Below are 288,358 nucleotides of genomic sequence, written 5' to 3'. Positions count from 1 at the left end.
GATGATGTTGATGGTGTTGACATGGCATATAGAGTGCTGGCTGACCATGCTAGAATGCTTACTGTCTGTATCACTGATGGTGCTAGGCCTGACTTTCATAATCAGGGGTAATTATTACATTATTTATTGTTAAACAACTAAAAAGCAGTCAGTTACTCCATCCATCACTCAATTTATTTCTAATGGTTTCTCTCTTCACATGTTATCATATGTCTTTTTAAACTTTACCTTTTACTCCAAACTATCTCCAAATTAGCAGGAGTAAAAAAAGTGTATACTGTACTACCCTTCAAAAATGTTTGTAAATATGTTCAAATATAGGAAGCAAATAAGGCCAAAAAAAAAAAATAGTTTGTTTGCTGTCATCCGCCGCCCCTAATTTCGCCAAAAATGTGGGGCGGAAATAAGAAAAAGTTTTTTTTTACGTTGAGGGCGCTTTAAAAAATTTTTTTTTAAATGATTTTTTTTGGCCGAAAAGGTGTAAAAATCGAGTGTGCGAGGATGAAACAATAACAATAATAACGTAGCGTATATTTCGGTGTATAATCGCACTTTTGACACGCAAATTTAACCTCTAAATTAAGGGTGCGTCTTATACACCGAACATAAATGCCTCAACACACAGATATCGCCACCTCGTTGGCTAGGCCTGGGCTTTTTAAGGTAAGGCCTATTTATTAGTATTACTAAAGTCTAAAGAGTTGCCTAGCCTAGCTACTAGTACAGTGTACTAGCGTAACAGCAACCTGCTAGTTTTCAAGGCATTTTAGCGTGATTTTGTACTAAATATGATGAAAAGATTTGTTCATTATGGAGCTGTTTTTTAGGCGCTCCGATAAAATTTCATTTGAAAACGACGTTTACGATTGGAATAGTATTATAGTTATACGCACGACCGTCGTATCCCCAGCGCGAGCGAGCCCTTCTTGGCAACCACATTGTTTACACAGTATTCGACTAGTATATTCTCCAGTTGATTATAGCATAGACCTCCTAGCGTACACACTTCAGGATACATAGATACTAATCGAATACGATTGTCCGTGAAAACGTGCGCCTCTCGATAAAAGGATCGAGCGAGGCTAGCCCACACACACGTGCGGTCATGCACTCGATGTTGCGGGTGCGAAACTCATTCATAACAAGTTAGAAAGAACTGACGGAATGGGGGACTTCCCTTCTTGTTGAGGCTACTGGGCGCGGCCGTCTTATACATCGACGATATACAAAATACCGATATTTTACTCTCAGTTAGGGGTCGGGTGCGTCTTATTATACACAGGTGCGACTTATACACCGAAATATACGGTACACTAACTTCTAAAAATTAAAATATTGGATTAGGCCTGCTAACAACGACCTACTGTGTAGTAATAGGCCTAGCCTAGGCTAGTTTAGTAGACACGGGGCCTAACGTGCCCAAAACAGAATTAAAGTGTGAAACAAATTATGAATAGATGTTTGAGCTCGTTGTTTTATTCAGTGTGTTTTGTTACTCTCAAATTCGCGAGCAATTAACAGAGAAATTAACATTTAAAAAAAAAAAAAAAAAAAAAAAAAAAAAACTTTTTTCCACCCGCCCCCCTACCAAAAAAAAAAAAACTTGACAGCAAACAAACAATTTTTTTTTTTAGGCCTAATACAATTCTGATCATCTATTCACAAAAATTGGGCAAATGTGATTGCATAAGTAGGGGAATGTACACCCCTGTGTGGAGTTTAAAAACAAGATTTGTTAGTAATCTGTTCATATCTTGATAATTTTTAGGTATGTTGTCAAGAAAATTTTAAGAAGAGCTGTGCGATATGCAAGAGAGAAACTAAATACTCCCACAGGCACACTTGCTAGTCTTGTACCGATAGTTGTAGAGTCTTTGGTCAGTTGTTTTCAGTTGTTTATTTTTTTATTTCAAATTCTATTCATAGTTGTCAATGTATATATAGAGCGAGTGAGTGGCCAAGCGGTTAAGACAGTGGAACAGTAACACTCACTCGCTCCATGATTCTGGTGGTAGAACTAGTCTTCTCGGATAAGGACTATAAACTGTAGTATAGTAGTACCCACTAGTATAATTAAAAAATTATTATTTTGTTTTGTTTATATATTTAGGCAAATTTGGCCATTTTTCAAAAAAAAGGAAAACCATAAGTTCATTCAATATTTCTCTTAAAGGTGGCAATCCTGTTCACAAGACAAAAATACAGTACAAACAAAATGCTCTACATAAACAAAGTCTTATTAATAGTCTTTGGGAGTGTGGTCGTAAATTGGTTTGGTAGCCAAGCATCATCAACCACCAAACCACAACTCCACTCCATGTATTATTGAGTCGTGTTTTCATTTTGTAGGGAGGAGCTTTTCCTGAACTGAAGAGCAATCCTGAGTCTGTGATGCAGGTCATCAACCAAGAAGAGAAACAGTTCCTGAAAACTTTAACAAAAGGACAAAAATATTTAAAGAAACACATTTCAAATTTAGGCTCACAAAAAAATGTATCAGGTAATTGTGACTCAGTAGGTGCTCCAATGGTCTCTCTCCTGTACCTACCTTTCTCTAATGTTTGCTTTACCTTTTTAATATTTCATATGTTTAATATTCCTACTCTTTTCTTCCTTTACAGCCCATTTCTCTCACTATAAAAGAAAGATTATTTGTTGTTTAATTTTAGGGAAAGTAGCCTGGAAAATGCATAATTCATTTGGTTATTCCATCGACCTTACTAACAAAATAGCTAAAGAAAATAATGTGAGCATTAATTTGGAAGAATATGAAGAGGAAAGAAGAAAATCGAAAGAGGTGGGTGAATATTTGGTGTTCCTTTATTACGTTAGACTACAAAATCTCTGAGATGGCTTCCTGATCCAATTGATATAATGATGATATTATTATCGCAAAACACAAAGAATGACAAACTATGATTACTACCCTACAGAAATTATAAATGTGTTGTTTCCAAACATTTTAGATCACTGCTCAAGGTGGCATAAAGAACCAACAGAAGATGAGAAAGATTGCCCTCTCTGGTCAAGATATTGAAATGTTAAGGAAACAGAAAGTCCCTGTCACAAACACAATATCAGTCTATGAAACCAAATACAATCCACTAACAAACAAACATAGTAAGTAATCATGATATATTAGGAAGCAATCAACAATCAACAATAGTTATTTTGTCATAATTTTGATTTTATTATTTCTCAGTTATTTCAGACGTAAAAACGCAAATACTTGGAATCAAAACTGGTAATGAATTTGTAACTGAAGTTGATAAAGGTGTTGAATGCGGAATTATAACAACTAGTACTAGTTTTTATGCAGAGGCTGGTGGACAAGTACGTAGCTATTATGATAATTGTTACTACAGTAGAACTCCTTAAGACACTCTAATTAATAAGGGTACACTCTCCTGCGAAACAAAAGGCAATGTTTTAACACTATATACTTAATAACAGGACACTTAGTTGTGTCTGGAATATGTCCTGTTAATGCTACTACTACTTTACTATGAAAAGTAACTAGTTTTGTTGATTAGTCAGATACTAGCCCAACTTTAACCCACACCCTTCAAACAACATGAAGCCTGTTGTCCATTCCTTTAAGCCACTGAGCTTGCGCTAATGGCCAAGGTTAGAATCAACTCCAAGGAAGCAGCAGATACTGCAACAAGATTGTTTTACTCTTTACACTAAATTAATTAATGGTAAACTTTTAATTTGACAGTGTTTAACTGTTTACGACCATTGTATATTTAAATAGGTTGCTGATGTTGGTATAGTTCTAAACAACCAATCAAATACCTGCTTAGATGTTAGTGATGTTCTAAACAACCAATCAAATACCTGCTTAGATGTTAGTGATGTGCAATCATATAGTAGATATGTGTTACATAGTGGCAAGTCTAATACAACAATGAAAGTGGCAGACGAAGTAACATTGCAAGTTGATTCGGTAAAAACCATGAAATAACAACTTTTATATTGCTACATAAAACAACATAATTGAATAAAAATATATCACATTTAATTTAAACAAATGTAGTATTCAACTACTCATCACATACTTTAGTTGCATTCATGATTGATTTCTGTATAGTGCCCTCTATTTTTATCTAGATTTTGACCCAGTAGACCTTTTTTATTTATTCATTTAAAAAAGCATTTAATCCTAAGGTGAACCTTCAATAAATATGTGTTTATACAAATTTATTTGTTATTTATCAATTAAAAATCTTGAAATTAGGTATACTAAACAGAATTAAAAGCAATTAATTATATTTTTTTTTTTTTTTAAATTCTGTATTTAGGATCACAGAACCAAGGTAATGAGGAACCACAGTGCTACGCATCTGTTGAACTTTGCCCTCCAAAAGGTCATACCAGATACCAGTCAGAAGGGTTCATTGGTCGCTTCAGACAAGCTACGTTTTAACTTTAGTGCTATGGTAAAATACTTAGTCGAATTAATGAATATCAATAAATGACCTTTACTAATTATCTTGTAATTAATAAATGTTAAATTGATAGATTAATCACTTAAATGAGAGAAAAACAAATTCTAAACTATTTAAATTTTAATTTAGAAAATAGTTTAATCAATATTGCAGGGTTATTTTGTATACATTTTAGTGCTGTGGTGAAATATTTATTGGACACCTGTTAAACAATGTTTGTAAAAGGACTAATTAACCCTGAAATACAAACAAGATGATTCATCACTTGGAAATTATCTTGAAATAAAAGGGTAGTACTAATGGAATTATCATCCATCATTTTAAAAATCGTCTTGATTAGCTACTGAAATCATTTGGGAGCCTTAGGAGGTTATTTAGGTCTAATGTTACCTTTTTCTATTGATAACAAATAGTGAAAGTGATTAAATTGAAGTTTGATGGTAATTATAAAGTAGGCCCTCTATAATTATGAAAAATTTGCCTCACGTTTTAGATGCAGCTACAGTATATTCCCGAACGCAATTGTCACGCTTCATTGCTTGCCAGATCCGGAAGGTCATGGTTTGTCTACAAAACGTTGGCCTAAACCGAACTAGGCAAAGTTTATAGCTTTCGCTCTCTGCTGGTGAAAACAATTATTGCAGGTGATGAATGTACACTGCATAGTCCATGGGAGTTATTTTATAAATAGTTTATTATTATGTTTAAATATAGGATCCACTAAACATGAACGATTTGCAAAGGATTTTTGACATTGTAAACAATTTAATACAAGAAGCCCTTCCACAAGATACATCTCATGTACCGCTCAACACTGCATACACAATTCCTAACCTTCAAGCAGCATTTGGAGAGGCCTATGGCGATGATGTTAGAGTGGTAACATTTGGTAAAAAAGTCAATGAATTACTTAGTGGTAATTGTGCAGGTCAAAGTTCAGTGGAATTATGTGGAGGAACGTAAGTATCTTTGATTTTTAGAAGAAACAAAATACAAAACAAGAATATCCTTTTTCCCATTGTCAACCTCTTACAAAATCTTTGGTTTGTATGTTTGCTTTTGATTTCTCCATAGCACAGAAACACGAATTATAATTCTTCCCTAACTGGACACCTACAGAACCTTAATAGGGGTTAGTAGTTCCCTTCCCTTCAGTATTTCCCCTCGTTCATTTCACAGGAAAGTATCACCTGCATATAGGCATGTCCCAAAATAATACTGAATTTAGAATACATTCTGGAATTTAACATACATTCTGTAAACCACAACATTTTGAACCAATCCAATAGTATCTATTTTTGTGGCGTGTATACTATTACAACAAGATAAATGTATTCTTTTGTAACCAACAGCCATGTCGAAAATACAAGTGAGATCAAGAAGTTCATTATAACATCTCAGAAAGCGTTCAGTAGTGGAGTAAGAAGACTGGAAGCAGTAACTGGTGAATTAGCAGAGGAGGTAGAATGTAATGGAAATAAACGAAAAGAAGAAGTAGAACAAATGCAAAACAAGGTGCTGGACTAACTAATAGCATGAAATATAAAAATGCTGGACAATTAACTCTGGACAGCTACCCCTGGAGAATTACCCCTGGACAGCTACCCCTGGACAGCTACCCCTGAACAATATTTTAATTTCAATTGTTATCCTGTAATCAGTTCAAATTATGACACCAGATGATTGAAAATGTTCATCTGGTTTGTAGGTATAAGTATATTGGAAATATTCTTTTTTTCAAACCAATAATTAGTAAACTAACCAATATACCTATAACACCAGATATTTAAGACTATTGACCAATAGGGGCATACCTGTAACTACTGTGTATCTGTGTATTTAACCAATCAACATAACTCTAAGAAGGTACTGTAAGTGGTTTTCTATTGGGTGTTATCTACTGGAAGTGCAATATATACTTTAATATAACCAAAAGATACATTCTATGGCACATCCTAAAAAAAATTAAGTTATAGATATGTTGGCTACTACCTATATAATTCATTTTACCTACAAGGTATCCTATTGTTTATAACTAAACTGTATAATGGGGCTGACATCAAGTTCACCTAAAGTTTAAAAAATAGCTCACCCTTTTACTAGGAACTAGGATACACTCCGTCATATGAGTCATATTTTGGGCATTTTGTTGTTTTTTATCATAGGTAGTAGACTCACCAAGACTTTTACATGAACTTGACTCACTTGCGAAAAGTGTCGATAAAACGTTGATGTGCCTCGTATCAAAGATGGAATTAAGACAGGAAATATTAGAATGTAAAGAAAAAGTTAATAAAGCTATAAAGAAATCTTTCACATTACAAGTTGATGAGGTTAGAATTCTATAGATTCATAAAACAAATTAATAAAGATTTTATTTTAAAATTAAATTGTAGAATATTAACAATTGATATAGTACTATTAAAAAAAACCTGATTGGTGTAAAGTTATGTCTACACTATCAACCGACGACAAAAAAGTGTGATGTACCCAAATATGGTATATTGGTATGACATCATGTCCATATATGGGCACATCAAATTTGTTTGTCACATAAAGTTTGATAGTGTTGAGCTTTAGACTGTCACTGGGTAAGAAACCATTACTAGCATCTGAACATCCTTAAAAACTGCAGAATATTTACACAGTGGAACCCCTCCTTTGGGACAACTCAATTCAAGAGACAATCCTATTAAGGTGAAGTTCTTCCTCATAAAACGAACGATAGGCAATAATGTTTTAACACTCCGTCAAAGCCCTATTCAGGAGTGACATGAGCATTGTGTATGATGTGCACACCGGTGTGTGTAAACTTCACAGTTTTACTAGCCAATGTGAAAGAAAGGGGTATTTGTTTGGTCCCTGTTAGTGTCCCCTTTTCTGCTATATATAAATATTAATTTTGTTGTTGTTTAGTTTGCTCGTCAAATAGTACAATCAATTGATTCAAACAGGCCTAAAAGGTACCACATCCACCAGCTTAGTGATATTAGTAATGACAAAATAGTAAGTAGGCTTGGTATATTTTTACTTTCTTTTCATCACTGTACTTATATTGACAAAATATAAATGTCAATTGGTCTATACTATCAAGTTTCACAAAAAAAGTTTGATGTATATTGATATTCCAAAATATGGTAGTAAAACGATGTCCATCATGTCCATATATGGGCACATCACATTTTGTTGTCCCATAAAGTTTGATAGTGTAGATAGACCAATAAACTAAACTTTAAAAGAACAAAATACTATAACAAAAAGTCCAAACTTGTCTTTTTCAATAGTCTAATTTTGTTCTCCCACTTATTTTATAATAATTAAACTGTCTTGTTTTAAAGTTACTAAAAGAAATTGTAAAGAAAGTTAGCAAGCAAAAGCCAGATATTGCTGTAATGTTATTATCTGTGGACAATGAAAACATTCACTGCTTCTCTGTAGTACCAAAGGTATTTTCCTATTTTTGTCATATTTTATAATTTTTATTCCGAAATGCATGTTATATTCTCCATTAAAGAAGTATTGTCCCCCCTGAAAAAAATAATTTGTTTTAAATCAAAATAGTTATTCAATTTGACAAATAATTGTTAGTTATTTACCTGAAAAATGTAATTTAAAGAAAAATATCAATTGATGTGATACATTTTGCTGTGAGTTTGAAGTTAAGGCCCTAACCATGCTAGAAAGTTCTATAAAAGGAATAAAACCAGCCGTTTAATGACAAATACATAATTACAATCTTGCAAAACTTCATTTTACAACTAAAGTATACAAACTGGTGCATAAACTACTTAAACTGGTGCAGAAATAAAACGAAATTCACTATATTTTTTTCTACAGGAATTGAACAAAGTTGTGAAAGCAGATGAGTGGGGTCTCATCGTCAATCGCGTTATCAACGGCAAGGGCGGTGGTTCAGAATCATTAAGTATATTCCACGGACAACTTAAGGTCTCAATTACTGAAATAGTTACAGCAGCAGAAGATTTTATATCTACAAAAGTAGACTAAAAAACTCAAGAATGAGATTGGGGTTGGATATATTCACTCTCCTAGACGAATTTAGGCTGGGGAAGTAATAGATTCTCCATGCTGCTGTATCTATAATTTGTCCAGTATAAATAGGAAAATTCTGTAATACAGTGTCACATGTTGTATCACATGTGAGATCGGTATCCTAGGCCATATAATCCAGGCGTCACATGTGATACTTGTGACACTGAATTTGCCTATGATACTGAACATAATACCATACTGTATGTGGAGATACAGTACAGAGAATAGGATGGAAATAGTGTGGAGAATGATGTTAAAACCCTCTTAGTGCCATGGATGGAGAACATAATATTGGAACTCCATTGGAGTTGGAGAACATAATATAAAATTTAGCTGGAAAGAAAGATCATGCCAGAATAAATTCAAAAGGTTCTGAAAATGTATTGAATAAACATTTAAAAGGTGCAATTAAGTATTGGAGTATTTTTGTTAATCAATAAGTCATTTTTAAACTTTAGTTATTGACCTCAACAAGTTTAAAGCCATTAACAAATCATGAAAACCAGATTATGTCGTATTGCTCTTTTGAAAAGGTTGTTTCCACGCTAAAATAGCTCAACTAGTCAGCTGCCTTTGTTGGGCAGACCCGTGAATCGGAAAGTCCTTTTCCAACTGGACGAAATATTACAGCTAGCAGTAAAAAGACAAAATGTGTCATAATGCTAAAAAAATATTTAATACAAATTGGCGCGCCTGTTTAATCTTACTAGTGTTTATAAAAAAATATATAAATTTTCATTAATGAACATTCATTTGTTGTGTTTTGTATTTGTGTACCTCTAAAGTATTTTAAAATCCCAGAGTAACTTTAATTTGATTATTAGGCCTATAAAGTTCCCACTGGAACGCATCGCAAGGAAAGAAGCGCAATTTGACCAATCACAAGCAATGGATTATTATCGGTTGCCATTGGCCAATTCACATAATTTGCGTCTACGTCCTTGCGTTATGTTTTAATGAGAACCAAATTTTAAAATTTAAATAATGGCAAACAGTAAAATAAAAAATCATAATTGTATAAAAATGTTTAAGATCTATTAAATGTTGCTAAGTTGTTATTATAATATGTATAATCCAAAAAAGAAGAGTGTAAATTCACTTTCCAATATTACACACCGTTTTCTTCTTGTTTGAACTTAGGCCCATTGTTTCATTGTCAATACAGAACAAAAAAACGGGTTTTAGATAATATGGTAATGGGGTTAATTCTTAACTTAATATAAATCATGGAATACATCACATATTTGATATTCTTCTTAATTCTTTTATCGTCTTGATATTAAAATTGAATATTATGTTTGTAATGAGAATGATATTGTGAATTGTTATATTTAATATTATTAGATAGCTAAAGGTAGGCTGCTTGCATAGGCCTACAACCAGTGGTGGTGCCAGGGGGGGGGGGGGGCTACGGGGGCTCTTCATAGGCCTATAGCTTCAGCGCCTAGAAAACCACGACGTTCAATTGACCGTGAGAGTACGTCAGAGGGCTGATATGCACTTTTATGCATTCATTATTGCCAGCGATCTAACTTACTACTAAACAATAGTTAGGTTCGCACTTGTCTGGCGGTATCCCTTTGTACGAATCGTTCAACGTTGGGGGTCGAGACGCGTGATATCAAGTTCCATCCAGGGACCAAAATGTGTAATTATTTTCCAGGCGAAGTTTATCGACGGTTACCGAAGGGAACACGGGTACTTTTTGTCGGGGAATATAATATACAGTAAAAAGCGTTCGCGTTCACTTCGTAGCTAGCTTCAGCGCCTAGAAAACCGCGACGTTTCATTGACCGTGAGAGTACGTCAGAGTGATATTATGCACTTTATACGCATCCATTATTGCCAGCGATCTAACTTACTACTAAACAATAGTTAGGTTCGCACTTGTCTGGCGGTATCCCTTTGTACGAATCGTTCAACGTTGGGTCGATCGCGTGATATCATGTTCCATCCAGGGACCAAAAATGTGTACTGTAGTTATTTTCCAGGCGAAGTTTACTGACGGTTACGTCGTGTACTGCGTCGACGTACGCTACACTACAGCAAAAACGAATTATGTTAATTGTTCGTATATTCACCAATTTTTTAATTTACAAGTAACCTTCTCTACCGTGGGGCACCTAAAATAAATTTTTCATCCATTACTAAACAAAAAAACATGCCATTTTCGCTTAGCCAACATCTTATTATAGCTAAGTTATTACATTTTCAATGTCCTGTATGTCATGAATTTCTCACCACTCGGAAGTCCAGATGGTACGCATGCATACACCTGGGAGGAATAAACTTATTTCCCCGACTGAAAAAGGTCTACGCTTGCGTTTTTTAAGCCTCTAGGCCTGATGTTTCCAAAGTATAAAATGTAATTTTTTGAAGACATGCAGCTCTAGTTTTAAACATTTTCTTAGCTCAGCCCCAACAATAAAGCTGGTCATATTTCGAAGAACAAGAAGTACATTTTCCGGAACCTAACATCTCTATTTTTCAAACATTTCTTAGCTCAGTCACAACCATGATAGGGACTTTTTTTTCATGTTTTGATGTATAATAAGTCCAATTTCCGGGACCTCCAACTCTATTTTTCTAAATTTTCTTTGAACTTGAAAAATATGGATTGTTGAAACAGTCATCGCGCATCGTTTTTTTGCACGCAGTATTTTATTTATGCATTATAAAAAATGGAAAAAATGGCTACCCTAAATGTGATTAAAAAGACCTCAAATGACGCTAGAACGCGTTGCTTCCGGGGGCTTCGCCCCTGGGCCCCCACCGGGGGCCCTTGGCGGGGCCCTGGCCCCCAGCCTAGTGATGCTCACTTCGCTCGTATAGCCCCCTCGTCGGGGAATGTAGCCCCCGCGTCGGGAAGATGCTGGCGCCACCCCTGCTCCACTCCAACAAGTAGCAGTTAAGTAACCCTATTTTGTTATGACTAGTCTATTCTTGATTGCATTTCAGATCAAAACACTGGATAATAATTATCCAGATGAGTCTAACGGTGTGTACACATTTACGGTCTATCCCATCGACAGCCCAAGCGGTGCGTATTTGCAAATTCGTGTACCTGCTGGTGAAATTCAGGTAAACCATAGAGATAGTAAATAAACAAACTAGAGATCCATCACCGTATAACATGAGCCTACATTCGTTATACAGTATTAAATGTACTGTCTAGAAAAAAAGCTCATGGGATTCTTTTCGAGATGACATTTGCATACCAAAGGGAAGGAGAGGGTAGGCTTTTTGTTTCTTATTTTTATAATTCTTTTCTTCTCAATTTAGGTTATAGAAAATTACGAAGCAGAAGTAGTGAAGTCTGGCACTGTCGATGTATTTGGTATTAGCTATTTTGTAAGTAATTTTTTAGTAATTGTTTTCTTTTGTGTAATATGATCACTAAGTTTTAATTAAACCAGACTTTGAATAGGTTATTTTGTAGTTTTAATAAAATTAATCACTTCCATAGAAAACAAAATGGAAAAAAATAGTGTTTTCACTTATGAAATGACAAAACAAACGGTTAAATTCAACGAAAACCCCATGGGATGGCAGCAAATTTGACTATTTTTTTGCTTTAAATTACAGTTTTTTCAGATATCATTTTTTTTATCCAATTTTTGGTCAAAGTTATGGGACATTAAGATGGCATATTCAACACAATTTTTTTAAAGAATTATTTTTTCAGGGGGACAATTATCTTTAACAAATGACGATTTGGCCAATTTTAGTTTTCTATATGGAAAATAAAGTGGATTAGTGCTATAGTGCTGTTATTTTAAATTCCCAACCCTGCTTTGTTATTTGCAGGTTATAGTACGCGGAAAAATCGTGCAAACTTACACAGACTTAAATTCTAATCTTGGAGCTCAGAAAACAATCCGAATCGGCATAACGAAAGACATGGCTCCAAGTGCAAGACTTGTTATATTTTCATTTGTTGGCGATGAAATTGTTGCAGACTCCATTTTGTTGGACATTGTTGATGAATGCCAATCTCAGGTAATATACCCAAAAAGGAATACTTATAAAATAAAATAAATGCAACATGCACAAAACAAAAGTTACATAGTTAGGCCTAAATATACTTATACGTGACTACGTTGCGACCACTTGATTCTAATTGCTGTTTCTCCACATACGACAGTACTTTTCCGTTATCATAGGAAAATTCAGTAATACAGGATACTATGCGTATGTAATTAATTAATATTTAAGAAAACAACAACTTCCATCTTTTTACTTTAAATTCCCTTCTGTTGAACAATTTATTTTATTAATTTCAAGTAAAACATATTCTAACCTTGCTACGTTCATTTACTTTGCTTATAAAAAGAGAAAGCATATTTCACGCACACATACTTTTTTTGTGCTTATATTGCTGTATTCGGGTCAATGACCTATGTATAAGAACTTGCCTAAGCATTGTTTCCTACGATAGAAAGAAGGAAAGTATCACAAGATAGGCGCGCCTGCGACTTTTTTTTTCGTACATAAGTTAAAAGTTAGACCCCTTATGTGAAAGATAGCCGAATCCTAAGTATAACTAAACCTAACTCTCTAAATAATCTTTATCTCACTATAAAGTAAAAAGAAGTGCTCATGGGATTCAAACCCAATACATCGACATGTATAGTCCATAGTCTAATCCAATCGACTACACACATAGCTCGACAGTGAAAAACTTGCTACAAATTATTATTTTATTTTTATTTATTTATTGCGTTTTGCTGATTCTAATGAACAGATTTGTAAATTAAGAAATATTGGTACGGAGAAAATAATGTTGATTATGAATATTTATACTTAATTTTTCAGCTAATTGTGAGACCAGACGATGCTACTCGGTCACCCGGTGATGTTGTTCAGTTTACAATCATTGCTGAACCTCAGAGTCGAGTTGGATTGCTTGCTGTTGATGAAGCCGTCTACTTTCTCAAAGACTTCCATCGTTTGACGAAAAAAAAGGTTTGAAATAATGTATTTAGACCAGCCATATTACTCATTATTATTTATCATCATCTTAAACGCTAATCGTCGTTAGACATTGCGCGTCTCACTTGTGTTCGCCACTCAGTACGTTTTTGAGCAAGCATGTGTATAGGTCCGCATGTGAAAAGTTCTGTTTCCTTTTTTATGTTTGCCATCCATGTTGTTTTTGGTCTTCCTTTTGGTCTGTTGGTCTTTTTCTGAGCCTCTCTGAGTGCGATCTTAGCTGGTGTGTTTTCATTTAAACGGAGCAGGTGACCATACCATGTCAGCCTTCTTTTCTTTACGTTCTTACTCCACTCAATTTCTCCTGTTCTTTTGTACAAATCTTCATTTTGTATTTTCTCCGGCCACCTTATACCTATTATTCTCTTTAAGAATATATACCTGCATGTTTATTCAGTACTGTAGAGCTCTAGAAATTTCGCATGCCAAGATAGCCCATTGCACACTATAGCAATCATTACACAAAATTTGTTTGCAAACTCTGAGTTTTCTACCGTTTGGAAAAGTTAGTTTAAAAAACTACTAACTTTTACGGGAGACTGTAATTGTGTTCATGTGATTCTACATGAGCACAGTCACATGACTACAAATGCATTTCATTCGCTGAGTTCACACACAACAACCCTAGTTTGTCAAGAAGACAAACAAACAAACAAAAAAACTAGTTTTACATAGTTTGCAAAGTGTTAACTGGTCTACACTTTTTATCGTTAATATGATTCACATATCTAGCAAGTTTTTACTTACTTTTTCGGCAGCAGCAAAGTTTTCTTCATATGTCGGGCCGTATGAACCAAAAAGTAAAAATATAAGATGTCAAATGAAGAGATATCAACAGTAGTAAATAAAATGCTTTTCTAAATAATTGTTTTAAATAAATGTTTCTACTGAAATTTATTCATATACTACCGTATCATTTATATAATATTATAATCGAAAGAGACTCCCCATTTAACATTTTTCTCAAGCGTTTTCAAGATTTTTTTTCTAATTGTTTTTTTTATTGTTTTCATATTGATTTCATAGTTTTTTTTCTCTATTCTTTTCGGGGAACACGGGTACTTTTTGTCGGGGAATATCATATACAGTAAAAAACGTTCGCGTTCACTTCATACAGCTTCAGCGCCTAGAAAACCACGACGTTCCATTGACCGTGAGAGTACGTCAGAGGGCTATTATGCACTTTTATGCATTCATTATTGCCAGCGATCTAGCTTACTACTAAACATTAGCTAGGTACGCACTTGTCTGGCGGTATCCCTTTGTACGAATCGTTCAACGTTGGGTCGAGACGCGTGATATCAAGTTTCATCCAGGGACCAAAATGTGTAATGTGGTTATTTTCCAGGCGAAGTTTACCGACGGTTACCGAAGGGAACACGGGTACTTTTTGTCGGGGAATATAATATACAGAAAAAAGCGTTCACGTTCACTTCTGTAATATAACGATATACTTTTATATTTAAGAAATTGACCTTTGTATCGGAATTTAAATAAGTTCACAGACTTGACCCAGAAGGTCCAGAGGAGAGTTTGTCCAGATGTTTTAATGACCATTTAGTTTATAATAGAGTCCCTAAAGAAAACACTTAGCTTAACTTTGCGACTGTTCCCATCGTAAAACAATTAGATATTGACAGTTTTAAGCAGAGATTCGACAGGGCCAATTCATCATTGTAACCTCCTCAGATAAGATCAATCATTCCCACTTAAACACCCCTGGACCAACTTAGGACCAATCGTTACCCTCACAGATTACGTAGTGACATATGCAAATGAACCGAGGGCCAATATACTCCCAAGTTTCAGAAGGGCCCAGACACACCTCACAGCCACTTCACGGAGCACACACCTCACAGCCACTTCTTCAGAAGAACATTTACACCTCACAGCCACTTCTTCAGAAGCAGACCTACACACTTCACCCACGCCTACTAAAAATCATGGAAGTACGGGTACTATGAGATATAAGAACTTTTTTATTTTATTTAATAATTATATACAAATGTATTTTTTTTCTTTTGTTTATGGGTCTTGCGTGACAAGTATTCTCTTCTTGCAAGATCCTCTATTAATGGTATTTTTGTATTTTATCATTATAAATTATCATTCTTTTTTATTGTATTGTTTTACCATTGATAGAAGCTAATAAATGTTGAATTATTATTATTATTATTATTATTATTATTATAAATACATTTATGTATTTATATAGATTGTTTCAAAGTTTCATTTTCCTTACAAAAATTAAAATGAATGTGCTTGTTTTTAACATTTTAGTGTATAGCCTACGGTACAGAACAACCATAAAACTGCAAAGTTCCTTAATGGAATTCTTCGCTTCTCCTTCTATGTGACTTGTTTTTATGTTATGATTGTTGTGTTGATTGGTTGTGGTTGTTCTTGTGAATTCTTTCGATGCCTTTTAGGTTTTTTTTAACCGGCTAGCTTCTTAATGATGATTTTTATTTTCATACTTGAATATGCCCATTTGATACAATTAAAACATTGAATGAGAGATAATCATGAACGATATGGATTTCCTATAAAAAGAACGGGAAACAGTTTCGTTATTTTTCTACTTAATTTTCTTGATTTGAAAAGGTTAATTAATACCGTACTTATACAAAATAATAATAATGTGTTATTTTGAAATAGAAACCATCCACTATATCATTATTACATCTGTGTTGCATGACGATCCAAACACTTTTTTAAATACCATTGACAATATTTTAGGTTCTTAATCTAATTCTGTGAAAAAATTGAGTTGAATACCACAAAATGAACACCTGTAAATACCCTTGAAACAAAAACACTAATGTACAAACAACTACCACAAAGTTCTTCAATAACAACACATTTCCAATATTCCAAGATGTGTTAATTAAAGTGCCATTTTCCAAACACACCTTTCTATAGAGATCTCCTTGAGTGTGCTTTTAATTGAGGCATGGAATGATTGAGGTGTTTGTAATCTACTAATCTCATGATGTGTGTGTGTTTTGAAACTGAAATAATCACAACCATAAATCGCTTCAATGGCTTGTTGTAAGTCCAACCACTTCCTTTTAGCTGAATCATTGCGATTGGTCAGTTTCACTTTGACATTTCAATATTTAGCGCGTGACAGAACGCGTCGCTTGCCACATATAAAAGACTTGTACGACCAGTTGATCACACAGAAGGTACACCACAGAGAAAGAATAGTTAACGTCATTACTCAAAAAACCTATTTTTCAATTTCAGTGATTGAAGATGAAGAGGGATATTATTATTTTGACGGTGTTTTTTCTAACATGTTGCGTCTCATCTATTTTAAGTGGTAAGTTACATAGGCCTACTTATTTTACATAATTAATATATTAGTAGCTTCTTCTTCTGGGCACCCTTCTTTTGTAGCTTCTTCGGATTCCGTTTCTTTTACTGTGTGACTAAGAAATGTAATTAATGTATTACTCAATGATGTGATAACGCGCTAGTTTACTATTTTCCATATTTCGATCTAGGCCTATCTGTGAGCATTATATTTAGATATCGGCCCAAACAGATATTGACTTTTGGGATGTAATAATATCAATAGTCTAGATCGAATTGTTCATATAAATCTATCATCTTAGTGCCACAGTGAGTGCTTTAAAACTGTTCATATTGGAAGAGAGCATGGCTGGAATGTAATATGTATCACTATTTGTCGAATGCATAAAAAGCTAATCAGTTCTGATATTTAAATTATAAGATTAATATATCTCTAATATTGATGAGAATAACACTTATAACTTTCTAGCGAATTGATGAACAGCATTTTGCATAATCTCACAAAATAAGGCGTTGTTCTATTATTTTATTATGTAATAATGTGCTGGTACCATGTTTTGATATCTATCTGGGGATCTAAATTTTAATTAAAAGGTAGGCCTATATAGGCCTAGTCAAAGTTAAAAATAGATGAATGCTTTCCGATGCAATTAACAGTATAGTACTGATACGTACGGAAGCGGCACTGATACGAATCGGCCCGGGACGAATCGGCTGGAATCAAATAGAACATAATTATTTCTAATACTTTTCACTCCTATATTTATACATTTTAGAAAAGAAATAACCAGCAGAAATTGATTAGTTTTGTTGTCGCTCAAAAAATGAATTAGAAAATGATATAGAAAAAATACATTAACTGTGTACTTATTTACTGTTTACAGTGATGATAAAGGAGATTGAAAAAGACACAGCTGATCTGAAACCAGTGGTCGTTGATGCCGCAGTTTCCAAATACGATGCAAAAAAGTGTTGTAAACTCGGTAAAAAGGTCGCTCGTGAATTTGTCTCTTGTGACATTGAACATGTGTCGTCAATGGTATTGCTAAAAAAGAGAAAACAACGCAGAAACTATGATAGCGCCCAAGAAGCCATAGTAAATCAGGTACAGAAATGTTACCCGCCAAACGCCTCTCGGAACCTCTATAAAAAATGTTGTCTGTGGCATCAAAGTATTATAGATCAGATGGAATCCTGTAAACAAATGGAAACTATAGATGACAGACGACGGTGCAGACAAGACGTATAATCACGCGAAAGAAAAAGACGAAAGAAGTAGATTTAGACTATTATTTCTGGAAAATGTTGATGCTTGAACAATACAGTAATTCATTGAAATTGACTGATTATACACATTCTTTCATGGCCTTAATAAAGAAAAAGAAAAACCGTCTTTTAACCAATGCAGACCACGCATTTTGTATAATAATATGAATTTTAGTTGCTATTTTCTCAATGTGTTATAAAAAGGCACTTTTTTCGCGTCTGTTAACAAATAATATGTAAATACGAATTTATTTTAGGCTAATTTTATATAGAATCTAAAAACATTCACCCTGTCTGTTTAGAACATTAATACAAAATCAATTAAAGATTTTGGACTTTAAGTTGCATTCAATGTGTATTAGGGTGCCGGGTATAACCGGGTGTTTTACCAATTCATAATTGTACATACTGTAGTTATAAACAACAACTTAATTGTTACTATTTTCATTGCGATTCATGGCAGTACTATCGATAACGTTTTAAAATACATTGAAACATTGAGACTGAATTTCATGTGTATTGTAAATAAGTTTTAATAAATATATTATGTCTTACGTCATATTACTAGAGCCTTCTGTTGTTTAAAGTCTCTTCCCTGAGTTGAGTGTCGTTAAACTTTGGGAACTGATCGTGAGTTTGAATCCACCGCTCGTCTCATTGCTTGTATCCAAGTTATGCAGACGCTTGCCTCTCTCCACCCATGGATTAAAGAATACATTCTATTCTTTAATCCATGCTCCACCCAGGTACAGTATACAAATGGGTATTACGTCAAAACACAACTGCGTTGATTACTGATATGATTGCAAAAACATTATGGTAATATTTTTTAAGATAACTTTATTTCGTCCACAAAACAAGTGGAAATAGTGGTGCTTGTCTCATACAAAGTTAAAACATTAACGGAAAAACAAATATACAGTCGTGTTTGATTTAAACATTACCGGAGTAAAACTATGAAGCGCTTATATATTTTGTGCATATTATTCCATTTACATAAACATTTTAAATTCGGCCGACTGTAGAATTTTAGCGTATGGTTAGAGAGCATTTTATTATTACTTACATCTGTGTACATACAAAATAAAGCCTTTCTTTGTATGAAGATTAGGCCTACGTCCAGCATTTTAACATTCAAATAAAGGTGTTTGTCATCGCACAGAACAAAGTTAATCCACAAATACACACAATACGATCACAATTGAGGTGTTGCTAATGCTGATAATTAGCACTATTGTTTTCATCAAATTTACACACGTGAAAGATATACACAGGCATTATATACGGTCCTTTAAAACAAATTTGTTAGCATTTTTTTTTCAAACGTCGTTCTAGAATAAATACATTTAAATCCATGAAAATAAAATAGCTTACATGAAGTGAGCGTATAATTATAAACATTTTTTGTAGATCAAAAGGAAAGGGCAAGGAAATGAGAAAACATCTTCTTGCTTCAATAAATCAATCGGGCGCGCCTGCACCCTTGGTCAGAACTCTCTACGTGTGTACGTGTCATCGTCTGCTTGAGCTCTTCCAACTGGGTGACCGTACCACCCGATAAAACTTCTCAAAATGCGTTTAAAAATTAGATGGAAATATTCTCAGTTTTTACTATCTCTAAACTTCGATTTCTGTTACACTTCCTCCTTAACATGTGTATCTCCCCATTCTCGACTTGCGGAGTGGTGGCGTAACGAGGGAGCTGAGGCCCCCTGGCTGAGGCCCTTTTTGGGCATATTTTAATGCCCTTTTTCTTTGGGAACTTCTCAAGGGCCAATTGGATTAGCCAGTGAGCGCTCATAGCCGTTACGCCACTGCTGCGCAGTCTATGCCTTAGATAAATTACCATAAAATAACAACACAAACAGTTAGTAAAATAGTTTATTTCTACTGTATCAATATTTACAATATAAACAATTTACACAGCCTACACAGTATTACACTACAAAGACGCGATTAAAATGTAGGCCTACACAATATTTACAAATATAGCCTACACAGTATTACACTACAAAGACGCGATTAAAATGTAGGCCTACACTATATTTACAAATATAGCCTATATATTTGAAATAGATTAGAGAAAAAAAGAGAAACAGAGGGATGTAATATAATGATATACTTTTATAATTAAGAAATCAACCTTTGTATTAGATATCAAATAAGTTCACGAACTTGGCCCAGAAAGTCCAGAGGAGAGTTTGTCCAGATGTTTTAATGTCCATTTAGTTTATAATCGAATCCCTAAAGAATAACTTTGTGACCTCTCCCATCGTAAAACAATTAGATATTGACAGTTTTAAGCAGAGATTCGACAGGGCCAATTCATCATTGTAACCTCCCCAGATAAGATCAATCACTCCCACTTAAACACCCCTGGATCAACTTAGGACCAATCAGTAACCTCTAAAATTACGTATTGACATATGCAAATGAACCGAAGCCAATATACTCCCAAGTTTCAGAAGAGCCCAGACACACCTTACAGCCACCTCACGGAGCACACACCTTACAGCCACTTCACGGAGCACACACCTCACCGACAGCATCACTGATCCTCTGAATCCTTATCCTAATAGTATATTGTTCTGAATCATTATTGTACTGAAGTATTATACTGAATAAACAATATATGTGTACACAATATTTACAAAGATAGCCTACACAGTATTACACTACAAAGACGCGATTACAATGTATAGATAATTAAAATCATATTCTAGTTTGTATTATGTTCACTCTGATTTTCGCAATGCGTTGAAGATTTCATAGCATTTTATGTTATAAAAAAGGATTCTCTTATAATTCAAACATAGGCCTAGGCCTACTTAACTACTTAACTGATACTTTTGAATATAATATTAAATATTACATATGATGGCCTTTATATAGTAAAAAATTAAAATATTGTGTATCCAACGGAAAATTACATTGACATACAATTTTCAGGAATGGTTAATTTCTATTGGTTCTCAACAGCATTGGGGTCACGACACGTACAGTCTGCTTTACAATTTGGCGGAAAAGGTATAACCTCATTATCAGTAACAGTTGACAGGCAGCAATCTCCACCGTCCCAGTTACAATAAGCTCGGTTGTTAATTCTATCGCAAAATCCGTCACTGATAAAGTTCTGAAAGATGAAATAAAAAATGGAAATTTATAGTTTGAAATGACCAACACTATTTCGTAAAAAATTAAGTTTTAAAAACTAATTTTTGCTATGAAAGTCCTCAATGGAACCATCGGAATTCTGTTGTATCATACAGAATAACTATATGTTACAGTAATATTCATATTATGGTGATTAAGTCAGATTCGGACAATTTTTCGCATTAGTTTTCCTGGTGTTTTGTTATTTTCGGTAATTCTAAATAAAATCAAATTTGCTGGCAACAGAAAAACCATGAAATATGTTGTTTGACCTTTTCTGAACACTGCCGAAGATAAACTAATTGCAATACAGTCGACCATAAGAACAATTAACAGATTTAAGAAACATGTAGCCTACTACTGATCATGTTGCAATAAGCTCCAAAACAAGATGTTCGACAAAATTACTGTTAAACCTATAACCAGCTATGGGGACTAAAATGGTGAAATGGAGAATGCTGAAACAAATCCATCCATTCAACAAAAGTATTGTGCAAAATGAATCAGTGCAACTTACCTCTTGACAGACTTTGACACAGGAGACAGCCGAGGGATCTGGGTACCATTGGCGCTGATCTGTACAGATGATGTGTTTTGAGTTCGATTTCCACGTGTAAGTTGGCTCACCGTTGTCGAATATCGCAGCTTCATGACCAACTGCACAAGCTGTGGTGCAGTTTGTACCTATTTATAAATCAAGCCAAATTAAATTTTAATTTAAAGAGTTCTTATTTTGTATTTATACACAACCACCTCAATTCATTTTTAACTCAAAATTTACTTATTTTTATTCAATTCATTTTGAAAAACCAAAAATATAATAAAAATAATAGGCCTAGACACTGATAAAAAGATAATTACGAGGAGAGACAAAGCAATAAAACATGATGTCACCCATGAGGTTTGTCTCGCCAAAAGTAAGCCTACAATTACAGTAAACAGTTTCGCCCCTAAATTTTTAATATTGCTTTACAGATAATTTAAATCTAAAGACACGCATATAAATAATATAAACATAAAATTCCAGAATGCATCGAGCGCGGATTAATATTGTTTTTGTTTGTGATTGATCGTGAAGGAAAACAAATATTAGAAGACTTTCAGTGAAAATACTGGGTCTGTCTTCTCCAATTTGTATTAACAGATTCTGTCAATAAAAAGCAACGAGATATCGTAGGCTATAGCTAGCATACGATGTTCGTACGTTTCATTGCTGCTCTTTAACAACTAGGACTACAAAACTAAACCTGGATAAGGTAGGCCCAAGAACCTGTACGAGAGAACATTCAACGTGAGCTACGGGTAATGTTTTTCTCTTTTTATCATTAACCTCAGAACGTACATTTTAAGACACAAAATGCCATGGTTTTAATATTTTTAAAGATGTTTTTACAAAATGTAAACATTTAAGGCAAGGAATGACCTGGTTTAGTATTTTGAAAGTTATTATATGAATTGATTTACAAAATGTAAACAATTGCAGGAAAAGTAAGTAAAAGTTAATGGAATTGTGTTAGAGATAATAATGTATGAAAAAGGAATGCAGTACAGTACTAGTAGAAATTATGTAGAGAAAAGATAAAAACGAAATGCCGCTGGAAAATGTTATTTGTAAAAAAGTGTACGTAAACAGATGATAAAAACAAACATTGTTAATATAATTATACGTATAGTGTATTGAAATGAAAATGTTTAGAGAAAAATATATGTAAAAAACCATTATATTACAAACATACCAATGGTGTAAGTATTTAAATTACAGGTAAACTTCACTTCGTTGCTATTTTCAGGTTCTGGACAGTGGTGAGAGTCCATATTTTGACGACAACCTTCAAACGCTGCATCCCAAGTCTTATCCCAGCCTTTTTTCAAACACTTTACAGTAGCCTAAAGAAAACATCAACGATTAAAAATAACATTGTTATTATTACATACTGATGTTGGTGATTGGAATTTAGTTATGTTTAACTATCGAATGTAAATAATTCTAAAACAACTGTAGGCCTACACAAAATTATACTCGACTTAAATCTATGTGACATATGGAGAACAAAAGAGAAGCGCTATACACGACGATAATACAGCCTTTTAAACGAGCATAAATCTATTGCACCTGGTGTCAAATACAAACATCCTACCAAGTTTTAAAGTCCGTCAACTCCATAGCCATAATAACTGCTTTACCACGGATATGATTTGGGAAGAGTTGTAATAATATTTAATTAGTATGACCGTTTCCAAGAGACTAGGATTGCGAGATTATATTTTACAAATTCCCATGCCTTGCTAGAATGGTACAAAGATGAAATGGCTTAAAAGGCCCATTTACACTAGGACGATAACGATCGACGATAAATATATAAGCATACATTTTGATTACATAAAACAAAAGAAATTAGAAGGTTTTCGTTCTAGAACTATAGGACAATCAATTATGCTGTCTTTGATAAAATAATACTTTTTAAATTCCCATCAAATGACGTCATGATAAATACAAACCATAACATTGTTATAAGAGCAAAAATATCGTGACAATACATATTTTTGCTCTTACTAATCATGACGTCATTTGATAGGACGTGTTAAAATATCATTTTCATCAAAGGAAGCATAGATGGTTATAGGTCTTTGATTCAAAAGTGTTTATATTTGTTTTGTTTTATGTACGGAAAATGCATATTTGTCTATTTATCGTCGATCGTTATCGTCCTAGTGTAGATGGGCATAAACAGAAAATTTCCAAAAATACTCACCACGCTATCGATGGTACCTGGACAATGAATTCTACATTCACTATGAAAATAATTGCCATTACTGCAACTATACACTCCGTTATAGAAAGAAGGAGGAGGAGGAGTACATTCTCTACGGACACACGACGGACCTAACCATTCGAAGTTATCTCCACATTTTAGACGAATTCGTCGGCTAATAAACAAACATAATTCAGATAAGTTAAATTTAGCGTTTAAAATGTCTTGTAAATAATAATAAACATATTACAGATATACCAATATATTTTTTCTGCCTTTTTTAAACATTGTATGATCGGGATTCAGACAATAAATTTCTTTAAAAAGATTTGAAATGATGAATTATGAGTGTTATGGTAACGTCATTGAACTTTTCTATAAAATGTTCAACTTACCTCTTTGGATTATCTTTAATGTGGTATCCAGCTTTACATTTAAAAATAACGTAGCTTCCGATGGTAAACGTGATTTTCTGATTAGGAACTTGAAACGAGTTTTCTGGTTCTGTTGGTGATGCACATTCTTGTTGACAAAATGCATTTGGTAAAGAATATCCACCATCATCTAAACAGGTTACACGGTTGTCTGTTCCTATAATACACAATGTTTTTGTGTTTAATAGCACAGTGTTGTAAGATAGGCTAAAAGGCAACGTGTTTGCATTGAATAACCAAGGGCCACGTTTATTTTTTAAATTAGTACCTATCAACTCAAAACAATATTTGATAATTTTCGACGAATGGAATCATTGACTAAAAGGAAAGGAAACGTAATTACCTTGCATTTTTGCTGTTGCATTGCATTCAAAATGACAAGTACTTCCATAGAGTATTCCTTCTGGACATGAAGTCACTGCGTAAGGGACGTGAGGAAACCCACAATCAACAGGTGTACATATCACTTGGTGGTCTTCCCACTGGCCGTTTACACACATTATCTGGCAAGACAATAAAACTGTTAAGAGCCGTTCTCTCGTAAGCGTGGTTCCCACTAGCGACGTAACGCAAGGACGTAACGCAACGCAAGTGAATTGACCAATCACAAGCGATGGCTTACTGTCTATAACTTCATTAGTTAAAACGTTTGCGTTGCGTTTACGTCCTTGCGTTACGGTACGTTCTAGTGGGAACCAAGCTTTAAGCTTGGTTCCCACTACGACGCAACGTAAAGAACGTAACGCAAAGCAAAGTGATTTGAGCAATCACAAGCGATTATTCCAAACAGTCGCCTGGGAACCAAGCTTAAGAATCAAAGATTTGGTGGCAAAATGTTTGTGTATTAAATACTCACACTCAATAGTGGACGATAGATACAAGGTTGTATTTGTATTTTTAAAATCTTTTTTTTAGGTTAGGAAGTGGTATGTATGTGTGTGTGTGTTTGGGGGGGGGGGGTGGGTGGTTAGGATGGTCATGTGGGATCTGCTGCTGATGTAAGCCAAATTGAAAAGAAAATAAAAACATGAAAGAGGTTCGAGCTCTAATTAATGAGTTTACATACATAATGCATTATTCTTATACATAAACTATTTATTTTTCATCAAATCAAATAAATAAAAACAAAAATATCGTTTATCAAAACATTACCAATATCCATTAAAAAAAAACCAGGAAAAATGAAATTTGCCCATTGCCATGGAAACATACATATGGAGTATTAATATTGTATTTATGTTAAATATTTAACTAATCTTACCTTATATTTGAATACTGGTCTGTAACCTTTGTTGCATTGTATAGTATAAATGTCTCCTTCTTTCACAATATCACCTACTTGTCGATTAAGAGTTGCGTGTTGCACCTCTGGAACTATACATGTGGGCATATCACACGAGTACCGGTTACACTGTTTGGTAACTGGATTGTACAGATCGTCATCACCGCACGATTGTAAATTGTATAGGTCAAAATCTTTCAAAGATCTTAGGCGAACACCTGAAATTCTGACATATTTGTAATCGAACTCGATGAGGACTTCGCGTGAGTAGTAAAATCTTTTGCTGAGGTCGTGTTGTACATTAAAAGTGGCTGGGTTGGAAGTACACAGGAGTGGTACATCTTTGTTCAAAACATGATTAACTCCTATGTAAATACAAACAAATTAAAATGCATTTTTAAACAATGGTCTTTCTTAAAATAAAAATAAAAGAGTTATTATTTTGTTTTATTAATATGAAATAAAGTGTAAATAAATGTTTATAACCAATTTATTTAAATATGTTCATTTTTAGCATACCTCTAGTGTCGACTAACGTAACAGATGCTCGTGTAGGAGGTGTTGTCCGTGATGTCACACCATCGCCAGCGATATAAATCAGAACTCTAGTCGCAACTACTTCTATAGGAAACCCAACCTAACATCAGGAAAAAAATAAATAACTTTTTGAATTTACAAAAAAGAATAAGTTCTCATGTTAGCACCAATGGGCAATATTTTACATGACCGTGCACAACTTTTTCAAAAATATCAATAGCCTTAAAAAATTCAGAAAATAAACTTTATATTATTATTAGTAATTTTACCTTCAACCATATATTTTGGTCATGAAAACCGGCCCTGCACGGATACCATACAAATTCCTCTTTTAACTCGTTGCTACAAACCTTTGACAAAAAATATATAATGAATGAATCGTAGTTTATTCCAAAAGAACACTACTTTTAACATTTTTCGGGGTTTACCATGGTACTCTTTTTCTATTAATGTTTGGTTTAAGTTAATGATAAATTAAACATTATACAAGTAGATGCAAGGGATGGGCAGTGCATCTGCAATAGCAAGAAGGGAGTGACAACAGATGAACACATTGACAGAAAGTTAAGACAAAAACGCAAATAAGGAGCATTAAACATGAACAACTTGGGCGAGAACAGAGAAGACCAGAAGGAAGTTGCAGATGTTTGAGAAAGGATACATCCGACAAGGGATGATGGAGCCGACATTAAGAACAAAACAAAGCACTATAAATAACATAAGTTATTTGATTACCTGATCCCTCGGGGGTTCTCCATAGATGTTACTTTCTGAACACTCTGTTCCTTGATATCGTGGGTTGCCTCGGGCGTACGAAACCCACTGATCATAGAATCTTGGTGGAGTATAAAAACCACAATCTGCAACGTTCGTCTCCTTCTCAAAATCCTCGCAGTGACCGTCACTATCATAACGGTAACAGAGGCTAGGCTCACCTGAAATAAAAAAATAAAAAAACTACATTCACAAAAGATACACAGTATTTGTTGAAGGTAAATCCATGTATTGTTTGACTGAAATAAAAGTTCTGCGCTATTTAAATAGAAAAAAAAAAGAAACTCCTAAAATATTGTTACATACTACAATGAGCATTACAAGAACTTACCTTCACAACTGAAATCTGTTTCCTCTTTACAGTTGACGTTACAGCCGTCGTGGTTGAACACGTTTCCATCGTCACATGACTCATCACTAAAACCCCAAACAAAAACACATTTTATGTAATTTTTAATAATGGTAAGCATTTGTCGCATTAGTAGTATAGGCCTACTTAATTGTTCTCTTATTTGATAGATTTCAATACACTAACCTCTCAATAATACCATTTCCACAAAAGCTAAATCCGGTTCCGATGACAAGTGGTGGTGATAAGTCAGATACTATGTTTTCTGAGCTTACACGGACACGGTAGGTATATTTTGTAAATTTGTTGACGGAGCTAGAAATTAAACATATTTTCTATTACGGTGATATTGGTAAACAAAAAAAACAAGAATAAAAGTGTTTTTATTCGTTCAATTTAAGTATTTTGGAAATGGTCATTGAAACTTACTCGTCCACAAATGTTGTAGAATCTACCAGTTTCTCGACTTCTCCCTCAAATGGTGGATTTCTTGTTATAATGTACTTGATCGGCTTACAAGACTTACAGCCACCGTGGTCAGGTTTTGATATCAACTGGACAGAATCAATTGCAACATAGAGGCCATTTGTGTAGATTATCACAGATTTCACTGGTTCCATAACGTTGTTGATTCTAGTGCTGTAGGGGATGTCACAATAAACGTCGGCGGCACCTAGACTGATTCGAGTTCGGTTTACAGTCACTAATTCAATATCGTGGATTGCTTGATCAGTGCGTACTGTTGTCACCCAGACGGTCAGTCTTGATGGGATTACTGGATATTTAAAATTAACTTTTAGTTTGCAGAATTCGCATTCGTTTTGATCTATCCGCCAAGCTACGGGATTTATAGCACATCTGGCACTGTTTGGAGGACCTATATACAACAGTAAAGAAACTTAATAATGAAATGAACAGGATTTCTTGTTTAGATTTGTTCTAGCTTTCACATATGAAAGCCACCACGTAAGAAACGCGGATACAATGCCACAATAATCGCAATATATATAATAATGCTTAAGAACACTAACCCGTTGCTTGTTGCGGTGAATAATCACCATATGTAATTTTAGAATGTGGTGAGGAAGCTGTGTTACCATACTGTATAAGAACATCTCCTGTTACGCACTCCTGGCACAGCTCCGAGTTTAATGCAACGTTGTGCCCGCTAAGTGGAGGCTGCCATGCCAATGTAAGCGAATCACCTAGCTTGGAGATTACATTTGGCGGTAAAGGCATTACTGAAGGTTTTCTTTCTTGTTGCCATGACTGAAAGAAAAGATCCAGGTAACAATGCATGCGAGCCGCCTGCTGAGGAGTGAAGGTGCTGGTGCATGAATCATCTAAAAGAAAAAAAAATTACACTGTTGATGTCTTTTTTCTTACCATCTTTTTTTCTTGAAGTACATTTCCCGTAAGGTAATGTATCTGGTTGTAGCTAAAATAAATTAGTTTGGTTATTAAAACATTGTGTTAACAAATTTGTTTTGCTTTACTTACTTGCGTAGCTCATGTAATTCGTAAACGGTGTGTCATAAAAGTGACCTAAACCACAATGCCCATCAGACTCTTTCGGTAACGGATCCCGACAATATCTATTCGAAGGTGTTGGGTTGGTATCGGCTATTAGATCACCAATTTCTAGGCTGGGTTCATTTTCAAAACATTCATCCTCGCAAACCATCTCTGTGACACCATGGAAGACATGCCATAAACCTAGGCTGTGTCCAACCTCGTGAATAAGCGTGTCCATTAAGTCTTGTGCACCATATGCGTCGGCATGTACTATAATACCACCTAATAGATGAAATGACACAATTTAGATAAAATAAAGACAGGAAGTTAGTTTCTTTAATCCTAACTTATTTCTCCATGCTTTAATTTAAGGTTTATTGTTGTCCAGATAAACCTAATTATAAATAGTGACGAATGTTATACGGTGAGGACCTACTTTATAACCCTTCTTTCAAATTACCTGTAGGCCTATTCTTTGAAGTAACGCAATTGAAACAAATTTGGTTGCCGAAAACAATCTTACCTTGAGTACCATAAACGTTAACATCCCATGGCATTGTAGCTACGCCCAAGAATGATTTTTCAAAGTAGGCACCAACGTAGACGTTTAAGTATTCAACAGATTCCAATCCAATGACGGTCTTAAATTCCATTTCTCCAATAAACATACTGAAAATACAGTGCAACATTAGGCCTTAATTTAAAACAGTAAGTAAGTAGTAGTTTTCTAACAAATTGAGCTCAGGGCAAGTTATACATGGACAAAATCACATTTATAAAAACAAAACCTTGTAGATACACTTACCAGTATAGTGAAGATGGATCAAAGCAAGTTTCAGAAGTGTCTGTGACGTCAGGATCACAACAATCTCCTTTATCCCAATCATGGTACGCTTTGTTACAGTCCGCGTCACACTTCTTATTACCAATAAGAGATGATGGACATCTGGAATTACGAACATCGCAATCACCACCATCATTGCCAGTATACTCTGGACTACATTGCAAATCACATTTGCCATTTCCAACATCTTTAGACACGCAATTCGGAATAATTTTTCTGCTCCTTAAAGTAGTGTTTTTTACCATATGATCGTGTCTGAGAAAGGTTATGTTGTAACTATTAATTGCTTTGTTGAGTTCGTTATGCTGCCCCTCAATTTGTTCTTGTGACAACATTGGATTTGAACCATCGTCGTTTGCTATGTTGATCAAACGATAGCGTACTAGTTTTGGACGACGTAGAGAAGTCTGGTCTATGTACGACCTCATTACAATTGGGCTATCGCATACAGTAATACCACATTTTGGAGTTACCAAACTTAAGTCATGCTTCTTGCTGAAGAGATCCGATGGAATAAGTTCTGGAAATTCACCATCTTTACTTGACCATCTCGTAAAATTATCAAACGGATCCCAGAAAACAAGGTTTCTGAAGATGTTTTCAAACACATGTGATTCGTTATTATACAACTGCGCAACCTGACGATGCGACAACGCTCTGGACCATAAACGCATGTCATCCACAGCACCTCTAAACTGGACACCAAGTTCAAACAAGCCACCAAATTCAAGCTCTTTACACTGTCGTTTGAATTCTTTAAAGATAGGGCGTTTTTTTCCAGTTTTCGAAGACACCATAGCACCGTTAATGTACAGCTTTATAGTTGATTCATTGTAAGTAGCGGCGATGTGGTACCATCGGTGGACGTGGTAGCGGAATGGAGCTGATGCGAAGCGGTCATCCTTAAGCTGGAAATACAGATGAGCATCTTGTTTTTTTCTGCCGGTTGTGACGCCAATCCCCCAGTCACTCGATTTTAATAATCCTTCGCATTTGTCTCTAAGACCTACAATTTTAAAACAATTCAATGTAATTCACAATTTATCGATCACTATATAGTACTATGAAAAAAAAATTTGTTTGTGTGCTGCCTTAACTTGATCTATAATGTTATTTTATTATATTATATAATAAATGAATTATTGTAAACCAAAATATATGCAGACATTAAGGAATGATAAAGATGGGAGAGACGCATAAAAGAAAAAAAACTTCATTAAGGAGTTTTTTGGAGTAATATTGGATAAGTATTAAAATACAATAACAGGACTATTATTTTGTTTCTTTTAGAGTACTTACTCTTGTTTTATTGCTATTAATTTAGGGTATACGAGTTTGGGGAAACACTATTATTTAAATTATATAAATAATATGATACTACTAAATAAAAAAAATGTTTATTCGATGCGTTACATTCTCAGATTTCTGCACCTTTGTTTAAGCAACTTATTAATAATTTATTTAATTAATTATTATAATAATATATGTAACTTAACAAATATTTCACATGATTATATGAATTATATGCCCAAAACTATGAATTAATCTACCAAAATATAATGTAATTTTAATAATGTGTTGTTTATAAACAAATGCGCGGTTAGACAACAACTACTCATACACTTTACATAACAAATAAATATCTTACCTATAACACCAGTTTTTCCAGCTTGCCCTCCTTCAAGCTTCATCCAAAATGCAACAGAAAATTTTCTTCTTGGAACAACTTCAATATTTGTCAAACGAAGAACACCAGAAGTCTCTGCAAAATAAGCAGCGTAATCCGTGAGGTCAACAGGGTCAGAATATTGTATGTGTCTGGGAAACTGAGCATGGTCATCCCGCTTAGAACGGCCATGAGATGTCAAACATTGTCTCCCTTTTAGATCTTGTTGCTCTGATTTTCCGTAAGCACGTCCAACGGTCAATACAAGACCAACCGCGAATAAAAGTAAATACTGGAAATTAGATACTGCCATGCTTGGAGTCAAACGTATAATAAGCAGTGCTAATCTTAACTTCTGCCTTAAATTCAATGCTCATGGACCAATGAGTTGCTGATTGGCTGCGAAAAAATGGGCCTCATGTACCAAGGTGTTGTAAAAGCCTTTGTTTAGTTCAATTACACCTTTACGCCTTTACTCTGATTCATTGTTTTTTAAAATTTGCATACTTAGCAGATGCAGATGTTTTACCTCCGCCTAGTACGTGGCGCTGTTCGGGACATTACTCATTTTGTCGACATAATACAATTATGTGACACATAATTGAATTCTGTGTCGACAGAAATAATTCTATTTGGACATAATCCATTCTACAGAATTAATTCTGTGTCGACAGAATTCATTCTGTGTCAATAAAATTCATTTTGTATCAACAAAATTTCATTTTGTGTCGACAAAATTCATTTTGTATCGACAACATTCATTTTGTATCGACAAAATTCAATTTGTATCGACAAAATTAAATTTGTATCGACAAAATTACTACGAGCTACTCGATCGTGGTACAGAAAGCTTTGACATGCAAATTAGAAGGTGGAGCTTAGAAGTGAAAAAGTTCAAATTTTTCATTTGTTTACATCTTTCAGCAGTGCTGTATTTATTATATTACTATAGTATTAATAATCTATTTTATAATCGGAAATAATCAGTAGTCATAATTTGACAATTGAGCACGAATTTGATATCTACGTCATCATTAATAATTAATTATTCATATGTTATTTCATCAATATCGGAAAATGAAACTATAAACTTGAGAAGTACACATTTTACAATGATTGTTTAACTGTTATTAGGCCTATTTAATAATTTTATCTATTGAAATATTATTATTAATCTTATAAAATGAATATATTTTTAAATTAAGATAATATACAATTAGTAACATAAAATGTAGTTTGGATATTAAAAGTTAAAGAAAATTAGAGATCACAAATTAAAGATAATAATGGATTAATGACTTCACCCAAAATAATTTTATAAAACTTTGAACTATACAGTTCATAAATAATATAGGCCTAAATATAACTGTAGTATATCATATACATTCAATTACTACTGAGTACCCGATGAATTAATTTTGACATTTTCAGTCGCGTGCAAACACGACTCTGTTAGTCGGGCGGTCGGTTGGTCGGTCGGTAAACACTAACTCAAATTTAAGCAGGCGACTGCAGCCATGTATATGGCCTTGTTTTTTTTAGGGTAGGCCTACTCTGACTGGCATTATACATTATCATGTAACCCGACCTTTCCCATCATAAATAAATAAGAATGATAGTTTTTAAGCCATTAATTTGATTTATTCAAGATTAATATGAATCACCATAAAGGACCAGTTATATAGCTCAAAATGACTTCGTCGACACAAAATTATTTTGTTGTTGACACAAAATGAATTTTGTTGACACAAAATGAATTTTTTCGTCTCAAAATCTCATTTTGTCTAAATAGAATGAATTCTATTGTCACAGAATTGTTTTTGTTCGAATAGAATCAATTATGTGTCACATAATTGTATTTGTCGACAAAATGAGTAATGTCCCGAACGGCGCCCCGTAGAACAGTTCCCCGTACTTGGCGGAGGTAAAAAATCTGCATCTGCTAAGTATGCAAATTTAAAAAAACAATGAATCAGAACAAAAGAAGGCTAAAGGTGTATTTGAACCAACACCTTTTACAACACCTTGGTACAGGCCCATTTTCCGCATCCAATCAGCAACTCATTGGTCCATGAGCATTGAATTTAAGGCAGTAGTTAAGATTAGCACTGCTTATTATACGTTTGACTTAGTCGAGTGGATTAGGCTATGGACTTTACATGTCGATGTATGGGGTTCGACTCCCATGAGCTATCGGCTATCTTTCACATGGGGTCCCAACTTGTGTACGAACAGGCTTTTACCTATTACACCGGAGCCCTCAGTTCGAGGTCTTTGAAGAACATGTTTTTTTAATACTTGAGAGAGATTATTTAGAGTGATAGGTTTAGTATTTTTAGGAAGTAGATCAGCTTCGGTATCTTGCAATTCTTTATAATAGAAAATAATTAAGATAATGAATTATTCATGATTTCTGCCCACGTTCGTCGTCCTGGAAAAAAAAAATCGGCTATGAGATTTCAAACATTATCTCCTTTTTAGATCTTGTTGCTCTGATTTTCCGTAATACAATACAAGACCAACCGCGAGTAAAAGTTGGAATTTGGATACTGCCATGCTTGGAGTCAAACGTATAATAAGCAGTGCTAATCTTAACTACTGCCTTAAATCCAATGCTCAAATGGAAATAAAATGTGTTTCTCTTTACTGTGGAGGTAAAAATCTGCATTTGCTAAGTATGCAATTTAAAAAAACAATGAATGAATGCATGATTTGCTGATTGGCTACGAAACATGGGCCTGTACAAAGGTGTTGTAAAGGCCTTTGTTTGGTTTAATTACACATTTACGTCTTTACTCTGATTCATTGTTTTTTTAGAATTTGCATACTTAGGAGATGCAGATTTTTTACATCCGCCAAGAAGGTATAATGTAGTCGATCGCGTGAGTTTCTTTGTTAGCAAGATTACTCAAAAAGACTCCTGCAAGATCTTTACCAAATTGAAACCAGAGACAGATGTGGCACATTTTGGAGGCAATCCGGACCGTACCAGAATCCCAATTCTGGAACACTTTTACTATTCTTTGTAGACCTGCTAGTGTTAAAAGATAGGAGACAAGCCGGCGAGCATTCTTAAAGTAACAAGTAAACTGAAATTGCATTCTCGAGAAATACTTGTCCAAAAACTTCATTTTTGCATAAGAGGCAAGAGTTATAATTTGTGATTTGTAATTTTAAAACATAATTTGATTCAATGTACAGGTTTTTTTATATTTCTTTTCAACTTCACCCGCTTGTTTGTTTGTTTGGGTGTTTGTTATTGTTAGTCAACTGAAACTAGTTGATTTGGTTACAAACCCTTACACCAAATTCGCATACACATGGTTGTAGTGAAATTAGCCTAATTACACACAGCATTAAGAGACAGAAATAAAAGGTAGATATATATATATATATATATATTCCGGAGAACTTTACAGTAGGCGGAGGTGCACAGTTTCTTTTCTTAAGACACCATTGTGCAAGTGGCAACATAAGATGGGCGTATACTATTCACAGCATAAGTACTCCTCTCTTGTTATGTTGCATCACATAGTAAATATATATTTGAGTTGAATATATCTTGAGTTCGAGGCAGAGCCAAGTTAAATAGAGCAGTAAATCTGTCAACGAATGAAATAGTCTCACTATTCAACACATACAAACATTCATTATTTTTTAGACTAATAAATAATGAACGATTGAGGGCTCAATCATGTTTTGACTGAGGGAGCAAAACTCGAACGAGGGACACAACACAACCAACACAACACATGTGTGTGAAGTTTGTATACACAATAAGAACGTGCCGAATCACAGGTGCATTTTAGCTATATAACCCTTACTAGTAGGCCTAGGCGATACCTAGTAGAGGGTCTACTATATTTATAACTAATTGTGTAATAATATAGTACGCCTACGGGCGTACACTGTATAGACTAGGCCTACCACTAATAACTAGCAAGTTCGGACTTGGCAAGTCACTTGCGCTAGTAGTAGTGAGAGAGGCTTGCCTAGCTAGTCAAGTAAGCCTAGCTAAGCTAGGCTAGGCCAAGTTTGTAGGCTAGGCCTACCAGCTAGATCAGGTCATATATATATATTTGACTCCTTAAAATAAATTTAGAGGACGGCAGGTTCAGATAACAAATGAAATTGGTCGCATTTTATTTTTGTCACAAAAGATGTTGGTTGATAAGATTAATTTTTACTATTTTGTAGGAAATATCGCTAATAAATAATACTAACTATCGATATTATTATTAGTAGTAATATATATAGATTTTTACATACCATGGTGGAATTAAGGCTGCTTTACTCTTCATAGCTTAGTATTTTTAGTAAGGCAGTGTTCATTGATTGGGTGTCGGAATAAGATCAAAGTTAAGAAGCAGCGTATGCCATTCAAAATACACAAAGTTGATTTTATGAATAAAGTTGATTTTATGGCCAAAAAAAAAGAAATTAATTACATTGTAAATTGGGTCATCTACCTGGTTAGAAAATTGCTTCCATTCATCATCTATGGAAAATAAAACAATCAACCCCTTTTTTGTGTTGATACAGAAGTGTTAAAATCCACGTTGCAAAATGGAAAAGAAGACAAAATTAACTGTATGTATAATATACATTTTAAGTATTGTTTTATTATTAAAAATATATGTTACTAATAATATATTGTACAGTTATTCTAACTTGATTTTTAGCTGATAGTTTCTCAGACACCCTAGAACCATAACAAGTTCTGGGATCAGTTTTCATGAACATTTACTCTATTTTTTTATTATTTTGTATTAATTTACAGGGTAAAGAATGGACAGAGATAAAACGAAAAAGTAAGTCATGCTAGATAAAGAAATAATAAAAGGAACAGTAATACAATATTTTATATGATCACATTTGAAGAAATTGCGGTAGGGGTTCGATAATTTCAAAAATTTTAATTTTTGTTGGTCTCAACCAAAGATTGTAGCGGCGCAAGATAGAACTGTTGTCAAGCTTCTATCTTATAACACTACGCGCCCTGTAATTCCATGACACCAATCGGGCGGACAAAATACCCTGATGACCATAGGTTGTAGCACCTTCTATTTCGATTTAAAATCTAAATGGTTTAAATTTTGCGGTATGCCTCAAAGTTCCTGTGGTTAACCATCTCGAGGGTTGGTTCATGGAAAGGGGAAGAAATTATGTAAAAAAATGTAAAATAAAAGTTTCTTTCGAATCTGGACACTTTCTGATTAGTTCTGTGTGTTTACATTGACTTGCTTGGTTAGACAACTCCGTACGATATTGCCTTGACAACGACACATTCCAGTCCAAATTTGTCCGCCGGAATGGCAACCATGGGATTGCGATATCTCTCGCAGTTATCTATCTTGCACCACGTAGCTGCATTATATAATCTTTGGTCTTAACATTATTTTGTTGATGTATACATTAATTGGAAATGACCTGACATTTTGGAGAATGCCAAGCTAGGCAAATATAAAGTAGCAAAGTCGGTTATTGGTCATTACAAAATCAGGGTGTGGAGCAAGTTAAACCAGGCTTATTTTTAACCATGCTTCATTTCCTTTTGGAAACATATGGTGGATAATTCAAACGTAATTTACTAGTGTTTAATATTCACCGTGGAAACTGTTAAACAATCGGTATTAATTTCTAGAAAAACTACTGAAAAAGAAACGTTTAGAAGAAAAACTTGCAAAGAAGATAAAACGTGACCAAGAAGCAGAAAGGAAAGTTTCTGAAGAAGAAGTAAAAGAACAAATTAAAACAAGTATATAGATATTTTAAGTTCTGTTACTTTATTATATGGCATGTTAACATGTTATTATCTTTCAGTAATATCTCCTTGTGATAATACTTACACAGCATAGTTTACCATTAATCCAGTGGCGTAACGTAAGGGGGAAATGCCCCTGGTTTAGCATTCCTAAATGGACCTCCAACGCTGGGTAGTTACATTGAGGTATGCTCATGCTCTGGGCCCCTTATGCTCTGATGAACCTGTGTTTAACTAGAGAACTCTCATCGCATACATTCTGTGATTGTACTTTATCATTTGTTACAGATGACAATTACACTGTGAGTATTGCTGTTCCAGGATCTATTCTTGCTAATGCTCAGTCTCCTGAGCTGAGAACATACTTAGCTGGACAGGTAAGTTATTGACTGTCTTGGCTACAGCCTCATTATATACAGGATTACTGTACTGTAGTAACATTTACAATATGTTTTTTAAATTGAATTCTGAGAGACATACTGTAGAACAGAATCTATTCATAGAATGATTTTATTATATATTTGTTTTCTTTTATAGATTGCTCGAGCCATGGTGGTTTTTAACGTAGATGAAGTTATTGTTTTTGATGAAAGTGGTCAAAGCCTGAAGTATGTGGTTATGTAATTTAAGTAAAATACATTAAACACATGATGCATAAATAAATTATATATAGAGAATTTGGTTTACTGTTTTTTTTTAATTTTTTAGTGATAAAGAGTCATTTAAAGGAATTACAAGTAAAGGAAATCCAAACATTCAATTAGCAAGAATCTTACAATATTTAGAATGTCCCCAGTAAGTACAACTAACAAATACAAAGAACTTGGTGTAACCAGGCAATCTAACAAGAAGACACTGAGCTCACTCATAACAGTCCTTTGATCCTATGTCTGGCTGCAACAAATACCCACAGTACTGTACAATGTACATATTCTCCATGATGCGCCGTTTCTGTTAAAGGGCGTGGAACTGACCATGTCGCAGCCACAGCATAAACTCTTTGATCTCCAGAGTTCAGCATCCTGTTGTTATATTTCCTTGGTGTAACTTGACTTGGGAGCGATTTTTCTTTCCGTACTAGAGTTCTTCTTTTTGATGCACTTGTTGTGATCATAATACTCTTGACTTTACTCAATAAAAAAAAAAACAAGCACGAATGTGCGATACTCGGGGTACAGCAAAAGAAGCTGTAATGACGTCATAAGACGGGATGTGACGTCACATACACATCAATGACCTCGCTACCAAATAGTTTATACGGCTACACGGTACCATCTTCGAGACGTCATATGGCTGCATCCGGTTTGAAATTTTAAAATCCGGCTCTATAGCTTTGAGGACATGTCCCTGTAGTACAGTATTCATGCCAAATCCCAGCTCAATACTACAACGAATAAGGGAGGAGTAGTACTTTGTAAATTGCACTCTTTACTCAATAGTGTCGGATGGAAGAGGAGAAGATGAGAGAGTCCTAGACTCGGGTACCTCGAGTAAAAAGTGGAGGAGACAAACTCAATAAACCATAGCATAATATACACTGATTGGTGAATGCTACCATTATTATATAATTATTTAAACAAAATTTGTTTATGTTTTACTTAGATATCTGCGAAAGAGTTTTTTCCCTAAACACGTGGATCTTCAGTATGCAGGTACTTTTGTCTTATTTTCATTTGCTCTTACAAAATGATAATTAATCTTTTTCATCATTGTTGTTACTGACATTGTTTTTGCTTTATACTTTTTATATTTCTCTTTTAGGCCTGTTGAACCCGCTAGACTGTCCACATCATTTACGAATGCAAGAATGGTGTAAATACCGTGAGGGCGTTGTTGTAAATCGTCCTGTTTCTAAGGATAATCCTAGTTCATATGTAAACATTGGCATGTTGAAGGTAAAATTAATTGTTTATAAATTTTGTTTCAATCTGTTGTTGTTTGGTTAAAAGTATAGTGTCTACGTTTAATAAAATTTTTCAATGTTTTTATTTTAAAAAGAATATTAGTAAGTTAGAAAATTTATGCTATGATTATTATTGTATTTTCAGGAGGCTAGGGTTGATAAACAATTAAGTGCCGGTATTCGAGTGACAGTAAAATTAAAACAAGATGAACCTAATGACAGTTAGTATTGCAGTTAACCCAATACATTGGTTTTTATTTTAAAGTTAATGGTTAAAACACATAATATAATCAAACATAAATAAATTGTAAATGGTGCAATGGCTCCAAACTGTAGGCGGTTGCTTAAAATCTTACAAAAATAGCTTACCTACAAACCCGTCACCTTCTGCAGGTAAAGCTTTGACGTAACACAAGGACTTAAGCACAATGCAAGTGAGTTGACCAATGACAAGCGACAGTTGGAATAGTCCAACGCTTGTGATTGGTAAAATTACTTGCATTGCTCTTACGTCCTTCCGTTACATCCTAATGACAATTCAACCAAGTCGACTGTTTACGATTTTAAGCTCTAGCGAACATCAGGATATTCGTCGTCCTCCCCTAACCGTCCTGTTTCGTAAATTTCCTGTTGAGGTAGTTGCCAAGTTAATGTAGGCTTTTTCCATAACCCAAGTTTAACTACACTACGTGTATAGTACTTTTGAAAATTTCATAATACTTATAATACTGGTAATAACACATTTTTTTTTATCTCAAAGAGTTGAAGTATTATTCTGGTAAGGTTGTGTCTCCATCATCGCCAAGGTCAGAGGCTGGTCTTTATTGGGGGTATTCTGTGAGGCTAGCGCCCAGCTTGGGTGCCATATTTTCACAAAGCCCTTATCCAGATGGCTATGACATCTGCATAGGAACATCAGAAAAGGGAACGAGTATAGATCAGTTTCAAATGCCAAAATTTAAGTAAGAAATTGAATATTTTCCAAAGTTTTTATTATATTTTTATTATTATTATGTAAATTAATATGTAAATAGTTAGAATTAAACTGAATATTTATAAGTTGAACCATAACCTGTAACTGTTAAATGTATTTATCTGTAAAGTGAATGTTCAATTTTAAATGAATGTCTAAATTATTTTCTTTTTGTTCCAGTCATTTACTAGTTGTGTTTGGAGGACTGAAGGGTTTAGAATCTGCCCTTGATGTTGACCCTGACCTGCATACAGATGACCCAAGCCACCTCTTTGACCACTACCTGAATACTTGTCCAAACCAGGGTAGTAGAACTATTCGAACAGAGGTACGTATTATGGCATTAGCTGGTTATTAGGTATAAGCCTGCCATACGATATTAGCCCACCATAGGGGATAAACCCGTCCTAAGGTATTAACTCGTAGGAAATAAGCCTATCCTACGGTATTATCCCACCGTAGGGTATAAGCCCATCCTAGGATATTACCCTACCGTAGGAAATACTGTAAGGCTATCCTACGGTATTATCCTATTGTAGGATATTAGCCCATTCCATTGTATTAGTGTTTGAAAATTGTGGATATTTTAGACATATTTTCACTAAAAACATCTAAATTACATTTTTTAGGAAGCACTACTTATAACGATGTCAGGCTTGAGGTCAAGGATACACGAAGCAATGTCATGTGACATGTGACCAAGGACATCATACATAGAATATAGTTGACAATAAAGTATTAAGTCTCCTTCCACTGGTGGAGGGAGACTTTTGTAAAGATACCAGCCTATTAAAACAGGAGTTAATATATAATATAATAAGAGTGTTTTTCAATTTTCACAACACTTTACTACACAGCTGTTGAGTCAATAAGTCGCTCATTGTCAAATGATGGGTCACTAATATACATTGGAAAGTACTAAATAAATTTCACAATAAAAGTTTTAAATCTAGTGGATGGATTTGTCTTAATACATTCTCTTGTTTACACCCAGGAGTATAATTAGATACTGCATCTTGTAATGCAACATCATACATACTGTAATGTACAATTTTGAAACATGTGTGGTCGAAAACATTATATAGACTACTGTATGTTCTAAACATTTGGTCTGCAAGACTGATGTCCCCTCCTCCCACCTGGTGGGAGGGTGAGGGGTTGTGTCTCTAGTTTAAGCTCTATCTGTATAATGTATGATATGCACTGTAATATATATTAAAAGACAGTCTAAAACACTTATGATGAGAGCAAAAGTTTTTTGGAAAACAGTATGGTTGGTGGCGCTGTTTATCCTACTTCTGATTTCTGAAACTGATAGAAGAAATCTGGTTCAGATTCAGATCATTTTCCTTATAAAAATCAGGATGACAGGGAGACGAACAATAATGTAAAATGACATAAAACAGACCTACCTAACTTAGAAAAAGTAATTGTGTAATTTTGTCACGAAAGTGCAACAAGAATGAATAAAATTGCTGTAAATGAATGAAATAAAGATTCTTGTTTGTTTTGTTGGAATTTTTTTTTATAGGTTGGCCCCCCTTTTTTAATTTATATGGTACAGAATCGGAACTTCTATTTTATCGCCGCGTGCAGTGTGTTTATCCATTATAAAAGTTCAACAAACTGTCAGTACGCGCGCAAATAAATAGGAAGAGCGTGCGCGTAAAGCGTTCGCGTCGAGCGTATGCGTGTACAGTAAAACGGAAGTGCGTGAATAGGAGCGCATATCTTTGCAAATGGGGTAAGTTTTATTTTTTATTTTGTAATTGTATGTACACAAAAAATAGCACCCCTCACTAATTGTTATTTATAAATTAATTAATATTGTGTGATATGATATAAATGTATGATATGTAAACTTTTGAACGTTGCCCAGATTTAACTTCCCATTTTCACAGTTTTCAACCCCGGAAGTAGAGACACGATCGAACATGGCCGTCGGTCGAACCCTGTGTTTTGAGACATCGTTGTTGGAATTTCAACGCTTGCAAGTCTCAGAATTAGAAGCTTGATTCTGCAACATATTGACAGGATTTAAAGTTAATTATTCTTCTTCAATTCATTCAAAATAATGGATGTTAGGGATTCTTAAGCCAGCATATTTGGCCGTCGACAAACAGGCCTAATTTCAGCCCAGCATCGTCTGGGAAGTCTTCATCCAAGGGCGGAGAGGTATTCATTCATTTGGCCTCCGCTGTGCGTTCTTGTTTGGGGCTACGCTAGCCTAGACCTGGAGGGAGCTAATCGTATAGCCTCTAGCCTCGTATAGCCTGTTGTAAAACTACGTATGAACACGGATAATATAATTTGAACTTTAGGGTGCCTTTATTACAGGAATACAGAAAGGTGAGTAAAAAGAAAATATAAAAATTCGTATCTGGCATTAATTTTTTTACACAAATTATTTTTACAGAAAGACTATTTTTTACTGAAAAAAATTATAGGAATATGAGAATATATTTTATTATTTTTAATCTTGAAATCGGAAAGAGAATAGTATTAATAAATCATTCATATAGCCATCAGCGTTATCGCACTGCCACAATTGGTATATAGATGGGCCATGAATGGAGGTATAATTAAAAATAATTTTGTACCTCCATGGATTGGCCTGTACAGTAGGCTGTAGCGAAACTGTTTGTATGATCATTTTGTCTATCTAAGGGCAAGGTAGAATAACTATCATGTGGGTAGATTTGGCTATTTTCAATTGACCAACATTTTCATTGAAGGATATTAGTTCCAGAATACAATGTAGAAATAAGATCGAGACTGCCCTACTAGTAGAGTGTTTGCATATCAAGCAGAAGTGCATAAGTTCGATTCCTGGTGTGCATAACTTTTTTCTTTTTGAATCCATTGACATTCCAAGAAAGCTGAAACACAAGCAAATTTAGGATATTTAAAACTCTTTCTACACTATCTTTATGTGACAAAAAATGTGATGTGCCCATATATGGACATGATGATGTCATATCACTACCATATTTAAGCATATCACTACCATATTTAAGCATACCACTACCGTATTTGGGCAAATCACACTTTTTTTTGTCAAACTTACTAGTTTGATAGTGTAGACAGAGCTTATGCCTTTGTAAAAGCATATGCAGTCTGATTAAAACAGAAGGGGTTCCACTCTTGCATAACCACCATAGTATTGCCTGGTCTCGATGATAAATGGAGGGCAGTCTTGAGCTTAAAAACTACCTCCCTTTTTTATTAAATCAGATGTTGGCATTCATGCATGTCACTTATTCTACTAGAAACAACATTTTACATTACTAACTTTTTTAGACACAAAACATTAAAAAAAAGGTACCTGTCAAGTTAGCAGTAATAAGCACTGTACTGAAAATTCAGGACAAAATTTAATTTATGTTGTAATTGCTGAACTAAAATCACTTTCCGCTGCCACTTTACTTATTACCCAATCTTTATACCTGTAAAGTGATATCATTTTCCAAGAATAAACATCCCTTTATAAACATGGTTGCAATTTCGTGCTCAGTCAAGCATGAAGTTTACTTATTTTGTTGGCAAGCCAGAACCTAACACCATTTATTATCTTATCATTGCCAACTGAACTGAAGTAATTGCATAAATTGATAGCAAACCAGCTCAAACATTTGAAGCCAAAATTTATTTATAAAACTAAAGTACACTGCCAAAGGGATTGTTAAGGAGCTTTGCAATGTTGTTATTGTATCATACTTGACATGTAGAGCAGTCTATGTCTACCAACCTCCAACATAGTTGTTGGATTTTGTTGTCCATCGGTACTTTTACCACTTCACTACAAGATGACAACATTTTCCCGCATGGCCAAAGAACTGTCTGTATAGTATTAGTAGGGCCTACAATGTCTAAGATCCCATTTACAACTACAATTGGGTTATAGTCCGTTCCTGAGCCGTACCAGGATCGGGTCCAAATGTAATTGTTTCGGCCTATTTACTCAACCTACTACTTTCTCAATTTATTGGTCACATTGCACTGCATAATCGGGCTCAAACATACAGTAAAAGCCTCTCCTGGTCACACCTCGAGAGGTGGTCCAGGTCTACATCCGGCCCAGATCGTAAATGAGGTCTAAGTCTATAAAATGTTTGTACAATGGTTGAAATACCCTCTTTAAAGAAGTCCTGGTTATGCAAAATGTTGAGGTAGGATGGGAGGAGGGTCACAGTTTAAACCTAATCATAAAGTGCAACAATCAGATAATTGTGTGCAGTAGTGTTTATCGAAAGCCTCCAGAAACGCACCATTCATCCCTGTATAGTTATTGCTAAAGGAAGTCTCATATCAGCAATATGTTTCAAAAAGCCTACATTCCAAATGTCAAATATTTACTCAATTATTATTACAGCTTTTGTGAATAATACATTACATTGTACTTTTTTTGTCCTTCGGAAATAAGAACAACACATTGTACTTTTACTTTTGTATTGCCGTTTGCATTATTTATATGGCGTTTTAAATAATAAATTATGTTGTACTTTTTTGTCACAGCTTTCAAATTCAATACAGAGTTTTTTTGATTAGGTATTTTGATTGTTATTGGTTAAATTTAAACATTTTGCAAAATGTTCCATGTTATTATCATAAAAAATGTTCACAAATTAAAAATCTGGTTAAAATGTGTTGTTTTATTTTCTTCCGCCCTGTGACTGAGAGGTGTGGCAATTTCATAAGATTTCTTTTTTATTTATTTTTTTTTTCTACAAGATTTTAATTAATTTAGATATTGTTATAATGATTCTTTTAATACCGTACAATAATTTGCAAAATATAATCCAGCTCTCATTTCGCTGTACATAAAACAGGAAATTGCAAAATAAGAATTGCATATTTTTCAAAATAAATATTATGTAATCCAGCTCTCATTTCGCTGTATATAAACAGGAAATTGCAAAATAAGAATTGCATATTTTTCAAAATAAATATTATGTTAATGTTTCTTTATGTCATTTGTGTTAGTTTTCAAATATGAAATAGAATTATGTCATGATTTTTCAATTTCAAATCAACTAATATCAATATTGTTATTGGTAACTTGCATCTTTATAATTATTTATAAGCTTTAAAATAAAATTTATTTAAAAAATGATACTAAAAATGACTTTTTGGTACTTGACTGATTCTATTCTTGCTACCACTTTATAAATTACCGATAATATTGTAGGCTGTATTTACTTTAAATATTTTTCCCATAGTATGTGCTGTTTTCTCTCCTCAATTTTGATTCTTTCTGTATTTAATTACAATCAACAATATTCCATTGTCTTTGTTCAATGTGTGATTCTATTTTGCTAAATATTAGAGACAGTGGGTATAAAAATACAGTGTAGAATTGAATACAAGAAAATACCCATGTTACAAGTTTTGTATTCAGCTGCTAGGTGGTCCCTGCTGTGTTCCTTGTAACTGGACCCAGACTTGATTGAAAACGGTTCCTAGCAGCAGAGGTTGTAATAAGATTGCCGAGTTGGTAGATATTTATGGGAAGCCTACTGAACTACTGGTTTTAGTGTATTAAGCAGGGGTATTAAGGTTATAAAGTTCAGAAGTCAAACATAATGTTTAGTTCATGTTTTAAGAATACTATTACATTAAATGTTTATTTGTATCGTAAAATACAGTACTTGTATTATACAGTTAGTACTGTATAGTATATCATCATTGCTATATTTTTAGAATTAAACAAAAAAACTTTCTACTGTAGTGTGATTTAAATCAACCAGACTTGCAATGCAATTATTAAATAATTATTTATACACTGTCTTTTAATTATCATTAGATTTTTATTCAACCCTTGTTAAAAAATTTTCTTTTTATTTAATAATAGGAATAATTTTATTAGCACTGCACTTCAGTGACAGACTTCAACTTGTGATGGTATAGTACGTCCATAACATACAGTACATAACAAGTACATTATGGGGCAAATCAAACTTAAATATTCTGGCAGACAAGTAGAAAGTAGATGGATTTTACATCTTGAAGAAATGCATACACAACTTCCCTCAGTTCACGCTCTATAGCTCATTCAAGATCAGTTTTCTCTTGGTTTCTAATCACTGGTACCACCAGTAGAGCTTTAAGGGTAGAATGAATCTAATTGCTGTACCTATGTTCATACTCTAGTAAGCTCATTCAAGATTAGTTTTCTCTTCGTTTCCAATCACTGGTACCACCAGTAGAGCTTGAAGGGGAGAATGAATCTAATTGCTGTACCTATGTTCATACTCTAGTAAGCTCATTCAAGATTAGTTTTCTCTTCGTTTCCAATCACTGGTACCACCAGTAGAGCTTGAAGGGGAGAATGAATCTAATTGCTGTACCTATGTTCATACTCTAGTAAGCTCATTCAAGATCAGTTTTCTCTTCGTTTCCAATCACTGGTACCACCAGTAGAGCTTGAAGGGGAGAATGAATCTAATTGCTGTACCTATGTTCATACTCTAGTAAGCTCATTCAAGATTAGTTTTCTCTTCGTTTCCAATCACTGGTACCAGCAGTAGAGCTTGAAGGGGAGAATGAATCTAATTGCTGTACGTACAGTATGTTATGGAAGCTTCAAAGTGCTTGGAGAACGGAGCGGTGTAAATGATTCCTCGGCTTCTTTCTCATTGTTTGGTTTCTTAGGACATTTCATGGATATTTTTTTTTGTGGAATCCGCTTAAAAACATTGTGCACTATATAAAGGCTCTGTCTACACTATCAAACTGAAAAACTATTATGTGCCCAATGGACATGATGAGGATTATGTCATATTATTTGGGAAGGTCAAACTAGTTTGATCAGAGAATCCCTTGTTTGATAGTGTACTGTAGACAGCTTTATTATTATTATTATAAATAACTATTAATCTGCATTTTTTATTTTTTCTCAGATTGAATTATATTTGTTGTCTTCTTTTTTGACAGGTGTTGAGTTTGCGTTGAGGGCCATGTGAAATGGGACAAACCCCATCGAAAGATGAGACGCGAAGGTCGTCACGAAGGAAGGGTGGCAAAGGGGATCAAGGTATGTTTCTGTAAATATACATGCAGAATCAATTCAAAATCTTTGATTGCCAAAGACTGTACGTAGTACCAGTTTAGTAGGAGATTAAACTTGTTGTCTTGAATATGAACATGGCTTTTAGTGCGTGTAGGATCAAATTATGAAACACCAAACCTGCAGAAATTAAAATCATACTTTTTAAAAGTTCAGTTTATTGGCTATTAACTATCTATTAATGGTCCAAATATTGTACTGGATCGATAATCAGTGGTTTACATTATTTAGGTTTTGTGCTATAAAAATGTGGTATTTCAAATGTACATTAATGTACGTACAGAATTAGCACAATAGGGGAAGTCTTGAAAGTTGATGGTACACTAAATATTACAGTACTCCACACATGCTAAGGATTATTCCTAGAATCGGTCATTAACAATTATTACAGTTTTGTGGTTGTATTATCTGTGATCTTCATACAGTATACAATGTAACAAATGTTTTCTTCAACCTTTTGTAAATTAACTAACATATTCCTCTAGTAGTTTTCTATTTATTGCATGTTTGCTTAGTAAAGATAGAGGTAGTAAGAGAAATAGAAGCGGAAGATGGCGTAGAAATGTTCTCTTTAAAACCCATGGTAAGCGAGTTAATTTTGTGTCTAAAAAGCTCCCACTCATAAATTAGTGTTGCCATGCCAACAGCATCATCTGAAAAATCACCTCAAAATTAATCTTCATTACTGGTCATTTTCACTAATTTATTTCGTATGTATTCAATTTAAGTTTACATTTTCCGACAAATTCAGACATATTTTCATGTTCGAGAACACATTCTGCAGAAATATTGTATAGTTGTTAAATGTAATAAATTTCAATTTTGCACACATTTCTTGAGATTAGCTTGCTACCCTGATTTTGGATTTCATTCGCTGGATGTTAATGTTTCAAATTTGCTATAAGATTTAACCAAATGTTTTTATAGGACTTTAGAGAGCTCAAAGGTCAACAGAAGCGTGTTTAGAGCAGCTTAAAATTACTTACAGCAACAGTTGTTGGGATTAGCGAAGGCGTCAAAGTCTTTGCACGAAAAAAATCAATCTTCTTGAGGCATCTTCTCAAAATGAAATATTTGGTAACAAATCATGAAAATATAAAGGATTGTATTTATTGGACCAGGACCACTGACTCTATAAATGGACCATCTATTGAATGACAACGAATAATAGACTCTGAGATTATAAAACAATGTTACAGTATTACTGTATGAAACATACAGTTTGTTAAAACTATATTTATCATATCATATGATCGTATTCTTCTTTCACGTAATAATCATTATTTTATCATTCCAAGGACCATATGTTTGTCCAAATTATGGTTTTTCAATATCATATTGTGTCATTGAGATAACCTGTATATAAGCCCATCTACTGTTTTGATGATTTTCATGCAAAATTATCTCAATGCTTCGTACATACTGTTACTCCCTCCATACTGTAACATAGGTTTAATCCACTACACACTGACCTTCAGGTATAAAGGCCATCCTTCTATCTTGACCTAGTTTCCTACAATGTCATTTTGAACTGACTGTCAGATGTTTACACCTAAAAAGCTCAAATGCATAAAGTTGTATTATCTCTCTCTTCTCTCTCCCCCCCCCCCCCCCACCTCCCACATTTTTTTACACTCCAAGTTATCATAAATTAGCATTTCACAGAGTATCATTTTGAACCAACAGTTTTTCCCACATATCATTCCTCTCTTTTTCTCCAACTCCCACCTGATATTATACCGTCTATTCAGTTTGAAAATGACACCCCTGGAAGTTTACCATAAACCAATTAATAGATATATAATTAGCCTCTTGACAGAATGCTATATCACAAGATTCCAATCTAATTCTAAAATTAACTTGCATTGATTGATAAACTTGTAATTGCATGAGGAATTATTTAACAATTAAAATATTTCTGCAGAGTTTAAAGGGTTTAATAATAGTGCAAAGTTTCAGATAACAAGTATATATTTGAGTATTGTATGAATGGCTGAAGGCTAATGGGATGTGTTTTGGTTGAGTTATTCCTATTGCCTTTAAAATGACTGTGAATTGTATCATGGAGGTATATATTTTTTAATCCACACTTTCTCACTCTTCATCCGGTAACTATGTCTTTGTTGGAGGAGGACCTTGTCGTCATTTTCCATAGAATTATAGTGAAATATTTGTTGTTGTCCAGTTTTTAAAAAAACGATCTTTTTCTCTTCTTTCTCTTGTCTTCTTGTGCTTCGAATTTCTGGAAATTTATTTTAAAAATTTATTTATTTATTCTTCTTATGCTGGGGAACCTCTTCAGTCAAAGACTGTTCTTCCACAGGGTCCACTTCGTAAATTGTTGTAGAAGGAAGTTATTCTCCTAAATTAAATTTTTTTTAAACATGCAATAAAATAAATTAAATACAGTATAATTCTTTGATTGGTGTCCGAACTCATTAATATTCAATATTTATACTAGTTGGCTAAAATAAATCACCAGTTTTTACTTATGTAGGCCAGTTCATGTCCATCCTAAATTGCTTTTAATTAGATTGTCGTTTTTAAATCATAGCCACTTTGCTATTAACGGACACTAATAAACAATGGCTGGTGATCGCATGTTTGCATTCCTTTGTTATTGACCAGTGATGAGTGTTTTAGTGACGACAGGTAATAACTTGATTTATTTGATGTCTTGATTGATGAAAGGTAAATGCCCTATGAAACAGGTGTACTCTACGTCATCATCAAATTGCCACCTGCATAATGGCGCTGTATCAAAGTGCTTTACCTTTGTCTAAAAAAGCATAGGTTCAAATCATTTTAAGATGATTTTTGTTATAAACTCAATTGTTTATGAAATTGAAAATATGTGAATTTGCAGTGTCACTCATTTACTTAGAATCATGATCCTTGATTGTTAATTGTTGTTAATTTTATTTTAGGTGACTTAGCAAATTGGTATTTTATTTCAAGCCTATCTTACCTGGAAAAATTAAAGTGGTCTTATATACTCGAGAAGATCTAAAACTTGAAGAGTATTTTACATTCTTTAACAACTATGTTGTCTGCACACCGTACACTCATGTGTGACTGCCATACTGATAAATTCAGTACCACTTTTTTTTGGCAACCTTTTATACTGAGAAAAATAATTTGCCAGTTTCTTTTTATTTTTATGTCCCACCTGATATTTGATCGTAATATTGATTCAAGTAAACTTCCAGTACTTTCTGATATCCTTTAACTAACATTCCTTGTATTTTACATTAGGTCAAAGGTTAAAGGGAAATGTTGAAAGTAATTCACTTCCTAGTTATTTTTCTCTATGAATACACATACTGTTTTGAAGGTCACTTGTCTATTTATAGACCACTTTTAGGATTTTTTTAAACAACTAATCTTTACTATTTTGGTCTCTCATAAGAATCATGACTAAAGACCATGCTATATATGTGCGGTCCAGTATAGTCACCTTTGAAAGTGGTCCCTACTTTGAGAAGTCCCAGATATGAATCGATTTTTAAATACACTAATCTAAATATTATTGTTTACAAACATGTTTCTTTAGTTAATGTTGTTATTAAATTGTATCGTAACAGTATTTTTATGACTCATAAAATAAGTGCAAGCGAGTCGAAGGATGCGGGATGTGCATGCGTTATCATAGCTGTCATCGCGGCAGTCCAGTACTGCCGTTGTCGTTGCGTTAATAGTTAATTTCCACCATTTACAAGAGGAATTCAAGTAGATGTACGTACAGTAGTTGTTAGAATAGCACCGTGCTAAGCACTCTTAGTTGGACACTGTAATCTTAAGGTTTTTAGAGAGGCTTTTGGTTGACGGTGCGTGCCACTTGTTAAATGTTGATTGATACAGACAAGTGTCTACAAAGTGTAGGGGGATCTGCTAGCTTCAAAGGTACAGATATTTTATAATTAACTACTGTATTAGAAAAATAGGTTTTTTTTCTCTCAAAGTTTGGCAACTCTGTGGCTGCTGTTTTGATCTACAGTAGCTTATTTGTTTCCTTTCCCGTCATTTTTCTTTAGTACCCCACTATCTTGATTTATAAGTTACATTTTCTCTACATTAATAGTGTTTGCTATTTCATAATCACGCAGAGAGTACTATACTATAGTTCCTGTTATTAGGTGATCATTTAGAATAAAATGATCACCTATTGTTATTGTATGAAATCTTTATTCTTCTTTTTCTTATTATTTATTTCTCTCTGTACAGATTTTGTGTAACAAATATCTCAAAAAGTTTAATGTTAATGATTACCAAAATTTCACAATGTCTTTCAAATACGTTAACTTAGTCCTAATAAGCTTTTCAGCGTGATCACTCATCCGTGACGTCACGTATACGCCATTTTGTGAAATCACATTATCAATCATATCTCCATAATTCATTATCACATATTAATGAAAATCACTACACGTAAACTTGAGGTCAAGATAAAAAATATTAGCAAATAAAAACTCGGGCGTTTCAAGGTCATGCGCGTGAAATCTCGCGTTGAAATTTTAAAAAGCTCAAAATTTAGTTTTTATCAATTTAGAGCATGAAATAGGCCATTTGCGTGTTTAAAAAAATTACTGCGCAAAAACACATTTTTGCGCACGCGATTTTTAAAAAGGGTAAAAAATAAAATTTGATGTATACATCATATTCTACTCACAATCCTTAGTACATTCTCCGACTTTGAGTCCATTCCGACTTAAAATAACGCTATACGAGCACGTTAAAAATGACAAAATGCGCACATTAATTGTACAAAAGTGCTAAAAATGGTAAAAAAATAAGGCCTTTTTAAAATGAATATAACTCTTCAGAATGGCAGGGGACCCCCAATTGTTTTAACTTATTATGGAAGCCAATAAGTTGTAGATATAAATATATATACATATTAGACGTAAAAAATGGTATGACGTCATCAAATGGCCACTTGAATTTAAAAATTAGTAATTATTATCTTTTTGTGTGGGTTATCACATTCAATAGAGCGCATCTCCGTTATTTGAGCCCAATTTTTGCACACATTTTAGTATGTGCTTGCTCATTTAATTATCTTTCTCATAAGTTGTCAACATTTTTATTTTGATGACGTCATCACGTGTAAAAACAAGAATAACCTAGGTCGTGTAATTTCAGCTACACCAAACATTTGAATATCTTATAGCTCCTCAGAATTAAAGGTGACCTTGAAGATTATAATTTATTATGAAAGCTGATTAAATGTAGATATGAATTCATATAAAAATTAAGCCTATCGGATGTTGTGATGTTATCATATGGCCAGTTGAAGTTAAAAAGTAGTTTTTAAATTTCTTTAGTCGAAGTTATACAAATTTCAAAGAGCGCGCATTGCGCTTCTACGTGTCAAATTCTCTTCCAATCCTTATATTTATTTGCTCAATTCATTATCTTTCGAAATTGTCATCTTCGAGTTTATTTTGATAATTCCATCATACCGAAAAATTTGAACATGATGTGGGTCCCATAATTTCACCTATGCTACACTGTATATAGATATACAGTATATACTGTACATATTGTATATGACACATAATAGGTATGTTATGCTATAAGTGTATATTCATCATGTCATAGGATGGCGTACATCAGCTTTTTACGATCGTATGTTAACGTACGTGCATGTTTAAAAAATGTTAATTTCATTAAAATGATAATAATGATCACCTATAATTCGTCAAAGTGACGAATTAAATTCTAGTTTCTATTGTGTTGATATAAATGAGGGCAGTTAATACCTAAAATCTGTCTACACTATCAAACTAGTTTGACAAAAAAAAATGTGATGTGTCCAAATATGGTAGTGATATTTCCAAATATGGCAGTGATATGACATCATCATGTCCATATATGGGCAAATCACATTTTTGTAGTCACATAATGTTTGATAGTGTAGGCAGAGCTTTAGAATGGTATTACGAATAATAAAATATATCTGGAAGGTATCAACTGGCTTATTTTTATGTTTGATGAGATTTTCTTAGTTTTATTAATTTATATTATTTAAACTTAACTATATTTTGTGTAAAGCATCATTTTTAGTTTATGTTAGGTACAGTATAGTAATATATTCAGAGGAAACAAGGATTTGTTGTTAAATTTAGAATGTTTTTCTTACTTGGTCTATGACAAGATGGTTTCCTTTTATACCATCTTTTTGACCAGTTTTATAGTATCAGGAAAAACACAAAAGATGTTTTATGATAAAAACTATGTTGTAAAAGGAAAACATAATTAAAATTGGTCACATTATTTACAGTATATTATCGTTGAATGTCGTTTAAACAATACATAGTGCACTTCGCAGTTTGGTTAATGTCCTCAATACTCCAAGGAGATGAGTTGTAATTATTACATAAATATCAAATGACATTTGTTTTCAGATATTTAGCCGAATGAAACACATTGTAATGTTCGCTAATAATGTTCAATAGTTTCTTTGTTTTCGCATTGACGCATAAATCAGAAGAGCAGCCTAGCGGTACTGAACATTCGTAGCTTGCCCGTTTGAGAGTGTGAACTTTAGAGTAGCCAACACATTAGCGCTGCTTCTGGCCTACATTGAGATTGCCTCGCGGGATTTGGCTAACTAGACAAGGATATTTCTGTTATGCCTCATTTAACGTTAAAACGTGTATAAAATTCAAAAAGGTTTTAGAAAAATACACATTTTCACACTTAATACCATTCAGTATATAGAAATTGCATGAGTTCTAAAATGATTGTAAAATGGAACACTAAATTTTTAGATACATTTTTCTTTAGTAATGGTTTTACAGGTATATTAACCAAGTATGGTAATGTACAGTACAGTACCGTACTTACTATTTTGATTTGTTGGCCAAGTTTAAAAAGAGGCTTAAAAATTAAGTTGAAGATTAGCGCAACATACAAATATAGAGCTAGGATGTTTAATAATTTAATTCATGATCAGTTTTTTAGTTAATTTTATAAAATGTTTTACCAAGTACAATCATGTTTCCAGTCGGTCTGTCTGTGTGTCCTTCAGTCCATTATTACAGTATAGTGATTTTCCAAATTTTTACTATTTTACATTTTGTCTAACAAAACAAGAGTTTTATATCCTACATGTATTTTGACTACTACTAACCAACTATGTCTGAACTGAAGGATGTTTACAGCATTAATTTCCTTTAGTGGTTGAATTATGGCCGCAATGGTGTACCTAAACAAGGTCAGTTTACACTTGATCAACAATTAAAGAAAACCTGCTACTGTCATATATAACATGAAACTCTCATGATCATGTATTTAATTATTTTCATTCACAAGCATTGTAAGTTGATCATGATCAACTCTAAATGTGAACGTCAACATAATACCCGAACATGTTCAGTTAAATATGATCAACAATTGTGATAACGGAATTTCAACTCTCATGATGATACTGTACATGTAGTTTGCTCACATGCATGTAAGTAGAACATCGACATTAGACCTGAACATGTTCAGTTAAATATGATCAACAATTTGTTATCAAGGAATTCTGCTAACTCTCATGATGATACTGTATGTAGTTTGCTCGAATACCCGTTTGCTCACATGCATTGTAAGTTGATCATGATCAACTCTAAATGTGAACATTCAACATAATACCTGAACAAGTTCAGTTACATATATGAAACAATAATGTAATAGTGTAATATTGCTCAGCAGTTAACAATATTCTTGTGCCAAGCTTCATATCTAGGTCATTTCAGACAAAGTTATTCTGCATCTACTGTACTTTCGTAAAAAGTTTTAAGTCAAATTCTCAACGTGTCTTCCACCTTTGTCAGTAAGTCATCTTGTATTTTCTGGCTATTCCCAAGAATTTGAAATTTTTAATTTCTCTTTAGTTACCCTAGGGTATGCGAGTTGCCTCAATTTGATTAAACACACTATCCCTACAAATTTTGAAGTTTTGTAAAAATAATGCATATTTATAAATCCAAAGGCAAATTCCTGAAAAAATTACAATGCTGTAGGTATCAGTGGCTGGATCTCAATGGAGATACAAAAAAAAAGCGAAAAGCTACAGTAAATCAAAACGATAAGTAAAACTGCCAGAAAAGTTAGCAGAGCTTTCGGGCAACACTAGCCCTTCATCAGTGCAATGCATATATATATATATATATATATATAGTGTTGCCCGAAAGCTCTGCTAACTTTTCTGGCTGTTTACTTTATCGTTTTGATTTAGCTTTTCGCTTTTTATTTTTGTATCTCCATTGAGATCCAGCCACTGATACCCACAGCATTGTCATTTTTTTCAGTAATTTGCCTTTGGATTTATATATATATATATATATAATATATATTCAGGTTGAAATTATCAGACCGTATATATATTACTATAAAAACATTAAACCAGGTCATTCCTTGTATTAAATGTACATTTTATGGTTAATTTTGATTTTTAAAAGTAGCTCACATCGAATGTCCTCTCGTGGACGGTCTTAGGCCCAGCTTAGCTGTGTAGGCCTATCGGGTAATGTATGAACATTGTACGCCAGCTATACTCCTAGCCCGACGTTGCTCATTGCTTAATTAATTGTCTTTCCTTTTTTAGCAGATTCCGTTATTGGGGAAGATCTGTTATTTTTAATTCTGGTATTGTTAGCCACTTAAATTATTATAATTTACTTATTTTTTACATTTTGAACAATTTAAAGACAAAAATGTACTGTGACTTTAAAATAGCTCGAACATACGTAGGTCTAGTGGCTTTAAGCATATCATTGTATAGATTCCTAAAATGATTGAGCTTAGGTTATGAGCTGTATCAATAAATATCACTGTTGATATAGATGTGTTAATGTTAAACTATTGAGTGTATAGGCTTGACATTCATCAGTTTTATTTTGTTTATCCTCATCTTGTTTTGAAAGTAAACAAGTGTATAATTCAATAAAAATTGCATAAAAGAATGTTTACAATGTGCATTTCTTCGGAAATTGTGTCTTTAAACAATGTTGGGTTGCACTCATTTGGAAGATGCAGTCTATTTTGTGCCTAGCTTACATGGATAAACCGACAATGGCCCTCTTTCTCCGAAGAGAGGATACAGTTATGAAATTGTGTAATTTTTCTTTGATTGCATACAACAATGTCCTATGTTGGGCCAACAAACTAAATTGCACTATTTTGGAAATGCAGTTTATTTCGTGCCTAGCTTACTTGGATAAACCGTCAATAGCCCTCTTTTTTTTTCTTTTGATTGCGTTGATGTACACATGAGTGGATGTGAACATCTTTACAACATTGTCTTATGTTGAACCAACAAATTGAATAGCACTATTTTAGAAGATGCAGTTTATTTCGTGCCTAGCTTACCTGGATAAACCGTCAATAGCCCTATTTTTTTTCTTTTGATTGCGTTGATGTACACATGAGTGGATGTGAACATCTTTACAACATTGTCTTAATGTTCAACAAATTGAATAGCACTATTTTAGAAGATGCAGTTTATTTCGTGCCTAGCTTATCTGGATAAACCAATAATAGGCCTATCTCTCCGAAGAAGGGATACGATTACGAAAATTACACTAGTGGTTTGACTAATTTTTCTTTTGATTGTGTGTAGTTGTATACTCATGTCCCTGCCTGTTATTATGCTGCACTGGTATTGTATGACCCACTATACAACCCTGTGGGTCCTACAATTGACAAGTTAATTAATGAGTAGGTTGGTTTATTCATTTGATAATTTTGAATGGAAATTATCCAAATATGGTAATAATATGATTTAGAACAGAAATCCTTGTATCCTTGTTTTTGTTGATTTTTTACAATCATTGTCGAACTATTCACTATTTGTAGGCTATTCTGTGGTAAAGGTCAATAACTTTGGCCTGTCCGCATTCTGTCATATTATCGGTCATTGCACCTCATTGTGCGAGACTAAAGATATACCGTTTAATTATGTACCAATGTTTCCTTTGATTAAGTTATTAGCTCTCGGAGCATCTTTCGAGTTGTTTAGAGTCGGGAGATGGCAATTAACCGGGTTGCCTGGCAATAAGAACCTTCGTCGCGATCAACATCTAATTGGTTTCCTGTCAGGAGACGGATTTAGCGTTATCACGGTTTGATTGTGGATTGTTATTAATTTAAACCATTTTTTTTTATGAAATAGAAATGAGTTTTGACTGCTGATAATCTTTAACTAAAGTCAGATTTATTAAAATGCATATTATGACATCTGAAAAAGAATCAGGTGATTTTTACGAATGTTATGGTTATAGCGAATTTTGTTGAAAGGAGTTGGCATAAGTTTCAAGTCATTAAAAATAGCCAAAGTGTAGTGTTGATGCTCTTAAGCTATGTGTAATAATCCCTTTTAGATTTAACTCTCCTAGAGTCTGGAGTCATACACTTACAGTAGTAAAATAACCCTAAAAACAGGATTGAACCATAACAAGTTTACATATTATATACATATTCATGAGTGATCTGGTACCTTTATTTGCATATTCATATTTGAATATTCATGAGTAATCCAGTACCTTGTTTGAAAAATATTTTGATAGTCAAGATTTAATGTTTCCACTTGAATATCCAAATATTCTCCTAAATGAAAAATACATGAATATTCATGATTGTTTGTTTATATTTGAATATTCATGATTTGTAATAGACACTAGCATTTTGCATAATATTTACATATTTAGGATTGTCTATCACCTCAAGGATAATTGCAAGTATCTACATAAACTAATCATTGAATTGTGACCTTTATTTGACCTGAAATTGAATGGCAATTCGCAACATAAATTTACCATAAACAGTCGCAGTGCTACATAAGGCTGTTTGCTTCTTGATGGATTAAGACACAAACGCACCAGTTGTATTAATTCCATCTTTTAGAAATATTTTGCGGTTGGATTTTAACAAATGTTTGGATTTAAAATGAAGCTAGGTATGACGAACAGAATAGGTATGTGTACAACATTTAATATTTAGCTTGCTAGTTAGAAATTGTTTATATCTATAGATGCCTATTGATAATTGAAGATTTTGAAAATTAAGGTTAAACAAAAATGTGTTGGTTTATTTGTCCATGTATGCTTTTTGATATTAATTGTAAGATATTTTAAATACAGTATAATGAAAATTTACCCTCACTCGGATTTACGGATATATTATTTTGTAGAAATTCACATTAAAACACCATTATCAGAGATGTATCTAGAGAAGGGTTGTTGTCAAAATATTACGGATAGGTGACAAAAAAAACCACCTGCCCAGCACAATAACAATCATGAATTATGCATACATCATCATGAATATTCAATACTTTATTATAATGTCACTAAATTACCACTGTGCTTTCATGAATTATGCATACATCATCATGAATCAATACTTAATGTAATGTCAAACACTGCATTTATCATAAATTTATGCATACATTATCATGAATATTCAATACTTTATTATAATGTCACTAAATTACCACTGTGCTTTCATTAATTATGCATACATCATCATGAATATTCAATGCTTTATGTAATATCAAAGCATTGCATTTATTATGAATTTTTGCATACATTATGATGAATATTCAATACTTCACTTCTTTGCTATACTACTGTATTTCATCAAAACATAAAACATTCCAAACATTAAAATCGCATTAAAAGTTTAATTGCTGTTCATTTTACATTTAGATTGCTTAGAATATTACAGTCACACTTATTCAACATTTTGACACACAGTTTTGTCAATGTACATTATTTTGTAGTTGTAATAAAATTACATTTTTTTTACATGTTGTAATGTTTATATTTTTATAGTCTAGAACAATATTTTTTTTTCAAATGCTGTCAACGCTAAAAAAACATGTTGTAAAGCTCTGTCTACCCTATTAAACTAGTTTGAAAAAGTATAATGTGCCCAAATATGGTAGTGATATGCACAAATATGGTAGTGATATGTACAAATATCGTAGTGATATGTCATCATCATGTTCATGTACTGGGCACATCACATTTTTTGGTCACATACAGTTTTTGATAGTGTAGACAGCATGTAAGTGGATGGAGAGAACAAAGATATTTTTTAGATTGTCATATTTTACTGGCATATCATAAATTTATGAATTATCATAATTTCATTGAAATTTGATCTGGAAATGCGTACTATTAGTATTACCTTTGAGATTCTTTGTTTGTGTTGTTGTCGTCGTCTACGTTCTTTTAAAGTCTTTAAGTGCTAACAAACCCCCAGATACATATCATTACTAATCCCGCATCCTGATTTGCGAACGATTGTGAAATTTATGAATGTTACATTTCTGTGGCCGCAATAAAAGACATTTTACCAGCAGACTAATTACCGTTTCGAAGATTATTTATTTATTTACATTTTAAAATTATTAGATTATTAAGTACTGTACTTGATAATTTTGTTTACTAAATAAAATTTTATCTTTGCCAATCAAATACCGTAAAACCTCGAAAAGAAGCCCATGGGCTTCTTCTTTTTTTAGTGCTCTTGGATGGGCTTCTTTTCGAGATGGGCTTCTTTTCGAGGGTACTTTTGCAAACTTTAGATTGGGGCTTCTTTTCGAAATGAATGCTGTAAATTTTGTGAATTTCTACTACAATAATGTGACTTTTGAGACATTTTTTCAACCATGAAATTATGTTTTAAAATATACCAATTAAAAAACAATATAAAAAGCAAAAAAACAGTCCTATGATTCACCGTCAAATACAATAATTTCGTCATCTCAATACAGTATGAGTAGTCTGTCTCGAAATGAAGCCCATACTATCTTGAAAAGAAGCCCAGGGGGCTTCATTTCAAGATGGGCTTCTTTTCGAGAGTACTTTTGCAAACTGTAGAGGGGGGCTTCTTTTCGAGATGGGCTTCTTTTCGAGGTTTAAGCCCATGGGCTTCTTTTCGAGGTTTTATGATAATTTCTAATTAAATACCAATTTCCTGTGATTTTAAAATCCTTAGGATTAAAGACACAACAAATTTTAGGGCACACTTGCGAGCACCGATTTCCAACCAATTAACTTTTATTAAAACAAGCCCTTTTAAATAATAAATTTAAATATTACATGAAGGAAGAGTAAAAAGTGCTGAAACTCACCAAACGTTTTGTGCATTGTCTTTTTTTTTTTTTTATTCAGTATATTTATTACACAGAGGCGCCTTACAAGATGGAACCACCTTAGCTTTGTCTTTAAATTAAAAAAATTATTTTATACAAGCTTGTGTTTGGATGTAAATTCAATTGAACAACCTGCGAAATTATCAAAATTCTCAAATGTCCGTCAGAATCGAGTATACAACATCTTTCTGATTCCTGAAGTAAATATTGTTTTTTTTTGTTATTTCAGATAGTGGTGTTGACAAGATACATTGCCGGCCCCTTCCTCATACACCTATGAACTCCGAGATCTCAAAATGGAACTCCACAGATGATATTTATGACCCAGATGTATTTGTTATATTGTATGATTTTATAGGCAGTAGTGATGGACAGCTCAGTGTTAAAAAAGGTAAAAACTAATTTTTCTTTAGGTTCTGTCTACACAATCAAACTAGTTTGTCAAAAATAGTGTGATGTGCCCAAATATGGTAGTGATATGCCTTTACTCCATGAATATGCCCAAATATGGTAGGAAAATGTTGTCCATATATTTTTGTTTTCACATAAAGTGTGATAGTGTACACAGAGATTTACTTTCATTAAGCAATTTTTAAAGGCAGGAATGAAAACTCTATTATCTGTTGTAATAGAAAATAGTACCCGTTTCATATGGCTTTATAGCAAACTTTAGTTTACACACACTGGGGCGTCAACACATACGGTATGGTGTGTGCCTCAGTATGTGTAAACTCCAAAGATTCTAGGCGAGGTGAAAATGGTATCACTGTTGTTCTAAGATATACTTACTGCAGGAGTTATTTACATTATACCTCTTAAGCCTTTGTCTAGACTATCAACTTTATGTGACAAAAAAATGTGATCTGCCCATATATGGACATGATGATGCCAACACTACCATATTTAGGCCATATTTAGGCACATCACGACCTAGTTTGAAAGTGTAAACAAAGGCTAATAATAAGTTATTTCGAGGAATTAATTGAAAAGGCTTTAGGAAGACATGTTGCCTTTATGGTATAAAGATGTTGTGAACAAAGTAGTAGGAAATTCAAAGTAACTCATTAGACCTTTCCAATAATGTATTATTATTATTGGAGCACTATGATGATGATGGTTATGATGTACTAAATTATCATTATGAGTTTGGAATAACTTGAGGAACATAGCATAATAGGCAATTAAGGCTTGGTATATTGAATATTTGTGTATATATTGGTATGTATCATTGTATGGTTAGGAAAAATGAACATTTATGATTATTGGAAATTGAGTGGTACTTACTGGTAAATTAGTGTTGAAAACTGTTCTTATATCTACAAAATGAAGTATCAGTATAGGTTTTTGCATTATTAGAAAAGTGAAGAGAGTTAAAAAAATTGACTTGTTTTGATGACAGATTGTTGATATTTTGTTTAACAACATTTTCATTTTGATTAATTGTATATTTTCAGTCTATTTCATGTCAAGCTTACTGGGATAAACTGACATTAGCCATTCTTAAATATGAAAAGAAGCATTTTACTTTAACACCCCCCACCTAAAAATGGCATAATCTTGCAACTTTCTATTTCTATTCTTTGTATCTCACAGGAGAGAAAGTCAAAATCTTATCACACAACTCAAATGAATGGTGCCAGGTTCAAAGCAATAGTACAGGGTGCACAGGATGGGTGCCTCTCAGCTATGTAGCCCAAGTCAACAGCTTACACAATCATGCATGGTACCACGGTGCAATATCCCGCAACACCGCAGAGTACCTTCTAAACAGTGGTATCGATGGAAGCTTTCTTGTACGGGATAGCGAGAGTAGTACAGGGCAACTGTCGATATCATTACGATATGATGGAAGAGTGTTTCACTATCGGATAAGCACTTCAACAGATGGAAGGGTGAGTATTATGAAGTTATTTTTTCCACAATAATTTATATAAACTTTGTCGTAATTAAATTCTTGTTTTATGTATAAAATAAAGTTTTAACATAATCTAAAGGTAGATATAACATGCCTTGTTTTAGGTTTTGAAAGACTAAATCCTAAATACACTATATTTAAAATGTGTGCGAATGCAGCTTTATGATTTTTTTTGGAAAGTAAACAAGTGTTCACATTTATTTTGGCTTCTCTTTGGATCTGTGTGCATTTTTGTGGAATGTTTTTCCAAGCCCCTTCACAAACAAAATACTGAATTTTCACTAGTGTTCATTTCATAGTGCATACTATTACTAGTTTGATCTTCTAAACAAAACACCTACAATACAGAAAACAATATGTTCAGACTGACAGAAAACCTGTCTTGATAGTAACTTCAGTCCCCATGGGGATCTGGTTTGTTAAATATAATTCTTTCTGAATATAATTATAAAGAACTATTTTAGTACCTGTCTAACTATGTGAATATAGGCCTACCTTGTATACTAACTGGGCTTACTGTAAGAATGCTGCTCGATGTGACAAAGGCCACATTCCCTATTACTAACCCGAACTAAACTACAATATTATACTGGCTAGCCAAATGTGAAGATTTGGTTAGTATTAATTACTGATTGATAAACACCTGTTTGTATGTTAATACAGGTATATGTGACATCAGAGAGTAGGTTTAATAGTGTGGCTCAACTAATACTCCATCACTGTAAGGTGGCTGACGGGCTAGTAACCACTCTCAAGTATGCTGTCGCTAAAAAGGACAAGCCCACGATATATGGCGTTTCACCGCAGCCCGATGAATGGGAGATTGAGAGGACGGATATAATAATGAAGAATAAACTTGGGGGCGGGCAATATGGTGAGGTGTACGAAGCAATCTGGAAGAAGTACAATAGGACAGTTGCTGTAAAAACACTCAAGGTAAATTTAGCGGGTTATAAACGATTTGGTATAATGCTCCGTTGACGATTGTGTTCTTTTAATTTGCCTGTTGTTTTCAGTTTTTTGGGGGTTTTTTTAGTTGTTTTTTTTTATTGTATGGTTATTACCAGATGCCCATATGTAAAATTAAAGCCCCAGTTCTTCTTTGATTCTTCTGAGATTGATGGTTAAAGATAAAAATGTGGCAATATTTTCATTCTCTTCTATTTAAATGATTTTAATGACCCTATGTTAATATAATAGGGCTACGACTAGCTAGGCTGCCATTTACTTATGATCTGTCTACTTTGAGTTGAAAGTTTATCAAAATGACAAGAACCAAGCCATATATAATGTAGTTTCCATGTATTTTATGCTTAGGCTGTCCAAACAATTTCTGTTTAGTCTGGTTTTTATGATACAATTCAGGATATTTTAGATACAAATTTTAATTTTGTCTACAGTTTTTGGTGGCCAGGGAGTACAGTTTTAGAAAATACTTTAGTTCTTTTCTTTCTGTATTGCTTTCCTTCCGTTCCAGGTCCTAGAAAGTTGAAATCTTACTAATTTTAATTTAATCTTTTCATAGGAGGAGACGATGAAAGTTGAGGAATTTATGCGAGAAGCAGCTGTGATGAAGACTATAAAACATCCTAACCTTGTTCAATTACTAGGTAAGATATTTTTTAATTTAACAACTAAAATAAAGTTTACCGTGTACTCATTGCCATATAATATATATTGCCAAACTCCTATTGTGGATAGGTATGGAAGGCAAATGAGGCCAAAAGTACACTATGCAACATTTTTATCATTATTGAAATTGTGTAAAGTACATTTTGATGATTGGAACTGCATAATTATTTATTTTTGTATTTCATGCTAATGTTCTTGCATAATGTCTACGTTTTAAGAATCTATCTATTTTATCTATATAACTTTACCAATTTATGCATAAAGTTGTTTCAATTTTGCTGATTAAGCAAGGCACCATATTTTATAAATATTTCATGACAATTCATGTTGCTATTGCATTAACAAAGTTCAAAGTTCACGCTATATGTTTTAATGATGAATGTTTTCCTGGTAATTGTGCAACTCATTTTTTTTATTTATGTTTATATTTGGTCAAGGCTGATTTAAGCTTTTAAAACATTGTTACAACGTTACTGTCCCAAGGGACGCATCGTACTATCACCCTGACAGGCTTAGTTACGATTGTAAATGAGGGGAATTGCTGTGTTTATTACCTAAGGGACTAACTTGCATCAAGCGAGAATAAATTTATACTTTTGCAAGCTTTTCTAGGCTTGCTTACAACAGCAGTTGTAAGGCATACAGAATTTTTATAATGGCTTTCAAATTATAGCTAATTTGCATAATTATGATAAATGATGTTTAATAATATATGGGGAACCGAAATAATTAAACGTAGCCAGTAATGTAAGGTATACATTAATGTACAGTACTACATTTTATACTGTAGTGATAGGTTTAATTTACTCGGATTATTTATTATAAATAATTATTATATCGCATGTAAAGGTATACTGAATAGTTCAAATATAGATATTATTATAATGTTGTAATATTATTATATTGTTGTGGTGTTAGTGTTTTACTCCGTTTACTACGTTGTGGAATTGACAGAGAAAAGAGTATTTTGAAAACAAAATATGAATTTATTTTAATACAAATTTTAAGGGGAAAATGCACCAAAAAAAATTCCAATTTAGGGCATAGTTATAACAAGGCAATCTAACAACAGGACACTGAGCTCACCTTGCCAAGATAGGAACTTGTAACAGTCCTTTGATCTTATGTCTGGCTGCGACAAATACCAACAGTAATGTACAATGGACATATTCTCTATGGCATGCAGTGTCTTTTAAGGGACGTGGAACTGATCATGTTGCAGCCACAGATAAACCCTTTGATCTCTGGAGCTCAGCGCCTTGGTTATATTAGTAAATAAATAAAACAAAAACATGTATTCCTTTATTAGTGTATAATATGTTAGAAATATTAAAATTATTTTATTTCTTCTTCAGGTGCATGCACAAGAGAACCCCCTTTCTATATAGTTACAGAATTTATGCAGCATGGAAATTTATTGGATTATCTTCGGGAAAACGATCAAACAACGTTACCCGCAATCGCACTCATGCACATGGCAACGCAAGTGGCCTCAGCTATGAGCTATCTAGAAGATGTAAATTTTATACATAGGTAAGTTTTATAATGTTAGTTTGGCCCAGTAAAATTTCTTTTGAGCTATTAAAATCTAGCATAGTAGCCCAGAGAGATTATTTATGTCAACAATATTTTACCAAAATCAAAGCTGATCATTATTTCTGATACCCTCAGTATATAGATATAAGATGCAAAATGGTCAGAATCATAGAGGTGCTATATTACAACTAGAGAGTCAACTCCAACACAATCACAGCTCAATAAATATACAGTAATTGTTTACACTACGAAAAATTTGGTTTCATCAGTAATAACTATTCTAGTTCTAGTTGTCCCATGACCTAGAGGATTGTAGGGGTGTAGCAGATGAGAGACAGTGCACCAAGTCCTTCCATATATGGGAATTAGTAGCTGTACTCGCCATGATATGACACACAGGTACTCCTCATGATACGATACACAGGTAATAACTGTACATTGTTTTTAAACTTCTTGCAGAGACCTTGCCGCAAGGAACTGTTTATTAGGTGAAAATCACTTAGTGAAAGTAGCGGACTTTGGCCTAGCTCGTATCATCCAGGGAGAGGTTTATACAGCTCAGGCTGGGGCCAAGTTTCCCATCAAGTGGACAGCACCAGAGAGCTTAGCATACAACAAATTTTCAAATAAATCTGATATATGGGGTAAGGAGACATATGATTAGATTAAAGAAAAATATTTGTGAAACAGTATAAAACTATATAATTTTTATTTAATTTTTTTTAATTTACTAAAAAAAAGTTAAATAATAAATGTAGTATCAATACTATTTTTAGAGGTTTGGTTTGATTAGTATATACAGAGCAGTTAAAGGAATTTACTAATTATTAAAAAGTTGAATTCTGCAAATAGATATTGTTGTAAAAAAAAATGTTTACTGCAAATTGCTTCATATAATTTGATGTTATGATAAATTTATAAAATAACTAGTTATTTTAAAACAGTGATTGTGTACAGTTGTTTCAGTAAATCAAGTAATGGTTTGGTAATTACTGGAAATGACCTTGATCTGATCTTGAGTTTTTTCTAATTATAAGCCTGATTTATTATTGAGTGTCTGGCTTTTGTTCACACTTGGTTGATTCAAAGAGCAAAAAAAAAATGTCATTTTCTTCTTAGCCAGATTTATCATATTAACACATGGTCAAATTTTAGGCAATAAGTAAATTTTATTGTCAGAACTCTTGAATAAAATAATATTGCACAGAAGATTATTAAATTAGACATTCTATAAAAATGAAATTTTTTTTATGTATTAAAGTTTATTATGTATTCTGTGGAATATGTTGCATTTCTCTTCAAAAATATCTTAGCTAGATCTTATTGCGAATTAGTTACTTGATTATGTGAAGTAGAACATTGATATTGTTATTTTAATGTTGTCACATTTTTATTTTGGTACCTTAATAATAATAATACTAATAATAATATTTATTCGGTCATCAATGTAAAAATAACCAGGAATGAGAATAGGCTAAAGCCCAAACAGATTCTGCACTCACTCCATACAAAAAATTTAAATTGCCACATCATACACTTTATTGAGATAGAACCCTCCTTAGAGCCCCCTATTCAGAGGACTTCTTTCTCAATGACCCGAATGAGGAGAAATATCTGTTTAAAAGCCTAAAGCTCTGTCTACACTATCAAACTTTATGTGACAAAAAAAATATGATGTGCCCAAATATGACAATGATATGTACAAAGAGGGTAGTGATATGACATCATCATGTCCATATATGAGCACATCACATTTTTTTGTCACATAAAGTTTGATAGTGTAGAAAAAGCTTAAGGGGACACTTTCTTAGCCCAAAGTGTCCCCTAAATAGGATTTCCCCTGTTCCATTTATATGTTTTGGGACTAGACATGACTAGCTTATATTATTATTTTTTTACCTTTTTTTTATATTTATACACAATATTGTTTTTTTTGCTATTCTTTTGTTGTGGGTTAAAGAAAAGAAAGAAGGAAATATGTTTTTTATAAAGATACCTTATTTCAGTGTATCTGTATAATTTTCAACTTTTTTCCTTCACAGCCTTTGGTATACTTTTATGGGAGATTGCTACATACGGTGCTTCTCCTTATCCAGGTGTTGAACTACAGCACGTGTATGAGAAACTAGAGAATGGCTACCGAATGGAACGACCGGAAGGTTGTCCGGGCGATGTCTATAATCTCATGAAAAAATGTGAGTAACCTTTCCAAGAATCGGAAATACTTAACTCTTTGATTTAAAGAACGTTTGGTTTTAAGATGGCATTTTAAAGAATAGTTCAGAAATTAAACCATCTTTATTTAAATTTTATGTACATTTAGGCACAGGGGGCCAAGGATTAACAATTAGTAAATTAATCACTGTTCTATCTAATAGGTGGTCATCCCCCTGAACATGGGCTATTTTTTGAAACCCCTACTTGTCTTGAATGATGAACTGGGGTTCTTTAAAGTACACACAGGTAAACTGTGTACACTGGACCTACGGTTTATATTCCTTATCCGAGAAGACTTGTTCCACCACCAGAACTAAGAGGCGCCCCTGCCTAAACTGCTCGGCCATTTCACTCGCTCACTTTAAAAATGTTCTATACTTAGATTTGATTGGTATTTTGTCTCTAATGTTGTTTTGAATTGTTTCCTTAATTATTGTTACAGGTTGGGAATGGATGCCAGTTGATAGGCCTAACTTCCGGGATGTATATGAGGAACTGAACAATATGTTTCAACACTCTAGCATTAGTGAAGGTTAGTATAAGGACTAAGTAATAATAATTCATTCTTATTTTGTATATAAGCAAGCTCTCAATGAGCTACACATTATTACCCTGGTCATGTTTTTTATCAAGCATGTATGGAAACATACTCCCATAATACAGCTAGTAATCAGCGCAAATTTGTGTCTTGATCTAAACCGGGTAACCATTTTATACACCTGGATGGAGAAAGGCACATGTGTCTTGTCTAAGGATACAAGCAATGCGGTGAGAGTTTGATTCGAACCATGATCTCACAGTCAGTAATCCAACTTCCAACACACTGTGCCACACGCCCTTAATTATCACCTACTGGAATCATACCCATGCTTACGTTCTTCTTTGTGTTATTCCATCCTATCTGGAAAATCTTCTTTTGAGATTGCATTTTGAATGGTTGAAATGAATTTTAATTTTGTTATTAATAAAATATTGCTTTGGGAGGGTGTCTAATTTTGATTCAGTTCCACAGAGTTCACTGTACCAGAACATGTCATCAAAGACAGTACTGTCGCTTTTGATTATAAAGTATAAATTTACTGTAATTATTCATACTTCTTTTTATTATGTGGATTTTTTTATCCTACAGAGGTTGAAAAGACTTTGGGCGTTGATGTTGCACCAATGATACCAGGTCGTATTCCTGATCATGATTCTATACAAAATCCAAGTAAGTTTGCGGACTGTTTTCATCACAATAATATCTCATTTGTTGGTGTATTGAGCATTCCCAATATCATCACTTTGTTTGTTTTAAAGATGTATTTTCCCATGTAAAAATAATTTTAAAAATGTTTTTGTTGAATATGCCATTATAATGTCACATAATAGTTATTCACTCAACATTATTTACCTGAAAAAACTGTAATTTAAAGCAAAAATTAGTCAAATTAGCTCGATGTCAATGGGTTGTTTGTTGAATTTAACAATTTATTTTACCTTTTTATAAGTGAAAACATGTTTGTTATTAGTTTTTTTTCTACAGAAATGATTAAATTTACTAAAACTGAGACAATACATCTTTAAAACCCTTTGGATTTAAGGCTCATCTTTTTACCTTGATGAGTTTAATGGTTTTATATCTTTATTAACCCACCTTATCCTATACCTTATATGTATTCTTATATATATTTATTTATGTCCTTCAATATTTGTATGTGTATGTTATTGTTAGTGTTTTTATTGTAAAGGTAGTACAACATTTTTTTTTCAGGCTCTGCCTTAGTTGTACGTCCTCCATCTTAATTTGTATTTTATGTTTGTTATGATGGAAAATAAAGATTGATTGATTGATTGATAAATAACCTACCTTTGTGCACTCAGTATTATTAAGCTCATGTGTGAGTATTATGTCTTTTACATTCATTTGACTTTGCAGATGGAAAAGGAACTTCACCTGAATCGAAAAAGAAAGGAGGATTCCATGTTCAGTCTATGTTTCGTAGGAAAGATAAAAAAGAGGAGAAACGTAAATCAAACCCGAGCAACGGAGTGATGGCGAAAGACAACAGACATTCGCAAGAATTAATAGAGAACTCTGAAGATAAACATTCCCAAATGGATAATAGAAATTCTAAAAATAGCCCGAGCAACTCAAGTAATATAAGCGACGGTAGCGTTGAGGGCGTAGCGTTCATGAAACAGCAATCGTTCGAGAAATGGCCGAAAAATGAACAGCAAGCCATGCCGAGTCAGGCAGATAACAAAAAGTATGGTCAGAGAAAAGATAGTAATTCTAGTAAAAATCAAATAACGCAGCCGATTACTGCGCCACAAGGGTACGCACCTCGTAAAAACAGTAAGCCAACGTTTAATCCTCCCATGCCACCGCAGCCATCAAAGCAGTTTACCACGAATAAGAGTATACCGAATATTTTGAAGCCAACTCAAATGGGTCAGAAACCAAGAATTACCAGTCCCAAGCCAAATAAGAAAAAGGTCCCGCCGACACCAAAGCCAGATTTCATGGGACCAAAACCAAAGCTTACCACCTCACAGGGTACAAATGCTGTATCGCAGTTAAAACCAGTTCCACAGCCGCAAGCGCGTTCGAAACGTGGTACGATAGGTAGGGACGATCTATCAATGAGTATAGGCAAAGTCACGAAGGAATCGCTATTACAACTATCGGATTCTTTAACAGCGAGATTTGCTATGATACTAGATAGAAACGATTATGGCAAGAGTAACGAACTGTGCGATGACATTGAAATATTTCATTTATCATGTCAAAAGTATGTGGACTTTTTAGCCGTACGTTTTAGGTTTTCTTTTCTCGAAACATTAAACGCCTTTGACACGCAGTTTAAAGATTTAAAAATCAAGTATAGTTCAGGAAAGCAGAAAGAAATCGAACAAATTATTCGAAAATTGTTTAATTTAACGACCGACATCAAAATGAAGGTTCAGAAATAGATGGAATGAATAAAACGATCTTCCATTATTAAAAATATAATTTTTTTCATAAACTATCGTGTATATAATTATATAAATATATAAAAAATGTTTTTTGTAACAGTAAAGTATGATTGTGTTCCCTTTTTTGTTACTCTTGTTTGTACCAAAGCTATGCAAATTGTTTTTAACTAGAGGTTGAGATAGGGACCCAAATTGGTGCAGAATCATGTTGGTGGACTAATAATATGTTTTTTCCATTTGTATATTTTTTTGCCATATACTGAAACTAAACACAATTTTATCAATACTGGACTCTCTGAAACCAGAAACTCAAATTGTATGTACAGTTCCACATATTCTTCTAAAGCCCAGTCTACACTATCAAACATTATGTGACAATATATGGACATGATGATGTCATATCACTACCATATTTGGGTATATCACTACCATATTTAACTAGTTTGATAGTGTAAACAGAGCTTAACACTAGCATTATTATTTAATTATTATTAATTCCACCAATCAAACGCACATTCATTACATTACACATTACTAAATCTATAGTATATTGTAGGTCGTCTATTCAGAATATATTAGGCAGTGGCCATATTTACTTAAGTGAAATATTTACTTCAAAAATACTAAGTATTTCACTTAAGTTAATAAATATTAATAAATAATAAAGGATTCCCCATAAGTGGTATTTGTAGTGTTTCAGTAAGTTTGAATAGGAAATAAGGCCAAATTTGGTCATGTTCCAGAAAAATTTGACATCTCCTAAAAACGTATTTCCTGGTTGTGGCCACCTTTCAACTTTGACCTTTAACTTTAAAGATTAGTCTTATTACGAATATTAATGATTATTTAATTTTTATTTTTATTGATAATTATACAATATTTAGAATTTGCTTTATAACTTAACTAATATTTATATATTAGAAAAGGATAATTAATAATTTTATAATCAAATGTATCTTTTATATTGTTTGTAAAATTGTAATTTCTTTTTTATATAAAACAAAATGCTAGAATTCTGTTAGAAACCTGTATAGTACTATGTATTCAATATATTATCTCATAACCTGAGGTGCTAACCGAAAATTTTATATTTTTTTATGTCGGTGCTTATCGATTGGGTTATTAACAGGAAAAAGCGTTTTAACAAGGGTATGCCCACTCACATAACAGTTTAATTTAATGTGTACGTTTGTCACAGTGTAGGAATATCATAAGTAAAAGCGCCCTCTGTAGAAATCTTTTTATTTTATTATGGATCGAAAGATTATCTTCTTTTAAAAATATCACTTTTTTTCTGTAACATGTTTTCAAGTTTAGTTTTGTTTTCTATGGCCTTTAAACGTTTCCATTATTTAAAATCTGACTTTTAAAGTTATTTTAGTTAAACAAATATATTTACACATCTCTACAGATGGTGCATCGATTTATGGTTCTAATTAAATAGGAAATATAACATAATATCAATATTTTTATATAGTATATCTGGTAGTGCCCCACTTAAGCTTGGACATAATGAAACGATATATGCACAGCGCAAGTGAGTAGACTAATCACAAGAGACAGTTTAGATCCATTTTTGCATTGTACCCTAGTGGGTGCTTGGGTTTGTGTCTATTGTCACCAACAACATACCACCTCTTTATCAATCTTTATGTGACAAAAGAAATGTGATGTGTCCTTATATATAAACATGATGATGTCATATCACTACCATATTTGGGCACATCAAACATATTTTGTCGCATAAAGTTTGATGAGCTTTATGATGAGCTATAGAAAGGTAGACTTAAGTTTCACAGTAAGTGTGCTCAAAACAGCTCACCAATTTTTATTAGATTTGTTCACTTTGTTTTTTTAAATACTTAATTTTGTTATTAAAAGTTAGAGAACTAATTTTCTAAACACATTTATTTCAATTTAGTGAGTTTTGAGGAAAGTGTTTTGTTTTGTTTTATATAATAGTTTTTAGTTAACTATAAAATGGTAATTTCTATATTTTCTACCTTGAATTTTTGGTCATTAACCACGTGATAATTAATGTTTTGATTAACATGTAAAAGAATAATCTAAAAGTATAATTGCCATGTTAACAACATTTTTTACCCAATTTTATTTATTATTATTAATTTTCTGAATTAGATGAGTCATACATATTAAAATATAGGAACGTAAATATATATAATATATTATATAACGTATGATTGATGGTTCTTAAACAAATATGAATTCTTCAAAAATATTATTTTAGTCAATTTAAGAATTAGCTAAAATTGAAATTTGTGAATACTAATGATTCTAAAAATAATGCATAATCTGGATTAATTATTTAAATATAAATTATTTTTTATGCTTCCGCCATTGCTGTTACCATGGTGAACAATAAAAACTTTATAATAATAAGGTACGCCTATAGATAACTTTAACCTATGACCTCATGTGGCGATCTAATGTTACTAGAATAGGGCATTCGCATTATTATATGGAACCATTTATTGATAAATAAGTTTTGTTTTAATTTTTATAGAAAATATTATGTTTATTTTACCATAATTCTGAAGTGAAACTAGCAAAAAGCCTGTTAATATTTGAAAAGTAGGCCCCCACCCTATATCTGAGCTGTGATGTGCGCATATATGGACATGATGATATAATATTACTACCATATTTGGGTATATCACTACCATATTTGGACGCATCAAACTTTTTTTGTCAAACTAGTTTGATAGTGTAGACAGAGCTTAATAATTAATGATATTAAACCTTTTTATTATTTGTGGTTTTTAATTAAACCAATTACACTATAAGACCGGGCAAATGCACCTATTGAGCCAATTTGGACACATTATTGGGTATACTTACAGCCTCTTTTATAAGCAATTCCTATCGCCTGTTGTGTGCTGAAGGAGTGGTCAAGTATGATGCCTTATCGGATATCACTTAGATATTACTTGTAGACATTTGTATGTATTGTACATTTAAAAGATCTTTATTACGAAAACATTTAGAAAGTGTTAAATTAGGTACATATTTACATTATTTAGTTTAATACACCTAACCAATTAATGTTTTCATCTTATTAAAAGTGAAAGAAACTTCAATAAATGGTATTCGTTTTTATATATGTGTTTTGTTTTTAATTTTGAGTCAAACTTGAAATTTCGCATCATCCTGAAATAGTCAAATTGGATTTACAAAAGCTATACAGCAATTTTGCAAGATCCTTTCGTGCTGCAAGAAAAGGATCAGTTTGACATTAGATTTTATTTTTTTCGGCGAGGAGCTGAAAATAGGCATGAAATGACAAAACGCACATTTGTCATTAGGACTGATGTAAATAGAGACATACGTATGCAAAGCTATCAATGAATTTAACAAAAACCACAATGAGTTTGAAGGCAGAGCTACACAGCACTAATGCCAGAAATAAAAGGAAACACACGGTGCCCAGTTGCATAATCTGAAAGCTATCTTCAACATTTGAAAGCTATCTTCAACATTTGAACCCTAATTGCTCTAATCAAGAACAATAATATGATATTGTATTAAGTGTGTGGAGATTGTTACACTTTGAGGTTTCATGAAGAATCTGAGTAAAGTGTACACCAATCATTCAATACGTGTTACTGGTGCTACAATACTTTCACGAGAACATTTTGCAGCATCACAAATTCAATACGTTACGGGTCACAAGTCAGTAAGTTCACTTTCCATCTACCAACGTGTTTCAGATGAAGAAAAATGAGATATGGGGAGGTCGCTCAGTCTAAACCTTACGATTCAAGAAAATTTAGCTTTGCCTGGGCTTTGGCACAATTTTGCACGATTTGGAGGATTGTGAAAATGTTGAGGTTGAACAAACTCAGGAAATAAGTAATGCAACACAGCAGCATTTCAATCAGGTCATTAACAAGCATCATGTAAATATGAAATCGCCATCTAGACCAATGCCTTCATTAAATGGATGCACAATCCACAACCTGGCTGTTATGTTATTGTTAGTTTTTAACTGTATTGACATTGATGTATATATTTGTTTTTTTCTTTGTCTCTTGTCCAATTGCTTATATGTGTACACCAAGAGATACATCCCTGCTTGTTCTTACGAAATATGGGAAATATCTACGTAATATGGAACCAGAACGTAGATATTCCCAGATTCCGTGAACAAGCAGGGTGTAACTAATAATATCATGAACTATTATTACCAATTAATAATTAATTATCTTTCCAATAAAACAGTCGAATACAGAATATTTTGCATTTACTGTATAATATAGCAGTCCTGACTAATACAAATTACATTTCTAGTTTGGAGAGAGGGCGCTGCACCATGCTGTGAAATGGTATCGCTCAATTTGACCTTTTACCCCTGTACTTCCGATAGTTTGTTTTTTAATGCGCCTCGGATGAACAGAAGATTCTTGTGTTATAAGTTCTTTGGTGTTATGTAAACAATTATACATAAAATAAACACTTATCTCATAGTGGTAGGTTAGGTCTAGCTAATATAGACTGAGAGCAATTGAACAAAGTACAATATTATTTGATGTAGTTACATCTTTTAGTAGCATAACAGTCATTCAGTACTATGCTTAATTTTCCAGAATTGATGTCTATATTGGGAGAACACTGTATATAGATAGAATGTCATACCTCTATTTTCTGTTCAGATGTCTTGTGTTCATATAACACCTAAATAAATTCCTGTCATTTGATTGGATGATTTTGGGTCACATGGCGTGCAATATTACACACTATTTCACGATCGTTAAATAGTACTTTTGTTCACGTATGGAAAACAAATCTTTTCGCGTACATTGGCCATCCGTTGACATAATTAACACTACAGTTGTTTGTGTTAAAACCAAATAAATGCTGAAAATTTGATATATATTATTATAAAAAAACAAATATGTTACAAAAAACAAAAATTGTCAATGTGAATCAAATGTAGGCCTAGCTTTTATTCAATCTGATTAAATTGACAGGAATCTATTTAGATGTTGTATAAAACAAATAATGAATGTTTTAAATTTGTAGAATAGTACAAATAATGTTATTCAGTGAATGATGAAAGGTTAATATTAAATTTAACCTTATAATCTACATTCACCTCATGCCATTATTTAGACCATTCCACTCATAAACATTCATTATTTGTATATTATTTTTGGTTAAGCCTCTTTTGGTAAAAAAAAACCTTGTGTACCATATGGTACTGTAGAAAATATAATAATATTTCAATCAAGTTTTTCTTTTCATTCAAACTTTTAAATTACATACAGTATTACTGTAAATAAACATAAACAATTTTTTATAATTCAAACTTGTGTGGTAAAATGTATTTGTTTAAAATCACATGAACGCTTGCTTTGCACACTTGTTCATTCCTAATTATTATTCGCATAACACTTTGATTGGTTGATTAAATAAAAATTTTCTTAAAATGTAACGGTTCTATTCAACAGCCAGCTTTAAAAAATGTTGAGTTTGTGCCACAAGATATGCTGATAATAATGCAACGGCAAAAACTAATATGTAAAGTGTGCCATCTATAATAGTTGTGCTTTGCTGCCAAAATCTGACCACCGTCTTTTTGCCATGGACTAAATTATGACATCGCATTTAAGATGGAAGCGATGGATATTAATTATATTAAAATTTAACAGCAGATGTGATATAAAAACAAAAACGTTTTGTATCCATTGAATGGATAATGATTTTCACTTTTTACTGTTACCATGATAACATACTTTTATCGGACTTGTATGGATGGTTATACAAGGCATTAATATACGAAACCCGATGCGGTTTGTTAGTTATTGCCTTTTTTTACGCAAGAAGCAGAATATTTTATTTTCACAAATTTATTTATATTTTTTATCATGGAAAAACGGATTGTATATATTTAAACACATTACAACCTCCAGTATACCATTGTGATGGGTTTGTCAAACGGAAGTGAGCCCTCTAGAGTAAAAGAGGGGGATGAATAAAGATGGACGACAACTACAACGTGTTTTGTTATATTCTTATTGTTGGTTTCAGCCTAACGAGCGAGCCCGTAACACCATCATGATGGATTAAGTGTATATTTGTATATCTGCTGAAGCGTAATGATAGTTCTGCTGGTTTTATTTTGGACATTCATTTTTTTTCACAGCATTAGGCCTACTTGCGTGGATATCACAATGCATTGCATATTTTGAACTATCATTCGCGATTATAATCTTAATTAGAGTAAGAACCAATTATTTAAGGATAATCCATTTCGCGTAGGCCTATACGAAAGATACTACCTCAAGTAGACCTACTTTCACTTTCCAACAATTATTAAGAGCGTATCAAAGGGACTGGTTGGCATTCGTCTGAATCAACATTTTTCATTTTCCCCTTTCACCCGCCGCCACCCACCGCTGCCCACTGCCAATGGGGAGGAGGAGCCGGTTTGATCCTCTCTGAATCCGTCTGGCCTTCACATCGTACCGATGTGTGAAGTTTGAGCCAATAAACGTCATTCATGACGATTCTTTAAGTTCGAAGTCGTCTTTCAGAATTCAAAGCATTCTAAAGTTAAAGTGTTTTTCCACTAAATAAAAGAGAGTGAGAATGTTGGAGTGTGATGTAAGATTCGCGAGAAACTACATACTGTATTACCCAATTCTCCTTTTTTTAAGACGTGACGTATTAAATACTTTCTAATATAAAGTTTTTTGGTGGAGAGTAGTCCTACAATGATAATTATTATTGGATATTTTATACAAAAGAGCATGTCATAAACAATCAGTTCACGAGCGCGCTCCACGGCCTGAAAGTTCTCACTTGGGACAAAAAAGTAAAGTCCAGAACAAAAGTTTTATATGCATTTTTATTTCAAATATTGTTATCCGCCGAGTTCGACGCATTTTAATGCATTTAAATAATATTTAAAAAGCTTAGGAGAAAACATTAGTTTAATTTGTTGGCTTATTCAAATGCTTATAAATGACGTTTTAAACCTAAAAGATGTAGGCTATTTTCCTCAAGTGAAGATGAAGATTAATTAATTAATTAAATGTAAAAGAATAAAACAGTTATCCGTCAGACGTCTTCGAACATAAAGAATCTTCGGTGGCAGGATTACATTTTCTAAAACACGAAATTTTCTCACACATCATACGATATGGATGCCAATAAACAATTCAAAGAAACTTAAACAAAACTAACAATCACAAGGATTAACTTTGTTGCGGATAACCGGGCAATGAGAAATATTTCAGACGACTTTATTAATTTAAATCCTTATTATATTGTATACGCGAAATGGACTATCACTTTAAAAATGATTCTTACTCAACTTAACGTTGACTATAATCGCGAATAATGGTTATATCCGCGCAAGTAATGCTGTGAAAAAAAGAATGTCCAGAATATAGGCTAACCAGATAACTAGGAGATCATTACGCTTTAGCAGATACAATATTATATATTAGATACAATATAATATTGTATCTGCTAAAGCGTAATGATCTCCTAGGCGCTTCACTTAATCCATCATGATGGTAGACTGGAGGTTGTAATGTGTTTAAATATATACAATCCTTTTTTTTCCATGATAAAAACTAGAAATATATTTGTGAAAATATAATAATAATATTCTGCCTCTTGCAGAGGCAATAACTAACAAACCGCATCGGGTTTCGTATATTAATGCTTTGTATAACCATCCATACAAGTCCGATAAAAGTATGACGCGTGAGGGCGCACTTTATTTTATGAAAGGCCATTTTGATTTGTACATTTTTAAAACACATATCTGTAAATATTTTAGTTTATACTTGGGTTTTCTTTATAAGTTATGTATTTTATTATACAATTTATTGTAAACTATATTTAAATTATTGTATAAACTATTAATTAATGTAGGTTTTTAGCTTTTTTAATGCATTTTTCAACGGGCGCTAACGGCGTCTCGTAATTTCAGTCATGCTTCGTCGCATTCGCTGTACACAATAATACGACATGAGGCGGTTATAAATTGGGTATAAAAGTCTAAATTTCTCGTAAAATCCCAAGTTTTGCAAGACGCAACATCAAGAAATGTTATTACCTATATACATAGAACCTACGGATGAAATTTTATTAGGGTACGTTCTTATACCATGGTGAGGGTAATTTTTGACTGGACTATGAACTTAAATCATAAAATATTCATTATTAGATTACATTAATTGTATAATACTAGTGAATAAAAACATTATTTTGCCACTTCCATTTAACCCCTGATGAATTGGATTGGAGCTTTGTACCACTGAAGCAAAAGCATCTCAATTCAACCATAATAACTGCATGATAATGTTTGCAGTAATAATACCCAAAAGGGTGTTTTTCATGAATACCGTGATGCCACAGAATTCCTGCAGCAAACATTCATACTGTAGACCGGTTGGGGTTTAAATCGCAGGCTGTACACCAATAAAGCAACTCAAATTTGTAGAAATTGAGAAAGTTTACCTAGCATCACACAGCTGTCATGGAAACAGCGAGGTATCACCATCATATCTTCTCTGAATCTGTTAGTTCGTCATCTGAATCTAACATCAGTATATTTTTCTCTTTCTTTCCTCCTTTTTCCTCAATATATGGCTGTTGTACACTTGATAGCAGGCTGCAAACTATACCCACAATGCACTTATGTTTTTCCAAATTTTCTTCAGTCTAAATGAATAAAGAAGATGAAGCACAATTAAGTAACTATTAAAAGTATGTTTCCTTCTTTAAAAAATATTAAGCATTTGGAATTTTATTAAATTTATTATTTAATGTGGTATTTTGGTTAAGTTGCAAATTAACTGTTAATATTGTAAATAACGTTAACGAAACTAACCCATCGTATGGGTAGTCAGATTGCTCTATTGACACGTATGTGTGAAGGATTAATTGACAAAGAAAATAGTTTAATAAACAACTAGAAAGCCACTCCGAGAGTGCATACCTCTGCCTACTGTAAAATTCTCCTACATAAGATTTCTCCGGTGTTTGTGATTTAGGCTAATTCCACTACAAACATGTGTATGCGAGTTTGGTGTAATGGTTATGTAACAAGCCTTTCAATTAACAATAGCTTCAGTTGACTAACAATAGAACAGCAACGCGAAAATAAAACGAGTGAATTTGAAAAGAAATAGGTTTTTAAAACTATTCGCATCAAAAATCGTGCACATTTAATCAAATTATGTTTTAAAATTACAAATCACAAATTTTAACTCTTGCCTCTTGTACAAAAATGAAGTTTTTTGGACAAGTAGTTCTCGTGAAAATGCAATTTTAGTTTACTTGTTACTTTAAGACTGCTCTCTTTTGAAAAATTCTGTCCTATCTTTTAACAATAGAAGGTCTGAAAAGTATACTCAAAAAGTGGTCCAGAATTGCGACCATGGTCCCAAATCTTAATGGAATGGTCCTTGATATCTATCTGTATATTCATTTTGGTAAAGATCTTGTAATTACTTTTTGAGTAATCCTGCTAACAAACAAACAAACAAACACACGCTACCGATTACATATACCTCCTTGGCAGATTTAAATGAGTTTCCATTTTATCATATTGTCAGTCAGTAAGTATTTGAAAATACTGTATCTAATTTTTGTAATTGATAATAGTTATATAGTTCCACAAAACTGAAAGTTATGTTAATCTATAGACTGTTAAATAATGTTTTTGTTATCTGGCTTTTATTTTTTTTATAAAAAAATAGATTTTTCTGGTGTCTGGCTAGTGGTTACATCATATATACATCACAGTCAATCACCAGGCCTAATTCCTTACCCCAGGATTCATCAATATTTGTGAGGGGGAGGGGGTATTGACATACCATATAATTGTCAAGAGACTCTTGTACCATCCTATGCACATGCTCCATAACATCCAATAAGATCTCAGCTACGTCTCTGTACATAAAAAAACTGATTGACTTTTGTTCATCATTTGTCAGTGCTATTTTTAATTTTACAATTTGATCCAAATTGTATTCATCCAAGTTCCCTGGAAGTCGTTCATCTATTAAAATAATAATTAATGATTTTATGAAACCGGTTTAATAGATTCCACCAGAAATATGGTCAATTAAGGAAAGCCTTAAACCTATTTTATGGTCAATGCATTCACTCCTACCCCTGCCTTAACCACTTTTGGCCAATCAAATTATTGTTTCTTTATAAGCAATGCAACCCTTAAAATGCAACATGTGTTTCACTATTCAAGATTGATATATGTGCAGTGTAAATTGCACTATCAAAAGGTTGGCAAGAGAGTATCTGAAATAGTTTCTTTTGACAAAACTCTGTCAAACCAATTATCACACTTATAATACAGTTTCATTGCCATAACAGTTAACAAAAATCAACATTTCAATAATACAATTTAACTCTAGTCAGATCTGTCCAGTTTCCATTCAAATTCTAACAAAAAATGTTGTAAATAATGTACATAGCCAAATACCTTGTTTGAGGTACTTACCTAGGTCAGGTGAGACCCTCTCTGTCCAGGCTGACTTGGCAGCAAGGCATATTAAACCTAATGGATGTACCATTGAAGTTTCATGGATAAATGTTGCACTTGATTGAGTCTGAAAGAAAATATATTGAAAAATAGCAATTATAACAACTAAGTTCATTCCTTTCTCTTAATTTTTAACTTTATAACGGTAACTGTACATATTAAATGTTAATCCGCCAACTATACATAACATGAGTTTATCTTGATTCAAATTTAAAAAAAAGTTTGTTAAGAAGCTTCGATTCAACATGGGAAACTGTAATTTACCGATTTTCATAAATTCTTGAAATTATTATTAACAAAAAGTGCATTCGCACTACAATATCTAACAAACACAATCATAAAAGGTTTAAAAGTAGATTAACTACAGAATTGTTTTCCTTCACATTCGCTTACTTTTGCAAAATATGTCAGCCATCGTGATTTGTAGGATTTTTCTTTTGAGTTAACAGATCCTGCTCTAAGTGAAACTTTACCAACATGCCTGAAACAATAATGAATGTATTTATACACAACAAATATAAAAAAGACTTTGTGATCAATTGATTTGATTTGTATGTGTGAATCTGTAATAGTTAAATTTCAGCATGTACAGGGTAATTTCCTTTAAAAATAGCTTTCAAATTAATTTCATTTAAATATGCATAACTCTGAAATTGGGAGAATAAGGACAAACAAAATTGAACTTAAACCAAGCCAATAGCCAGGTGGTAGGATTGGAACAACCCATAGTGAACAAATCAATCTTAAACCAAGACAATAGCCAGGTGTTAGGATTGGAACAACCCATAGTGAACAAATCAATCTTAAACCAAGCCAATAGCCAGGTGGTAGGATTGGAACAACCCATAGTGAACAAATCAATCTTAAACCAAGCCAATAGCCAGGTGGTAGGATTGGAACAACCCATAGTGAACAAATCAATCTTAAACCAAGCCAATAGCCAGGTGGTAGGATTGGAACAACCCATAGTGAACAAATCAATCTTAAACCAAGCCAATAGCCAGGTGGTAGGATTGGAACAACCCATAGTGAACAAATCAATCTTAAACCAAGCCAATAGCCAGGTGGTAGGATTGCAACAACCCATAGAGAACAAATCAATCTGTTTACATATAGCTTTTAGTGAATTTTCAAATGTCCATTATCCTAAACTTATCTACATAGTATCGATCCCCAGAGAGCAATGTTTGTACAAACTCAAAATATATTATTACAGTAAAGCCCCAAAAACCTCCATGTACATTTATATAAAACATTTCAATCTTTATTTGATCATCATCATCATCTGTATATTTACAGTTGTAGATATTTTATAGTAACTCACATGTCTTTAAATGAAAGTTTATTGGGTTTTAACTTTCCTTTAATGTGTGATCCCCTTCGAACTTGCAGAATGTTTGGAACAAATGCACCACAAAGCACAGCCTAAAAAACATTGTAAATATGCATAATATTGTAATTTTGTTTTTATGTTGTTGTTGTAATTACCTCCTTTTCTCGTTCATTATAATATTTTATTTGTTTCATTTTTTAAATAAACTACTGTATATTTGTTATAATATATCAGTCCGAGCATTAAATTGAAACAGCAAACTGGAAGACAATTACTCACAAAAACAAAACTAAACTTGCCTTTATTAATTCTTCATGATTCTTTTTGTAATTAGAATACCTTGATCTCATTCCTGCATCCCTTAAATTCTCAGAAAATTGTCGACGCAAACCTTTACTTTTTAAAAGTAACGAACTTCATAAGTAACCAGAGAGTCCACTGAAATGTTGGATATATGATAATAAATTCAATTTATTTTTTCATCTTATGGAATAAAACATACTCAGACATAATGACATATTTATAGGTACCAAGAGTCTTGAGATGAAAAAATAATCAACCAATTAAAAATGAGTAGAAAAATAAGCAACTGACATAACAAACCTGAATCATAATGGCTTGCTTCACTTTTTTCAGATTTTTTTTTTATATTGGTAAGTAAAGAATATAGTATTTCTTATTCTATATATTGAATAATAAAATATGGCTAAAGTTGTTTGTAATGCAGTACTAGAGGTGCATTGCAATACAAAGCCTTAGCCTCCAGTTTCAGCTTTTATATTATCAACAATAATAAGAAATTTATAAATAATCTAAAGTATTCCTTTAATAACTAATAATTATAATACAAGATCTAAAGACAAAATGAGACTCAGAAAACGTAATCGTACTTCTACTAACTTTACTGTGTCATGTGTGGGACCTAAATTGTAGAATGACTTGAATTACGAACTACAAAGTACCAAATCATTAAATATATTTAAATCAATGTTTAAAGAACATTTATTATCATTTTACAAATAATTTAAAAAATAATACTTGTTGCAGGATTTAAAGTTTTTTTTATTATTCATGCATTAGTTTTTAGGCTAGTTAGGGACGTAGGGGGACACAACTAATCAAGCTCTTTTGAGTTTTTATGTATTTCCTTTTCATCTTTTTTTTATGTTCTCATATATTGTTGTATATTTTCATGATGATGAATAAAGAATATTTGAATTTAAATTTGAACTACTGACAACCTGCTAGGAGGCAAAGACATTACTGATTGTACTGGCATGTTTTTAACTTTTGTCATAGCAGAACATAGTAGGGTACAATAAACTGTCCTCTTATAGGGGTTTGTCTTAGTGTTAAAACATTTTCCCTTGATAATTTCATGGGAAAGTGTCTTTGTAATAGGGATGTCGTCTGAATAGGGGTTTTATGTATAGACTCACCTCTAATGAAAAACAGTGTTCCTTTATCTAGACAGTTATATTGTACAAACCAATTCATTGAGCCTTCAGCTAGACTCTCTTCCCAGGCATTGTAAATGTTTAATCTGCTAATATGATCACTCCTGGATGAACCACTAAATAATTGTTTTACCTAAGAAAATTTAAAAAAAATAATACAGTAAAGAAAGCAATTGCTTAGCCAGAAATTTAACAGGATGCTATATTTTGTCCACAAAAGGTGCAAAGCTTGTCATGAGCAAGTCTTAGGCCTATTTACCATCTCCGTCATAAGGACATTATAGGAAAAAAGGGGGTTTGTTCAAACCATTGAACCACTCTGGTTACGGGCTTCAGAAAGCATAATATTTATATAGTAAAATTTGAATAGAATAATTGTAATTTCATTGTCATCTGATACAATTGCATTAACATTTTCACCGCCAGGCATTCAATAAAGGAAGTACCCCTCACCGCCAGCCATTTTAGATAAATTTACCTGTTTTTCAAAGATCATAGCAAAGGTGTTTGTAATCAGAATAACATGCAATACACACTCAAATAATGATATAGAAATAAACTTTCCAATGGTACCAAACACTTTATTGAAATAAAACTGTAATACCACATAATTGTACAAAGAACTTGGCTTACTTTTAGCACTTTAGGCTCAATCGGAGAACAAAGCAGAGATAATGAGGATTTTAGCCTGGCTGCACCGTCTGTCAGTGTCATGATTCTCAACCTATTCTACAAACTAGCCTAGGCTAGGCTAGCTAAATTATCTCCAATTATTTATTACATTTTAAAAACCAGATTTAGGTACAAATATACCTTCATCATCTGGGGATAATAAATATTCATTTTCAGAGTCAGAGTCGGCAAATATTTCTGCAATTGCTTCGTCCGCAGTAAGCATATTATGTTGTTTACGGATAGGACGCGATGTAGGCCATCTGGGGTCAATGGCACTAGGGGTTAATAAAGTATCAAAATATTTGCGGTCCAGATCGATTTGGATGTTGAAATTTCTACATGCGGTCCATATATACCTGATCTAACAAATTGTGCAATAAAAAGCCAAAGACCGAAATTTCCGTCTTTGGCGGTCTGGCGCTGGGCATCGATAGACGGAGATTTCAGTCTTTGGCGGTGAAAGTGTTTATTTCTAATTTTATTTTTACAATGTAACTTGGTTTTACAGCTGTTATCTTTTGTGCTTTCAGTACATTATAATTCATATTAATATTTGAAGGTTCTTTCCAAATGTTCATTCATTAATTTCTAACCATGACAATTTTTCCCCAGAGAAAAATTCATTTTTACTGTAGTTTAATTACCCCTTAATTATTGAACTAAAAAAAAATTAAGAGGGCACTCTAAACACTCTATTCAAGCTATGAAAGTATGCTGTTCTGAATATGAATATTTTGTTATAAAAATCCCTCAAATCAAAGTTACAGACTGAAATGCAATGATTTCAGTCTCTAACTAAATTTACTTTAGGCAACCAATAGCTAGCTGTATTTTGTGGCAGTCTGAGCTGGGAGGTAATTAATTGGAGGGTAAAATATAGATCATAAAATCATACGAACCGACATAATCTTGTTTTGATTGGTAAGGGTTTCTTTCATTGGTTCTCTTGCACTCAGACCAGCAACAATACTTATTACTGGATTAAGACACCTACAAACAAGAAAATATATATTACGCAAGGGCATGCCATACCTCTCATTATTTATACCATATTCAATTTAAAATAAGCTACCCAGTGAATAATAAATAATATAATTTAAAATAAAAATTTCTATTTTTCATTTTAAGCATGTGTATTTATTATTGCCATTTTTCCTATTATTTAAGCAGGTAAATATTGTTTTTTATTCTTATTCAATCATCAATTTTAGGATTTGCGATTTGAGAAATGTAATGATATTTCATCTCACTGAAAATTAAATTTTTGTTGTTGAATGTGTCATTTTAATGTTACATAATAGTTATTCACTAAATTATTTACAGAAGTGAAAACATTTATTTAAACTGCCTATTCAAAGTCTATTAGTAATCTTCATTTTCATGTTTTTTGGGGACAATACATCTTCAAAAAACAATCCTAAAAAAAATTCTATATATTAAAGAAGATTACTGGATTATAAAAAATAATATCTATTATATAAATAAAATGGCTCATTATTATTGAAAATACTATGAGACCCTAGTTTAATGATTTCATTTATGTTCTTAATGAGCATATTCATTGGCTTACATTAATGGTTTAGAAAAACAAGAATTTAATTACCACTAACAGTGTGCTATGGGAAGATTATATAAATATAATACATGTAATACAATGTGTAATCAGTTGATTACTCGACAAGAGGCCATTGACAGGCTAGTTATGTATGTGAAGGTGATAACAAGAATCTGAGAAGGAGAAATGGAAGGTATACTGACCTGAATATTGAGCCATAAACAAGTGCTTTAGCAAGCTTAGGATCTGTGCTTATCTGGGACACTTTATTTCCTAAGGGTGTTAGACATTCATTTTGATCTAGAATATTCATCTCTACCAATACTTCAATTGCCTTGTCAACTAAATAATAAAAATATATTCATATGTTAAAGAGAATGTACTATTTTACGTTCACACATTTGATAAAAGAAGTAAATAATTATAAATATTTAGGGGTCTATATTTCCTCAAACATGAGTGAACATTCATATTATGAACATGTTATCCAAAAGGGCAACCGGCTTATAGCTTATATCAAAGGTATCATGAACATGTTATCCAAAAGGGCAACCGGCTTATAACTTATATCAAAGGTATCATAGCTAACCTTGATGACTTTAACCTGGTGTACTATGGAAACATACTGTGTAAAACATAATAAATCCAAGAAGGATAACGAAGACCTAGAGAAAGTGCAATTGCAAATGGCCCGCTTTCTTCTCAAAGCTCCACGGTATACTCCAAAAGAGGCACTTTATGGTGACCTTGGGTGGGTTCCATTATCCAAGTTACACAAACTGTCCAGAGTTAAATTATTTAATCGTTTTATAACTATGATGACCACAGGTGGCCTAATATTGTACTTAATTCTATGCTAAAATTGAAATGTGACTTTGATCATTTAAAATATAAATTTCTTAGTAGTTGTGTTGACATATTTGAAAAATGTACAGATATAGGCTTTTACAACAATGTTTTTGATAATGATAGTTTAACTCTTGTTCCTTTCTCAGTCAGCAATGTCAAGCAATGTGATCAATCAGATCAAATCAGAGTGGTCAAATAATATAATGCAAAAAACCTCATTAAATTTATACTCAAAATTGAAACCTTTCCCTAATTTAGAAAAATATTTACTTGATAAAACACATTTTTATGAGACAAGTCTGAAATTTAAATTAAGATCTAACACTCTACCTTTAGATTGTAAAACTTATAAATGGTCCAATGATGTGTCCGGTCATTGTACTTTATGTGGGAATAGTGAAATTGAAGACATTAAACATTTTTTATTAAACTGTAAAGCATTTGATATTAGAATGAAAGAATTATCCATTCTACAAAATAATCTTGTGCTCTGTAATGATTATGACACATGGAATCGTTACACAACAGCAAGTGCTGATGATAAATTACAGTATATTTTAGGTGGAGATTCTACCGCGATTTGTAAAGAATCTGAGACCTTTTTTGATTTGTTTTGTATAAAATACACAAGAGCTGCATGGGAGAAACGGTCAGAACTTAAATCTCCCAATATTTAGATTGTTTTTCTTTTGTATTGTTGCTTTTATATATGATTTGTAAATATTATACACCTGTGATAACAACTATAGGTCCTCAGTACCTGATGTTGAAACACAATGGTTTGCAATCAATAATAATAATAATAAACTCTTTACTATATTCTATGTTTATTTTTATATACCTTTTTAAATTATCAACTCAAACCTATGATACTGTAGGACAATTTAATACAGTACCTATATTACCATGTTGATAATGATTTTTCTTTTATATTTTTGCAAATAGTTTAAAGCCCCATTCCCTACGTTTTTTAGATCTAATTTAAGATCACAAACTATATTTAATGTAAAAATAATACTATATGGTCCTATTGCGTTAACTTTTTTCATCTTTAAACGGTTAAAAATGTGAAAAATAAATCGATTCTTATAATTATAGCGGCCCGCTATAAATCCCAAAATGCATTGCGCGCGGATTGATATTTTTGTTTTTCACCTGTAATTCGCCCACTTTTCGATCGATCGTGAAGCCAAAACAAATGGAAGACTCCTAACTTTCCAGCGAAAATACCGGGTTTTCCCCAATTTGTATCAACGGAGTCTGGCAAAAATAGAAAGACAATTAATGCAGCAACTATACAACGTCAGGCTAGGTATATAGCTAGCGTACGATGTTCGTACGTTATCGATGTTTACCAGCTAGGCCTACAAAACTAAGTCTAGCTAGGCTAGGCCTAAGACCGTCCACGAGAGGTCGATCGCCGCGAGCTACTTAGGTAGTGCATTGTTTCTCACTTTTTATCATAATTTACCATAAAACGTACATTTAAGACAAGGAATGACATGGTTTAATGTTTTTAAAGTGATATGTATGTATTATTTTCCAAAAAACGTCCAAAATTGCAGGGAAGGGGTCTTTAAGAACCTGTATCCATCATATACGGATAATACAATAATGTATTGTTTTGATGTATTATGTTAAATTGGATGCACCACTTCTGTGTGTGCCACCGATGCAAAGGTGTCATTTCCTAATAAATTATTACATTCACTGCCTATTATCAATTTGTTAAAAGACAGATTATAATATAATACAAAAAGAGTACACTCATGGATGTTATAACAAATAAAGAATGCTTTGTATTATATTTTGTTCAAATCATATTTATATTTGATCATACTTGTGGACATAAAAATGATTAATGTTGGTGGCAGCTGTATAACACTGTCAACACTTTATGTGACAAAAAAGTGTGATTTGCCGATATAATGGACATGATTATGTCATATCACTACATATTTAACCATATCATATGGGCACATCAAACTTTTTTTGTCAAACTAGTTTGATAGTGTAGACAGAGCATACTCATCTGTATTTATTTTAGTCCAATTACATACCTGCTTCAAAAGTAGGAGCTTGAAGAGCCTGCGATAAAAACTCTTCAGCATTCATATTAGGGTTATGAACTTTAGCATGAACTATGACCTGCTCTAAAGAAACTCGTAGAAGCTCTGGAACTTGGTATTCATCTGCAGTCAGAAAATGATATTGGAAACAATATTAAGGCAAAAATAAGAATAAAAAACTTGCTAGTTTTTTTTAAATATTCTATTTTATTTGTTACTATTGTTTTACTATCTTCATTGTTATTATAAGTAGTTAATTTTCCAGACTCAAGTGATAATAAAGAGTTCAAGTTGTGCATCCACTTACAGCCAAGATGTACTAAATAATAGGTACAATAACAAACAGGCTTTTGGAAGAAAGTCGCACACAGGGTTTAAATTACTGTACCTAATTGTTTGCAGTCTTCTTGAGTGAACAAATGATAACATTCACCAGGTTGACAGCGTCCAGCTCGTCCTTTACGCTGTATAACATTTGCCTGTGTAATCCATTGAAGATCTAAACAAGATACCTATGAGAAAGATATGAATCAGTTAATTAACATTAGAGATTGTTTGGGACATAAACACACATTGATTCTATGGTTTACAGCATACCTCTGCTAACCAGTTGCGGTAACATATTTGTTTGTTTTGATGATGATGATGAAAGCATACAACAGAAGTTATTCACACTTTTAAAATGTCACGACCAAACCCCCGCTTCATTCTAAACATGTCTTAAAACTCACAAATGCATTTATTATAAATGAATACTAAATAACAAATATTTTACAAAAGAAGTTCTATTAAACACCTTACCCCAACATCTGAGTTATAGCATGGCTCTTTGTGGTTTCTTACGTTAATTACATATACAACATCATTGATGGTGATAGACGTCTCTGCTATATTTGTAGCTAAAACAATCTTTCGTATCCCCTCAGGTGGGCTGAATGAAAAAAATGAATTGTTATTAGAGCCTCAAAACTTTAGAAATTGCTTGGAAATATATCCAAGATATTAATTTACATGGGCCTCGTCCGCCTAGCATTAGATCTTCCATGGACAATCTATGCCTTTCTGTTCCTGTCACTAAAAAGGTTTTTGGTGATAGTGCATTTTTTTCCCTGTGGTCACTAAACTTTGGAATATCTCATTGGTAATTCACCAGCCTCCTAATTCTTGTCTTTTTATGAAACACCGTAAAACTTATTTGTTTCAATATTATATTATTTTGTATAGTCTTTTTCTGTGTTATTACTCTGTATAGCACTTTGATCTTTCTTTGTAAAGGCGCTTTATAAATAATAAAATAATAAAATAAAAAAATTAATTAATTGGCTATTAAAAAACGAGAAAAAAATGTGTGATTTTGAAAGTAGAAGGAAAGAAGAAGTCTTTTTAGTACATTGCTAAGTTGGCCATGTTAACATTTAGGCAGAATTTAAACTTTGAACTCTGGGATTGTAAAACATGCAACCGGCCACATTCATTTTAAGTTATTGTGTACATTTCATTTCAATTGCCAATAAAACAAATGCTACCACACACAATTCATTATTATGTATTTATAATTTAAATTACATTATTTTAAATTAATTGTTACTAGTAATAACTAACTATATCCTTTTGTCAAAATAAACATCTCTGATATACCAGTCTCAAGATTCCACAAGAATTATTCAGTCTCAAAGACAACTTAATTTATGTGGACATGATTTGACAATATCAGATATAATATAAGAATTTTCAAACCATTACTATAACAAATTTCATTAATATTTTGAAATTACTAAAACATACTACTAACCTTTTAAAAATTTCTTGCTGTTCGTTGATAGAGAAGTTAGAATGTACTGGCAGAACTTTACGATTATTGTGTGTGTTCTGTTAAAAAATAAAAATAAAAGTTTTCATTTTTATATCAATAATGTTATACCTTTATGTGCTTTACTGTGATTACCAAATACACAGTGAATACAAATATTTTTATTTTTTATTAGAATATCTTTTCCTGAATTAATATATTCAGAGCAGAGCAAGAAAATATGGTATGTCGACTGTCCAGACACCCTTGGGCTGGACGAGAATCTCGTAAAAATTGGAATAAAAAAAGGAAATATAAAGTAAGTTCACCTGATTGTCTTTCAGCTGATCATATACAGTTTTAATATCTTGCCAACCAGGGAGAAAACATAAAATGGCACCCTATAGAGCAGAAGAAAACACTAAATTATTACAAAACTTCATTACTCCATCTACAGACAGAAAAGTTATAACTTATAATACTGTATGTTGAAATTATTGGAGAGAACTGTAATTGTATGCTGAAATTGGAGAAAGGTGAACATTTTATGCCTACTGTTTATCTTATTGAATTTGATTACTAGTTGTTACTATAATGTATATCTAACGCTCATACATTGTCGAGTACACAGTCAATTTGAGGAACAATAACTATTCGATTTATTGAATTATGACATTTAATGTGGTAAAGAAATAACTTGTTGTAAGCAGAACATTAGTTGCAATAAATTAATTGCAGTTTATGGAGATATATTTATTAGTTTAACAAGCAGAACGGGAGCAGAGACGCAAGTTGTTTTTAAAACAAATTTCTTTGTAGTGCAGAACATTGTCAAGAAAATGTTAAACTTTTATCTTTCTTAATTATTCAGCGTTGGGGGACAAGAAGAAACACTATATCGAGAACTTTAATTAATTCTTTTATTTATTCATTCTGATGTAGGGGTGTATCTGGGTGGTGTTGGAAATCAAATTGTTTTAATTTAGTCTGATATTTATAATTCTAAGGGTTGGGGAAGATTTAGAGACATGTAATAAGGATACTGTTGGGGGTGATTATTGCTTGGTAATTGGGGGTTTTTTTGGGGCAATTTTTTTTTAGGATTCAGAAAGAAAATTGTTTTTTTCACTTAAATTTAAAGTAATAGGTGTCAAAATGATCTGAACGTTTAAATAAAGTAACTTACAGTGATCAAACAATATTAAAAACTATAAATTATTAATTCCATTTTTTTAAAAGTAAATAATTAATGAATTTGGTAAATGCTGTGTTTTCCACAATTATGTAACTAATCTAACTAAATATAATTGTATTAATCAAATTAGCCAGAGATATACATTTACTAACAATAACATATTAATTTTTTTTGTCTTTACATAGTAATAATAAATAATACTCATATACATACACATACATACACACAAATATATCTTAATCTGTACTATAACCAAGGAACTATAATATAATTGTGCTAATTAAAATCAGATACATACATTTAACAACATAACCATTTTTGTTTCTTTAAAATAATATATATATATATAAGCCTTATTTAAAGGAAAACAACAAACCACGCTGTTCATTGCAAAAGTAATCATCCAGCATCAATAATTAAGAACATCCCTGAAGGCATAAACAAAAGATTATCAAACATTTCTTCGAATGAAAGTGTTTTCAATGAATCAAAGAAACCGTACCAAGAAGCCTTGTATGAAAGTGGATACGACCACAATCTGAAGTACAACCCGACCAATACCAGCGCACAAAATAATGTGAAGAAGACAAGGAAAAGAAATATCATCTGGTTCAACCCGCCTTACAGTGCCAACGTGAAAACCAAAATAGGGCACGAGTTCTTAAAGACTGTAGATGAATGTTTTCCACATAACCATGAGCTAAGAAAAATATTTAATAGAAACACCATTAAAATCAGCTATAGTTGTATGCCTAATATAGGGTCTGTAATATCGGCCCACAACAAAAATGTATTACGTAATGATATGCCCTGTGATAACATCAAGCAATGCAACTGTCGAAATGAATGCCCATTAGATGGGAAATGCCTAACCAGTGGTGTTGTTTATAATATCAGGCTACAGTAACAACAAATGATGATGATAAAGTTGAAACATATGTCGGACTAACCGAAAACACATTTAAATGCAGATATAACGCACACAATAGTTCATTCCGTAATGTTAAATACAAAAACAGCACAACGCTTAGCCAGTACATCTGGAAGCTAAAAGATGATAACATAAAGTATAACATTAAATGGCGAATAATAAAGAAGTGTAAACCATATTCCAATGTTAACAAACGGTGTAATCTATGCTTACAAGAGAAGTATTATATTATATGCAAGCCTGAAACCAGCTCACTTAACCATAGGAACGAATTAGTCAGTGCATGTAGACATAGGAGAAAGTTTCTACTAAAGTATCAGTAATTTAGATAATAAGAATTTGGTTAACAATAGACTGTCCAAGAAATAGAGATGTGTTGTACTTGCTAATTAGCATTCTATTGTTCACATAAACAGTTTGCCCTAAGACTTCATGATAGCTTTTTGTATTCACTTGTGACTATCATTCAGAGCCAAGCACCTGAAGATTGAGTTCATACTCATGAAACAGCCTGTAGTGCAATAAAATGTTCAGATGGTAATTTACTAGCGTCTTTCATTTATTTATATATATATATATATATTTTTAATTATCTGTATTGTAACCAAGGAACTAATAGTATGCCTATAATAAATAATTAAAAATATCTAACACGTGCAAATAATAATTTCTAGTTTACATTTTAATTTAATACAATAATAAAGAGCAAGCGTAATAATAATAATACACAAAAGTAAGTCATTTCCTTGAGAAACAGTATCATTAAGTTATTAAATATAATCTTCTATTAATCTCCACTTTTGTCTGAAATTATACAATGTACTTCTTTTAGAAGCAATGTTTTTTTCTACGTTATAATTAAATTTTAACCGATTAAAGAAAACCTGAAAGACTGGCTTTTTGTGAGTTAATTTGTAACTAAATAAAATTTTCTTAATCAACAAAATACATAGATTTAATAGCATATCAGGATTTTCTGTATTGTAACCAAATAATATGGAGGTTTTATCAAGGTTAATCTTTGTTTTTGAAATGTTTTCCCAGCAAGTCGTGAATTCATCCCATAGTTTGGTTGCAATGTTACATTCAACCAAAAGATGGGTCATAGTTTCAATATTTGATTCACAATAGGAACACATATTACTCGGTACAATATTCATTTTATGTAGTCTACTATTAGTTGACAAGCAATTCACATTAATTTTATACTGAGATATTCTGGTTCTTACCTCCTGAGAACATTTAAATGGTAATACATAGATATTTTCCCATTTATCGCTATCTACACCTAATTCATCCTGCAATTTACTTTGAGATGTTGGTATTTTAAAGATTTTTTTTCTGTATATATTTTTTGTACTCATACTTTCTAATTCTTTTTCTTCATTCTTCACTTCCACTATAAACCCTCTCTTTTTATAATTTTTTCGTAAAAACCCTAGCTTCATGTTTGCTTTCCACTGTGGGGGTATTGCAGATATCGTCATTCTCCAGAGCATGAAATTACTTGTCGATAAGCCTCTCTTTATCCACGTATTAAAGGGAATGATATTACCGTTTTCATAAAAAAGGTTGCTTACTAAACATATCCCAACATCTCTGAGGCTCTTGTAATAAAATGGCTTGTCATGTATATGCATGTGCCTATTAAACCATATATATTGGGACCCTCCGTTTACTGTATCAGGATGTATTAATTCGAAATAAGCGTTTAACATATCCTTATAAAACAAAGGAATATTTTTCCAACGATGGACACAGTCCGCGCTTACATTACAATAAAAAATAGTGTCGCCTCCTTGCTTATTTAGGAACCTATGTAGTAGAGATCTCCATGCTGCATTGACATTTATGTTATATCGTTGTATCCATATTATCTTTAATGCCTTAAACATACGTTTGATATCTACCATTTTTAAGCCGCCTTCTTCAATATTCCCAATTAATGTTGTTCTTTTTATCATACCTTTACCACCGTTCCATAAGAAATTAAATAGAATTGTTTCAATTGATTTAACTACATGGGGCGGTATATGTATGACAAATGCTAGATATATAAATTGGGGTATTGCGAATGTTTTAATTAAAATTTTTTTCCTGCTAAGGTTAGTTGTCTGGTTCTCCATATGTTTAATATTGTTTTTAGTTGTTTAATTTTCGTTTCTAAATTACATTTTTCCCGTTGTCTTTCATGATAAGAAAAGTAAACTCCTAATGCTTTTACTGGTTGTTGTGGCCATTGCATAAGTATTGGTTTGTTTTTACATCGCCTATTTGAACCAAGCCATATAGCCTGCGATTTGCTTATATTTAATTTCAAGCCCGATATTTTTGAAAATTTCTCTATTAAGTTAATTATATTTTTTGCTGACACTTCATCTTTCAAAAAGCATGTGGAGTCGTCTGCATATTGAGTTATTTTAATTTCTCTATTATTTACTGTAATCCCCTTAATAGTTTTATCGTCTCGTATGGCACATGCTAGTAATTCTATTGATAGGATAAATAAGTAAGGGCTGAGGGGGTCACCCTGTCGTACACCCCTTCCAACTGGAAAATAACTTGATGACTGCCCATTATTTATGATGCAACTACTTATATCAGTATATAATGCTTTTATGAATTGAATAAATTTTTCTCCGAGGTTGACTTTTTTTAAAACCTGAAACAAAAAACCCCATTCAAGCGAATCGAATGCTTTTTCATAGTCCAAAAAAAAGCATAATTCCTGGAATATTGTTTATTTTGGTAAACTCCATAATATCTTCAATAGTTCGTACTGACTCGCCAATGTATCGGCCCATTACAAAACCGGTTTGATCAATGTGGATAAGGGAAGGAATAAACTGGCTCAATCTAGTGGATAGTGCTTTCGATGCTATTTTGTAGTCCACATTTAGTAATGATATGGTCTCCAATTCTTTAATTTGCATCGGTCTTTGCCTTCTTTTTCAATAAGAGTTATTACCATCTGTCTCTGTGAGGTACTAATTTTTCCGCTATTTAAACCTATATTCAGTATTTTTACTATTATTGGACCTATAATATCTCAGATTTTAAATACCATTCGTTTGATAAACCGTCATTACCAGGGCTTTTATTTTGTGGCATGCCTTTAAGGGCATTGTAACATTCTCGGATTGTCAGGTCTCCTTCACAGATTATATTACTTTCTTCAGTTAAAGTTGGGATACTTTCGCTATTGAAAAAACTGTTATCTGTAAGACTTTCATTTATTTGAGTATTCGATTTGTATACATTGTTTTGCTAAATGTTAGCATTAAATTTATCATTGTTATATAATTGTGTTTATTTCCCTTTGTTTACCGATGGTTCAACTTTACGAGAAAGCCATAATTGCAGCTGTTTGATATAAAACCTTCTTTTTAAACTAGTGTACATGTACTCGTGTATAATGGACTTACCTCTGGTTTGGTTTGATCAAGGTGATTTATAAGTTTAACAACACAATCAACATCAGTAAAAGGGTGTTGCAGCATGTTCTCATTATTGCTATTATTTTGTGACCTCCGACTCCTGTAACCAATCAACTTATGTATTTCAGGTAGAAAGAACTCTTTGACCGGGTATGTAAAGCCGGGCACTGTGATAATTGGACAGCTAAATATAAAGAGAATAATTACAAACCAGGGAAATTAAATAATTTGACATTGTATTATGAGCTTTACAGAATGTACATTCTATATTTTTATAAATTTTTAAGAAAATCAATACATGGCCTGAATATATAGTAGGTTTTCAATGTTAGTACATAATGTATTATGCGTCTAAGAAGCTCTCCAGATAGAATATTATTCTGAGATGAGAGTGAGTCATGTTGTACTTAGTCACTTACTGTATATACTTTATTTAATTTTGTTAATTATACGAGATTTGTTTATTTTCAATGGACCAGAGATTCAAAAATAAAAGATTGATTTAGGCAAATTATATTATTTAAAAAAATTTGGTGTTGCATAAGGCTCTGCAATTTATTTCTGGCTCTTTTACTTTTATGGTTTCGATCTAGCTATTTGCTTATTTGATCTGTACAGTATCTCCATTGAGATTAATTCACCCAAATGCCCAGATCAACATATGGTTGGTCTTCCCAGGGGCCAGCTGTGCACATACAAAAACAATACAGATACCCATTGTCCATTATTTCAGTAATTTACCTAATTTATAGAGAAAAAAAAGATACAGTATATACTTTGGGTCTAAGACTTCATAATAATAGCTTAAACATTTGCTATATTTCTGCAAATCAAAGTTACTATCAAAGAGTGTGGTTAATAATTGTGGCCTATTTTATTTGGTTTTTGACAAATTGAAATGTATTACTTGTCATATCCGATTGGGAACTTTCGTTGTCAACGTAAAGACTCGTTGAGTACTTTTTGTATTCGAATTGTAAATTTTTGTGCTCAACAGAAAGTTATTCGAATAGAAAACTTTGACAACGAAAGCTTTTTCGTTAAAAACAATCTCAACGCTCAAAATACTCCGTAACATAAGTACTCAATGGAAAAACTACTCGGTCCCACTCAAATACGACAATTATTAGTGTAACTTACTTGTCAAAATATTCACTGAACATTGATGCATTTATTGAAGCACTCATTAATACTACATGTATATTTGGATTATCTTGGATAAATTTCTTGATCAATATCAATAGAAAATCTGTATCAACATCTCTTTCATGAACTTCATCAATGATTACATGACTTATTCCTATGAAAATATTAGAAAAAAGATACAAAATGTCATTTAAAATAATTAATATAACAACATTTGAAAAATCTAGAAATTTCGTGTAATCCCGTATAATTTAATTTAATAATAGTTTAAAAAAACTTTCCCTGCAGTGTTGACATTTTGTAACAATAATGCATAGAATACTTACTAATAAAACATTAAACCAGGTCATTCCATGTCTTTAATTAAATAATTATGATAAAAGTACCGACGACGTATAATACAAATGTGATATGTTGTTGTACATTGTACTATACAAAATTCCTAACTCACATGCTGATTACCAGATGACTTATGACAGGATATTTATTATATTCTTATGCCGGTTGCAGGACCAGCATTTGTTATATTGTTTGATCCGTTTTGAATCGGGATCTTCCATAGCAATAAGGAAGATTAAAAGAAGTAACACCCAAATTTCCATTGGATTTTAGGATACTGAACGGACACGCTATTAAGACAAAAGAACAAAGGATTTCACTTTCACACCTGGACTGCCTCAGCTGGGTGAAACAATAACAAGAACTCAGTCAAGTTGTATTGTTCCTTTTGTTTGCCTAGTTGCGTACCGTGTTCCGCCGCCGATATGCCTATATCGGAATGTATGCAATGTAGAGGCCAGCGTACGACAGTTCAGTGTGACTGCCACTTACTTTGCATTCACTGTTGCACCTGCAGCCAGGAGTCACTGTGCAACTCCGCGGAGGTTCAGGAGGAGCCCCCGGCCACGCATATAGAAGCAGAAGCGCCGGTAGTATTGCCGGATGCGCCTGCAATGGCCGCTGTGCCTCCACCACCGAGTACGTATGATGAAGCTTTATTCTGCACAGAGAGAAGACGGTTGGAGGCTTTCATCAATCGTGTAGTTCCTGCCATATTATCGTACATCGAGTACGCGTACGATGCTCCGACACGCCCGCGCTGGCATCGAAAAGATATTCCACCTTTAGAGTACGTGCTCCACTAAAGTGGGTGACGACCTGTCCAGTCGCACCACTGGACCCCGAACTGGTCGCCAGGCTAGAGGCTATCGCTAAGGAGCCTAAGGTCCGTAGGGCTGCACCGCAAGATATGGCTGCAGCCTTCCCGCCTCCGCAGGAACAATTTAAAAAATACATCTGGGCACCACTGATTCCGGCCGCAGAAAAAGAGCGTGCTCGTGAGGACCAAGGACTCGACACAACCGGCAGATTTCTGACTCCTTAGGCCGCTAAAACTGAGGAGGCCCTAATAGCAGTCAACCATGGTATCCGTGAGACATAAAGAACGTTCTTAATGTCGGGCAACCTCCTTTTGTTCCTCGCAGATCCGGAATACTTGCCTGGTCGCGGACCAACAAGCGACGATAGCATTGACCTCGGCTGCCGCGCGGAGGGTGAATTGCCTCAAGGCCATGGACATCGTGCCCACACATTACCTCCGCTTTACAACCAGCTGTTGAAGTTAGTTAGATAAATTACCAGGTTGAAGTTAGTTGGATAACTTTACCAGGTTGACGTGATTAGTAGTATGAAATAGGTGTATTGGATCCAGGGTTTTTTTTGTTAAGAAAATAAACGATACTGAGTAAACACAGCCTCATCTTGCGTATTGTTTTGTTGCATGGGATACATGGCTTCACAAACCAAACCTTAATGGTCTAAAACTAGCAAATCAATATTAAGGATTCCCGTACCACAACAAATTGGCGTCACGGACAGGAGGCAATGATTCAAGCGTTCCTGAAGGAGGATTGCATTGTGCATTTTCAACCATTGTTTTACTACACCCTGCATAAGACAAAGAGTATTGGACAGATAAGATTTACGAATTTAATTTAATTTTAGAATGGAAAGTGTATGGTTTTATATATACTGTACTACAGAATCTTTCTTCCGATTGACATGGCAACGTGTTGTTACTTAAGATGATATTGTGAATTGATGCTTATACTTATCTTAAATGAAATATTGTTACTTTTATATTACATTTACGATACTTATTTTTTGTATTGAGACTCTGTTTAATGTAGTAGTGTTTGGAGTGTTTATAATTGTCACAAATTCACCTTCTGCAATGTCACTAGGCAAATCTAAATCTGAAGAAGCAGCAGCTGCAAGCGGCGATGGCGTTAATGATATGATTGCGGCATTAACTAATGTCTTAAATCGCGTTTTGGTTCAGAAAGCTCCTCCGATTAAGTTAGTAAAATTTAAGGGTGTTCCAAGATCTCCTGGGGACCTTAAGTTAAAAGAATGGCTTGATGATTTTCGAATTTATTGTGATCATTATTCGTTGGGCGATGATGATCGATATGATACCCTGATTAGTCATATTGGTGGCTGTGCGAAGGATGAGGTTAAATGCAGTATGAGCATGTGTGAAAATGGGAAAAATGTGAAAGCGGCTATAAGAATTTAGAACTCGCTTTTAAATCAGAAGTTCCAGCCGTACTATCGTACATTGAAGTCTAGTACGCGTATGATGCTCCGACACGCCCGCGCCGGCATCGAAAATATATTCCACCTTTGGAGTGCGTGCTCCACTAAAGCGGGTGACGACCTGTCCAGTCGCATCACTGGACCCCGAACTGGTCGCCAGACTGGAGGCTATCGCTAAGGCCCGTAGATCTGGCCGCAGCCTTCTCGCTTCCGCAGGAACAATTTAAAAAATACATCTGGGCACCACCAATTCTGGACCCAGCAAAAGAGCGTGCTTGGGAGGACCAAGGACTCGACACAACCGGCAGATTTCTGACTCATTGGGTGCCATGGACCTCTTTTAGGAAAATTTGCCGGAAAAGAAGATAAGTGGGCTCGCAGTGGGAGGTTGCCTCCTACGGTTCGTCCGAGAGTGGGAGAAGCTGATGGTAGACAGCTGTATTCTTTCCACATTAAGCTACTGCTACCACATAGAATTCACGAGCCCTCCAGTGTGTGGAGGTCCTCGTCCGACACAATCCCCAAAGATCCAATAAAGCAACGAACGCTTATGGACGGGATTGCCGTGCTGCTCCACAAAGAAGCCGTAGTAAGGGTTGAAGAACATCATGCGGGCTCGGGCCACGAATCAATCGTATTCTTAACCGAGAAGTCCTTGGGGGACTGGCAACTAATTCTGAATTTAAAACATCTGAACAAACGCTTTTTCTGGCCCCGCAGGTTGCAGACGGAGACAGTCTCATCGATCCCATTAGGGCTAAGTCAAGGAGACTGGGCTACATCGATAGATTTAAAAGATGCGTACTTTCACGTACCAATCGCAAAAGAAGACCAATGTTGGTTGCGGTTTCGAATCTTGTCTCTACCAGTTTGTTGCGATGCTGTTTGGCCTACCAACGGACCTGCGCGTGTTCATGTGCATTGTTCGAGCACTTGGCTCGTTCTTTTACAAGCACGGCATTCGCATATTTATGTATCTAGACGACGTGTTAGGCAGTAACCACAGCCCTTGCTGCTATACAAGGCCTGATATGACTGGCTGAGAATGCTATGTTTCCTAGCCAGCTTTGTAGATCTAGTTCCGTACGGATGCGGCCGCTGCAACTTTATCTGTTAGCCTTCTACCGGGCAGGTTCAGATTCATTAGACAAAGTGGTCCCAATGTCGGCGTTCATTATAACGCACTTCCAATGGTGGCTAACGGATGGCCGATCAATTCAGAGATCAATTCCGGACACACAAATAGAAACGGACGCGTCCAAAGCAGGTTGGGGCGGTTGCTCCAACCAAAGTCACAACTCCGGCGTTTGGATTGCCGAGGAGGCGTTAGCCCACATCAATCTCTTAGAAATTTGGGCAGTAGACCGAATGCTGAAGGTGCTACTTCCAAGCATAATAAATGAGCCCTGCTCATTAGATTTGTAAAAATGAACAAATAGATCAAAACGTCAAATTCTTAAAATGTGTTCTGTTTCTTTATTAGGAGTTACACACCTACTATTAATTCTTTAAAAAATGTATTAATAGCTAGTATCTACCTTTAAGGGTTGGGTTTGTTCGTAGTTTATTAAGCAGTATACCAGTTGTACAAAATAAAATTAATCCATTTGATTGTGGCAGCTTACTCTTCAGTCTTACTTGGTAGCCAATTGTTTTCCCCACATGTTCTCCTCGTTCGCTTGCAACTCGTTGAGCCACTGAAATAGCACTGATCCTACGTGGCTATGAAGTATAGTAATAAAGTTAAAATAAAAAACAACATGTTTAGGTTTTTTGTGAACATTTTGGTGATTGTTTGGCATACTTTGCGGCCAGATTCCTAATGCCATATTTGTGATGGGCCTAGTTAAAGAGACCACCAGTTCATCTTTCAATTTAATATTCATCGACTTTACTCATAAAATTTCATTATTTGTATAATGGCCCCATGATTACCTTTTATATATGTCTGTCTATTAAGTTGTCTTACTATAGTTGGGAGAAATTTGAATAAATAATTGGCTGATTTTTTTATTGTACAACATAGTTAGATTTTGTAGCAATATGGGTAGGGTGAAGGAATGTTCAACCCACCCAATTTTCTTGACAAATTAAATTATTATGAACTATTCAATTATTTCATATACTAGGCCAAGTGTTTAACAATATGAATATCCCATTACCTGTGTTACAATTATATTGCACTCTGACCCTTTCTCATTTAGGATAAAGTCTTCAAAAAGATATTGTGGAACTTGCGTTGTTTTTCCACAGCCAGTTTCTCCTGATAAAACAACCACCTGATTGCTCTTAATAATTGACAGAATCTCCTCCCTATTAGTAAATAAAAATGTAATAAAATATCAGGTGATGAAATGAAATGAAATTGCAATTCCAAATTGTGTACAAATCTTCCATTCGCATTGTTATTGGAAAATATAAGTGAGTTACAGTACCTCATATTAGCAATAGGGAGTGCAGCTGCCTCTTTCCTTTGATTGGATTCTGAATATTCTAAATCATTCTGTCTATTTAATAACCTTAAATTTTGTGCATGCTTTAGATCATCTGAAATTGAAACTAAAGGTTTTCCAGTAATTGCATCAATATATTCCGATTCAGATTTATCCAAAAATGAGTCTGGAAATCCACTGGTGTGTTCTTGATCAAACGAGCGTCCGAAATGCTAAACATAGGAATATAAAAACTTACAATCAATTATATTGAACTCTACCTACAGTAAAAACAACATCAATTTTCCCTTTTATTAATGTAGACCATGGATCAGTCATCATGAAAATAGCCACCTTTGTTTAATAACTAGGAAATGATAAATTTATTTAGTGCCAATAAAGAATAAAGCAAGGTCAATACAAATTCTGAAAAAGGTGTGTTTTTAAGTACTGACTGAGTGGGAGGGGTGTGTTGGAGTTTTTGCAGAAGAAACGTTCAAATGGCATGTCCATCCACGAATGGTGGCAATGTACAGCATCACAAAAAACCTAACATACCAGACATTGGTTTGAAGGTTGTACTAATGAAACATAAAGTAAATATTAATATGTTTAATTGCTTCAAGATATAGTAAAATCCCACATACCGTATATTTCGGTGTATAAGTCGCACTTTTGACACGCAAATTTGACCTCTAAATTAAGGGTGCGTCTTATACACCGAACATAAATGCCTCACCACACAGATTGTACATATAGGCCTAGGCTATCGTCACCTCGTTTGCTAGGCCTGAGTAGGCTAGGCCTAGCTACAGTAACTAACTAACGTAATGGCAACCTGCTTCTGCCTAGTTTTCAAGGCATTTTAGCATGATGTTATACTAAATATGATGAAAAGATTTGTTCATTATGGCGATAAAATTTCATTTGTAAACGATTACGTACAATTGGAATAGTATTTATTTATACAGTAGTTATACGCACGATCGCCGTACCCGCAATGCAAGCCCTCTTGGCGGCCACATGGTGTACGGTATTCGACTAGTATATTCTCCAGGTGATTATAGCATGGACCTAGCGTACACACTTCAATTCTCGGATACATACATAGATACTAATCGAATACGATTGTCCGTGAAAACGTGCGTCCTCTCAAAATGATCGAGCGAGGCTAGCCCACACGTACACATGTTACACACACGGTCATGCACTCGATGTTGCGGCTGTTGAGGCTGGGCGCGGCCGAGCCTAGGTAAGAAAACACCTAAATAAAGGACGCCGTTGCAGATATAACAAAATATATTATTACAATAATATTGATTACAATTTAAAAAAACATTGTTTTGATGAAATATAAGGTGCGTCTTATACACCGACGATATAAAAAATACCGATATTTTACTCTCAGTTAGGGGGTGCGTCTTATACACAGGTGCGACTTATACACCGAAATATATGGTAATATGAAGCAAATTAATACCTTCAGATTTTCCAGCCCTTGAAGAACTTCTCCTTTAAGTTTTGAATTTAGAGATATCCAAGAAGGCTGAAGATCCATTTTCAAAAATTCTTTTACATCACTTTTTTCATGAAGTATTGATATACCAGGAATGCGTGCACGGTTGTGCTTGTCTAAATAACCTAAATTCTGAAAAAAAAATTGTAATGATTGTTGAAGAGTTTAAACGAATATCGTATTGAAAATATAAAGGCAGTGTAACCAGGCTGTTTTGAGACCTTCACAACATTACAGAATAACAATTGACCAACTTTGGCATATGATTATTGGAGAAGAGAGTTTAGTCAAAGCTTGAGGATGATCTATATAAAATATTATAAAAATATTAGCTAGTTTATGTTTGATAAAATTCTATTTTGCATGCTGAGGCAGGAATTCCACATTTGCAATGAACTGCCTGATTAATAGATAGTCAAGTTATTAATATCAATCCTATCACAAGTCAAGGATTTTCCTCACTTAATTGAGTCAGAAACATATGAACACACAGAATGACTTTTCGACTCAACAGCTATGTAGTTGCATGGAACATCATGTAATGTCACTATTAATTTATTGGCATTTTTAGTACAAAATAAATAAAATAAAACCTTTAGTAAATAAATAAACAAACCTTTAGTTTCGAACAAGCAAGGGCTGCTGCCATTTTCTCTGCTTCAACTTTATTCCTAGCAGTCGTGACAATTTCAAATTGTACAGGCCAATGAACAGTAAGCACACTCTGTTTCAACTGGTCACCTGTGGTTTTATATTCTACATATTTTCCTTTCAATTGGTTTTCTTGTACAAGATTGTTCAGAATTTTTTTAGGACTTTCAAATTCTTTTAGTGCCTGCCGAGCATCTTTTAACAAAAATGCTAAATATCAAATTTGAAAACAAAAATTTAATAATATAATTGCAAACTTTTTATGTAGATGGATAATGCAATATACACATTCTATGGGTCAGGTGTCACATATAGTTTGTACTATCACAAAAGAGAAAAGACAAAAAATTGATAAAATGCATTTTATAGGCAGGTGTAATTATATAATTGCACTTCAAGTTTAGATAGAATAGTTAAAAATAGTATTTAAAAAACAACCTATAGGTTTTGGGCCAAAAGTGGACCGAAAAGTCCCGGCTGAATCGTCTCGAATTCGTTCCTTTAGGAAGTTAGGATATGGTACCATATCTTTAGCCACAGCGTCAAAAAAAAAGTCTGCGCAATTTGAATTGAGTTCGATTTCAATTTGCGCAAGGATATAAAATTGCGCAAAACGTTCAAATTGCGCATAACATTACACGTATATAACACTAAAAAATGACTAAATGATGATTTACTCTAAAAACTAGTCAATTACTGTATCATTATTGTAACATTATACTTTTGGCACTTTTGGCCTTTCATACGTCGCACGTGCAGTTGACACAAATGGAGCTTACCAAATAAATATTCATCTCGTTTGCCAGTAGTTACATGTCATTTGTCTTATTTTTGACTTAATTACACATGGTAGCAGCGGTTATTCGAACCTAAGTATATTAAAGTACTATTGTCTTAGAGCATTCTCGTATTTGTGTGTACATTTTTTTAAGAGAAAATGTCTTTGCCTGATGCACCTGTTGCTGACGGGGACTCTCAGGTTGGCACCCAACCAACCGTACAACGACCCGGCCGGAAACGCATCAATGTATCGCCGCCAGACAAAATCAAAGCTGATTATGGTCCTGACGAATGGCGTCTATGGAAGCAATTGTATTCCAACTATTGTGTCTTATCTCATATCTCTAATGAGGATACAGAGTACCAAAAAGCGATGTTACTGCATGCTTTGGGGCCTGAAGGGCTAAAAATATATAACGGTATGAATTTTAGTTCAACTGAGATTGAGAATTCTGATACTATCTTGCAAAAATTTGACCAGCATTTTTTAGGACAAACTCGTCAATACTTTGAACGCTATAAGTTCAATAAACGAAACCAACAACAAGGAGAAACTATAGCTCAGTATGTAGCAGCTTTACGTACTCTCACAATAAACTGTGGGTTTTGCAACTGTATGAAAGACCTCCTGCTCATGGACAGAATATTGCTAGGTGTCTGTGACCCCAAGATGCAGGAAAAAATGATGGCCACCCATGATTTAACCCTTCAAAAATCAATTGAGATCTGCAAAGCCATTGAAACAGCCACAACTCAAATGCGTTCTCTCAGCAGTAGTAGTGAAGTCCATTCTTTTAAAAATGACAACAAAGTTGGTCATAATGAAAGGAAAGTTGAATGTAAGTGCAAATTTTGTTGTAAAATTCATCTCATGGACAAATAAAAATGTCCAGCATGGGGAAAAAAGTGCGCTACATGTGGCAAACGTAACCATTTCAAATCCTCACAAGTTTGTGCGAAGAATGTTAATTGCACTACGCAAGATGACTCTGATTCTGCTGAATCCGTCAGCTGTATTGTTCAAGTTAATTCGATAAATAATAACAGCATACATTGTAATATGTTGGTACACAATGTGAAAGTGCAGTTTCAGGTCGATTCTGGTGCTACAGTTAATTTGCTACCAAATCGTTATCTGATAGCAACTGATACTATTCGCAAGGAGAAAGTAACATTGCGAATGTGGAACAAGTCCACACAACCTGCACTAGGAAAATGTAGACTAATCGTAAGAAACCCTGCAAACAACAAAAAATACAAGATAGATTTCACCATTGTTGATGATTCCTTTGTTCCAATTCTTGACAAAACTGCTGCAGAAAAAATGGGACTGATAACTGTTAATTACAATTCAATGGATGTTGCACACGTGTTGAAAGTAAACACTGATAACAACATCTTCACCGAGTTTCCTCAGGTGTTTGATTCTGAAAGAGTTGGTTGCCTACCAGGTGAACCAGTTAAATTAGCCATTTCAGAAGGTGCTAGACCTGTGATCAGACCAGCGAGAACACTTCCAGAAGCAATCAAATGTTCAGTGAAGGCAGAGCTTGATGACATGGAATCCCGTGGCATCATTGCAAAGATTAGTGAGCCTACCGAATGGGTTAACCAAATGTCTGTTGCCCAGAAAAAGTCTGGTAAGATTAGGATCTGTCTTGACCCGCGTTTACTAAAATGATAACCTTATGAGGGAACACTATCCTTTGCCTGTGTTAGATGACATATTACCTGTTATCTCATGCTAAGGTCTTCTCTACATGTGATCTTAAAGAGGGATATTTGCATTGTAAACTTAATGATGACTCAAGTATACTAACTACCTGTACTATGGCTACACCTTGGGGTAGATATAAATGGCGTTGCCTTCCGTATGGATTAAAACCGTCAAGTGAAATTTTTCAGAAACGCCTTAAACAAGCCCTTGAAGGTTTAGACAATGTAGAATGTATAGCTGATGATATCATTATTTGGGCTAATGATGACAAAAGTCATGATGTAATTTTACGTAGATTTCTTGAAAGATGCCAGGATATAGGCATCATCTTAAAGACCCCTTCCCTGCAATTTTGGACGTTTTTTGGAAAATAATACATATATATCACTTTAAAAACATTAAACCATGTCATTCCTTGTCTTAAATGTACGTTTTATGGTAAATTATGATAAAAAGTGAGAAACAATGCACTACCTAAGTAGCTCGCGGCGATCGAACTCTCGTGGACGGTCTCAGGCCTAGCCTAGCTAGGCTTAGTTTTGTAGGCCTAGCTGGTAAACATCGGTAACGTACGAACATCGTACGCTAGCTATATACCTAGCCTGACGTTGTATAGTTGCTGCATTAATTGTCTTTCTATTTTTGCCAGACTCCGTTGATACAAATTGGGGAACACCCGGTATTTTCGCTGAAAAGTTAGGAGTCTTCCATTTGTTTTTGCTTCACGATCGATCGAAAAGTGGGCGAATTACAGGTGAAAAACAAAAATATCAATCCGCGCGCAATGCATTTTGGGATTTATAGCGGGCCGCTATAATTATTAAAATCGATTTATTTTTCACATTTTTAACCGTTTAAAGACGAAAAAAGTTATCGCAATAGGACCATATAGTATTATTTTTACATTAAATATAGTTTGTGATCTTAAATTAGATCTAAAAAACGTAGGGAATGGGGCTTTAAACAAAGATAAGTGTAAATTCAAGATTAATGAAGTTAGCTTTCTTGGTCATGTAATAACAAATACTGGTTTGAAGATCGACCAAGGCAAAGTTGATGCAATTCACAACATGCCTAAACCTAAATGTAAAGATGACATTGATCGACTTCGTGGTATGGTAAATTATTTATCTAGATATTTACCTAGCTTGGCCAATATCATGACACCTCTAAATAATCTTACCCGTAAAGATTCTGTCTGGGTATGGGATGCTGTCCATGACAAAGCTTTTTCTAATATTAAGAAACTGATAACTGAAGCCCCAGTGTTGGCATACTATGACCCCAATAAAGAATTAATCATTCAATCTGATGCAAGTGCCAATGGCATAGGTGCGGTCATGGTTCAAGAAGGTAGACCCATTGCATGGACAAGCCTAGGGCTCACAGAGGCTGAAGTCCGATACTCAGTCATTGAGAAAGAAATGTTAGCCATCGTCAATGCTTTGGAAAAGTGGAATCAGTTCACTTTTGCTAGGCCAGTTAAAGTTTTAACTGATCATAAGCCTCTTGAATGTATTGTAAATAAGCCTCTTGACAAAGTTCCTAAGCGCCTCCAAGGCATGCTCCTAAGAGCATTGGGATATAACATTGATGTACATTACATAAAGGGTAAAAGTAATGTTCTTGCCGACGTATTAAGTCGCTCATTCTTGCCAGCCACATACTGGCACACAAGACGAATTTGATGTTATAAATTTTATTACTAGGCCTATAGATCTACCAGACGACCAACTGATTGAACTAAAACAACACACAAATGATGATAAATCTTTTCATGCTCTGTAACGGTTAATATTACAAGGCTGGCCAGAGCGCAAATGTGACTTAGACCCCACAATTGTACCATATTTTAGTTACCACAACCCAATCAATCATAAATAAACTCAAGGTTCATTTTGGAAGATATGGGTTACCAGACAGTATTGTAAGTGATAATGGGCCACAGTTAGCATCTGTAGAGTTCAATGATTTCTGCTCCAAATATGGTATAAACCACTTAACAACCTCACCATATACAGTAGAACCTGTGTTTTACGTACCCTGATTTTATGTTCCCTTGATTTTACGTACGCTTAAAATAACCGATGACGTCATCATTTTCTTACATTGAGGGCGCAATTTAACAACAACAAAGCACAACAAAGCTGTGGCTGTGTGTGTGTGTGAGGAATTCTGCTGTGTGTTTGAGACAAGCTACGCACGTGCATTTAAGCAGCGCCTGTTTTTATTGATAAAAAATAAAAGAACATTGATATTTTACACTTTATTTAAACATCTCACAGCCTGTATATACTGTACAGTATTGTACTTTTCTTAGGCCTCACATCTTGCTAGGCCTGCTAGCCTGGCCTGAATAGTCTAGGCAAGGCCTAGCTAGTGACAACCTGCATGCTGTTCAGTAAAGTAGACAAACAGGGTAGCCTTTATAGCTACGGTCTCTACGTATTTGGGGTCAATTTAAGGTCAACCTTGATTTTACGAATCCTTTGTTTTACGTACGCCTTTCGGTCCCGTACCGTACGTAAAATGGAGGTTCTACTGTAATAGCAAGGCTAATGGCAAGGTAGAGTCAGCTGTTAAAGCTGCAAAAAAGTTGTTATAAAGGTGCGGCCGTTCCAATCAGGAGCACTTTGTTGCATTATTGAACATTCGCAACACCCCTAGTCAAGGGCTCGAAAGCAGTCCTGCTCAGCGTTTCTTTCTGAGGAGAACAAAAACTATTCTTCCTACTACTAAATCACTACTGTTAGCGCAACATACCAGCCATGATGACGATGCAAAACTTGCACGTAACCAGAAACGTCAAGCACAATATTTTGACAAACATACTAAGAAATTGCCAGATTTAAAAGAGGGTTGACGTGGTCAGGATGAAGCCTTTCAGACAAAACAAGATATGGGAAAAGGCAAGAGTCTCACAAAGACTAGATGATCGGTCATATGAGGTAATACAAGGTGATGGTGCTTTTGCTTTTTAACATTGTGTTAATTAGAGGTTGATTAGGCATTCAGTTTTGTTTTTACAATTGTTAACTTGTTAGTGTTCTTTAACTTTAATAATGTTTTAAGACTTTAACTAAAAAAACATATAATAGAAAGGATGTATCATTATTTTAACATTATACTTTTGGCACTTTTGGCCTTTCATACGTCGCACGTGCAGTTGACACAAATGGACGCTTACCAAATAAATATTCGCCGTGGTTAGGATTCCGGCACCGGAACTCAACTGCCCATTGTAACAGATTCCGACAGAAACTTTCCACTGAGAACTAAAACCTAAAACTAAAAAAAAAACATCCCTCTAGGCAATGGTGGGTAAAGATGAAGATGAATAAAGACGATGGTCAATAAAATACAATTTTTTGAATTAAAAAAAAATTTTAAAAATTGATCGAGAATTGAACCTACAATGACCAGCAAAACCTCTAGACCCCTAGCTGCAGTACCACACCACTAAGCCATCCAACCAGTCGAAAATTTTGGTGTTGAACTGTGTACATGATGTTATAAAAATGTGCATGCATAAGCGATTTTCAATTGACCAATAAATTGCGTTCATTCTGCACTGCCGGAATCCTAACCACTTCGATAAATATTCATCTCGTTTGCCAGTAGTTACATGCCATTTGTCTTATTTTTGACTTAATTACACAATTACGTCTATATCACCTCATATATCACGGAGTTCATCGTAACTAATGTACTTACTTCCTTCATTTGTTTTTGTGTTTTCGGAATCGGAAATAACCGTGACGGGGCTTGCAATACCCGACCCAAATTTAGAACGGGTTTTAGGTTTAATTGTACTGGATACATTTCTATGGCTACTACGAATATGAAATAACAAGCAAAAATCATAGGCAGTCACATTCATCAAACAGTAAGAAGATCTAGCAGTAAAGTTTTGAAGATGATGTGATCCACATTTCCATCCCATGCGTGCTGCCATCTTGGATTTTAATCTGGATGAAATAAAAGATCAATATTTAAAATAATTAAATAAATTTTAATACATTTTTTAAACAAAATGTAACAGTAAAATAATTCCTTTTATTTTTTAAAGATTATTATTGGATTAATAGCAGTATACTTTTGCTTTAAAAAGTATGGTCATTTGAAGTAATTTAAAACTGTTTTAATTTGCTAAGAGCAGGAATTCCTTTTGGACGAGGACACACACATCTTGTCTAGCTCTTCTCTGCTGCTGTATTTTGTTGGTACTACTAGGCCTAAGGCCTAGCCTAGTAGTAGTAGGTGATAGGTTAGGCCTAGATCAACTGCCGTTTTGGCTCCGGCGGCGGTAGACCGGGAAACGATTTTTTTTTCCGTACGAGAGTTCCTCCATCGGTTCGTTTCGGACTCAATCGACTCTTCGGTAAGCCACCGATGCTCACTGATGCGTGACAGCAACCACAAGACAAAACGTGAGCAGCTTTTTTGCACGAGTGACAGATTTATACATACTAGAGGCCTAATACTATACTCACTGTAAATATAATAATAAATATTAATAGTAGTACTGAACGTCATTGTAATAATAATAATAGGCCTAGAATTTTAATAATATAAATACTGTATAGGCAGCCACAAACCAATGTATGTACCATCAGATTCACAAACAGTAACACACACACAGCAGCAGCACTTTGTTGGTCGTCACAAGCAAGGCCTAGCTAGCCTAGCCCTACGTACGTGTGCTTCAATGTAGTACATTTCCATCGACAGTACTATTTTTTATTTAAAAAAATGAAGTACTGTAGTAGGTTAGAAATTATATGTACAGAAGTAACACTAACAGATGTTTTTATCAAGAAAATTACAATTTTCTTCAGGTTTTTAAGTGAAAAATTGTATACATTATATAGGCCTAGTATTAGTAACATGTATTCTTGTAAGTTGTAATGTATAGAAACACATGCTTGCTTATAAAGCGTTTAATATTGTGTTAATTTAATAATTGATGATAGTATCACATGTAATTATAAGCTTCCTGGAAAATCGGTTATTATTAAATGCATTTGTACTATTGCAGTCGTGTCAGTACCGTAATTGAATGTTTTTACTTTGCATGTATTTTTTATGATTTTCCAAATTACATATACACATAATAAACAATAATATTAGTTGTAGGCCTATAACTTAATTAAAACTCCAAAATTGCCTATTATTAAAAGTCTGAAATCTTTTTTTCAAGATTGGGAATAATTAATACGTACACCTTTAACGTAAAATTTCCATTAGGCTTACCTTACAATATAAATATTAATTTAATAATATTATTTTAAAAGGTATAAAAAACATACACTGTGCATAGGAATTCCTACTGTACATAATCATTTTAAATTCAAAAGTAATACCTTGCATAGGCTTACACAAGCTTGGCTAGGCTAGCCATGGGCTAGCTACAATACCATAAACGATAAGAAAAGAGCCTCTCGTTCGTGACAAAAGGTCGTTCAACTTCAAAAAATAATATCTGATACGACCTACTATTGGGTCGTAGACCTAAATATCTCCAATATGCTATTGGGTTCTTAATGTAATTACTAAGTAGGCCTAGTATTTATTAATTAATGTCATCAAAACTCGTATTAGTGTAGATTCATTTTACCGAGAGCCTGTGTGAAAGTAAGCTCGTGGTTTGTAAATGTAAATTGTATTATGTTGTCACGCATCAGTGAGCTGACTTTACCGAATACCGAAGAGAGTCGATTGAGTCCGAAACGAACCGATGGAGGAACTCTCGTACGGAAAAAAAAAATCGCGACCGGGAACCAGTCAACTGACAGAAGAGGGCTCTCAATGTCATTTCTATTGACTACCTGCACACAATATTCATAACCACACACCCCCACTTTAATAATGGAATAACCCTAAAAAAAAACTCCAGAGCCAAAACGGCAGTTCATGTAAGCAAAGATAGTGTAGTATAGTAGGAAGATGTTACACTTCGCTCAAAAATTAGAGAACCGCTCGAGATAGGGCGCCTCTCACGACGAGTAGGGATAGACGAATCTGAAACATGAGGAGCGCAATGGCAAAGCCCAATGAAAATGGTGTTTTCGGCAATAAATTGTAAAAATAAGCCACAAAAAACAAACAAAAACTTCTTTTTTGTCTTTATTATACAAAGTTAAAAATTAATATGATTATGATGTTTTCATACTGTTTTTGGATCTTTTTAATTGTTGATACATTTATTTGGAGTGAGTTTTGTCATGACATGACTGTAAACACTGAGCTAGGATCAGGAGGAGGCTTACGCGCGCCTGTAGACGCATTCATGAATGGATGGTGGTCATCTCGTACCCAAACCAACCCGTACCCAAACCAACCCGTACCCAAACCAACCCGTACCCAAACCAACCCGTACCCAAACCAACCCGTACCCAAACCAACCCGTACCCATAAAAACTCTTACCGTATATTTCGGTGTATAAGTCGCACCTGTGTATAAGACGCACCCCCAACTGAGAGTAAAATATCGGTATTTTTTATATCGTCGATGTATAAGACGCACCTTATATTTCATCAAAAAAATGTTTTTTTAAATTGTAATCAATATTATTGTAATAATATATTTTGTTATATCTACAACGGCGTCCTTTATTTAGGTTTTTTCTTACCTAGGCTCGGCCGCGCCCAGCCTCAACAAGTTCTTTCTAACTTGTTATTCATGAGTTTCGCCGCAACATCGAGTGCATGACCGTGTGTGTAACACGCACGTGTGTGGGCTAGCCTCGCTCGATCATTTCGAGAGGGCGCATGTTTTCACGGACAATCGTATTCGATTAGTATCTATGTATCCGATAAGTGTGTACGCTAGGTCCATGCTATAATCGGTTCTAGGACACCTACCCCCTAGACAGTTACCCCCCGGATGTTTACCACCCGGACAACTACCCCCTTAGGACAACTACCCCCCGGACAACTACCCCCCGGACAACTACCCCCTTAGGACAACTACCCCCTTAGGATAACAACCCCCCGGACAACTACCCCCCGGACAACCACCCCCTTAGGACAACTACCCCCTTAGGATAACTACCCCCCGGTCAACTACCCCCCGGTCAACTACCCCCCGGTAAACTACCCCCCCCCCCCCAATCCAAAAGTAGACAAATATATAGGACCGGTTTCTGTAAAAATGAAATCATCTGTTTTTAACGGGTGTTTCGAAACTAGAGACCCGAGACCAGAGACCTGACACGAGACCCAATACGAAAAGGGAGACCTATATTTGGGTCTCCCTTTTCGTATATTAGGGTCTCCCTTTTCGTATAGTGTGGTCTCTCTTTTCGTATAGTGGGGTCTCCCTTTTCTTATAGTGGGTCTCCCTTTTCGTATATTTAGGTTTCCCATTTCGTATATTTTGGTCTCCCTTTTCGTATATTTGGTCTCCCTTTTCGTATATTTAGGTCTCCCTTTTCGTATATTAGGGTCTCCCTTTTCGTATAGTGGGGTCTCCCTTTTCGTATAGTGGGGTCTCCCTTTTCGTACGTGGGTCTCCCTTTTCGTATATTTAGGTCTCCCTTTTCGTATTGGGTCTCGGGTCTCTGGTCTCTGGTCTCGGGTTTCTAGTTTCGAAACACCCGTTTTTAACCGATTATTCTGTTTAACAGCACGCTAGACCCTAGATGTGCTAGATTTAAAGTACCGTATTTATTGAAAAAACGGCCTGGGCTGTTTATTGTTTAGGTGGTTTTTAGGTGGACATTTATTGGAAGAAAGTTGTTTATTCAATGGGAGGGGGTATAATCTAATGGAAATAGACGCCGATTATTCCATATGATGTTTCATAGGAGTGACATGGTCACCGTTTATTTGAGGGGAATTTATTTAAAGATCGACGTTTATTCGGTGAGTGAACATTGAGGTCAAATATCAAAAGTGATATTATTCTTCAAGTGTACAAAAATACATATATGACAAATTTGAGACAAAAATTAATTCTTTTAAGACCAGTGGTTATCGAAGCATTGTCCTGACGCAAAAATTATTATTATTATTAGCGAACCCAGTCTTTACAGTAAATACATGGAGTACTATATAATACGTTCGACTATCCTATGATCATGTGTGACAATCTTCAGTTTATACCACCAGGCTATATTTATGTTCAATCTTTTACTTTTGTTTACAATAATGAATAGTAATTCGTCAAAGTAACGAATTAAAATATAGTTATTAATTAATAGTTGCAGAGTCAGGTTGTTGAATGGTCTGGGTGGTTAGGGTGTTCTAAAGGGATAGTTTTCTGGGTGGTAATTGTCCGGGGGGTAATTGTCCGGGGGGGTAATTGTTCCTAGGGGGTAATTGTCCGGGGGGTAGTTGTCCAGGGGGTAGTTGTCCTAAGGGGGTTGTTGTCCTAAGGGGGAAGTTGTCCGGGGGGTATTTGTCCGGGGGGTAGTTGTCCTAAAGGGGTAGTTGTCCTAAGGGGGTAGTGGTCCAGGTGGTGGTTGTCCGGGGGGTAGTTGTCCGGGGGGTAAATGTCCAGGGGGTGAATATCCGGATACGGCTATAATCACCTGGAGAATATACTAGTCGAATACCGTACACCATGTGCCACCAAAAGAAGGGCTTGCGCTTGGGGTACGGCGATCGTGCGTATAACTACTGTATAAATAAATACTATTCCAATCGTACGACGTAAACGTTTACAAATGAAATTTTATCGGAGCGCCATAATGAACAAATCTTTTCATCATATTTAGTATAACATCATGCTAAAATGACTTGAAAACTAGGCCTAAGCAGAAGCAGGTTGCCGTTACGTTAGTTAGTTACTGTAGCTAGGCCTAGCCTACTCAGGCCTAGCAAACGAGGTGACGATAGCCTAGGCCTATGTATAATCTGTGTGGTGAGGCATTTATGTTCGGTGTATAAGACGCACCCTTAATTTAGAGGTCAAATTTGCGTGTCAAAAGTGCGACTTATACACCGAAATATACGGTACCTATCTTGGTAAACCCCAGTTAAGTCTGAAGTCATAATGCTAATTATACAGTATTGTTGTTGACAAACAATATATGATTTATGAATAAATTATAGCAATTCTTCTGCAATTTCTATAAAACTCTAGGGGTAGAATCTGTAAATTCGTTTCTATAGAAATTATCTGTTTCTATAGATTAACATAGAATTCTAAAACTTCTATAGATAGAACATTTTTTGTAAGGGTAGTACTGTATAATGAAAGGGGGTAAAGTAGGCCTCCCCGCGGATATTTTTTCCTTGATATAACCTTACCAATAATGAACTCATTGGCTTATAATTAATATTATCAATAATGTTAGGCGTTACATAATCAGGGCATATACAATTACGATGAATGCACGAAAGTTCGGAGTGTTACAAGCATAATATAATAATTGGTTACAGTATTATTAAAATTAATAGATAATTAAACAATAATTGTTTTTTTTTTCAGTAAAAAAACATACTCGTCCTAAATTCCTATAATGTTCGAGCCCGGCTGGTACCGTATTCAGTTTATGCAGATCGACTATTTGTATAATATTATTGATTATAATAAATATTGATTGATTGATTGATTATTGATTACATGCCATACTACCTATTCTCTTTTATTACCCTTAGAAATAAACCATACGTAATGGATTATTATATAGGCATACACATTGTAGGCCTATTTACCACTAGGCTCCTAATATATTTATTCACTCTGATGAAGAAGTGTTTCTAAAGCTAGGTATTAAATTTTCTATCTATGTCCAATGATAAACAATTAAATGTAAATAATTTTAAAAAGTTCAATTGATTTGCAAATAAAAACATTAAAATAAAAGAAATAAAATACGGGTAGATAAATTCCAGGTACCTAAACAATTCCAGGTAATTGAAACACAAATTTGTATTCCAAACATATAAATATGATTCATTTGCACTTTCTATAAAGATAACATTACATTTTATATGTTAATTCGTATTAAATCTTAATTTTACAATCATAATTATTATTCTACTGTTATAATAGCCTATTTCCTATACAATAACTTTCCGTATCCCTACTCGACGTGCGAGGCGCCCTTTAAATTTAGCTCCATGTTGTCTCGCTTTTATTTGCATTGAACGAATAGGAAGTGTAACATCTTCCTACTAACTACACTATCTTTGATGTAAGAACTAGTTCTTCTCTGGCTTCTGAGAGCTTCAAATTGCTGCTGCATGCTGAGAGCAGTTTGTTGTACGTTATTAATTGACTACTTGTGTCAATAGAGGGAGCCCTGTCAAGGCAATCGAAATAAACGAAATAAGAACGTGTTTTTTGTAATATAAATCATCACATATTTCAACAAAACATCAACAGAGCGCTGCGCTGTGCAGGGGAGTAGTCCTTCCTTTATATTACAAAAAACACGTTCTTATTTCGTTTATTTCGATTGCCTTGACAGGGCTCCCTCTATTGACACAAGTAGTCAATTAATAACGTACAACAAACTGCTCTCAGCATGCAGCAGCAATTTGAAGCTCTCAGAAGCCAGAGAAGAACTAGTTCTTACATGGAATACACAAAATCAATTGTTTGCTTGCTAATCTAACATTTCCTGTAGATTTATTTATTCTCAATTTTCAAACGGATGCAAACCTATGATGTCGACCAAAGGTACCATGACACCGGGCATGACACTCATCGCATTTAATTACAGATGGATGAGGAGTGGCGATGATACCATAAAACCTAAAAAAAAACTGAAGCCCTGCCGCATAAGCATCTTTTGGGTGGGCTTTTTCATATGGGGTTCTTTTCGAGATTACTTTTCCAAACTAAGAGAGGGGCATATACAATTATAATTTGAGACTTTGGTCAAGGAAGCAGACAAGAAGAAGATACAAGATGTAATCAAAGTACCATTTGGAAAACAATAAATATTTATAAAATAATAAGGTTTGGTTGTTCGTCATCATCTATTTTTTGACATTATACAGTTTATTTCGAAAAGAAGCCCATACCGCTCATCACTATTGAATTGATTTCGAGATGGGTGGTTTCTTTTTTGATCGAGCTTCGGTAAAATCAAATTGTAAATTTTATACTGTAATGTAAATACTGTACACTGTATAATTATATCATAAATGACGTAGGCAATAGCCAACTAACATACGGGTGAAGACTTTCCCCACACCATCCAATGATGTTCTGAATTTGTTGCTGATTTATTCCTTTTATATTATTCGAATTACTAACTGTAATTCATTCACCTAAGTAATTTAACCAAATAATACAAATTATTGGTATTTTATAGGCCTATATGATATTACTAACATTTGGGTTTTGTTCATTTTTGAAAGAGCAAAATAATGGTGTTTTTTTATGAGCTTTACTAATTGTAGAGGGCGCTATGTGGAATTTTTTCTCGGCTCTTCCATTTATTGGTACTGTACAATATGCATCACTAATGATAAAATTAAAAACACTAAATAATGAGAATCAATATACTTCGAAAATATACAAATACTAAAATTAATTAGAAGTTACATATATTTGTTACATGTGAAATGTTTTATCAGTGCAATATGATAGTCTGATAATGTCCTAATTAATTTAAATTTTGAAAAAAAAGAGGGGTTAAGATTTATAAATAAAATAGCAAATCTGATTATCTCAACAACATTCAGTGGATCCATTTGTCGCGATAAAAAGACGCTAGAATAAATTTAGAAAGGACGAGTTTATGTGTAAAAACAGTTAATAGAATTTCACGTTTGTAAACGTAAGTACATAATAACACTCTATATTAATTATTGCATTCGAATTACGTTATATTTATTTATTCATTAAGTTAAGATGATAGTCGTTTTCATTCTATGATAGTTTAAAAAAGAGTGAAGATTGTTAGGTGATGTTGATGATGAGGATACGCCTTTTTTTTTATCTCGACTGTTCAGGGAGAAAGGTCATTCTGACCGATCGGGGGATCTTCGTCCTGTTGGTTTGAGGGGCCTGGATACAACGCTGTGGATGCCTAACTAGTGAAATACACATAATTGTATATTCTCTCAAAATAGCAACAAAATTAGCTTTATGCTGTATGCTTTTTTTTTTTCAGAAATATGGCTGATCAAGGAATCAAGATTCTTGATACGGCAGATGACATCACAGAGCGCCGTCAGCAAGTACTGGACAGATATGAACACTTCAAAATACTTGCAAAAGAGCGTCGACAGAAGTTAGAAGATGCCAGGCAGTTCCAGTATTTCAAAAGAGATGCTGATGAACTGGAGTCTTGGATTCTGGAAAAACTGCAGACTGCATCAGACGAAAGTTGGCGGGATCCTGTTAATTTACAGGTAACATTTAACAATCAATATTTTTATATTAAATTCAATTCAATTTTCACGGTCTTCTGTATTAAAAGATACCACGTTTTTTTAACACTGTTTTAAACAAATTGTTAATAATTTTGTAATGCAAATAGTTTTTTTAAACTGTTTATGTTGATTTAGTAAGAAGTTGTCAAAGCACTGTAAATCATTAAAATGATATATTTTTCTTGAACAGCCTGCATAACCTGTTTGATTAATATAAATTTTAAATTGAAATTGCTTATGGCATGCCGATCTATGTTCATGTATATATATATATATATACCGTACTGACGCGGGTATAAGCCCATACTCGGGTATAAGCCCACCCCCGACTTTTGACTAATTTTCATGAAAAATGAGGCACTCGGGCAGCCCACGAATTTCACGTCGGCAATCGGCAATTGCCGACCTTATTGCCGACCTTAAATTGTCAGAGGACGGCAAGAGATTGCCGACCTACCTAGAAACTAGCCTAGATCCCTCCTTTCAAGCCTCCTAGCAACAACATGGTACTTTAAGGGATCGTATCATTGAAATTTAAAAACAGGCATATTCACCACCATGTTGGGTTTAGTTAACAAACCATGGAATTAAGATGATCCCTGAATTCACTCAACCATTACATCATTTTGTGTGTGAGCTGCATGCTTTCCTATCAACCAAGCTGGCTGGGCACAGCGCTGTGCGCCACAGACCTGTGTAGGGGAATACCCTGTTATGCCAAGAACCATGATGTTCAGCAATTATCAAATAGAATTTATCTTGTAAATTTTAGTGTTATATTTTAGTTAATTTCGCTAGTTCTGTTTGCATAACATATAGCTAGGGAGGCTAGGCCTAGCTAGGCCTTTTTAGGTTAGCAAGAGGTTAGGCCTTGGTGAATTTTCTATTTTTAGAACTGCCGAGACTGCCGAACTTGGCGAATTTAAGGTCGGCAATTTTTTGCCGACCTTCTTTTTTTCTGAATTTCGTGGGCTGCTCGGGTATAAGCCCACCCATTAATTCGAAGATCTACAGTGTGTGTCGTAATACATTATTTTGTATTTGGCGACGTCCATACACCGAATACACCTACCTTTGATCATAACCAAGCTAGGCTAATATACGCTAGGCCATATGAGGCCTAGCGGTCCTGTTTTGTTTACACTCCATCGCGGTCGAAGATCGCTTCACACACGACGCTACAAGTCGCCAAAACGGAAAACCTACGCTCGCGCTAAGGTCAAATTGAAAATCCTTTAGCCAAATTTAAAAAACCATAAAAATTCGCAAAAATGTTTATTAAATAAATAATGCATGTATTTGTTTGTTATTTTACTTCTTTTACATTTATATTATTATTATTTATCCCAATGAAGCTGATTTTCGTTACCGCGATTTTAACACGTTCGTGAAATTTCAAAAAGTGACGTGTCTTTGAAGTTAAAAATATACTATTTCTTATGTACCCATGAGAATAAAAATTATATGCCTGGAAAGATCTTGTTTAAGGGATTATTTTTATATATTTTTAATCTATGTTTATTAAATATTTTAATAGAAAACACGAGTTAAAAATGAGGTACAAAAGCCGGCGAGCCGAAATCTGCGCGCTAAAAATAACTTTGGAAAACACCTACCCATTTTCGCACCCGATCGCACGAGGTCCATAATAGGTGGTGGAGTAATTTTTGTTGCATGTTATCAGGCTTTAAATACTCTTTATTTTGATATGTAAATCGGTTATTATTATTATGTACATCCGCCTCATATGTCAATTTTAACGATAACCATTTTTTAGCCTTTCTCATTATCAAAATCTGGCTAATTTAGTAATGAATTAAAGCTACGGTAATTTATATTTCTGTTTGATAAACCACATCGTTTTATTTGACTTTGCGTGGACCTGGTGCGAAGAAGCCAACAAGACCAACCACTGAAAAAAATAATCCCTACCATAAATATCAGTGTTTACCATTTTCCTTACGGGGGATTCAGTTCTCCGCTTATTACTAAATTACCGTCGCCTAGGTATTAGCGCGTTAATTAATGATTGGATAACCCCCGCACAATGGACTGTTCCATTTTCTGAACTAGTATTCGCCGCACACGAGGCATGTCGAAAAATGTCGCCTCTCATCATGGAATACTTGCTTGGAAACGTCAATTTTACCGATTTATTAAATTATTTAATAAGTGGAATATTTATCAATCTATTATATAAAACAAGTACGTTAGGAAGAAATGTACCACAGAAATTTAAGAAGCTTTGAATTTGCTATGCAGCGGCCGTAACCCATTCTATGTAGGCGGCCGAAACGCGCTTTGGCCAGGGTTGCCGTTGTAGTATACGTTGTTTCTTAGCTATTCAATTTAAAGCGCAACTTTCGGTTAGAATAATCGAAAGGGAAATAAAATTAAACATGTTAACATTATACTATTGAGGTAATTACTTTGTTAAATTTAAAATTCCCCTTTTTAAATAACAGAACAGCCTCGTTTACGGAAGTATTCGTCCACATGTTTCTGTTTACATTTTCTTCTCGAAGTTCATTTTCTACGTCGAAGAATAGGGACTTCCCCTTTTATTCGCTCATCATCACGTCGACGACGACCGGCCACGAACCAATCACATTAACTGCGTGTCATTAAAACGTCATCGAGGCACGCTCTGCGCATGTTTAAACAGAACTAAAAAAATGAACACGGCGATCGTGACGTCGTCACATAAAATGCTGTTGTGGTAAAAAGTGTACCCGAGTCAGAAAGTACCGAAGTGTGGCGAATTCTCGCTCCCATTAAGAAGTCACGCCGACCAGGCTAGGCCTAGGCTTGGAAATGTATTTTCGCCAATTTGGCGAACGAGGCAATAATTATTTTCGCCAAATGGAGACTCCAGTCGCCATTGGCGAATTGGCGAGCGGTTAGCGCGAGCCTAGAAAACCACTATTTGGTATCGGCTGCCATTAACAAGCTTATTAAATTTCTTTGGTACATTTCTATTTAACGAATATTGTATACTTGCTATTCTGCTTGATAAATTCTTGTTCAATTGATGTTTAAAATAAGATATTCTACGATAAATTACACGAACTATAAGCTTAATTTTCCGACACTCTACACCTCGTGTATTTAGAGGCAACGTCGTACACGTGAGGGCGCTCGCTCGCATGGTGGAATACACAGTGTACATGTGCTGTTTTTGACGATCTGCATTTTTGGATCCTCGGGTATAAGCCCACCCCCCAAACTTGACGTGATTTCAAGTTCGAGGGGGGTGGGCTTATACCCGCGTCAGTACGGTATATATATACATATTTTATCTGTATTTTATTGTTAACCGTTTTTGATGTTGTATTGTTTTATGTTTCAAACCTGTTAGTGGCGGTATTTATCGCTGTTGGTTTTGACTGAATAAAATAAATAAATAAATAAATGTTGGTTTTATTATTTCTTTTAAAAAATATTATTTTGCATATGTACTGTACTAACATTATTTGTAACATTAATAATATTTTTCACATGTAATCTACTAACATATGTAACATTTTAATGATTGTTGATTGGTCTAGGATTATTTTAACCTCTTCAATGTAACGGTATGTACGGTTTAAGAATCATCGAAACTCATGTGTTGGCTGAAGTTAAATGCTTTATTTATGATCTTAAACTGTAATAGTAAATTTAATATTCTTTGCACTGCTTAACTGTAACTGCTGCTGTGTGGAAATATAATTTAATGTACAGTATTATAGTTTTATGTTCTGTACAAAGTGCATAGGTCATTCGTTAATTAAATACAATAAGAGTGATTACTTCAGTGCATAGAATATTATTTTTCTTTGTTTTTTTTTTAGTTTGGTAATGATTCTACAGTATTATTTAGTAATTAGTTTTATTTCTATACTATAAATAATACAATGTGTTTTATGTTATTCTCTACTTTATATAGTTCAGTAGCCATAGTGTTAGATTTACTGTAAATGATCTGTTTGGTTAATTCTGTTAGCTAAAAAGTAACTCTGTTTAATTTCCAAACCTTAAGCTCTGTCTATCAAAAAAAAAGTAATTTTCCCATATATGGACATGATGATGTCATATCACTACCATATTTGGGCATATCACTACCATATTTGGGCACATCACACTTTTTTGTCAAACTAGTTTGATCGTGTAGATAGAGGCCCTGTACAACTACAGTATATCAGTTTTTTTATCATCAACACACTAATTGGATTGTCGTCAACTAGTTACGATCGCTTTCATAATTTTAATTAATTCCTCTCTGTTTATTTAATTTGTTACACTTAATGAGATGAAGCGAGAGTATGGTGTGTCCAACTGTACATTATACCAATCCCTTGCGGCCTAATGCGTTAAATTTTAGTTTCACCGGAGATCGATTTCACCCGATAAAGCAATTTTTTTACAATTAGATATTCATATTATGATATGGAATGTATTGTAATTATAATACATTACCTGGATTATAAGTAGTTATTTTCACTTCAAAATATTCTGTTAAAAGAAAACCTAAGTTATTAAATCATATTGATCAAGTAAAGAAATGCTCTTTAGAAAATTTATTTAATTCAGTATGCTGTTTTGTCTTAATAAATGTAGAATCATTTTTGCTTTTGTTTTGAGGAAAATTGTCTTAATATGGGACAAATGAATCCAGCTTCCTTTCCTTCTGTAGGCCAGGAAGTAACCAATTTTTGTTTAACAATAACATGTTCTGGTTTTTGGTTATTCTTGCGAGCTAGAATTGACATCATCTTGAAAGTTTCAAATTTGTAATGCAAGACAATGAATGAAATAGATTTCTGTTTTTACATTAATATAAATATGAATTGTATAGTTTATTTACATATTTTAATCAAGGAAGAGTGAAATTGCAACAACTAGTTTGACAAAAAAAGTGTGATGGGCCTAAATATGGTAGTGATATATGACATCATCATGTCCGTATATGGACACATACAATTTGATAGTGTAGACAAGGCTTAAAACATAGTAAACTAATACTGGATTGTTGATAAATATACACTAGTATTTAAATTTTTGTTAATGGTTTTGGTTTATGATACGTTATTCTATATATGTTTCGTCAGTTTAACAAAGTTTAAATAAATTTTAATAATGTTTTCACTGGTCTGTATAATTACACAAAATGTAAAATTTAAAATGTCTTATAATGTTACAAATTACAACGGATCCAATGTAGACTACAGATTTGGTTTAGCTGAATTTTATGCTTGACTTGTTAAGGATTGTTGGACTTTAGTTAATGATTGTATAATTGTTAACACAGTCTGTGGTTTGTATTCATAGAATACAATACAGGTATGCTTGAATCAATATGTACATACATTGCACCTCATCACTCATCACTATGGTATGGACTCAACCATTCATAACTAGAGGGAGATCTGGGTGTAGGATTAGAGAAGGACTCAACCATTGACAACTAGAGGGAGATATGGATGTATGGTTGGAAAAGGACTCAACTATGATGGAGATGTTGGATATAGAGTTAAATGATAACAAAAATGTTGAATTCCATTAAATTACTGATGACAAGTAACTTGTTAAATATATTATTATAATTAATAATGTGTAACAATAATGCTGAGTAGGCAATACCATGGCAATACAGTATTATTAAGTCTTCTGGAAAAATAAATAAAGGAGTAAAATGAAAATAAAAGTATTTGTGTTTAGTTGCATGTACTGTAATATCCAGTATAGAACTTTGTAGATTTTCTTTCGAATCCAGTAATTTTTTGCTAAGTAGTAGTACAGAGTACCGTTACAGTAAGTAATAGATTTACATATGAACATAGAAATTAGCTTTGATTATTTGACATAAAATAGTATTACAGTATTATTACAACTGTCTGTTTTGAGCGTCTGTGTTTCATTTGTTTCTATCCTATTTGTCAAGATAGGATTAAATATGGTAGATTTAAATAAAGTTTCTTTCATAGCAATCAAAATAATAATATGCAACTGACTGGTTCTTTTTTTCCTACAGTATGCAGGTAATTTAATTGTTCCATATTGAACAATTTAATAACAAATCATTTTGTATTTATGTAGGGAAAGCTACAGAAACACCAGGCATTTGAGGCAGAGGTAATCGGCCATAAGAACAACATTGATGAATTAGACGTACAAGGGAACGTCATGATACAACACAGTCACTTTGCTACTGAGATTATTCAGGTGAGACTAATGCTATAACTCTAACCATTTCTGTCTGTCTGGTCACCAAGGTCACCAATTTCTGAATACCTCTTTCATTGACCACCTCAATTTCAGACTGCCTCTGTCAACAACCTCTTTTTCTGACCACTTCAATTTATCCGACTGCCTCTCTCTCTCTTTTTTACTGACTATCTTTTTATCTCTGACCACCTCTTTCTGTCTGACCACCTGTTTCTTGATGATTACTCTTCCTCTTTGACCACCTGTTTCTCTTTAACCACATCTTTCTCTTTGACTACTCTTCTTTCTCTTTGACCACCGAATCCTGAATCCCTTCCTTACTCAGAGGCTGTATTTGAAATAATTTATTCAGTTAATTTATAACTAACTTTATCCATACAATGTCAGTTGATTATGATTAACATATTGTTTCATCTAGGCCCGCCTGGAAGAGATACATCGCCTATGGGACCTGCTCTTGCTTAAGCTGAGTGAAAAGGGAGTTAAACTGCTACAGGCTCAGAAGCTGGTCCACTTCCTACGTGAATGCGAGGAAGTAATGTCATGGATTGGAGACAAAGTAAGCACAGCAGCTTTGTTTAATTTAGCCCAAAACTAATAGCTGTTGAGTTTGGTAGACCAATTATTATTATATTAAAAACTATCTGCACTTTAAAGAACCCAGTACATCTTTCGTAATAGTAGGGGGTTACTTTGGTGTACTGGTCCATTTACCCCGTTGTAGACAGACGAATGGGTGCCGTTAGGGAGTAGACATGGTATCAACACCTATGCGCAATTCAGCCAAGTGGCTACAAGTAGCAGCTTATTCTCTCATTTACATTACTGTTAAGATTATTAAGATTATTTGATTTTATATTCTGTATACAAATTAGACCAATAAAGATGAATTGAATTAAAGTACAGATAATGTGATTATTGAATCAGTATGAATACTAAGAATGGGTTACCGGTTCATTAGACCTGGCAACAATTTTTGCTATTTTTCTAGCCTGGGTTCGAGCTTAGGTATTTATGTGGCCCTAGTAAGTAGTACTCCGTATAGTATGATAGGCTAATCAAAGGAAGTGATCAAAGTATATATGTAGTAGCCAATTATTGTAGGCTTTGTTAATATGGCAAAGCCACAGGAAATAATAGCTGTACGCACAAAGAAGCAGGATTTAAGGATATTCATTTATAACTATAATTCAAACACTTTTTAATTCATTATAGCCTTATAAAGTAAACACAGTTTAATTTTGTTTTATAAAATATATAGAATGCCGGTGTTAAATTCTATTCATAAAATGTTCCAAATTTACTTGAATTTTAATTAAATGTACTAAAGTGGTGGAAAAATGCATTTAATTATATTTTTATTTACACTTGCAGCAAGCATTTGCTTCTTCAACTGAGACAGGTCGTGACCTTGAGCATGTCGAGGCGCTACAGAAAAAATTTGATGAGTTCAACAAGGTAAAACATTGTGAATTTTATTCAAGGAAAAGAATGTTTTAAAACTTTCTTATTAGTGTATGGTATGGATTCATAGTAGAAAGATTGGAAAGTGGAGTTTTAAAAATCCTGAATTTTGAACCCAGGGGCGGATTGCTATAAGCGGTCTATAGCCGGTCTTAGCGCTTAGCCGGCTATAATTCGTGACGTAGCAAGTAGTCTTACATTATAGACCATTGCTATACCGCGGTCTAACCTGTAAACGGTCTTTAAAATTAAAGCCTACTCGAAGGAGTCTTAAAACAGTCTTAAACCTCTCTTTTTGTTGCTTTTACGTATTATTTATCGTCAAAGACAACCAAAATAGATCGAGTTTTAAGTGTTAAATCAAATAATAACGGTGATTTTATTCTTATATAGCCCTAGAATAGATTTTCTTGCGTAGAAATGTACGTACTGTTATGATTGTGAATTGAACAAGCGTGACGAACATTACCTTATTTGGTATTCTACGCGCAAAGTACGCCCTCAATTTGTTACTTTACGCGGTCTTATCTAAGACTGTTTTATAGCAATGGTCTAACAGGGGTGGCTTTAGTAAGACCGTCTATCAGATAAAGCCGGCTTTAATCGGGGAGTTAAGACCATTAGTTAAGACTGTTTTATAGCAATCCGCCCCTGGTCTTAGTACAGATGGGTAACTATCATATCTACTAATAATATAGTAGGCTTTTTAAATTGCCATATCCACAAAATGGTGCTCTTCCAAGTCAAATAAAAGCAGAGAAAAGGATTAAACTACAACTCCACAATGTCAATAAAGCAAGCTGTTGATACAATTGGTGTTAACCTTTGAACTTTGACCTTGTTTACAGGACCTTCTTGCACATGAAGACCGAGTTGAGGCTGTGAATCAGGAAGCAACCATGTTGATTAACGAGGAGCACCCAGAGTCAGAATTCATCGCTGAGAAACAAGAGGTAAACTTTATTAATTTATTTAATTTGCCATTTTTGCCATTGATTGCTTAGTACATAGATTGCTGGATGGGAGTTGGCCAGTTCATATAATATAGAGCTCTTTACACTATCAAACTAGGTTCACAGAAACAGTATGATGTGCCCAAATATGGTAGCGATATGCCCAAATATGGTAGCGATATGACCATAACCAAGGCTTAACACTGCAAATGATTTATAAACTGTTTATCATGTTTTTACTTAATATTTGTAGGAGGTGAATGAAGCATGGAAACAACTAAAACTGTTGTCGGTTGCTAGGAAAGAGAAGCTCTTTGGTGCCATGGAGATTCAACGATTTAACAGGTAAGTTATCAGTGATGACTGATAAAGATAATGCTAGCCACATACAGTAGTGGTAGTCCTATACAATATTTGTCTAGCTAGTCCAATATTTTGACTTATATGATCTTAATATTTTCATTGTCCAGTTGTAATTTTTTGTACAAACAGATAACGAGTTGTGTTTAATTAGATGATTCCTTAAAGATGTATTGTCCCTTAAAAACACAAAAATGAAGGTAAAAATATTCTAAATTTAAAGTGGCCATCTCAAAGTAATATTAAACTTATTCACTTTAAGTTGAAAAATCGAGCTAAAAACAACAAGTTTACGTAATTAACAGGTAAATTAGTTTGATTACATTTCATCTAGAAAATCGTCGCGAGCGAAAGTAAACAAAGATTTCAAACCATAAGTACGCATTATGCATATGCTAATTAGGATTGTTTACAACTCGTCACGGTTAAGAAGGTATTTTCACACAGATCATAAGGAAGTTTTATGATTTTGCATACAGAGTAGCCAAACAAGCGCGTTTCATTATGGGATATGTTTTGATCGAAGACTTTAAATTTTAGTTAAATGATTTTTTTTTCGAAAAATTTTTGGTGATAGTTAATAATTATTATGATACTTCAAAATGAGCCACCTTTTTTCGAAATTTTTTATTTTTTGGGAATTAGTCAAAGGGACAATACATCTTTAAGCTCTGTCTACACTATCAAACTAATTTGACAAAAATAATGTGAAGTGCCCAAATATGGTAGTGATATACTTAAACACGGTAGTGATATGATATTATATGGGCACATCACATTTTTTTGTCACATAATCTTTGATAGTGTAGAGCTTTATTAATTTGAGTGAGAGATTTCTAATAAAAAATATGTAATTTATTATTACAGAGATGCTGATGAGACTATTGCTTGGATTAATGAGAAGGACACACTGTTGTCCACAGATGATTATGGCCGTGACCTGGCCAGTGTACAGGGCTTACAAAGAAAACATGATGGGCTAGAAAGGGATCTTAATGCAGTAGAAGAGAAGGTATGTTAGGCCTAATAATAGGTAGATTGAGTAGGGCCAGTGTACAGTGCTTGCATTTGTCATTTAAAAATAAGCATTTTAGGTTAATTTATAGACATATATATTTCTATATACACAGTACTCATTTGTAGTAATTAATTTGTGTTCTCTTTATCCAATCAGGTTACTGCTTTGTGTCAGGAAGGAGACCGCCTTGAACAAAGTCATGAGGTTGATGCGCCGCTCATCGAAGGCAAGAAAAACGAGATTGCGTCTAACTGGCAGAATCTGAAAGAAAAGGTGAGTTTACATTGTTATGGCAGAGATGCGCGGTCGGTGGTATACTCAACCTAAGCCTAGCATGTTTGAGAATGTCTTTAATACTTGTTGATATCTCTCTTATTTGAATTGAGTGGAAACGAAAAAAAATGTATTATTTCATTCATTATATTGTACAGTAATTATGAATTATGAGTTAAAACACTTTAGAATTTTCATCCTTAGGCTAATGATCGACGTATTCGTTTGGAAGAGTCATACAAATTACATCGATTTTTGTCTGATTACCGAGACCTTACCATGTGGACGTCTGACATGAAAGCGTTGATCAACGCTGACGAGCTGGCCAAAGACAGCCCTGGGGCCGAAGCACTTATTGAGAGACACCAGGAACGAAGGGTGAGTGGTTCCTAGTTATAAATTAATAGTAGAGCAGTAAATTAAAGCCACAAATTAACTTTAAAATCTCTGGTTTTAAGATAGTTGATTTTAGGGTAAATATTGACCTGAAGAATATTTGATATATAGAATTGTTTATGTATTTTTTGACTGAAATGGTGGGGGTCACGACTTAAAGTTCAATGAACTTACAGTAACCTCCATCCACCCATATACACTGTATACGTATGCTATTAAGTTAACTGTTTAAATAATTAACTTATTTCAGGGTGAGATTGATGCTCATGAAGATCGATTCAAAGCTACTGATGAAGAAGGTCAAGAATTAGTGGACACTGATCATCCAGCTAAGGACGAGGTCAACGAGAAGGTAAGTTAGTAACTTTCAAAATGTCATTCTAAGGTTATTTGCCAGATTTGTTAAATATGTTTTATTGAACTCTGTAATACTTTTTAAACTTTTAGAACACAAAAAGTTTGGGAGTTTTTATTTATTACATAATCTAATTTAATGAATTATTGTTTAGCTTGAAACACTTGAGAATGAAAAGCAGTCGCTGCTTGAGCTGTGGGAGACAAGACGAGTTGTGTACCTACAGTGTAATGATCTACAGATATTCTACCGTGACGTAGAACAAGCCAACACGATGATGTCTAAACAAGAGGTAAATTCAAATTCAACAATATCTTTTAAAATTCCCTTTGGATTAGTGAAAATAAGTACAGAAATAATTTTATAAAGAGATATGTCTAATTGTCATAAATTCAAATTCAAAAAACATGGTTACAAAAAATAATAAGTGCCATGGATCAAATTAGCACTAACAATACCTAGTAAAATTCACTTTAGATTAGTGAAAATAAGTACAGAAAAAATTCTATTATATTTTATTGATTTTCTTTTTTCCAGGCATTTTTGGCGAATGAAGATCTTGGTGATTCCCTGGACGGCGTTGAAGCATTAATGAAGAAACATGATGACTTTGAGAAGTCACTGAATGCTCAGGAGGAAAAGATCAAGGTTAGTTGAATTAAGATTTAAAAAAACAAGTATAATAATAATAAGTATTTCATTTATTTTGCCTCAAAATGTTAAAATAAAATACAATACATGGACGAAGAACTAGAGACAGAATTCTCAAATGTGAACCTACTCACTATCAAGTAAATAATGTTTTAGCTATCAATAGTTATACTATCATTTAATTGAAAGTCCTCTACTAACATACTCTACCACCTCATTTAGTTGTTTCCTGAAATTGTAGATATTTATACATTGTATTTGTCTTTTTTAGCTCCTTGATGAGTTTGCAACAGAGTTGATAGACCAGAACCATTATGCTGCAGATGATGTCAGTGACAAGAGGGATGCTGTAAGTCTACACTTCTTTTGATCCTTGGTTTGTAATGATGTTGTATACCCAAATAGGGTAGTGATATGATCACCATGTCCATATATGGGCAGATCACATTTTTTGTTCACAGTTTGATAGTGTAGACAGAGCTTTAAGATATCTTAGTGTTATAGCTCTAAAAAAAATCAATCAACTTATATCCCTTATATAATAATGGTACAACCCGCTATTAAAAAATATCTTAGTTTTCTAGATTTAGAAAAACAATCAACTTTAATATACCCCTCATATAATAATGGTACAACCCGCTTGGTTTGTAATGATGTTATATACCCAAATAGGGTAGTGATATGACATCACCATGTCCATATATGGGCAGATCACATTTGATAGTGTAGAAAGATCAATTGTACGAACTATAAAGCTCTGTCTTCAGTACACTATCAAACTTGATATGACATAAAAATGTGATGTGCTCATATATGGACATGGTGATGTCATATCACTACCATATTTGTGTATATAACTACCATATTTGGGCCCATCAAACCTCTTTTCAAACTAGTTTGATCATGTAGACAGAGCTTTAGTCAATTACATCAAATTACTGAAGATGTTATTTTTAAGAACACTTAAACATTATCTTCATTTGTTTTGTGAATATATAATAATTTATAATTACTTAATAGTGTAACTCAACATTAGTTTTATTTTAATGTCGTTCTTTGTTTTTCTAGTTGCTTGATCGTCGCCTTCAGATTTTAGAAAAGTCTGCTGCCCGAAAAAAGATTTTGGAGGATTCGTATCAATTCCAACAATTTGACCGTGATGCTGATGAGGTTAAATCTTGGATTAGCGAGAAGCTACGTGTTACACTTGACGAGTCTCACAGGGTAATTACAGTTTTATTTAATTCAACCCAACCCAATACTTATTGGTGTTGAAAAATGTAATTTTTTTTTCTATAGAAAAGGTTTATACTAGGTAACCCTACTATTTTAATAGTTTATTTAAAAGTGTGCAGGGTTCTCTTTGAGATAATAAGATTGAATTTTAAAGTAAGCTTCATTGCTTTTGTTCTACATTAATATTCATGTGCCCTCTTCTTCTTAGGATCCATCCAACATGCAGGGCAAACAACAGAAACATCAAGCATTCGAGGCAGAAGTAAGCGCCAATCAAGCTCGCGTCGAGAACGTCCGCGACTTTGGCGAAGATTTGATCGATAAGGAACATTACAATACAGATGAGATACAGAAGAGAATCGATGAAATCAACCAACTTTACGGCCAGCTACTTGAAAAGTCTGGAACTAAATGTAATGTATTTTAATTTTGTAAAAAACCTATGTTTACTCTGTACTATTGGTGGTTTTGTTCCATAAGGTTTTAACAGAGAATGTCTGGATAGATAAATTTTAAGTAAAATGATACTGTAACCAGTGATTGGCCAACAAAGTTTGAATCAACTACTATATGATGAATATAATAATCTACTCACTCAAAGGTTGACTGATATCTCAGGGTGGGCTTATAATTGAATACATCATAAGATGTAAGCAGTTATATTATCATCTATTTTCCCATTACAGCAATGCGTCTTCAAGAGGCCCAATCTAGTATTACGTTTACCCGTAATGTTGATGATATGGATGCTTGGTTGACAGAACTGGATGCACAACTTGCTTCTGATGATTATGGCAAGGTAAGTTAAAGAGAGATTGGAAGCAAGGAGATAATGGTAAAAAAAAGAAAGCATGAATGAATGATGAAGATAGGAAGAAGTAGAGAGATTGTGTGGCAGCTTGGATTGAGTGAAAATTGACTTCCATAAAATTATGATGGAGATGAAGAAGAAAGCTATGTACCAATTAGTTCAATCCCCATTCTCTGTGTTTATATTTTGTTTAACTTATTATACATAATCCATGTTAACATAGAGATAATTGAAGTAGTCTCTATCAATGTAAACTGGTATTTATAAGACAGAGGAATGGAAATAGAAATGTTTTTTTCATTAGGATTTGGCAAGTGTTTCAAGCTTGAAGAAGAAATTAGAAATGATGGAAGAGGACATTGTTGCCCGTGAAGAAAGAGTCGTGGCCTGCAAAGTCCAGCGTGAAGAGTTCGCCCAGAGTGGTCATTTTGATGTTGACAACATCGCCAAGAAAGAAGAAACTGTTGCCGCGAAATACGCCAGCCTTCATGGACCGTTAGCAGCCCGTAAGAAGAAGCTTGAAGACTCGTACCGCCTCCAGCAACTGTTGCGCGATTTAGAGGATGAGGAAACATGGATCCGTGAGAAAGAACCAATCGCATCGTCCACCAATCGTGGCAAGGATCTTATTGGAGTGCAGAACTTAATTAAGAAGCACCAGGCTTTGATGACCGAGATCCAAGGACACGAACCACGTATTAAGTCTGTCTGTGCACAGGGACATGAAATGGTCGATGAAGGTACGATTCTGTCTTTCCATTTTTTCGTTAAAGTGTATGTGTTTGTACTTAATACCAAATCTCTTGTAAGAACATACCACTAGGTTCATAGAGTCATTTTCTGACATGTAGGTTATCCACAATTTTAACTCTTGCTCAATAATTTCCAATCATTAGAACTTTAAAGCAAAACAAATCATAACATACGACTTTCTCATTCTCACAGATTTCCTCATCGTTAGCATTAACAAATGAATAATATCTAGTATATCACTGGGCAATTTAGAGTTTCTAATGCCTGCAAATATATATTTAAAGTACTCTTGCACTGAGGAAGGGTAAGTGCTACTACAAAACTCTGCAGATTTAGCTTTTTGCTTATTTTATTTGTATCTCCATTGAGATCCAACCACTGATACCCACAGCATTGTCTTTTTTCAGTGCTTATTTCATTTGTGTATCCATTGAGATCCAGCCACTGATACCCAAAGCATGGTTCAGTAATTTGCCTTTTGATTTATAAATAAAGTAATAAACGTTTGTTTTTAGGACACTTTGCCGCTGAAGATATCCAGAGCAAAGTGGCGTCTGTTGAGACCAGATGGCAAGCTCTTAAGGATAAGACAGCAAGCAGGAAAGAAGACCTGGATGAGTCTTTGGAAGCTCAGCAGTACTTTGCTGATGCCAATGAAGCTCAGTCCTGGATGAAGGAGAAGGAACCCATTGCTGGTAGTACAGACTATGGAAAAGATGAAGATACTGCAGAGGTAGGCCTGTAGACAATGAGATATTTGTTATTATAAGCACACAACCAAGAGAAAAGTCAATGAAAAGGCAGCTAAGACTGAAAAGTCACTGTCTCTGGAAAGATGACAATCCTTTTCACAATCCATTCTTAGTTTTATAAATAGAAAATCTAATTCTAGTTTACATTTTTGTATTTGTAGTCTCTGCTGAAGAAACATGAGGCATTGATGTCAGACTTGACAGCTTATGGATCCACCATTGATGGCCTAAAATCACAGGCAGAAGAATGCAGGGTAAGATTTAAAAAATTCTTGGAACCATTGTGTTTTTATCGTATCCCTTTTTGCTCTCTTCTCTCAGTGCTGTAACCACAGGCACTGAGGTTGCTTAAGCAACACTATTTCAACAACTGTTATAAACAGAACAGTATTTTTGTCTTTTTTGTATCACTTTTAATGCAATGTACCCTTGCAGTTATTAAATCCTAGCTTAAATCCCAGGAACCACCTATTTCACTTGAACCCCTTGTTTCCAGAATTTTTTAATGCACCCTTCCTTTTGGTTTTTACACAAGCTCTCTTGACCATTAAAATAGTTTTTTTCTACATTACCCAGATTACTACACATTTTCCCTTGATGTTACTGCTTAAATTCATTGTTTTATCTTGTTGCACAAATATACATTCTAAAATAGCAGTGGTTGATAATAACCTTTGACCTGCAATCTGTCTGTCTGTTGGCAAGTTGTATCACATATTAAGGGATGTAGTTATAAATTCTCATTCAAAAATACCAACTGCTATATGTAGTATTGGTACTTCTTTACTAAATGTTAAGAAGTCCCCTGAATACATACAGAGTATAATTAACAAACTAAAATTTTGTTTAAATTATTTAAAAGTTTTCAAATTATATTTTTAGAACATCTACTTTTGCAACACAGCCTCCCCCCCCTCCATTGTATCCTAAATTAGAATAAAACAATAGTTGTATTATTTCAAATCCTTTGCTTTTTTTGCTTGTTGCTATTTCATTATTTCTTTTTTACGACAGCTTCAAGAATGCGCTGATTTCTCACAGGTTTCTCCGTCTTTCTCTTACCTTCATCCAAAATAGAATAGTCCATCTAAAGTAGACTAGCCCATTTTCACAAGTGTGCTATAATATTTTTACTCAACCTCTGGTTATAACATTTATGATTTTGCATACATTTAAGTTTGTGCATGAAAAGATGGTAAAAATCAGAAAAATCAGAATAAAAAGATTTAATTTTTAATATTATAAATAATCTGCAGTGATTTGCGTGACTGTGGTTGTCACAGCATGTTTTTAGATTATTATTTTTTTAATAATTTGTATGTAATTTGCATATCAGGTCATTATGTCATTTAATCACTACCTTCTTTTCACAGCTGTTTTAAAATCAAACTTCAAATTTAAAAACGTTGTATTTCTATTGGTTAAACATAACTTGAGCTCTTATATCATTTTTCTTTACCCCATCCTTTATCCCTCTTGCACCAGGATGCTCAATTGAATAAAATGGTATAAAATGGTGGTTTTTTTTTAGATTTAATTGCGGTGATTTTGTAGGTTCAAATAATTATTTTGGGACAAATTTTTCAAAATATTTTCTTGGAAAATAGATTAAAGAGGAAAACTGTACTGTATCTTAAAAAAGAAAAGAAAATTTCAAATTCTGATTTTTTTTAAAAAATATTATTGGTAAAATTATAAAATATTCACAGTGACTCATTCATAATGTTCTATCAACTATGTGTGAGTCACATTCGCACAATATGCATAAGTTTCATTCACTACACATATAACTTTATAGCATTCGAACAAACATTCTTTAATTTAAACTTCATTTTTTATATCTTGTATAATATCAAGCACATCAATTATATAATGTTGCACTCAATTTATTTAGAAATATAGTTTAATAATTTTTAGAAAAAAATCATTAGTTTATCAAGAATTAATTCATACATAACATAAATTAAATTAGACATCTCATTCAAAGTTATTTATAAAAATTTTTTATAATTCATTTTGGGTTTATTTGTTGTTTATTTTTTTGTTTTTTTTTTGGTTCATTTAATTTTGTGTTTTTTGTTGATTTATCAAATTTATTATAAGATTTTTTCAAAAATTATATTCTATTTAAATTTGAATGTGTGTGTGTGTGTATAAACTTGGGTTACATGGTGGGATATCAGTAGGTATATGTTCCATATACCGTATATAAATATTTGGTGTGGTTTTTTATTTTGGTAATATTTCTATTATATAATCAAATTTCCATTTTTAAAGTGGATTGCTGTGTATTTGAATATTTTTTATTTTTTTATAATTATATAATATATAAAAACCCATAGGACAGTTTAATATAATTAAATCTGTTTTTTTTTTCGTGAAAAACTCTTACTACTTATGTAAGGTTATCACATATGTGTATGGCCTAAGGCTTGTGTAGTGTACGCCTTTTTTGCGTGTGTACTAGGCAGTGGTATTGTGGGTAACAACAGTCATTAGTATAATGCTGACTACCTTATGACAGCCTTTCGTCATACATGTTAACATGAACAGTTTAGCATTTAACAGTCACTCGCCTAAATTATTAAAAAATTCATTATTTTCTAAATTCAAACTATGTTTGAAATCTGCTTCAAACCAAAAAACTGGCATCATTTACACATCTCACCAACAAAAATCACACTGCACACTAAACTTTAGCCAAGAAATTGAAGTTTCTCTTTACATAAGTAAAGTTAACAATAATATAATAAGAATAATATATATAAATAATAATAATGTATTGTTTATATTCGTTACTATAGCAACAAATTGCTCCAGTGAGTGACGATGCCAGTAAAGAGGTTGTCTTAGCGTTGTACGACTACACAGAAAAGAGCCCTCGTGAGGTTTCAATGAAGAAGGGAGACGTGTTGACCCTCTTGAATAGTGCAAACAAGGTAACGAAATTTCATTGTCATAATTTATTGTTATCATCACTATCATTATCATCATCTTTTATAATCATTATCATCACCCTTCATAATCATTATCATCTTCATCCTCCATAATCATTATCATCATCATCCTCCATAATCATTATCATCATCATCCTCCATAATCATCATCATCATCATCCTCCTCCTCCTCCATAGTCATCATCATCACCATCATCATCATCATCCTCCATAATCATTATTATCATCATCATCCTCCATAATCATCATCGTCATCATCATCCTCCATAATCATTATCATCATCAAAAACCTGTCTCTCCTTTTCATCAGTATCATATCACGTTAACCGGAGTACCCAACAACCATAATAATATTGTATTAAATTGATATTAAATCTTTTTGAATTATTAATCTTAATTGTAGGATTGGTGGAAAGTTGAAGTCAATGATCGCCAAGGTTTTGTCCCTGCTGCTTACGTCAAGAAGATTGACTCCACCTCTGCCTCGCAGCCAGAGCTTGTTGAGGAAGCAAGCAGCATCATGGCACGCCAAGCTGCAATTGAGAACCAGTATGCCGATCTACTGGAGACTTCCAATGTCCGCAAGAAGAAGTTGGAAGAATCGTGTAAGCGTCACATGTTGATAAGAGAGGCTGCTGATCTGATGCAATGGATTAATGATAAGGTAAGCTATTCTATAACCTCCAACTTCCGAGAAGTTAATTTCAAAGTTAGACCTCTTTTAATACAAAAACTGACAGACGAAATAAATGCTTCAAAAAATTGATTTAGTATTAGACCAACCTCAAAAGCAGCACATTTCACCTCAGATATTATGAGCTTATGGCAACAAAGTTTGTCTGACCAGTATCTGAGATATCACATAATAAGCTTCTAAACAACGTAATCTGTACATTTAGAAGGATGTGTCCTAAGAAGGCTGCAAGATGCCAAAGTCTGGTTGATTCTGAGCATGCCAACCTGCCAAATTACCATTAAGGAGACTTACCTCTAAAGCATAGCACAGTAATTAGCTGACAGTAATTTGGCAATAAGTTAAATGTTTAGATAAACTATAATTAAGAAACAAAATTAATTTGCAGGAAGCTGTTGCCACGAATGCTGAGTTGGGCGAGGACTTGGAACAAGTTGAAGTACTTCAAAAGAAGTTTGATGATTTCCAGAAAGTGAGTAAAAGAGTCTGATTTTAAAGAATATCCACTCTGCTTATCAGAAAACAAGGAATGGTAGTTAGTAAGTATCTCATACACAAATGTGTCGGCAGAAAGATACGGTCAAATTAAAGAGAATAAAGAAAAAAAAGAAAAATAGTCGGGGGGAAAATGGCAAAAGGTTTCCTACTTTCGAGGATTTTTATCAGATAATCTATATTGTTTTGACTACTATTTTAACTTGACCACAGTTCTGATTTTGCCATTTTTCCTCTAACTGAAAATAGATTAATAGAAAAAATTAAATCATCTGATTTCTTTCCATTTAATTTGATTACTATATTTGTTGAATTTATTTTAGGACCTGAACGCAAACGAAAATCGTTTGACTGAGATTAACGAGTTGGCTGATACACTGGAAGATGATGGCAGCCCAGAAGTGATCCAGTGTAAGAATGCCATCAATGTAAGTGCACAACAGTTCTTCCAAATACGATTTAAAAAATATTGTTAAAAGGATATAATTAGTTATTTGCTATTTATTGCTACCGATGTTTGAAGTAATAATTTATTTCAATCATTTGTTTTGTTTACTGTATTAATTATATTAATTATAACAATGTTTCTATTTTGCGTAGGAATTGAACCAACGTTGGAATGCGCTTCAGCAATTGGCCAATGAGAGAAGCGAGACCCTCGGAAGTGCACATGAAGTCCAACGATTTTTCAGGTAATGTTATTGATGTTAAGGATGTCGCATTTATATAGCGCTTTTAACAATCAGCCGATTGTCGCAACGTGCTTAAAGAATCAAGAATTATTAACCAAAATGTATAACCTCAACCCAACTGGGGTCATGACCTCCAGCGTTTTGCATAATCCTGCACATGTAAAAGTATTATATCTAAACTATATTTGTGTTTTTTTTACAGAGATGCTGATGAGACCAAGGATTGGATAAATGATAAAAACAATGCTTTGAACACAGAGAACTACGGCCAAGACTTGCACAGTGTCCAAGCCTTGCAGCGTAAACATCAAGGCCTAGAGCGTGACTTAAATGCCCTGGGCAAGCAGGTAAGATGGGACTATGAGCAGCATGTGGGGGAGCTACAAGGAAGGAGGTTTACCAATGTGATAGAATTTCAGAAACAAAGATAAAATATTCTTTAATTTATTTTAAAATGAAAAAAAATCAATTCACTTAACATAAAAGGTTTTTGCAACTTTTTATTTTCTATGTGAATCTTTGATTTATACTTTCGACAAAATTTGGAGTTAAAGCAAAACCTAATTTAAACATTGTATACCTTCTCTGTTGTCAAATGATTAAACAACTTTACTGCAGCATATTGTATTCTTTTTGAATACATGCTGCAGTAATGTTGTGATGAAAATGTCCTACTATGATGATCATGATTTTCTATCATCACTGTAAGGAGGTTGCATGATGAAAAGGGAGGTTGCATGATGGGAATGATGGATGCTTTAAGACAGAAATGAAGTGATTGAAACAGTGATGTCTGAGATATGGCAAAAATGCATTGATGGGCCTGTTGCATGTAATTAGATAAAATTGAAATCCATATTACAGGCTTTTTGAACTAATTAAAAAATTGATTTTATAATTCTCTGAATTGATGAAAGATCAGCTATTGTAGTCTTTGAAGGATTTTATTATACAGGTGTTAAAATAGAAAAAAAATGAATTAGGATAGACTCTAGAAAATGCAAAATATAACTGGCCTTATCTTGAAGTTGAAGAGGTGCTGGGGTTTGCAATATTTCTTTTTTATCATCTATTTTGAGGATTGAGCTATGGACGAAAAGGGAATAGGCTTTACTGCAAAATATATTAAGTTAAAGATAATCTCAGAAAGCTTGCCTCCATTCAATTCTTGTTTAGCAAGTAGATCAGTTTAGGCAATAAATAGAAAACAACAATATACAACTTACAAATAGAGTAAGAGTATTGTTTGTCTCTTGGACACATAAGTGAACTAGCTACATTTCTGCATTTCAACTTGCATGGAATGCATTGTCTTGTATATAATGGATAGAGTACCCTTAAGGTATTTCCTATAATGGAACCAATCCATATCACAATCTGCATGATGCATCCCCCTCAGTGCCTACAGCAACCCTTGTCCCCTTCTCCCCATTTGCATCTAACTGCCTGATGCTACAGCATTTTAGGGAGTGCATGTCTGTCCCTTACCTCATGCAATCCATTTCATGTATCACGTGTACTCACTTCATGTAGCTGCAGATAGATACAGTACGAGTAAAGATTTTATTTACGTCTATGGATCAGTGTTATGCTGAGGTATGTCTGCATGCGTCCATCCCATAATAATAGTAATTAAATTATTTAAGGAATCCCAAGTTCATTTTTTATTATCAAAATTCATATAGACACCACTTCTTTATCCAGACCCAGTTTGAGAGAGTAGACTCTTTTATCCAGACCAGGGTATCTAATTTTAGGATTTGTTTGTGTAGGTAACATGGAAAGTTTGGTTTTATATATTTTCGTTGTTGCTTAAAAACTGTGCTGATGTAAAGATAAAACAAGTTTGAGATGTTGTCAATAACAAACCAATCAAAACAAAGTGGTTTTATTTTTACTTACTTAAATGAAGCAATGATTTGTATACTATTTTACTGCTGTTTGTTCCAGGCTACATGTAATATTTTTTACTTACTTACAGTCATTTAATTTTATCATAATATTATTTTATTATAATGCAGACATTTTATTGTACAATTTGTAGGTACAATCTTTGGATGAGACTGGTAAACGTTTAATGGAAAGCCATCCAGAATCAGCAGAACAGATCTATGATAAGAAGAGTGAGATCAACAAAGACTGGGAAGCCCTTCAGGAGAGAGTAAGTGACATAATACTCAGTTATAAAAATGTGCCATAAAGGCTTTCAAACTGTATTGAAATTAGACTTAACCTATTTTTGAATGTTTTTTACTGTTTAGTTTTTATTCTAAATTCTTTTTTTGCCGTTCATACTTATTGTCTATGAGGTGCAAACCGCTATTTTACTACAGTTATTGCATATACTTATTTTGTACCCAATAGGCAAGAGCTCGCAAAGAGAAGCTAATGGATTCATACGACCTACAGCGCTTTTTGAGTGACTACCGTGACCTGATGTCATGGGTCAGTGGCATGATGACTCTTGTGTCGTCTGATGAATTGGCAAAGGACGTCACAGGAGCTGAAGCTCTTCTTGAAAGACATCAGGTACATTTAATATTGCAGAGTTTACTTAATTATATGTGTTGATCGGTTTCTGTTGCTTAGCGGCAACAATCAAATTTAAAATTCCAATTGCTTGTCTCCAAAAAAAAGTGTGATGTGCCCAAATATAGTAGTGAAATGATGTCATTGTGTCCATATATGGGCACATCATCATAAGTTTGATAGGTTAAGAAAGATGTTCCTGGTTTTCAAAATATCTCTCTAAACCAAATCAATGTGTCATTTCTCACAATATTTTTGTTTCTCTTGTGTAGGATTTGAGATGTGAAATTGAGGCTAAAGCAGGAGCATTCCAGGGCTTTGAAGCCTTTGGAGAACAGCTTCTGCAACATGAGCATTACGCTAGCCCACAGATTGAAGAGAAATTACAGACATTGAAAGATGAACGAGAAGCTCTTGACAAGTGAGTAATATTTCGAATTATTATGAATTTCTCAATTTTTGAGGTCAATACAATTTCTCTGATTACTAATTACTGAATTATTATTTAGTATTCAAGATTTTTTTTTCAAAATTTACAAATATTTGATAATGTAATTTGTTTTACAGAGCTTGGACAGTACGCCGCATCCAGCTTGACCAATGCCTTGAGTTGCAGCTCTTCCTTCGTGACTGCGAGCAAGCTGAGGCATGGATGGCTTCTCGTGAGGCCTTCATTGCCAATGAAGAGGTTGGAGGATCACTGGATGGTGTTGAAGCATTGATCAAGAAACATGAAGACTTTGATAAGGCTATAAATGCTCAAGAGGAGAAGATCTCTGCATTGAAGGCATTTGCTGACCAGCTGACTGCTGCTGATCACTACGATGCCCCTGCCATTGCTGAGAAGAGAGACCAAGTCTTGGAAAGGTAAGACTTTGTAAATTTACAAAACTGAACGAAAGAGATGCAGTCTTCATCTCCAATTCTGATAAACTTCAATTCAATCGGGTCATAAAACTTGCACTCAATGGTTGATAACTTTGGTGACAGACATACCTCACACTAACAATAGAATATATATAATAATACATAAATATGTATATTTTTTATTGTTAGATGGCAAGACTTGAAAGAAGCACTGGTTGAGAAGCGTTCTAAGCTTGGAGAGACCCAGACACTGCAACAGTTCAGCCGAGATGCTGATGAAGTAGAGGCCTGGATCGCTGAGAAAGTCCAAGTGGCTGGCGACGAGTCGTACATGGACCCCAGCAACATTCAGAGCAAACACCAGAAGCATCAGGCATTTGAGGCAGAGTTGGCAGCAAATGCTGACAGGATTCAGGGAGTCATGGCTGCTGGACAGAGTGAGTTCTTTGGTTATTATTATTTTAGAAATGGAAGTTTGTAAATTGATGCAGTCCTGTATTTTAATTGCAGCTTAATCTCTGTCTACATTATCAAACTAGTGCCCAAATATGATAGTGATATGCCTATATATGGTAGTGATATGCCCAAATATGATAGTGATATGCCTATATATGGTAGTGATATGCCCAAATATGATAGTGATATGCCTATATATTTTTTTTTTTTTTTTTTTTTTTTTTATTCAGTATATTACACAGAGGCGCCTTACAAGATGGAACCATCTTAGCTTCAAGGCGCCTCAGATTAACAAATACAACATTTTAAAACAACTAACAGAAACATCAATTAAATCTTCCAGAATTAACAAGAAATTGTTGTACATAATAAAATAATAAAGCATTTTCACAATTCGAAAGAAGATCGGAACCAAAAATAAAAATTTCACTTAAAAATGTAAAATTAAATGTTAAAGAAAAATCCTTGGCTAAGATATCCTCAATAATTGAGTTAGCGCTTACAAGTAGAATATCTCTTTGTGTATTATAATTAGGGCAGTAACATAAGAAATGAAGCGGATTCTCAACATTAAAGCCACAAGTACAATTTGGATTGTCCCGAAGTCCATGTAAGAATAAATGCGAATTGAGACAGCTGAAACCAAGTCGGATTCTAGTGTGAATTTGGTTAATCTTCTTATCACCTGTATCATAATAAGAACGTTTTTTTGTTTCAAACAAATTGGATTTCAGTAGCAATTTTTTAAACTCAACAAGAAATGAGGAATTTTTTATTTCATTATTTAACTCATTCCAATGTGTTATAATAGATGGGACAAAAGATAAACGATATGATGTGGTCTTACAAAATGGAATTATTATATTTCGGATGTTACGCAAGTTATAAACTTCAATATTGTCAGAAAAATTAAATAAGGAGTAAAGATACACCGGTGTTAACTTATGAATAATTTTAAAAAACAGTATTAGGTTAAGAAATTGTCTACGTTTTTCCAATGATAACCAGCCTAATTCTTGTCTTAATGCATTATGACTTGTATGTTTCCACGCACCAGTACATATTCTATATGCCTATATATGGTAGTGATATGACATCATGTCCATATATGGGCACATCACATTTTTTTTTATAGTGTAGACAGAGCTTTAAAACAGGCAAGGTCTAGTTTTAGCACATGTTAAGGATTATTTGCGGATTTTAAACTTAGAAAGAGATGTAATTGGATTTAGAGACAACTGAAGCGTTAACTAATTTTACCTTATGGGTTCTTTGCAGGATTGATTGATGACAACCAGTGTGCTGGTACAGAGGATGCTGTCAGTGCTCGAATCAAGAGTCTTGGTGACCAGTGGGTCTACCTGACAGAGAAATCTTCTCAGAAGACCCTGAAGTTGAAGGAGGCCAACCGTCAACAGAATTTTAACATCAGTGTGAAGGACATTGAATACTGGCTTACTGATGTAAGGACAAAAGGATTCACTTGAAACTATATTGATAAAACTTACAGTCTTCTGGAATCAATTTCCTTATCCATTAGGCAATGCATTCAAAGGCATTTTTTTTACTATGTTAGCGGCATTCCATGCTTCTAAGGGTCTTTTATACAGTTGTGAATACACAGCATAGATTTGCACTATACTAAATTGCCTTGTCCAATGATAATCTGAAAATGTATGTTTTGTTCTCTTTTTAATATTTTAGTGCGAGACTGCCCTTGCGTCTGAAGATTTTGGACGTGACTTGGCCTCCGTGCAGAACCTTCTCCAGAAGCAACAGCTATTGGAGGATGATATTGCTGCCCATGAGGTACGATAATGGTGTCTGTGTACAATTGTTTCTTCTTACTCAATACATTCTTCATCTGCTCCATCCAATCTCCTCTTTTTTTTAGTCCTGCTTCTAACCTTTCTGCACTATCCTTTTGTGTAGGGACGAATTAAAGAGTTGAATGACCAAGCCAATGCCTTTATAGATGCTGGACACTTTGATTCAGATGCCATCAAAGAGAAGAGAGATAGCATCAATGACAGATATGACAAGTAAGTATTTCTGAAAGAAACACTTTTTCTTATACGTCTTCTTAAAAACTTTCATTTTGTATTTTATTCTCAAAGTATTGTGTTTTATCTAACATGAATCTTTAAACTAAGGTAATTGAAGTTTTTTTTAGTGTATGTAATCCCTGTTTTTTTTCAGTGTGAAGATATTGTCTGGAGAACGCCGTATCAAGCTGAACGAATCGCAGAGAATTCAACAGTTCTACCGCGACATTGATGATGAAGAATCATGGATTAAGTGAGTTATTATATTTTTTTTCATTTTTCGCAGAGGTGAAATATTTTCTAAAGTTCTCATTTTTCTTCAGGGAGAAGAAGCTTTTGACAAGCTCCGATGATTTTGTTCATTTTTATATATTTGATTAATATCTATATTTTTTACTTATTTGTGTTGTACATTTCTGGTGTCCATAATTAAAATGTTGTCAAAAAATTCTTTCCCAGAGGTGAAATATTTTCTAAAGTTCTCATTTTTCTTCAGGGAGAAGAAGCTTTTGACAAGCTCCGATGATTATGGACGTGATCTCACTGGTGTGCAGAATCTGCGAAAGAAACACAAGCGGTTGGAAGCAGAGATCAACAGTCATGAGCAATCAATACAGGTATGTTGGAAGTCAAACCTGATGTCACGGGTCAGGGGTCAGGGTTTGATGGTTTTACTGTTGGCACAGGTTGCCAATTTTGAATTTCAGAACTATTTTTAATTACATTTATGAGAAAAAAACATTTGAGTTTATATTCAATATTCACTTAGTATTTGTCCAATTTACAGGTTGTGTCAGAATCTGGTCACCTACTTATTCAAGAGGTCACTGCCGCACCAGAACAAGTCCAGCAGCGTCTGGATCAACTGGACACCAACTGGAACGAGCTGAGAACTCTTGCTGCTGACCGTGAGCATTATCTGGATGATTCCTTGGCATTCCAGAACTTCTGTGCCAACGTGGAAGAGGAAGAAGCTTGGGTGAATGAGAAGCAGAGTCTGATGAACAGTGATGATTATGGAGATACTCTGGCAGCTGTCCAAGGGTTGTTGAAGAAGTACAAGGCCTTTGAAACGGATCTTGGCGTTCATCGTGAGCGAGTAGCTGACATCCAAAATGTTGGAGATGAACTGATGAAAGCGGTATGTAATAATCTTTAATAAACAATAATTATAAAGATTTAAATTATATTGTTCAGATAACTGTCCTTGATTTAATGTAAAAGTATTCAAAGACAGATAATGTAAAAGTTTACTTTTGATCATTTTTTACAGGAGAACTTCAACTCCGAAGCCATTGGACAGCGTTCTGAGTCACTAAATGCCAAGCTTGCTGCCTTGGAGCAGGCTGCTCTTCTCCGTCGGTCACGCCTGGATGACACTTCTGCTTTCCTTCAGTTCTACTGGAAGGCTGATGTAGTCGAATCTTGGATCGGTAAGAGATAATATCTTTTTAATTTTAACAATGATTTATGTGACTGGAAGATCACAGATGGCTCTAGAAGAAATTGCCTTCTAATATTTATATATAATTATATTTTTGTACTTAAATATGTAAAATAATTTGTGATTGATTATAGCTGATAAGGAGAACATGGCTAACTCTGATGACTATGGTAGAGATTTGTCCTCTGTCCAGACACTCTTGACGAAACAAGAGACATTTGACGTTGGTCTGCAAGCCTTTGAGAAGGAAGGCATCACAACGATCACCAAACTGAAAGATCAGCTTGTGGAAGCTGAGCATGACCAGACTCCTGCTATCCAGCGCAGACATGCAATGTTAATGCAGAGGTTAGTAAAGACAAAAACAAGTGATGTGCCCATATATGGACATGATGATGTCATATCACTACCATATTTAAGCATATCACTACCATATTGGGGCACATCACACTTTCTTTGTCAAACTAGTTTGATAGTGTACACAGAGCTTAAGAGAATCCATGGAAGGATTGTATAAAACAAAATGTTATTTTTCAATTGAACATTTAAACAAGCTTTTCCTTCTGAGCAAACGTCTTTTATTTTCAAGGCTTCTGACTTTATGCTGTCAAGACTGCAGACAACAAGTTTAAGAATTGATTTTCATAAAACCACAAAACCTTTCTCTTTGGTCTGAATGAATTGAGTTTGGACAGCATAATATTTTATATTTAATTGTTTACACTAAAAGACTTAAATCTTTATATTTAAATTTAAAATGTATTTGAATAATTTCTAACAATTTTTTAAAGGTGGGAGAAACTTCTGGCAGATTCAAAGGCTCGTCGGCAGAGACTGCTGAGAGCACAGGAACAATATCGTGAGGTAAACACAATCTTTCTTTACTATAACATTCTTGTAACCATGTAGAACATTCACATACAAAATAATTTATTTCCTTAGATAATTTGTATTGCACAAATTGTATTCTTAATATAATAAACACTGTATTATCCAAATATATATATTAGTTTCTCTAATATAGTATATATATCTTTTCACTACAGTATTTAATTAAATTTTATTTACCATGTTAGAAAATGTGCACTTTTTGTTCAATTACAGCTATCAACTTTTATTCGTACCAAAATAAAAAAAATTTTTATAATTATTTTGAAAAGATCAAGCTTACTGTACTCTTCAAAGTGGAGAAAAGCTATAATTTGTTATTTATTTGATAAAACTGTTTCATATTGAAATAAATAAAAAAAAAGTAACCTCCAGTTGAATGCCATTTTGTCGGTGTATCTGAAAGGGTATTTGATTTGAGGTGAATAAATTTGACACTTTTTGGTTTAGAAAAAATGTATTTTTTTGTTTATATTATGAAAAACTAAAGTTGATATTTGTAAATGAACTATTAGAACACTTAAAGCTCTGTCTACACTATCAAACTTTATGTGTGAAAAAAAATGTTATGTGCCCATATATAGACATGATGATGTCATATCACTACCATATATAAGCATATCAATACCATATATGGGCACATCACACTTTTTTGTAGACAGAGCTTTACATTAGAAAAAAACCTGTCAACATGATAAAGAATGTACATGTTGAATGTTAAAAGCAAATAGTAAACTGGAATGACAGCTAAGTAGTTTCTTGCAGTTCATAAAAAATCAGATGTTTATGCAAATATTATTAAAATTAACTGTTAGATTCAGTGCACCTAATATTTAAATTGTTACCATTGTTTCATAGTTCAGTTAAAAAATTACCTTTTTTTACTTTAATTTTAAAAATAATCTTTGGAAAAAAGAGCTTTATGATTTAGTAATGTGATTAGAGTAATTAAACATGTCTACTCTATTTAGCAAGCATAAACAATTTTTGACATGACCTCTGTAACTATGGTAACAAACTATATACATTTATGCAAATGCACTATTGTTTGAATTATGGTAGTTAGCTCATGCATATTCATGAATATCAATATCATCTAATACATAATTCATTAGCATTTCTTGTTTTGTTGTTAGATCATTGTGATACATGATAGTTATTACAATCTCACACATTTTTCTTTTCTTTTTTTTTTCTCAATTCATCATTTTTGTTCAGCGATTTAAACCAAAAAATGTCAAGGATAACAAGTTTTTGTCGTCTGTCTTCTTCTCAATTGCCAAATCAGATTTCCCCGTAAGACGAAATTGAAATGGCAATTGAGTAGATATTGATCTTGTTGAATTGTGATGTTTTCCCCAACCATTATTCATAAGATAAAAACAATTGCAACTAAAAGATTGGATGTTTTTATTCTTGGGTGGTGTCTTCAATTTAGGGAACATTTTGGTAAAATTAGTGCTTTTAATTATAAAGGCTGAATTTGATGTTTAGTGACAGATTGTGGCGAGGAACGAGTTAGCTCCGGGAAGATTCGATCAAATGCTTTTTTGTGGGTTTGACCCAATATACCTGGTTTGCCCCACTTTTCCAACAATGCATTCATAATTTAGTTTCATTGTTTTATCTGTGAATGGTCTGTTTTTAAGTATTTTAACAGCGTATTCAACCCTATCGTTAACTTAGCTTTTAATAACACTTGTATTAAAGCGCAATTATTATAATTATTTGTAATTCTAGTCAAGTGTTTGTTCAAGAATTTGTAAATAACCATAATGGTAGCTTGTCTGTGATTGGTATTTAATTGTTTTTATAACTTTTTGATAAAAGTGAAGATTGTATAGTACAGTATTTCAGTTATAAAGAATGTATGCTGTCATGTTTGCTTTAACTGGTTAATTTAACTGGTCCTAAAGTTAACTGGTTAACTGTTTTACTTTTCTACCATTTCAATAAATTATTTCTAATTCTGTATGCCTAGATACTTTATTTGAGCCCGTTGTACTGTATATACAGTATTTCTATTCCAGACGTTTTGTTCTTGAAACTAATGGATTGTATAATCTGTTTCTACTTTTCAGTGATAACTATGCTTCTTCTTCTTCAGCATATGTCAACTTTATATACCACTGTTTTCTATTAACTTACTATATTAGTGCAAGTCCTTTACTGTTTAGCATCTCATATATATCTATTACCAATCTGTTTGTGTCGTCTCATTTTTTCAACCCTAGAATCTGATTTTCTCATATGCTCGAAATGGTTCCAAACTTTACCTGATTTCTTATCTACAATTGATCAAGGATTGCTTAATACTACTATTATATACAGTTTTCTAATGCATTTTGCTTTTACTATAGGCCTGTGGACATACTCTGCTATATGCATACTTTAGTTACCTACAATTTCCTATGTTGACTATGCACTAATGAATGAATACTCATCTTCTATTAAAAGTCTAGATAATGACAGTAAAAATGTTTGCAAGCTCAAAGTACCTCTATCTTGATATCTATATTACAGTATAAATATTATTGACAATGTTGCTTATATTTATTATTAGTAAAGCATTTGATGAGAGCTATTCTTTGTGCCTGAGTTCTTCAAATCCACTTAAAAACTACTCTACTGTAGCATGTATACTACTAAATGTGTATCTTTAGTATTCCTAAACAGAGCCCATCCCAAATATTACTATACAGTCCTCTTCCAAATGTTCAAGCATGTCTGGATATTGTAATTATTGTGTGTATTTTAGTATTAATTTTTACATATTATGCTTATTTAGGTTGAAGATCTGTTCCTGTTGTTTGCCAAGAAAGCCTCAGCCTTCAACAGCTGGTTTGAGAACGCTGAGGAGGATCTGACCGATCCAGTAACTTGTAACTCAGTTGAAGAGATAAAGGTGAGAAGATGACTTTTGACATCAGAGAGTCAAAGGTTATTTTATGTCTTTTTTGACACATCAAATCACCCAACGAGAACTTTGGAAGATAATTTATTAAATAATTGTTTGATTTTTTTTTAACAGGCTTTGAAAGAGGCACATGATGCTTTTACAACTTCGTTGAGCAGTGCTCAAACTGATCTGAAGCAATTGGCTGCCCTTGATAAGCAGATCAAGAGCTTTCATGTTACTACTAACCCGTAAGTATTCTAGGTTGTTACTGTAGTATTTTCTATATGTGTTTTCAAATATAAATATATATATTTATTTAATTAAGAATATTGCTGCAATACACTCTTAAAAACTAAAATATGTAACGCTGACATCCTTTTTTTTATCTCTCCAGATACACCTGGTTCACCATGGAGGCCCTTGAAGACACCTGGCGTAACCTTCAGAAGATCATCAAAGAGCGTGAAGTTGATCTCAACAAAGAACTCATCAGACAGGAAGAGAATGATAAATTGCGTAAACAGTTTGCACAGCTTGCGAACACCTTCCACCAGTGGCTTACAGAGACAAGGTATGTACACCGCTACCGTTGATATCATATCATACCGTATATTAATAATTATGTCCATTTGTATAGCGCAATTCATCATCATTGCTCATGGTGTTATGGACTTAGATTATACATGTTTTTTTGTTATTATTTATACTGGGCGGCCTCTTCAGTCAAAGACTGGTCTCTCAGAGGGCCCAGTTATGATCAGTGGCTGTGATGTTATAATATTCAAAATGTTAGTAACGTAAGCAACATAAAGCCATTCCTCAAGAAATTAAGCCATTCCCCAAGACTTCTTTGACAGACTTCCTATGACAACAAGTACAAGAAAACAATTGTTGAAATGAATGTATTTGGTACAAAACAGGAAGTACTGTTTGTATTTTTTCGATAAATTATATAATTTTTCCATCCTAATCTGTTTTTATATTCTATCTTTACCTCTAAAATATCTCCAGATTTTGATTTTAAATTATTAATTTTTATCAGTCTAATTAATCTCAATTTCATATTAATTTTATTATAATTTTCTTAATAGATATTTTTTATACTTTATATCAATTTTTATTTACTCAAATGTATTTTTCTTTTTCTTACTTCTATCCTTTCTTCGTTATTGTAATTTTCTTTGCGTGGTACCATTTGCTGATGCTCAATCTGCGACCGACATGTGTCGTTCACGGTTCCAGAGCCTTCGTGGCCGGAGGGTTAATATTGTTTTTTATTCGCCTTTTGCACGGGTTGAAAACAAATTGTAGATTTGCATGTTCTAAAAAGAATTGATATTTTGCAGGCTAATTTTAAGCAATACAAACAGCTAACATAAAAGACTAATGTTTCTAATATTAGGCTCTCAATGTATTTGAAGGTTATTAGTGTTTGCTGATAAGAAAAGGTATCGTAGGCCCAACCATTCTCAATTTAGGGGTGAGATTTGGCTCCCATGATTCAGTGTATAGAGTTGACTTGAAGCATGCAATGGTGGATCAAAATTATCATTTTTCTTGATCAGCAATTTATAATATAATATTTAAATAAAGTGTGAAAATGCATAGCATTTACATACAGGTGTTAGCTAGATCAAATAATTTGCATGTACTGGGCAGTTAGAAATTAGTGACAAAAACATTTACATGTTTTGTACTTGGAAGCTAGCACCAAATTGGTTAATTTCATGACCCCTTCTTTTAAATTTAGTGCGGTGACAAAAGAAGTGAATTAAATATTATGTAATTGCAAGTGTTTCTATTTTATATAGCCTAAATTTGATAACTTTGAGGTTCCGTTTAAATGGTTGTATGTTTGATAAAATACGTGTTAGTAACGGTAATGTTTTATCTGCCTGTAAAAGGTATTTAGTAACCCAATGCAAATTCCTGCTATCAACAACATACATGTTGCCTTACAGAATTATTAACAAAACCCAACATATTTCCATTTATGAGTAACATCACTAATTGTGTGTAAAACATTGTTTTATAATTATGATTGATGTTGCTTATAATACACTTATTAACTTGTTTTCTTTCAGAATAAATATTTTAATAATAAATATTAATTACACACATGTTGTAGTTCTAGTAGCATGTTAAATAACCATGCTTTATAATGTAAAACTTTAACCAATATTGTTGTGAAGAACTAAAACATTATCTTCTAAAATGAGTAGCTAGATTATTATAACTTAAAACAGTCATTTAACAAGTTCACTACCATTATAGGTCCATGGTTATATTATGGATATAATGTTGGTTCACACCCAATTTTACATCAATCTTGGTTCACTCTTGAAGGCAATGGCATAAAGTTATGTTGAATCTCCACTCCACTTAAGTTCAAAGAACACATTGTCATTTGACCTACAGTATGTCAACTGACCTACAGTATGTCAACTGACCTACAGTATGTCAACTGACCTACAGTATGTCAACTGACCTACAGTATGTCAACTGACCTACAGTATGTCAACTGACCTACAGTATGTCAACTGATTGGGTTTACATGGTACAATTTTGACATACAAAAGTGTCAGTAGTACAGGTAGTACTGTAGTAGTACAAATAGGAAAATGTAGACCATAAGATATTTTGGGATAGAACCATTTTGCTGTGAAAAAGCATGGCAGCCAACATGTTAATCTTAAAACTAAAATAACTTGTTTAATGGGCTTCACATTATAAAAGCATGTAAAACAGCAAAATGTTGTAGAGTAGATTATAAAATAGATAAAGTCCTATTCACATATATGTTTTACAGAGTTCTCCCTTCAATTGTTTCCACTGTTGTGAAGGAGGCTACCTGCATGATCATATGGTATATAGATATGCCTAAAGATTATTTAGTTTACAAATTATTTATTATTAAAAGTTTGCTTGGTGGCAAAAGAACAATATAACATTTTAAAAAGATCTTGGTTTGGTGCATCCACTTATAAGAGAATTTTATTTTAAATATGGGCATCGGTTGAACAATTTTTTTTTTTTAATCTTAACCAAATCCCTGGGACCCAAACTAGTAGAAGAATACTGTAAGTCTAACATGATAACTTGCTTCTGAAAATAGTGACTAATTTGTACAAATTTTTTTTTTTAGAGCTGCCATGGTTGAGGAATCTGGTACATTGGAGACACAGCTTGAAGCACTCAAGGTAAGTTAATGTCTGGGGGGTTCAAAAATCTTATCAAGTATCACTTTGCCTTACCACATAAGTAATTAATAAGTGTAATTAATATGTCTTAACCATGCTTTAAATTGTAATATAAATAATTAAATTATACCCAACAGTTATGTACTATTATAAGACCTGAACATTAACAGACAGTTACATTTAATTGGATTGGATTTTTTTTTAATAGCAAAAACTTAATGATGTCCGTAACCAGAAGAGTCAACTTAAGAAGATTGAGGACTTAGGAGCGAAATTGGAGAAGAGGCTTATCCTAGATAATCGGTAATTATTCATGAATATTTAACTAATTAATAATTCATTTGCTTTGATTATTATACTGAATACTGACTTTATGAATGTAATTGAATGTTTTATACTTATCTTATTTCAGTTACACTGAACATTCAACCGTTGGGCTAGCCCAGCAGTGGGATCAGTTAGATCAACTTGGTATGCGAATGTCTCATAACCTGGAACAACAGATACAAGCCCGGTATGTCATTCAATTTTATGTATTATGTTGTACATACTAAAGATATAGTCCATTTAAAGTTATTGAATTACTCTACTCTTACTCTATAACTTTCAATTCCAACAAAAAACATAAATTTCTTTTACATGTACAGTGCATCCCCTCTGTTTGGACACATTATACAAACAAGGGAAAATGTAACAATATGACCAATCCCTAATAAGGGGACAATCAGTGGCTTAACGAAGAGGCCTGAGGCCCCTGGATTAGGAACCCTAACTGGCCCTCCAACCTTTTTCAAAATATTTTAATGCCTGTTTTTTCCTCTGGACACTGCTCGTAAGCTCCAGGTCCCCTGGGTTTAGCCATTAAGCGTTCATAGCTGTTGTGCAACTGGGGACAATTTGTAGTGGCCTGAAGATTACCCATTATTAGGTGCCTTGAGAATCTTTGGTGTTACTCTAGAAATCTTTACTATTGTTGCTGAAATTAAAAATAATTTGTATCAACTGAAATTAAATGAATATATTTATCTTTTCTTTAGTAACACAACTGGTGTAAGTGAAGACTCACTGAAGGAGTTCAGCATGATGTTCAAGTGAGTAATTTAAATTTTATTTTAAATGTAAAACAGAAATTCTGAAAAGAGCCTTTTATATCTTTACAATACTACCTTAATACATTATAACCAACTACACTTATCTTTAATAGTTATTCAATTCAATTTATTTCCACAATATTATAACATACATACAGTATAAAAAATGCAATAAAGTAATCATGTGGGGGGAGAGTCATATAAGTCAGAAAGACTTTAAGTTTGACCCACCCCAAGATATAACATTATACATGCTCTATTTCTATTATTTTTGTTATTTTATTTTATAGGCATTTCGACAAGGATAAGACTGGACGCCTTGACCATCACGAGTTCAAGTCCTGCCTGCGTTCCCTCGGTTATGACCTTCCGATGGTGGAAGAGGGTCAAGATGACCCAGAGTTCCAAGCTATTCTGGACAGTGTTGATCCAAACAGGTGATTAGATTGTACTTATTATATTGGTCTTAAGTTTTTTGGTAAGAATTTATCTAAGATCCTTACTTGTCTAAATAGGGGCGTATTTAATGGATCAAGAGGGACTTCGAATTGAAGTGTTGTATTTCATTTCAATTATTCATCTCAAAACAATAAACAAAACAATAAATACACAAACATTATAAATGTTATTATTATTATAAAACAGCCAGAACATGAGACAGTGTTTTAACTTATTGTTTGATATGTGGTAAACAAATATTTATCGATCATTTTTTATTTTCAAGGGATGGACAAGTATCGTTGCAAGAGTACATGGCGTTTATGATCAGCAGAGAAACGGAGAATGTACAATCCAAGGACGATATTGAGAAGGCGTTTAGTTTGTTGAGTGCCGAGGGTAAACCATACGTCATCAAACAAGAATTATATGCGGTAAATTTTATTTCTTTTGTTTATTTGGTTGGTTAGTGACTGCCAAGAGACTATTGTTATATTCAAATGGCCTTACGTCTAGGGGAAATTTATGTCAAACATAAAATTATACCCTTGCATGGTGCTTAAAACAAGATGCTTTTTACTTGTAAGCTTTGAAGTAATTACGTCCATTACATTTCTTGTGTATGTGAAAGTAGCACATTTACTCCTGAGACTTTTCTGTCGTATGGTTGAAGTAACGTCTTCACAGGCATGCTTACAAAAAAATCAAACTTCCGACTCATTTGAAAAGTCCCAGGAATTATATTATAATGACTGAGATAACCATAATTATTATATTTACAATTTGTTTACAGAATCTACCAACGGATCTCGCAAATTACTGTATCAACAGTATGCCTGCGTACTGTGACAGCAAGGGGCGTGAAGTACCCAACGCTTTCGACTACGTACGCTACACTCAAGACGTGTTCCAGCACACTGCACCAGCATCCACTTAACCACGCTTTCAACCCCGAGTCATTTCAAGAGTTCATTGCACTTTGACATCAATTTAATAAACTTAACATAATATTATGATTAGTTTCTTTTTACGTTTACTTTGATTGAATTTAGCGTGTTTACGAGAGGTTTCACACATTTGTTTTTTCATCACAGATAAAATTATTATATTTAAAACAATTTGTTGTTAATAAATGTTAAATCATATTTTACATTATTGTAGTTTCAGATATGATACCTTGGAAAAAACAATCAGTCGAATAAATCTCAAATCAAATAAATTTCATTTTAATGAATTTAAATCTCATAAAATGAAATACATTATATATTAAAAGTGTTATAATCATTGTTGTGTGAAATTTAACAGTTAAAATTATTTGTTGTAATTGCGCCTTTAAATTGTGATTGTCGTGTGACACTATGCTCTTATTGGTTATTAGGGTAATTGTTATTGCTCTTGGTTGGTAACAGTCTCGCAAATATTCAAAATACTTTTAAAAAATGAAGTTATTATCTGTGGTAAATGTTTCTAATTGATTGAAATATAATATTTGTTGTCTTAAATAAATATCTGTAAAAATAATAATTATGGATTGTTGAAAATTGTTGAATGTAATATTTAGATTCAATCTTTCAATCATGCCTAATAACAGTAAAATATATCAATCCAAATGCAATGACATCACCTGAGATTTTTCAAGCCTATTTTCCATAAAGGATTGAACTGTAGAAGACATTACCTTCTCGCAACGAGTAATAAACCATTGGAACAGTTTACCAGCTGACGTTAATTCTGAGACCACTAACACCTTCAAGAATCGCATCGACACAATGTAGTTGATATGGGGTTAAAAGGCACTCGCCTAAACCTTCCCATTATAACTAAACTAATGAATGTGTATCAGTATATAGCTATTTTCATCCCTTATGGGGCAAATAACAAATGAGGTGGATTACATCAGCTTACAACAAAAAGTACAAATATCTCAAATCAAATAAGTAAAATGCTAAATCAAAATGATACCTGAATTTCCGGAAAAATTTATTACAAACTGTAATAGAATACAGTATTATATATTTGCATAACAAATAGTATAGAATAATATTAACAATGGTAATAATGATTTACTCATTCAGCCCACGCCAACACAGTTCCATTAACAATATATAGTACAGTATACATTGTTAATCTTTTAATGTAGTCCTTAGAAATTTGCTATGTCATCATAATTATGATATTTAGGTAGATATGATATTACATAAATCATTGTGTAGCTTTACGCTTGTTATTTGATCGGGGTAAAGTTAATAAATTAATGTGCACTAAAAAATGCGTCGTCTTTTATTTTATACCAGGTTTTTTTTAATTGTAGGTCTACGTCACGACTGAAGAAGTCTGTGCATGCGTATAGCACAATTGGCGCTGTGATAGCACTGATTCGGAAATAACGCTATATTTAGAATGTTTTAGTTTACATCGTAAGTTCACGGTGCTTTCGATGGTGTTTTGTGCGCTAAGAAAAAAAGAATATGATAAATGACACATGATAAAATATGGCCTATGATGTTTAATAAAGTGTGTAAAAACTGTATTAAAACGTGTGACGTAACAAACGTGACCAATAATGCGCTGTTTTTAATTTAAATGTCACTTTATTTTTATAGTGTTTTTATTCAGATCGATTCAATAAAAAAGAAAAAGTACCTATCGGTATTAGATGAAACCACAACTTTAGAAAAAACAATCATAGAGCCCACTTTGTTGACATCATTTTAGAATGATACGTCTACTTAAGGTGCGTAAAGTGTAACAATAAAAAAAAGTTAGAAAAAAGTAATAGCAAATGTTATGCAAATCATCGGGCTCATGTGTCTGGTGAATACCGACGTTTTCGTTTTTTTTTTTTTTTCCGAGCATGTGTTGTGTTAAACTATGGACGGAGCTACTATGACAGTTTGTGCCAAAACATCTGAATATTCAAAGAGATTTCAAGCTAAAATATCCATGAGTTACGTTAAGAATTTAATCAAGAAATTTTTTGTTTGAACGAGCTTTTTAGCAAGATAATCTTGGAGTTATTGTGAGACAAACAGCTAAAATGTCTTGGAGTTTCAGCAAGAAATAACTTATTTGAATGGGATTTTCAACAAGAATATCTTGGAGTTATTATGAGACATATGCTTACAGCTAAAATTGAAAAAAACCCGAGAGTTTCAGCTAGAAAGAAATGTCTTGAAGTTTTTATGAGATTTACCGCTAATGTCTTTACAATGAGAGTTCCAGCAAGAAATGTCTCTGAATTTGAAAGAGATTTTCAGCTAGAAAATCTTGGATTATATCATTGCATCTGGACGCATGGCTAACAGCTTTCGTAAGTTATATACATTTAATCAAATGAAATCTATTATTAGTTAATAGTCACGAATTAGTACCATTCACTCTTAGCAATTACTGCCTATTGTAGAATCTAAATACATCAGGCCATTTATCATTTATATTACTATTTTCTTATTGCCATTGGACGAAGCATGCAATATACATATATTTAGGACGAACGTCTGAATAGACTGCGTTTTTGTATGTAAAATAACATAATAAAAATAATTAATGGGAAACGTATCAATTAGTATATTATGTATTTGTCTGGCCATGATGGAAAACCTAAGTAATTTTAAACATAGTAACTAGGCGAATAAACAATTGTAAATTATATATTTCTGTTTCTTGTGATATATAGGCCTCTAAGCATCGCCGTCATTTAAATTTAACTGTTATTGTAGTAGAGGTCGATCTGTTGAAACCCCTTAAATAATATTACTAGATTACTAATACTATTACCTAATATCAACTGAACACATTACAAAAATGATAGAAAATGCATAGATTTATACAATCGCCCAGATAACAAATTATTAATACAAGGTTCACATGGAAATATGTCCAGTGAGATTCATTGACACCAGCTACAATAGTATTTGAGGTGAACCCTATTAAAGCTTGGTTCCCACTAGAACGTAACGCAAGGACGTAAACGCAACGCAAGCGTTTTAACCAATGACAAGCCAAGTTATAGACAGTTAGCAATCACAAGCGAATAAGCCATCACTTGTGATTGGTCAATTCACTTGCGTTGCGTTGCGTCCTTGTGTTGCGTCGCTAGTGGGAACCACGCTTAAGAGTGACGAGTTTAGATTAGTACGTTGTATTTAATAATGTTAACACCGAAGACACTCCTTATTGCATAGTTATAATCTTCTAATAATATAATCCTAAACATATGTATAATATTTATTTTTATACTGCATTATGATCACCGGTGGCTTATTAATAATTTATTTTCTGTAATTATCAAACGCTATATTAAGATATTGTGCATATTTTATTAACTAATTATTCCATCAATAAGGTACTGTGTGGTAAGTTTACCATTGAGGTACCTCCACAATGAAAGCATTTTAATCCTTGTTTGATATGCAAATTTTGTTTCGTAGATTTCACACCTTGTTGAAATATTGTACAGTATTGTTACATTTTTTTAAATATAGGCCTACGTATTTAAATTTTATTATAGGCTTTATCTTATACTTCTTAAATTGCACTAAGATTAAGTACTATATTCTCTTCTCTGGTTGCCGGCGTACGTCATCATTTTTATCAGTCGGTGTTTTCTTTGAATGTGTTAATTAATGAGTTATCGACTTTCGTATATCTCTGTAATTTCCAGTCTTTGTATTTTTCATGATTGAAGTAGATGTCGATCATTGCCTTTGCTGTAAAATGTGATAAATAAAAATTGTTTGATAAAGTTAGTTTTAGGCATATAGAATAGAGGAAATAAAATTCAATTTTGTCGGCAATGGCTCCTCGAATAACCACAAAATCCTGATAGTTTTAGCAGCGTTAGGGCGCATGCCTAACTGTATTTTTTTGTAGATTCTTTATCATTTAACAATTAATTTAAATTACCTTCTTCTGAAAGTTCTAGAGGAGATTTGAAGGTTACTTTATTCGGTTTCATCAGGGTACTGATGTCATCAAATAACTAAAAGAAAATGTAGATAATAATTAAAGATTAATTAATAAGATTTCTTTAATATGAATGGTACATCATATTGTTGGTTCTTTTTTTTTACATAACTAAGTTGATAATTTAATCTGAGTAATTTATAATGGTTACTGTGTGAGGCAGTATTTTTTTATAACTTACCTGCTGTCCATTTTCACTTCCCAGTATATTAGATCCCATTACGTGTACTATTGTATTATCAGGATTGACCTTTGACATCATATCACCCACCGACGTCCAAAACCTTTGAAATATAATCATGTGAAAAAATCGTATTGGTGAAATTCGGAAATCTAGAATGGGTTCTTACAAATGAAGAGATTTCTAGTCTTCCCTCAAATTATGATAAATATAATTTTAAAGTTTTCGTATTATGTAACAGAAATTACTGAAATTCAGCAAGGACGATTGATTTTCGGTTGGCTAACTTTAAAGTAAATTCAACGTTGATTGGGCTCCAAAACTTGTGAAACATGTCATCATCAACTTGTCAACGATACCATGAATAGACATTAACTTGACGCACGCGTACATCATCTGTACAATTATTATCAACATTTTAACGCGCGCGTATTACTGTGACGTCACAAATACTCACTGTCGTTGATCCTTTTCGCTTGGTTTCTTCAGCTTTACAGCAGTTAGAACCTTTCTTTTAACTACATATAAGAACCCTGGTCCACCTTGACAGTAGAGACATACCGACTGAGCCCTACATCCCTTCTTGTATTCGTTCAACTTTGACCTCATCCTATCTGTAATGTATAAGTAAAAAGAAAATAATAAAAGGGCATGCATTTTTATTCCTAGATGATTGTTACTAATTACTTTGATCGTGCAACATTGATTGGCGTCATTTGACGAAACATTTGTTGAAAACAATTAGGACTACATTTATATATTGGTAACATCGTAGGTAAATAAACAATTAATATATTATTAAAGATAAAGACATATTTACCAATTAGATCTTCAAATGTATCTTTCTCAAAATCCTGTAAATAAACATTTTAAAATAGGATATCACTGTAACCAAAGTCATAGATTGCAAATCCATTAACATCGAAATTTGTTTATTGTCGTTTTGAGACAATAAACTGTTTTTTTTTAACATCTAAAGAATTACAAAGATGTATGAAATATACAATTTATGTCAAAAATATCTTTCCACTTATTCGCCAGAAGTTACCAAAGAACATAATAATGATTGGTACTAACATATGCAATTGTTATAACATTTGGTTTATCAAGCACGGCATCGGCCAATAGTTCCGGTTTTCCAATCTTGGAAGATATAAACTAAAAATAGAAAAATACGAAAAAACATGTTGATTAATTCTTCATAATTTGACTAAATAACATAAAACCTGAATACTTTGGCAAAATATAAACAAATAAAGTAAACATGACAATTACTTACAACTATTCTAGCAGGTTCTGTGTCTAACATAAAGTTCTTTTCTAGTTGTTGATCTGCGTTCCATTTTAACTCAACTATTTCATCTTGAAAACAATGCAACTCGTGTTGTACCTGATCACCTAAAATGGGTAAAAACTTATATTAAGCTTCAGTATACTTTAGGCCAACTAAGACAACATTATACGTGCTGTCGTCGGAGCTGTCTGAGTTGAAACCTGACGAGACGAGATAGTGTCATGCGTAGTTTTTAGGTCGTCAGAAGAACTTTAAACATTAATTTTCTCCCGACGAGACCACTTGTACCAGGCATGGTTGTACGACGCTGGGGTTTTTAGTTTTTTTTTTTTTATAATCAGTGAGAATTAGTTGTAAATTTACTCGAGCGTTTTATACTGTTAGATTATACTCTTCTATTCAAATTTCTTACATATACAATTGTTTATTGCCAAGAATGCAGCCTCGTATAAAGTCGAATGGCCAGCTTGTCAATCTCCTTTTAGAAACTCCTACTTATGCATTATCATTTTGAGTAAACTCATATCTTGTACTTACTGATTTGAACTTCGGCTACCTTCTTTACTTCTACTTTCTTCTTATCCTTCCATGCCCGATCTCGGTCCTTCCTTTTCCCGCGTCTTTCTTCTAAAGCTATAACAGGAAAAATAAACATCTATTCTTCTTTTTGTTATACATGGTAAAATATGAAATACTTTTAATGATATGGTTTTAATACGATAGTGGCAACACTGAATACAATATTGTATCTTTACCTTTCTTTTTATCTTCTTCAGTTTTTTCTGCTGGTTTTTCTGACGTTGAAATATGGCGTCGATACCGCCTACAATAAAACAGAATTTCACTGAAATAAATTGTATTGAATACAATTTATACAAAATAAACAAGTTCTAAAATAGTGATTTTCCCAGATAGAGAATGAGACAGCATATCACTGTTCTAGTCCTTCCGTCGTAACTCCATGTATGATATTAGACCTCCTTTTGGAACGTATGCCTACAATTTCAGTTTTTCTCTTAACCCACCCCTCGTTTCCCTATAGACTGACCGGGTGGCACCGGGCATCATAACAATTAAACCACTTACTCGTCGTCTTGAGTTAGACCAAATTCTGCATCACTCATTTTTATCTTTTAATATGCTTTTTACCAGACTTGGTGTCATCTAGGCCTAATACAACAATACTCGACTGTTGGATGTTTTATATTAGTTTAAATGCGAATAAATTTATATAATTTTATTCATTTTTTTTAAATATATGCATTCATATATGCTTATATATAGTCTATAATAAACCATTGTGTTTTTGTTTTAATAAAGATAAACCTTAGCATTGGCCATTTCTAATAATAGGGTCTACTGTATAAGAAACGTTACTGAGGTGTATATGAATATTAACAAATACCACTTAGTTAGTGAGGTTGCCTAGACACAAGGTACTAGGCTTCTGTTTGTAAGGAATAACGTTCATAATGAATTATGAATTTCTATACATTTTTCGTGCGGAGAATTGTATTAGGATTAATTGAAACTACTCTTCAATTTTCAAACTAGATAGATTGTTGGTATCTGTTCAATCCTGTGTTGTAAACCAGCCAGTGGCTTGACTTTACAACACAATTATTCAACATAAAGGTTGCTTTATAGTAATTCGTATGAGTTTGTTTTGTAAATATAAAAGTAATGTTACCTTTGTATAACAACCGCCATTTCATTTTCTTTCTTCATCTGCCTTCTTTCCTGATGACCTCGATAAACTCTGTTAAGATAAAACTCAAAGTCAGTGCGAGTTCGAACCATACCCGTAGGCCTACACATCGCCGATTGCCGTTCTACGACGGCTGACGGCCGTTGAACGGAATTCTTCGGAACCATCGTAGATCGGTGTAAAGTTCCTTCAGTTGCCGATCGTTGAATACCAACCGGTATCGCCACTCTATTACGAACTGACGATACGGAGGAATTAGTTCGTGTTTGTAGAAATGAAGACATTTTAATATTCGAACTACTCATGACGAGCACGTATCGTGGTTAGGCGCTTACGAGTTTACTCCACAACTAGCCTTATACCTTGTTACATTTCACCAAAGAGTCTTTTTTTAAAAGTTACTTAGCAACGTTGTATCGGTTACCGATATAATATTGATTAGACACTCCACATAATTTGTATCTCGTGTGTAATATTGTTATTACGTTTTTTGTATTTGTGTAACCATAAATAAGCAATTCGATTATGATTGCTTTCACGTTGAAGGGTGCAGTATTTGTTCGTGTTTGTTATATCTGTCGGTAGACTAATTCAAAACGATAATTAGATTAAATTCGATAGTTTTCTGCCTTAGTGGGCGTCCTTGTATGCAAACTGCTTCAGGCTCTATTTTACATTATTTGTATTAAGCTAAAGTTACTTAGCTCCGACCATTACATTATAATTTATTCTTTAATAAATATGGTTATAAAATATTAATTTTACTACTTCAGTCGATTTGTTTATCAAAACAAAGAATCACAAAGATTATGTTATTTGACATAATATTCGGTTCCTGTTATGGAACAATGTGTTCTAGTTACAGTATAACGTAGTTCATTCAATATAACATTTAACATATCAGAGTATTCTAAGAACAAAATGTATCTGGTACTCGACGCGGCGCGGCACAGCACTTCAGTAAAACATCATTAGGTTAGATATAATAGTTTATAGAGATGCGTAAACCAAAAAAAAAAAATGATATTACTGAAATACATTTTACAACACGTCGAGATTTGTTTAGACCTTTATACACCTCAGTCTCACCTCTGTATCATAACAGCCGCATCTTTTTCCGATGGTTTCCTTGCGGGTGGGACTGTTCCATTATTGTCATGGGGTTGTTTATTAGCGTCTACTGTGTTCATACATGTTGCAGGCTGACTTACGTTTTCTTTAAAATAAACACGTTAATTTAAAATGATATATAGAATAAAAAATTAATGTTATTACTTTGTCAATACTACATATTATGCCTTATCTGAAACACGTGACCTTAACGGCTAGTAGGCATAAACCACTTTGTCTTACCAGGGAAGAGTTAAATTACACTCTTCCCTGGTCTTACTGATTACATAATAGTGTATTATATATGATCAATGATGTCATACCTTGGTTGTTTTTGACGTCATCTTTGGGCTTTTCATTATTTTTGTTATGTCTCTCTCCTGCTTCTTCAAATGCAATGACAGCACTGTTTATGATGTAAAAAAAAGCAGGATATTAAAATATTTCAAACTTTGATATTAATAGAGCAGGCTTAATTGATTAAGATTAAGCATTTCTTAAAATTTAAATTGTTTAAATCTTAGGCTTATATAAATAATACTTCGTGATGTTTTTCCAAGGCAACACAAGTGCACAGTTATTCAACTTCAAGCCGCTTCTTCAACCGTAGGCATACCATGGAGATATTATAGCTAACCAAAACATGTTTAATTGAAACCCATAAGGGCTATCGACTGACCAATAAGCCAATTCACATTATTTACCAAGTTAGTTATTCGAGTGATATTCGATAAATAATTGAAAAAAAAAGGCTAAAAATGTACTTACCTAATCTTGACCATCGAGCGGCTTTTCTTTTTTGATGCGGATGACCCCATGGTACCACCTTTGACAATAATTTAAGGCTACCTACTAATTTTATCTATCTTCTGCAAAAAATATGTTATAGTCGTGTAAGTAATTAGGAGGTTGATTTTATTAATATATTATATTGGCTAACGTTGAAATTGAAACTGATTTTGTTATGCTCCACTAATGTAACTGCGTAGGGCTCATTATCATCTTATCACAAAGTCTTCGTAGGACTAGGGAAGAGTGATGACCCTGGTAGGACATTACGATGGTATGGGCATGGCTACTGAACTATACACAAAACCCAAATTACCAAATGTTGTTCGATTGCTTCGACGTGTCCAAATTAATAATGAAAATGTTACCTTTCAATATGCGTTTTACCTATCTCTATTAATATTCCTCAAATGCTAGATTCTTTCTATAGGCTACATCCATTCTTCAATTGTAACGTAGGCCTGCAAATGAATCATCCTTTCTAGTCTGTATGGCGGGTCCAGAATAGGGCCTATCATCTAAGTTTTACTCATCGATTGTTTTCAGTTAGGCTTCTGGAAACTAGTTGCTAGAGAGATGACAATGAGGTATCAAAAGGAGCCACAGTCACACAATAAAAGATCGATATTGTAAGTCGAAGAATGATTCACTAAACCCCCACCTGAAAAGAATAGCTTATTGTTTTCTGGACAATTAAAGGGATTTTCAATTTCAAGTACGCGATACTGAAACAAATTGCCGTCAAACAAAAAGAAGTACACACTTGTAATAGTGATAGGCTTACTACCAACTTTAATGAGTTTTTCAAATAATAAATTATTCATTTAACTAATTTATATAGGCCTACATTTAAAATTCTGAAATTGCTAACTGCTCGAATTTGCCGCAGATTTTATTTCCCTCCATTCCGTGTAGTAAGTGGGCATATAAACATTGATAACACAAGTTTTCGCTGGAACGTTTTTTATTTGTTGTGTATATCTCAAGCTGATTTAAAATCAGTGTACTCACCACTGAATCCCTCTTGTCAATATTGTAAACATTGTTTATCATGTCCGTTGAATTTTAAAATTCATAGTAAAAAAATGTCTATACTATACTATACATATTCATAATCAACATCTGTAATACGTATGCTAAGAAGAAACAGCTGTTATCTGAAGGCTGATAGATACTCGTCCCGAACGACAAACATTGAAATCAGTTGTTAAATTTGTAGAAAGATAAGCTTCTGTTTAACACAAGTAGGACAAACAATTCATAATATTAGTACGGAGATTAGGGAATGGCTGAAAAGGTGACTGAAAAGCCTAAAACCGAAGAGACTCCTATCTTAGAGAGCGATGGAGAATTCGGTAAGTTAAAAAATGTTCTAGTACATGCCATATTATTACAGACTACTACTAAACATGTGTAAGCGTATATTTGTATTTTTTATGCGAAATTAAGCAGACAATCTGCAATATGCACTTACTATCAAGTTTGTTCAAGCGTGCGTTCATATTTGCTATAATTATTAAATTAATTATTAATGAAATCATACATCAATTGTCAGCATATTGGTAGGCACAGAAAATGTATTTTTAATATTTCTACAAATCGTTAAAAAAATATGGTCCATGATTAAACGAGCGAGCGGTTTCCCTAATTGTTTCGGCCTTTTAAATTAAATGTGACAAAATCACCGGGCTTCTGAATGTCATCTAATAATCATGTAAAAATGGTTCGGGAGGATATTTGATTAATACAGTTTTAATTCGAAACACGAACACTGTTCTTTAACGGGATGTAAATCGTAAATCATAGGACTATCCCTTTTCCTGATTATTATTTCTAGCCAAAAGAAAAGTGGAAAGGCATATTTTGAAGTTGTTTGCAGTAAATAGAGGTACCGTTAGACTCCTTTCTCATAATATTTCTATTAAAATATTTGTTTTTTTTTAAATAATAATCCAAAACTAATTTTTTCCAAAAATGTATATTTGTGTAGTATGACTTTATAAATAGATTTTTGTTATTCCAGTAGATTCTTAAGGTTCATTGGAAAGTGTCCCCTTAATAAAGGTGTCCCTTGAATAGGAGTTATCCCAAAAGAAGTTTTCTCTACTAGAATGGGTCCTCTATTGGAGTTCTACTCTAGTAGGCCTAATGACATTGACAGACCTTCGTATTTTAATTCATTGTAGGCCTTCTTTTTGTAGCACATAGAGTTCCGATTAAACAATATTAAAGCAACTTATTTCGACTTTTAGAATATATGATAATCAGTTTTGTACCCCAAGCTGTTGCATAATTATTACTACAGAAATCAGTTATATATAAATATTAACAAAAGAATAAACGCATGTTATTGATTGCACGAAATGGAGGCCAAACATCTGCACTATTTGAATAAAATAAAAAATCGTTGTTAAATGAATTCGTCAGAATTGCTAGAATAAAGGTATGTATCAATTTGTACTTATGAAATAAAAATGTTGGGAAAAGTGTATATATGTAATGTATCCAATCTGCAGACAGTACTGTTTCGATCTTATTAGATCTCGTCAGTGCAGCTCAGGTTTCGAAATGAAATGTACTGCAGAACTGGCACAATAATATAGGCTGAGCCAGGTATGCGGGACATGGTACACTGATTATATGTAATGTATATATATTTCCCATCATATCTCTTAATAAAGGTGTCCTGAATGAGGAGTTTCATAGTATAATGATTTGTCTATAAATAAATTCTTTATTGAATTGCTCACAAAACAAACAAAACATTGAATATTATATTTAAACAGATAACAAACCAGGAAATATAAGTACCATTTTGAAACCATGTAAAATATGTGCACTAGTCCTAGAGTGTGTGCACTAGTCATAGAGTGCGTGCACTAGTCCCAGAGCGTGTGCACTAGTCCCAGAGCGTGTGCACTAGTCCCAGAGCGTGTGCACTGGTCATAGAGTGGGTGCACTAGTCACAAAGTGTGTGTACTAGTCACAAAGTGTGTTTAGTTATATATTAATTTACCAAGTAACTTACTAAATAAATATAAAAAATATAAAATAATAAAGACAGTTATGGGCAAGAATAGCAGGAAGTGTATTCTACATTTTAATTTACTGTGTTACTGTATCTGGACAAACTAAAGCAAATTACATTCTTGATTTATATACAATTTATCCTTTTTAATATTCATTTTTCAGTTTTTTATTGTTTTACAGTCTTGGTTTTATAGTTACATCATTTCTTTAGCCTTGGTGAGGAGTTCTCTGGCAATTATGTGCCGTTGAATTTGTGCTGTTCCTTCATAAATCTGTCAAAATAAATAGAGATGATTAAAATTTAGGCAACAAAAATAAATCAAAGGGAATTTTAAATCAATATTTTAAAAAACTTTTAAAACCATACCAGGGAAAGTACCTCTTCTTTGTAACACCCTATTAAGGGACACTTTCTATACGAATGAGGGACGATATACATTTTAGCACTACAACCAACCGCTAGCTAGTGGACATCCCTATTAGGACATTATTTGGGTCCCAAAGTTGTCCTTTTAATAGAGGTTATATATACTGTATCTATTAATTACCAAATAGGTGTAGAATTCTATATTAAAAGTAAATTTTTAATTTATATGTACCTGGTAAATCTTAGCATCTCTCATCAATTTCTCAACTGGATATTCACTGTTAAACCCATTTCCACCGAAAACTTGCACGGCATCCGTCGCTGCTTTGTTCGCTACGTCGGCTGCGTACGCCTTGGCTATCGACGCAAAATACGTGTTCCTCTGGCCTTGATCAATCATCCATGACGATCGGTACGTCAGTAGACGGGAAGCCTCAATACCAATAGCCATGTCCGCTAATATGAAAGCCACTGCTTGGTGCTATTGAGGAATAGTAGAATTGTAAATACATTAAAACATCTGTTTAGGAGAATTTTTTCCTAGAAACAAACAAGGTGTAATATATCTAAACACTACAGCCAACCCCTATTCAGAGAACAGCACCATTAAAGGAACACTTTATTACGTCCAAGTGTGCCCTTTTAAAAGGTGTTCTACTGTATTATGGTTAATAGATGAAACTTTATATATACAGTAAAATTTCAATGTAGATTGTAATACTTACTTCACAAATGTACCTGCCCATTGTCTTCCTCTCCATAGAGTACTTGGTAGCCTCATCCAGTGCCCGCTGAGCTAGGCCGACTGCCCCTGCAGCAACCTATATAGAAAAATACAGTACATTTAGGAGATATTTGAGTAGGCAAGGAAATGATTTGGGGTTGGGGCTGAGTTCAGTAGCCAGGCATAGCATAATGTAGGCAAGCATTTACTTCCTAAACAGGCAAGAGGTTGCTGGTTCACTTGTAGGCATAAATATTCAAACCAAGCTTAGGCAGGTAAAAACCTCATCACTATACCAGGCTATATCCTGCCTTTCCTGTGTATGGATGACACATAATCTACAGAAGCCTTGACCTAAGCCAATGTTTACTATACCTACTTTACTCATATACAGTACTAGGCATAGAATAAATATTCTTTCATTGTAGTCATTTTAAGACCAAATTGTTATAATTAGTTGTACAAAAACCGTACTGGTGGCCTAGTCTTGTCAAATGCACCCATTGCAATCTTAAATCCCATCCCTTCTGATCCCAACACATTCTCTTTGGGAACCACTACGTCTTCAAATGTTATTCCTCGTGTATCTGATGCACGTTGTCCCATATTCCACTCCTAGAAGATCAATAAAATCATTAAAAGGGTTCATGTAATTCAATTAATACTTCTATTAGATAAATACCACACAGAATTAGCTTCTTTCTTTAAAACAGTAAAACCATAGCTATCTAATTTTATAACTCCATGGTAAAACCGTTAATACGGAGAAACCATGGAACCAATTTAATAGTGGTTGTGCGTAGGGTAAAATATATTACCACTATCGTGGACCGTTTCTTTCACAGGAATATAACAACGGGAGTGTCCCCTACATTTGGGTGACCCAAAGGAGGGTTTCTATTGCACGGCTAAAAAACTAACAATATAGGGTAATCAATATTTATCAATCAAAGTCTATCAATAAACGTAAGAAATGGTGACAATAACTAATGTACAAATATTAAATCATTAATTAGCAGTGGCATGTAGTTCTTTTCTTGGCAGTATAACTGCTAATTATTTTAACTTTTAATATCATCTTTGTTATAAATAGAATTTATTAAATCTATCTGGTAAAAACCTTACCTTGCGTCCAGGTGTCAAACCAGGGGTATCCCGATCAACAATGAACCCAGTAAAGGCTTTCCCAGTGGATGCCTTGGGGTCCAGGTCGGTCCTGGCTAGCACAAAGTACCAGTTGGCATGTCCTCCGTTTGTGATCCACATCTTGTTGCCATTTATCACATACTCGTCACCTTTCTTAACCGCTTTTGTCTTCAATCCCGCGACGTCCGAGCCTGCACCAGGTTCTGTTACTCCATAGGCCTATCATTTAAACATTTCTTTTTCATTTCAAAACAATTTGTCATTTTATTTGTCATTGAATTCTATTTATTATTTGTTTATGCATATCTACCTATTCTATAGCTTAATTTAATTATTATATTTTTTGTATCAATACTTCTATGAATTGATGACTTTTTGGGGTTAGATGTTTACATCTCTCTGAGTTAACCAATATAATTTCATTTGTAAATAGTGATGAATCTAATTGGTTTATTTCAAAATACTTACACACATAAGTGGGGCTTCTGTCATGCGACCTAAATACTTTTTCTTTTGTTCCGCACTACCAGCGATTATGACTGGCATTTGCTGTGAAAAAAAATAAAGACAGAAAAATTTTAATTTATTTTTTATTGGCCACACATATGTACCATTATTTAGTTACTCCTTAATAGTATTTAGTACATGTGATAGATTCAGGGTAGGCTGGACTTACTCCAAGTGAATTGGCCTCAATGGCAGTCTGCACACCAGTACATCCATATGCTAGCTCCTCTGTTACGATACAAGCATCCAGTATTCCAAGACCTGGTCCACCTGTAAGAATAATGGAACAGTCCAGAATAATTCATGTTCAAAATATTATTTCTATTTATTCAAGATAGTAATTAGATGCCATTAGACTTACCACAGTCCTCAGGTATGTGTGTGTTCATAAGACCAATTTCCCATGCTTTCTTGATTATGTCCATTGGATACTTAAAAATTAAATATTTTTAGTATGCTTATAATGCATAGCAAGAATAAGAGCCGCATATATTATGGTTATCCTCTCTTAAGATACTGTAGTTATTAAAAGATAAAAATGGAATATTCCATTTAATAAATAGGGGAGCAGAGTTCATCAAACGTATTAAATATTCATATTGTGTGCCTACATACCTCACCAGATTTGTCATATTCCGGTGCTTTGGGAATGATCTCTTCCCTGGCAAACTTACGTGCCACTTCTTGGTATTCCCTCTGCTCATCCGAGATTTCTATTAAAAAAAAAATATACATATAATATTTTTCTCCTTTTCACATTCATTTTTTTACTTTTCATAATTATAGTAAATGTGTATTTATTTATGGAGTTTGACAACGCATCTTTCAAAATGGAAATCAGGGTTTTTGTTAAGGCAGACATCAAATCAAATTAGCGGGCAAACTGTTCATAAAATGATAATTTAAAAAATGAACAATATTACATACCAAATGATATGCCAGCGGCCAGTGGATTTGTTGCAGGGTCAGTAGCTGTAGCCTTGCATCGGACAGCAGCAGAACGCAAGAATGTCTGGCCTAAAGCCTATATATAATAACATAAAATGCAGTATAAATAACAAATTTTCCCTTTAGATTTTTTTTTTCAGTTAACATTATCAGTTAAAGATACCGACTTCACACATTAAATACATTATTGTAATGCAAACACTCTACTATGGATGATAAGAAGCGCATTGTATAGTATTCCTCTAATATTAAGACGATTTTCCACTAGTCGAATTTGTTTGCGCAAATCGAAAATGTCAGCTTATACGCATTCGTATTCATGTTTCCATCTTCCAAATCCCTATCTATGCATGCGTATAATCGGACACCTTCGATTCGCCTTCTTATTTGCCTAGTGAAGAATCAGCTTTAGAACAAATTTTAAATTTACATGGTGTATGGAATGCAAATAAGAGTTTTTATTTGTTTTAGTGGGGTTGGGGGTGGGGATTATACACAATATCTTCTGATACAATGAAAAGGTGGAATTGCCATTTATATTTTTAAACTGTGTTAGCCAACTGTTCACAAATTCCTCCTGTTTAATGGCGGTCATCCCGAGTCTTTTTTTATTGGCACAGTGCCAATGTAACGGTTGGCTGAAAAAATTAAAATGAACACCTTGTCTGTGATTTTTCGAAATGTGGTTGAATACAAATAATTAAACTGAAACGGACCAGCATTTTCAACCAACTTTGTATTGAATAAAATAACTGCATACATAACAGAAACAACTGGTACTGATGTAGGGCCTAAACAAACTATGAAATACCAGCATAAATTTTTTAATTCAAGCCTTCCAATAGCCTAGCTAGGCCTACTAGTACTACTCTAGTGTAGTACTACTTGTCTCTGGTTGGTAGTTTTTATATAATTAATAAATTATTAGCTTCAAGTTCTATTGCAGTAGGCCTAGTCCATTCCATCCATACCTATCCTACAAAATAATGCCTAGGCCTACGCTAAGCTAGTTAGGGGAGTAGTAGAATATCATTTGGAAATGCACTTAGGAATCTTAGGCCCTTTAGATCTTTTGTCGCCAAGCTTACAGAAGGCAGGTCACACATCTCTCTCTTGTTCACTGTTGACAAGAAGCATGGGAGAGTGACACCCTACGCCTACGCCTACGGCCTAGCCTAGCCTAGGCTAGCTAGGCTTAGCTCAGTCACAAACTTCCAAGTTAACAAAAATGCAATCTCAATTTCTGTAAAAAATATCATAGATCGCAACATAAGTGATTATATGTCATTTTTAAAATACTTTCGATGCATAAAGAGAACATAAAACACAAATTTACCTTTGTAGACAGTGCAGACCGAAATGCCATCATCTTTCAACGTCGTTTTTATTACACACTGATTAGAAGCACAATCCAGCAATGACTTCTTCCACGTCCACGATTCATCGACCCTGGAATTAAGTCTCTTCATGAATATTCATCAATATTTCATTTATTCAATCAATTCAATTCAATAAACTTTATTGTCAAACTCATGAATGGCTTGAATATTACAGTAATTTCATTAAAAAAATTTAGGGTACAACAGTTGTTATTTACTTTTTAATCAAATTTTTCGTGTCAATAATTCATTTTTTATTCACGCAGACGATTTTCATGTTTAATACTAATTAGATTTTATTGTGATCTATGTACATTTTATTCAAATCATTATGTCGACTAATTTAAATACATGTGACTCGGCCGGTGGAATATCACAGTAATTGTGAAAGTTTTATTCGTAAGTTTCATTATCGAGCCACTGAACCAAGATAAATAGGCCTATCGTAATCGTATATAAAAGAAAGATGGAGCTCGCATTGCCAAGATTAGACCTCCGATAACAGACTTTTGATCTTATGTATGGCATGCGACAAAACTAACAGTAGGCCTACTTAATTTGTGTACATACTCTTAGCGGCGCGCCGTATATGTTATATTCAGAGCCATATGTGGCTCTGGTTATATTATTAATGGTCGTGGAACTGATATCGTGCTCAGCCACAGATAAACCCTTTGATCTCCGGAGCTAGCTAGCATCCTGTTGTTATAGCGTTGCTTTGGTTAGAGTAGGCCTACCCGGCGAGTCAAAATAAAGTCGCACGTAGGATGGCCTAAGTGTTAGGCCGAATATCATACTCCTAAACAGTCACGGCGCCGATTGTAAAACATCAACAAAAAACGGTATTCTTTACTAAATTTATTCTTTTAAAAATGGCATTGGTGTAATAGTAATCTTTAATATGGACTCAGTTTCTAAAATGAAACGGAAATAACTTATATGTGATGTAAGAAAATGTTCTTTAACAGCAGTTTGGTAGACTGATAATGTTCTTCTTCGACGAGCAGCTTAGGCGGACTGTCTGAATTAGCAAAAGCATATTTATTTAAATATTTATTGGTTCATCATTTTAGCTTTCATTAAAATCTCTCTTGCAATTATGAGTCTCTGTATCTGTGCCGTTCCTTCATAAATCTGTTTTTAAAAAATCAGATCAATAAAATATTAATTACCTTTATGAATATTCATACCCTGTCAAACTACACGAATAATGATTGATAGCTTATTGTAGGATGTCAGTAAGTATAGCTACCTGATAAATCTTGGCATCTCTCATAAGTTTCTCCACTGGATATTCTTTATTATAACCATTCCCGCCAAAAATCTGAACGGCATCTGTAGAACACCTCATGGCAGCGTCAGCAGCATAGGCCTTGGCAATAGACGCGTCGTAAGGTGCCAATATTCCATCATCCGTACCTTGGGCAGCTCGAAGCATCAACAATGTTGCTGCCTCAACATCGATTGCCATGTTGGCTAACATCTGAGAGACCGCTTGATGCTGCATGGAAAAAAGATGACGTAATAGTAGTTATTGCATAACTTTCAGAGAAAAAAAAGAAACACCGGACCAGAATAGCACATATTCAAATGGATGTCTAATTACCACACTCTTTTGTTGTTCATTACTACAGAACCCCTCTCTTTCCTACGTAGTTTTTATGACAATCAACGTTTTGGCAAAAAATTTTAAAAAATTACCTCAGCAATAAAGACACCCATTGTTTTTCTCTGAAGCGAATATTTGACTGATTCGTCTAGAGCTCTTTTGGCAACACCTGTGGCAGCAGCTGCAACCTTTTACATTTTAAAGAGTTATGAATGTTTACAATAATTATTATATTGCTTTTGAGTAAGATTAAACTTTAAGTAAGCTAAATTATGTGCGAAGAAATTATCTACTCGTCAGTTTCGTGCATACATTCAACAACTCTATACAATTAAATAATAATAAGGTCATATGGACATTTCAATTGTTTTCATACTATAGTAATTCATTCATCCATCTCCCAACCATTCGATATACCATAATCAATGCTAACAATTTATTTCCCACAATGCAGTTAAATTATTTCCCATACTACAATATGCCCTCAAATATCCAACTTACAATCGGTCTTGTTCTATCAAACGCCTTCATTGCGAGTTTGAAGCCATTTCCTTCACCGCCGAGTACATTCTCTTTTGGTACAACTGCGTCTTCGAATGTAATCCCACGAGTATCGCTGGTTCGTTGACCCATGTTATCCTCCTAATTAACAAAGTTATTAATACTTTAGTTTCTTCCTTTAATCTTTTGGAAATCATTTGAAATAATAACCATTATGGTTCTAAACTCCTAATCATTTCTTCTACCCTGTCAGGAGTTTTTACGTCGAAAAGGATTCCATTGCTTCCTTCCAAAGGGTCTACTAAAATTTCTTTATGAATTTCTTTCTTTACGACGAAGAACCATGGCTCCATTGCTTTTCAACAGAGTTGTCTACTAACCATTCTCCCAACTGTCAGACCAGGGGTTTTTACGTCGAAAGAACCATGGTTCCAGTGTTTCTTTTTACCAGAGTGGTTTGGTAACCTTTCTTCCAACTTTTAGACCAGGGTTTTTACGACATAGAACCATGGCTCCATTGCTTTTCAACAGAGTGGTCTACTAACCTTTCTCCCAAATGTCAGACCAGGAGTTTTTACGCCGAAAGACCCATGGTTCCATTGCTAATATTCTTTCCATAGTAGTCTACTAACCTTTCTTCCATGAACTGTCAGACCGGAGGTTTTTACGCCGAAAAAGAAGCATGGTTCCATTGCTTCTTTCCAGAGTGGGCTACTAACCTTACTTCTAACTATCAAACCAGAGGTTTTTAAGCCGAACGACCCATGGTTCTATTGCTTTTCAACAGAGTGGTCTACTAACCTTTCTTCCAACTGTCAGACCGGGGGTTTTTGCATCAACCATGAAAGCTGTAAATGCTTTACCAGCAGATGTCTTTGGATCTTCAGCCGTCCGTGTCAAAACAAAGAAGCTTTCAGCAACACCAGAATTCGTTATCCACATTTTACTTCCGTTCAAAACGTACTCATCGCCTTTCTTTTCAGCTCTTGTTTTTATTCCACTGACGTCAGAACCTGCACCAGGTTCAGTGACGGCATACGACTAAAGAACAAACAGTAATAGAATGACAAGTTATCAAACACATTAAACGGAGATTACATACCAATGGAGTTACTATTGCAAAAAGAATCAATCAAGCTCTGGGTAGTTACAAGGAGACATTACCATAAATACTCGTTCAGATGTCAGTCTTCCAAGATACTCCTTTTTCTGTTCTTCTGTTCCACCTATGATGATTGGTGATGCCTGCAAAATCAACTTACATATTACTAAATAAATACTTCGTCAAATTGATTTTGACAAGTGTTCTGGCAACATTTTCATCTAATGGGATATTAATATAATTATGCCATATAACTTGTTTCGCCAATTTACGGGAAAAAGGCAAAAGTAATATATGAGGCAGGATTACTTAAATGTCTACCACATACTTGTTAACTATAGCTTCTTACTAGTTTGTCAAAAAAATGTGATGTGCTCAAATATGGTAGTTATATGACGTCATCGTGTTCATACGTGGAAATATCACATTTTTGTTTGGTCACATAAAATTTGATAGCTTTACACCAGTAACGTCATCGCACTTACCGTCAAAGTGTTACCCTCAAGAACCAACTGCACACCAGAACATCCGTATGCAAGTTCGGCTGCGATAAGACTGCATCCAAAAACACCGAGTCCAGGTCCACCTAACATGCAATAACCATTGAATCGAGAAACATTAATATTTCAAACTGGTGTTGAAGATGAACATGTCCATTTTACATTAAGAAAGTTGATTGAGTTGAAGCTTATAACAATCTTTTAATCGTCGAGTTTATGATCATGAGCGCTAAAATGATGTTGTTGCCAATTGCATGCTGATGTAAAGTAATAATAAGTAATAATGATGTAATAAGTAATATTATGATTAGATGTTATTGTACTCTGCAGACTATTAGTATTAATAATAACATTATAGACAATCATAAGTGATCTGTCATTTATTGTCTATCTCCTGGTTCTTTCTCTGCAATCTCTCCTGAGTGAGAGTCAAAGTGAGAGTGTTTAACAATTATTATACTAGACTATTATTAGTAACAAGCCACTGTCTGGGTCCCAACTATACGCGGGTAAACACCATTCAAGGCAGTCAGCCAGACAAGAATATGTCAAAACAAGTCATCCAGGGGTGTTGTTCAGACATGTATGTTACAGTATTATATTAGGTGTTTTCAATAACATGACATCCTCCTGAAAAATGTGATTTTGCTTGGAAAATCAGAAGTTCAAAGAACTCTAAGAAAACACCAGTAAACTGTAAACATCTTAAACATCATAAACATTATAAAAGAGAAAAGTGGGTTAAAACAACTGTTTTTAACAACATCCATTGATCGATACGCTTTACGCCATTTTTGCGATAATATCAAAAAGCGGAAGTATGATATCGCGAATCGAACTAAACATGATGGAGCAAATATACAATAAACGACTATCATTATTATAGTATAGGTATCAGCAAGATAATAATGTACTGGGGAGCCCAAAGAAACGAGTGTAGATAGAATTCTTTCGTCGTACAAGTAAACTACTCGCTCTTATCCCAATAGTGTAAATACTTGCGATGCTAAAACTCATAACAACTATATCTTTCACTAAGTGAACGGGAAAACCTGTATAGTCAAATAACTTCCATCAATATTTAAAAAAAAATTATTCTAAGAATCTCATTATGAACCATATATTTTTCTAACATACTTGCGTGGAGAACCTATGCACAAAATAATGTTATTGAGCAAAATCGCTTTAACAACTGGGATAGAATCTAAATACTGGTCAATATTCCACCAATATAAAACATTTGTAGACAATTTAACTAATACTTGAAGTCTACCATCTTTAAATCTAGCTTTCATGAACTCAATACTTGTTTGAGGAATATCCTCAAATGTATTTATCAAAGTTAACTTTTGGGACTGAGTCAGTGCTATAGGTGCGGCTAAACCATCATTAGATTCAGACAAAGCAACATAAGCATTAATATCTATCATATCAGTATTTTCATGATCGACTGTAAACGTGATGTTCATCAGTCTGAAATGTAATCTCAGTACCTGTTTCATCAGTAAAATAACATTGAGGTATATTAACAGTTTCAGATTTTTCTTTAGTCAATAACTTCTGCTTTAATTTTCTGAAGAACTTTTAATAAATGCGGGTTTCAATCTATTATAATTGAAAACGTCCTGTAGAACCTGTCCGTCTAATGTACATAATGTGTAATGTGTACGGTCTAAAATAAAATGGATAGCAAAGGGACCTATCCATTTAGCTTGAAGTTTTCCGGAAGGAACTGGAATACTTGAACTATCAGGCTTGTGTAAATAAATTAATTGGTATAATAATAAGTAATAATAATGTAATAAGTAATAATAAGTAAAAATGATGTAATAAGTAAGTGATGTATAAGTTACGTTACGTTTAGGAAAAAACAAAATAAAAAAAACTTGAGAACAGGGACACTTAGGACCTGTTGACGAAATTTTTCTCAAATAACCTTCTCTGAAAATCCTAGAGACTGTTTGCTTTCTACTTATAACTGAACTTAACTCCCCAAATAATCTCTCTTAGTTCAGATATTTAGGAAACATCAGCTATCGAATTGTAGGAGAAGGTCGTTACGCGGCTCGTTTGCAGGCTTATTTATTTACCCGGGTAGGTACATTTTGTTGACCACCCAACAAACTAATTAGCTGTGTAAATAACTTATAAGGCCGAGGCCTATTACATTTCATAGCATTTAGAGCACAACGCAAGTCATGAGAACGGATACATTTGTGTAGGCCTATACTTACCGTATTCACTTGGTATACTGGTGTTGATACAACCAACATCGAATGCTTTGTTAACAATATCCCATGGAAACTAAAACACGATTGTTATAAAATTAAAACAGGCGTGTTGAATATGAAATTGTTTTACAAAAGTTGTAATCAAACAAACACTCAAGACTTACTAATTATTAGATTTATTTTTCCTGCAGCGCCAGTAAAATGCATTTTCTGCAGTACTCTGAGCGCTAAATATAAATATAATAATTTACAGGGAAATTAAAGCAACATGATAGTAATATACTGCATTATTTCGGGTTTTCCTGCATGCTATTAATAATTAGGCCTAAGAATAACAAGATGATGCGTACCTCTCCGGTTTTGTCATAATACGCCGCGTTCGGTATGATTTCTTCACGAGTGAACTTTCGCGCCAAATTTTGATATTCCAATTGTTCGTCTGATAGCTCTGTAAGTAAAAATACAAGTTAAATGTTTGTTATGAACATAACTTTGAAACATTAAGGCCAACTCGGACAGCGTCGTACGCCGATAAAGCGTCTTGACGTCGGGCGTAGTTTTTAGGTCGTCGCGAGAACTTTAAACATGTTTAATTTTCTCCAGCCAATCGAGACGACTCGCCGGACCTCGTCGTACGACGCTGTCTGAGTTGGCCTTAATGTAATTGAGTTGATGAGTAAAAACATAAACACATTAAGCGACATAAATTAATTTTTATCAAAGACGGTCTATCAAACATCACATACTTTAGTTCAAGCAATCAATCAAAATAACATTTATTTCCTAAAAAAATGAGCTGAGGTACTAAAGAGTGACTTCTATATGATTTGTTTTAATGCATTATCAAACTTTATGTGACAACAAATTAAGTGTGATATTCCAAATTATAGTGATATGACATTATCGTGTCCATATATGGGCACATTATTGTCACATAAAGTTTGATAGTAACGGTAGTGTAGACAGAGCTTAATATTAAATTTATGGCGTTCCTGTTGCATACTCAAGATGCAGATTTTGAGAAAATAGTTTTGATTAAATTATTGATAAGTGGTTGCTTAATCTCCCTTTAACACTTCTTTTTGTTCTTGTTTAAATAGAAAGAAAGAATGTAGGCCTACTTTGTGCCCACTAGTGCCCAGATTCTTGCAAAACCTAGGCTTATTTATCGAACTAAAAACTAGGCCCTGACCTATTATTGTGAGAAGGTTATGTAAATTTATATGCCATACAGCCCTATTTTTTATGATAACAAAATCTACAGTTTATTTTATGATATAATAACCGATTATTTTATCAAGGATGGACGCGAACTAGATAGACTTTGGAATACTGTAGGCCTAACACATGTCCTCACAGCTGGGTCAACAATTGACCACAAAATGTTCTTGTCGCAATAGTGAAGCAAGTAGGGCCTAGGTTATGAACTGAACATTGACTCATACTCATAGCTAAGCATGTGAGCATTTTTTCATCCTACTATTGGTTCCTTAATATATATCAGCATGTTCTGATGATCCAAACGGTGCTGAGCCTCACATACATTCTGGAAAATGCAATGCAGCAAGCAACAGGGTAAATTTAGCAATAAGAACCTGTCCCTGTTAATATAGACATGCAAACCCATATTCATTTTACTTTTATCAATTTAACTATAAAGTCGTCGTTGTGCTGTTTTATTTATTTTAAATAAAGACCTACTTACCAAAACACATTCCCTGAGATGAAGATGATGCTAAACGAGAGGGGTGGCATCTTGGTGCAAATACCTTTAAAATGTCATTCAAAATTTAACATTTAAAGTAAAAAAAACAAAAAGAACGGAAAACTAACATCACAATATATCGTTTTTAGTGTAATCAGCTCATTACATTTCTCTTTAGGGTTCTATTGACAAACTGAAATAAGTAAACTTATGGAAATACTAGTGGTCAACTCAGAATGGACAAGTCTAATAAAACGAAATTCTTACAATACATGTGGTGGTGGAAGACAGTAGTACCATGGAGGAAATAAATTATAAACAAATTAGGCACAGAACATTAATTCTAAACCGCCCAGTGATATACTGAAATTTAATTAATTAATTTGAAACGATAACGATGAGGAAATCTGTGAGAATGAGAAAAAGTCGCCCCAACCGAGACTCGAACTCTATATATATATATATATATACTGTAAATCAAGCAGGCGGTCCGAGTTCGAGTCTCGGTTGGGGCGACTTTTTCTCATTCTCATAGATTTCCTCATCTTTATCGTTTCAAATTAATTAAATTTCAGTATATCACCGGGCGGTTTCGAATTAATGTTCTTTGCCTGTTGTGTTTTAATTAAATAATTTTCAGTGTATCACCGGGCGGTTTGGAATTTATTTCTATGCCTGTTGTGTTTATATATATATATATATATATATATAAATCCAAAGGTAAATTATTGAAAAAAATGACAATGCTGTGGGTATCAGTGGCTGGATCTCAATGGAGATACAAAAATAAAAAGTGAAAAGCTAAATCTAAACGATAAAGTAAACAGCCAGAAAAGTTAGCAGAGCTTTCGGGCAACACTAGCCCTTCATCAGTATATATATATATACCTCCATGGTAGGACCACCTCTTTGGAACACCCTTATTCAGGGACATTCATTACGGGGAACTTTCCCGCGAAAATAATTATTTGGGACACTATTTCAGGGGACACCCTTCCTGTAAAAAGAATAGGGGAAATCGTTTTTAAATAATAGGCATATATGGTCAACCCATGGGACATCCTTTTTAAGGAGACACTGTGGCGAAGGTGTCCACTTATTAATAGGGGTAATTAAATGAGACAACTTCGACTTACCCTTAAACACTTCAATGAATAATTCATCATAATTGTTTTCCTTGTAAAGGTTGTAGTATGTCCAAATTCTTCTACGCTAGCCTACTGCTGAAATCTACAATGATTTTGCTAGATCTAAATCGTAGGTTAGTTGACCGTGGCTTTATACAAACATGAATTTTGATAAATAACACTTATCAATGGAACACTAGGCGCGCCTAATCATGATCTTGAAATTTACATAGTATTATTCAGGTTAAAAAGATGTCATAAAATAGGGTCCCGTGTGCAACTTGTGATGAAAGTTGGCAACTTGTCTAAATATCTTAAGTGGGTAAAAATAATCAGAAAAACGTTGTTGCCCAATCTGTATAATCCTTCTATTTGAATATTATGGCCGCCATCTTGTAAAGGCCCATAAAAGACCCCCATGGGGTTAGAGATTGGGGTTTATTTTGATCATAGAGATATATATTTAGACAAGGTGCACACGGAAAACCTCTTTGAATCCGACTATATAATATAGGTCTATAGGCGTAATTATATCAAGTGCGCTGAATAATGAATGTTTATGAGTTTTTAAAGCCATTTTCTAGTCTAAATTTTCCAATAATCTGCCGACGTTAATTTAACTTAGGCCGAACAAAATGCCAACCTCCTTTTGGACGCAACAACGACATAGACGCAACAACTCAAGACCAATTGCAAGCGACAGTCCGAGGATCTACCGCGTCACGATTGGTCAAATCAATTGCAGTTCGGTTACGCCCTTGCGTTGCGTCCAAGTGGAACGTTACAAATATTTTATTATAATATAAAGTGCACACAGAGAGATAGCTTAAATTATTATTACGCGTTTATTAATTATTTCGCGTACGAAATCAACCAAATAGCAACTACATTTTGTAGTGCGTTTAGGTTTATAATATTTAAAATTATACTTATTTTTTCTTTGTTTAATTCTATCTTAATTTATTTCTGAATACCCTGCATTGTACATTTATTCGCCTATCAAACTTTTATATTAAATTATATATTATATTTGGTCAAAAATGGTAGCTCAGGCCAACAGACAGTCCGGAGATCTACGCGTCACGATTCAAATATTTATATATATATATATATTTATCTTTTATATCTGTTGATTTTGTGTTTTTATAGTTTATTTTGTATTTTCTGTTTGTATTGTTTTTAGGGTCCCTAATGATCAGCTGATGCTGGATGGACCACTCTCATAAAATATTGTTGAAATAAATAAATAAATAAAAAAATCAATGACGGTTCGGTCAAAAATATAATACGCTGCATGCTTGCAATGCATTATCTCCATTGGAAAGAGCGCCATCTACTTAAATGACCAATTATCACACTCACCACAACCACACACACATTGTTTTGGTTCTGTTTTTCATTGGCAAAGAAATACCTTTAGATTTGGAGGAGAGATAGCATCGTTGTGATAGCTAAAATTTAAAGATGGGAAAGAAGAATGGAAGTGAAAATGACGATGAAGGATCAGAAGTAGAGTTTGTTGCGGATAAGAATTATGGTAAGAAAATAATCAATTTCTTATCGAGCATCACAAAATCGTCCGTGTGATGCGTGTGACCAACACCAGCGAGCAGTGACAGGTCGCCAAGGTGGCCTTGGCCATGGTCCATGGATGATGAATGACTGGCGCTTGAAGTGAGAGTGTTGTCATTGTTGTGACGGCTTACAATACATATTATATGATCATAAATAAAAATAATTAATAGAATAACAGGCTGAATTGGTTGGATAAATAAGTAAAAAATAAAAGGAGAAAAAAATTAAAATGATATATTTTTCTAATCTAAGCCTAGGCCTATGCCTAGGCAGCCTAGGCCTATAACATTTTTGAAAATATTTTGTTCAGTGATCTGATCAGTGATTAAAATAAGAAAATTGAATGTTTTTAAATCTCAGGGTTGTCAACTAACTTGATAATTTTGTAAAACAATCAATTTGGGAAGTACATGAATCTGCAATGTTTCTTCTGGCTGAGATGTTTGACTCATTCAGCGAGCGCGCCTTTTCACCACTTGGTGTTTTTGAGAGACAGAGGATTCGATTGGAGCGGGGATTGGAGTTATAATTTGGGAAATCTCAACCCAGTAGCAATCTCAAACTTACTTATGTATGCAAATGTATTTAAGTGTTTATAATTATTGTGGATATTTTGTATTTAGAGTCGAGTGGCAGAGCGGTTCACTCAGGGGCGCCGCAAACCATAGCTATACCGCACAGGTTCATTGTTCTGGTGGTAGAATTCTTCTCTGATATGTGGACTTAAACTGGAGGTCCAGTGTACACATCTGGCTTATGTGTACTTTAAAGTACCTAGAACCCAGGTACCTGTCACACCAAAATCAGTCCGGGCCAAAATCGGTCCGGCGGACCAGTTTTGGCTGCCAAAATCAGTCCGGGGGACCATTTATGGCTGCGAAAACCTGTCCGGCCGGACCAATTTTGGCCGCCAAAACTGGTCCGGCCTGGATAAAATCGGTCCGGGCAGTAGGACTGTTTTTGGCCGCCAAATATGGTCCGGTCTTACAAATATATGGTGCGCAAAATGAGTCATAATGTATATATCATTAAAAAAAAATGTATATTAGTCATTATATTGAAAACTATGGGGTTTTATTTGTTATTTTAATATTATAAATTAAGCCTGTTTTTTTAATTATCATTCATTCATCAATAATAAGTACTAATTGTTAGGTTTTTTGTATACAATGTATCTCTGCCTGTTTTTAATCCATATTGTTCTTTTTTAACATCTTCGTTTCCCCATGATGTTAAAAACAATTTAACTTATTAATTATTTATGGTTAATTAATCAATATATCAATTCAATACAATTATTATAAAACAATTATCCAATATTGATTAGGCTGAGGAAGGAAAAAGGCCTCAATCATAAATAAAATCTAGCTGGCAATATCAGCGTCTCATACCCGTTCATGTGAGTGTGTGGCAGGCCGAAATATGAGTGAACACCTAAGTCATGTTTTTAGATAAAATACATTTATTTATAGTATTTGTCCGACAAGATAACTTACTAATATATATCATGGGATATTTTTCTAGTCATAAACAACTTAAAACAGCATCATAGGCCTCGTAATTCAATTAAAATCGACAGAAGAAAAGCCTGGACCGATTTTGGCAGGGGCGGACTGCTTTTGGCCACAATTTTAGAGCCAAAACTGGTCCGGCCGGACCGATTTTGGCCCCGGACCATATTTATCGTGACATACCCTTGGGGGAGAAGAAAGTTGTGGTATGTGTTGTCCACACCTGTGTACAAGTTGCTGGTTATTCCCCCATTTACCCTGAAAAATATTACATCAACAGGTTGAAAATGAAATTTTTCCCCGATTTTCCACCAATGGGTTTCATTCAGAGAACAATCGGGTTATTTATAGAACAAAGGACCGGCCGTATTTGAATATTTTTTTGTTTAATTAATTGTGTTTGCCTTGTCAACCAGCAGCTGAATAATATAATGGTACGCTGGTTTTGAATTGTTTGCTGCAAAGGTGAAAGCTATTAATATTTACTTTGTAATCCGGGGCAGATCCAATTATATTATGTTGTGAAAAGTATTTAGTATTAATTGTTCTCCTTTATATTCTACACTTCTGGGAACTGGGCTTCCTATTTTAAAATCCTGGATTCTTTAATTCGAAGTAGAAACCTCTCTTTTCTTTGACCCCGCCCTCTGGACCCACCTATGTCATTAACCATTTTAAATCTAAGCAATAACTAACATCTTACAAAACATTGTAACAATCTTTTGTTTCGGAATCTCTGGTCCATAGAAATTAAAATTGCATATAAATTAATTAAAAATAATAAACAACAAGACTGTACTACTAATTACTACTACTCATCTCAGGATGGCATTCCACCTGGAGAACATCTTCTTTAACTTATATAAGACATTGTCTATAATCGTTGAGACTAAAACACATTTGTACTTGAATTGAGTCACACATCAAGCCATATATTCTTAATATTTTAATATTTTGTGAATAGGCTTTGTGAATGAATTCACTTGTGGTTATCCTTGGCAATTTGCCTAAAATGAGAATTAAAAAAATATATAGTAGTAATACTGTAGGTGCATGAAAAAGGGGAGAAAAAGAAAATGTACTGTAATTATATTGGTTCATAATTTATTATATGATAATCAACTATATTGTAAATATATTATTTATGATGAACAATTAGAGCTAAATAAATATTGTGGACAGTTCCTTATTGATTTTAATAATGCTCAAATCAGCGAAGGAGTCCGCAACGATCAGTATTTATTAGTAGTGTATTAAATGGCTATTTAGAATTGTTTAGGGGTGGGGAGGAAATGGATGTTTAAGCTTACGTTTAAGCTCTGTCTACACTATCAAACTAGTTTAGTTTGACAAAAAAAAAAGTGTGGTGTGCCCAAATATGGTAGTGAATGCCCAAATATGGTAGTGGTATGGTATCATCATGTCCATATATGGGCACATTGCATTTTTTGTCATATAAAGTTGATAGTTTAGACAGGGCTTCATTCAATTTAAAAAAAATCTTAAATGCGCCAAATTTACATTTTAATTTATAAAAAGTATAAAAAAATATAAAATTCCATTTCAAAGTTCAAAATTGATACTGTGTATACAGTAGTAAGTTCAACGTTATTTATAGTAGAACCTATATTGACACTTTCCTGTGAAACAGACGAGGAATTCGACCAAGCCTAATTTACAGTAGCAGACATCTCTATTAAGGAGAACACTTTGTCTGGTCCTGAGGGTGTCCTCTTAATTTCAATGTACTGTATTATTACAGTATACTTTTGATTTAACCTTTTGAACAAACTACAAGCAGTGGCGTAACACAGAAACCCCGCGTTTACTGTAGGTATCCTAAGGGGCTCTCCAATAATGGAGGCGTTTTAAACCTTTTTCGTCTTTTAATGTCTGTAGTTTCTTCTGAGCCTTGCTCAGGGCCCCGTAGTCACCAGGCCCATGGGTTTAGCAATTATAGCAATTATGCCAGTGTTTGCAAGTGGTGCAGTATGCCCGGGGTGGGGGGCCACTCTTAAATATTTCCATACGGGGAGGTGCCGCATTTACGGGTATATTTTCGAGGGCCTGGTAGCACAAGTGTGGGAAAATATGAAGAGTTGGTAGCACAAGTGTGGGAAATGACAGGGTGAAATTAGTAGTTTAAGTCCCTAGTCCGCCCACCCGTGTCAAAATGTCACGAATTATCGCCAAATTTTGCAGGTATTTTAGCATACTGGATGCTATAAGCCCATCGCGGGGCCTATCGCTAAAAACCTTTGAATAGGTCTAGAGTTTTCGCATCAGCAGAAGAACACGAAACATCCAGCCGGCCTAGGACAAAATCATTCAACTGTGACCACTCTTGATGATCGTCGTCATGCATGCACCCCGCGATGCGCGATAAACTTTCAAACAAAACACGTTCGTGATTTTTCCATGAACGGTCTCTTTGGCCATACCATGCGCAGATCATGCTGGGAACCAGTACAAATTTTGCGCCCTCTCTGGCGTGGCCTTGTTTCTGCCGTCTTTTTATAGAACACTGGATTTTGGTAAGTGGTAGTTCAAGTCCGTATATTTTTCAATAAAACAGGTAGCGCAAGTGCCTCATGTCTTGAAGTGGCTGCTGCACCTCCCCGTTTGGTTTATATACAAGTGACCCCCCCGGGGCAGTATGCCACGAGCATGGTAAGGGTATGTGGCATGTAGGCCACTAATGGTGTACAGTACTGTATGTACTGTAGACTGCTATATTGTACAAGTGTTATTACTGTAAGTAGGACAAGTATTACCCGTGGTCAAATTTCATGTTCCATCACAGCACGGCTCCTGTAAATAACATCTGGAAAACAAAGTAATTGTACATTTTCTAAATAGAATACTACTATATTGTATTAACAGTCATCTTCAGATCACTGTTGGTAATGGGATATGGTAAATCTTGGCTGATTGACAATGGCATAAGTTATAGTAATTGCTTCCTTTACATTTCTACGTATATTTATTTCTACATTTACTGTATGTTGTTCATTTTTCTCTGAGACTTTGAATCATCAGGATATACTGTATACTGTATGATAGCGTAAACTTTTTTTTGGATAAATAAATAAATAAATATCGGAATATTGTGGCACAAAATGGCACCAGGTAATCATTTTGTTTGTAACTTTATATGTATAGTAAATTATGATATTGAATAAGTAATGTACATTGTGAAGTGAACTTTATTTTATCTCTTTTTTTATCAAATGGGCAACAAGTACTACAGTACAGTATTGTACAGTACAGTACAGTACAGTACAGTATTGTAAATAGAAAAGTTTTGAAAGGAAAAACAAATAAACAAAATATTTATAAAGTACTGTACAGTATGGTTTGTCATGACAAACCACTGAAGAAGTTGAGATCTTCAAAACTTAATTATAATTAGTTTAAAAAAAATTAAAATAAACTGAGAAAGATTAAAAACTAAAGAACTAAAGGAATTGTATTGATATCATTTCTTGTGTTCCATGCCATGGTAAGAAATATTTGTCAATGTTTGTCGAAAAATTACTTGCTAATTCATATTTTATTCATATTTATATCCTGGTTGTCCATAAATAAAAATATTAATTGCTATAATGTATCAGAGGAGTACTGTAAATTATATTCTTAATAATGGTTATAAAAAATAATGGTAGAGATGAGATGATGAAAATATAACATAACCAAGAAGAATAGAATCTTTTGCTTTTTTGTACAGTAGATGATGACAACGGATAACCTTTACTTTACAAACTGGAATTTTCATCATACAGCTATTCATTAAATATTTAATTGAAAAGCAATTGATCTTATACTCAACATGCTGTATGATTATGATATGATGCGGTAAAATGGACTTGATTGTACAGTATGGTACTCACATAAAAATGAATAAAATATAACACACTTTACTATGATATTAATAACAGTATTTTTTTTTTCCAAAAATATTAAAATAATCAATAATTTCTCAGATATAATTAGCAGTTGAATAGTTATGAGTCATTTGTGTTTTAATAATACAACACCCATTTGTTGTGTAAAGCTGGATTTTCCATTTAGCTAATTTTCCAGTGTACTGAAGTGCAAGTCCCTTGTGTACTGTTCTGTAAAAGAAATTACTCACTTGTTGAGCCTATAGTGCGCTGTATGAATAATTTGTACACACAATGGTACAGCATGTCATTGATGAAACAATGCACTTTGCTGAATTATAATAATGATATGATAATATTTATAAAGGACTGAATTTCAATTTATTAGGGAGTTATAATGTATAATACTGTACTCATGCATCTTTAATATTGTTAACTGTATTCTAGGTATAAAGCTGTACGGTTTTAACGTTTAAGCTGATTAAAATCATATCTGTGTTTAAGCTCTTGTATCTTGCCGTATATCTCTGTCGTTAACCGCGGCGTGATATAACCAAGAAGTACCCAAGATATAGGTTTCAGAAATACTTCATGTACGATGTAAGTCTATTTCGTGCCTAGCTTACCTGGATAAACCGACAAAATCCCTTGTCCTCGAAGAGCGAGATATACCTCGAAAAGTAGAATCATTGAACACCCTCTCCACAAATGGTATAGTCCATGAACTACTGTATGCCCTCAAGTGGGAGCTATGATGTAACTTTATTTCTTAGAGGTTTTAGAAGTAATTACTGTATTTATTCTATTCAGTGAAACAGCATAAAAATAAAGCACTGCCGAGAGACAAGAAAACTATTGACAAAGGGCGTGTCTCTCGAACTATATAATAACTTCCCGTCCTGTTTATTTTATCAGGTGTTTAACTAGTGTTGTTTTGCGTTAGAATGCAGGATAGGCTAAGCCACAATGTCAATCCGATTAACGGCAATTTAACTCCGATATAGGAAAGAACATAGTTTTTAGATCAAAGTTAAAAAGCTCTGCTTATGGTAGAATATTTCATAACACCTTTGACCAAGTAAAAGGATGAATTATGATTTGAAATTAAACTAAATTAATTTGTTTAATGTTTACAAACAACCAGTATGTATTCTGAATTTCCAATAATATAAAACGTCACATCTTGTCCTAGTTGATTTCATTAGTTTCTTTATCTGGCATGATTTACTATTTTCTCACATCTTTGAATAACGGTTTCTTTATGTTCACATAATCAACACAATGTGAAAACTATACTGCTAATTAAATTAAAAAAGCTTTTTTTTTGTTTTTGCTCGTTCTTAATTAAGTCATACAGTAGATTTATTGTTTTTACAATATGATGCTGGAAAGAAATTAAGCAAGCAGGTGTGTTAACATTTTTTGGAAAGATAAAAGAAAAATTTGCTTGTAAAATTCTTGATTCGTTGGTTTTTACTAAACAATACAAACATCATGTTGACATTGAGGATTGAAGTTTTTACTTCTTGAGGATGTACAATGCAGTATGATTTCAGCAAGTACAGTACAATTATGAGAATGTACAAAGTACAGTATTTGTTTTATATATTATTATATTACATAGCCTATGTAAATACGTGAACGTGATAGTGGATATTCAACTTGTTGTTGGCTATAAAACAGATATTGTCTTTTATATCGGTAAAATATAAAATTTTACAACCCCTTGGGAATGATATTTTGTTCGAGGTAATATATTTCCTCAAACAAAATATCATTCCCCCGGGGATGTCAAATCTTATATTTAACCTCTAAGCAGGCAATATCTGTATTATATTTACCATGGGCGATAGTTTAGTGTGCTTTGTATGTGTCAATCACAAAGGATCGTTATGGGAAGTTTATTATCCTATGCTTAAGCACTACCGCACAGCGTGATACTAATTGGATTAACTGGATAGCTAGGCCGAGTTGTGTCTCCTCTTATTCTTTACTCCATGCTTAATCTTACTTTACGTAATGTAATTCTTGTACAAAATAAGTTGTATTTTATGATAATTACTGTACACTGCATTGAACAGGTAAACAACACACATGCATACTGTAATTACACTTTTTATTGTCTGTCAATACCATAAAACCAATGATCCTGCACTAAATGCATATATGCAATGTTTTTTTGATGGACCTCGTACTTTAGGTTCTGTAGTAAAATACAATGCCACACAGTTGATGTTGATGATTTGACATCAATTTTATACTTACTACAATATCTCTGCTATAATTTGTGTATGGTTGGTAAAGTATATCAGTATCTACAGTACAGTATAGATAATACAGTATAGTAAAATATGATTCATTTTCATGTTTGAAAGGTTCATATTTTGTCTGGTCATCCGAATGGAGCTAACATGCTGACCCCTAACCTAATCACTTCCTGTGTCAACTATAAAAACATGGAACAAGTTTTAAAAACACATTTTATTTGTAGGAGATAAACATCAATTTCTTAACAATGTATAAAAAAAGATATTATTAATACAGTAACTAACCCTTCCTTTGGGACACCCCTATTTAGGGAAAATCCCAATAAAAAGGGGTCACTTTCCTGAGAATCAAACCAGGGACAATGTTTTAACAGTAACACTACGGGCAACACCTATTAACAAAACATCCAATTAAGTGGGCACTTTGCTTTGTGTCACCATACTGTAACTGGGTTTTATTATGAATTTCCAGTGTTAAGTGAAATTTTAGAATATGGTGATAGGTCTAAAATTTGTTAAATCACCATAATAAGAGATAAGCAAACATCACGGCCAGACTCTATGCTACTTTTGTCAATATCTGCATAGTCATTTTTCTTTGTCGTTACTTTGTGCTAAAATATTTGCCGACATAGGGGCCCCATTTTTGCCTGTGCAAAGAAACACTGTTAATAAAACACCTTAATTTTGCACACTAGCTCAAAATGACATAATTTGGCGACTGAAGCTGTCTTTTCTGTTACATTTCTGACAAGGATGAATTTACTTTTAAATGCCAGCTTGAGGATTTATACAATTTTGGCAATTTAACAAAACAGATTTGGTTTTTTCCTTTTCTACATGAATATTATGTTAAAGTGCGTTAAATATATTTCCTCTACTATTACAATTATTATGCAAATTAATAAATAAAACCACAATAATAATAATAATACAATAAATGATATAATTTTAAAATTCCTATTTCATTAAACTAGCTTGACAAAAAGTGTGATGAGCCCAAATATGGTAGTGACATCCCCAAATATGATGTCATCGTGTCTATATACATACAGTATATGTGCACATCACATTTTGTTGTCACATAAATTTGATAATGACGTGTACTGTAGACAGAGCTTTAGACACACTTTACCACACACATACAACTATGTCATGCCATTCATTCCTGTCATTTGGCATTATTTAGTGGAACATACTATTGACTTCTAGGAACTGTCCTTTGTTTTATTATATTTCATATGATGGTTATTTTTTTAATCCTCTGCCTTTTTAAATAATTGAGCTTTTGTCATTTTGATTACAGTGACATATCAAAAGGAAATTGCATTCAATAAGCATTATTTACCGATTTTATCAATAACTTCCTTAAAAGATTTAGTATAAGTTCCATGAGGTTACAATTGATCTTTTCATCCGGCTTGTTTCATATACGGTAGTTTTGTATAGAGTGTCTATTGTTTATTGTAGATATTAAGATATAAAACTTTCCAACAACATTGATAATAAACCTCACTTTTTGTCAGCTGGAAATCAGAACGAGCGTTGTGAAACAAGCTTGATACTATTGAAGAATAATTCTAATACTAATAGTAGTACACAAGATTGCTAATGTAATAAAATTAATGTAAATTTATTCGTATCACCAAGGTATCACCACCATTTTTGTCTTGTTCAGTGACCTACAATTCTCTATATAGTTAGTATTCTGAAATATCATTTAGTTTTGTCAAAACATAATCTAATAATTCATGTAAATATAATATTTATAACATGTTTAATGGCAGGAGAGTTTGTGACAAAAAAATTTGATTTGCCCATATATGGACATGATGATTGTCATATCACTACCATATTTGGGCACATCATACTTTTTTTTGTCAAACTAGTTTGATAGTGTAGATTGGTTTAACAGGATTGGATAGGAAGGCATAAAGTGTATTTCATAATGTGCTATTAGTATTACTCCTCTTTTGGCTTGGAAACTCCCCTACTTTCTACTTGTCTCCAGGTATAACACTGTGCTCCCTGTATGTCACATTTTGTCACCTATTTTCTACAATAAATATTCACACTAAAAAAGCTCAAACATAAATGTTACTGTATTTGAAGTAATTCTACAACTACAATAGGCCTATATAAATAATAAATGTGTATTCTTTTTATTTGTTTTGACTTCATTAATAAAAGACGTACTGTAGTAATCCAATTTGTCTTCTAATTCATTTAGTAATGATTTATTTTATTTTTTTTCTCTAAATTTATATACTGTATTTACTATGAATATATTATGAGAATGTTTATGGTATTCTGAAATAAAAGACGAATGAATATTTGATTGATTTTAATGAACTGTATGCTTGGTTTGAATACACTACACAATAGTCAACCTTAATTTCCCCCTTTATGTTATCATTGAGCTAATTTACAGTACGTACTGTACTATTATTAGCGGATCTACTTTACAACACTAAAATGACAAGGTACAGTAAACATACTAATCTATCAATTTATTGATAGTAAAGTTGTTCAACTGTACGGTCAATAAACCTCATATCCTGAAATGAGATAATTATGATGATGATGTCAATTCCATATCTAATGCTTTTTATTGTTGTTTATTTTTGTGAATTACATGAATGAATATCCTGGTACAATACTGTAAAAACATATCATTCAAATTCCATTGTTTTATTTACAGTTTTTTTTTTTCAATTTTCTTCAATTCAATTTGAGAATTAAATTAATAATTTAATTAGATTTTTTAATTCATTAAATTAAATATTACTATTTTTTTTTACAGGGGATCCAGAAAAATATGACCCATCATTCCATGGACCAATTGATAATAGGTGAATTTTCTGTTTTATCTAGTAAACTATAATAATGAACAAATTTGTCATTTTAAATAAATCATACAGTAACATAAAACAAAAAGTGAGGCAAGCCATTATGATACAATATTTTAACTGTATTTATAGTAGGCCCTATTTTAATCTTCAGTAGTTTGTTTAATATTATCACCCTCTAATAATGTGTTGTCTAAATACTGTACAATATAGGCCTATAGTAATGTGAGCAAACATCGGTTTTCTAAGCAATGGGTTTTTATGTTCTTACTAAGACTAAGTGGTAGTATGTAGTTCTCTACAGTGACCCACTTACAGTATGTATTCAACTGAACTGTACATTGCACAGTGTGACGTAGTGCCTATAGGCAATGTTACAGACATTATTTATGAAGCTTTACTCAAAACATCTTTGTTTAATCAGGGAAGAGTGAAATTACACTAATCGATTTTAATTACATTAATTGCACTCTTCCCTGGTTTAATGTTGTATTGTCAAAGTTGATATGAAACTAACTCCATGCTCTAACAACCAACTTGTAAACTATGAAACTAATAATAATTTCATCATATAATGTTTAAAAAGTACCATTAAACGATCGTTTAATAGTGCATATTATATAACACCTATATAAATTCCTGTCATTTTATTGGACGAATGTGGGTCACATGGCGTGCAATAGTACGCACTATTCAACGATCGTTAAATAGTACTTTTTGAAACATTTTTGTGTACGAAAAAAAAACGTCTAGATGTTATATAAAACAAATAATGAATGTTTTGTATTCGTGTAATGGTACAAATAATGGCACTTGGTGAATGATGAAAGGTTATATCAACTCGGCTTTGCCTCGTTGATATAACCTTTCATCATTCACCTCGTGCCATTATTTGTACCATTGCACTCATAAACATTCATTATTTGTATACTATTGCACGCTATGTGACCCACAATCGTGCAATTAAATGACAGGAATTTATTTAGGTATTATATAATATCTAATTATGTATTTGCTTTTTAAATTTTAGGAGTTGTACAGATGTAATCTGTTGTCTTCTGTTTCTGGCCTTCATCGTTGGAATGTTTGTTGTCGGTGGTTATGGTGAGTCACACCTTAAATGAATAAAATATCTCTTTTTAATTTGTAAAGAAACGATTAAATTTGCAAATAATACAATTCTTTCCATTTTCTTCAACTGTTCATTTTTGTCCAGTGTGTTCTTGACTAGGGCGATCTTGCCGTGTGCGTTCTTGACTAGGACATTGTTGTCCAGTGTATTTTTGCCACTGTGCTTTTGCCCAATGCGTTTTTGCCCGATGATTTCTTGACCAGAGACGAAATTTTTCATCTCAAGGCAGGGCGTTGTTCATCTTGGATTTAAGATAAGATCAAGCAAATATTTTTGCTTACATGTAGTATAAACCAGACTTAAGAAAATCAAGGATTTAAGGCAAAGTTAAGACAATTTGTTTGTTAAGCAAGTTAAATTCAGCCCTAGGTTCTTCACAATATAATTGGCATCATTGAAACCTTACAAAAATGTTTTCGCAGGGTTAAACAAAACCAAAATATTACATTTTTTTAAAAAATTGATTAGAAACCATTTGTTTTTACTTCATTAGTTACATAATTAATTAGCAAGTCTACGTCAGTTGTGTACTCATCATATTTCCTTATATTGCTAAAAAACACTGTTTTAGTCTGATTTCTATTTCATTTTTGTAGCTTGGATGAACGGAGACCCCAGAAAGTTAGTATACCCAACTGACTATAAAGGACAGATTTGTGGTATTACAGCGGGAGTTGAGTAAGTATAGCATTTCAAATGATTTACATTTTTCTGCCAGATAGTCAATATTGTACTTTCTGATTTTACAAACAAAATCTTCTGTAACAAATGTTGTATGTACAGTAAGTATATTTTAATACCATGCATCCACTGGTATAATCCCCCCCCCCCCCCTAGAACACAAAATTGGGCCGACTCAGGAAATAAATGATTTGTAAGCATTTCTTGTAAAAACTCATCTGAACTGGTTAGAGAGATGCCTACATCCAAACCAAAAGTCAATACCAGTGGATTTGCCTGTTTGTTAAATCGGATTAGACCTGAGTATATAATAGAGTATTTCATTTTACTCGATATATTACTTACCGTATATTTCGGTGTATAAGTCGCACTTTTGACACGCAAATTTGACCTCTAAATTAAGGGTGCGTCTTATACACCGAACATAAATGCCTCACCACACAGATTGTACATAGGCCTAGGCCTAGTAGGCTATCGTCACCTCGTTTGCTAGGCCTGAGTAGGCTAGGCCTAGCTACAGTAGCTAACTAACGTAACGGCAACCTGCTTCTGCCTAGTTTTCAAGTCATTTTAGCATGATGTTATACTAAATATGATGAAAAGATTTGTTCATTATGGCGCTTCGATAAAATTTCATTTGTAAACGTTTACGTAATTGGAATAGTATTTATTTATACAGTAGTTATACGCACGATCGCCGTACCCCAAGCGCAAGCCCTTCTTTTGGTGTGGTGGCCACATGGTGTACGGTATTCGACTAGTATATTCTCCAGGTGATTATAGCATGGACCTAGCGTACACACTTCTCAGATACATAGATACTAATCGAATACGATTTTCCGTGAAAACGTGCGCCCTCTCGAAATGATCGAGCGAGGCTAGCCCACACACGTGCGTGTTTACACACACGGTCATGCACTCGATGTTGCGGCGAAACTCATGAATAACAAGTTAGAAAGAACTTGTTGAGGCTGGGCGCGGCCGAGCCTAGGTAAGGACCTAAATAAAGGACGCCGTTGTAGATATAACAAAATATATTATTACAATGATATTGATTACAATTTAAAAAAAACATTGTTTTGATGAAATATAGGGTGCGTCTTATACATCGACGATATAAAAAATACCGATATTTTACTCTCAGTTTGGGGGTGCGTCTTATACACAGGTGCGACGTATACACCAAAATATACGGTACTATAATATTTATAAAAAACCCTTTTTTTCAGAAAAAAACCATACTTGTTCTTTTTTGATCTGTTGAAGTGTTCATCAACCTTGTCAAGCTTTCAGCTGACTTGCCCAACTAAACAGGTTAGTGTAACGTATTCATGCTCAGACATGCAACATGCCTAGACACTGATAATATTATTGGAATTGTTCATTGCTCTAACAAAAAAAAATTAAATTAAAATATAACCAATGAACCTAATGGAGAGTAAAGTCTAAATTTCCAGAATATTGGACATTGTTTAGTTTCTAGTCCAATACCATACCGAGAAAATGGTGGTATTTTCTCTCTTGACCATTATAATTCATTATACAGGTATATCAGTTTACTACCATATTTATTTGAACAAACGCTCCACATTGAAAAAACGCCCCCTCGATTAAATGCCCCAGAGCCTTTATACACAATATTGTATTATAGACAAGTTCTATTTCCTCTGAAATATGGTGTAAGAAGCATTTTTGGGTAGAAGCTGGGATCCACTTGATTTAGGATATTTCGACCTCGCTGATTACGAATATGGCGGATCCCAAGCGAAATTCGGTCATCTAAGCCCTTAATTTGCATAATTAAAAATGGCGGCCATTTTTTATAATTACCCTATATCTCGAGAACCACTAGTCACAGATAATTAATTTTGGTCTCAAAATGTTTTAAATATATGTTTTTATATTCACTTTAATGACACATTTTCTCAAAAAATGGATGCAAGTCTTATTTCTGACATTTTGACCTTTGACCTTGATTTATCGTATCTCAGTAACCAATAATCGGAGAGACACGAAATAGGCCTCAAATTGTTCAGAAACTATACATTCATATTTATTATAATGAAATGTTTTTACAAAAAATGGCCGATTCTGCAACTATTGACCTTTGAACTATTAGTCAAATATGATAATATAACTTTGAAAATTGTGGTCTTTTGAATTTTTTTTTCTTTTTAAATTGTTTAAAACATGTGTGTTTCTATCCAGTCTAATGGCACATTTTGTACAAGAATGGCCGATAGTATGGTTATTGACCTTTAAACTATAGCATAGGCCTACTGTATACTAAATATAATATAATTGCATAACTATGAAATTATTTATACACAATAATAATTAGTAAAATTATAAAATTCACTGCCATCAAATATTATGTGTTATGATTTATATAGATTTAAAAAAATTTGAACACGCAAGTTACATTTGTTGAAATTTGAAATTTGAAATTACCTGCCATCAATATGATGGAGTATGATTATAGATTTTTTTAAATGTGAACATGTCAGCTACATTTGGAAATTACCTGCCATCAATATGATGGATTATGATTATAGATTTAAAAAAGAATTTGAACACGTAAGCTACATTTGAAAATTACCTGCCATCAATATGATGGATTATGATTATAGATTTAAAAAAGAATTTGAACACATCAGCTACATTTGGAAATTTGGAAATTACCTGCCATCAATATGATGGATTATGATTGTATAGAGGCCTACCTGCCATCAATATGATGGATTATGATTATAGATTTAAAAAAGAATTTGAACACGTACTAAGCTACATTTGAAAATTACCTGCCATCAATATGATGGATTATGATTGTATAGATTTAAAAGAAAATGTGAACACGTAAGCTACATTTGGAATGAACATGTTAAGGGCATCAGTTTAAGATCATTCATGCAAAGGTTTCCGTCATCTTTAGCGTTGTTACAGCGGCATAAAGCTGTAGGCTACATGGTAGTTTTGACTTCTTGCACCTGCATCTATTGGTTATGCATCGTGTCTTGCATCCACAATAAATCATCTCTAACGAAGCAGTAGGAATAGCTTCATTTTTCATAAGCACTGGTTGAAGTTTACCATTAGATAGCTCCCACCCAAAATCTGTTGGTGATGGCAAAATGCTGGATTGGCGATACAGCTTTTTTCCAGACGAGTGCTTGGAAGTGTGCTCTTTTTATATGTTGGTGCACTGCATCGCTTGTTGGAGGTAATGCCTCTGGTTTTGTTTTTTTTAACATGGCATGCCTAACTTAAAACTGTCGATAAAGGGCACCACTAGACAAAGATGAACCAAAACACAGAGACCAATTCGTCGAATTATAGAAAGTGGTGAAATACCGCTGCCAAATTGCTGGTCAAACGTTTTGGCATTACAAGATAATAAAGCAGATCTGGCACGATTTCTATCAGAGGAGTTGATTCGTCAAGCTCCTATAGACAAAGAAATTGTCACAGCTGGTGGATTTATGAAAGAATCAGTTGTTAAATCATCAAAAGTCTACACGAATACGTTGTCTCTGGTCGCAGATCATGAAGAATCGGACACGAGACTTGTCATGCTGCCAATGTCCGATACGACACAGTTGTAGTTGCTTCTAGGGATACAGACGTACTAGTGATTCTAGTGTCTCACTACCAAAGAATGGTATCCAAATGGATGATGACAGGGACATCCAAAAAAAAGAAAGTATCTATAAAAGACATTTTTGAAGCCTTGCCCGAGGGTTATGCAAAAGCACTGATTCCATTCCACACTATTAGTGGATGCGATACTACCTCATATCCAGGGAAGAGTTAAATTACATTAATACATACATACAGTAATTTTCTCTTCCCTGTTAATATCTAAGTGGTCACTCAAAGGCATCGGCATGGGAAGTATTAAAAAAAATTATGAACTAATTAAAGACCTGGGAGAAAACCTATCAGTGACCAAGTTATTATGAAATCGGAAAGATTCATTTGCTACGTTTACGGTGTTTGTCAAGTTAAAAGTACCAATGAAGTTAGGCTTTAGGTTAGTTTTTTTAGAGTTAATTCATAATCAAATTGTTCGTCTTCATTAAATTCTCTGTGTTTGTTGTTTGTTTCAGATCTGTCTTGAAAAATGTCCGACAGAAACGTATACAGCTCTAACTGAAGTGTTTCTAAATGTTCTAAATGTTGCTCCAGACTTCTCTAAAATTAAACCCTACTGTGATTATGGATTTGACCCAGAGACAGAGTACAATGACCCGACCTCTAAATATGTATGTTATATATTTTTAAATAATTTAAGTAAAAAAAAAATGTACACAGACAAGCGGTAACAGTAAATGAAAAATAGCGTAGCTTGTCCCCTTTACTATCTAAATAGTCATAAAAAATAACATAGATTCTATATATTTGTTTCCACTTACCGTCATCGCTCGCAAATTGGCCTTAATGCTCATTTACTCAAAAAGTTGACTCTAGATTTGATCAAATTTTGGTTAGTTGGGATTGGAAAACATACTTTTTTAAGGCTTATTTATGAGACATGAGAAGTTTGTACTAATTTTATTATTTTACTCTACAGCATAGGGATGCAGACGGATTGCAAAAAATGCTTGAAGATGAAAAATGTCCAACTTACTATGTGGAAAGTGAACCATGTAAGAAAATAATAATAATAATCACTTTTTTAATCACTGAAAATGAAATTTTTAAAGGTAAAATAAGACATAAAAATGGTAATGAATTGTGATTAAAAAGGTAGAACATATCATATTTCTTTAATCATTGTACTATTATTTTATTGTGATGTTAATGAATAAGGTATTTGTATTATTGATGTCATATTTTCAGTCCTTGATCGGTGTGTACCACAGTTTTTAATTGATGTGGTAGAAGGAGTGTTGGACGCAGCAACATCCAAGGATCAGTTTACCAGTAACATTACTGATAGTTTAAATGGTAAAAATCTCACCCTGTCAAATGGCCAAACATTCCAACCAGAAGACCTTGCATCATATTTATCAGAGTAAGTTTTATGTCACCGTTGGTTTCTGATTTTAATCATTCAGTAAAGCATAAAGCTTGGTGTCCACTAGAACGCAACGCAAGGACGTAAACGCAACGCAAGCGTTTTAACCAATGACAAGCAAAGTTATAGACAGTTAGCAATCACAAGCGAATAAGCCATCGCTTGTGATTGGTCAATTCACTTGCGTTAAGTTACGTTCTTGCGTTGCGTCGCTAGTGGGAACCACGCTTAATGAATGATGTGAATGCAGTGAAGCATAATGAATGATGTGAATGCAGCAAAGCTTAATGAATGATGTGAATGCAGCGAAGCATAAAAAATGATGTGAATGCAGCGAAGCATAACTAGTGTTGTGAATGCAGCGAAGCATAACTGGTGTTGTGAATGCAGCGAAGCATAACTAGTGTTGTGAATGCAGCAAAGCATAACTAGTGTTGTGAATGCAGCGAAGCATAACTAGTGTTGTGAATGCAGCGAAGCATAACTGGTGTTGTGAATGCAGCGAAGCATAACTAGTGTTGTGAATGCAGCGAAGCATAACTGGTGTTGTGAAAGCAGAGAAGCATAACTAATATTGTTAATTTTTATTGGTGTTTTCTTATAGCGCTGTTACCATATTTTTGAACTTCCAAAAGACAGCAGCCATGATTCTGGATGACTTCTATGCAGTTTGGTATTCAATTCTCTTGTAAGTAAAATTATTAAGATAATCATTATCTGTGTCAAAGCCAGACAGGAGGATTTTATATATATGCAGATATTGATTGTATTTATGAATAATAATTTAATAATAATTATGTTAATCTTTTTTGACAGAGGATTGTGTGCTGCTATGTTGGTGTCGTTCGTTTATATTGTCCTTATGAGATTCATAGCAGGGCCGATGGTTTTGTTTGGTATCATTGGACTCCATGCAGTCACTGCCTGGGGTATGTATAACCTAAATTTATAAAGGTCATCAAGCTGCCTTCATTGTCACATTCATACCATTTAACACAATGTAAATTCGACATTTATAATCTTTAAATTATCATTAGAAACTTTTCTATTACTTTTTTTCTAGGTTGTTATTACTGCTGGACACGTTACAAAGAACTGGAAGATATGCAGACTGATGCAGAGCAGTCATTGGCCGACATTGGCTTCACGACCGACCTTAATAGCTACCTGAATTTGAAGGATACGTGGTATGCTTTTGGTAAGTGTGATATGATTGACATACTCTTGTACAGTTTCACTGGTAATGTTACAGTGGTACTGGTAAAATAGAATTTGTACAGTGGTACTGGTACACTGGTATCGGTACAATAATACAGTGGTATTTGTACACTGGTACAGTGGTGTTGGTACACGGATACTGGTATTTATACACTGTTATTGGTACTGGTAATGTGGTACTGGTACCTGTACTGCTTCAGTGGTACTAGTAGGCCTACAATGGTATTGGTCTACTGGTACTGATACATTGGTATTGGTACACTAGTACAGTGGTATGTGTACAGTGGTATTGGTTTCTGGTACTGGTATTACTGATACTGGTTTGCTTGTTCATTAACACTTGTTGTCGATGTTGCTACACTTGCTCTAGTACGTTTGTTCACATTAATATTAGAATTGATCAATTATAGGTTTCACACTATATAAAATAAATTAGTTGCCTGATAGTAAGCAGGGTCAGGGATGAGAATATATGTTATGAGTGCATTAATGTTATAGTGTAAGCTACTCTATAGAATACAAGATATATGGAGAATGTATTGAAATCATTCTTTCTACAATGTCAAATTTGAAGTTCAACAATGTACAAAAACATATTACTTACTTACAATTATGTGTACAAAAATCCATTATAAAAAGCTTATATGTTGCTATGAGCTGTGGAAGGCTTAGACAATAATAGAGTTCACCTTTTCACTAGCAAACACCTAGCAAACGCCATTGCTCGCATATAAACAGCAAGGAGTTATACCTTCTGATTTTCTGCTCATTACTGGTTGCAACTGGTATTTTCTAAACCCATCTGGGGTGGCTGTATAAAGCCTGGACTAGAAGTCAACAACTGTGTCTAAATATTCACTGCTAACTTTTGTGTTTTGTTTAACACTCTTTGCACATTGTATCTGCACATTGCACATGATAGAGCAATCGTTTTATTATTGCGGTAAGTAAGATCAGCACGCTAATTTAAAGTAACTTTTTTTTTTCGTTCAGTTTTTATTATAAACATTTATTTTTGTACTATTTGTTTATGTTTGACTTTCTTGCATTGTCAAAATACCAAATAGTTATTTGAACTTTTTATAGGTACTATATTTTTAAGGAGATAAATAGATTTTTATATGGTAGTATTGTAGAGTTTTTAAAGCTCTATAAAAAAGCTCTGTCTACACTCAACTATCAAACTTTATGTTACAGAAAAATGTGATGTGCCCATATATGGACATGATGATGTCATATCACTACCTTATTTAAGCATATCACTGCCATATTTGGGCACATCACACTTTTTTTGTCAAACTAGTTTAATAGTGTAGACAGAGCATTATATTTATACACATTCTGCTTTGATGAATTTTTGAACATTTATTATAGACAGTTTAATTCTTTGGTTTTTATTTCATTTTATTGTACAAATTATTTTAAAGTAATTCAATATTTTATGCATTTGTTGTCTTTATTTATATTAGATTTGAATTACAAATATTATATTTATTATTTTATAATATGCATGCATGTTTAATATTCTACTTGTAAATTATTTTCGTAGTATTTGATTTTACAATAGTGTTTTGTATGTTGGTATATTGTTTGCCATCACCCACTTTTTTTTGCAAAATCAAATGTTTATTTTTTAATTTAAAAAAAAAAATGTATGTGAGGCATACATTTTAACAACTTTTGAATAAACTTAATGGACAATTAAAAAATCCAGTCATTATTATGTAAATTATTAATTAAAAAAAATAAAAACAAAACTGTTGTTACCTTACCCCTACCTCTCCATATTAATGAAGAATAGAATATTTATTAACATTGTGTTTTCTGTTGTTTTAGGTATCACTCTGGCTGTTATCTTTGGCTTGCTACTACTCATCACTCTTTGTCTATGTAAACAAATTAGGATTGCCATTGGCATGATACAAGAGGCTAGCAAGTAAGAACAATTTGTAACATTTTATTTTGGACACTTTAGGTTTAGAAATAAGGCTATTTTTAAAGGTCAGCTGCGAGTATAGAATTTCTATTGTTATAAAATATAAACCCAACCACATTGGTAATAACCAAACTTATTTTTCATCATCTGTAAAAGAGAACGAGCGCCAAACTTCATACCCGGAGCCACCCTTTAAGATTAGGGTCACGTTCACAAACTGATCTGTATCCTCAGTAGGTTGGAAAGTGCTTTAGCAACAATGATTGTAAGAAAATACATGAGTATCTGATTTAATTAGTTTAATCATGATGATCAGAGTTGAGAAGGTGGGGGTGAGAAAGATGTTAGGGTAGATGAGAAAAAATATTAGACAGTACTTTCAGGTATCCAAATTTGCCGTGCTGTGTTGAAATCAAGGCTAGTAGGAAACGCCTTACAATAAGCTTTAGACTGAGTGAAAGACATTAAATATGGGTGCCTAGCCTTTGGCCAGCACAACTAATGAATTTTTCAATCAATGAGGTTAATTAATTAAATCTTTAAATGATGTATACAATTAATTTTCTTCTTTTTAGAGCTGTTGCGTCTATAATTTCAACGCTTTTCTTTCCTGCCGTACCGTTCATCTTACAAGTGATACTGTTCTTTGTGTGGGGATCTATTGCATTGTATCCTTATTGATGGTTCATGTGTTCAGGGTTGATCCAAGATTTTGGGAAAGGGTGATGATGACCAACTAAAGCCAAAGTATAGTCATGTCTTGGGACCACTCTACAGTGTTACCGCTAGATAGACTTTCTTCATCAGCAGGAACTCCAGTTGATAATACCCATATTATCCCTATGGGTTTAATCTGTGAAAAAATTTTAATGAAGCTAATTTCACTTGATTCTGGTAGGTATGGATTTACCCAAAAAAAAGTGAGCTCAGGTGAGGGGGAGGGTAGTTGGTCTATGATCTCAAATTTCGTCATCGTATTTGGTCTCAAATGAAAGGAAATTTAATTTTAACCACAGGTGGTGACCTTTTGATTTTATGATCATTCGGTAAAAAATCTCGCATTGCATCAATGATTATCTGATGATCATATGATGTTGATGATGATTATTTGCATGTTTTACACCTTAATCCAATACTTCATAGGTTTCTTGCGAGTTCTGGGGTACAGGATTGCCTTAAGGTGGCGCCTTCTGATTCAACTTTTACGTACGTTGATTGGAATGTATCAAGAGTCAATTTTGAATGCGATTGCTCTGTAAGTAGATTTGACAGCATAACAACTTGCGTAACAAATGTGATTTTGTATGTAGCATTTTTTCTCAATTTGTTTTATTCGATAATTTTTTTGGTCAATAATCAAAGTGTAATTTTTAAAAGTATTTCTACATAGTTCATTTTAAAAGAAACTTTGGTGTCGTGATTTTTTTATTATACCTGTGTCAGTACACACAATACCATGATGCTTGAAACATCTTTGGGAGATCATTGAAATGTTATCAATATACATATTTAAATAATAATTTGTAATATCATAAACTTTTATTATTATTATTCAATTTTAGGCAAATTGCCAAGGATAACCCAAGTTAACACAATCACTGTCCTTCTCTCAAAGGTGGCTCTCCTGTTCACACGACAAACATATATACAAGATGCTCTACATAAACAAAGACTTATTACAAGTCTTTGAGAGTGGGGTTGCAAATTGTCATGAGAAAAAATCCTGACATGACAGGACTTGGCCCCGGGGCCCTTAGATTGGTAGCCAAGCATCATAACCACCAAGCCACAACTCCACTCCACACAACTTGATATTTGTGATGTATAAACCAGTCTCGTGAATAGATAAAGTATATATACATATATATAAACGAAACCTTTTTATCATATTTAGGTTAATTACACTAAAGCAGACGACACAGCACTGTCACAGATGAACGTCAGCGGTTTTGAGGATCTAGACATCACATGCGAGTTCCAGTCATACGAAGTGCCAGATTTGGCTCTCTACTTCCAGGCTTACAACCTGTTTGGCCTTTTCTGGTTGATGTACTTCATCATAGCACTGTGTCAGGTGACTCTTGCAGGCGCCTTCGCCTCATGGTATTGGACGTTCCATAAGAAGGACACGCCCACCCTTGCAGTCACTGCGTCTTTCTGGAGAGCAATCAGGTTAGGAAATATATATAATATACTGTATGTAGATTTAGCATCTTATACAATTAATATCTGGTAGCCTTGTAGCTATGTCTAAATGACCACACCCACTTATAGGCCAGGTAATCTGCCAATTTCATGCTTTTACTTGTCTGCTTAAACAGTACGCCTACTTTCTATGGTTTGTTTATTTTAATTTTTTTTTTTTTATTATTATTGTTTTTCAGATATCATTTAGGATCAATTGCTTTTGGTTCGTTAATCATTGCCATTATTAAGATGATCAGAGTCTTCCTGGAATATCTTGAACGAAAACTAAAAGGTACGACATTTTTTTATTTCTATATAGTGCAAAAGTAAAGAACTTCATTATTTATTCTTTATATTGGATAAACTTTTAAGTACAGAGACTGAGCTCTCAGTACATAACTCACATTATATATAAAAATATTCATCTCACCTCCAAAAACCAATTAACCTACTATAAGACCATCAGCTTTCGTCCTAAACAAAATTTGAAATATGTATGCATCTGCACATGTCTGCATCTGTAGGTAAGATGCTTAATTTTGTTGCCTTGTTGGAACATTAAGCTGTATTTAAACCATTGGTGCCTGTTCATATAAACACATCATAAAACTTATTGTGTATACTACTACTTGTTCTGGTTTTAGGACAGGAAAACGATGTTGTGAAGTATCTTATCAAGTGTTTGAAGTGTTGTTTCTGGTGCTTAGAGAAATTTATGAAGTTCCTCAACAAGAACGCTTACATTATGGTAGGAATAATGGTTTATGCACTTAACAGAACATGATCATATTTTATTTTATATATGTTTCAGAAATGTTTATACAGTACTGTGAATGAGGGAGGGTGGGGAACAAATGTTCTTTTTAAAGTTTTTTTTAGTTCAGTTCAGCACTTAATTTCACCGCTATTTCAAAATCATGGATCTGCCACCATCTCAACACTCTCCAAATTCGAAAACGTTAATCATAAATCTTTTTCCTCCTCTCCAGATTGCTGTTTACGGCAAGAATTTCTGTACATCTGCAAAGAAAGCATTTTTTCTATTGATGCGAAATTTCTTAAGGTACGATGTACAAAATGTTATAATTATTATAATCATTATCATACTCATTAGCATACTCATTAGCATACTCAGAATACTCATTAGCATACACATTAGCTAATCCATTAGCATACTCATCATATTTATTAGCATACTCATTAGCATACTCATTAGCATACTCAATAGCAAACTCAGTACACTCATTAGCATACTCATTATCATATTCATTAGCATAATCATTATCAGAGCATTATAATTCAAATGAAGTAATCATACTGCTCAAGGTATTATTGTAAACTGAAACTGAATAATTTAAATTATTAATCTGTTATTATCATCCGCATCATACTCATTAGCATACTCATTATCATACTCATTAGCATACTCATTATCATACTTGTCTATCAAAGAAATCAATAGTTGCTTATTATGTCCTTTATAACATTGTAATTCAAATGATGTAATTTTAAATCATACTGCTCAAGGTACTATTGTAAACTGAAACTGAATAAATTAAATTGTTAGTAATCTATTTTGTTTAGTTTAGCTTTCAATCACATGGCCTAAAAAATGCTATTTTGGTCTTTGTTTTTTAGTAGAATTTTTAATCAATTTAATTGTTGTCATTTTAGATTTGGCCCATTAGTGTTTTTTTAGTAAGACTACATAATTATTTCCTAATAAAGTATTCTGGGGTTTTCCGAGAAAACACATCAAAAGGAATATGGTAACTGTATATTACACAAAATCAAATAAAACTATTGTCTGTGTATAATCATTTTTGTTAGGCCTTCCTTTATATCAAACATCTGTTTATATAATTAATTGAGCCTTTTGTTTTTTTCTTCTTTAGAGTGTTTGTTGTGAACCAGTTGACAGACTTCCTCTTATTTCTTGGAGTATTGTTTGTAGTGTTTCTGTGCTCCGTATGTTCGTTCTATTATTTTACGAACAGTATCACTGTCGTGGCAGAATACGTTCCCGCACCTGAACTCAATTATTATTGGCTGCCAATCATAGTAAGATATTTTTATAACTGAAAGAAATTATATTGTCTTACAATTGAATGCCCCTTAAAAGAAAATGGTACAGTCCAAATCTATAGATCTCCACGCATCAATAAACTAAACTGGATAAACTAAATTAATTCAAAGTTTATTTTTAAAAAAGGTTACAGTCATATACTCGACCAATCACAGTATTTTAACAATACATTTACATTTGAGATATCTCACAATTGAATTCTTCAAATATAAAAGAATACAAAACTAAATGTTAAAGCTATAGCCACATTTAGTTTTAGAATTTTATTTCCTAAATACATATCTACTTTTTTTAGACTATTGGTGTTGGGTCGTACGTAATTGCCAAAGGATTCTTCAGTGTGTATGATATGGCCGTGGACACTTTGTTCTTATGTTTTCGTAAGTATGCCAATTTGTACTACATGAGTCGCTTACCATAGTATGTGGTGCGTCGACATATCATTTTTTAAAATATTTAAAAAAAAATTATACTGGGTGACATCTTCAGTCAAAGACTTGTCTAGAGGACCCAGTTATGATCAGTGGCTGTGAGTGACAGTGGCTGTGTGTGTACTAGTACACAGGGTTAATCCCCTACTCGTCTCGAAATATATAATTAGATTCTTTAAAGTGCACATGAGGTAGTTGTATACACTGGACCTACAGTTTATAGTCCTTTTCCGAGAAGACTCGTTCTACCACCAGAACCATGGAGCGAGTGAGCCTCGAACTCTTTGCTGATGTTATGGATACGTATTTACGGTTCCATTGTCTTAATCGCTGGTCCACTCACTCTGCCTTCTTTGTCCCTCATATTCAGAGATACAGTACTACAGTGATATTAAATGTGGTTGAAGATATCTGGTCCCTTCTCTGACAGACAATGCAACATATCTAAACAAATACCAACCTACTTAAATATTCATGAAGAACTATTATATGAATTTTGATATTTTGTTAGATTTTATCTGTACACTACATCTCAAAAATGGACCACGTTGTTCACAGAAAGGTATAACCTTTTTAAATTGTAGCTGTGCCATTATGTTATGATTATCACAGTAATTTGTTTTTTTTTCATCATCAGTCGAAGATTTGGAAAGACATGATGGATCTGCTGAAAAACCATACTACATGTCTAAAAACTTGATGAAAATTGTAGGCAAGAAAAACAAGAAGATAAAGAAAACGAAACAATAGATGCTTGTTAAAAAAATAGATGAAAACATGACCAGAAGTGCCTGAATATATCCAAAAAATATCCTTAAATTCAGAGGTTGTCTGCACTAATGCAAGTTTTGAGGTTGTGTTTTATTTGTTACCACTTTTTAGGTGTAGGTTCCCTGAAATACATAAATGTTTTAGGCTATGTCAGAGTCAGTATAATTAGGTGATCATTTAGAATAAAATGATCACCTATTGTTATTGTATGAAATCTTTATTATTATTATTTTTTTTCTTTTTATTGTTTCTGTACACTATTTTGTGTAACAATTATCTCAAAAAGCTTAATGTCAATGATTACCAAAATTTCAGAATATCTTTCAAATAATATAACTTAATCCTAATTAGCTTTCCAGCGTGATCACTCATCCGTGACGTCATTTATACGCCATTTTGTGAAATCACATTATTAATCATATCTCCATAATTCATTATGACATATTAATGAAATTCACTACAGGTAAACTTCAGGTCAAGGGTAAAAATATTAACAAATAAAAAGTTGCGCGTTTCAAGGTCATGCACGTGAAATCGCGCGTTAAAAATTTAAAACGCGCAAAATTAGGTTTTGATCAATTTAGAGCATGAATTAGGCCATTTGCGCGTTTCAAAAAATTACTGCGCAAAAATGCGTTTTTGTGCGCACGATTCTTAAAATGCGTAAAAAATAAAATTTGATGTATAAATCACATTCTACTCACAATCCTTAGTACATTCACCAATTTTGATTCCATTCCGACTTAAAATAACGCTATAGGAGCACGTTAAAAATGACAAAATGCGCACACTAATTGTACAAAAGTGCTAAAAATGGTAAAAAATAAGGACTTTTTAAAATGAATATAACTCTTCAGAATGGCAGATGACCCCCAATTTTTTTACCTTATTATGGAAGCCAATCAGTTGTAGATACAAATGTATATACACATTAGACGTACAAAATGGTATGACGTCATCAAATGGCCACTTGAATTTAAAAATTAGGAATTTTTATCTTTTTGTGTGGGTTATCACATTCAATAGAGCGCATCTCCGTTATTTGAGCCCGATTTTCGCACAACTTTTAGTATGTGCTTGCTCAATTAATTATTCTTCTAATGAGTTGTCAACATTTTTATTTTGATGACGTCATCACGCGTAAAAACTTGAATAACCTAGGTCGTGTAATTTCAGCTACACCATACATTTGAATATCTTATAGCTCTTCAGAATTAAAGGTGACCTTGAAGATTATAACTTATTATGAAAGCTGATGAAATGTAGATATGAATTCATATTAAAATTAAGCCTATCGGATGTTGTGATTTTATCATATGGCCAGTTGAAGTTAAAAAGTAGTTTTTAAATTTCTTTAGTCAAAGTTATACAAATTTCAAAGACCGCGCATTGCGCTTCTACGTGTCAAATTTTCTTGCAATCCTTATATTTATTTGCTCAATTCATTATCTTTCTAAATTGTCATCTTCGAGTTTATTTTGAAAATTCCATCATACCAAAAAATTAGAACACGATATGAGTCCCGTAATTTCACCTATGCTACACTGTATATAGATATACAGTATATACTGTACATATTGTATGACACATAATAGGTAGAACTCAGCACTATAAGTGTATATGCATCATGTCATAGGATGGCGTACATCAACTTTTAACGATCATATGTTAACGTACATGCATGTTTAAAAAATGTTAATTTCATTAAAATGATAAAAATTATCACCTATAATTCGTCAATGTGACGAATTAAATTCTAGTTCAGTTTATGTTTACATAATTATTATGAGTGCAGAAATATTCCAAAGAATTCATCATTTTGAGGTGAAGGATAACTAACAATGTTCAGAAATTTGTGAATTTGTACTCCAAAAAATTGATCCATGAAAAAATCAAAAAGTTTTTGGTAATTATATACAGTAATTATTGTATACTAAATTGCAATTTTTGGTTTGGTCAGATGTCTTCATGTACCTAAAGCTCTGTCTACACTAACAAACTAATTTGATGTGCCCAAATATGTATATATATCAAAATTTGTTGTCACATAAAGTTTGATAGTGTAGACGGAGCTTAATAAGAAACATTGTAGGATAGGCATGAATCTGTTTTATTGATTGGATTTGAAGAACAACACAAACTAATACTTATTTTTAGTCTGAAGTACACATTTCACATTTTGATGATAGATAGTTTACTTTACACATTTTGTTCAGTGGGTGAGAAATCTTTTGAACAGTACAGTACTTAGAGGTTGGTGCTGGGTTAAGTGTAGAATTAAAAATAAATTTAGAAAAAAAAATATTTGTGATTTTACCTTGCACCGTAGTTGTAAATATAACATTTGATACAATGCAATGCTTTATAATAATTGAATTGATTTGTAAATTTTTGAAAATTGATTTTGACTTTTGTAGAAAAGTTGATATAGGCACATTATTATAAAATAAAGACCATTTTGGGACCTTGGTTGTAAAGTAAGTGGTTTTTTGTATAGTTAGAATTAGAGTTAAGGCGTCGTCATGATCAAGCCAGTACATGAAAACCTTCCAATTTTTTTATGAATGACTTAAGAGGTAATCTAGATTCTAGACGGCAATTATTATCGGTAAAAAATAGATATTTTGGTACAAGGTGCTTCATACATGAAGGGCAATCATAATTCTTTTTTTTTACAAATAAACTGGTCTTTAATTGAAGGGAAACTTAAAACCTGACTTGGCTAATGTTGCTTTTTGAATATTATAGTTTTTGTGAATCAATTTATATTTAGCTGAATTTTTACAAAATTGTTTTTGACGTGTTCATATTTTTCCAAACTTGAGGTTGAAAATATAATATATTTTTATACTGTTTATCTTAGCTATGTCTTTATTTTAATATTCTTTATTTTTAATAACTAGTATTTACTTTGCAATATATTCTTGTTTAACCTTTATATTTATTGAAATTGAGCAAATATTCACTATTTGTAAATATATATATATATATAAATCCAAAGGCAAATTACTGAAAAAAATGACAATGCTGTGGGTATCAGTGGCTGGATCTCAATGGAGATACAAAAATAAAAAGCGAAAAGCTAAATCAAAACGATAAAGTAAACAGCCAGAAAAGTTAGCAGAGCTTTCGGGCAACACTAGCCCTTCGTCAGTGCAAGTGAAGGAATTTAGATAATGTCATATATATAATATATATATATAATATATATATATAAACACAACAGGCATAGAAATAAATTCCAAACTGCCCGGTGATACACTGAAAATTATTTAATTAATTTTTGAAACGATAAAGATGAGGAAATCTGTGAGAATGAGAAAAAGTCGCCCCAACCGAGACTCGAACTCGGACCGTCTGCTTGATATGCAGTTGCCCTAACCATTAGACCACTGGGGCTTTCATGGTATTGTTCTTTAACTCGATCGGATAACGACCCTTTAACATTCTTGGCGTGGTACGGTTGGAACACAACTAGTCCTCAGTTGTACGCACGCGCACCAGAGATCAAATTGATACGCCCTCATTTATAATTCAGTATATTTAGTCACTAAGCGGGATCTCGAGAGATACTTTTATATATATATAAACACAACAGGCATAGAAATAAATTCCAAACCGCCTGGTGATACACTGAAAATTATATATATATATATATATTTTCAAATTAATTAATTAAATTTCAGTGTATCACCGGGCGGTTTAGAATTAATGTTCTGTGCCTGATTTGTTTATATATATATATATATATATATATCTGTTTTGATATTTGTATACTTTTTGCACACTTTTTAAGTATAAATGTTATTAAATGTTAATATATATTTTAATAGCTTCCTTAAAATCAAAGATTTGTATTGTTTCGTATGTACTTCACTTGTAATATTATATAATAAACAATTTATATTGAACTATTTATTTTACGAATATCGAATATAATACACCTTGTTCCATATATTGCACCTGATAACAATAGCTATACGTTTTGGCAATAGGGAGAATTTTTGATGACCTATGACCTAGTTAAGTCATGTTAATTCATTCAAAACAGCACCTCCTGTAACAATCCTGGGTATTGGCTTTATGTTTATAGATATATTGTCCCCCTGAATTTTTTTTTATTTTTGTGTTAAATATGCCATTTTAATGTCACATAATAGTTCACTTTAACCAAAAATTGGTAGAAAAAAATTATTTACCTGAACAACTGTAATTTAAAGCAAACAATTAATTTTTTGTTGAATTTAACTGTTTATTTTGTCATTTTTTTTCTATGGAGGTGATTATAACTACAAAATGGCCTATTCAAAGTCTAATTTTAATGATCTTCATTGTTAATGGGGGACAGTACATCTTTAATAATTATGTTTTTATTTTACAATATCACTATAGGTTTTATATTTACAATACATTGGGACATATTTAATTGTATTAATTAATAATGCTGTTTTTATTAACTTGTTAAATTCTGTTCTGCAGAAGGTATTATTAATTAATATTAATCATGTGATTGGCAGTGTGCTTTCATGTTTAATAATAGTAAGATAGTTTCCTAAACAGTTGTTTTTATTATGATAAATACAGTTATAAATACAATTCTTTCTATTTTGTTAGATGAATAAGAAGAAAAAATTGTATAGAAGATTTTATAGTTATTACTTCTGTTATTACATCTGTTTGAATTAATTACAATTTGTTTTGAATTTAGGAAGTTTCTTCAAAAAAATGTTTGACCTGACTATATCTTGATTTTGAAAATCAGTAATTACTTTATAATTGAATTATAAAATCAGACAATGCAAATTACATTATGATCATTATATCATCTTTGTTTTTGTTCGACTTTAAGAATATGTGTGTTTTATTTTCATTTGTGGACATTTGATTCTAAAGCTGTGTCTTCACTCAAACTAATTTGACAAAAAAAGTGTGATGTGCCCAAATATGGTAATTATATGATGTCATCATGTCCATATATGGGTGCATCACACTTTTTTTGTCACATAAAGTTTGATAGTGTGGACAGAGCTTTACAGGGTAATGAGCCTGCTTCATTATAGAGAATTAATCATAGTAGAAATTCTCTTCCAGTGGAGGTTTGGGAGTTGTACAAGATCCCTCCCCTTCCGTTTTTTATGGTGCTCTTTTAAAACTATAAAGTACCAGTAAAAGCGATGGTAAATAGGCCTAACTTAGCCTAGCTTATTACTATTGAAAACCAAACCCCAGTAAATCCTGACTGCTTTCATGTACAAATAGTATTACCATAGACCAATTTATAGGTCCATGGTAACTATGACACTGGGGCTATAACATAGAGAAATAGTAAGTTATGCCAGTAATTTACAATAGCGAATTTATCTGCCTGTTTTAATTCTAGAGAATGAATTAGCAACCTGTAGTGAATATAAAGAATGGATTATCAGTGAGGTATTTCTAAAAACCTTGCAGTCCATTGTTATTGTGATATGAAAAACTAAAGGTTGATCACTATGTGCTTGACAGAGCAAAACCAAACATACAAAAGCATTTTATCCTGTTGGTCATGGTACAGTAATCATAGAATTAAGTAATTGTGTTTATTTGCATCATTTTGTGCTGTACGTATTAAATAGTGCCAGGGTGTATCTGTCAAAAGTTATAAAATGGGGAAAAGTAAGGACAATGAAAGTGACGATGAAGGGTCAGAAGTTGAGTTTGTTTCTGATAAAAATTATGGTATGGTATGGTTGTTATTTTGTTGTAAGAAAGATTAATTTTGTATTTCCTTATACCTAATAAAGTAGGGAACGTACTGCATATCAGGGAGGTACCTGTGCATATACTGTTAATGCACAGTTGGTTTCATTTTATAAGTTTAAGGTCATAACAAAACGAATATATTACACATACTGCCTAGTACTGCCAGCGTTTTACGAGGCAAAGAATAGAATGTTATAGTTCTATTTTTAGGCCTATATTGTCAATGTAATATTATTATTATTATTTATTGCCAAAAACCAGTTACAAACAAACAAAAACACAGAAACTAAGGGAGTGGACAGGAACCTAAAAGTGAACCTAATCACTATAACAAGAGTTCAGGTTCCGTACTCCCAAAGTAACAACAATGATATAAAATAAACTATATAAAAATACTTAAATAACAATAGTTTTATTTTGAAAGTAAGTAAAATGTACTAAGTATATCCTGGTTATTAAATCAATGTAATATCCAAGTCCGTAATCCCAATTAATTTATTGTTATCACTTATTTCTTGTGCTTTCTATTAACTGTTTATAGTCTTTTTATACTGTGTTTACTCTTTCCTATTATTTCCTAATTCAGATTTTTATTCAATTTCAGGAGAACCTGAGAAATATGACCCATCCTTTCATGGACCAATTCACAACAGGTGGGTATACTAATTTACATATATCATAATTTACATATGTGTTTCATAGTAATATATATTTTATATTTCTTTCATTTCAGGGGCTGCACTGATGTCATTTGTTGCGTTATTTTTATCGCATTTGTAATTGGAATGTTTATTGTTGGTGGTTATGGTGAGTTCCATCTTAAAATGAATTTTGTTTAAAAATAGGCAAAATGAAAAGTGTAGAGTTGGTGATGCCCAAATATGGATTTGGGAGTATGGAATGGGAAATTATATGTTTTTACTTATAAAATGACAAAATATTTTTTCCTTTAAATTACAGTTTTTTTGGTAAATACATTTTCTTTTTGATCCAATTTTTGGTCAAAGTAGTGACATTCAACAACAAAATTGTTCAAGAATTATTTTTTCAGGGGGAAAATATACATCTTTAAATGATAAAGTTGAAATTAATTGTTTGTCTTTTTTGTAGCCTGGATAAATGGAGACCCCAGAAAGTTGGTTTATCCAACTGACTACAAAGGACAAATATGTGGAATCACTCCTGCAGTAAAGTAAGTTTGGCATTTCTAAAGCTCTGTCTACACTATCAAACTTTATGTTATCAAAAATGGGCCCATATATGGACATGATGATGACTTCCATATTTGCGCACATCACACTTTTTTTTGTCTAGTCTGAATAGTGTAGACAGCTATAGCTTTACAGTTTGAACATGTCACTGTCGAAATACTCCAATTGAATATGTCAAATGGCAGATCTAGGATTTTACAAAATAGGACCGCAGGTTTTAAAAATTCAATGTTCTGCCTTTTATATGGTTTTTATTTGTACATGAAACCAGTATGCCACTTCCCCTCTCCCAGCATGAACACCAACAAAGAAACTTTTGAGTTTTCATACATTAATTTATTTTAGAGACAAACCGTACTTGTTCTTTTTTGATCTGTTAAAATGTTCGGCAACTTTCACCAGCTTTCAGTTATCTTGTCCAACCAAACAGGTGAGTATTTAATTTTTTTATTCTACAAAAAATGCACCTTTTTAAAAATAGTTTTAACAGTTTAAAAACAAGGGACCATAAGACAACAAGGTAGCATGTAAAAAAAAAAAACATTTGGGTATAGTATCTGCCCCAATTTCCCATACTTCAGTTCCAACACTCATCTTCATGCCCAGCCCATCCTATGCCCTTTTAGTATTTGGAGTGTCATTGCGCTCTCTGTCATATGAGCACAATCTAAAACTTGTCATTCCTCTCTGTCGAATGAAATCGTATTGTGAAAGAAATTTCACAATTCATGGGCCTGCATTGTGGAACAGACTTCCAAGTGATATTACACAGTGTAGCTCATTAAACATTTTTAAATCCTGTTTTAAACCCATTTATTTGAACAAGCTTTTATTTAAAATTGTATCTCACTTGTTGTTTAGTTATGAGAACGATTATTTGTTTATAGACGCTATATAATAGTTGTTATTATTATAGACGCTATATAATAGTTGTTATTATTATAATGGTTTATTAATGTATATGTTCTTTTTGCAGATATGTGTGTCTGAATGCCCAACTGAAACTAACACATTTTATACTCAAGTATTTAGTGCAACTGTAGGAGTGAGCTTACCAACCGGATCGGAATTTGATTCCACGTATTGTGACTATGGCTTTACTCCGATTGTTTCCAGCACAGATCCTTCTTATGTATGTATAATTCTATTGTAATTTAAATATCATCATCAGTATCAACTGTTTATATTTATTTAAAAAAATTATATACAGACTCCTATTAAGGGGACACCTTTAAGCTAAGTTCTCATTATAAAGGCAACGTAAGGATGCAGACCCAATGCAAGCGAGTTGACCAATGACAAGCGATAGTTTGAATAATCCATCGCTTGTGATTGGTCAAATTGTTGTGCTTACATCCTTGCGTTGTGTCTTTGCATTGCGTCCTAGTGAGAACCAAGCTTTGGGACCCAACAAAATGTCCCCTTAATCAGCTTGTCTCCTGTATTTTTGCTTGGAAAGTGTCTCCTTAAAAAGGGTGTCTAAAAGAAGAGTTCTACTGTATTTTTTATAAGCCCCACCATAATGCCATTTTTGCTTGTTTTTATTTAGTGGCAAGGTATATTAGAAGCTGAAAACTGTCCAACGTATTACCTAGAGAGCCAGCCATGTAAGAACATGATTCATAATATTTTGTACAATAAATAGTCAATTTAGAGTTTATTTTAACTAGAAAACAACATAAAATATATTTGGAAAGAATAAGTGCATTTCCTTACCCCCATCCATTATCTGAGCCAGAAATACACAGATGGTCGAGCTCATAGCTCAATTTGATATCTCAAAAATAATTAATTTTTAGACAAATCCTTACTTTTATTGGTGTCTCAAAATGTTCATCCACCTGTCAGGAGTGATATCGCCAGGTTGCCTAGGAGATTTAATGTTTGTGTTTTTTTTTCGTTACTCATAAAGATCTAGATCGCTGCATCCCTAAGTTCCTGGTTGATCTTGTTGAAGGAGTTATAGATGCTGTAGCAGCAAAAGACAACTTTACAGCAGAAATAACTAAAAGCTTACAAGACAACGGCCTCACAGAACTCAATGTACCATTCAGTGACGAGCCTTACAATCTAGAATTGCTTGCTGAAAATTTATCAGAGTATGTTTTTTGATAATTGATTAGAATTAGTAAAAATGGTTGTAACTCACTCACTTCCTAAGCCTAAAATGAGACTTTGTTTATAAGCACGATAAATTATAAAATAGTTTATCCATCCTGTAATTAACAAGTTGCTTGCTGTTGGATGCATATGAATAAGAGTAGTACACATTTTTTTTTATTGGTAAGCAGGACATGGGAGGAAAAATAATAAGCAGATTTTGTTTTCATCATGCACATTACAAAAATATACTTCTAACCACTTTCTGGAACTCTACTTTAAACTTTGTTTGTAGGTCCTGGTCATTAAAAATGTAAAAATAAGTTGGACCTAAACAATATTCATTGCCTAAATATAATCCATATGTTCAATTCCTAACACAAAATTACAGCTTCAGAAGAATTTTTGTTATTATCGAACAGCAAAATAAATTAAGGTTTATGCTTTCATATATATATATATATTGGCATTTTTAGAAAAGTCGTTTCATTTCTAATTCTAAGTTTGTATTTGTTTTTATATAGCGCTGTTGCATTTTTTCTAAATTTCCAAAATGTTGCTACCATGATTCTGGACGACTTCTATGCAGTTTGGTATGCAATTATCTTGTAAGTACAATAAATATGTAACTTATATTAGATCAAAGAAGAAGATTTGTCATACACACATGGTACCAAGTAAATCAGCTGCAAGGCCGTAGCAAGTGGTTAAAACCAGACGAGGCAAAGATGCTTTAAATATAATTATTAATAAAAATGCGGTGATCTGTGCTAGGAAATTAGGGATGGTGGTGCCAAAATTTGAAATTTCAGACGATGCGAGTGCCTGAGTTGTACTTAATGAATCGGTACATTTTCCATATAAGGCCTACCTACTGTATCTCTAGTTACTGTATATATGCCTAGCCATTTCTAAAGATGTCAAATTTGATGTAAATCCGTTATGTTCACAGAGGATTGGTTGCTGCTATGTTGGTGTCATTTGTTTATATTGTCCTTATGAGATTCATAGCAGGTCCGATGGTTTTGTTTGGTATCATTGGACTCCATGCAGTCACTGCTTGGGGTATGTATAATAGTTGTTTTTGTTTTTAGATTGTTTTCTCATTGTAATCACACATTATTCATTAAAGCAGTTGTTCAAATGGTTTTAATTTCACAATCTTCAGAAAAATAACTCAATAAAATGTAAATACAAATTTAAAGATTGATTGACTGGTGAAAATGCAGTTCATTAGTTCGAACCCTGGTTAGCTTTAGATTTAACCATTAACTCTCCTTCTTTAAGGTTGTTATTACTGCTGGACACGGTACAAGGATCTTGATGATATGCAGAATGCTGCAGAGCAGTCATTGGCCGACATTGGCTTCACGACTGACCTTGATAGCTACCTCAATTTGAAGGATACTTGGTTTGCATTTGGTAAGACAATGTCATATGATTGAGATAGTTAATCAGTGGTATTGCACTGGCTGAACCGAGTACTGGTACTGGTTCACTTATAGTGGTTCAGTGATACTGGTTTGGTGGTACTGTTGTACTTGTGCAATTGGTACTGGTTTACTGGTCCAACTGTTGTACTGGTTCTACTGGTTCAGTGGTACTAGTGCACTGATAGCCCACTAGTTCAGTGGTACTGGTTTACTGATAGTCTACTGGTCCAGGTACTAGTGTTACTGGTTCACTGATAGCCCACTGGTTCAGTGGTACTAGTGCACTGATAGCCCACTAGTTCAGTGGTACTGGTTTACTGATAGTCTACTGGTCCAGGTACTAGTGTTACTGGTTCACTGATAGCCCACTGGTTCAGTGGTACTATTGTACTGGTTCTACTGGTTCACTGATAGCCCACTAGTTCAGTGGTACTAGTGCACTGATAGCCCACTAGTTCAGTGGTACTGGTTTACTGATAGTCTACTGGTCCAGGTACTAGTGTTACTGGTTCACTGATAGCCCACTGGTTCAGTGGTACTATTGCACTGGTTCTACTGGTTCACTGATAGCCCACTAGTTCAGTGGTACTAGTGCACTGATAGCCCACTAGTTCAGTGGTACTAGTGCACTGATAGCCCACTAGTTCAGTGGTACTAGTGCACTGATAGCCCATTAGTTCAGTGTTACTGGTTCACTGTTTCACTGAAAGCCAACTGGTCCAGTGGTACTAGTGTTACTGGCTCACTGATAGCCAACTGGTTCAGTGGTACTAGTGTTATTGGTTCACTGATAGCCAACTGGTTCAGTGGTACTAGTGTTACTGGCTCACTGATAGCCAACTGGTCCAGTGGTACTAGTGTTACTGGCTCACTGATAGCCAACTGGTTCAGTGGTACTAGTGTTATTGGTTCACTGATAGCTTACTTGTTCAGTAAAATAAATGTTTTTATTTCATACTTTTTCTGTTCTTTCTAGGTATCGCCTTGGCTGTTATTTTTGCCTTACTACTACTCATCACCATTTGTCTATGCAAGCAAATTAGGATTGCTGTTAACCTGATAGAAGAGGCTAGCAAGTACGGATTTTTAACTGATTTTAAAAATTTAAAACTAGAATAATTGGTGCAAAAATGTTACTCTAAAACTGATCCAACTATACATAAACTATGCATGCAATTAAATATACTCATACTTTATTTATAGAGCTGTTGCGTCTATAATTTCAACGCTTTTCTTTCCTGTCGTACCGTTCATCTTACAAGTGATACTGTTCTTTGTGTGGGGATCTATTGCATTGTATCCTTTTTACTTTCAAAATCTGCGGTTGGTAATGTGAGGTGATGACAAGGGAGATGACCATATAAAGCTCTGTTTACACTATCAAACTTTATGTGACAAAAAAATGTGATGTGCCCATATATGGAGACATGATGATGTCATATCACTACCATATTTGGGCACATTATACTTTTTTTGTCAAACTAGTTTGATAGTGTATATATAGCTTAAGGATGATTGGGTGAAAAATGTTAATACACTATTGATTGTAAATATGGCAATGGATCTGATTACGTCGATAATGATGGTGATGATGAATTTTGTGATTATTGATATTATTAAAGTATATCCATTTTAACATCGAGTTGATATTGATATTTGTTAGTTGTTATACCTTAAGTTTATTAGGTTCCTTGCAAGTTCGGGGGTACAAGATTGCCTCAAAGTGGCGCCCTCTGACTCTGCTTTCAATTTTGAAGCCTTTGAAGTACCAAGAGCTGATTTTGAATGTGATTGTAATGTAAGTTTATTATTTTAATTTATGTAATAATTTAATAATAATTAAATGCAATTTAACTAATAATTTGTTTTTCTCCACCCCCATTTTTTTTACCAACCCATAGTTTTACCCCACCTTTTTTTTACACCACCCAATTATTTTTACCCCACCCCAATATTTTTACCCTATTCCCAAAACCCTCATCACTACTATCAATTTATATCAACATGAGGTAGTAAAGATTTAAATTCTCAATTTGTTCTCTTAGGAGGACTACACTAAGGATACAGACACTGTGTTGGATTTAACCATGTACAACGATACCGAGATCTTCTGCGAGTTCCAATCATACCAGCTGCCAGAAGAGACAAACTACTTCCAGGCTTACAACCTGTTTGGTCTTTTCTGGTTGATGTACTTCATCATAGCACTGTGTCAGGTGACTCTTGCAGGTGCCTTCGCCTCATGGTATTGGACGTTTGATAAGAAGGACACGCCCACATTTGCAGTCACGGCGTCTTTCTGGCGAGCAATCAGGTTAGAAAGAAAATTGCTTGTCTAATAATTTGTAACGCAATTGTTTTGCTTTGATTTTTTTCACGAGTGTTATTGTACAATATGTTAGTGAAAAAAGTTTGGAAAAAGTTGTTGGTGCTGCAATAATAAAAACATTTCTATGATTCAGGTATCATTTGGGATCGATTGCTTTTGGTTCGTTGATCATTGCCATCATTAAGATGATTAGAGTCTCCCTGGAATATCTTGAACGGAAATTAAAAGGTATGAAACAAATTTATATTTCCAATTAAAACTTTGCATGCATACGATAAGCTAATAAAAAGGTTGATTAAAAATGATATGAAAACAGTTTTAAAATGTGAACATCAAAGCCTGTCACGCTTTAATTGATTTTAAACTTCAGGTTCCATCTAGTGATATGCTGATCATGCCCAACTCTTTATAGATCTTTTGCAGCTCTATAACCTGTGATGTTTTTTGTTTGTAGGTCAACAAAACGATGTTGTGAAGTATCTTCTCAAATGTTTGAAGTGTTGTTTCTGGTGCTTGGAGAAATTTATGAAGTTTCTAAACAAGAACGCTTACATTATGGTAACCATCTTTATTATAAAAAAAATACTGAATCAATGTACTTTGTGGGAATGTGGGAAGATACATTTCATACTTCTTCTTCAAACTTCTTGTTAGGCCAAGAAATATAATTGTCGCCGACCACTCTTAACAATTTGGTTATGGTCTTTATATTCATTCATGTGCAATCACTCAGAGGCCTGCAACGTAGATAACATGGCGAGTCATGTTTTGTGAAAATAAATGAATGAAAATATTGCCAGAATTTTACCATTAATAAATTTTTATTAAAAATTAAGTGGAAGAGGAATTTCTTTGATGCAGGGCTGAAATTTGAATGTGGACTGCTGATAAGAACTATGTTATCTATTTCCATTGACTTTATAATTGAACGCAACAGTTTTATTTTCTTTTTTAATATTTTTATTTATTTTAGATTGCTGTTTACGGCAAGAACTTCTGTACATCCGCAAAGAAAGCCTTTTTTCTTCTGTTGCGAAATTTCCTAAGGTATTATCTCTTTCCACATTGTTAATGTTGCCATTTTTAATTGTATATCCAATTACAGTTTACTTTAGAGGAATTTATCATATCTTGCTTTCTACTAGAATTTCTCATAAGAACTTATACCGGTTCAAGAAACATACGAAAGCATGTAGAGATAGGTTAGAATTCAACCAATTGCAATGACAATGAATTATAGCCAACCTAACCATTGTTAGAGGTTGATCTAAAGGGGTTGAGTTGGATGCGTCTCCTCTGATTTTTCTTATAAAATATTATGTTTATGCCAGATACACAGGTTAAACCTTATTCAGTAGCCACCATCCCATATGATACTGTAGTATACAGTAGTAAGATAAGTGAGTGAGTGAGTGGCCGAGCGGTTAAGACAGTGGAACCGTAATTACGTAGCCATAACATCGGCAGGGGTTCGAGGCTCACTCACTCCATGGTTCTGGTGGTAGAACGAGTCTTCTCGGATAAGGACTATAAACCGTAGGTCCAGTGTACACATCTAGCTCGTGTGCACTTTAAAGAACCTAGTACATCTTTCGAGACGAGTAGGGGGTTACCCCGGTGTATTAGTACATCACAGCCACTGATCACTCTGGGAGATCAGTCTTTGACTGAAGAGGTCACCCAGTATAAAGATAAAACAAACAAAACAAAGAAACATATTATTTTGAAGGTTATTTTAATATTAGGAGTTAAATGCATGGTATGAGCCTATTGACATCAGTATTCTGCAGTACATTTAATGCTGTTAGAAATATGGGAATCAACTGATAATTGTGTTTTAATTGTGCCTTTTGTTTGTTTTACTTCAGAGTTTTTGTTGTCAATCAGCTGACAGATTTCCTCTTATTCCTTGGTGTATTGTTTGTTGTGTTTCTGTGCTCCGTATGTTCGTTCTATTATTTTACGAACAGCATCACTATTGTGGCAGAATACGTTCCCGCACCTGATGTGAACTATTATTGGCTGCCAATCATAGTAAGGAAATAAGCATATTTGTTTGTGCTTTTTAGACTTCAACCATTTTTATGAAATTACATTATAAAGACACTATATCCTACTTTTTTTTTAGGTCATTCTATACATAAGTTCTGCATGAAGAATAATGTTATATTTTTACTTCTTTTTTAGACTATTGGTGTTGGGTCGTATGTTATTGCAAAAGGATTCTTCAGCGTGTATGATATGGCTATTGATACGTTATTCTTATGTTTCTGTAAGTATTGGACCTCTGATATAAATTGTACTTATTGAATATTTCTTCAAAACTCATATTGGAGTTGTGTGTAAACCCAGAACACAGTAAAGAATGAGAAAATTTTGGATGTAAAAACCTTAAAACAAGCTTGCCAATATTCCGATGAATATCTACACTGGACTATATCAAGAGACAGCTGTGGTCTATTTTCAGTGCACCAAGCCTCAATGTAGAAGCTATGAGATAAATGATTTCGATCCAAGTCGGCCCTAAACCGTCTCGGCCAAAGTCAACTCAACTTGGCCCCGTTAAAGTATGGAACGCAAAAAGTGCAAATGAAGGGGATTGATAAAATAATATTTCTTCACAATTTTTTAACTATGAATAATTCTGACTTTTAATGAATATTAATATTTAGACAATAATATATTTAGCAACAAAAATAGGAATGATTTCACCAACTTTCCTTTATTTACGTTTAATAAAATTTCAAATTGCACAATTGAAAACAATTCGTAGCTGCGCCTCCCTGCGCGTTTGGCAGCTTTTTCGATATCTACAACTGCTATGTGTTTTCGCTGACCGGGGATTCCCCTTTTTTAAAATGCAAAGCATGGACAAAAACGATGTACGATCATTTTTTCTATGGCCAAATGTGATGGAACGTAGGTCTCCGTCTTCGATTTACTAAATGCGGTAGGCCTACCTGCACATGTTTTTGTAACACGCGGGTACTTCTATTCATATCGGCAATGAGTTCATTTATTTATATGATATTATTTAATTATATTATATTTTTTATTTCTTCATTTTTTAGAGTGGATAGGCCTCTAGGCCTAGTAATAATCATAATAACATTAAGTACTTTTTGCGTTCCATACTTTATTGTGGCCGAGTTGACCGATTAGTTTTTGGCCGAGTTGACGTGAGGCCGAGTTGACTTGAGGCCGAGTTGATTTGAGGCCGAGTTGACTTGGGGCCGACTTGACGTGGGGCCGACTTGACTTTGGCCGAGACGGTTTGGGGCCGACTTGACCTGCACCCAGATAAATACAGTAGCTATATTTGTACTAAAACATTAAATATCCTCCTGATTATCTATTATTTTATTTTATGTTTCTGCTTTCTCCAGATGATGATTAGAGCAATGTTTCATATTATAACACCTTCTCTTTTAGTGGAAGATTTGGAACGCCATGATGGCTCACCAGATAAACCCTACTACATGTCTAAAGACCTAATGAAAATAGTTGGCAAGAAAAACAAAAAAGTGAAGAAAACAAAACAATAAATTCTGGAAACAGAATGGAGCTAATTCTTCAGGTCTCTGTCAGAAGTCTTGAAATGAAACCATCTTGCAAACGAGTGAAGCTCAGATTCAAGTCTATCATTAAAACAAAAATCTGAATATTAACACTATAAAAATGTTCAAAGCTCAGTTTCCAATTCCTTTAAGCTAACTCTGCAAATCATTCAAACTTAATTTGTTCATCTTTAGGATGTTTTATATTATCATCAAACTTATTATTGGACCCTTTGTTAGTAAAAGGGTAAAGGTAAATTTTGTTTTATAACTCTGTCTGTACAGAGATTTATTTATTTGAAAGGTAATTAAAGGTAAGGTAAGTCCTGTATTCATCTCTAAATGTAGAGAAATGAGCTGTTAGAAGCTCATTTTACTCAAATTACTAAATTTCACACAGGTACTCATTTACAGCTGAGTAGACTGGACCACTAGACCACTCAGCTACCCAACTCTATATAAATGCGGTCAGGCGATTATAACATTTGTCTTTTATTTTACTGGATTTATTTTCTTTCAATTCTTTAGTCCGCGCCCTGCGATTACTAAGATATAGTTTTGAAGTAAATCATTTCTTGAAAGGTCTAGAATAGAAGGGTGCTGTATGTATTTTTGTATTTGTATACTGTACATCCATCGTTATTAAGTTAAAATATTAATATTTATACTATAGTATAACACCTAAATGTCACTCAGATTGTTGAGTTTTGTTGTCAAACCTGTGTGTTATGGTGATTTCAATCCATCATGTGTCCAGTAGAACAAATACATCATCAGGGAGTTGTTAATTAATTAATTCAACTCCATATTATCATCATCAGTCACCTAAACTTCTCTGTAGTAAGCTCTGACAATTATTTTGTTTCTGGCTCAATGATCAGGCTTTGTTAAGCGGCGCCAGTTTTAATTTAATCTAGAAGACTACGGCATGGCATTTCCCTGTGTATATTACCAAAATTTAAAATAAAAATGAGAAAAATTGTAAAAGCCTGGACCAACAAGACAAGAGAAAAATGAAAAGTTGCTGGTTGTAAAAAAAACAGAATGCAAAAATACAACAAAATTATACAAAGAAAATATTTTACCAGTGAAAAAATGATCTTAAATTCACTTTCACTAGCCTATATTACATATACCGTATATATTTTCATCCTAACAAAATTTTGTTGAATACGGTATGCCATTTTCATTCACACATAAAAAAGTTATTCAGTTTACCAAAAATTGGAAAAGAACAAGTATTTTTTTAAAGTTAAGAATTTGAAAATTGTAGGTGGCGCACTACATCGAGAGCGCGGGTTTTCGAAAAACAAAAAACAAACCTCTTATATTGGTAAGAAACATTTCACGTGCTTATTTCCTAATTTTTGTTGGTCTAACAAATATTAAGATTCCTCCACTTCGCTAGAGTAGAAAGTAGGACTAGCCTAGAATAGTAGTACTGTAGGCCTAGCCTATAATAGCCATGCCCAGGCCTAGCTAGGCTATACTTTATTCTAGGTAGGCTAGGCTAGAGTAGAGAGAGTAGGCCTACTACTAGCCAGTTGGGCCAGGCCCTACTCTACTAGGCCTAGGCAGAATAGAGGCCAGGCCTAGCCCTCACAAGCAGACAGAGGTCTAGGCGGTAGGCCTAGTAGTAGGCTAGCTAGTAGTTAGGGATTTCGATCCAAGTCGGCCCTAAACCGTCTCGGCCAAAGTCAAGTCGGCCCCGAGTCAAGTCGGCCCCGAGTCAAGTCGGCCCCGAGTCAAGTCGGCCCCGAGTCAACTCGGTCAAAAAATTGGTCAACTCGGCCCCGTTAGCGATTTTTTTACATAAGTTGGGGACCCCCTCATGAAACGTCACAAAATAAACATGAATAATTCATCAGTTAAATTTTCTTGTTCCGTGTGCACCCAAGCGTATAGCAACAAGAAGTGATTACACAAGTGCGGTACGATTCTAGGCCTATCTCCGCTGTTGTGGCGTGCGATTTCATAGAAGAATAGCGGCGTTTTGTGTGGATTGTTGAAATAATCAGCCTTTAGTTTATGGTGTTTTTAATATAATTTATTACTAAAGAATTACGTGTTAAAACTATAGTTTCTATTAATACTATTAGGCCTAATTATTAGTCTCTAAACCCATGTCTATTCTAGTAGTAGCTGTGTGGGTTTGTGTGACGTGTGTGTGTTAGGTATGACACAATCCGAGTAATAAGTCAGCAAAAATAAACATTACACAAAAATACATTTTTTATTCTTGTGGGTCAAATCTTCCCATCTCATGTGTTCATATACGGTACGCGCATTTTTAAAGTTCCTTTGAGTACATGCATATTGTTTGATAATAAAATAGCAGAATTAAAAAAATACAGTACACAAATTATACACATTCTTTATTCTTGTGGGTCTAAGCTTTCTTTGGGCTATGTCCAATGAATTACTACTTAGTTTAATGTCTTGCCTAGCTGTTGATTAGCCTCGACTCGACGCATTTTGTGTGAAGAAGAGTGCGCGAAGGCAATCACGTGAATTGACTTAGAATCCTAGGCCTACTGTAGAAAGTTATCGCAGTTGTGTAATCACTTCTTGTTGCTTTACGCTTGGGTGCACACGGAACAACAAATTTAACTGATGAATTATTCATGTTTATTTTGTGACGTTTCATGAAGGGGTCCCCAACTTATGTACAAAAAAAAAAATCGCGCCCCGTTAAAGTATGGAACGCAAAAAGTGCAAATGAAGGGGATTGATAAAATAATATTTATTCACATTTTTGATTGATTATTAAGCATTCATACTATTTTATTATTAATGATTATAATGAACATTTGGATAATAAATAGGAACACATTGTAGGCCCAATAATGATGATGCACGTACGTGGGCGCGTATGTTCGTTTGTGCGTCAAAATTCAATAAACATGTCCGATATGCGAGGACATTTATTATTAGGTGTAATAAGATTGTTTGGTTGAATCATTAATGTATAAAATAATGTTAACTCCATTGTTGAATCACGCGTAGATTTCTTCAGTGTATGCATTTGATTAGGCGACAACATCTGAGACCCATTCGTAGCTGCGCCTCCCTGCGCGGTATTTTCGCTGGGGATTCCCCTTTTTTAAAAACCCAAATCATGGACAAAAACGATATGTACGATAATTTTTTCTATGGCCAAATGGTGGAATGTAGGCCTACGTCTTCGATTTACTAAAATGCGGTAGGCCTACCTGCACGGGTACTTCTATTCATATCGGATAATGAGATCATTTTTTTATATGGTATTATTATTATATTATATTTTTTATTTCTTCATTTTTTTTAAAGCGTGAATAGTAATAATCATAATAATATTAAGCTGTTTGCGTTCCATACTTTATTGTGGCCGAGTTGACAGATTAGTTTTTGGCCGAGTTGACTTGAGGCCGAGTTGACTTGGGGCCGACTGGACGTTGGGCCGACTTGACTTTGGCCGACACGGTTTGGGGCCGACTTGACCTGCACCCGTAGTTAGGTTAGGCCTACAGGTAGCCTAGTAATTGGTTAGGAATGCCCCCTGTCTTGTCCTAGGCTAGGCTATAATACTGTAGTATAGGCCTCTACTAGCCTAGCTAGGCATATACACAGTAAATTGCAGTTTAAGTAGGCCTTTGTAGTAGCCTAATTCGTGTTTATAATTTGTGATGATTGATAATGAATTCACATTTTTTTCAATGTAAATTGTAGGCCAATCTTTTAAGAACATTTACAGTAGGCTTAGCCTATACCTAACCCTAATTTGTTTTCTCATACAGTACGATTATTTTAATTAACATGGTGTCCTGAAATAAATCCCTTGAAAACGCTATGTTATTTTTGTATTCATGACTGTTTCTGTTTCTGTAGCATTAAAATCGTAAACTGTAATAATAACTAATATTAATAGAGGCCTAGCCTAGGCCTAGAGCTAAATTATTTTTAATATTTGATAAAATACCTGCCTGTCTGCATGTCTACCTAACTGTACTAACTAGCAGCATACTGGATTTGAGATTAATTTGCAAATATAATATTGTATAAATAATTTTACTTTATTAATGCAGATAAATGCAAACATTTAAATTGTGATAATATAATTAGCGAAGGTTTGTAATTCCCTTTATTAATTTAAACTTTATTTAACGATAACATCCTGTACAATACATCAACATAAAAAAAACTTTGAAATAAAAAATTGTTTGTTACTGTAATAAATTTGCATAAAAAATGAATTTTAAGTCTGAAGAATTATTAAACTTATCTGTACTGTACTTCTTTACTATACATGTTAATCGGAGATCAGGCCTTGTCGTTTGAGGGGTGAGAGTGTGATCACTCACTTAAAGGACAACCTGACCGAAGACCATATTTTTACAACGTATACATATGATTTCAGAACAATCGCGAGATTAAGGATATCACCGCACGCGCTCGCCGTACAGCCGTCGCTGTAAATTGCTGTGACTTCACAGGTGCATCTCAAAATCTACTTAATGAGTCTAGATAAGCAAAAGAAACAATAAAAAAGTCAACATTTATATTTTTTAGGATTTATTTACAAAGTTTGGTTACTAGAAATGTTTGCGATTTGCCAGAAAACTCGTTACGTAAATTTTTAGATGCACCTGTGACGTCACAGCAATTTACAGTGACAGCTGTACGGCGAGCGCGTGCAGCGATAGTCCTTAATTTCGGGATTGTTCTGAAATTATATGTACATCCCTAATACGTTGTTAAAATATGGTCCTCGGTCAAGTTGTTCTTTAACACCAATTAATGCTCCTATTTATGGCACACTTTTTATAATTGGTAAACTTCTTTACACCAAGATACAGTAGAACCTCCATTTTACGTACGGTACGGGACCGAAAGGCGTACGTAAAACAAGGGATTCGTAAAATCAATGTTGACCTTAAATTGACCCCAAATACGTAGAGATCGTAGCTAGCCGTGTTTGCCTACTTCTGTACAGTATGCAGGTGGTCACTAGCTAGACCTAGGCCTTGCCTAGACTATTCAGGCCAGGCTAGCAGGCCTAGCAAGATGTGAGACCTAACTAGAAAAGTACAGTATATACAGGCTGTACGATGTTTAAATAAAGTGTAAAATATAATTGTTTTCTATCAATAAAAACAGTCGCTGCTTTAGGGGGAATGCACGTGCGTAGCTTGTCCCACAAACAGCAGAATTACTCACACAGCCATGATTGTGGCTTTGTGTGCTTTGTTGTTGTTAAATTGCGCCCTCAATGTAAGAAAATGATGACGTCATCGGTTATTTTAAGCGTACGTAAAATCGAGGGAACGTAAAATCAGGGTACGTAAAACACAGGTTCTACTGTAGTACAATAACTATGTACATGTACCCCTATAGCACCATCTGAATGTGTTTAAGAGTGCAATGGCCCGAGACATTTTACTGTTACTTAACAACCACACCTCCTCCTCCCATACAAGGAAAGAAAAGCAAACATGTTTATGTTTGATCCTAACTGAATATTTGCCAAATCTTTATAAAATGTCTAACTTAATCAAAACCAATGGATTATTTGAGAAACAAGATTTACAATTTTTGTAAGGTGTTCGGTGTATCGTTATTAGGCACTCTAAACAAATTATACTCTCATACTAGTCATAGAAGGCCAAAACAAAGTTGAGGAATCTAACGATATCTTATAGTAAGGCACGTATTTTAAAAATTGCAATTCAAATGATAGGACATTAGTTTTTAAATTAAGCACTTTAATTCTTAGACCCTGGATGCGATATTTCTTTTCGTACATAAGTTCGGGACCCCTCATGAAATGTCAAAAAATAAACATGAATATTCATTAGTCAAGGTGTGACGTAAGAATTGATCTAACAACAATTCACTAATGCAAATGCTTTCTGTCTAGCCGTCTGTGTAGTCGAGTGGATTAGGCTATGGACTTTACATGTCAATGTATGGATTTCGAGTCCCATAAGCAACTTCTTTTACTTTATAATGAGAGAGATTATTTAGAGGGTTAGGTTTAGTGATATTTAGGAAGAAGTTCAGCTGTCCTTCACAAAGAGGTCCCCAACTTATGTACGAAATAAAAATCGCACCCTGGACAACCCCCACCACCCCCTATCAAAATCCTGGATCTGCCACTGACAGGTTGTTGGTTGTCATGTTAGTTGTTGCAGGTTGTAGGCACTGTAAATGGTGGTCACATTGAGGTGATGTGTTCTATGTCTGATGGAAGCCCTCTATTAGCTGAAAATTGCATAGAATTACCTGGAAAAAAAAAAAAAAAAAGGTATGTCAATAAATAGCCCTGAATATAAAACAATTAGACTAGACGGTCATGATCTTTTTTTGGCTTGTGAAATCCACAGTAGTACTAACCATCAATTGGGTTTATCGTAAATTGCGTAAGCGATGCATAATGGGAAGGGTTTGGGAGCAATAGCTCCACCACCAGTATATAAAGTTTGTATTGTACGCTTGCCAAACCCTTCCCATCATGCATTCTGCAATGACGTTTCTCGCGAAATCGATGTATTTGCAATAAACCTTATTGGAAAGTTAGTTCGGCTAGCAAAAGGGTATGGGCAGGTACAGTAAACTCAGTGAGCTATTGTTAAATGACTTCAATTCATTTTCTTGAAAGAAGCATTGTTTCTTTTGTAATTTTCTACTGCACAATTTATATGTTATGCGGCCTCTACTCTTTAGATGCGTTTCTTTACTTACTTTTTGGGACGACTTTAAAGTAAGGCTTGTTTTCAACATTCGTCTCTGGGTCAATATTGATATTATTCTTGTCAACAATCTTCCAATATTCTGTTTCACCAAGCTAAAAAAAATCAGAAAAGGAACTACATTACCATTTATTTAATAGTTATTTATTTTTATTACAGCTATTAATACGGGATTTCTATACCATATGCTAAGCAACTTACCTTAGTTCATAATGTCATTGTCTACCAACAGTGGCCTATTGAGGTTTCATAGTACAGAGTATTTCATATCAAGCCATGCTATTATGACCTACTGTAAGTGTAAGTATAATGTACCCCTTTTTCATCGTCTAGCGGAAAGTTTACATACACTGCGACACACATCATATGCATCAATTTACACACACCGCTGGATTACACTTTATATAAAACACAGTAAAATTTCAGAATTTTGCTACAGTAGGTGATATGAAAGGGGACCTGGGGTAATGCAAGAAGTGCAATGGTTACATTAGTACTGTACACTTTGTATTATTTATTAAATAAAAAAATACCTAATTCAATTTAAATAAAATGCAATACATACACCAAAAGTAACCCTGACTAACTCTTTTGCATTCGTAATTCCAAGATTGTTCAAAGTTTCCAGAGATGTGTTTATTTTGCGTTCACCCAGTTGGCAGGTTTTGTTGTCTAAAAGTATAGAAAACACACAGATTTGGAGAGGGTGTAGGTAAGTAAAGTTGACATTGAATTGCTTTTATTTGAATACATTAAATAATTAACTACAACTTTCAAATAACACTACAAATAAGAATGGTCAGATAATTATTGCAATTTTTCAACAGTGCAGTGCTTATTTGACCATTACTTTGGAAACGTAGTAATTTCTGGAATTCCCACTTACCCGTTAGTGTATCCTGACCTCTTGCATTATCTTGCTCATCAGATACACTGTAATGACATAAAAATACTAATAATTAGGCCTACCTTACTTACAGGCAACTCTCTGACAATACAGAAAAGATATGGTGTAAAGCTATGGGACTGTAGCTTAGTGAGAGTCATGTGTATGAGACCTGTCATTGCTTGTGTCGTATTAAAATGCACACATTTATTTTATTTGATTTAAAATCAGGCTTTCAGTGCTCTAACGTAGGCCTACAGTACTATACACTCTGGTTTTATCTAGCCCTAGGCCTGATGATCGTCTTTAGAATTTCATTTATCAAAAGAAATTCAATGGAGAATTCGAACATTATTTAATTTACCAATTGTTATTACCCTATTCATTATTAGATAAAGCTAATATAATACAGCAATTTATAATTTTGTAGCAGTTTCGGTGACCTAATATAAACAAAATGGTGTCATGAAAGGGTTTAAATGGAATACCCTCTAGCCCTGTTAACAGGCTAGCTTGCGATAGTCAGCCTAAGGCCTGTCCTCTTTACAATTTCCAATTTCATTATCAATAGAAATTCAGTTGATGAATTCCAACAATGATTTTATCAACATTGTTATCCTAGTGATTATTAAAAACAAAATTGATATTATAATACATCAGCTAACCTCATCTTGTGGCAAGTTTTCTTAACCGTAAACCGTACTTATGGTTTCTATTAACACGTCATTGATAATAGGAAACCCCTGTAGGTCTGTTACGATAGGCTAGTCTGCGATAGATGGAAAGGCCTAACAGTAGCAGTGGCTTAATCTTACTACAATCGACTAAGAAAAAAAGCACCAAAGAAACAATCAATTGCAAATTCTGAACATTATTTGTCTAAAAACATTTTGTGGTTCTATTTAATATAAAAGCTAAATATAGAACCCTATTTGGCGAAATATGGCGTTTTCCATTTCTCTACGCCCTCTATTGTTATGACATAACGTCACATGACTATATAACAATTGAGAACAAATTTAGCTCCAGGCGTACATTGTAAAATCAATTGTTTGTTATATTTAATTAAGCATAAAAAAGCATAAAACTAGAATGTTTTCCCATTAATCAAGTATCAACTTTTCACAAAATCCGAGGGATATAATAACTTGCAATTTAAATATTAATAATTATTGCCGAGTCAAAATATGCTAAACTATAGTCATAGGTAGGTAGGTTTTTTACGTTTTGTGAAAATAATGAATATACTGTATTACTTTAAAAACATTAAACCAGGTCATTCTTTGTCTTAAATGTACATTCTATGTTATGATAAAAGTAAAAAAAATAGCTTGCGCCAAATGTCCTCTCGTAGACGGTGCCTAGTTTTGTAGGACTATCTAATAAATAGTGGTAATTTACAAACATTGTACACTTGCTTGTACAGTCTGTCATTGTCTTGTTGCTGAAGTGCGTTTCTTTTTTTGGCAGAATCACTATGATTGTCCCGTTGATATCGCACAAAGTGGGTGCATCACAGAAGCTTTAATTATTATTACTTTTGTTCACATGGTTACCAATTACAAATCAAGAAAGAGTGAAAAAGTTGTATCTATGTCAAATTGTGACCAACTTTAAAGAAGTAGATTAAAATATTTTTAGAATAAATAGAGAAGTGGCCCAGCGCTGTGATGCCATTATTTTTATTCAATTTCGATTCAATTTATTCAAAATTACCAAAAGATAAAAATATATCAAAATTACATCAAATTAAGATGTACATAAAAATAAGTAAATACATTATGGTATTTTACATTATTAAAATGATCATGGTAATCATTTTTACTGTGTCTATTCTATAGGTGTGGATAAAAACTTACCAATGTTCTGTAATATTGTCGATCAGTGTGCCTACATCTTGAAAATTTATGTTGCGGAGGATTCTGATCATAAGATGTTCTTTTAATTCTATTAAACATAGCAGCAAGGATTTTGTAAATATCTGTAGCAGGAAGTGTTCAAGTACTGCTAATGTGCTCTTGAAGCATTTTTGCCACAATACAGTGCATTTAGTTAGTGGTCATGCTTATTAAACCATACTTTACAGTCAAAAACTTTGTATTGTCTGTTTTGTAGCCTATAAAAGAGGTGTTTGTTACTGACATATTTTATCAATAATGGATTGTACCATATCAGGCCCAGAGGGGTGTTTATCACTCATTAGTTTTAAAACCACATTTTTTCAGAACTCCATGATTTTTTTATTTACTCTACTAAACACCAATTATAAAATTTTTTTATTTGTATTTTGGTAATGAAATTTCATGTCTTAAAATATTGTGAATCTACCATTTTGGTTTGGTCCAGCCTCTTTATTGTGATGGCGGTTGGTGATGCAAATGATTGCATTTGAACACACAGTACAAACACACAGTATTGAATTACTGACACACCTGATTGTATTCATGCAAGTTGATTGGTTAATTACATATCACAAGCGTTTGGTATTACTACTATTAGTTTACCATTGAACGAAAATGTTTGTTCAGCTTTTTGAGAATTTATGCAAGGTTTTTGCGTGCTGTCTATATCTGTTCTACTCGGCATCCAAAGCACTGCCTGCCTTTTTTAATGGTAGCGGGACGATTCGGCAATGATTCTCAGAGAAACTGTTGGATAACAATCCAATAAAGAAAAAAAAAACATGAAAATCTGAGTTGCTAGGGCCTAAAACATTGCCATTTTAACGATGTAAACAAATTACTCGTATTTTACGTATCTTCTCCAAAACCACTGAACGGTACGTGCTCACATTTGGCACACTGAAGTTTATTGATGGGCCGGACACGACAGGCTATGTCACTTTCCTGAATTTTAAGGATAAACACTAAAAAAGGCAAAAAATAGCAGTAATTTGGCCATGTTTTGCGAGTTGTCACGTCACGTATCAACTACACAACCTTCTTTGTTGTGTACCGCAATGGCCCGATTTTAAAACGGCATTTAGTCTCGACAGCCGCCCAACCGTATCGACTGATCGCGTCGTTGAAGTTTTAATTAATTTCACCTATCCTATGAACAGAAAGTATTTTGTAAATCACGGTTTGGCCCTGTGAGTAAAATGCTGTGGCCATTGAAATTAAGGCTTAGTAGGTTTGAGTTTGAATCCACGATAGTGTAAATAATAAGTATCTCCGCTTAAAGCAAAAAATCTAAACCACAATGTAATTACAAAGAGTAGCAAAAAAGATACCAAACCTCAAGCAAAAAAATTGCAAAATATAAAAAACCATTAAAAATAAAAAAAATGTAAATGAAAAAAAAAAAACAACAAAAAAGCACATGCACACACACAACTAAATTGATTCCGAAGTTGTGTTTCCACAAAATATCAGATATAAAAGTTTGTGTCCGGGCGCATCATCTAATTTCGACTTTTTGTGTTGATTTTAAAGTCCGTTTTATTATTCCAATGCTCACATCTTAATTCTATAACTTAATTTATATTTATATTTTATCATTAAAATGTTTTAATCTAACGACTGATTAACAGACGTCACTTTCTGATGTGCACCCTAGATTAATATTCACACAGCACAAAGTCCAATATCCAATCCAGTATTGCGCTTTTATAATACTTAGCCTAATTATCCCATGCAAATTATTTTTAAGGTAGACAAGATCGTGCGGAGCACAGGTTATTGCTAGACCACACTTTAATTACAAAGTAGCCAATAGGTACACACACAAACAAAACGATTCCAAATGGTTTGATACATTGTTGAACATAACTTAACAATTCGTGCTTCCTCAGCAATGTGTTTTTCATTCGAATTATGCCCCACTTTTTTATATTATCTATATGTATCAAATAATGAATACACCACAAAAAACACCCACAATAGTATAGAAAGTAAAGTTCCATATCCAGTATTGCTTTCATTTTTTAGCTTACAGATATTTTAAAGTGAAGGGATAGTTTATAACAAAATCAATGGCTATAAAATAGTTCCAAATTTTATTCTTGATACAATTTATTTTTTTTTTATAATTTTTCAAAGTACTTTTATTATACCCCTCACACCAAAAGCAAAACTCCGGAGACACCCCGGAGTTGACGTCCCGCTGTTTGGTGTGAAAGGTAAAATCAAGCAACTCCGGAGTTTAAAACTGCGGGGTTGAACAGCTCCGGACATTCTCCGGAGAGCGAACTGCGGGGACACCCCGCTGTTTTGGTGTGAAAGGTACCAACATCAAACTCCGGAGTGTTTCGGGTCAAAAGGTCATCCTCACACGATCACTCATTGCTTTAGTTTTATTTCAAAATACTTTAAATATTTGTACAACATATATAGCGGGTTCAAAAATAATAAGTAGTATCAATAAAACATTATATTACTTCTGAGACTTTTGAAAGTAATTATTAAATTAAACATATTATTAATTAAAATGATTCTAATGATCGTCGCTATGTAAAAAAACAAAATAGAGGGCGACATTTACAATTTTATTTTATAAACCCCGGAGTTGCTAGGTTGGTGTGAAAGAGGTATCTCCGGAGTTTCTCGACGTTTTGAATGATCATAAACCCCGGGGTGTCTCTGGAGACACTCCAGAGTTTTGGTGTGAAAGGGGTATTAGAGTGCGCTTTTGTTATACATGCAAAGTATATAACCATATATTAAGGCAGGAAGGTTAACTGATACTGATACAGTGATAGTATATTTTTAATTCTGCCAGAAATCTTGATAATTATGGCATAATTATGACATTTTACTATAGGGGAGATATTATATTATAAACATGGACATAGCTTGAACAGGCTGGGCAACCCCATTAAAATTTTTTTTTTTTATATAATTAAAGAGATATTTTGTATAGGTTAAGTTATATTTAGGAAGTAGGTAGCTATCATAGAATGGTGATAATTAATGTGCCCTAATGCACATTCAGCTTTCTGTAAACTTCTTGAGAATTGTTGCCAATGCCACATGACGTTAACTGATCACGTTCACGCCATCTATAGATGCATCTAAAGTTGGAGCACTCTTTTTTAATAGCCTCGCTTCCTGGCCTAGCATTCATCAATGATTTAAGATGGAAATTGAAAGAAAGTAAAGTGTGTTAACACACTTACCTTTTTTCAATTTCCAAAGAGAAATATTCTCACCATCCAACTCATATACATAGATTGGTCACTGTCAATTATTATTATTCTTTACTAGCAGTTATACCCGCTCCAGGGTGGGTTTCAAAATTAGTTTAAAGCCTTCTCAGTATATAACACCCAACGCCAGTATGTCCCTATACTTTCCACACCCCACACTATTTTTTGAAAACAAACTCTTCCCAGGACAAATTCAACTTCAAATGAGTATATACATAGCTACGATAGGCCTATGGTTTAAGTACGTTGTAAACTTTGTAAATGAATAGGTGTCATATTAGCTAATTTTGATCTGCGGGCTCCCAGCCTTCTTTCTCCTCTCACCTCTCACCATCCCAGCCACAATTAACAAACCTTAACAACTCTACCCCTGGACAGTTCAAATTTAGTAACTTTTCCTAGTACAATTCCAATCATATACTTCATTACGCCAGTATTTCCGCTCCCCCTCCTTCCTCCCAACACACCCCAGATACTGGGTGATGTGTTTAAGACGATTCCAGACAAATTATGTTAGCCATCACTCCCAACCCATAATCCCTCAGTGGCAGTTTTAAAATGTAGTACATTCCCAGTACAGTTTCAGTCATGGTGATAGGCCTACTTCCCCACCCCAAACTCTCATCCCCTTCCCAGGGATAATTAAAATACTTAAACAATTTCCTACCACAATTCTGGTCAATTTGATAACCTACTACACCTAGCCTATGGAAAATCCCCACTATCCCCTGAACCCCAACTTTTACACCCTATCTCCCAACCCCTCTTTCCCACCTTTTTGAAATGTAGTAATTAGTTTAAAACCTTCCCGGTACAATTGTGATCATTTTGATACCCCATATGTATGGTTACGTGCAGAAACAGAAGCTTGTATAACGAACAAACATCGAAAGTGGGGAAAAGTGGGCCATTTTGGCTCCTAACTTGGATCCTAGATGGCGGATGATGTTCAAATGTAGTTTAGAACCTTCCTGGTAAAATTGCGGTCATTTTGATGCTCAATATGTAAGGTTACGTGCAGTAACAAAAATTTGTATAACGAACAAACAGACAGACAGACAGACAATTGATGCTCAATATGTAAGGTTACGTGCAGTAACAAAAATTTGTATAACGAACAAACAGACAGACAGACAGACAATTGATGCTCAATATGTAAGGTTACGTGCAGTAACAAAAATTTGTATAACGAACAAACAGACAGACAGACAGACAAACTCTCTCACTTATAATATAGATACTGGAAAAACTCAAACAGAGACCCCCACAAAAACGTCTCATTATATTGGGGGTCTCTTTTTTCAAGATTTCCCGAGACCCCCTAATATAATCCCTGTTTATTAAGAGTGTTGCAAATACCCACCAACGAGCTTGGTCATAAATTATTAAAACCCAACTTTTATCGCAAAAACCGTGAATTTATGTTTATTTATTTATCAATTTATTTATTTTTTAAAAATTCATTTCTTTTTTAAGGCTCGCCCGACACAATATATTTGTCTTCATCCTCCAGTCTGCCTCAAAGTCTGACCTCATATCATTTTGTTATTGTATTGTACGTTATTATCTTTTATGCTTGTAAATAAATGTTATGAAACTAGTGTCAGCTTTTTAAATAAGCTCCCGCTTTTTAGCTTCCAAAAGGCACAGCATGCATTTATACATCTTACTTCTAGGACGTCGACCCTGTATTCCAAAATGACAGTATTTTCACACGCGTTCAAGAACTCATCAATCTCTTCTTATCGTTGCGGCATGTTCTTTGATTGGCATATCAGTTACCGTTTATTCGCCGCATATACCTCGCATGTTTGGAAATGATAAATGAAGCCTCGTTTTAGTGGGGGTCTCTGTTTTTGAGTTTTTCTCGAAAACAGAGACCCCCACTAAAACGTCTCAATATTAAGTCAATATTACGTTCTATAGGAGGGTCTCTGTTTTCGAGATTTTTTCAGAGACCCTGGGTCTCGGGTCTCTGTTTTCGAGGTCTCTGTTTTCGAGACACCCGAACTGTGAGTACATACATAGGCCTACAACATACGTACATACGCCTAAATAGACTAGTAGTAGACAAAACAGTAGTAGACATGGCTACTTCACTTAACTTTCCGATACCGTCGCCCATGGACGTTGGTACCGCGATTAAAGATGTACGGGAAAACTGGAAATTTTTGAAAAGCCAGTGGCTCAACTACGAAATAGCTACAGGTCTGAGGGCCAAAGATGCAAAAATCCGCATTGCCTCATTACTGAGCACCATGGAAAGAGAGTGCTACAAAATCTACATGACTTTCAAATTAGACGAGACCACTTTAACAACAGATACTGTGTTAGAGAAATTAGAGGAATATTTTGTACCCAAAACAAATGTCATTTATGAGAGATACATTTTTAACTCCAAAGTGCAAAAGGAGGGAGAAACATTTGATTCATTCGTGACTGAATTAAAACTATTGTCTGATTCATGCGATTTTGGAGAGTTAAAGGACGCACTAACTTGTGACAGAATTGTAAACGGAACGATAGACAATGGTCTGAAAGCAAATCTGTTACGTGAAAACGATTTGACATTGACGAAAGCAATCTCAATGGGGCGGGGCGCTGAAGCCGCTAAAGTTCACATGAAAGAAATTGGTTCTGAGAAACCAGTGGACGTTGTCAATTATAAAAATAAGTCTAAATACAGTAAACATAGTGCAAATAGAAATGCTAGTAGTAGTAAGCCTAGTCATCATAGCAGTAGTGCCGATAGTGGCCAAAATACCAAATGTAAATGGTGTGGTAGAACAGGTCATGTATCTGCTGCCGGAGGCGGCGATGGCGATCCATACTGACTACTGTACTTTAATTGTGCGAGGTAATTTCGAATTTGTTGCGGACTTCTTTAATTGTGCGAGGAGCTTTCGAATTTGTTGCGGACTTCTTTAATTGTGCAAGGAGTTTTCAAATTTTTTGCGGACTTCTTTAATTGTGCTTAGCTCTTCTTTAATTGCGCGTTTCTTCTTTCTTTGTGCATTTCGTTTTATATTTTCATGCTTTCTTTTGTTTATATGCGATTCCTTCTTTAATTGTGTGATTTCTTCTTTAATTGTGTGAATATGATTTAATAGTGTGCGTGACAGTTGTGGGCCACCGTACATAAGCATGTTTGCTCCACGAAATGTTCCCCACCCTCTTTTACATAGGTAAAAACAGAAATTGAACGTATGGTTAATCTAGGAGTAATTGTCCCAATACAGAAACCTACAGAGTGGTGTTCTGGTATGGTCTGTGTACCGAAAAAGGATGGGTCTGTACACATTTGCGTCGATCTAACACACCTTAATTCTGTTCTAAGGGAGGTTCATCCCATGAACACAGTCGAGTCGAGCTTAGCAAAACTGTCTAAGAGTAAGGTTTTCACTAAGTTAGATGCCAACCGTGGATTTTGGCAGATACCTTTAGATAACTCCACTAAGGAGCTCACAACATTTATTACACCGTTTGGTCGCTTTTGCTTCCAAAGACTACCATTTGGTATATCGTCTGCGCCTGAAATTTTTCAGCGCACAATGTCAGTAATTTTAGATGGTATTGACGGCATTGTATTTATTAAAAAACTATTCAATCTCATAGATAATAACATACCTACAAAAAGTAATAAGCCAAATGGTAATACAAAGAAAAAACCATGGATCACAACAGGAATTTTGATTTCAATAAAAAAGAAAAATAAACTTGATAAAAAATACCTTAAAAACCCAACACAATTATTAAAAAATATATATAAAAAGTACAAAAATAAATTAACTCATTTAATTAGAATTCGGAAAAAACAATATTATTCCAAAAAACTGGATGCAGCTCGACACGATTCAAAGCAAACATGGAAAGTTTTAAATGAAGTTCTAAATAGAAAAAAATCGAGTGTTAAGCCAAATGAGGTAATTAACCATACAGTAGTAATAAAACTTTGGTATGTGATCCAAAAGGTATGTCTGACGCTTTTAATGACTTCTTCTCCAACATTGGAAATGAATTAGCAAACAAAATACCAAATGTAAACAATTCTGACTTTAAACAATATATGAAAGAGAGTCAATCCCAATCCATATTTTTCAATCCTACGAATGAAGAAGAGGTCATTGAAATAGTTAGTCAAATCAAAAATTCAAATTCAGAAGGTGTTGATAACTTAAGTAATCGCATTCTAAAACATATTATTGCTGCTGTGGCATCTCCTCTTGTACATATCTTTAACCTCTCTCTTGAGACAGGCATGGTCCCTGATAGTATGAAAGTAGCTAGAGTAGTTCCAATTTTTAAATCTGGCAATAAAAGTGACGTCAGTAATTATAGGCCGATCTCTATTCTGCCTACCGCTTCAAAAATTCTTGAAAAAATTGTTCAAATTAGAGTAAATAATTATATCACAAAGTTTAACATCCTTAATAATGCACAATATGGTTTCAGAAAAAACAGTTCTAGTTTTATGGCCGTTATAGATCTGGTTGAACGAATAACCGATGCGCTTGATAAGAAAAAAAATACCATCGGAATATTTATTGATTTGTCAAAAGCGTTTGACACCATCAACCATGATATACTTCTTAAAAAATTGGAACACTATGGCATAAGAGGCACGGCCCTTAAATGGTTTAGAAACTATATTAGTGGAAGGAAACAATTTACGTCTATTGATAACACAAGTTCGTGTTTGATGGATATAAATTGCGGTGTACCACAGGGTTCAATTCTGGGGCCTCTACTTTTTATTTTGTACATTAACGATGTATTTAATTGCTCAAACTCGTTATCTTTTGTTTTATTTGCTGACGACACAAACATATCTGCATCTCACGAAAACTTGGATACGCTCATAGAACTAGTTAATGGTGAACTAAAAAATGTTTCGGATTGGTTCATGTGCAATAAACTATCAATCAACGTTAAAAAAACTAATTACATAATTTTCCGCAATCAGCGAAATCCAAGTAATTTAGAGAATGTAAATATTTATGTCAACAATAAAAGAATAGATAGAGTTAAATCGACTAAATTCCTTGGAGTACATATTGATGAATTTCTCACATATAAGAACCACATCAATGTTACAGCTAGGAAAATATCTCGATATGTATGCATACTATATAAAGTAAGACATTTTTTACCAACCTATGCTCTCTGGACAATATACAAATCACTCATTGAACCAGTATTAAATTATTGCAACATAATATGGTGTAGCACATTTCCAAGTTATTTAGATGAGTTATTTAAACTCCAGAAAAGGGCATTACGAGCTATAACATGGTCAAAGTTTAATGATTCAATGACTGAATGTTTCTATAAATTTAAACTTCTTAAAATTGCGGATATCAATAAGTACCAAATTGGGCTTTTCATGTATAATGTTACTACTAATCAGGACGTGCGTTTTTCATCGCTCTTTATTAAAAATGGTTCTTACCATAATTATAATACAAGATCTAAAGACAAAATGAGACTCAGAAAACGTAATCGTACTTCTACTAGTTTTACTGTGTCATGTGTGGGACCCAAATTGTGGAATGACTTGAATTACGAACTACAAAGTACCAAATCAATATATATATTTAAATCATTGTTTAAAGAACATTTATTATCATTTTACAAATAATTTTAAAAATAATACTTGTTGCAGGATTTAGCTTTTTTTAGTATTTATGTTTTAGTTTTTTAGGCTAGTTAGGGACATAGGGGGACACAACTAATCAAGCTCTTTTGAGTTTTTATGTGTTTCCTTTTCATCTTTTTTATGTTCTCATATATTGTTGTTGTATATTTTCATGATTGAGGATGAATAAAGAATATTTGAATTTGAATTTGAATAGTAATATTCTAGGGATATTCCCCGCAATGCCAGACGGGCATTCTGTGAGAACGTAACTCCGTTATATTCCGGGGTTCCCTGTCGAGGCTTCAGACACCTTGCGCAGTCAAGTGTATCACTTTGGCGCCGATTCAATTCAATTAACAATAATAATGTCGAACTGGAGGGATAATGAGCTGCTTAAAATAAGGGGACAAGAAGAAATTTGTAGCATAATCTATAGCAGGCCTAGCCTAGGCCATATAGCTCTTTGTTGGTGCCTAACTAGCCTGACCCTTCGTCGCCTTGTAAATTGTACAGCCTTCTAAGGTGTTTTACAGATTGCCGATTGACGGCTAATTAATTGCTGTACCTGTATAATATATGCACAATATACTGTACATAGCATGTATTGCATAAATATGCTATAAAGGAAGATAATAATCTGTAACCTAACATTCGCCGCCATATATCCCTAGACAAAAATAATAACAATAAAGGACGCCCTCAATAATTATTTTGTCAGAGACTTTTTATATTGGCCGAATATGCCTGACTCCTTTCTCACAGAAAGCCGGTATATACCGGTTATATTTCCGGCACGATAGTCCGATGAGAATGGGTATATGCCGGTAACGATACTTAAGATATCTTAAGAGAAACATTAGCAGCACAAGAAGCAGATGCAGAGTGTCAGGAAATAAGAAAGTATTGTCAAAATGGTTGGCCATCTATATTGGGAACATAGAGCACACTTAGCAATCGTGAAAGACTGGATAATGTATGATGGAAGAATACTGATTCCTCGAGCTATGCGCCTTGACATTCTCAGCCGAATACACCAAGGACATTTAGGTATCACAAAATGTCGCGCAAGAGTCAGAGTCTCAATTTGGTGGCCAGGACTTTCAGGTGAGATTGAGGATGTAGTCAAGAAATGCAATACATGTGCCAAAAACAATCCTGCAAGAGTTGGACCATTGATACCATCCGCCATGCCTTCCAGACCGTGGGAACGGCTGGGGATGGATTTATTCCATTTCAACCAAAAGGATTATATCATCGTCGATTATTATTCGCGATGGATTGAAATTGCACATCTACCTGAGACTTCGTCAGAACGCGTCATAAATAAACTAAAACAAACATTCGCAGTTCATGGCATACCGGATGTAGTGATCTCGGAGAATGGTCCACAATTTAGTTCTGAACTATTTCTTAAGTTTGCTAAGGAATACCGGTTTGTATATGTCACAAGCTCACCAAATTACCCCCAATCGAATGGAGAGGCGAAAAGAGCGGTACGAACCATTAAAGGACTCTTAAAGAAAAATGACAATCCTTATTTGGCATTGCTTTCCTATAGGTCATCCCCACTACACAATGGTCGATCACCAAGCGAACTACTGATGGGTAGGAGATAACGCACGCAAGTTCCTATAAGCAATGCACAACTTATACCAGAATTCCTGAAAAGTGGAACAGTTCAAATACATGAACGCGAACATAAATACAGAGAAAACCAACGGAGAAATTTTATTAGCAGACATAACGCTAAAGCGTCAACAGAGCTAAACATAGGAGACGAGATCTACATTCGCGACCAACAGAAGTATGGAAAAGTTGTTGGTAAACGTAGCGAACCAAGATCGTACGATATTAGAACCGATAAAGGAATCCTCTGCCGCAACAGAAAAGCGTTAGTTCAAATAGCGACAGAGAGCGACGGAATGTAAGAACATCAACCAAAAGTAATCGTCCTGCCAACACCAACAGCGGAAGAAGCAGAGCCACCTGCTATATCAAGCGAAAGTTCACCTAACCTTGTAACTCGCAGTGGCCGAGTTTCGAAACCTAATAGCAAATATAAAGATTTTGTTAGGGTGTAATTTACAGGTTGTAGTGTAGAACGAGAAATAGTAGTTATAGTATGAATATTTCAGATGTGTAGGCAAAAGTTAGTTTATTACACGTATAACAGACACGTTTCATTCATGGTTTATTTATATCATAAATGTATTAAAATATTGTACAGTGCTTTGTTACTACAGTATCACCTTCGCTACTTAAACAAAGGGGGATGTAATAATGTAATAGAAATGTGTCTAGCGCCACCTATTGAAAAGGCATGGGGTTATTAGGCTAGGGAATACACCACGTGTTCGTAAATAAATGTACGCCTCTTAGGAGACATCTGGAACCTGCATTGTCAGTGTCTTTCTTTAGTTGTTCCTATTGAACCGGAATCATTAACACCTACGGAACTCAACAGATGTGTACACTGGACCTACGGTTTATAGTCCTTATCCGGGAAGACTCGTTCTACCACCAGACCCATGGAGTGAGTGAGCCTCGAACCTTTGCCGATGTCATATTACGGTTCCACTGTCTTAACCACTCATGAGTTAGTAATAGTATATGCCTTAGCAAGTATTACAACAAAGGAAATACAGTAAAGTTTCTTAATACATAAACCAGAGAATAAAAAATAAAGAAAAATACTGTGATACTGCAATATTTTTTTATTAACACATTTTTAATTGAAAATGAAAGAAATGGAAGAAAAAAAAAGGAAAACATTTTTAACAAGCATGGAATTACAATACAATTATAATCAATTTCTAATTGCTTTTATTAAACACGTCAAAATCAATAGTGTAGCAGAGTACAGCAATGTATAAATAGAGATGTTAACTGTATCTAGAAAAGTTTAGTGAGTGTAAAACTTCAAACAGTAGGCCTACTATACTTTCAGGTGCTGAGGTAAGCGAGTGTTTTGTTAAAATGGGTGGAAGACCTTAAAATTAGCTTTAGTCTAGGTGGAAGTCTTCAAATCCATCTACAGTAGCACAATTACATCTTCTATGAATAAACTACAATGATAAAGTTACAACCAACTTGCAAAATTGTGATTACCTTTAAAAATGCTTTTTTAACTTTAATACTGATTTTTATAATTGCCCGAGTTGTACTCTAATTTCATCAAAAATAAGTGTTGACAATTTTGAAAATTTTAAGCGTGGGTATGCAATTGCTTAATATGCCCTACACACGTAATGGTATTGCCATATGACAAAATATGACCTGAAATTTATGTGTACCAAATTTTGCTATGATACATGCTTGCGAAGATTATTCATTCATTCATTCAATCTTTTATTTCGGAAACTCTGGTCCATAGAAAGTAAATTACATATAAATGAAAGAAATAAAATAAACAAAATTACTACTATACTCATCTCAGGATGGCATTCCATCTGGAGAGCATCTTCGACTTAACTAAAGACGTTGCTTATAATCGTTGAGATTAAAATATTTTTGCTTGCATTAGTCTACACATCAGGCCATATATTGATATTCTTAACAATTCATAAAAAGAGGGAATTCTACATTCCGTAAACATGAGGCTGGCACTGCAATGTCGAGGCCTTTGCAACAACATTCTTAAACCATTATTGTAGCATACCTGGAGAGATCGCAAGGTACCTTGGTTATAGTTGCACCATATTGTAGCACAATACATATTTACACAATATGTTCTGAATAAAACACATTTCACATTGATAGAACACATACTAAATTTTCTGACCAAGGAGTTGGCTCGGATACACAAAGATCTGTATTGCCGCTTTAAATCAAACTCATCACATAAATCCAAGGATATAACATAACATAACCAAGATATGATGATGATGATGATTACAAACATGATTTTGTTAAACCGTGTAATTGTTGATTGCGCATCGTGAAAACATAACCACATTGATTCCTGGCCATTAAAGGAATATACTCTGAAAAATTGACTTAGCTAGATGAAACTGATCTCAAGATAATTGACGGACAAAATAGTGCTAAGGAAAGAATAAATAAATAAAGATTTTGACAAAATCAATAAGGTTATATCTAAACATGGTTCATGCAATAACATAACTATTAAACTATAACTATTTATTTTGTAGGTTTAATCCTAATCATCATGACTGCTGCCAGTACTTCAGCTCCTAAAAATGAATAAATAATTCAGTGAGTTAATATCTTTATTTCAAAATGTCTTTGAGTAAAAAAATAATTGTAACCCCAGCACATGTCCAAGATGGGTGGCTGATCCCCACCCCCTCAAACCAATTAAAAAAATCAAAGTCATACATCATTGTGTTTGTGTCTGTATTAGTGTGGTAACTTTAACATACTTTTTTTTGTTTTTAGATATGCCACAATGAACAAACAGATGGCAGAATATGATTAGTTATACCATCTAAGTGTTTTATGCCGATCAAAGTTGCAATGAAAAAAAAATTATGGTACAGTATTAGATAATTACAAAAATATGATTGTTAATGTGATGGTAGAACTAATTTCATAAGGTGAAAGATTAAAAATGGAATTTCATATTTTACCAAATAAAATTATTTGTACCATTGCACAAATACAAATAGTCTCTAGGCAACTTCAAATCAATTCAAAATTTATTTTCGCCACAACAGAAAAATCTGATCTAGGCTAATTATGTTTTTTTTCCCACTTGTATAATTAATTAAAAGTTATACAGTTGATCAAAAGCTGATTTAAGTGCCTTTTTGGTCTAAATTAGTACATATTGCTCTACAAAAATATTTCTAACAGAGCCATTTCTGGAATAAACAAAACAACAGGTGTTGCTATTGGATTTCAGACTGAGAATTTTTGAGATTTTTTTTTTGGTCAATCTTTCATTTAATCCAACCAGTAAGCATTTATCATTTGCATAATACAGTAATGCATGATCATGATTCATTATCCAAAATTAATAAAATCATAAATGATAAAGTAACTTAGGGGAGAATCTGGCATTTTTCAAACAGGAGAGTGCTGACATATATTTTGTCAAAAAGGGATCTCAAAAAGTAGTTTGTAATTTCGTTTTAGCTGTGAAACGGTGGGAGTAGACGTCTGAAGCACTACCCCTGTAACTTGGGGGAAGTCTACATAAACAAAAAAGAATTTCTATAAAATACAGAATCTCATTCACACAAGTAGTTACTCACTAATTTATCTAGAAAGGAGGTAGAGAACCCTTCTGTCTCCAACCGTGTCTGTCAACTTCACTTCTTCACCCATTCCATCAAGGATGATGTTGTTCTCGCCAGAGATCTAAATAAACAAAATATATGGCGTAAATATAAAATTTAATCATTGTAACAATAAATAATTAGACTAACACTAAACTAAAGAAGACATTTTTTCATATTATTACATTGCCATAAATAATCACATAAGCTCTAAACAGTGACAGCTCCTTCTGTTAAATGTTGCAGTTAAATATTTGGAACAATGTAAGTTATGTAACTGTCACACAGGATAAAAAAAAAGTATTCTACAATTATAGAACAAAGCGCACAATCAAATAGCCTCGCAATACTTTTAACTTAAAATTTAATTTAAAAGCACCTCCTCACAATTGAATAACAACCACAACAAATTAAAGCCCACAACAAAATGTTTAAAAAAATGCCTTGTTGTACACTGCTTGACTGTGCTCTAAGTAAGCCTAGGTAGTACTGTACTACTGTTCTAGGTAGGCCCAGCTATGCAGGATACAAACAATTGCACAATTAAAGAACAAAATGCACAATTAAAGTGATCAGCAATAAATTTAAAAGGGTTCACACAATTAAAAAACTCTGCAAACCTTAATCAGTGAAACTATTGAAAGAAATTGAAACATTACAAAGTTACACATAATCTATATTTGAATTTTGCCTTTTTATAATGAATAAGAGAAAAACAATTTAATAAATCATTGAGAACACTTGTATAAATTTACAGGTAAATTCTCAATAATGATTTCTTAAAGATATTTGGAAAAAAGATGTAATTATAAATCTACCTTAAAAAAGTGTTTTGATTTTAACTGGTTTATTGTTAACCAGGGGTCAACACCGTATAAGTACAGTGCTACATTTCCCTTCTTGATTTTTAGTTTCCCTGCAATGAAAAAGAAATTGCTAATTTAACATTTGAACATAAACATTTCTATTACAGAAATTATTACTGTATAATAATAATGTAAAATAAAAACAATACTAATAATATAAGAAATCAAAATTTGGTAATAAGCTATGTCTACACTATACAACTTTCTGACTGTGAAAAAATGTGATGTGGCCATATGGACATGATGATGTCATATCACTATCATTTGGGCACATACACTTTTTTGTCACATAAAGTTCAGTTTCATAGTGTAGACAGGGCATCCTGATTTGATCATTTAAATCAGGTTGGAGAGTAAGACCTACTGTGATAAGCTAAGCTCAATTTTTTGACAATGCCACCCAAGGGTTGAAGTGTTGGGTCAGGTCTGTCGTCGACTTTTAAAAAATCAAAACCATTGCTAGTTTTAAATAATCTAACTAACAAAATGAGCAACACAATTAGAAAGAAAGCCCATTTGTTAATAATTTAATTAACTATAAAAAGTTAAATTTACAGTATTATTGGCAGATCGAGTATCTTTACTAGACTAAAAAGTAATTTTCAAAAATTACAACCAGCAATCAATGCTAGTTTTTAAATTTTCAACTAGCAATTTTGAGAAATCTACTGGTAAATTTGACCTTTCGGAGTTGGGCAGCTAGGACCACCTAAATATTAGGCGATATTCCATGATTCAGATTCATGTTTCTTTTGCACCGAGGTTACATTGTTGTATACATTTACAAAATAATTGGTAATTATTCAATCCTGATATATTTTTTAATAACTATACTTGTATACACATTCTACAGTATAAACTTACATGATGTGGCCTGAACTGCTGGAAAAGGTTGTTCTTCTAGAAAACAAAATTTATAAATCTGTAGGATTTTCAATATACAGTAGTATACTCCATTAATTTTTGGTTGTTCATGCAGTATGTTTGATAAAATGAATACATTTTATATTCTTCAATAGTGTGCCACAAACTTATTTATCTTTCAGATAATATCTAACCAATGGTATTATAAACACCTAAAAATAAAATTGTGCACAACAACATTGTGGAAGCACAGGTAATTTAGTTTTTATATTAACTCAGTCAATATATAAAAAGAATTGGTTTGTTTGATTTTAGTCTAATTACGCAGACAGTCAAAATAACTCTGCTCTCAAAATAACACTGGTCGAGGAAATATAACAATTACAATCCTCAAAGAAATAGTCATGTGTTGCCATTTCAACCAATCACATTCTTGTATTATATAGGCTATATCAAATCCAGCGATTCGGCTTGTCAAAGATGAAGAATCGACAAATAACTAGTAATATTGTAACTGTAGAATTATTGATAGAAAAAAATGTAATCGCCGTGGCTAAAGATACGGTACCGTATTCTAACTTCTGTTTACTAAAGGTACGGTAAAATTGCATTACGTCATAATCAGCCAATGGGGTGCTGGTACGTGTGTGACGTCATCGTATAAGGACTTGGGATTTTTTTTCATATCGCGTCTGTTGTATATGTAGAGACTGTCGGCGGCGCCAGGCTGCGTGGATGTGTGTGCGTTGCAGATGAGGGTTTTATTTTTATTCCAAATGGCCTATTTAGGCCTATATTTTTTATTAAACTTCGTTTACAATGGTGACCATAAACAACAAGCAAATGCGGACAATAGAGGCAGTCAAATACTATGATTTTTAGACAGCAGCCCCAGGGCTGACGAGTCACAGAAATCAGCGCACACATGCAGCTGGCCCCAGCCTGGCATCGCTTTCCCTACACAAACAAACTCATATAATGAGGTTATAGTACGTAGTAAGTAGGCCTAGGCCTCTTTTGAAACGGTTTTCTGTATTCTAGAATTAAAATCAACATGTTTTGGCTTTTCAATAATAATAACAGACGTAGGCTACATTTAGTTTTTGTCACACACGACGGCGATAATAGCGATAATAAAGCATAAAGAAAATGCGGTTGATCACTGTTTTCGCGATATGAAAAAAATCCACAAAGTCCTTATATTATACGATGACGTCATACACGTACCAGCACCCCATTGGCTGGTTATGACGTAATGCAATTTTACCGTACCTATAGTAAACAGAAGTTAGAATACGGTACCGTATCTTTAGCCACGGCGAAATGTAATATGCTTAGGCCTGGTCAATTAGTAATTATGTGCTTTTATACGGTCATTCTTCGCAAGGTAAGGTGAACGCATGCCTACTCTAGCTAGGCAGACTTAGCTGACCCAGCAGATAGTCTTACCTACAACCAAGTCTACTGATATTTGGCTATAATATTACATATATCACCTTTAATATCAGTGAAATATAAGATTTGACATCCACGAGGAATGATATTTTTCTTGAGGGAGTATATATTTCCCAAAGCGAAGTGTTCTAGACACCCTTAAGTGAGCAATATCTAATGGATTACTATAAATTATGTTATGGATTTTCTATTAATAATAATATTTTTTTAATAATTTGATACTAATCAACTGAGATCTTAACAATCAATAGGTTATTGTCATTTTTTTGTCATTATTGTAAATATGCTTGTGTGTAAGCCTTTTTTGTTACCGATTTTAATACAAAAAAACACACACACAAAATTAAGTTATTTTTGTAATCCGGGAGAAAATGTGGTAAACTGGGAGCATGATTTTGGAAGATTTCTTTCATAGTCATATAATAACTTTACTTTGGATCCAACAGACTGAAAATTATCTTCATGATGGATACAGTTAAACCTGGTGTGTGAATCAGTATCACTGTATGCACTACATTTGTAAACTTAAATTGCCATCCTCATGCAACTCAACCTAGGACAATTTTAAGGTCACATAGGGGTTTATGTGTTTTCTCTTACAGATTAACTTTAAATTTTCTCATTTCGTCCAGTGTTTTTCTATATTTAATTCAGCATACAACAGAAAATATTAATTAACTTTGGTACATGTATAGCAGCATTGCTGAATTAAAAGATTTAAAAAGTGTTTGATCTTTTATCACATGCTTTCTTTTAGGTGTGACTGCCATTGATATGATGTGGAACAAGTAGTAAACGTAATATACACTAGGACAGAGTGTTAAATGTATGCAATGGAATAATTGAAGGTACTGATTTACAAATATATGAATCGTTCTTTGCCAATTCAAGAGATTATCCAATATTTATGTGAACAATCTGAACATAAACATAAAGATTGGCTTGTCAACCTAGAAATATCCAACTTCCTGCGCTATTGGGGAGCTTTTTTTAGTAATGCGTTTAGATGAGGCGTGGTCAGAAGCTGCCTAGCATTGCCCATATTGGGCTGTGGAAGTTTTCTTATCCGCATGCACACTGTAAATTGCATAGTCGGTTCCGAGTCACACTGCCAAGAAGTTAGATTTATGTTTTGTGGGTTGCATTGCATTGCAGCTGAAATTGATAACTATCATATGAAAATGTTTTATTTGCTATTCTTTAATGTGTAGATGTGTTTAGTAATTACAAGTATCACATTCTGAAAACTTACCGGGAGTAGCCTGAACTGCTGTTGTAAGTTGCTCAGGTGTTTTTACTCTGAAACACAAAATAACAAATACATGGTAAAAAACTTTTGAATATGATTAGTATGCTCTTAAGTACATTTTATTTTTCCTTTATTCTGACTGATAATAGAATGTTTTGATCCTTGCAAACATCACTTGATTTGTGTTCAAGTTGGGGTAGGTCAGTACAGTGTGGAGAATTGCGCAACAGGAAAATAGCCCTATAATCTGTTGGGTTCTATATAGCAGTATTTTACTGTGAAAGATATTCATCCTATGTGGCCTAGCCCCAAACTTCAGTTGGTCCACTCCAAATAATGTTTAATAGACCAATCAGACACAGTAACCTATTAGAAACTCTACACATTTATTAATATCTTAGCTACTTTCTACTAAAAAATATTCTACAGATCTACAAATTATTAAATACTTACGGCGACATTGTGTTATCGCTATTTTTGTTCGTCGCCTCGGAAGTAAGGTCATGATATATGACCTTTTGTCTAAAAGAATATGCGTCCAGGCCGGCAATTGTTTTGCGTTTGTTACGTTTGTAATTGTAATTAATACTAATAATTTACAATCATGTAAGCAACATTTTTACTTTGTTTCTTCGATTTAAATATTAATGTTATTCTAGAAATTTCTTTGAGAATAACAGGCCTTATATATCACCATTTCCTACTGGTTCAGAGCGGCTGGAGAGAGAGAAAATATTCTCGGAATCATTCTGAATACCATTTTGGGCTTCGAAGCATAACCGACTGTGGGTCACAGTCCTATGTAATAATATATACCCATCACACACAAAGTTTCAAGTTTCAAATAGGAACTGTTGATACGTCCATTTTACGGCTGTTACATTATATCATATCCGTTACTGATAAATACAGTAACTGTAAGTTAAGGTTAGGACCATCTGAAAACAAGTTAGATTTTATATGAAAGGTTATGACAAGGAATCGTTTTTTTACTGGCTAAATTGAATAGGTGTAAATTGGTAACTTTAATAGAGTTTAAGTGAGATAGTCAGTACAAGATTTTCAAGTTGTGTGCAAGGTGAGCATTAAGCTAGATGGTCTAAACAAACTTGAGGAAAGTAAATGTGACTCTGCCCACCACAGCTGCATCCACAATTATAACTTTATGTTACATGCAGGGGTGATGACAGGATAAATTGAAAAGGGTTGCCTGCAACTCACTACCCCCATTACCCTATCTTCAATTTGAGAATCCGTTAATCCAAAAAATCATCAAACATAAATTACTGACATTACAAATAAAAACATTTATAAAAGATTTTTTCAGGATAGCCCAAAAAGCTATAAGCTTATTTCCATTTAAATATTACTTGGTAATAATAATAAAGTTACTATATTTAACAAAAATATAAATTTTTTTATTTAGAAACTACTGAAGATGCTTAATGTATTTTGCTAATTTTAAGTTAAGCTTAGTCTACACTAAGAAACTTTAGTTTGCCACCTTTAGCAAGTTTAAATTGTAATTTGCACTAAAAGTTTTCAAGGTTTGCTACTGTAAGCTACACTAACAAACTTTAGCGAATTCAAAGTTTGACAATAAAAGTTTCCAAGCTTGTCTAGCTAAAGTTTGACTAGACTGGGAAGTAAACAGAGCTATATAACATTTATCATTGATTTTTGTACAAAAAAGAAATCAATGTTTTATTTACGTAAAGTGGTGGTAGAACAACAGAGAATCTGAATATATCAATGAGAAAAAAACAAAATGTGAGTCTTGATTGATGAAACATTCTCACGCTTTGTTTTAGTGGTGTGAAATAGTCTAATTGAGTATTTACATATCAAACAGAGATCTGAGTCTTGATGGGTGAAACTTTCTTTTGCGCATTTTCTCATTCTCACTTTACACATATTTTCACTTTACACATTTTCTCATTCTCACTTTACACATTTTATCATTGTTCTCACTTTTACACATTTTCTCATTCTCACTTTACACATTTTCTCATTGTTCTCACTTTTACACATTTTTTTATTCTCACTTTTGCACATTTTCTCATTCACACTTTTACACATTTTCTCATTCTCACTTTACACATTTTCTCATTGTTCTTACTTTTACACATTTTCTCATTGTTCTCACTTTTACACATTTTCTCATTGTTCTCACTTTTACACATTTTCTCATTGTTCTCACTTTTACACATTTTCTCATTGTTCTCACTTTTACACATTTTCTCATTGTTCTCACTTTTACACATTTTCTCATTGTTCTCATATTTACACATTTTCTCATTGTTCTCATATTTACACATTTTCTCATTCTCACTTTTACACATTTTCTTATTCTCACTTTTGCACATTTTCTTATTCTCACTTTTACACATTTTCTTATTCTCACTTTTACACATTTTCTTATTCTCACTTTTACACATTTTCTCATTCACACTTTTACACATTTTCTCATTCTCACTTTTGCACATTTCCACTTTTACACATTTTCTTATTCTCACTTTTGCACATTTTCTCATTCTCACTTTACACATTTTCTTGTTCTCACTTTTACACATTTTCTTGTTCTCACTTTTACACATTTTCTCATTCTCACTTTTACACATTTTCTCATTGTTCTCACTTTTACACATTTTCTCATTGTTCTCACTTTTACACATTTTCTCATTGTTCTCACTTTTACACATTTTCTCATTGTTCTCACTTTTACACATTTTCTCGTTCTCACTTTTGCACATTTTCTCATTGTTCTCATATTTACACATTTTCTCATTGTTCTCATATTTACACATTTTCTCATTCTCACTTTTACACATTTTCTCATTCTCACTTTACACATTTTCTTATTCTCACTTTTACACATTTTCTCATTGTTCTCACTTTTACACATTTTCTCATTGTTCTCACTTTTGCACATTTTCTCATTCACACTTTTACACATTTTCTCATTCTCACTTTACACATTTTCTCATTCTCACTTTTACACATTTTCTCATTCTCACTTTTGCACATTTTCTCATTCACACCTTTGCACATTTTCTCATTCTCACTTTTGCACATTTTATCATTCTCACTTTACATATTTTATCATTCTCACTTGGTCTAATTGAGCATCTGCATATCAAACAGAGATGACCAAAATTTGAGTCTTGATGGTGAAACTTTCTTAGATTCATTCACAAGTTTCTATCTCGTTTTTGAAGATTGAATGTTACGATGTAAGTACTGTATTGAAATCTTACCTTTCACATCTTTTTCACCAATGTCTTGAAAAATTATTTTAGAAATCTTCTCCTATTCTTAGTTCATCTTCTTTGAGTTTAGATTGCAGTACAGCCTATCACACAAGTGGTATTGACGCCATCCAAAAGATTACAAACTCCAAGAAAAACTATCTAACTATTCATTTTACCCAGTTTCTTGCCACTGTCTTTCTCACAACACCAAGTTGTCCCAACATCTCCACTGAAGCAGATCCTTAACAACCATATCCTTGGAGTTTAAAATGCTGATAAGATCATAATTTAGACATTGTTATCTTGTATTAAATTGAAATCCTTGGTTCTCTGGTTGGATATCTCCAATAGTTTTCCTGGTCCAACAATTTAGAACGTTTGTATCATCATTTTCTTTCTAAAAGCAATGGTAGACAGATTCAGAGACCTCTTAGTACTATACCTCTTTTTAGAATTTCTAATATCTTTCTATGTGGTCTGTATTGTATAGTCACCAAGAACTCACTGATGAAAACAAAATGACGTTATTTAGTGTAAAATAATAGTTTTATGCAATTTACAAGAACAATGCATTATTTTTGCAACAAAGAGCACATTATGGTACTGTCATCAAATACCCAGGAATAATGAACTCTGGAGACCTCAGGCGTTTTTAGCCTTTTTTGACATATTTTAATTAGGCCTAGAGAGTTGGAGAAAAAATGATCTACAGTGAAAGGCCTATAGTAATAAAAAAAAAAACCCATAAACTGTAATCGTTTCAGTTTAATGTATTTCACAAACTCTCCGGTTTTTCTAAAACTTTTAATCGATACCTAGTCTAAAGTTTTTTACAGAAATTTCTGTTGTAGTTAAGCCCATTGGACACAGCTGTGCACTTAACAATGTGATATTTCAATACAGTTCAGTAGTGTGATGCTTTGTATTTTGATCTCATTTATATTCAGAAGAAGAAGAAAACGAAATAAAATTATTTCTATTCCAGTTACATACATTCCGCTTTTTAATAAAAATAATACTTAAAATTTCAAGTCTTTTTTGACCTGGTTTAGTTTTTATGTTATTCTTATTCAAATATTTTTTAGTGATATTTTCTGCATTTATTTGAGATAGGTGGAGATGGTGTAAAGGCAGGGTAAGAGGTGAAAATAAAATACAATAATAGGCCTTCGTAAATTATATTTATTTGGAAACACTTTAGCTTAGTGTTATCTACTAAGGATTTAGGAAAGCGCGCCAATAAAAGTTTCACAGTCTTCACACCCGCCCCAACGGCTCTGTCTTATAATATATATCTCGGTATCTTTATTTCAATTTCAAAAAGAACATCAAAAACAATTCACTGAGACAAATAAAATTCTATAGCAGCCAAAAAGCTGGATTGAGGATTTTTTCTACAAATGGCCTTTAATTAAAAACATCAAATCAAACAATTTCATAAAAAAAATCTACAAAAAATATAAAGTTTACCAGCAAATTGAAAACGTTTGCAACAAGTAAAAATCCAAGAGAATCAAAAGATGGGAGACGATTAAAAGAATTTAGCAGACTAGTTTTTATATCTAGATGATGTGACACCAAAATGTCTATATTTTTATAAATTTGACAACATGGAGTAACTGTGGATTTTATTATGTAACTCATCTTACTTTTAAATGTCATTAATTGAATACTAGCAATGTAACGTACCTAACTATATGATGGGTAGTTAGTTAATACCGTATTATTTAACCGATTTAAATCATACACACATACTGTAACAGTAAATCCTAGAAACATACTTGTTGTGAGTTGGTTTCCCGAATGATTGTAAAATCAAAACGGTACTGGGTATGATCAAGTAGCGTTCTTGTCACCAACTAGCATTCATAAAAGTACTGATGTAGCAGTCTATCTGTACTATAGAATGGACCCGAGACATGACTAACCACAACTTTTAGTTTTATAGAAGATTGAAAAAAATTTGTTATGAAGAGTTGTACTATACGTGGATGTTTTATGTAATTATGTCAATAATGTTTACATACTAGGCCTATTAACAGTAAAGTTTATTAGTATAAACAGTTTTGAGTTAATTTACATATAAAGAAGAAAAGCAAAAGAGATTATGGAGCGCCTATTCCTGAATATACAATACAAGTACCCTAGTTTGAAATTGTAGGCGATCTTGTCAAAGGTCAAGCGCTATAGCAATATAAGTGGACAAATATCTATAGTATATGTCAGTGAAATAACCATAAATGGAAGATAAACAGAAGATTAAAGTTTTTATTTTGAATTGTTATATTCAACAGCAGGAAAAATGCCCACCTACAGAATACATAAAACAAAAAAATGTACATCAAGGAATGTTACATAATAAATCATGTCAATTGAAGGGTGTAATACTGCTTAATAAATATTTAAACAATGTAATCTGCAAAAAAATATATTCATTAAAAAAATAAAGAAATTCAAATATCCAAAAGTCAAAATAATGAAAGGTAAAAAAAAAACCCTCTCGCATTTACCAAATGAATATGAAAACAGAACAGGTGAAAAAAAACTTGTTTCAGATGGATTTGTTCAAGGCAATTGGATCCGGTCTGCGGTCATACTAATCTACGCCCAGTAGAGGGTTGTACGATATAAAATGATATCAAGTATGTTATTAACATGCTCTAGTGGCAAATTTAAATTAAGATATATATTTTTTTTTCCAGAACAATTTAAAATCAGTTAAAATGTTGTTAAACTTTTCATTCAGCACAACGAGATCAACCACACAAAACATCACTTATCACAAGGGTGGTCTTCAATTTCAGTGTGTTAAAACGTACAATAACATTAAACATAATGTTAGCATGTACTTGATAACATTTGATATCATAAAATTCTGCCGTACCCTACTGACCGTAGATTAGATTGACCCCCATGATTCAACAAGCTTAACAACCACCAAATCTGGGTGATCAATAACGACACAATACATCAGTGACTTAGCCAATGAAACACGCTGAGCACAAGCCATCTTTTTTATTTACTTATTTTAATTTAAAGGAAACATGAATAAAAAAAAATATGTTGTTCGTACATAACTTTATTTTCAATATCAATAATGGCAATAATAACAATACATATATAAAATTAAGACACTTTTAAAGACCGTTATATGGTATAAAAACATTTTTTTTTACTTGTAATTTATGGAACAAACTTAAATGGCACTCCAAGAGTGCATACCTCTGCCTACAGTAAAATTCCACTGCATAAGATTTCTTTGGAAAATATATATTTATATACATATATATAAAAATCCAAAGGCAAACTACTGAAAAAATGAAAATGCTGTGGGTATCAGTGGCTGGATCTCAATGGAGATACAAAAAAAGCAAAAATCTAAATCAAAACGATAAAGTAAAACACACAGAAAAATTAGCAGAGCTTTTGGGCAACACTATAAGCCAAAGATAGTGTAACGCACTATCTTTGCTGATACTTTTCGCAATCAGGGCTGTTGCGGGCAAACAGAACACAAGGTGGATCAGGTGCCGTTTTCGGCTACCTTGACCTGTATAGACTACGGTATATCATTATTCCCGAGATGACAAACAATCGTGACTAGCCGAGCATAACCAACAAAAATAACATAGCGTTTTTAGGAGATTTCAGGACACTGTGTTTGTTAATTTAAAAATTGTACATCCTGAATGGATGGTCGCATAAGAAAATACTGTAAAAAGTTCTCCAAAGATTGGCCTACATGACTGTATAATTGAAAAAAATTATAAAATGTTTTCACTGCTTAAAATCTACCGAAAAAGCACCACAGTGTATAAGCATATGCGCCGCTACTGCAAAAAAATTATAGTTTAATTTGACACTTGATGCAAAAATTATGAAAATCTTATACTAATAGACTGATTTGTTTTTTTGTTTACATTTTTGCCACAAAAACGAATGCCTGAATAATTGTATAATGATGTTTGTAGTAATTCATTTTAATATATTCTACCAACTTTGGAAATATCAATAAAATATCTTAATAAAGTAATTAGAATAAGAATCGTCCCACCAAAAACTGAATTGTATCGGGCCGAATCGTCCGGGGCGAAATCGTTTTATTTTAACAAGCTAGGGTTAAATCTACATGTCTGTAGCCTACAGTGTAGGCCTAGGCTTTTTGCTCATCATAAACTTCTTAGATGGAATATATGTAGGCAAAGCTCTTACATAAATACATTTTTGCCAAAAACAAATTATAAACGAATAGTCTATGCTTACTGTCATAAAATAGAAATTTAAAAATAAAGTGAACTCTGTTTTAAATATAGGTAATATTTTCCTTAAAGGAAACTAAAATAAACTTTTATATTAATATTTAACAAATCATTTAAAAAAAATAAAGTAGCACATTCACAATTAAAAAAAATATGGTAAGTAGGTTTACTGTTCACTTTCACCATAAAAATAGGTAGTCGAGTCAAACTGTTTTATTACCCCAAAAAAATTGCAAAAAAACGTTTTTTGATGAATTATAATAAAATATGGTCTCAAAAAATATATATCAAAAGTTTACCCAAATCGGACTACCGCAAAGGTTCAAGATTTGACGTTAAAAAAGATGGCCGCCAATTTTTGGAAAATCGGTAACCGCTTGTAGTAGACAGCTGTATTTGGTGTCAAATTGTTCAAAATATATATGTTTATATTTACACTTTTTGAACATTTTGTTCAAACATGACCGTAAATTCCATTTTGTGACCTTTGACATATATTGCATGACGTTTATATATCTATATAACTGCAAATCACAGAGTCTTGATATTGGTGTCAAAATGTTCAGAACATACATATTTATATTTACCCTTTTGAAACATTTTGTTCAAAAATAACCGAAAACATAAGGTTTTGACCTTTTATACTTAAGCATATAAAATAAATATTTTCACATACATGTACATGAGGCATGTTACGCGAATTATCTTCAGCAGAGCCTGTATAATGTTTGTAGTGAATGATTACTTTCAAATTTGATATATCTGTTGATTTGCCATCATTGTTCCCAGTTTCCCATAACTTTTGGTAGATGCTCTAATCGTGACAATTCCAACTGTGCCATAGTTTTCTCCCTTTTCAGACGTTCAATCTAGATGTAATTGTAATGTATAATTGGATTTGTCAAGCAGTTCTTGCGAGGATGACAACTAATCCATGTGTATTTTTGGTAACGGCTCTGCCTCCAAGCATCAAAGTTGTGAAACACATGTAGTCAACTTTGTTGTTGTTGTTTAACAATCCATAATTTAACTATTTCATCATTGTAATGTCCATGTTCTTAATTATTATGTCTTCATCACTCTGTTTTTTCATTTCTTCTTCATTACTTCAAGTTTGCTTACTCAAGATTTGAGGCATGTTCAAGAAGAATTTCATTATAATTATTTTGTTTTCATTATTGCACCACAGCTCTTACAACTTTCTCCCCCTTTAACCTCCTTCCTTTAATCCTTGTAAACGTGCTAGTTTGCATTGTTTCACTTCTTCCTTGTTATTGCTTCCAATTACTTTGATTTAATCTGTAACTGTTCAGCTTTTAACTCATTGATATGATATCATCAGAGGCCAATGTGCTATAGATGGTTTTAATTCTTCATTTGTTGACATTTCTTGGTGTGTATCGTGATATTTTTTCTCTTGCATCTATGATTTTTACATTATTTTTAAACTGTATAGTTACACAAGCAAGTTCCTTTGCCATTGTTTGTATTTGATTATTTTCACTGCCATTTCATTGCCTTTCCTTTATTCCATTTTCACACACAATTCTTCCAGATCCTGTATGTATATTACAGGCTCTGTATAGACATTGTTTCAAATGGAAAACCTTGTGTTTTCGATTATTTTTCAACAACATTTTCAAAAACAGTAAATATAAATATGTATGTTCTGATCATTTTGACACCAATATCAAGGCTCTATGGTTTTTAGTTACGTAGATATGAACATTTTTTTATATATTAAATGTCATGCCATATATGTCAAAGGTCACAAACTGGAATTTCCGGTCATGTTTGAACAAAATGTTCAAAAAGTGTAAATATAAACATATATATTTTGAATAATTTGACACCAAATACAGCTGTCTACTACAAGCGGTTACCGATTTTTAAAAATTGGCGGCCATCTTTTTTAACGTCAAATTTTGAACCTTTGCGGTAGTCTGATTTGATATATGTTTTTTGAGATCATATTTTATTGTAATACATCAAAAAACATTTTCTTGCAATTTTTTTGGGGTTAGGCCCTATATTTTCATATTTTGACTTGACTATAAATAACTGAAGATTATGAAAATGTATGTTGAAAGTTAAGTTGCCTTTTGGAAAAGGAGAGAAGGTTATGATATCACAGAATTGAAGAGATGCCTTTCACTTAATGCATACAGAAGATCTATTGGTCTCCTCTGTCCATCCTCCAAGCGGTACCTAAAAACAGAATATAGTCATTTTAAGCAATTGTTTGACTCTCTGCCCTCTATTTAATCAGACATATGTGCTATAAATATAGCTAAATTGTTACTGACAAAAAGTGATGAAAATTTTAATTTGATTTTTAATTACAGGAATTACATAATGCATGCCTAGCACTTCTTCATGTGACCCCCACCCCTCACGTTATCAAAATAACTCGCAAGGATTGACCAGTAAGGGTGAGTATACAGTAATAGTTGGCTATAACATATCAGCTACAGTACCCATTGGTTAATTCAAATATTATTGTCAAGCTCATCAGATTCATGAAAATGATCAAACAGATCGAAACATCAAATTCTCAAAATATATTCTGTCTATGAAATTCGGAGTTACCCTTGTATTATTAAGTGTTGGTGTTAGTGTTACATCAGTTACCTTTTATTAGCACAACAAGAAAGTAACATCTATTTCCAACCAATGAAGTTGGTTCAACTTCTTCACCGTTTTCATCTAAGATACGCTTGTATTTTCTAGCATCAAGCTATTCAGAAAAGAACATATGTTAGAACCTTTGCAAATAAAAACTTATTATTTGTTACTAATGGAAGATTTAAAAGTTTTAGATAATGGTGCCATGGGTATAAACATAACAATATATGGAAATAATAATACTAAAAATAGTATTATAAAGAGCATCTAACATTCAGAATTTGATGTGTATACAGTAGTAAGAAACAAAAGGTTGAGTTCATAAAAGGAGGATGCATCTGGATTTCCAAATATACACAAAAAATTAATTTTGTGTGTTAAATTATCTGTGAATGAATTACAATATTCAGGTTAAAATACGACATTGCATTGTGTTTATAGGCTAAACATAATTTGTTCTTGTCAATAAATTTGCACATGATGAATTCACAAGGTATGAGAAATAATATACAGTATGAAGGGGACACTTTCCGATGAAACAAGTGGCAATACAGTATATGTTTTAACACTACGGTCAACCCTTATTTAGGGGACACATTCTTGATTCAACCCCTATTAACAGGGCCATTTTTTCCCGATGTAATTATATCGTAAATAAAGTTGTATGTAACAGGCACAATAAGCTCGTACATTTGAATTCGCTAGTTGTTGAAATTACTATGTATTCGAGAACCATCTGTGGACACGACCTAGATGGTACGCGAGTGAAGCGAGCAATGTAACTCGGGTTATATGTGATGTAGGAGTTAAAATGTTGACTGATGTAGAATAATTGGTGTTAAGTTGGTTATATATAAGCTGTTAAATGAGTAGTTGAAACCTTCCTATTCTTTGTGAAAAACAGATATGAAAACTTAAAACAAAATACAGTACATTTACCTCTGTGGTGAAAGTTATTAATTCTTCTACAGTCTTTTCACTGTGTTGTGTTGCTTTTACATAGAATAATGGACCATGATGTAATTTTATCTTTCGCCAGTCTATAATGATATAAAATACTGCATGATATATTTATAGTTATTGTATTTTAATTACTTAATCACTACCAATGCAACAACAAATATTATTTAATTTTTCAACTTTTTCTATTATAAATTTAACAGGTTATCAAATATTAGTTATGAGTATGCACTATACAACAAGTTTGTATTAAGAATAAATGTTATTTAGAACTGTAGAAATAAAAATGTTATTGCCAGATTTACCAGGTGTAGCTTGAACTCTGAATTGGCTTGCGACTGGTGTGACATTGGTTCTAGAATATAAAAAAAGTTTGTATTATGACTAGTGTATGCCTACTTTCTTTCTACTGAAATAAACTTGATTTGACACAATTCTACAGTATATGTGTTAAAGGTTACTGGACTTCCAATTCAAGTGTTTTGATGACCAAAAGCAAAATGATTAATTCAATTAACATTACTTAGGACGGTTAGATTAGAAAGATAATAAGAAGAAATCCACGTATATATATATATATATATATATATATACGATATATTTATGTTAAGGTAACTGTTTAAATTCATTTGGAGAGTGGAAAATAAATAATGAAGGTTTTGTACAGTATGTCGCTAAATGGGGAGATTCCCTGCATGTTTATAATAAGCATTTAAACTAGATTTGAACTCGTCACTACGGACGAGTTAGGTTATCCGCAGCGCAAAAGCCATGTGCACGTCATACGTTAGAATATTGCGCGCAGAAAAACGATTATGCCATTGAAAAAAATGTTAGTGTGCCCTCTATTTTGCGTCGCGTCTAAGTATATACGGTATACACTATATACTGTATACGTACTACATACAGTGCAGAATAGGTGAAAAGAAGTGACCAAAGTTATTGACGTTTTTGAACATGATGACGTCATAAAAATTTTAAAAATGGTAAATCATGCGAAAGATAATTGATTGACCTAGACAAAATAAAAAAATTGAGGGAAATGGAATACGGATAAGTGGAGATGCGCTCTATTAAATGTGATGAGCTATGACGAAAGAGACAAAAATCCTATATTTGATATTCGAGTGGCCATACGATGACGTCACAATGTCCGGTTAGCCAAATCGATGCATGATTCTATATCTACCACTCATCTACTTTCAGAATATATAAAAAAAAAAAAAAATTCACCATGTAGTTTAGAATCTATGACTGTTCAAAAAAAGGTATAATTTTGACACATTTTTTAAATTTTTTTAAAAAAATGCGCACAAATTGTTCAATTTTACGTGCTCGTATGACGTGATTTTAAGTCGAAATTGTTTGAAAGTTGGTAAAATTACTAGAGAAGGCTGAAAAAACAAAAATCAAGCAAAAAAAACATGTTTTTGCCTTACGTGCGCACGCGTGGGAATTTTTGAAATGCTCAAAATGACATGAAATGCGTAGAAAGTTGATTAGAAATGAATTTTGCGCATTTTGAAATTTTGAACGCGCGTGCCCGCGTAACTTATGTAAAACATGCCATTTTGAATCCATAGAAAGTTTGCGCATGATATAACTTAAATTTTCACCAAGTTTCAATAGAAAATGACTTTTGGTTTTTAATCTATGATCAATCATTGAAATTCATAAAATTGCGCGTAACTTACGCTGCGCAACTCGAAAATCAAAAAACAAAGTTTCTTGCACATCTACAGATATAGGTCAATCTTATGACAAAGTTATACAATCTTATGTTGGCCAGAATTAGAGATACGCTCCCAACAAAATTCGTGGAAAGAAAGAAGAATAAAGAAAAAAAAAAAGAAAAAAAAGATCGTGACAACAACAATTAGCAAATTTTGATGGGGCAATGCAGCATTAATGTCTTCAAAAAGTGAACATAAAAAATAAGATGCACACCTACCTCTTACTAGATATGTCTGGCAATTCCTCTGAAGGGACATCTTTAACACCTGCAACAGAGTAATATGATTTTACTATAATGGGAAATTCCCAAAAACTTCAGTTTACAGTACCAAAAGACTCTTAAACCAGCACAAACTTTTTATTTCACCACAGCCCAATCCCAGCTGTATAAGTGACCAACATAAAAAAAATAGTATTAAGGTAAGAACCTTTTGTTCAATTTCTCAAGCCCTCCCCATGCCTTGAAAAAATGTTGTGGCTCATAGTTTTCAGAAAGTTGTATACCATGGGGTGGATTTTAATGATATGTTGTACAATATGAACTGTTTGTTAAATGGTTTAAAAAAAAATCTTGATAAATGTATGTAGTCCATCTATAGTATTATATTGTATTTCTAGAAACAGGTACATTTCTAATAACTATTGATATTATCAAATAATGAATTCAGTAATTCATTGTGTAATAAGTTGTGTAATTTTAAAATGTTTTATTATGAGTAGAATGTTTACCCTTTTTTCTTTCTTTTAGATACAAGACCCTTCCATATCCGACCTTGTCCTTCATGTTAACTTGTCCATTTGTATCCACACAAATTTTGTCTTTTGTCTAAATATAAAATAGAAACAAAAAAGAAGAGTATTAAAAGTATAATACAATTAAGAAATGAATATTAACCTATTTCTCTATGAAAGGGTACAGCAAACCCAGCAAAAAAAAAAAAAAAAAAAAAAAAAAAAACAAACAAAACAAAAACTAGAAAGCCATTGAACCAACATAAAAGTGATTGAATCATGTAATGTAATGACTACTCACTTACAGTATTTCACATTTAAAGAAATTATTGTTAAATTATTATTCTTTCATTGCGAGTTGTACATTACATGATTCAATTACTTTTATGTTGGTTCAATGTTTGTTTTTAAGGTTTGTATGGTATAGGTACCCTTATAATCTACAGTATGATGGAACTAACTAATTGATATTAGTTTATATTGATTTCCTACCATCCTACTCACAATTTCATGTTTTGTATAAATACAGTTCAGTATGTTATGTATTTGGTTGAGCTTTGGGTGGGTGCACCATCACCATAAAATGGTTGAAATATGTTTAATCTAGTATGTCGGATCAAGTCAGTCAAACAACAGGACACTACTGTACACTTTCCTAGATCAAACAGAGCAATTACGCTCTGCCCCTACATGATTGATTTATTTTCCATTTTTGAGGAAACACTGTATACTGTAATACATCATCTGGTTTTATGCATTTTAATGAAATTTAACGACACATAAAAAATTAAAAACTTAAATCTGAAATGATAACATGTGAACTGTTTGTGTTTTTGTAAGAACAGCATTAAAAAAAACGTTGGAAGTTGAATGCTATTGAAATTAAAGCTATTTAAAATGACATTCAAACACAAAAAAGAACTACTTACAAAAAAATATTTGGATAGACATTCTTCTATACTTGTCGAGGGGTCAACATTAACTGCTTTGTAGGTTAAATCTTCATTGGTCAGGATGAATCTTACGGAAGCTACAATGAGAAATCAACATGAAAAGTTAACATTAAAACATTTATTAAAATGATTTCATAAAAAAAAAACCTTTAGAAAACCTTCACCAATATTTACTGTCTTCCTATCCTTTATTTAAAATTTAATAAATCAAATGTTTTCCCTCCCTGATATTACTTTTCTGTAACTGTAAATTTTATTTATTATTTATATATTAGCACTGTACACATTTATAATACTGTATGTCTTATATTCTGTCAATTCTGTTTATTTCTATAATTGAAGATATTTTTGTATTAAAAATATTTTATTTTTCTTTAAGAAAAAAGGGAGAATCTAGGGAAATATGGGCATTGATAATCAATTACTAATTGTTACTTTAGGTATACCCTGCTAATTACCTGTTTTTGAATTGTCTGGTATGGTGCTGAAATATAAAAATAAAGACATTTTTAGTCACTTAAAAAAAATCTACAATGCACCAAAATGTGAGGACAAATTGTTAGATCCATCCCAAGGATTCCATGTCATTTCTCTCATAAAACCCAAGTATACTTCGTAAAAGCACTTATACCTACTGTATTTCACATGTACATTTCTCTCAATGTAACAAGTTGTTGAAAGTTATTACAAGGTGAAAATGTAAATCTCGGTAAAAAGACTGTTAAAATATTGTGATAACTCGTAATTGCTGTACGAGTTAGTACAACTTGCGCATGCTCCACATTAAATCCCCAAAAAATGTTCATCGTTTTTACAGTAAATTTAATTTAAGGTGACAAACTAAATAAATATAAAATATATATATTGAGGTACTGTAACTTTTTCATCTTTAAACGGTTACAAATTTGAAAAATAAGTTGATTCTAATAATTTAAGCGGCCCGATATAAATCCCAACATACGTTGCGCACAGATTGATATTTCAGTTTTTCTTCTTTAAATTCCCCCATTTTTTGATCGATAGTGAGGCAAAAACAAATAGATGACTCCTAACTTTTCAGCGAAAATACCGGGTTTCCCCCAATTTGTATCAACAGATTCTGGCAAAAACAGAAAGACAATTAATTTAGCAACTATACAATGTCAGACTAGCCTATAGCTAGTGTACGATGTTCGTACGTTACTGATGTTTACCAGCTAGGCCTACAAAACTAAACAACAAAAAAATCAAACACAACTTTCTCTGCACATCATGTCTAGACTAGGCAGACTAGCTAAAAAAAATTAATTGGCATGCACAATAAGATGGGTTATCTATTTAGAAAAGATTGTTTTAGGTCCCAGTAGGTAAAAGGTGACTACTGGATTGACTAAAAACTTATCATGAGCTGAGGAAAGCTTAAATACATGAGCCTGGCCTACTCTATTACTCGGTTTACTTCCGCTGCTGTTCTGTGGTTTGCATACGGCATGGAAAGGCGAGTTCATCCGAGGATATTGATGCTTCGTCAGGCATGTACTATAGTTTTTGTAGCCTAGAAAGTTACTTAGCCCGAGGGATAACTTTTAGACTCACAAATTCATTGTCTTCTAATGTGTTTAGAAACAATGATTTACAATAACAAAATGTATCGAAAAAAAGTTATTTACCACATTTTAAAGCTTATTTTGGAGAGCGGTCGAGCGAGCAAACGAAAATAAAGTTGTTCAAAATTGCGCCCTCTATTGTTTGTAACCTTAATTGTTGAGGTCAAACATATATCGGTGTGCATTTAAGTAGGTGTTTGCACACGATAGATATTAATAGTGAAAAGTGACGTAAAATTACTAGGTTATTACAAGGATATGCTGCACTCGTAGATGATGAAGTTTTAACATTTAAAAAGCCCAATTTGTCTAATGCTGACTTTCTTATTGTAGTATAACAAATTTTATAAAATATTGATGATGATAAATAGATTTATATAAATCATCATCAATTATTTACTGTATGTATAGCAACTTGAAATCAATCAAATTGATATGAAATTTGTAATTGCATTTTTTTTTTTTGGTGAATTCATTATTTTTTACTTTTAACAGTTTTTCCAGCCAAAAGTAAATTCAAAGTTCACCAGTTTAACTTACAGGGAACACAGACCTATAAAATACATAAATAAGCTACTGAGCTTATTACGAAATGTACAAAAATTATTGCTAAAACTATCTCCAGATTACTTTATATCACCTATTTTTATTCTCATAATTCTTAATATATTAATAAGAAGTGGTGTACTGTGTCAATGGACTTGTGGGTACAAGTAATGTAAGCCTATTGTATGGTTTTTGATCATGGCCCTTGGGCTAATAAAATCGTCTTACAATTGCATTATAAAAAGAAATTCAGTCGTAAATTTTGAAAAATGTTAAATTTACTAAGATTGTACACTATTGATTATAGTAAAAAAGCAATTAATATTAGATTCATAGCTGACCTCATCATGTTTCAGCAAGATATTAGCATAATAAAGCGCTTTCTTCATTTTATGCTTTATACAGTTGTGCATGTTAAAGATCGTCTATAAAGAAAACTTTGTTATAACAATTAGGCAATCTAACAATAAGACACTGAGCCTGCCTGAGCTTGCCTTGCCAAGATAGGAACTTGTAACAGTCCTTTGCTCTTATGATTGGTTGCGACAAATGCATACTACTGTAGTTGTGGTTATAGCTGTTAATTTGCATCAAATTAATGGATACAGTATGTGACCATACGTTTCATGGTTTTTATTCTTATTTAATTTATTTTGGTACTTTTAAAAGCCCGATTTGAATGATTTTTCTTACGAATATAAAGTTCTAATAGGTATCTAATTTCTAAAATTGTTTTCATCAAAATAGACACAATAGATCGGATTTAAAAGTAATTTTAAGTCAAAGATGTTTTGTGTCTAAATTTAATTTTGCATATTGTTAAACTGAATGCAGCCACAGATAAACCCTTTGATCTACCGGAGTTCAGTATCCTGTTGTTAGGATTGCCTTGGTTATTACTACAATGAAAACTACAATTATTATTATTATTATTATTATTTGTTTTACAATACTTACTGTTCTAAAGTAAACGTTCATTCAATTAATCTGTAGCTTGCATCTTGAATATAAGGATGAAATGCTAATGTAAAGGTCACTTCACTAACCTGCACCACGTCATGCCACATATGAATGTGCATTAGTACCGTATTCCGTGCTTGACACAATAACATCTATAAGCAAATTTTCATTATTTGTTTTCAAAATTAATAGTTAGTATTAGAATGTTGTACCTGCTTATGCATACCTTTACTTAGTCTATGAGTCAAATATTGTTTGTGAATACTAATAATTAGAGCAGGGATTAGACTATTTAAAAATAGTTACACATTTTTGAATGTGAACATGGCAAAAAATTCAAACTTAAGTAAATTATGAATAAATATTATCAAGGTCGTAGCAAGCGGTTAAAAACAGACGAGGCACAGATGCTTTAAATATAATTGTTAATATATAATAGTTAGAATAATAGACATTGACTATGACATTTAATTACAAAAAAAAACTTACCAACCAAACCAAACAGTCGTCCGATAATGTTACACATTTTACCCATATACGGCAAGGATATAATCGCCTTGAAAACTCCTTTTTTTCTTTCAGATTAAGCTCTCTCATACACCGCTCCTTTGATCACTTACTGCTGGAATTGGCGCATTACAAATTTTTATTATTATTATTAGTATTTCCTAGTATAAACTCTCAGGAAAATGTACAAGTTTCACTTTTGTAAATGGTGAAATAGCTTGTATGCTTTCATGGTTGAAACCTTCTTGTATATTATTAACAATGCGTTCATTGAAATGGAAAGAACGCTATGATGCCATGAATTATTTCATCAGGGAGTTGTCCCTGATTTCATGCATCGGATGTTTGTATTAAATCAATAATGCCGAGGACTGTTCTACTTATTGGTAGGGGGTTAATGAGTTTTTAAATCAATATTTTTGACCCTGCAGTTGCAGCTACCCACACTTTTTGCACACTTTTTGCAGAACTTAATTTCTGCTGTACATGAAAATATGATTATTAATTGTATTTTTTTATGAAATTTATTATCATTTATTGACGCTACTATTCTTACTATTATGGTAGCCATTTAATTTCCCTATTCTATTGATGTCTGCAGTGCACCTGAAGCTATTCAAGTACCGAAGCGAAGCGTCATATACGCTTACAATGTTAGCTAATGCTCTTGTATTTCCCCTTTTTTATTATTGTTGTTGTGTATGGTCCAATTGTAATGTTCAAAATACTAATTGTTTACATAACAAGTACTCATGAATAGACTACATAGAATTTTGCTTTCTGTTGATATTAAGACTTTGGAATGGGTTAGGGTTAGGTTAAAATTACTATTATTGACATTTAATAATAAGCACACCCTTTCAGTCTAAAGGCACACAAAGCCAAAGCAATAATGATTTAGTTATCTCCACCTGGAATATTTGTCAAGGCAAAAAGGTATGAATAAAAAAAAAGTTTTACTATCATTCATGTAAAAGCTGGAATGAACTTCCGAATGAATTAAAAATTAACTTAAAAAATATGTCAATAACTTCATTCCAAAATACAATATGCAACATTTGAGTTTTCTTTTCTAAAATTGATTTCTATTTTAAATGTATATTTTCTCTATTTATAATTTTGATTACTCTTTATCTTTACTTGATTAAGTTTGTTATGATATTTCCAATTACTGTACCACTTTGAAAATCAGTGCACTAGTACTGAAAGTGCCTGCAGAATAAAGAAAGAATAAATAAATATTCATTATTGTTTTTGAACAAGATAGAGGGCAGCATTTTTTTCAATAATAATATCAGCTATAAGTCCGGTGAGCAATAGATGAGTGACATACCGTACATAACAAAAAAAACAATGCAGAGTGCAGTTTGTCCGGCCAAGTAGTACGATGGAATGAACTTTTCATCACATTATGTCCTCAAATTGTCTCCGTTGTTAAAAAAAAAGTGTTAGAAATAACATAAAATGCATCTGTCCATGAATTTTTTTTGTATATCTCAATTTTTCAGATTGGAATTCTTTGATTTCATACTGCAAATTGCATACTGTATCATCGATTGATTCAGTAATATGATTTTTATTATTTTGTGTAGTTTTAAAGATGTATACCCCCATCCAGTACATGCAAAATAAGGATGTATAAATCTAATCCAGAATACCGTTTTCAGTTTTATTTGTCGGGCAAATAATTTTTTTTTCAATCAAATATTTTTTTTTCAAGTCAATAACTACATTAGGTGACATTAAAATGGCCTATTCAAAAATTATTTTTCAGCAGGAGAAAATATATAATATTTGAAATGCTACAAAGGTGTGTCCATTAATGTAAGTGTTGCTTTTGAAGAGGGACGTTCAACAAATGGTATAGTCGTAATTAACAATAAAAAAAGTACTGAATACAACAACATTGTTTTTAGTTTTTTTTTTATTTCAGCACATGCATGCAGAACTTAATAAATTGGAAGAAAAAAATGTGAGTCACCTAAAACATGGAAGTACGTATTTTTATGATTTTCTAATTATTGTTTTTATAATTTACATCACAATAAAATAGTGCAACAGCTGAGTACAGCCAAACAACTAACTGACTAGTGATGTATGTATTTAGAGAAGTTTAGTGAAGTGTAAAACTTAAAACAGGTGTCCAGAGGTTTTTGTAAATGAGTGCTTTGTTAAATGAGCTTTAGCCTACTGTAAGGGGAAGACCTTAAATATGGGTGTCTCACATCCATCTAGCACCATTACCTTAATAACCTACAATGATAAAAGCAGCTTTTCAAATTCTTCTTGTTCTTAACTTAATATTGTTATTGATTTTATGTTATTTTGTACTGTTTTCTGTTCTTTGTAACTGTGCCACTTTGAAGTGTTATAGTTGTCAGGTATACTGTATGTACAGTACATACTAGTCAGGTATATTGATAACACTAATCCTTAAAAATCATGTTTTTTAATACTATACAATGAATTTTTTATGTGTATTTTCAGAGGTATAACAAGCAAAAGAAAGGAATGGAAGTGCATAACATTTAACAGGGTTTATAACTTTCTAACTATTTCGTTTATAGTAAAATGGTGTACAATAGCTTTAATTTGGATCCAATAGCTTTAATTTGGATCCAACAGCTTTAATTTGGATCCAACAGATTGAAAATTATATTCATGATGGATGCTGCTGCCAAGACTTCGAAATGAACATTGCGAAAGTCAGCACCTAAAGAGGAATAAATGTTTCAGTGATTTATATCTATATAGAGAGAGTGTTTGTACATTTGTTGGTATACAATTTTTTCTTTTGCATGCGTCTACATATACACACAAGATATCAAATTGTCCACAATGGTCATAGGAAGGGTTTAATCTACTGCACATTTGAAAATTATGGTCAAAATGATCATCACCACATACAGTAGGCTGCATTTGTATAAATTCACACACATGGTGTATCAAAATGGGAATGTTTTTACTCTGGTGTGTGTATCATTGCTTAGGTTAGTCAATGTACATTTAAAATGTAATGAAACTGTATGCACTACATTTATAAACTTAAATTACCATACCTCTTGCAACTCAACCTAGGACAATTTTAAGATCACACAGGGGTTTATGTGTGTAGCCATTTTCTATTTACATCCTAGATACAGATTAACTTTAAATTTGGTAGTTAGATACTGATAGTTCTTAATTTGCCCAGTGTTTAATATTCTATATTTAATTCAGCATACAACAGAAAATATCAATTAACTTTGGTACATATGTAGCAGCATTGCTGAATTAAAAATAGAAAAGTGTTTGATCTTTTATCACATGCTTTCTTTTAGGTGTGACTGCCATTGATATGATGTGGAGCAAGTAGTGAACAATAGGACAGAGTGTTACCATCAATGTATGCAATGGAATAATTGAAGGTACTGGAAGAATGTAATAAACTTGTTTGTTGATTGTTTGTTTGATGAATCATTCTTTGCCAATTCAAGAGATTATCCAATATTTATGTGAACAATCTGAACATAAAGATTGGCTTGTCGACCTGGAACTGAAAGCTACTTGACTTAACTGAAAGGAACTAGTTGCGCCATAGCAACATTCGAGCAACTGCAAACAGCTGAAAGAATCATTGCTTATGTGGATATGGAAATGATTGTAAGTAGTTGTGGTTGTGCACATGACTTGAATTTTAGTTGACAGGAGCATGCAGAGCAATTATGACAACATCAAACTGATTACCCATACTACATTACGCAATGGGGTTACAAAGTGTTGAATTTTGTTGTTGCATATTATATTGAGCTTAGTTTGAGTTGAGGTCTGTTGCTGGGAACAGGTTATGTCAATACAGTTGAATTGCTTTTAGTTCCAAGTCAACTTAAGTCCAACTTTACAAATTATTATGAAATTGAAGTGATTCATGATAATGACTTAATGTTTAAATCATGTAGTAGTTTTTTACTCACCATTCAATCTAGGAATCAAAAACAGAATCTTCCGTTGCCCAATAATGTCTGTCAAATTCACCACATTCAACAATTCATCTAGTATACGGTCGTTTTCTTCCATCATCTAGATAAACAAAATAATAACATTTAACGATTTTCACAATTGTAGGTAACATGGACTGAAGAAAAATGCCTTGGCTTCATATTTTGATTGTTGGTTGAATTGTTGCAGGTAAATATTGAGGAATGTGACGATGTTGTTGTGTAGGCTGTAACAACTAGTTCATTAAGCTCTCTTGGTTGATCTAAGCATAGTTAGCATTACTGATCACTTCATGTGATTGTAACCAAAACCTCCAGCAGCAACCTCCACCCTAAAACTAGTTAAGAAACATAATTCACACTATAGAAAACTATCCAAAATCTTCAAACCTGAATGAGATGTTCCTCTTTTAGATATTGCAACGTCATCTTTCTGTCCTCCTTATACAAATATATAAACATTGCTGTATTCCCTTTCACTACTTTGATACAACCACCATCTGGAATGAAAAAAAAAAATTTAACATTTAATATTTTCAAGTATAATCCCATGCTTGAATATAATCCCACACCCTAGTTGAGGCTAAATTTGAACACAAAACTTTAGTCAAGTCCATTTCCAAATGTCATGCCAGAGATTATATCAGTGATATACCTAACCCTCTCAATAGTCTCTTGCACACCAAAAAAAATATCGGCATTCAAGGCCAACGAACCATGGACATGTCACATCCAAAGCCCAGTCCTACTTCTTGGACTTTTAGGGAGCTTTTTGAAATAGTGACATGTCATGCAAGTAATGAAAATGTAGCACCCTTATATTTTCTGCCTAACTTTGGGAAAAATAATGCAGCCAGGAACTTAGATTTATATGTTGTGTGTTGCATTACAGCTGTAATTGTAGTTTTTATTTAGTAATTACAAGTATCACAATCTGAAAACTTACCAGGAGTAGCCTGAACTGCTGTTGTAAGTTGCTCGGGTGTTTTTACTCTGAAACACAAAATAACAAATACATGGTAAAAAACTTTTGCATATGCTTAGTATGCTCTTAAGTACATTTTATTTTTCCTTTATTCTGGCTGATAATAGAATGTTTTGATCCTTGCAAACATCACTTGATTTGTGTTCAAGTTGGGGTAGGTCAGTACAGTGTGGAGAATTGCGCAACAGGAAAATAGCCCTATAATCTGTTGGGTTCTATATAGCAGTATTTACTGTGGAAGATATGCATCCTATATGGCCTAGCCCAACCATGGGTGTGTCCACTCCAAATAATGTTTTAATAGGCCAATCAGACGTGTAACCTATTGAAAACAATTACAAACACATTTCTTAATATCCTTAACTACTTTTTACTAAAAATATTGTACAAATTAATGATTAATACTTACGGCGGCATTTTTTTGTTGATATTATAAATTTCGTTAACGTCGCTTCGACCAAACGTCGGTAGCGATGAAATATGAACCGTACATATTGGAAGGTTCAATAAAGCATTGTTTTATTCATATAAACAAGAAATTATGTTATAGATTTTCTAATAAATTGATCATAAAGTTATTTTGATATTAAGACTAATCAACCAAGATCTTAAGTGTAGGATATTGTCCTTTTTATAGTTCGTGGTATAAAAAAGGCGATTGTTCCAGGCCGCCAGCTTCATAAATTAGTCACACTGTAGGGAGCCCTCTGTAATAGACGAGAATAAAAACATTGACGACAAACAACAATGTGTTTTGTTATTATCATTCCGGCCTATACGAGTGAGTCTGTGACATATTCTATTAATTTTTATTATTACAGGCTTTATGTATGAGCAGTTCAGGGAGGAATACTTTTATTTTTACTGGCTAAATTGAGTAGTTGTAAATTAGTTACTTTATTTATTTATTTCCTTTATTGCATCAAGTAAGCAGTGATGAAGTTGACATAAATATAATAGTACTTCTAACAGAGGTATGGTTTACTATCTGTGTCTTAGAATGGATTTTTTAGCTACAGAAGCTTAGGATTGGTGACAAAGGGTAGTGTGATGAGATATTTAGTCAGTAAAATATTAGCAAGATGTTTGATAGGGGAGAATTAATGGCCTAAACAAACATGGGTGAAAGTAAATGTGACTCTCTTCAGGTCAACTGCAACTACATCCACAAGTCTGTTTTAAGTATAAAAGAGCTGTATAACTTGTATGTTGCATGCAGTGGTGGTTACAGGATACATTTAAGGGTGTTACCTGCAACTCACTACCCATTCAACTATCTGATTTTACCCTATTTTCAATTTAACAATCCATTATCTATGTTTAAGCATTATATTAAATAAAAGTAGCAAACCTTGGAAACTTTTATTGCCAAAATTGGAGTTTATTAAAGACTTAAAGGCCAGGTGCGGGCAAAAAATTTCTATTGATCATACATTCCAATAATTATCGATCTATAGTATCCCCTATGTTTCATAATTTTTGGGATTTAATTTGTGTTACACAGGCTTTTTGAAAATAAGCACTTTCTTATCAGTGGGGGGATAGTTCAAATTACACAGTAAAATCTCTATTCTTTTGTACACAAACTTTGTAAATAGAGGGGAATTTTAAAAAGCTATGAAAAATAAACGGTGTGGTAAAAAATGTTATCAGATGACTAAATATAGGTAATATAACTTGAATATTACATTTCTGATATTTTTATTCAACTTCAGATTTTTTTTTTCATGCTATAGCAAAAATTATCCACCGTATATCCACCATCTTTTTTCACCATCTAGGGAGTCACCAGACATGTTATTACATTAGGTTAACTACCTAACTACTGAAAAAAAGTCTTCCTGGTTTTTATGGAAGAATTTTGCAAAATTTTGTATTTGACCATATTAAGGGAAATTCATGTTTTTTCGTCTCGATTTCTGTTACAAATATTTGATTTATGTACATTTAACCAAATATTATATTTAAAATTTATGCCTGTACCTGAGCTTTAAAACAATGATTTCTTTTAACTTGAATTTAATTTTCAGTAGTTTCTAAATAAAAATATTTGTGTTCAATGTAGTTAAATTTATTATTTTACTTTAAGTCTTGTCCACACTAGCAAACACTTTACTCCAAGTTTGGCAATAATTGCTCATTTTCTCACTCTTGCTCATTTTCTCACTCTTACTTATTTTCTTACTCTTTTTCTCACTCTCACTCATTTTCTCACTCTTGCTCATTTTCTCACTCTTGCTCATTTTCTCGCTCTTGCTCATTTTCTCACTCTTGCTCATTTTCTCGCTCTTGCTCATTTTCTCACTCGTGCTCATTTTCTCGCTCGTGCTCATTTTCTCACTCTTGCTCATTTTCTCGCTCGTGCTCATTTTCTCGCTCGTGCTCATTTTCTCGCTCGTGCTTATTTTCTCACTCTTGCTCATTTTTTTCGCTCTTGATCATTTTCTCACTCTTTCTCATTTTCTCACTCTTTCTCATTTTCCCGCTCGTGCTCATTTTCTCGCTCGTGCTCATTAACTCGCTCTTGCTCATTTTCTCGCCCTTGCTCATTTTTTTCGTTCTTGCTCATTTTCTCACTCGTGCTCATTTTTCGTTCTTGCTCATTTTCTCACTCTTGCTCATTTTTTTCGTTCTTGCTCATTTTCTCATTCTTGCTCATTTTTTCGTTCTTGCTCATTTTCTCACTCTTGCTCATTTTCTCACTCTTGCTCATTTTCTCGCTCGTGCTCATTTTCTCGCTCGTGCTTATTTTCTCACTCTTGCCCATTTTCTCGCTCGTGCTCATTTTTTTCGCTCTTGATCATTTTCTCACTCTTTCTCATTTTCTCACTCTTTCTCATTTTCTCGCTCTTTCTCATTTTCTCGCTCGTGCTCATTAACTCGCTCTTGCTCATTTTCTCGCCCTTGCTCATTTTTTTCGTTCTTGCTCATTTTCTCACTCATGCTCATTTGTTCGTTCTTGCTCATTTTCTCACTCTTGCTCATTTTTTTCGTTCTTGCTCATTTTCTCGCTCTTGCTCATTTTTTCGTTCTTGCTCATTTTCTCGCTCTTGCTCATTTTCTCGCTCTAGCACATTTTCTCGCTCGTGCTCATTTTCTCGCTCGTGCTCATTTTCTCGCTCGTGCTCATTTTCTCGCTCGTGCTCATTTCTCGTTCTTGCTCATTTTCTCACTCTTGCTCAATTTTTCGTTCTTGCTCATTTTCTCACTCTTGCTCAATTTTTTCGATCTTGCTCATTTTCTCACTCTTGCTCATTTTCTCGTTCTTGCTAATTTTTTCATTCTCACTGTCGCAAATCATTTCATTTTTTTAGTTGTGTAAACTGGTCGAATTGAGAATTTATATATTTAATAGATTTGAGTCTTCATTGAAACTTTCTCATTCTTGAATATTTTATCATTCTCACTGTTGCAAATGTATTGCATTTTAATAATTGTTCAAATCAAAACAGAGATGACCAAAATTTGAGTCTTGATGGTGAAACTTTCTTGGATGCATTCACAAGTTTCTATCTCGTTTTTAAGGATTAAACGTTATTGAAATCTTACCTTGTCCTTTCACATCTTTTCCACCAATGTGTATATCTTGAAAATTTCCTTTAGAAAACGTCTCCTATTTTTTATTCATCTTCATCATCTTCTTTGAGCATTGCAATACTGCCTATCACAAGTAGTATTGATATCCGGTTGTATTGAAACCATCCAAAAAGATTACAAACTGGTCCTCTACCAAAGACCAAATGTCTTCAGCATAAGAAGATTGGTTGGTTACTGAAACTGTTAATTTTCTCCAGTTTTTGTCCTTGAATCTGAACATTGTTTTCTCAAAACACCAACTTCTTCACTGAAGCATCTCTGTTATACCTATTGTATTTTCTTCCTTGGTAACTTCAAACTTCAAATGCTGAATTTGTTTACCATGAATTCCGGCCATAGTATTTCACCACAATCTTTCTAAGTATTTTGTATTACTTTGTTATCTTTTATCCAATAGTGTTCCTGGCCCAACATTTCAAAGATTTTTAAAATTGTTATCATCATTTTCAAAAGCAAATGTAGACAGACCTCGTCTATTATGTCTCAGTTCAATATCTTTCTATAATGGTCTGTGTATTACAATACCACTCACCAAATTTATTGTTTATGATGCTGAACAATAGAGCATATACTTTAATGGCACTGTATCAAATAGCCATCAATAGTGAATACATTATAATACAAATATAGCAACAAAATCAATGATATTGATGACTACAAGAAAATGATCTTGCATCTTACTAATTGCTACAGAATATTCGCTCTCAACGAGTTAGTGACATTTCTAATCAAGTAACTAAAGAAATGTTTGTTTTGTTAACCAATATTTAATTATTTTCGGTTGTCAGTGACAATGCTATGCCTGCATAGAGTCCCTCTGAGAGGGACATCTGTGTAGTTTGAATAATGAATAAATACATAATTTATTAGAATAATAAACCTTTTAATATACACAGTATTATATTCTTCAATATATATGTACTTCATTCTTCATATAGGCCTATATGCATATAAAATAAGATTGTAGGCTCTTCTATATTTAATTCAATTTTAAATACAGTATTTGAAAAAAAAGAGTTTTGTAAAAATAAAACCGTTTGGGTTTATTTTGAAAATAAACCGTCAGTAAAACATGAGTTGGAGAAAAATAAAAGATCTACAACAAAAGGCCTATAGTAATAAAAACCCACAAAGTGAGTAGTCGTTTCAGTTTAATGTATTTTACGAACTGTTTTTTCTAAGGCAAAACTTTAATCGATAGATATTATTGTAGTTAAGCCCATTGAACACAGTGCACGTAACAATGTGATATTGATATTTTCAATACAGTTTCAGTATTGTGATGCTGTGTATTTTTTATTTATATTCATCAGACGAAAACGTTATACTGTATTTCTATTTAAAGGATACGCCCGGTATTTTTTCCCCTTACATAGGCCTACATTCTGCTTTTTAATAAAAATGATATTTAAAATAATGTTATTGTTATTCTTGGATATGAGCATATAAATGTTTTTAGTGATATTTTAGAGAGGGTGTATATAGGCACGGTAAGAGGTGAAAATAGGCCCGCCTATAGTAGCTGAGTGTCTATTTTGGAAAAGCGCGCCAATAAAAGTTTCACTGTCTTCACACACGCCCCAACGGCTCATTACAAGTACCAAAAATAGTGTATATATACAGTATGCGTAGTCTACCAATTAGCGGCGATCGAGTTATGTACATTTATGGTTGGTGAAAACACATTTCGTCACAAATTAATGTAATATAATTTTCTTCGTAATAAAGCAATTATATGAGCAGCCAGAAGACTTGAGATAGTTCGAAATGTATAAGTAGGCCTATTATAATCTTTTTTATCGTGTAATAAGAGTTTTTAAGTTATCGAGACATGTTATTAAGTAGAGGGTGATCGAAACGGAGACGTAGGCCTAATCATGAAAAAGAAAAGCAAATAACGCTACATTTTTTTTTCAATTTACGGAATCTGTATAATTATGATAATTGCGAAAATTCAGGCGTATCACTCACTTTTAATAATGTCAATGTACAAATTAATCTCGAAAGTAAATCCAAGTTAAAACTTAAAATCTGTCTAAGATAACATATATAGATTAATATTTAGAAAACTGCATGATGAGGCGGATATACAGTACCTCCAAATTGAGAACCTGGCAATGAAAATGATCGGATTGTTTTAAATTTAGCGCTTATTACATTTCGACCATCCTCTCCCCCTCTCAAAATTCTGGATGGACATTGGTGATGTGAATGTAAAATCTCTAAACGCACACAACACGAACGTTCCCATTTTTCTTAACCGGCTATTATAAGACCGGGCGCCCGGAAGATTTATTCATGTGAAAAGATACAAAAGGTTTGATGATGTAGTTAGGTGCGTATTAGGGCGAGAAACAATATTCGACATTGCTGCCGGGTCACAGCCTGTACATAGGGCCTGTGGGGATCATAACATAGGGGGGTAAAAATGCATTTATTTATGTGAAGCGATACAAGGATAAACTTTTTTGGATATCATTCGCAGTGGGCTACTAATGATTACATCACCAATGACAGCAACTTTATCCTGTACGGGGCGCCAAACAGCACGATACAAGGTTGAATCTTTTTTTAATGGCAGCAGTATATATTGGGGATGACAAAAACACCAATGACAGCAACTTTATCCTGTACATAAGCTCAGACAGCAGCCCTAAAGGTCCGCAGTTTCCACCTATTCGGCTATATACTCGGCGCGTATGTCGTCTAATAGCGTTCAGCTGAGTTAGAAATACGTACTCGGACTGACAATAAATACACAGTAGAATGCTAAAACAATTTTATTTATTTATTTTATTTTTATTTCAACTTTATTTATAGAGGGTAACCCTTCCAGCTGAACCCGCAGGCCAGCTGATATTCAGGGGCCCTCTTAAAAATGACAAAATATATAAAACTATACTTAACTAATACGAATCTACTATATACATTTAAATTTAAAACTATTATATACAATTAAACAATTACGATAAAATGTGTTTTTTTAAAATTAAATTTAAACGAGTTAATATTGGTACATTCTTTCAAAACAGAAGGTAATACATTATATAAAATACAAGCAGAATAAATAAAAGAGCGCCGGAAACATTCCAATTTAACTTTGGGTACCAGTAAGTCTCCCCTGGAAGCAGCCCTAGTCCTCATAGAGTGTATCGGAACAGTGGAAAATCGTTGGGTGATGTATCGAGGGGCAATATTGTTCATGGCTTTAAAAGCTATGCAGCCTACCTGGTACTGCACCCTCTGTGACACATTCATGATGACAATAAATAAAGAGAGCAGTTGTTTCCTGTGCCAAATCATCAAACATCAAACTCTTAGGAACTCGCCCAAAATGGGTTTATCCATGAAGTGTGTAATCATTTTTGAAAAAATGTTGTTTTTTTTTTCACTTTATCCGGTACACAGCAGCTCAAATGCCCACACATTCACGATAACGAGTGACTTTTATTTTATAATTGAAATAATTACAGGGTATATCTTTATTTTGGAATAATAAATAATACCAACAAAAACACTTAAAATAACCAACAGCAGATTTGTATTTTAGGGTAACATTTTGAACAATCAGTATTATATCAAAATCATTATTTCGATCAAAATAATATAATTTAAGAATATTTTTCAGATAAACTAAATAATTACACTCATAATGATCGACACCGGTACCGATTATTGTACATTATTATTATAACTCGATTTAAATATTGTTTTAATTACACACTAGACACTTAGTGATATGTCTATATGAAAAAAGGCAACGAAATCTAAATTTGCAACATTTTTTAACATAACATAACATAATAGTAAAGTAAATAATAGTTCGAATTCAACATAATCACTTAGAGAATTGGTAAGGTATAGATTAGACTATCGATTGCACACTATTACTGTATTTTTAACTCAATTTAAATTTTAAAAAAGTAACCGTTTTCATGTGAATTAGACTGATAAAAACCAACAAATAACTTAATCTGCCAACATTTTAAACATCGTTACTTGTCCATAATGGATCGACTACTGTATTGATTACTGCTCATTGTTTTACTTTAACTGAAACAAAGTCAAATTTGTAATTGTTACTGTACTAACATTAGACAGTGATATCTGATAAAAGGCAACATTAATTAATATTAATAATACTGAACCAAATTAAATATCGTTACTTATCCACAATGGATCGACTACTGTATTGATTATTGCACATTATTTTACTATAACTGCCCTAGTCAAATTTAAAATTGTTACTGTACTAACATTATACAGTGATATCTGATAAAATGCAACATACTCAGTCAGGACCAAATTAAATATCGTTACTTATCCATAATGGATCGACTACTGTATCGATTATTGCACATTATTTTACTTTAACTGCCCAATTCAAATTTAAAATTGTTACTGTACTAACATTATACAGTGATAGCTGATAAAAGGCAACATTAATAATACTGGACCAAATTAAATATCGTTACTTATCCACAATGGATCGACTACTGTATTGATTATTGTACATTATTTTACTTTAACTGCCCAATTCAAATTTAAAATTGTTACTGTACTAACATTATACAGTGATATCTGATAAATTGCAACATACTCAGTCAGGACCAAATTAAATATCGTTACTTATCCATAATGGATCGACTACTGTATCGATTATTGCACATTATTTTACTTTAACTGCCCAATTCAAATTTAAAATTGTTACTGTACTAACATTATACAGTGATAGCTGATAAAAGGCAACATTAATAATACTGGACCAAATTAAATATCGTTACTTATCCACAATGGATCGACTACTGTATTGATTATTGTACATTATTTTACTTTAACTGCCCAATTCAAATTTAAAATTGTTACTGTACTAACATTATACAGTGATATCTGATAAAAGGCAACATTAATAATACTGGACCAAATTAAATATCGTTACTTATCCACAATGGATCGACTACTGTATTGATTATTGCACATTATTTTTCTCTAACTGAACCCAGGTCGAATACACTGTAAAAGCACAATTGTGCAAAGACATCGAGGTTACTGGCTGTATGCATTAAATAACTGAATATTGTACATTCATCATATTCCATTGTTACTAGCTAAACAGAATACACGATATAATAAAACCAATAGGGGCTATTGGATTTCTTTTTACATGATTTGTGACAGCGTCATTTATAAATCTGATTATATCACACTGTAATGATACTGGATTCTTCTTGCCAACTATCTGTGGATCAAATAGTTCAGTATTTACATTTGATATAATATTATACAATATTTACTTCAAAACTCTCAAATGTTTTATGTAAACGATTAAAAACTATTAAATCAGCCGTAATGCTTAATCTTTTGAGTTTATCTATTCGTCATCGTCACTTTCACTGTCATCACTCCAAGGTTGGTCATCATCGATTTCAGCTTCAAAATCTATTATTTCAAGTTCTTCATCATCACTTTGTTCCAATATTCCTGCATCAGTATCGTCAAGAACTGTGTTTGATTCAGCACTTTGTTCCGAGTGTGGATCACTAGTCAACGTATCTGGTAGAGCATTTTTTATTAAACCATTTAGGTACATACCTTCCATCACCATTATCAACCCATCCATAGTTTAATGGGTCACTGTAGGTTTTGTGTTGGCTGAGGAGTATGAGCGTGTCTCCACATAATAGATACATAATTTGCCCTCAACAGATGCTGGGTGATTGTGATTTCACATGGTGGCAATGACGAACAGTTGATCTTCTTGAATTTCTTCTTTCCAGTTGTCATTTTGCGAAACGATTGGTACCTGGCCTCATTAATACTGTTCATGCTTTTAAACCCATATATCTTGCATACATAGGCAGTGACTGCGGGTTTGTCCACCCTGTCACCACAAAGCGATTTTAATGCAGCAACATGTTTCTTGTCCTTCACTAAATAATATGTAAATGGGATTGACTTGCCTTTGCGGTAAAATCCAATATCATTACAGTGTGATATAATCAAATTTATAAATGACGCTGTCACAAATCATGTAAAAAGAAATCCAATAGCCCCTATTGGTTTTATTATATCGTGTATTCTGTTCAGCTAGTAATGGAATATGAGGAATGTACAATATTTAGTTATTTAATGCATACAGCCAGTAACCTCGATGTCTTTGCTCAATTGTGCTTTTACAGTGTGTCGGTAGTTACACTGCATGTAAAATATTCGACCTGGGTTCAGTTAGAGATAAGTAACGATATTTAATTTGGTCCAGTGTTATTAATGTAACAATTTTAAATTTGACTTGGGCAGTTATAGTAAAATAATGTGTAAAACAATATTCAGTTATTTAATGCATACAGCCAGTAACCTCGATGTCTTTGCACAATTGTGCTTTTACAGTGTATTCGACCTGGGTTCAGTTAGAGAAAAATAATGTGCAATAATCAATACAGTAGTCGATCCATTGTGGATAAGTAACGATATTTAATTTGGTCCTGAGTATGTTGCAGATATCACTGTCTAATGTTAGTACAGTAACAATTTTAAATTTGACTTGGGCAGTTATAGTAAAATAATGTGCAGTAATCAATACAGTAGTCGATCCATTATGGATAAGTAACGATATTTAATTCGATTCAGTTTGTTGCGTTTTATCAGATATAACTTTCTTATGTTAGTTAGTAAAATAATGTGCAATAATCAATACAGTAGTCGATCCATTGTGGATAAGTAACGATATTTAATTTGGTTCAGTATTATTAATATTAATTAATGTTGCCTTTTATCAGATATCACTGTCTAATGTTAGTACAGTAACAATTAAAAGTTTGACTTTGGTTCAGTTAAAGTAAAACAATGTGCAGTAATCCATCGGTACAGTAGTCGATCCATTATGGACAAGTAACGATGTTTAAAATGTTGGCAGATTAAGTTTTTTGTTGGTTTTTATCAGTCTAATTCACATGAAAACGGTTACTTTTTTAAATTTAAATTGAGTTAAAAATACAGTAATAGTGTGCAATCGATAGTCTAATCTATACCTTACCAATTCTCTAAGTGATTATGTTGAATTCGAACTATTATTTACTTTACAATTATGTTATATTATGTTAAAAAATGTCACTTGCAAATTTAGATTTCGTTGCCTTTTTTCATATAGACATATCACTATAATAGTGTCTAGTGTGTAATTAAAACAATATTTAAATCGAGTTATAATAATAATGTACAATAATAGGTACCGGTGTCGATCATTATGAGTGTAATTATTTAGTTTATCTGAAAAATATTCTTAAATTATATTATTTTGATCGAAATAATGATTTTGAAATAAAATTGATTGTTCAAAATGT

The 288,358-nt window shown here is 33.4% G+C and overlaps 14 protein-coding genes and 2 long non-coding RNA genes across 26 annotated transcripts in view; 6 read left to right on the top strand and 10 right to left on the bottom strand.

The window, feature by feature from the left end:
* LOC140047295 (alanine--tRNA ligase, cytoplasmic-like) overlaps positions 1 to 9,736 on the top strand; it is a 12,613-nt gene extending 2,877 nt beyond the window's left edge. For both annotated transcript variants that reach the window (XM_072092224.1, XM_072092225.1), the window contains 14 exons: positions 1 to 107; positions 1,769 to 1,877; positions 2,350 to 2,500; positions 2,670 to 2,797; positions 2,967 to 3,120; positions 3,203 to 3,333; positions 3,758 to 3,949; positions 4,305 to 4,442; positions 5,166 to 5,410; positions 5,804 to 5,966; positions 6,617 to 6,784; positions 7,368 to 7,457; positions 7,790 to 7,897; positions 8,289 to 9,736. The exon at positions 1 to 107 is cut by the window's left edge and continues 39 nt beyond it. In XM_072092224.1, coding sequence (XP_071948325.1) covers positions 1 to 107; positions 1,769 to 1,877; positions 2,350 to 2,500; positions 2,670 to 2,797; positions 2,967 to 3,120; positions 3,203 to 3,333; positions 3,758 to 3,949; positions 4,305 to 4,442; positions 5,166 to 5,410; positions 5,804 to 5,966; positions 6,617 to 6,784; positions 7,368 to 7,457; positions 7,790 to 7,897; positions 8,289 to 8,459 — 2,055 coding nt within the window. In that variant the 3' untranslated portion in view covers positions 8,460 to 9,736. The remainder of the gene's footprint in view (positions 108 to 1,768; positions 1,878 to 2,349; positions 2,501 to 2,669; positions 2,798 to 2,966; positions 3,121 to 3,202; positions 3,334 to 3,757; positions 3,950 to 4,304; positions 4,443 to 5,165; positions 5,411 to 5,803; positions 5,967 to 6,616; positions 6,785 to 7,367; positions 7,458 to 7,789; positions 7,898 to 8,288) is intronic.
* An 11,306-nt stretch (positions 9,737 to 21,042) lies between these two features.
* Positions 21,043 to 24,920, bottom strand: LOC140047777 (pappalysin-1-like). The gene is made up of 6 exons (XM_072092812.1): positions 24,764 to 24,920; positions 24,382 to 24,577; positions 23,987 to 24,161; positions 22,970 to 23,120; positions 21,751 to 21,917; positions 21,043 to 21,213 (listed from the first exon to the last, which is right to left on the bottom strand). The coding sequence occupies exons 1-6, from the start codon at positions 24,918 to 24,920 to the stop codon at positions 21,043 to 21,045; spliced, it is 1,017 nt and encodes a 338-aa protein (XP_071948913.1).
* A 3,468-nt stretch (positions 24,921 to 28,388) lies between these two features.
* On the bottom strand, positions 28,389 to 31,700 carry LOC140047776 (pappalysin-1-like). The gene is made up of 5 exons (XM_072092811.1): positions 31,370 to 31,700; positions 29,683 to 30,727; positions 29,401 to 29,546; positions 28,863 to 29,159; positions 28,389 to 28,705 (listed from the first exon to the last, which is right to left on the bottom strand). The coding sequence occupies exons 1-5, from the start codon at positions 31,698 to 31,700 to the stop codon at positions 28,389 to 28,391; spliced, it is 2,136 nt and encodes a 711-aa protein (XP_071948912.1).
* A 3,417-nt stretch (positions 31,701 to 35,117) lies between these two features.
* On the top strand, positions 35,118 to 41,617 carry LOC140047292 (putative methyltransferase C9orf114). Of its 2 annotated transcripts, none has more exons than XM_072092221.1 (13): positions 35,118 to 35,185; positions 35,930 to 35,977; positions 36,168 to 36,198; positions 37,032 to 37,145; positions 37,440 to 37,528; positions 37,689 to 37,759; positions 37,860 to 37,946; positions 38,754 to 38,803; positions 38,913 to 39,046; positions 39,200 to 39,275; positions 39,815 to 40,016; positions 40,208 to 40,355; positions 40,657 to 41,617. In XM_072092221.1, the coding sequence occupies exons 2-13, from the start codon at positions 35,954 to 35,956 to the stop codon at positions 40,723 to 40,725; spliced, it is 1,095 nt and encodes a 364-aa protein (XP_071948322.1). In that variant the 5' UTR covers positions 35,118 to 35,185; positions 35,930 to 35,953; the 3' UTR covers positions 40,726 to 41,617. The 2 variants fall into 2 exon arrangements, with proteins under 2 accessions (XP_071948322.1, XP_071948323.1); XM_072092222.1 differs by lacking the exon at positions 35,118 to 35,185 and adding an exon at positions 35,230 to 35,451.
* A 137-nt stretch (positions 41,618 to 41,754) lies between these two features.
* On the top strand, positions 41,755 to 73,644 carry LOC140047291 (tyrosine-protein kinase ABL1-like). Of its 2 annotated transcripts, XM_072092218.1 has the most exons (12): positions 41,755 to 42,376; positions 46,961 to 47,060; positions 60,473 to 60,634; positions 61,837 to 62,135; positions 62,822 to 63,094; positions 63,684 to 63,768; positions 65,146 to 65,323; positions 65,786 to 65,970; positions 67,369 to 67,521; positions 67,986 to 68,075; positions 68,673 to 68,753; positions 69,462 to 73,644. In XM_072092218.1, exons 2-12 carry the CDS (start codon positions 46,991 to 46,993, stop codon positions 70,496 to 70,498), a joined length of 2,613 nt encoding a protein of 870 aa, XP_071948319.1. In that variant the 5' UTR covers positions 41,755 to 42,376; positions 46,961 to 46,990; the 3' UTR covers positions 70,499 to 73,644. The 2 variants fall into 2 exon arrangements, with proteins under 2 accessions (XP_071948319.1, XP_071948320.1); XM_072092219.1 differs by lacking the exons at positions 41,755 to 42,376; positions 46,961 to 47,060 and adding an exon at positions 50,991 to 50,996.
* LOC140047294 (uncharacterized) lies at positions 68,232 to 76,328 on the bottom strand. Its single transcript, XR_011844922.1, has 3 exons — positions 75,155 to 76,328; positions 69,393 to 69,479; positions 68,232 to 68,453 (listed from the first exon to the last, which is right to left on the bottom strand). It is a non-coding gene; the product is annotated as an uncharacterized lncRNA (long non-coding RNA).
* Positions 76,329 to 78,025: 1,697 nt separating this feature from the next.
* On the bottom strand, positions 78,026 to 104,216 carry LOC140047293 (ATP-dependent RNA helicase DHX30-like). The gene is made up of 20 exons (XM_072092223.1): positions 103,988 to 104,216; positions 102,511 to 102,740; positions 102,238 to 102,388; positions 101,614 to 101,797; positions 97,472 to 97,631; positions 96,320 to 96,515; positions 91,098 to 91,169; positions 90,772 to 90,848; positions 89,781 to 89,910; positions 89,368 to 89,491; positions 88,971 to 89,102; positions 86,265 to 86,403; positions 85,406 to 85,496; positions 83,814 to 83,964; positions 82,674 to 82,765; positions 82,366 to 82,466; positions 81,435 to 81,522; positions 81,000 to 81,108; positions 80,356 to 80,540; positions 78,026 to 79,198 (listed from the first exon to the last, which is right to left on the bottom strand). The coding sequence occupies exons 1-20, from the start codon at positions 104,063 to 104,065 to the stop codon at positions 79,037 to 79,039; spliced, it is 2,652 nt and encodes an 883-aa protein (XP_071948324.1). The 5' UTR covers positions 104,066 to 104,216; the 3' UTR covers positions 78,026 to 79,036.
* Positions 104,217 to 118,820: 14,604 nt separating this feature from the next.
* Positions 118,821 to 157,703, top strand: LOC140047290 (spectrin alpha chain, non-erythrocytic 1-like). 6 transcript variants are annotated; one of them, XM_072092212.1, is made up of 53 exons: positions 118,821 to 118,912; positions 119,249 to 119,489; positions 125,589 to 125,714; positions 126,136 to 126,276; positions 127,092 to 127,175; positions 128,030 to 128,134; positions 128,388 to 128,479; positions 129,362 to 129,506; positions 129,669 to 129,785; positions 129,990 to 130,163; positions 130,432 to 130,533; positions 130,691 to 130,828; positions 131,074 to 131,184; positions 131,459 to 131,536; positions 132,256 to 132,411; positions 132,632 to 132,836; positions 133,110 to 133,222; positions 133,539 to 133,974; positions 134,503 to 134,720; positions 134,901 to 134,993; positions 135,754 to 135,780; positions 137,544 to 137,678; positions 138,100 to 138,360; positions 138,779 to 138,862; positions 139,209 to 139,313; positions 139,486 to 139,577; positions 139,780 to 139,924; positions 141,622 to 141,738; positions 141,942 to 142,106; positions 142,379 to 142,527; positions 142,674 to 142,973; positions 143,163 to 143,410; positions 144,708 to 144,892; positions 145,134 to 145,238; positions 145,362 to 145,471; positions 145,629 to 145,727; positions 145,971 to 146,091; positions 146,262 to 146,615; positions 146,748 to 146,907; positions 147,053 to 147,266; positions 147,710 to 147,782; positions 149,025 to 149,102; positions 150,595 to 150,711; positions 150,838 to 150,953; positions 151,100 to 151,276; positions 151,948 to 151,965; positions 153,851 to 153,905; positions 154,114 to 154,208; positions 154,318 to 154,419; positions 154,943 to 154,996; positions 155,287 to 155,433; positions 155,721 to 155,868; positions 156,228 to 157,703. In XM_072092212.1, exons 2-53 carry the CDS (start codon positions 119,253 to 119,255, stop codon positions 156,369 to 156,371), a joined length of 7,371 nt encoding a protein of 2,456 aa, XP_071948313.1. In that variant the 5' UTR covers positions 118,821 to 118,912; positions 119,249 to 119,252; the 3' UTR covers positions 156,372 to 157,703. The 6 variants fall into 6 exon arrangements, with proteins under 6 accessions (XP_071948313.1, XP_071948315.1, XP_071948316.1 ...); XM_072092214.1 differs by lacking the exon at positions 135,754 to 135,780; XM_072092215.1 differs by lacking the exon at positions 149,025 to 149,102.
* Positions 157,704 to 157,788: 85 nt separating this feature from the next.
* Positions 157,789 to 163,917, bottom strand: LOC140047775 (NMDA receptor synaptonuclear signaling and neuronal migration factor-like). The gene is made up of 10 exons (XM_072092810.1): positions 163,565 to 163,917; positions 162,630 to 162,697; positions 162,412 to 162,507; positions 161,860 to 161,978; positions 161,658 to 161,738; positions 161,401 to 161,434; positions 161,038 to 161,194; positions 160,581 to 160,683; positions 160,340 to 160,415; positions 157,789 to 160,143 (listed from the first exon to the last, which is right to left on the bottom strand). Exons 1-10 carry the CDS (start codon positions 163,885 to 163,887, stop codon positions 160,028 to 160,030), a joined length of 1,173 nt encoding a protein of 390 aa, XP_071948911.1. The 5' UTR covers positions 163,888 to 163,917; the 3' UTR covers positions 157,789 to 160,027.
* A 4,278-nt stretch (positions 163,918 to 168,195) lies between these two features.
* Positions 168,196 to 173,609, bottom strand: LOC140046349 (medium-chain specific acyl-CoA dehydrogenase, mitochondrial-like). Its single transcript, XM_072090967.1, has 11 exons — positions 173,540 to 173,609; positions 172,183 to 172,279; positions 171,871 to 171,968; positions 171,617 to 171,686; positions 171,425 to 171,525; positions 171,217 to 171,297; positions 170,728 to 170,967; positions 170,077 to 170,217; positions 169,604 to 169,699; positions 169,111 to 169,359; positions 168,196 to 168,783 (listed from the first exon to the last, which is right to left on the bottom strand). Exons 1-11 carry the CDS (start codon positions 173,570 to 173,572, stop codon positions 168,706 to 168,708), a joined length of 1,284 nt encoding a protein of 427 aa, XP_071947068.1. The 5' UTR covers positions 173,573 to 173,609; the 3' UTR covers positions 168,196 to 168,705.
* Positions 173,610 to 173,826: 217 nt separating this feature from the next.
* Positions 173,827 to 182,567, bottom strand: LOC140046348 (medium-chain specific acyl-CoA dehydrogenase, mitochondrial-like). The gene is made up of 11 exons (XM_072090966.1): positions 182,367 to 182,567; positions 181,231 to 181,294; positions 179,876 to 179,973; positions 179,529 to 179,598; positions 177,280 to 177,380; positions 176,857 to 176,937; positions 176,494 to 176,733; positions 175,693 to 175,833; positions 175,284 to 175,379; positions 174,835 to 175,083; positions 173,827 to 174,716 (listed from the first exon to the last, which is right to left on the bottom strand). The coding sequence occupies exons 1-11, from the start codon at positions 182,394 to 182,396 to the stop codon at positions 174,636 to 174,638; spliced, it is 1,251 nt and encodes a 416-aa protein (XP_071947067.1). The 5' UTR covers positions 182,397 to 182,567; the 3' UTR covers positions 173,827 to 174,635.
* Positions 182,568 to 183,762: 1,195 nt separating this feature from the next.
* LOC140047288 (choline transporter-like protein 2) lies at positions 183,763 to 210,064 on the top strand. 3 transcript variants are annotated; one of them, XM_072092208.1, is made up of 22 exons: positions 183,763 to 183,894; positions 194,398 to 194,446; positions 195,474 to 195,547; positions 196,172 to 196,253; positions 197,486 to 197,570; positions 200,363 to 200,518; positions 200,827 to 200,902; positions 201,096 to 201,270; positions 201,878 to 201,961; positions 202,090 to 202,202; positions 202,337 to 202,471; positions 203,414 to 203,434; positions 204,328 to 204,427; positions 205,003 to 205,095; positions 205,571 to 205,682; positions 206,322 to 206,599; positions 206,812 to 206,906; positions 207,259 to 207,362; positions 207,604 to 207,677; positions 208,510 to 208,675; positions 208,996 to 209,080; positions 209,769 to 210,064. In XM_072092208.1, the coding sequence occupies exons 1-22, from the start codon at positions 183,822 to 183,824 to the stop codon at positions 209,879 to 209,881; spliced, it is 2,343 nt and encodes a 780-aa protein (XP_071948309.1). In that variant the 5' UTR covers positions 183,763 to 183,821; the 3' UTR covers positions 209,882 to 210,064. The 3 variants fall into 3 exon arrangements, with proteins under 3 accessions (XP_071948309.1, XP_071948310.1, XP_071948311.1); XM_072092210.1 differs by lacking the exon at positions 183,763 to 183,894 and adding an exon at positions 187,467 to 188,572; XM_072092209.1 differs by lacking the exon at positions 203,414 to 203,434.
* Positions 210,065 to 215,479: 5,415 nt separating this feature from the next.
* Positions 215,480 to 226,950, top strand: LOC140047289 (choline transporter-like protein 2). Its single transcript, XM_072092211.1, has 21 exons — positions 215,480 to 215,620; positions 216,249 to 216,297; positions 216,378 to 216,451; positions 216,755 to 216,836; positions 217,201 to 217,285; positions 217,832 to 217,987; positions 218,405 to 218,462; positions 218,768 to 218,954; positions 219,480 to 219,563; positions 219,908 to 220,020; positions 220,243 to 220,377; positions 221,365 to 221,464; positions 221,592 to 221,684; positions 222,075 to 222,186; positions 222,434 to 222,702; positions 222,851 to 222,945; positions 223,172 to 223,275; positions 223,691 to 223,764; positions 224,586 to 224,751; positions 224,905 to 224,989; positions 226,150 to 226,950. Exons 1-21 carry the CDS (start codon positions 215,548 to 215,550, stop codon positions 226,260 to 226,262), a joined length of 2,307 nt encoding a protein of 768 aa, XP_071948312.1. The 5' UTR covers positions 215,480 to 215,547; the 3' UTR covers positions 226,263 to 226,950.
* A 3,446-nt stretch (positions 226,951 to 230,396) lies between these two features.
* On the bottom strand, positions 230,397 to 235,925 carry LOC140046345 (uncharacterized). The gene is made up of 5 exons (XM_072090963.1): positions 235,748 to 235,925; positions 233,889 to 233,935; positions 233,568 to 233,674; positions 232,995 to 233,097; positions 230,397 to 232,535 (listed from the first exon to the last, which is right to left on the bottom strand). Exons 1-5 carry the CDS (start codon positions 235,816 to 235,818, stop codon positions 232,468 to 232,470), a joined length of 396 nt encoding a protein of 131 aa, XP_071947064.1. The 5' UTR covers positions 235,819 to 235,925; the 3' UTR covers positions 230,397 to 232,467.
* A 27,704-nt stretch (positions 235,926 to 263,629) lies between these two features.
* LOC140046339 (uncharacterized) lies at positions 263,630 to 268,920 on the bottom strand. The gene is made up of 7 exons (XM_072090950.1): positions 268,837 to 268,920; positions 267,905 to 268,001; positions 267,393 to 267,441; positions 265,747 to 265,796; positions 265,421 to 265,521; positions 264,488 to 264,593; positions 263,630 to 264,064 (listed from the first exon to the last, which is right to left on the bottom strand). The coding sequence occupies exons 2-7, from the start codon at positions 267,957 to 267,959 to the stop codon at positions 264,030 to 264,032; spliced, it is 396 nt and encodes a 131-aa protein (XP_071947051.1). The 5' UTR covers positions 267,960 to 268,001; positions 268,837 to 268,920; the 3' UTR covers positions 263,630 to 264,029.
* A 398-nt stretch (positions 268,921 to 269,318) lies between these two features.
* On the bottom strand, positions 269,319 to 272,559 carry LOC140046805 (uncharacterized). Its single transcript, XR_011844851.1, has 3 exons — positions 272,442 to 272,559; positions 271,950 to 272,104; positions 269,319 to 269,344 (listed from the first exon to the last, which is right to left on the bottom strand). It is a non-coding gene; the product is annotated as an uncharacterized lncRNA (long non-coding RNA).
* Positions 272,560 to 288,358: the final 15,799 nt, after the last annotated feature.

This window comes from Antedon mediterranea, chromosome 4 (assembly GCF_964355755.1).
Source record: "Antedon mediterranea chromosome 4, ecAntMedi1.1, whole genome shotgun sequence".
Lineage (NCBI taxonomy): Eukaryota > Metazoa > Echinodermata > Crinoidea > Comatulida > Antedonidae > Antedon > Antedon mediterranea.
The sequence above is the reverse complement of the archived record's forward strand: the minus strand, read 5'-3'. Positions and strand labels throughout refer to the sequence as shown.

Coding starts and splice junctions, on each gene's coding strand:
- LOC140047776 (XM_072092811.1), bottom strand. CDS start 31,700: ATGGCAGTATCTAATTTCCAGTATTTACTTTTATTCGCGGTTGGTCTT. Junction 29,547..29,682: donor GATCCATCTTCACTATACTG/GTAAGTGTATCT, acceptor CTGTATTTTCAG/TATGTTTATTGGAGAAATGG. Junction 29,160..29,400: donor TAACGTTTATGGTACTCAAG/GTAAGATTGTTT, acceptor TTCATCTATTAG/GTGGTATTATAGTACATGCC.
- LOC140046339 (XM_072090950.1), bottom strand. CDS start 267,959: ATGAAGGACAAGGTCGGATATGGAAGGGTCTTGTATCTAAAAGAAAGA. Junction 265,797..267,392: donor CCAGACATATCTAGTAAGAG/GTAGGTGTGCAT, acceptor TTTATATTCTAG/AACCAATGTCACACCAGTCG. Junction 264,594..265,420: donor TAATAACTTTCACCACAGAG/GTAAATGTACTG, acceptor TTTTCTGAATAG/CTTGATGCTAGAAAATACAA.
- LOC140047777 (XM_072092812.1), bottom strand. CDS start 24,920: ATGTGTGTAAACGGCCAGTGGGAAGACCACCAAGTGATATGTACACCT. Junction 24,578..24,763: donor TGCAACAGCAAAAATGCAAG/GTAATTACGTTT, acceptor TGTGTATTATAG/GAACAGACAACCGTGTAACC. Junction 21,214..21,750: donor GTGTCAAAGTCTGTCAAGAG/GTAAGTTGCACT, acceptor TTCATCTTTCAG/AACTTTATCAGTGACGGATT.
- LOC140047289 (XM_072092211.1), top strand. CDS start 215,548: ATGGGGAAAAGTAAGGACAATGAAAGTGACGATGAAGGGTCAGAAGTT. Junction 216,452..216,754: donor GTTTATTGTTGGTGGTTATG/GTGAGTTCCATC, acceptor TCTTTTTTGTAG/CCTGGATAAATGGAGACCCC. Junction 224,990..226,149: donor TACGTTATTCTTATGTTTCT/GTAAGTATTGGA, acceptor CTTCTCTTTTAG/TGGAAGATTTGGAACGCCAT.
- LOC140046348 (XM_072090966.1), bottom strand. CDS start 182,396: ATGATGAATTATTCATTGAAGTGTTTAAGG. Junction 181,295..182,366: donor ATTCATTGAAGTGTTTAAGG/GTAAGTCGAAGT, acceptor GACATTTTAAAG/GTATTTGCACCAAGATGCCA. Junction 177,381..179,528: donor CAGTATACCAAGTGAATACG/GTAAGTATAGGC, acceptor ATTGCATGTTAG/GTGGACCTGGACTCGGTGTT.
- LOC140047775 (XM_072092810.1), bottom strand. CDS start 163,887: ATGAGTAGTTCGAATATTAAAATGTCTTCATTTCTACAAACACGAACT. Junction 162,698..163,564: donor ATGGCGGTTGTTATACAAAG/GTAACATTACTT, acceptor GTTTTATTGTAG/GCGGTATCGACGCCATATTT. Junction 161,435..161,657: donor ATGTTATAACAATTGCATAT/GTTAGTACCAAT, acceptor GTTTATTTACAG/GATTTTGAGAAAGATACATT.
- LOC140047290 (XM_072092212.1), top strand. CDS start 119,253: ATGGCTGATCAAGGAATCAAGATTCTTGATACGGCAGATGACATCACA. Junction 133,223..133,538: donor CTTCTGATGATTATGGCAAG/GTAAGTTAAAGA, acceptor TTTTTTCATTAG/GATTTGGCAAGTGTTTCAAG. Junction 142,107..142,378: donor CTCTTCTTGAAAGACATCAG/GTACATTTAATA, acceptor TCTCTTGTGTAG/GATTTGAGATGTGAAATTGA.
- LOC140046345 (XM_072090963.1), bottom strand. CDS start 235,818: ATGATCAGAATCCTCCGCAACATAAATTTTCAAGATGTAGGCACACTG. Junction 233,675..233,888: donor AGGTCAGGATACACTAACGG/GTAAGTGGGAAT, acceptor CTATACTTTTAG/ACAACAAAACCTGCCAACTG. Junction 233,098..233,567: donor TAGTCAGGGTTACTTTTGGT/GTATGTATTGCA, acceptor GATTTTTTTTAG/CTTGGTGAAACAGAATATTG.
- LOC140047293 (XM_072092223.1), bottom strand. CDS start 104,065: ATGGATCTTCAGCCTTCTTGGATATCTCTAAATTCAAAACTTAAAGGA. Junction 91,170..96,319: donor TTGATCAAACCAAACCAGAG/GTAAGTCCATTA, acceptor TCTGCTCTATAG/GGTGCCATTTTATGTTTTCT. Junction 81,523..82,365: donor AAACTTTCATTTAAAGACAT/GTGAGTTACTAT, acceptor TTATTGTTTCAG/GCATGTTGGTAAAGTTTCAC.
- LOC140047288 (XM_072092208.1), top strand. CDS start 183,822: ATGGGAAAGAAGAATGGAAGTGAAAATGACGATGAAGGATCAGAAGTA. Junction 205,683..206,321: donor ATTTTGAATGCGATTGCTCT/GTAAGTAGATTT, acceptor TATCATATTTAG/GTTAATTACACTAAAGCAGA. Junction 207,678..208,509: donor TTGATGCGAAATTTCTTAAG/GTACGATGTACA, acceptor TTTCTTCTTTAG/AGTGTTTGTTGTGAACCAGT.
- LOC140046349 (XM_072090967.1), bottom strand. CDS start 173,572: ATGATGGCATTTCGGTCTGCACTGTCTACAAAG. Junction 171,969..172,182: donor GGCCGCTGGCATATCATTTG/GTATGTAATATT, acceptor TTTTTTTAATAG/AAATCTCGGATGAGCAGAGG. Junction 170,218..170,727: donor GTTTGACACCTGGACGCAAG/GTAAGGTTTTTA, acceptor TTGATCTTCTAG/GAGTGGAATATGGGACAACG.
- LOC140047291 (XM_072092218.1), top strand. CDS start 46,991: ATGGGACAAACCCCATCGAAAGATGAGACGCGAAGGTCGTCACGAAGG. Junction 47,061..60,472: donor GGGTGGCAAAGGGGATCAAG/GTATGTTTCTGT, acceptor TTGTTATTTCAG/ATAGTGGTGTTGACAAGATA. Junction 60,635..61,836: donor ACAGCTCAGTGTTAAAAAAG/GTAAAAACTAAT, acceptor TGTATCTCACAG/GAGAGAAAGTCAAAATCTTA.
- LOC140047292 (XM_072092221.1), top strand. CDS start 35,954: ATGGAAAAGAAGACAAAATTAACT. Junction 35,978..36,167: donor AAAAGAAGACAAAATTAACT/GTATGTATAATA, acceptor ATTAATTTACAG/GGTAAAGAATGGACAGAGAT. Junction 37,146..37,439: donor AAAAGAACAAATTAAAACAA/GTATATAGATAT, acceptor CATTTGTTACAG/ATGACAATTACACTGTGAGT.